The 288,358-nt window shown below is 44.7% G+C and overlaps 12 protein-coding genes, 1 long non-coding RNA gene and 1 other non-coding gene across 14 annotated transcripts; 1 reads left to right on the top strand and 13 right to left on the bottom strand.

Moving 5' to 3' along the window:
* Positions 1–20,725: 20,725 nt before the first annotated feature.
* On the bottom strand, positions 20,726–38,881 carry LOC114229807 (zinc finger protein 418-like). Its single transcript, XM_054710556.1, has 3 exons — positions 38,860–38,881; positions 38,400–38,526; positions 20,726–22,528 (listed from the first exon to the last, which is right to left on the bottom strand). The coding sequence occupies exons 2-3, from the start codon at positions 38,431–38,433 to the stop codon at positions 20,946–20,948; spliced, it is 1,617 nt and encodes a 538-aa protein (XP_054566531.1). The 5' UTR covers positions 38,434–38,526; positions 38,860–38,881; the 3' UTR covers positions 20,726–20,945.
* LOC114229530 (small nucleolar RNA U13) lies at positions 26,685–26,788 on the bottom strand. Its single transcript, XR_003615556.2, has one exon. It is a non-coding gene; the product is annotated as a small nucleolar RNA U13 (small nucleolar RNA).
* Positions 38,882–47,504: 8,623 nt separating the features above from the next.
* LOC103304410 (zinc finger protein 17-like) lies at positions 47,505–49,322 on the bottom strand. The gene has a single exon (XM_054710044.1). The coding sequence runs from the start codon at positions 49,320–49,322 to the stop codon at positions 47,709–47,711; it is 1,614 nt and encodes a 537-aa protein (XP_054566019.1). The 3' UTR covers positions 47,505–47,708.
* A 22,689-nt stretch (positions 49,323–72,011) lies between these two features.
* On the bottom strand, positions 72,012–72,874 carry LOC103304411 (zinc finger protein 383-like). Its single transcript, XM_054710568.1, has one exon. The coding sequence runs from the start codon at positions 72,817–72,819 to the stop codon at positions 72,187–72,189; it is 633 nt and encodes a 210-aa protein (XP_054566543.1). The 5' UTR covers positions 72,820–72,874; the 3' UTR covers positions 72,012–72,186.
* An 11,103-nt stretch (positions 72,875–83,977) lies between these two features.
* LOC103304413 (zinc finger protein 615-like) lies at positions 83,978–87,996 on the bottom strand. Its single transcript, XM_054710043.1, has 4 exons — positions 87,855–87,996; positions 87,480–87,575; positions 84,876–85,614; positions 83,978–84,701 (listed from the first exon to the last, which is right to left on the bottom strand). Exons 1-4 carry the CDS (start codon positions 87,994–87,996, stop codon positions 83,978–83,980), a joined length of 1,701 nt encoding a protein of 566 aa, XP_054566018.1.
* Positions 87,997–97,027: 9,031 nt separating this feature from the next.
* On the bottom strand, positions 97,028–112,835 carry LOC103304830 (zinc finger protein 615-like). Its single transcript, XM_054710551.1, has 5 exons — positions 112,658–112,835; positions 108,619–108,853; positions 108,054–108,216; positions 107,221–107,319; positions 97,028–98,978 (listed from the first exon to the last, which is right to left on the bottom strand). Exons 2-5 carry the CDS (start codon positions 108,631–108,633, stop codon positions 97,234–97,236), a joined length of 2,022 nt encoding a protein of 673 aa, XP_054566526.1. The 5' UTR covers positions 108,634–108,853; positions 112,658–112,835; the 3' UTR covers positions 97,028–97,233.
* Positions 112,836–119,818: 6,983 nt separating this feature from the next.
* Positions 119,819–121,585, bottom strand: LOC129147528 (zinc finger protein 883-like). The gene has a single exon (XM_054710042.1). It carries the CDS (start codon positions 121,583–121,585, stop codon positions 119,819–119,821), a length of 1,767 nt encoding a protein of 588 aa, XP_054566017.1.
* A 314-nt stretch (positions 121,586–121,899) lies between these two features.
* On the top strand, positions 121,900–122,659 carry LOC114229581 (40S ribosomal protein S27-like). Its single transcript, XM_054710041.1, has 3 exons — positions 121,900–121,937; positions 122,153–122,193; positions 122,450–122,659. Exons 1-3 carry the CDS (start codon positions 121,900–121,902, stop codon positions 122,653–122,655), a joined length of 285 nt encoding a protein of 94 aa, XP_054566016.1. The 3' UTR covers positions 122,656–122,659.
* Positions 122,660–142,347: 19,688 nt separating this feature from the next.
* On the bottom strand, positions 142,348–157,023 carry LOC103304414 (zinc finger protein 883-like). Its single transcript, XM_028138674.2, has 2 exons — positions 156,909–157,023; positions 142,348–144,574 (listed from the first exon to the last, which is right to left on the bottom strand). Exons 1-2 carry the CDS (start codon positions 156,940–156,942, stop codon positions 142,935–142,937), a joined length of 1,674 nt encoding a protein of 557 aa, XP_027994475.2. The 5' UTR covers positions 156,943–157,023; the 3' UTR covers positions 142,348–142,934.
* Positions 157,024–161,750: 4,727 nt separating this feature from the next.
* LOC129147648 (zinc finger protein 773-like) lies at positions 161,751–285,128 on the bottom strand. Its single transcript, XM_054710577.1, has 3 exons — positions 284,903–285,128; positions 283,923–284,049; positions 161,751–161,972 (listed from the first exon to the last, which is right to left on the bottom strand). Exons 1-3 carry the CDS (start codon positions 284,933–284,935, stop codon positions 161,899–161,901), a joined length of 234 nt encoding a protein of 77 aa, XP_054566552.1. The 5' UTR covers positions 284,936–285,128; the 3' UTR covers positions 161,751–161,898.
* LOC103304415 (zinc finger protein 420-like) lies at positions 193,389–202,316 on the bottom strand. The gene is made up of 3 exons (XM_054710552.1): positions 202,071–202,316; positions 200,986–201,112; positions 193,389–195,206 (listed from the first exon to the last, which is right to left on the bottom strand). The coding sequence occupies exons 1-3, from the start codon at positions 202,179–202,181 to the stop codon at positions 193,438–193,440; spliced, it is 2,007 nt and encodes a 668-aa protein (XP_054566527.1). The 5' UTR covers positions 202,182–202,316; the 3' UTR covers positions 193,389–193,437.
* On the bottom strand, positions 207,625–211,093 carry LOC129147747 (zinc finger protein 420-like). Its single transcript, XM_054711045.1, has 2 exons — positions 211,072–211,093; positions 207,625–210,310 (listed from the first exon to the last, which is right to left on the bottom strand). The coding sequence occupies exons 1-2, from the start codon at positions 211,091–211,093 to the stop codon at positions 208,956–208,958; spliced, it is 1,377 nt and encodes a 458-aa protein (XP_054567020.1). The 3' UTR covers positions 207,625–208,955.
* LOC114229687 (uncharacterized) lies at positions 214,453–217,971 on the bottom strand. The gene is made up of 4 exons (XR_008554934.1): positions 217,899–217,971; positions 216,938–217,064; positions 216,174–216,281; positions 214,453–214,549 (listed from the first exon to the last, which is right to left on the bottom strand). It is a non-coding gene; the product is annotated as an uncharacterized LOC114229687 (long non-coding RNA).
* Positions 230,004–240,318, bottom strand: LOC103304616 (zinc finger protein 420-like). Its single transcript, XM_054710555.1, has 3 exons — positions 240,022–240,318; positions 238,938–239,064; positions 230,004–232,471 (listed from the first exon to the last, which is right to left on the bottom strand). Exons 1-3 carry the CDS (start codon positions 240,052–240,054, stop codon positions 230,874–230,876), a joined length of 1,758 nt encoding a protein of 585 aa, XP_054566530.1. The 5' UTR covers positions 240,055–240,318; the 3' UTR covers positions 230,004–230,873.
* Positions 285,129–288,358: the final 3,230 nt, after the last annotated feature.

Genomic DNA, 288,358 nt, shown 5'->3' with positions numbered 1-288,358 from the left:
CTGGCTGCCTCCTGCATGCCCGCTACTGGGGATTGAGCCCACAATCTGGGCATGTGCCCTGATCAGGAAGGGAACATGGGACCTCTTGGTCCATGGGAGGACGCTCAATCCACTGAGCTGCCCCAGCCGAGACCTGACTGCCTTACAGAAGGCAGAGCCTGTGGTTTGGGGCCAGTAGCCAGGGAAGGCAGAAAGGTGTGAACTTCCTGAAATTGTCCCCTTTCCAGGCAAATGAATGGAAAATGGGAGTATATTTCAGAGGCTGGAGCTGCGTGAGGCAAATAAGGAGGGAGCTACATTGCGTTCGATGGGCTAGGCAATGAAGTCCTATGGTCGCAGCCTTTATTTTAAACTTCGTATCATATTGTTGTTTTTTTAAAAAATAGTCTTGAAATGGCCAGTAGCAGCAGAGAATGAAATCCTGCAAAGAGAAAACATATAAAGAACTCCCAAACCTCAACAATATTGAAACAACCACCCAAATAATTTAGGTATGAGGTCACAAATTTTCTAATACTGAGATTGTGGTGATGATGGTACAACTCTAAGCTTACTAAAAGTAAGTTGGTGCCCTACCTGCCGTAACTTGTTTGGCTCAGTGGATAAAGCATTGGCCTGAGGACTGACCAGGTTCGATCCCAGTAAAGGGCATATAAATATACCTTGGTTGTGGGCACATCCCCAGTAGGAGGTGTGCAGGAGGCAGCTGATCGATGTTTCTAGCTCTCTATCCCTCTCCCTTCCTCTCTGTAAAAAAATCAATAAAATATAAATTTAAAAAATAAAATAAAGTAAGTTGGACAATAGTACATAAATGGTACATACAAATTATGGCGGTAGAACTGTTAAAATGAATTGCTACTATATACTACAAAATGTATAGGGTATGAATTAAAAAACACACATCCCCACGTACAATTACAAAATTTAAAATTAAAAGCACATGGAGCTCTTCGCAGCTGGCACAGTTGGATGGAGCTTCCTTCCATACACCAAAGAGTTGGGGGTTCTATTCCCCATTCAGGGCACATGCTTAGGTTTTGGGTTCAATACGGTTTGGGAAGAGTATGGGAGGCAGGTGGTCGGTTTTTCTCTCAATGTATCTGTCTTTCCCTTTTTCTCTCTAACCATGTTCTCAGGTGAGGATTAAAAAAAATTAAATGGAGATGTCTGGGACACAAGAAAAAAGGTACCAACAAATCATAGATTAAGAATGTAAGAATTTGAATAATGAATCATAATATAAACTGAACATGAATGCATTTTGTTTTTCAAGTATACCTCATTTTAATGCATACCCTTTTTGTGTTACTCATTACCATCCTACTAACTCATCCACTTAATATTAATTACATATAAATATAAACATTTTATAATATGAAAACATGTTTATGAAAAATTAAAATAAAATTAGGTTATATCTGACTTTTTTTCTAGTTTTATTTGAGATTTAATTGACATAGATTAGACATATTTTTAATAAACTTTTTATTTTGGGAAAATTTTATTTCTACACAAATGTCACAAGGTAGTATTACGAAGAGTTCACTTGCTGTCATGGAAACATTTTACATATCCCTGGTACATTTGTCAAATTGGCTTAATATTCTACCAAATTACAAATTCTACTCAGATTTCACAAATTTTCGACTACAATTCTTTATCAGTCCCAGAATTCAAACCAAAATACAATATTGTAGTTAGACATCATGGTTCCTTGACTTTTTTTCTGTGTTTGTGACCATTTCTCAGTGTTTTCTCATTTGTGTCCTCAATCATTCTGAGAAGTACTAATTAGATTTTCTGTATATTAATCCACCTTTTGGGTTTGTCTAAATATCACTCATTAAAGAGGGGTTATGAATTTTGGAAAAGACACCCCCGAATTGAAATCTCTTTTTCATCACACCCTTTCTAGGGGTAGAAAATATCAAAATGACTTAACATTGATCTCCTGGTAAAGGTAATATTTGTCAGGTTTCTACAATGAAAATATAAAAAAATTCAGCCCTAGCCAGTTTTGCTCAGTGGATAGAGCAGGAGGCAACCAATGAATGTGTTTCTCTCACATCAATGTTTCTCTGTCTTTTCCTCTCCCACTCTCTATAAAAATCAATGAAAAAACATCCTTGGGTGAAGATTAAAACAAACAAACAAAAAAACATTGAGTTAAAAGATCCCATATAAATTAGGAGGTGGGTAAATAGAAAAAGCATTCTAAGAGATCTGTACAGATAGAGAAGAGTATAAAAAGTACTAATTGCCAAGACCGGTTTGGCTCAGTGGATAGAGCGTCGGCCTTCGGACTGAAGGGTCCCGGGTTCGATTCCGGTCAAGGGCATGTACCGTGGTTGCGGGCACATCCCCAGTAGGGGGTGTGCAAGAGGCAGCTGATCGATGTTTCTCTATCATCGATGTTTCTAACTCTCTATCCCTCTCTCTTCCTCTCTGTAATAAAATCAATAAAAATATATTAAAAAAAAAAGTACTAATTATCACAACACTTGACAAATAAAGGCTGCATGTTATTTGTAATCTCTAGTATCAGGAATAGAACTAATAATTCTTAGGGATGTAAATAATCCTATCTAATAAAAGACTAATATGCAAATTAACCATCACTCCACCACACACAAGCCACGCCCACCAGCCAATTAGGAGTATGTATACAAATTAACCCAACCAAGATGGCTGCGGCCACGGAGTGAGCAAAAGGCTTGAGTTGCCCCCAGCAATGGAGGAAGCCAAGCTTTCTGCACACCCTGGCCAGTCCAGGCCTCCACTCAAGGCTACAAAGTTTCTTTTCTTTTCTTTTTTTTTAAAAATATATATTTTACTGATTTTTTTACAGAGAGGAAGGGAGAGGAATTGAGAATCAGAAACATCGATGAGAGAGAAACATCAATCAACTGCCTCTTGCCCGCAACCAAGATACATGCCCCTGACCAGAATCGAACCCAGGACCCTTCAGTCTGCAGGCTGATGCTCTATCCACTGAGCAAAACTGGCCAGGGCAAGGCTACAAAGTTTCAATTATAGAAGATAAATAAATCCCAGATACCAGGGCCTCCACTTGGGTCACTGGGGGCGTGGCCAGCCTGCAAACCACGACAGGCCCCTCGCCCAGGCCACCCCATGCCCCAAGGGAACCCCCACCCTGATCTGGGACACCATTCAGGGCAAACCAGCTGGCCCCCACCCGTGCACCAGGCCTCTATGCTATCTAATAAAAGAGTAATATGCTAATTGACCATCACTCCAACACACAAGATGGCTGCCCCCATGTGGTCCAAATGGCTGCCCCTATGTGGACACAAGATGGCCACACAAGATGGCCAGCAGGGGAGGGCAGTTGGGAGGGATCAGGCCTGCAAGGGAGGACAGTTGTGGGCAATCAGGCCAGCAGTGGAGGGCAGTTGGGAGGGGCCAGGCTGGCAGAGGAGGGAAGTTGGGGGCGACCGGGCCTGCAGGGAAGGGCAGTTGGGAGGAACTGCAAATTTCACACCACGAGCAGTTAGGCATCAATCAGGCTGGCAGGGGAGCGGTTAGGGGGTGATCAGGCTGGCAGGCAGAAGGGGTTAGGGGCAATCAGGCAGAGGCAGGCAAGCGGTTGGGTGAAAGTTTAATTTCAGACCATCATTTGAGGTTACTTTAGGTCTCTGAGTTTGTAAGACCACTATGCAGGCCTTCCCTGAGCTTGTCAGGTTAGCATGTGGCCCCTTTTGTCCACAAACCCAATATAAATCTGGTACCTGATCATTATTCCCAGGTGCATGTCATACTCTTAAAATTTCAAAACATCACTCTGGCTGGTTTGGCTCAGTGGATAGAGCATTGACCTGTGGACTGGGAGGTCTTGGGTTCGATTCCGGTCAGGGGCACATGCCTGGGTTGTGGGCTCAATTCCCAGTTGGGGGCATGCAAGAGGCAGCCTATCAATGATTCTCTTTCATCAATGATGTTTCTTTCTCTCTCTCTCTCTCTCTCTTTCCTCTCTGAAATAAAAATATATTTTTAAAAAATTTTCAAATCATTGCATATCTAAGAAAATTCAGTAAAAAATGTGTGTGTGCCGAAACCGGTTTGGCTCAGTGGATAGAGCGTCAGCCTGCTGACTGAAGGGTCCCAGGTTCGATTCCGGTCAGGGGCATGTACCTTGGATGTGGGCACATCCCCAGTAGGAGGTGTGCAGGAGGCAGCTGATCGATGTTTCTCTCATCAATGTTTCTATCTCTCTATCCCTCTCCCTTCCTCTCTGTAAAAAAATCAATAAAATATATATTTTTTAAAAATGTGGAAGCATCTGTAGACGCAAGTGGCATTCCTTCGCCACACACCACGCGCATCTATTTAAAAACATGGTTTCCACCCTAACCAGTTTGGCTCAGTGGATAGAGCATGGGCCTGCAGACAGAAGGGTCCCAGGTTCAATTCCGGTCAAGGGCATGTACCTTGTTTTCGGGCACATCCCCAGTAGGGGGTGTACAGGAGGCAGCTGATCCATGTTTCTCTCTCATCGATGTTTCTAACTCTCTATCCCTCTCCTTTCCTCTCTGTAAATAAATCAATAAATATATATTTAAAAAAATAGTTTCCCTAAGGGGCAGCCCTGATCAACTTTAAAATTTCATGAGAATTTTCAGCTGAAAATATTCAATAACACCTGAATTTGAGGCAGGATTCCAAAGCTCATCCAGGGCCACCCTGCGGACCTGGACCTGTGCTAGGATTCAACAAAGGGCCCATTGGGCCTGCCAGCTCCCGGCCCAGTGGGTGAACTTGGGTGAGTTGTCTCTTGGTCCTGAAGGATTCAGGACCTTCCCTTGCTTGTGGCAGAGATTTTATCTGAGCTGTGTTTTTAAATCCTCGAGTTTAAGGGTTGACAGAACACAGGCTAAAGTGAGACAGAAAAAAAATGGGTGTTTGGTTTTTAACTTTGGTTTTTCTTATTTTTGTTTTTATTTTTCATCCTTACACCAGGATATTTTTTCCATTGATTTTTAGAGTGGAGAGGGAGGGAGGGGAAAGAGAAAGATAGATGATAAATAGATAGATAGATAGACAGACAGACAGACAAACAGACATTGATGTGAAGGAGACACAGCAATTGGTTGCCTCCAAATACCTTCAAAAGTCTGCTCAGAGCCCTGACCGGTTTGGCTCAGTGGGTGGAGCTTCAGACTGAAGGGTCCCAGGTTCAATTCTGGTCAAGTGCATGTACCTGGGTTGCGGGAACATCCCCAGTAGGAGGCAGCTGATCGATGTTTCTCTCATCGATGTTTCTAGTTCTCTATCCCTTTACCTTCCTCTCTGTAAAAAATCAATTAAAAAAAAAAAAGTTTGCTCAGACTCTGAAAATACATTGAAAAACAAACAAACTGTCCCAAGTAGATTCCGGGAAAGGATCTGGGGTGTTTATCTAAGGTGTCCCTCTTGATAAACTTTAACCACACAGGAGTTGGGACATTCAAGTAGTTGCTAGCAAAGAGGCTACCAAGGGCAGGCTTAGGACAAAAAGACCAGGCTTAGGACAAAAAGACCAGAAGCTTTACTTTAAATCTTAAGCCTACGCAAAATAATTTATTCAACTGCTGGAGGAATTACACCACATAAAACATACGCAGTTGCAAATCACACAGCATTTTATTTATTTATTTTGACAAAAGGCCTTAGTGGCTGTCTCAACAGGCGAGCATCGTTAGCTGACCGGGATTTGTTTTTAAAACCTACTCCGCACCCGCAGCAGTTCAGGTGGCTATCAGTGAATGACGTCAATGCACACATGTTCATCTCAAACAGGGTGAGCGGCTACATGTGGTAACGGGGAGTACATCACTCACACAGATGGCTATCTTCACAGTCACTCTGCGTCAGTTCAAATCCTTCTCTCTGGGGTACACACGCTTCAGGGCAGTGGGGAATGTGTCCTTAACATCACACTTTAGGTTTCCAAGAAAGTTAACTCAAACATTTTAAAACCTTCCTAACGTTTTTAGGCATTTCTTAAGCATTTTTTAAACATTTCTATATTTTACTACAACACAAACAAACCACAAAACAAACTAAAATTAACACGGGAAGTTGTACCTCCAAGGCTGGGAACTCCCAGACCCCAGCCCTCATTCATACTAATAGGAAGCCTTTACTTGTAAGTGATTTACAGGAATGGGAAGATTTTTTAAAAAAATATATTTTATTGATTTTTTACAGAGAGGAAGAGAGAGGGATAGAGAGTTAGAAACATCGATGAGAGAGAAACATCGATCAGCTGCCTCTTGCACACCCCCTACTGGGGATGTGCCCGCAACCAAGGTACATGCCCTTGACCGGAATCGAACCTGGGACCCTTGAGTCCGAAGGCCGATGCTCTATCCATTGAGCCAAACCGGTTTCGGCGAGAAATGGGAAGACGTAACTAGAAATGATAACAACTTTAAACGGCCAAAAGGCAGTTGTGTTTGGCTGCCTACATTAAAATTTTGCATGCAAAAATTCAGAAAATGGCAGCTCTAAAATTAAACTGAATGAATGGGAACTGTATCTTGATTTGGAAATTAGAAGCTTCTAAGGAGAGGGACAGATAAATTCTTAAAGAAATTAGTTACAAATTTTAGAGACTGTCTCTGAACTATTCTGAGGCTAGTAGATACGCACACCCCATTCTGCTCCCTTTTATATCTTTTGCTCTGAGCTTCCTTGTCCAGACTGGCTCTTCCCCTCCCTTCTTTCTTTCCTTTCCATCTCCTCCACTGCCATTCCATACTGACTGAAAGGAAAGGAGAATAGGAATTCTAACAGCTCCCTTTGGGGAAAAGCTGGTCGAAGCTCCAGAGGAACCAACAATTGTTCAAAATTTAATCAGGGACCCTGATGGGCTTGCAATGCAATTTAACTGTTAAAAGAATGTTTCCCCTTCTCACTGATCATTTGGGAGAAGTTCAAATTGTCATAAAAAAGGAAGCCGCCATTGAGTTCCCTGTAGATACTTTATTTGTTCTTAACCACACCCAACTAATTGCCTTCTCCTTTAGAGTAAAGCTTCTGTACAAATGACAGAAATGTTAAACCGATGTCTGTTTTTAAAGCAAAACCTGTTTCCTTCCAACTAGAAATCAGTGATGCCCACATATGCTTTTTCCAGAAGGATAATATGTATTTAGAATTAAATGAACCAGATACTGAACCAAAACGGAAAAATGATGACTTTAGCTGAAACCGGTTTGGCTCAGTGGATAGAGCGTCAGCCTGCGGACTCAAGGTTCCCAGGTTCGATTCCGGTCAAGGGCACTTACCTTGGTTGCGGGCACATCCCCAGTAGGGGGCGTGCACGAGGCAGCTGATCGATGTTTCTCTCTTATCGATGTTTCTAACTCTCTCTCTCCCTTCCTCTCTGTAAAAAAATCAATAAAATATATATTTTTTAAAAATGATGACTTTAAAAGACTATCCCAAGAGGAAACTAACCTTGACACTGTTTGCTAACCATCTTTTCTTCATTCTTAACTTCCATGAGAGCCCCAGAGACAGCTTAACAGGATACCCACCCTACTCATAATGACCCCAACAGTCCAGACCTCCAGAGATGCCTCTAACGCTTGTACTGCTACATGTGTTTCTCTGTAGATGGGGAAGCAATCCAGTGTCTTGAGAGTCCTTTTGGGGTATATAATCACGAACTAGGAGAATTTTGACCCTGAGTCCCCCAAGAAAAGGCCAATTTTTGTAACACAGCCGGACCCCAATATAAAGTGGGCAGTGGAGAAGTTTGGCCAGTTGACACCATTAATTTTAATATTTTCTTGCAGCTGGTGATGCAGAATTTTTGGACTGGAACCTGGATTCTTTGTCCGCCAGAGACGAAGAATGAATCCACGGACAGAAGGTGGTATAGCAAAGGTGGAGGTTTATTAAAGAACAAGTACAGACATCCACCTGGGTAGTGGGGGAGGGGGAAAGGATCCCACTGAGTTCCTTTTCCCTATGGCTTATAAAGGCTGTAGATCCTGGTGCCTTGATATTCCCTCTGATTGGTCACTACTCCCTTGGGCTGGTTACTATAGTAACGCTTGGGCTCAAAGGTTGAACCTCACATTGAATATGTGAGGTTCTCTCTCCCCTCCCTCCCCCCCATTGTTTTCCCATTCTCTTTGGGCTTTTTTTCTTCTCCTTCTGGATGAAGGGCTTCCTTCTCTTTATTTTGTAAATATAGACCTTTTGCTGTTTCCAGCTCCCTCATTCTATGGAAATGTACCTGTTGCAGCTTTTCAACTTCCCTAATCTATGGAAATATACCTTCTGCTGCTCTGTAGCCCTGTGTTCCTTTTAATTGCTAAAATTTTTTAAAACCTGTCTTTTTCACCCCAAAAAACTCCTGTTTCACCAGGATCTGTTTTACCATTCCCAAGAAAAATGGACAGAGCTTCTATATATCTAAAAGGGTTATGGTTCACATAGGTGAACCTACGCAATGTGCTGTATGCAAACTAGAAAAATGTGCCCAAATGGCAAGAAACATTCCAAAAATTGGGTAAATGGATTTGTCAGGCCCTTTGTTGAGAGGTGAAAGTACTGTCCTTGTTTTATATATGCAATCTTTACAGGACCAAAGATATGGTCCCAGATGATCTAAGTCATTTTACCTTCCCCAAACCTCCCCAGTTCACCTCAAGAGGCTTATAGATAATTGGCTTTATGACACCAAAGTCCCAGGACCTTTAAAATGCAAATACTTGGTCTTCATCAGGAACTCCTGTGTGGGCCATTTTAAAAAATACAAATTTCTGGAAGGTGATTCTTATCAACAGGGGGGGTGGGAGGAACTAAGGAAGTAACTTTAATTATTTCCACTATTCCTTTATAAATTAGTGAATATTTTTTCTTATTTTTTTAATTAGTGAATTCTAATTTAAGTCATTGAATATCTAGACATTTTGAAATAATGTTTAATACTGAAATACTGATTGCTAAACAAGCCTTAAGTTCCTCTGCTTTGGCTTTATATTGCCTAAAGTCTGTAAAGTGGATTTGGAGCTGTTGATATATGTAGGGTTATAATGTTGGCTAAAAGATTTCCCATATTAACTACAGTCATTAGGCCTTTCTCTAGTGTGAATTTTCTGATGACAACTAAGGCCATATTTGGTGGTAAAAGACTTCCCACACTCACTGCACACATAAGGCTTTTCCCCAGTGTGAACTCTCTGATGACGACGGAAGCTACTAGCACTGATAAAAGATTTCCCACATTCATTGCACTCATAAGGCCTTTCTCCAATGTGAATTCTCTGATGACGACGGAAGCCATTACTACTGGTAAAAGATTTCCCACATTCATTGCACTCATAAGGCCTTTCTCCTGTGTGCACTCCCATTTGATGGCAAAGGAGGCTACTTGCACGGGTAAAAGATTTTCCACATTCACTGCACACATGAGACTTTTCACCAGTGTGAATTCTCTCATGACGATTAAGGACATTTTTTTGAGTAAATGATTTCCCACATTCACTGCACTTATAAGCCCTTTCTCCAGAGTGAATTCTCTGATGACAATGGAAGGCATATTTCTGAGTAAATGATTTCCCACATTCACTGCACTCATAAGGCCTTTCTCCAGTGTGAACTCTCTGATGATAACGAAGATAATAGATACTTTTAAAAGATTTCTCATATGCATTGCACTTATGCCTTTCCCCAGTGTGAATTCTCTGATGATGATGGAAGCCACTAATACTAACAAAAGATTTGCGACATTCATTGCACTCATAAGGCCTTTCTCCAGAGTGATATCCCATCTGATGGTAACGGAGGCTACTTCCACAGGTAAAAGATTTTCCACATTCACTGCACACATGAGACTTTTCACCTGCGTGAATTCTCTCATGATTATGAAGGACATTTTTCCGAGTAAATGATTTCCCACATTCACTGCACTTATAAGGACTTTCTCCAGTGTGAATTCTCTGATGACAACGGAAGGCATATTTCTGAGTAAATGATTTCCCACATTCACTGCACTCATAAGGCCTTTCTCCAGTGTGAACTCTCTGATGATAACGAAGATAACAGATACTGTTAAAAGATTTCTCACATTGATTGCACTTATACCTTTCTCCAGTGTGCAATCTCTGATGACGACGGAAGCCACTACTATTGACAAAAGATTGCCCACATTCATTGCACTTATAAGGCCTTTCTCCAGTGTGAACTCTCTGATGGCGACAAAGGGTATAGTTCTGAATAAATGATTTCCCACATTCACTGCACTGATAAGGCCTTTTTCCAGTGTGAATTTTCTGATGGCGATGAAGGTTATATTTCTGAATAAATGATTTCCCACATTCACTGCACTTATAAGGCCCTTTTTCAATGTGAACTCTCTGATGACCACGAAGGTAGCAGATCCTGGTAAAAGATTTTCCACATTCAATACAATAAGGCCTTTCACCTGTGTGACATCTCTGAAGATAAAGGAGGCCAGCATCATTGATAAAATATTTCCCACATTCACTGTGCTCATAAAGCTTTTTTTCTGCATGAAATCTCTGATGATAACAAAAAGTAGAAAATTGGGAAAAATATTTTCCACATTCACGGCAACAGAAATACGCTTTTCCAGTAGGAACACCCTTGTCCCAAACACACGTGTAGTTATAGCCAATGGCTTTATTACATTCTTTTCTAGTAAAATCATTACTTTTCCCTTGATATGTCACCCCACACATTGAGATACCATTTGGCTTGTCACTGATGTGAGTAGCCTTTTGCTGGAGATGCCCTGCCGTGCTAAGGATGCCCTGCCCCACCTCTCCACAGCTAAAAAGCTTCTGAGGTACATTGAAATTGCAGCCCTTTTCAAGTGAGACTGTGTTCACACCTCTTATCAAAGGCTTCTCTCTGAGGTGCTGCTGCTGGTGAAATTGTGCACTGAAATAAAATTGCTTTGCACATGCCCCGCACCTCAACAGTATCTGACTGTGTTGTAATTCCTGCTGATGAGTCAAGTGGAAAATGTTTCTCAAAACTAGTCCACAACTCTCACAGGGGTGGCTCATCTGGGAAGACAAAGCTAACTTGGGATTCCTTGCCTGTGACACTCCTACGGAAATGTTCTCTTCAAAAGGTGCCTCCACATTCTCTGCTCCACAGCAGCAACCTAAATAAAAGGAAAGGGAGGTGAAGTACATGATGGCTTTAGAAGAAAAAAAATACCCTTGTCTCAAATGTCTGTCACAGCTAGGCATGACTGCATGGGATGCTTTTCAAGACCGGTAAGTTAGACTCTGAGGAAATGGCTGTTATACATTACTTGAATCCGAACGTCTGTCAATGGTGGAGACCTTACCAAGGGCGGGGCATGAACATAAGATGGGACACAAACAAGAGATGCAGGGCCCACTAGTTGCTCCTTTACAGCATCATACTCAATGGGCAAAAATTAAAAACATTTCCCCTACAATAAGAACAGAAACCAGACAGGGATGTCCGTTTTCACCACTCTTATTCAACATACTATCGAAGTCCTAACCACAGCGATCAGACAAGAAGAAGACATAAAAGGCATCCAAATTGGAAAGGAGAAAGTAAAACTCTCATTATTTGCAGATGGCATGATATTATACATAGAAAAACTGAAAGAATTCACCAATAAACTACTAGATTTAATAAATGAATTGGGCAAAAGTCAACAGGACACAAAACCAACACCCAAATGAATTCACCAAAAATGAATTTTCTAAAAGAGAAACTAAGTAAGCAATCCCATTTAGCATTGCAAAAAAATAAAATAAAGAAGATACTTAGGAATAAACTTAACCAAGGAGGCAAAAGACCTGCACTCGAAAAACTACAGGATGTTGAAAAAAGAGATAGAAGAAGATATAAGCAAGTGGAAGAATATACAGTGTTCATGGATTGATAGAATCAACATAATTAAAATGTCCACAATGCATTCAATATGTAGATTAAATGCAAGCCCTATTAAAATACCAAAGGCATATTTCACAGAGCCAGAACAAATTTATATGGAATCAAAAAACCCAGAATAGCTGCAGCAAGAAAAATAAGTTCGGAGAGATCACAATACCTGACAAGTTTTACTACAAAGCCACTGTACTCAAAACAGCCTGGTACTGGCAGAAGAACAGGCATACAGATCCACAGAACAGAACAGAGACCCCAAAAACTGACCATCAAAATCCTATAAGAAACAATAAGAAGCAAAATCTCGGACATCTCTCATACCAATATGTTTATGGTTATATCTCCTAGGGAAAAAGAAACTGAGGAGAAAGGAAACAAATGGGACTGCATCAAAATAAAAAGCTTCTGCAGAGAAAAAATGCTTGAAGTTACTAACCATCAGAGAGATGCACATTGAGATGACACCTGCCAGAATGGCTACCATAAAAAATCAACAAAGGAAAAGTGCTGGCGAGGATGTGGAGAAAAGGGAACCCCAGTACACTGCTGGTGCAAATGCAGACTGGTGAAGCCATTATGGAACAGCATGGAGTTTCCTCAAAAAATTAAATATGGAACTGCCATTTGACTCAGTGATCCCACTTCTAAGAATATATGCTAAGAAACCCAAAACACCAATCAGAAAGAATGTATGCACTCCTACCTCATAGCAGCACAATTTATATTAGCTAAGATCTGATACTAGCCCTAGTGCCAATCAGTCGTTGAGTAGATAAAAAAGCTGTGGTACATGTACACCATGGAATACTATGCAGCAGTAAAAAAAGGACCTCTTGCCCTTTGAGACAGCATGGAAGGACCTGGAGAATATTATCCTAAGTGAAATAAGCCAGTCAGAGGAAGACAAGTATCACATGATCTTACTCTTATGTGGAATCTAATAAACAAAATAAACTGATTAACAAAATAGATCTGGAGACATGGAAGCAAGGGACAGACTGTGGAATCTCAGAGGAAATGTGCTGGTGTGTAGGTGGGTGGGAGGAGAAAAACCAAAGAACTTGTATGCATATGGACACTGACAATAAGGTGGTATAGACCTAGGTCAGGGTATGTAGTAGGGCTAGTAGGGGTTAATGGGGGGTAAAGCAGAAATATGTAATACTTTCAACTATCCTATATAACAAAAAGCTAATATGCAAATGGTCCTCCTGCCATAATGGCTAAGACACTTAAAACTGGGGACAAAGGGGATCATCCAGGCACAAATGAGCTCGTGAGATGAATGGGGCCCAGCCAGGCTGTGGCCCGGGAGTCGGAAAAGCTGCCCACCTCATATCTCAGGCACCAGCGGCTGGGGCCGGGGCCCAGGCGAAGCCAGCCTGGGTCCTGGGTGCCTGCAGCCAGCCAGATACAGGGAAACCTGGGTCCCAGTGCCTGTGACCGGTTGGAGGAGGTAATCCTGGGTCCCGAGTGCTGGGTGAGGTAGAGGCGGTTAGGGGCTATCAGGCAGACAGAGGTGGTTACAGGCGAACAGGCAGGCAGGCAGAGGGGTTAGTTGTGATCAGGCAGGCAGGCAGGCAGGCAGGCAGGCGAGCGGTTAGGAGCCAGTGGTCCTAGATTGCGAGAGGCAGTTGGACATCCCCCAAGGGGTCCTCGATTGGAGAGGGTGCAGGCTGGGCTGAAGGACCACCCACCCTCTGCATGATTTCGTGCACTGGGCCTCTAGTCTATATAATAAAAGCCTAACAACTGTTACGATGGAACAACCAGAATGACCGATCGCTATGATGTGCACTGATCACCAGGGGGCAGACGCTCAACGCAGGAACTGCCCCCTGGTGGTCAGTATGCTCTCACAGGGGGAGCACCGCTCAGGTAGAAGCCAGGCTCACAGCTGGCAAGAGCGGCAGCGGTGGTGGGAGCCTCTCCCCGCCTCTGCAGTATTGCTAAGGAGAAGCAAGCCGAGCAGTAAGGAGCAGCTAGCAGTAAGGAGTGAGAGGTCCTGGACTGCGAGAGGTCGTATGCTGGGCTGAAGCCCCACCCCCTGCCTCCAGTGCACGATCCAGGGCCTCAAGTGTATATACTAGTATATACAAGGCTAAGAGACCAAACGACCATTTGACACCCACTGACCACCACAGGGCAGACACACCACAGGAGCTATCCCCTGGCGGTCAGTGTGAAACCACGGTGGGAACACCGCTCAGCTGACTGAGAGGCGCCAGATGCCGGGCTCACACCTGGTGAATGCCACTGCGGTGGCATGACCCTCTCCGGCCTCTGTGGCAGCGTACTACCGAGCAGCAACTACCCAGGAAACTGGAAAAATCAAGCAGAACCACAGTCTACATGGGAGGACAGAGCACACCCTGGGAGATGGGGCCTGGGAAATCCCAAAGCCAAGCCCAGGTCACTGGTGAGAGTGAGGGTCTTACCCAGCGAGGATACAAGTTCAAAGTTCTCCAGCATCACATTCAGGTACAGCTGCCTCTGACCCTCATCAAGGAGGCTCCATTCCTCCCTGGAGAAGTACAGGGCAATGTCCTCAAAGGTCACGCCAACCTGTCAGAATGGAGACCATTGAAACCAGAGCTGTCTCTCTGAGAACCCCCACTCCTACTCCTTACACACCTTCCCCCCCTCAACCTCCTCCAGGGCACCCGGTTAGTGTGGACACCAGGCCCTAATGCCTGTGCTGGCTGCTCTCTCATCACAGTCCCATTAGTCATTGTGATTGCCTTCAGCACAACAGCTGGGTTGGGAATGGGGACAATAGAGAAACACCATCAAAGCTCTGAGCGATGCCTCCAGGGCCCCTGCCTTCCTGCCAAACAATATCACTGCAGTCTCCCAGACCATGCCTCCAAGACAAAGGCAAACATGAGCTTATGCTTCACCCTTATGTCCCCACACCGGGTCCCGGGGACCATCAGCTCACACTTCCTCCCGATGTGCACACCACTGGGTAATGTTGATCTCCTTCCCATATTCAGACCCCGGGTTCACTCCCTCAGCTCTGCCCGTGTCCTACTCCATGCCACTGGATCTTGATGGACTCAGCCATGAACTTGGCATATGTTATCCAAGAGAGCTTGTATTCTAGCTGTGTCCAGGTCAACCCAGGCCTCTGATGGACCCCACAGCACGGAAAGGCCGGACTGAGGCTGTGACGTCCTCCCTGCCTGACTCTGATCTTTGCATACATACAGCCCACATCTGCATGGGAATCTCAGATACTAGTCACCCCGTGCACTCCGCCCTGCACTGGCTGTGCCCTCCGCCGTCCTCCACGCGGACTGAGCTGCAGGACGTGACAGGCGCCCGCACCCGGGCGGTCCTGTTCGGTGTGAGGAGGCGGGGGGGGCCCGGGGGACTCGCACTCACCTCAGCCCCGCGACTCAGCGCGGGCGCCGCCATTGCTCTCCGTGGAGGAAGCGGGGCGGGAGCGGCGGGAGCAGAGGCCTCCGCGGGAAGGGCGGTCCGGGTCCGGGTCCGGGTCCGGGTCCGGGCCCTGGAGCGGGTCACCCACGTTACCATGTCCATCTTCACACCCGCGCGTGTGCTGTGTGCACAACGCCCACGGCTTTTCCCTCGGGGCATCTCCACCGGGACCTAGAGATGTGGAATCTCGGACAAGGGGGCTGGCGGCAACCTTAGTGAAGACGAAATGTCTACCTTGAGGACACCGGAAGTCCCGCCTCTAGGAGCTCCGCCGGAAACGCCTTTTCTGACCCTTCATTGGCTCCCGCGGGGGATTTCACATTTGGTCGTTGGGTCATGTGGTCAGTCCCAGACCAGGGCCCAGGCTTTTCCCGCCTCACTCCAGGAGGAAAGACCCAGATCCGCCTCTGCAGGGGCTAAGAGATGTCCCATCCGCATGAAAGAGACATCTTGGAAATGGCTAAGGAAGTTGTCATCTTTTCCTGGTGAGGGGACTTGAGTGCATGCTAATGAGAACACATTATCTTTGAGCCCAATGCAGCGACTCATCATAAAGAGGTATGAATGCATTAGAGTCTAGAACATTTTATCCCATAAATGACCTACTTACACCGTCATATGTGAATGTGAAAAATATAAACACAGGAATGCAGGACACACTTTTGAAATAAAAAAAGAACGAAGATGCATAGTACAAACTTTATTTTTTATTTTATGTTATTTGTAGAAAGATAGGGAGAGATACAGACATCATGAGACACATCCACTGTAGCTGATAAATGATGGCGTTCCCCTGAATACTGGGAGGCCGAGGGTAAGTGCTCTGACATCTTAGAAAAATCGTATTTGCAGCAATGGAAAGAGCACCTTCAACTGAGCCTTCCTGGTCCTCACCATGTACCTTGAGGGGCCAGACTATCCCAGTCCAGCCTCCTCCACCAGACACAAGTCTGTTGAGTCAACTTGCAGAATCTATATCATTTCTCTAATCCTTGATGTTCCCAGCAATTTGAAATTAGTTTCCACTTACCAGGTGGTTGTGAGAATTGATAAAGAAAATGCTCAGAGAGCTAATCCTGGAATCCTCTCACCAGCAAGGACTCAGTGGGTTTTTATTGATCTTCAGAGGTTAAGGTGTCAACATCACCTTCACGTCACGTTCAGCCCAATGAGATTCAGGGAGCTCTACGAGTCACCTGGAGATTTGCAGGTGAAGAACCTACACTGAGCCCTCAGGGCCCACAGCACCTGCCTCCCTGCAGGTGGGTCAGAGGCTTCTCAGGAGCCTCATTTCTTTCTCAAACACACCCCAATGTAAAGGTGCTTGTCAGCATTGGGGGAGTGATGGATGTCCGGCCTGAAATGTCTCTATACTCAGAGGCTAGAGTTGCCCGAGCCCAGGCAGGCCACCGGCATAGATGTCACACTGCAAATAGGCATCTTAGCATTTGACCTCCTCCAACAGCTCAGAGATAGAGATGTACCTCCTACCAGGATACAGAGAAGACTAAGCCCAGGCTAGAGGGATTGTTTTCCCTGTGAGTCCCAGCGATATTCGGCAATCTGGGATTCAAATCCAAAATGCCTAACCCAGGGCATGGGGAGTCTGATGTCTGATCCCCCCCCCCCCCCCGTTTCCCTCTGCACTGGCTTTGGGACTCTAAAACACCCTGCCCACCCTGATGCCATCTGGTCCTCCTGAGGGACCTGTTCCAACCCAAGAATCCCCATGACAGGAGACAAGGAAAATGCAGACTACAAAGCAAGGACTTAGTGCAGGGTCAGATGGCTGGTGTTCTGAAGTGACAGAGCATGTTAATAGTTCGGGTTAAAAACGAAAAGTGTCCATTGCATTGTGTATAGCAGGAAAAAAGTAAAAAAAAAACATTAGGACATACCATTCAAACCCAAAAAACCTTTATTCCATAAGGCCAGAAAGGCACCACATGAAATTCCAATATCCATCTGGGTCGTTTCACTCTCCTTTTGTTAAAACAGTCAAAACTCACAGCAGATTAGGCAGAAGCCATGACCAAACATTTTAACAGAGATACAAAGGTAGCAAGAACACACCCCAGGAAGGGCTAACCGTAAATCAGTGGTTCTCATCCTTCCTAATGCCGCGACCCTTTAATACAGTTCCTCATGTTGGGGTGACCCCCAACCATAAAATTACTTTCGTTGCTACTTCAAAACTGTAATTTTGCTACTGTTAGGAATCGTAATGTAAATATCTGTGTTTTCCGATGGTCTTAGGCGACCCCCAAAGGGGTCGTGACCCACAAGTTGAGAACCGCTGCCATAAATCCTTAGGAGAAAGCAATAAAACAACAGTGAGTTAGCATGACAAAGTTTTAAAAAGTGTCTAAATAAAAACCGATTGACCAAACCAAGTATTCTCTAACATGAGGAGGAATTGAATCCCTCGTACGCTGCTGGAAAATGCACACAGGCCAATCAGTGTCAATCACTACTTGCAGATATCTATAAGTTAAACATTCACCTACCCGAAGACTCAAAACTATGTACTGAGTTATTGACAAGGGTAGATGAAACACATCCTCATTAAGAGTTCTACAAAAATGTCTGTAGCAATTTAAATAAAGTAAAAAATTAGAAATGAGCATATCAAATGACTAAAGCATGCTACATTCATGATACAAACATTTCTCCACAAAAAAGGTGAGCTACTAATATATCATTAATAAATCTCTATAAACATTTATGCAACGTAAAGAGCAGAAAAAAACCTCAGATTCCCATCATATAAAGTTCAGAAATTGCAGTTATCTATTTAGATGGAATGTAAATTAGTGGTTCCGTGGAATGCTATCAAGGGCAGAGAGATTCAAAAAGAACACGCAGTAAATTCAGTGATTGAAAGTATTGTGACAACAGTGAAAGTTCTAGTAAATGACTTGTCATTTATCCTCGTTAATGCATATGTGGACTCCTCAAATATTATACCTGACATGTCAGTTATTAATGAAACCATTTTAAAATTGGTTCAAGATAAAAGAAATTTGCATGTCCCAGTTTTTGGAAAACAGATTTGACAACTTGATATTCAATCCCTGTTCTCATGCTCCGTGAAAGAGAGGCTTGCCTTAGTGACAGCAAACAGAGCAAACAACAAAGGGCTTTCACCCAAACCTACAGGAATGCTCCCTGGTTCACAAGTCATATCCTGGCCCAGAGATACCCCTTTTTTACAAATAGATTTTTATTGATTCCAGAGAGGAAGGGAGAGGGAGAGAATAGAAACATCGATGATGAGGATCACTGATAAACTGCCTCCTGCAAGGCCCCAACTGGGGATCGAGCCCTCAACCCAGGCATGTGCCCCAACCAGGAATTGAACATAGGACCCTTCAGTCTGAAGGCTGATGTTCTATCCGGAGCCAAACCAGCAAGAGCACCCCTTTTCTTTCTTTCTTTTTTTAAAAATATATTTTATTGACTTTTTTATAGAGAGGAAGGGAGAGGGATAGAGAGTTAGAAACATCGATGAGAGAGAAACATCGATCAGCTGCCTCCTGCACGCCCCCTACTGGGGATGTGCCCGCAACCAAGGTACATGCCCTTGACCGGAATCGAACCTGGGACCCTTGAGTCTGCAGGCCGACGCTCTATCCACTGAGCCAAACCGGTTTCGGCAGCACCCCTTTTCTTTATCATCATTCTTTTTGTGCCAAGGCACCAATGGCTATGGCATGATCATCTGCGAGGCCACAGAAGATACTAGTAAACACGCGTGGAGATCCTCAGATCTGTGTACATGCCACCCTGCAGTCTTTTCCTCAGAACATTTCTGGATGCACATTTGTAAGAGGCTCATTCCATCTAGCTGGCAGCAATCTCTCCCAACACCATGTAGGCCAGTGGTTCTGTAGCAGTCATGGCTCCCCTAATCCCTATGGCCCTCCAACCAGTGACCATCACCCGTGGAATTATAGGCCTTAGGGCGAATAATCCTTTGTAACATCTGGGCAAGAGATCTTCCCCATAAAAATGGAAAATAATTCACGATGTTTCCAAATGGAACTGAGGTTGTCACAGCTAGCCACTCTTTGGAGTGATCTGAAACTCTGTTACAACTCATAGCATCGGGCTTTTATGAGGGCTGGGAAAATAGCGCAGCAATGCAAATCTGGCCTAAACCGCTGTGCCAATTTCTGCACCATGTCATTCTCCCCAAGGCAGAGAAAGTTTGAGATGCCCAGAAAATTGTTCCTCTTCTGATGTGGGTAGAACCCAGATCTGCTTATTAACTACCACAGACAGTAAATAGAACAACTAAGTTAAAAAGCCTGTCCCTGGGAAAGGTAGTTATTCTATAAGCTGCTCAATGAACTCAGGTGATGTTCTCTGGGGACCACGAGTCAGGTCCATATGGCAACTAGTCAGAGTGAAAGGAAATAAGACCTCTTACAAGCTCAGGCTGCTCCCAAATTTCTCAAACAAATCAGAGAACAGAGGTGGCTTTCCTGAGCACATGAGGATGGTGACCGATGCAATCTGTGAAAGCCATATAGGTGGACCAGGTGAAATAGCTTCATCAACCAGAATATGTAGTGAGATACACGGTGTGGCTCAATGGGTGAGACTGGACCTATAAAACAGGGCATGGCTCAATTTTGGGTCAGGACACATGCCTGGGGGTATAGGCTCAATCCCCAGTTGTCTCCTGGGGATGTGCAGGAGACAGCCAATCAATGACTCTCTCTCACCATTGATGTTTCTATTTCTCTTTCCCTCTCCTTTTTTTGAAATAAATCAAAATAAATTAAAAAAAAGAAAAATACAAAAATATATTTAAAGAAAAAAAAAATCGACAGCCCTATTTTGTTTGGCTCAGTGGATAGAGCGTCGGACTGTGTATCGAAGGGTCCCAGGTTCGATTCCAGTCAAGGGCACATGACCAGGTTTCGGGCTGGATCACCAGCAGGGGGCATGCAGGAGGCATCCAATCAATGATTCTTAACATTGATCTTTGTAATGTTTCCATCTCTCTCCCTTCCTCTCTGAAATCAATAAAAATATATTATAAAAAAAAGATTGACAGAGGTTGTCAGCCTGGGGATAAGATATAGGTATAGAAGAAAAAAAAACCAGGATGTAGTGACATAGATCTGGCAAGACACTTGTGTAAATAACAAATTGTAACATACATGTGTGGCTCAGTAGGTTCTCCTTCAAGGTACATGCTCAGGTTGTATGCTCAACCCCCAGTAGAGGATACGCAGGAGGGAGCTGATCAATAATTATGTGTCATCATTGATATTTCTATTTCTCTCTCCCTCACCTTTCCCCTGTGAAATGAATAAAAACTTTAAAAAAATAAGTGCAAAACACACACACATGATTTTCACAGCACTCACATTTATTGGGAATCTCCCTACCATTGATGTTGCAGTGTATGAGGTTCAGTTCAGACAAATAGGGCTTCATGGAGTTTCCTCTAGTATTGTTAGGGTTGAACAAAAAAAAAATCTACATTTCCTGCATATCCAAGACCTTACTCCAATGTGAACTCTTCTGTGGGGAGTAGGGTTAGAATTTTGGCTAAAAGATTTCCCATATTAACTACAGTCATTAGGCCTTTCTCTAGAGTGAATTTTCTGATGAGAACCAAGGCAATATTTGGTGGTAAAAGACTTCCCACACTCACCACACACATAAGGCTTTTCTCCAGTGTGAACTCTCTGATGACGACGAAAGCTACTACCACTGATAAAAGATTTCCCACATTCTTTGCACTCATAAGGCCTTTCTCCAGTGTGAATTCTCTGATGACGACGGAAGCCATTACTACTGGTAAAAGATTTCCCACATTCATTGCACTCATAAGGCCTTTCTCCAGTGTGCACTCCCATTTGATGGTAACGGAGGCTACTTCCACAGGTAAAAGATTTTCCACATTCACTGCACACATGAGACTTTTCACCAGTGTGAATTCTCTCATGACGATTAAGGACATTTTTCCGAGTAAATGATTTCCCACATTCACTGCACTTAAAAGGCCTTTCTCCAGTGTGAATTCTCTGATGACAATGGAAGGCATATTTCTGAGTAAATGATTTCCCACATTCACTGCACTCATAAGGCCTTTCTCCAGTGTGAACTCTCTGATGATAACGAAGATAATAGATACTGTTAAAAGATTTCTCACATTCATTGCATTTATGCCTTTCTCCAGAGTGCAATTTTTGATGATAATGGAAGCCACTACTATTGACAAAAGATTGCCCACATTCATTGCACTCATAAGGCCTTTCTCCAGTGTGAACTCTCATCTGATGATAACGGAGGCCACTACTACAGGTAAAAGATTTTCCGCATTCACTGCACTCATAAGGCATTTTTCCAGTGTGAACTATCTGATGATCACGAAGGTTACTGATCCTGGTAAAAGATCTTCCACATTCAATACATTGATAAGGCCTTTCACCTGTGTGACATCTCTGATAATAAAAGAGGCCAATACTACTGGTAAAAGATGTCCCACATTCACTGTTCTCATAAAGCTTTTTTTCTGCATGAAATCTCTGATGATAACAAAAAGTAGAAAATCGGGAAAAATATTTTCCACATTCACGGCAAGAGAAATACGCTTTTCCAGTAGGGACACCCTTGTCCCAAACACATGTGTAGTTAGAGCCAATGGCTTTATTACAGTCTTTATTAGTAAAATAATTATTTTCCTCTTGATATGTCACCCCACACATCGAGATACCATTCAGATTGTCACTGATTTGCGTAGCCATTTGCTGGAGATGCCCTGCCGTGCTAAAGATGTCCTGCCCCACCTCTCCACAGCTAAAAAGCTTCTCAAACACATTGAAATCGCAGCCCTTTTCAAGTGAGAGCATGTTCACACCTCCTATGAAAGGCTTCTCTCTCAAGTGCTGCTGCTGCTGCTCCTGAAATTGTACAATGAAATAAAATTGCTCTGCGCATGCCCCGCACCTCAATAGGATCTGCCTGTGTTGTAATTCCTGCTGATGAGTCAAGTGGAAAATGTTTCTCAAAACTAGTCCACAACTCTCACAGGGGTGGCTCTTCTGGGAAGACAAAGCTAACTTGGGATTCTTTGCCTGTGACACTCCTACAGAAATGTCCTCTTCAAGAGGTTCCTCCACATTCTCTGCTCCACAGCAGCAACCTAAATAAAAGGAAAGGGAGGTGAAGTACATGATGACTTTAGAAGGAAGAAATACCCTCATCTCAAATGTCTATCTGTCACAGCTAGGCATGAGTGTATGGGATGCTTTTCAAGACTCGTGTGTTATACCCTGAGGAAATGGCTGTTATACATTACTTGACCCCTAAGGTCAGTCAATGGTGGAGACCTTACCAAGGCAGGGCCATGAACATAAGATGGGACACAAACAAGAGATGCAGGGCCCACTAGTTGTTTCTTCACAAACAGCTTCCTGTAGGACCATTCGAACTGATGACACAGTCTGTGTAGAACAACGTGAATGTGCTCAAACGTATTAAAACCCACTGCATTACAGCACATGATGTGTATGGTTAATACAGTACGTGACACAACAAGGCTCTAAAGGCAGGGACCAAAGAGGAGCTTGTATGGGTAGCAGTTGAGGTACAAAGTTTAGAGAGGTAAAGATTATCCATAAGCAGAAAACCTAAGTTGAAACAATAACGGCTAGAATGGAGTTTAGCCATAAGTAGTGTGTCAGTTGGTTGAGCATCATCCTTCCCATTGAAAGGTCGCTAGATGGAATCCCTGTCAGAGCACATGCCCAGGTTCCAGGTTCAACAGTCATTTGGGCTGCACACAGGAGGCAACCAATCCATGTTTTTCTCTCACCTCTCTGTCTCTCCCTCTCTTCCTCTGTGTCTAAAATAAAGAAAAAAACATTAAAAAAAAAAAGACCTGAGTAGTTTGCAAAGTGCCAATAATAAGCAAGCACAAGTAGAATGCGGTACAGAACTCGCAATGGAAACAATACAATGTTGAACAAAATAAGTTCTTACTTATAATCTTAATAAAGCTCTCGTGTCAAACTCTATCCAACAGCCCTTCACCAAGGCAAGACGGCCTCTGGGTCCACCCTGCTATGACTGTAGCCATCTTTCTCCGATAATGCACAAATGATTATTCCCCTTAAATCCCAGCTGAGCAATTCCACTGGATATAAATGGCAGAAATCCTCCAAGAAAAACTGAAAAGATGGATGGCCAGCATGGTGGTAGAACAAGAGAGCATGGAAGAAAAAACTATAGCAAAATAGGAGATAGAAGAATTTATCTCCCTGCCAGAATAAGTAGACAGGTATCCAAAACAAACAATAAACACCCCCAGAGATAGAAATAAGAGCTCAATAAAGACAAAGAGCAATGCAAAAGTGCAAAAAGGGAGAGAACTGCATAGAAAGGATGACTGGAAGATGGGTAATCAAATACATTTGAAGATAGCTAGGGTGAAAAACCAGAGTCAGAGTAACCACACTAGCACGAGTGGACTGTTCTGTGAAATACACTGGAATCTTGTGTTTTGAAAAACTGCAAAAGCTATATAACATCTGTGAACTCCCCACAATTTACACATCAAAGTATCATTTAATGTTTGTTCGCATGAATTATCAAAGACATACTTTTGGCCATAACCTACCATAGAATAGAAACAGAAATCAGTCTGTTCCCAGCACTATTTTTCACACTCAGTTGTTACTGAAAAAAGTTGCTACCAAAGTCATTGGGGACTCCATACATTATTTGTTATTATGTCCTCAGCTCATACAGCATCAAGGAGGCAAGACTTTTGAATCTTTTCTCAATATCAAAACAACACCCCTCCTAGCCAACACCCTTTATCCCAGATACAGATGAATCTATTTCTTAGGCCATAACTGGTCCAATAAGGATTAAAGGAGTAATTGCTTCCTGAAATGTGAAGACACTTAATCTATACATATAAAGAGGTAATATGCTAATTGGTCCCAACAGTGTCCCAGTCCTGACCAGAGCTGGTGGGCGGGGACGGGGCTGGGACTTCAGCCCGGAGCGCAGGCGTGCCCAGGCCTTCCTAGTGCTCCTGTCAGGCTGCCTTGGAGATGGGGCTGCTCCCTAGGGAGGCACAAGCAGGCAGGTGCTAGTGGGCGGGAATGGTGGTGGGGACTTCCACCTGCATGTGTCCCCGCCCAGCACTGAGGTGAAGCTGCCTTTCAGACTATAACCTAAGCCATTGAAAATCAAACTGTACACCCCAAATGCTTTTTCTTGGATGGTCCAGGTGGTAGTGGAAAAACATATCTTTATAAAGTTGTTTTTTTTTTTGTATTTTTATTGATTTTTTACAGAGAGGAAGGAAGAGGGATAGAGAGCTAGAAACATCGATGAGAAAGAAACATCGACCAGCTGCCTCCTGCACACACCCCTACTGGGGATGTGCCCGCAACCAAGGTACATGCCCTTGACCGGAATGGAACCTGGGACCCTTCAGTCCACAGACCTACACTCTATCCACTGAGCCAAACCGGTTTCGGCATAAAGTTTTAATACATTATATTAGAGGTCGTGGTGGTACTGTTTTACCTACAACATCTACAAGAATTGCTACAAATTTACTTACCCGTGGAAGAACTTTTCATTCCCAATATAAATTACCAATTCCATTAAATGAAACTTCAATTTCTAGACTCAATATAAAGAGTTAAGTTGCAAGCCCGGGTGAGGCCACGTGCCCCTGGGTCTGGGAGAGGCCAAGCGTCCCTGGGTACGGGTGAAGCCAGATCCTGGGTCCGGGTGAGGCCGTGCGCCCCTGGATCCATCCAGGTGAGGCTGGGTCCCAGGCCCGGGTGAGACCACGCGCCCCTTGGGTATGGGTGAGGCCACGTGCCCCTTAGTCCGGGTGACGCCGTGCCCCTGGGTTCAGCCGAGACCAAACCAGAGGGAGTCGGACCTCCATTACCACCATTTGTCCACCATCCAGAGCTGAGGGGTCAGTGCTGACATGTACACATAAGGAACTACTGGACATCGAAATTGGGTCTCAAAAGAACTGTTGGTCCAGGGGGAAGCTCGCTACAGATTGATTCATTTGCCTGTCAGCATAAATATTATTGCTCGTCTCACATTCAGTTCTTATTAGTATATATCTAGTGACATATGATCTCGTTCATCTAGAGGAAATGATGAACAACATAGACTGAAGAACAAGAACAGAACCAGAAGCAAGGAGGCATCGATCGGACTATCGGGCCTCAGAGGGAGGATAGGGGAGGGTAGGGGGAGGGTGGGGGGAGGGGGAGAGTTCAACCAAAGGACCTGTATGCATGCATATAAGCCTATCCAACGGTTAAGTTCAACAGGGGATTGGGGCATGCGTGGGGAGAGGGGTGGGATGGGAATGGGGGGATGAGGACAAATATGTGACACCTTAATCAATAAAGAAATTAAAAAAAAAAAAAAAAGAGTTAAGTTGCTAAAACCATTAAAAAGGCCAAACTTCTCATTATTGATGAATGCACCATGGCATCCAGTCATACTATAAATGCCATAGACAGATTACTAAGAGAAATTATGAATTTGAATGTTGCATTTGGTGGGAAAGTTCTCCTTTTCGGAGGGTATTTTCGACAATGTCTCAGTATTGTACTGCATGCTATGCGATCGGCCATAGTACAAACGAGTTTAAAGTACTGTGATGTTTGGGGATGTTTCAGAAAGTTGTCTCTTAAAACAAATATGAGATCAGAGGATTCTACTTACAGTGAATGGTTAGTAAAACTTGGAGATGGCAAACTTGATAGCAGTTTTAATTTGGAATGGATATTATTGAAATCCCCTGTGAAATAATTTGTACTGGATCTACTAGTGAAGCTACCTTTGGAAATAGTATATCTATAGATAATATTAAAAATATATCTAAACGTGCGATTCTTTGTACAAAAAATGAGCACGTTCAAAAATTACATGAAGAAATTTTGGATATACTCAATGGAGATTTTCCACATGTTTGACTGATGATTCCATTGATTCAACAGATGATGCTGAAAAGGAAAATTTGCCCATCGTATTTCTTTTAAAAAAAATATATATTTTATTAATTTTTACAGAGAGGAAGGGAGAGGGAGAGAGTTAGAAACATCAGTGAGAGAGAAACATCAATCAGCTGCCTCCTGCACACCTCCTACTGGGGATGCGCCCACAACCAAGGTACACGCCCTTGACCAGAATCGAACCTGGGAACCTTGAGTCTGCAGGCCGACGCTCTATCCACTGAGCCATACCAATTAGGACTCCATCGAATTTCTTTTTTTTCTTCTCTCTCTTTTTTTCTTTTAATTTCACGTCAGACGGGTCATGTGCCAAAGGCATAACAAGGTTCACGGGCGGCACATCTCACACAACAGCGTGAACACTCAACCATCACGCTTATGAACTACAAAAGGATCCCGAATTTCTTAATAGTATTACTCCTGCCCTGACTGGTTTGGCTCAGTGGACAGAGCGTCAGCCTGCGGACTGAAAGGTCCCAAGTTCGATTCCGGTCAAGGACATGTACCCTGGTTGCGGGCACATCCCCATTAGGGGGTGTGCAGGAGGCAGCTGATCGATGTTTCTCTCTCGTGGATGTTTCTAACTCTCTATCCCTCTCCCTTCCTCTCTGTAAAAAAATTAATAAAATATATATTTTTAGAAAAATAGTATTACTCCTTCGGGAATGTCATGTCATAAATTAAAATTGAAAGTGGGTGCAATCATCATGCTACTGAGAAATCTTAATAGAAAACAAAGTCTTTGTAATGGTATTAGATTTATCATCAAAAGATTATGACCTAACATAATCGGAGCTGAAGTATTAACAGGATCTGCAGAGGGAAGGGTTGTTCTGATTCCAACAATTGATTTGTCCCCATCTGACACTGGCCTCCCATTTAAATTAATTCAACGACAGTTTCCCGTGATGCCAGCATTTGTGATGACTATTAATAAATCAGAAGAACAAACTCTAGACAGAGTAGGAATATTCCTATCTGAACCTGTTTTGCACATGGTCAGTTATATGTTGCTTTCTCTCGAGTTCGAAGAGCATGTGATGTTATAGTTAAAGTTGTAAATACTTCATCACAAGGGAAATTAGTCAAGCACTCAAAGTGTTTTCACTTTAATGTGGTGTACAGGGAGATATTAGAATAAGTTTAATCACTTTATCAGTCATTGTTTGCATCACTGTTGTTTTTGTATCGTGTTTTTGTTGTTGTTACATCATTTTGTTATTTCCTTTCATCTCTGACACTTCCATTATAGAGAAAGGGCAAACAGCAATATTAAAATATTTCCTCTAATTACTTCCCTTTTAATGTGCATGGATTTTGTGCACCGGAACACTAGTACAGTAATTAAAGAAATACTAAAGGGGAGAAAAAATGGCAATGGAGTAAGTGGAAGGCACACTGACAAGCTCCCAAGACCAAGCTGGTAAGACAACTAAGATGCCATCCTGAAAAATGTACTGAGGACTAGCTGGAGAGAACCCTGATAACAAAGAATGGGAAGTGGGGATTGCATACAGACTGGTAGGCAGTGTGGAAGCACAAAAGGGTTGGCTGGGTTCCCACAGATAACAACAGTTCACTTTCCGGAGGGATATTTTGGCTGTGGGGTGTCCCCACTATGAACCCTGGTGTCTGAACCCCAGCTGAGATGCCCAGCCCAGAGCACCAGAACTGAGAGGAGTGCCCGCAAAACATCTGGCTGTGAAAAACGGCAGGGTTGCAGTCTGCCAGCAAGATGGCTGGAAAGGCAGGCACCCTCTTAAATGGCCAATGGCCAAAATTTTGTGAGCAGCCACTCACCATGGGTTCAGGCAGATGGAGGGCATAGTGGACTGGAGCTGGGTGAGGAGAGTCTAGGATTGGGGGCTCTGAGGTTGAAGCTCTGAGGGGTATCCTGTGCTAAGTCATTTCCTCCTGATGTGGAGGACATCTTTCTGCTGTGGAAGTTTGCCATCCAGGCAGTTTTTTGCCTGGGAGGAAAGTCAATTGTCCCACCCTATTGGGACTCCTCTCAACCCCACCCATTGGTCAATAGCCTGAAGGTAATCAAGGATGACAACAATAAGACTGCAGGCTGAGGTGGGTCTCTGGAGGCTTTGAGTCTTTTCCTGATCTCCTTCGGGGCTCAGGGATCGGAAAAGCAGACCCTGTTGCAATTTATGGTGCTTTGCAAAGGAACCAGCCACAGCAGAGGGATCCAAAAGCTACGGATTGCTGATAGCACAAAACAGGGTATGCAGTGCCAACCACAGCAGTGTCTGACATTGTCCTACACTAGAGACCAGAAGTGTAAGCAGATCTACTCAAATGCAAACAGGCAACCAAAATGGGGAAACAAACAAACAAAAACCCCAAAGAAAGAACAAGAGAATTCTCCTGAAGAGCTATCATTTAAAATAGATGGTGAAATAAAGATATTTCCAGACAAAAAGAGGCTAAAGGAGTTTAGCATCACCAACACAGCACAACAAAAAAAACTAAAGGGATTGCTATAATGAGAAGAGCAAACAGAGAGAAGGAAAGAGGGACGAAGGGGGACAAAAACATGCCCATACAGAATTAAAATGGAAATCAATTAAGTACCTATAAATAAAAAACTTAAAGGTAAATGGATTAGGTGATTGAATCAAAAGACCTAGGGTAACTGAATGGACCAAAAAACATGACCCTATTAAATGGTATACAAGGGCCGAAACCGGTTTGGCTGAGTGGATAGAGCATCGGCCTTCGGACTGAAGGGTCCCAGGTTCGATTCCAGTCAAGGGCATGTACCTTGGTTGCGGGCACATCCCCGGTGGGGGGTGTGCAGGAGGCAGCTGGTCGATGTTTCTCTCATCGATGTTTCTAGCTCTCTATCCCTCTCCCTTCCTCTCTGTAAAAAATCAATAAAATATATTAAAAAAAAAAAAAGGTATACAAGGGACCCACCTCAGAACAAAAAACTCACACAGCATGAGTGAAGGGATGGAAAAAAGTTTGCCAGGGAAATCAAAATGAAAAAGAAAAAAACAAAAACAAAACCTAATAAGTTGTGGTAGCAATACTCATATAGGGCAATATAAACTTCAAAATAAAGGACATTATAAGAGACAACAAAAGTCACTACATAGTACTAATAATTCTAAAGGGATCAATCCAACAAGAAAATATAACCCTGGGAAACATATATGCAGCCAATATAGAATCATTTAAATATATAAGAAAACTTCTAGATGACCCAGACAGTTTGGCTCAGTGGATAGAGTGTCGGCCTATGGACTGGAGGGTCCCAGGTTCAATTCTGGCTTGGGGCACATGCCCAGGTTGCGGGCTTCATTCCTCCAGTGGGGGGGGTGCAGGAGGCAGCCGATCGATGATTCTCTGTCATCATTGATGTTTCTATCTACCTCTCTTGCTTCCACTCTGAAATCAATTAAAAAACAACAACAACAACAACAATACTTCTAGAGGACTTTCAGAAAGAGATCGACAGTAAAACAGTCATAGTATAGGGACTTTATCACCCCTTGACTTCAATGGATAGACCTTCCATACAAAACATTAACAAGGACACAGGAATTCTAAATGACACACTGGATTAGATGCATTTAATTGACATTTATAGAACATTTCATCCCAAAGCTGCAGAATATACATTCTTCTTAAGTGTACATGGATCATTCATGAAGATACACCATATGTTAAGACACAAAACGAGTCTCTATAAGTTCAAAAAGACTGAAATCATATCAAGGATCTTCTCAGATCACAGTGGAATGAAATTAAAATCAATTACAATAAAACACCCCAAAACATTCAGGCTAAATAGCATGTTATTAAACAAATAGAGGTCTGATGCACAAAATTCGTGCATGGGGTGGGGGAGTGTGTGTCCCTCAGCCCAGCCTGCACCCTCCCCAATCTGGCATCCCTCTCACAATCCAGGACTGCTGGCTCCCAACCACTTGCCTGCCTGCCTGCCCCTGCCTGCCTGCCTGCTTGATTGCCCCTAACTGCTTCTGCCTGCCAACCTGATCAACCCCTAACCCAGTGATGGGCAACCTTTTGAGCTTGGTGTGTCAAACTTCGCAAAAAACTGAGCATAACTCGGGTAGTGTGTCACTTTGAGGAAAAAAACTAACTCCAAGACTCTAGTCGCAAATGTTTCATCCTCAGGAGCAGCAAATGTTTCATCCTCGGCATGCGGCCGCGTGTCATCAGAAATGGCTACGCGTGACACGCATGTCATAGGTTCGCCATCACTGCCCTAACCACTCCCCTGCCAGCCTGATTGATGCCTAACTGCACTCCCCTGCAGGACTTGTCACCTGTAACTGCCCTCCCCTGCCGGCCTGGGTCCCCCCTCTGTCCTCCCCTGCAGGCCTGGTCCCCGCCTAACTACCATCCGCTGCAGGCCTGGTCACCCCCAACTGCCCTCCCCTGCAGGCCTGGTCATCCCAACTGCCCTCCCCTGCAGGTCTGGTCACCCCCAACTGCCCTCCCCTGCAGGCCTGGTCACCCCAACTGCCCTCCCCTGCTAGCCTGATAGCCCACAACTGTCTTCCCCTGCTGGCCATCTTCTGGTCATCTTGAGTGTTGGAGTGACAGTCAATTTGGATATTGCCTCTTTATTATATAGAATAAATGGGCTACAAACGAGATCAAGAAATAAATAAAAACCCTGACCAGTTTGGCTCAGTGTATAGAGCATCGGCCTGCGGACTCAGGGGTCCCGGGTTCAATTCTGGTCAAGGGCATGTACATTGGTTGCGGGCACATCCCTGGTGGGGGGTATGCAGGAGGCAGCTGATTGATGTTTCTCTCTGATCGATGTTTCTAACTCTCTCTCACTCTCTCCCTTCCTTTCTGTAAAAAAAAATCAATAAAATGTTAAAAAAAAGAAAGAAAAAACTTCTTGGAAACAAATGAAAATGGCGCTAGGCAGTTTTGTTCAGTAGATAGAGCGCTGGCCTACGGACTGAAGAGTCCAGTGTTCGATTCCGGTCAAGGGTACATGTGCAAGTTGCGGGCTGGATCCCCAGAAATGGGTGTGAAAGTGGCTCCTGTTCAATGATACGCTCTCATCATTGATGATTCTCTCTCTCGCCCCCTTTCCTTTCCTCTCTGAAATCATTAAAAATATATATTTTAAAAAATATTTAACCCTACAACTTGAAGAACAAGAAAAGTCCAAAATAGAAGGACAGAAATTAATAAAGATTAGATTAGAAATAAATAACATATAGGCTAAAAAAAATACCAAAAAATAAAATCAATGCAACCAAAATCTGGTTCTTTGAAAGGATAAACATGATGAACCATTAATCAATCTCTTCAAGAAACAAAGAGAGAGAAAAAAAAAAGAAACAAAGAGAGAGGACCAATGAATGAATGAATGAGTGAATAAATAAATAAATAAACAAAATGCAGCTTTAGTAACAACAGATACCACAGAAATACAAAGGGTTTTAAGAAAATACTATGAACAATTACTCGTATACACTGAGTGGCCAGATTATTACGATCTCTGAATGCATAATAATCTGGCCACGCAGTGTGTGTGTGTGTGTGTGTGTGTGTGTGTACGTGTGTGTGTGTATTAGAGGCTCGGTGCATGAATTCGAGCATGGGTGGGGTCCGGCCAGCCTGGCCAGGGGGAGGGGACACGGGCAGTTGGCCAGCCTGCCTGCTGGTCCAACTCCTGGTCAAGAAAAAAATTTGCATATTAGCCTTTTATTATATAGGATTATTATATAGGATATACAATGATTGGCCAGATTATTATGCGTTCAGAGATCATAATAATCTGGCAACTCAGTGTATACCAACAAGCTGGGCAATGAGGATGAAATGGACAAATTCCTAGAAAAATACAATCTCTCAAAACTGAGTCAGGAAGAAGCAGAAAACCTGAATGAAATATAAGCAATAAGAAAAAAAAAAAACTCCCCAAAAACAAATCACAGGGGAGTTTACCAAACATTCAAAGAACTAATATCTCTACTCCTCAAACTATTCCAAAAAATCCAAGAAGGAACACTTCCAAGCTCTTTTTATGAGTAAAGCATTACCCTAATTCTAAAACCAGATAGACACTACAAAGAAAGAGAATTACAGGCCAATATCCCTGATGAACACAGATGTTAAAATTCTCAACAAAATATTAGCAAATCGGATCTAGAAATATATTAGTACCATAGACAAGTGGGACTCATTCCAGGGATGTCAGGCTGGTACAATAGTCACAAATCAATAAATGTGATACATCCCATAAACAAATTGAAAGACAAAAATCACATGATTATATCAAGGGACAAAGAAAAATCATGCTATGAAATCCAACACCCATTTGTGATAACAACTCACAGCAAACTGTGAATACAGGGAGCATATCACAATATGATAAAGGCCATATATGACAAACATACAGCCAACATCATACTAAATGGGCAAAAATTAAAACCATTTCCCCTATGATAAGAACAGGATGTCAGCTAGAAATGTCCGCTTTCACCACTCTTATTCAACATACTACTGGAAGTCCTAACCACAGCGATCAGACAAGAAGAAATAAAAGACATCCAAATTGAAAAGGAGGAAGTAAAACTCTCATTATTTGCAGATGGCACGATATTATACATAGAAAATCTGAAAGACTTCACCAATAAACTACTAATTTAATGAATGAATTGGGCCCTGAACAGTTTGGCTCAGTGGATAGAGCGTCGGACAACGGACTGAAGGGCCCCAGGTCGGTCAAGGGCATGTACCTTGGTTGTGGCACATCCCCAGTAAAGGGTGTGCAGGAGGCAGCTGATTGATGTTTGTCTCTCATCAATTTTTCTAACTCACTATCCTTCTGAAAAAAAATCAATAATATAAACTTAAAAAAAATAAAAAATAGGGGACTCTTTCCCCCTCCCACATGGGAGTCTGTGCTGTGAGATTCTTTCCCCTTCACCACGTGGGAATCTGTACTTGTTCTTCAATAAATCTCCACCTTTGCTATACTTAAATAAATAAATAAATAATAAATAAAAAATATAAATGAATGAATTGGGCAAAATCAACAGGACACAAAATCAACACCCAGAAGTCGATGGCTTTTTCATACACCAAAATTGAATTCTCAGAAAGAGAAACTAAACAAACAATCCCATTTACCATTGCAAAATAATTTTTTTAAGATACTTAGGAATAAACACCTAACCAAGGAAGCAAAAGACTTGGAAAACTACAGGATGTTGAAAAAAGAGAAGGAGATAAAAACAAGTGAAAGAATAAACTGTGTTCATGGACTGGTAGAATCAACATCATTAAAATTTCCATACTGCTCAAGGCAATCTACAGAGTCAATGCAATTCCTACTAAAATACCAAAGGCATATTTCACAGAGCCAGAACAAATTTATATGGAATCAAAAAGACCCTGAATAGCTGCAGCAAGAAAAACAAAGTTGCAGAGATCACAATATGTGACAAGTTTTACTACAAAGCCACTGTACTCAAAACAGCTCAGTACTGGCAGAAGAACAGGCATCTAGATCAATGGAATAGAACAGAGACCCCCAAAACTGACCCAAGCCATTACCCTCAATTAATAATTGACAAAGAAGGCAAGAACATCCAGTGGAGTCCAGACAGTCTCTTCAATAAGTGATGCTGGGATAACTGGACAGATACACGCAGGAAAAAAAAAAAAAAAAAGAAACTAGACCACTAACTTACACCACACACAAGAATCACCTCAAAATGCATAAAATAATTAAATGTAAGTCATGAAACCATAAAAATCCCAGAAGAAATCATAGGCAGCAAAACCTTGGACATCTCTCGTATCAATATGTTTATGGTTCTATCTGCTAGAGGAAAGGAAACTGAGGAGAAAAGAAACAAATGGGACTGCATCAAAATAAAAAGCTTCAGCACAGCAAAAGAAACCATTGTGGTACATTGAAAAGGGAGCCCACTGTAAGGGAGAACATATGTGGCAATGATACATCTGACAAAGGGTTAATATCCAACATATATAAAGAACTCCTGCACTTAACAAAAGGAAGGCAAATGGTCCAATTAAAATATGGTCAAAGAACTTAAATACACACTTCTCCCAAGTGGACATACGGATGGCTAAGAGACATGAATAAATGCTTTAAGTTACTAATCACAGAGATGCACATTAAGACGACACCTGCCAGAATGGCTACCATGAAAAAGTCAACAAATGAAAAGTGCTGGCGAGGATGTGGAGAAAAGGGAACCCCAGTACACTGCTGGTGCAAATGCAGACTGGTGAAGCCATTATGGAACAGCATGGAGTTTCCTCAAAAAATTAAATATGGAACTGCCATTCGACCCAGTGATCCCACTTCTAAGAACATATGCTAAGAACTCTAGCCAGTTTGGACCAGTGGATAGAGCATTGGCCGGCGGACTGAAGGGTCCCAGGTTCAATTCTAGCCAAGGGCACATGCCTGGGTTGCGAGCTCGATCCCCAGTAGGGGGCGTGCAGGAGGCAGCGAATCAATGATTCTCTCTCATCATTGATGCTTCTATCTCTCTCTCCCTCTTCCTTCCTCTCTGAAATCAATAAAGAAATATATTAAAAAAAAAAAAGAACATATGCTAAGAAAACCAAAACACCAATCAGAAAAAATGTATGCACTCCTACCTCATATCAGTAGAATTTATATTAGCTAACATCTGGTACTAGTCCAAGTGCCAATCAGTCGTTGAGCGGATAAAAATGCCATGGTATGTGTACACCATGGAACACTATGCAGCAGTAAAAAAAGCAGGACCTCTGGCCCTTTGAGACAGCATGGAGGGACCTGGAGAATATTATCCTAAGCGAAATGAGCCAGTCAGAGAAAGACAAGTATCACACGATCTTACTCTTATGTGGAATCTTATAAACAAAATAAACTGATTAACAAAATAGATCCAGAGACATGGAAGCATGGGACAGACTGTGGAATCTCAGAGGGAAGTTGCTGGTGTGTAGGTGGGTGGGAGAGAAAAACCAAAGAACTTGTATGCATATATGCATATCCCATGGACACACAATAGGGTGGTGTAAGCCTAGGGCAGGGTATGTAGTAGGGCTAGTAGAGGTTAATGGGGGTGGGGGTTAAACAGGACATACATAATACTTTTAACAACCTATATAATAAAAGCCTAATAAAACCCTTCAGTCCATATATGACCATTATGTTGGAACAATCAGAACAACCAATAGCTATGATGTGCACTGACCACCAGGGGGCAGACGCTCAACACAGGAGCTGCCCCCTGGTGGTCAGTGCACTCCCACAGGGGGAGCACCGCTCAGACAGAAGCGGGGCTCTCAGCTAGCGAGCTCAGCCGCGGTGGTGGTAGCCGCTCTCCCTGCTGCAATGAACAGTGAGAGGAGTGGTAAGGAGCGAGGGGTCCTGGAGTGCGAGAGGCGCAGGCTGGGCTGAAGCCCGCCCCCCACCCCGCGCCTCCAGGCATGATTTTCGTGCAGCGGGCTCTAGTCTATATACTAGTATATAAAAGCCTAAGCAGATGCCGCAGAGCAGCAGCAGCCGCAGCAACAACTGGGAGGCAGCGCTGGCATGGCCGCAGGCCTGGCAGGACATTCCCAGCTTAGCAGCCTCAGGGGCGCTGACGCTACCCGCAGCCACGCAGCAGCAGCAGCCGAGCCAGGAGCAGATTGGGTCCCAGCCAGCCAAACCCTGTTAGGCATACTCTGTCCCTTTCCCCTGCCCTCAGTTTCTCCCCTGTGCTCAGTACTTTCTATTCTCCCCGCTTGAGGCTCCTGCCCTCTCTGCCGTTTTCCTGTTAATTCTCATTTCAGGTGTCACAAGTGACAGCTAAGCAGCTGAGAAAAGCCACGCTAGACCCAGCTTCCTGCCACCGCCTGCACCTAATATCCGACCCACACAGACACATAAATATCCCGCCCTCCCTACTCTTGCTTGCTGAAATGGATATGCTGGTGTGTATTACTAATAAAATCTCTAAAACTCAAAAAAGTAAAAATAAAATAAAATAAAAGCGACCAAACGACCATTTGACCAGTCGCTATGACACCCAATGACCACCAGGGGCAGACGCTTAACACAGGAGCTAACCCCTGGTGGTCAATGTGCTCCCACAGCAGGAGCCCTTCTCAGTTGACTGAGGGGCGCCAGACGCTGCGGTGACAGGAGCCTCTCCGAGCCTCTGAGGCAGCTTGCTACCGAGCAGCGGCGACATGCAGAGTGGGCTGGGAGGAGTGGGAGCTGCACAACAAGCAGTGGAAGCCCGGGCTCCGCCAGGGATGTCTGCACCTTCCTTCACTGCTACATCCCTCGGGGTATGTCCACCCCTGCGGGACACAGGGCTGAGGTCCGACATCCCCCGAGGGCGCAGGCCAGGCTGAGGGACCCCACTGCTGTACCCATCTATTCACCGGACTTTAATAAAAGTACAATTAAAAAAAAAAACACTGAAAACAAAAACACCACCAAGAAAACATAATTTTCCACTTATCGATAGGAAACAAATGGATATCAATATACAAGCATGATAAGAAATCCAAACTACTTTTACTTTTAAAAACATCCCTGAGCTACAAGAAAACACAAATGGAGCCAACATAATGACAAAATCAAGCGAGTAACAAAAGGAAAATATCATCCCTAACCGGTTTGGTTCAATGGACAAAGCGTCAGCTTGCTGACGAAAGGGTCCCGGGTTCGAGTCGGATCAAGGGCATGTGCCTGGGTTGCAGGCTTGATCCCTAACAGGAAGCGTGAAGGAGGCAGCCAATCAATGATTCTCTCTCATCACTGATGTTTCTAGCTCCCTCTCCCTCTCCCTTCTTCCCTGAAGTCAATAAAAACATATTAAATTAAAAAAACACACGTAGAAAAAACTATATATAGGTAGACAGAAATCATAAAAAAGAATGAAACAAATGCTAGAGTTGATAAATTAAAAGGAATGAATTGAAAGCATACAATGAAGAGTATCAAAATCAGACACGAAAGAATACATGATGTCAAAGATACATCATTTGAAATTATGCAGGTGGAAAGAAAGAGGAAAAATAAATTCAAAGAATACAGCAGCCCCAGCCAGTTTGGCTCAATGGCCAGAGGGAATGCCTGCAGACTGAAGTGTCCCAAGTTCCATTCCAGACATGGGCACATGCCCTGGTTGTGGGCTCCATCACCAGTAGGGGTGTGCATGAGGTAGCCGATCAATGATTCTCTCTCATCATTGATATTTCCATTTCTCACTCCCTCTCCCTTCCTCTCTGAAATCAATAAAGAAAAAAAAAAAAAAAAAGAATACAGCAATGTGAACTAAGTAACACCATCAAGAGAGCCATTATCTGCAATATGGGAATCCTAAGAAACACAAATGGCAAAGCTCAAGAAAGAGACAGAGGAAAAAAAAAAGAAAAAGAAAAAGGCCTAAAAAGTTTATTTTAAAAAATAAAATAAGCTGTCCTAGCTGGTTTTGCTCAGTGGACAGTGTTGGCCTGTGGACTGAAGGGTCCCGGGTTCAATTCCAATCTGGAGCAAATGCCTAGGTTGCAGGCTCCATCCCCAGTAGGGGATGTGCTGGAGGCATGGGATGAATGATTCACTCCCATCACTGACATTTCTCTCTCTCTCTCTCTCCCTTCCTCTCTGAAATCAACAAAAATATAAAATAATAACAACAACAAACACAAGCTAAGGATGTAGAAAAAGGTTTCCCAAAATTATGCACAAATGACCAACAGGAATATAAAAAATGCTTTTCCTCCCTAATCAAGGTGGAATCCATTAGGGTCCCTGCCACCCTACCAACCACATACTCGGCCCTGTGAGTTCACTGCAGCAGGTACTGGGGCTGCACAGAGAGCAGCTGGCAGTGCAAGCAAAGGACAGTAACTGCCCAGAAAACTGGAAAACATGCAGTTTTCCACATGTGAGGGCAGAGCGCACCTGGGAAAAGAGTCCTGGGAAATGGCAAAGCCAAGTCCAGGTCACTGGTGAGAGGAGGGTCTTACCCAGCGAGGATACAAGTTCAAAGTTCTCCAGCATCACATTCAGGTACAGCTGTCTCTGACCCTCATCAAGGAGGCTCCATTCCTCCCTGGAGAAGTACAGGGCAATGTCCTCAAAGGTCACGCCAACCTGTCAGAATGGAGACAACTTAATACAGATCTGCCTTTCTGAGAACCTGCCATCCTACTCCTTACACACCTTCCCCCCCTCAACCTCCTCCAGGGCTCCTGGTTAGTGTGGACACCAGGCCCTAATGCCACTGCAGGCTGCTCTCTCATCACAGTCCCATTACTCACTGGGATTGCATTCAGCGCAACAGATGGGCTGGGAAGAGGGACAGCAGAGAAACACCATCTAAGCGCTGGGCCATGCCTGCAGGGCCCCAGCCTTCCTGCCCAGCAATTCCACTGCAGTCTCCCAGATCATGCCCCCAAGACAAAGACAAACAGGCTTATGCTTCACCCTTATGTCCCCACACCAGGTCCCCACACTTCCTCCAGATGTGCACACCACTGTGTACTGTTGATCCCCTTCCCATCTTCAGGACCAGGCTCACTCCCTCAGCTCTGCCCCCTTCCTGCTCCAATGCCACAAAATTGCTGGACTCAGACATGAACTTGGCATGTTATCCGAGAGAGCTTGGATTCCAGCCGGATCCACGCCAACCCAGTCCTCTGATGGACCCCACAGCGCGGAAGGCCCGGACTGAGCCTGCGATATCCTCCCTGCAGCCTCAGATCTTTGCATCAATCCTCACAGCCCACATCCGCACGGGAATTTCAGACACTGGTCACCCCCGTGCACTCCGCCCAGCACCGGCTGTGTCCTAAGAAGCCCCAACGCTCCTCTCTCCCCTCCGCCGTCCTCCACGCGGACTGAGCTGCAGGACGTCACAGGCGCCCGCACCCGGGCGGTCCTGTTCGGTGTGAGGAGGCGGGGGGGGCCCGGGGGACTCGCACTCACCTCAGCCCCGCGACTCAGCGCGGGCGCCGCCATTGCTCTCCGTGGAGGAAGCGGGGCGGGAGCGGCGGGAGCAGAGGCCGCCGCGGGAAGGGCGGTCCCGGTCCGGGCCAGGGAGCCGGTCACCCACGTTACCATGTCCATCTTCACACCCGCGCGTGTGCACAACGCCCACGGCTTTTCCCTCGGGGATCTCCACCGGGACCTGGCGATCGGGAACCTCGGAGCAGAGAGCTGGCCGCATCCACATTTCAGACAAAAGGCCTGCCTTGAGGACACCGGAAGTCCCGCCTCTAGTAGCTCCGCCGGAAACGCCTTTTCTGACCCTTCATTGGCTCCCGCGGGGGATTTCACATTGGTCGTTGGGTCATGTGGTCAGTCCCAGACCAGGGCCCAGGCTTTTCCCGCCTCACTCCAGGAGAAAAGACCCAGATCCGCCTCTGCAGGGGCTAAGAGATGTCCCATCCGCGTGAAAGAGACATCTTGGAAATGAATAAAGGAAGTTGTCATCTTTTCCTGGTGAGGGGACTTGAGTGCATGCTAATGAGAACACATTATCTTTGAGCCCAATGCAGCGACTCATCATAAAGAGGTATGAATGCATTAGAGTCTAGAACATTTTATCCCATAAATGACCTACTTACACCGTCATATGTAAATGTGAAAAATATAAACACAGGAATGTAGGATACACATTTGAAATAAGAACTAAGATGCATAGTATAAACATTACTTTTTTATTTTATTTGTTTAGATAGATAAGGAGAGACTGACACCATAAGAGACACATCCTTTGGCTGCCCCTGCATGCCCCCTACTGGTGATTGAGCCCACAATCTGGGGATGTGCCCTGACCAGGAATGGAACTCCAGGATCTGTTGGTTCATGGGAGGACTCTCAATCCACTGAGAAACACCTGCCAGGATATAATATAAACTTTAACTGGAACTCTATTGTATAGTTTTAATTTAAATATCAAATGAGATAAATAAATTTTTAAAAAGTGGAAAAATTGAATTTTGTTATTGGTGGTTTTCTTCATAAGAAAATGATATTGTAATTATCATAGTGAAAGAAAATTTGTCCTTTACAGATATATCTAACATGTCAGGTGTGATGATGTTTTAGACATTTCAATGTGGTGAGGTATGAACATATTAATAAATAATATTTAGATTAAATGAAGTCCATATTCATAATGAAAATCAGACATGTTTTGGAAAAAAAAAAAGAAAATCAGACATGTATAGCTCAGAAACTTAAAAAAATCACAGAAAATATAAAAAGTAGTTATGGATTTGTATTTGTACAACAAATATTAAAATCAGTAATAATTCTTGCATGGCCCTGGCTGGTTTGTCTGAATGGATAGAGCGTTGGCCTGAGTCCCAGGTTCAATTCCAGCCCAGGGCACATGCCTGGGTGGTGGGCTCAATCCCCAGAAGGGGGTGTGCAGGAGGCTGCTGATCAATGATTCTCTCTCATCATTGATGTTTCTATCTCTCTCTCCCTCTACCTTCCTCCCTAAAAAAATCAATAAAATATATATTTTTTAAATAATTCTTGCCTGGCTGGCTTGTTTCAGTGATTGAGCAATCAACCTATGAACCAGGTCAGAGTTCGATTCTGGTCATGTCACTGCAGGCTAGATCGCCAGGGTGGATCATGCAGGAGTCAGTTGATCAATGATTCTGTGGCATCACTGAGGTTTCTATATGTCTCTCCCTCTCCATTCCTCTCTGCAATCAATGAAAATATATTGAGAAACAAAACAAAAAACCCTACAGAAGAGTTTTAAAAAAATTTAAAACCTACCATAAATTACAGAAGTCAGTTCTAAATAAAAATAATCTCCAGCCCCTGAAACTGAAACAGTGGTCGGAGTCTGACACTCCTGGGAACCGCTGGCATGGGAACACTGGACAGCATGTTCCTGTACATGAAACATCTTTCCAATATACTCAAATCCCCTTTCTCCCCTCCTTTATGTCTTTTTATTTCAAATATATGTATTTTAATTTATTTCAGACAAGAAGGAAAAGGGCGAGATAGAAACATCAATGATGAGAGAGACTCACTGATTGGCTGCCTCCTGAACACTCCTCACCAGGGATTGAGCCCATAAACAGGGCATGTGCCCCTGACCAGAATCGAACCCAGGACCCCTCAATCCACAGGCTGAAGCTCTACCTGCTGAACCAAACCAGTCTGGGCTCCCCTCCTTTAAACGTGTGCTCTTAAAATCCTCAGGAGGAGGGTGGGGATAAGGGAGAGAGATCAATCAAAGGACTTGTGTGCATGCATATGAGCCTAACCAGTGGTAACGGACAAGGGAGGGTGGGGGCATGAGTGGGGAGGGGTTTGGGATGGGAATGGGGGATGAGGACAATTATGTGATACCTTAATCAATAAAGAAATTTTTAAAAAACAAATACTTAAATGAAAAAATAATCCTCAGGAGCCACATGCTTGTCATTCCTCAGTGCTGCTCAACTTATATAGGGTTGGAAAAAGTAGGGTTATAGTTGTGAGTATGCAAAACAGAGTTTATTATTGTATGATTATTCTTGTATGGTTGGCTCAGTGGATAGAGTGTCACCAGGCGGACTGAAAGGTCCCAGGTTTGATACCAGTCAATAGCACATACCTGGGTTGCAGGCTCCTCTTAGGCCCAAGCCCTGGTGGAGGCAACCAATGAATGTGTTTCTCACATTTATATTTTTCTCTTAAAAGCAATAAGAACACTTTTTTTAAAAAAAATGCCTATTTTTTTCCAAAGCCAGTTTGGCTCAGTGGATAGAGCGTCAGCCTGCGGACTAAAAGGTCCCAGGTTCGATACCGGGCAAGGGCATGTACCTTGGTTGTGGGCACATCCCCAGTGGCGGGTGTGCAGGAGGCAGCTGATGGATGTTTCTCTCTCATCGATGTTTCTGACTCTCTATTCCTCTCTCTTCCTCTCTGTGAAAAATCAGTAAAATATATTTTAAAAAAAAATTATGGCTCCAACAATGTGATATGGCAGATGTTTGACCAGAAGGGCACATACCTAGGTTTTGTCAAAGCACTGAAAAACATGGTAGTTATATTCTCCTTGGGAGGCACTGGAAGGATCGGTAGTGGACAGATTCCTCCCATAACGATTAACATGTTTAATGGCTTAGGCTTTTGGGGGAGGAACAGTTTCCCCTACCCTCAAGGACCTCCTCGCTGACTTAATAACCAAATACTCTGTATAAAAACTTCTTAACCTGCCCTAGCCAGTTTGGCTCAGTGAATAGAGCGTCAGCATGTGGACTGAAGGGTCCTAGGTTCAATTCTCGTGTAGGGCACATGCTTGGGTTGTGGGATCCATCCCTATTAAGGAGAGTGAAGGAGGCAGCTGATAATTCTCTCTCATCATTTATGTTTCTAGCTCTCTCTGCCTTCCTCTCTGAAAATAAAAATATATTTTTAAAAATCTTAACCAGATCTGATCAGGTTCTGGGACAATGAACACATTATGTTCCGAAAGCGTAGTTACCCAGGTTCCAAGGAGACAAAAGCTTCTAAATTCAATAATCCTTCAGCCCTTCTATTATATATATACTAGCATTTCCATTGCAGGAAAAATCCTGCAATAGGATTTCCTGCTGCACTCTAAGAAACCGGTAACTATAAGCCAGTATTTCTCTGAGTTCTGTGAGATGTTCTACCAAATTATAGGCCGTCCTTGGGTTACGTGAAACTCAACGTACATCATTTCGTGGTTGCCATCTGCCATTTACACTATTTATAAAAACAAAAAAGTTCCATCATTTCGACATATATGCTTTATTTTTTATTACTTATTTACCATTAGATTAGAGATTGTTATCTTTCCTTTAAATTTATTTTACTGCTTTACTTCATTATTGCTGTGTATGTGCTCCATGTGAATGATGTAGGTGTTTATGTAGGTGTGTTCCGAATTACAGCAAAAACCGCGATATATTGTGCCGATTTCCAAGGTAACCTGAGGACCTACTATAATTGACCAGAGGAGAGGCTCATGAGAACTTCCAATGTATAGCCAGTTGGTCAGAAGCACAAGTGACAATCAGGACTTGCGTTTGTCATCTAAAGGGTCAATGAAATCTTAACTTGTAGGTTCTGATACTATTTCAAAGTAGATAGTGTCAGATTTGAGTTAAATTTGTAGGAAATCCAGGTTTAATAATTCTAGGTACAAACACTTATATCAAAGTAATAAAAGCACCCACAGCACAAGCCGGCTTGGCTCAGTGGATAGAGCACTGGCCTGTGGACTGATGGGTTGTGGGTTTGATTCTGGTCAGGGGCACATACCTTGGTTGTTGGCTAGATTCCCAGTAGGGGGCGTGTAGGAGGCAGCTGATCCAGATTTTTTCTCATTGATGTTTCTATCTCTCCCTCTCCATTCCTCTCTGAAATCAATAAAAACATTAAAAAAAATAAATGCTATAAAAGAAAGCAACCACAGACTGTGAAACATGGTTAAAGGAGCAATGGAAATTTAAAAGGTGGAGGGAATCAGGATATACAAGGTGGAGAAATATAGGTTCAGTTGTTCATATGGAAAATGATTCAATAATTTATAAATAATACAATAATTAGTAAATTATCAAGACCCCAACTAATGTTCTGGCTGGAACATACTGTGCTATGTTGCTACATAAAAGAGGATGGATACTTTGCAGAAAAGTGTTAACTCAGCGGGCCTGGGTCACATTATCACTCCACATTCCAAAGAAAGGACTGGCCCTGGCTGATTAGAAGATAAACCTCTGATTCCCTGGTGAATCCCTGCCTGGTAGAAGTGTTTTTATAACTCAGGTCTTAGGCCATACCAGATAGATTATGTGAACAATGAAATTAAAGGCCCAGGACTGTTTTTAGTGCGTGAGGATTTGAAAAACACTGTAATCTTTTGACTTTAGGAGCTAGAGACACCACCTGAATCAGTTTCCCTGGTAGGCAATCCTTTGCATGTGTCCAAACATCATTGCTGGGAAAACTCAGAAACCTTTTAAGAAAATAAACATTTATTATCTGTCTCCATCAGTCAGAAGTCCAACCATAGACTGACTCATTGGGTTCTTTTCTCAAGGTCTCAAGACTACATGAATATGTCAGTCAGGTTTGGGATCTTATCTGGCACTGGGCCCCCTTCCAGGTTCACTGGTGGAGAGTAGGATTTAGTTCCTGTGGTTGTGGGCCTGCAGCTGTCAGCTCCCAGAGTCGGCACACTGTGTCCTAAAAGGTGACCCTCTTCAAACCACGGCAGTTTGCTTTAAGGTTAATAGGAGAGCACCTCTGCTATTTCTGCTTCATGTCTCTTACCTTTAGACACATGATTAGTTCAATCAATGTAGCATGTTTCATGTGTTCATGAATTTTTTCCTATACCCCTTTTATCTTTAATAACTTCAATCTGCATTGTTTTCCTGTCACAAATTTCAATCATATGTATAACAGTACAGTTCCCTCCTTCTACATCATAGGAAAAGTGATCCAGTTCCTCAAACACATTCCAGATCCAGTTCTTGGAACTTCCCATTGTTTCACATTTGAAAAGGTCCAGGAAGCTGGCTCAGATCCCTCATCAGTGTGCTCAAAGGCAGCTTATCAAAGAGCCAATCCCACTCCTAAAAGCACAGTTCCAGGATAAACACACAAAGTGTTCCACTGGCTATATTAATTTTCCATACAGTAATTTTTACTCTAGGATATGTTTATTATTGATTATATAGTACTTCTATGAATAACAAAAATAAGAGGTCTGTTTATTTAAATCTTTTTTTGTGCTATTAATTTTGAAAATATTACCTATCAAAATACAAGTTTTTTCAAAAATACACCAATTACCTGAGTTGTAGGAGGCAATGACAGGTATGGAATACATTAAAGAGTGTTTAGAAAGAAGACAGAAACTCTCTAAGCAAGTTGATAGCATATCACAGAGACCACTGAAAGAGAAACTGTAATTGCATATGACAGGAAACTTGATTACCTGGGCCCACGATGCTGGGGGAAAAAAAATCAATTTTATTTTTACATCCTAGTAATATATAGCTAAAAAATGCAAACAAGAAAACAATTACTTTTATTGTATCATAAAAAGGAATATCTCACTTAGAAATTTAAGGAAAGTGTGAAATGTTTTTTTGAAGCTTATTAATGTTGAGGGAGAAAATTAAAGACTAGATCAGGATGTTTATCATGGATAAGATGGAGTCCCTATCCAATTGAGATACAGATTCATTGTAATCCCTATCAAAAACCAAGGTAGGTTTTTTCTCCCCAGAAATTCATAAACTGATTCTAAAATTCAAGGGGGAAATTAAAGGATCCAAAAGTCAAAACTATCTTGAAAGAGAACAGAACTGGAAGAGTCACCCTTTCCAATTTAGAAACGAAATACAAAGCCATAGCAATCAAGGACACAATGAAAATATGTGCATATAAATTTTTCCAAAATTCCGTGATGATTACATTACTATATGAATATACTAAAAAAAATTTTACTATATTATTTAAGTGCTATGTGAATTAAGTCTAAGAAAAGGCATTAAAAAGCCCTGGCAAGTTTGACTAAGTGGATGGAGTGTCGGCCTGCGGACTCAGGGGTCTTAGGTTTGATTCCCGTCAAGGGCATGTGCCTTGGTTGCGGGCACATCCCCAGTGGGGGTGTTCAGGGGGCAGTTGATCAATGTTTCTCTCTCGATGTTTCTGGCTCTCTGTCCCTCTACATTCTCTGTGAAAAGTCAATAGAATACATATATTTAAAAAAGCATTATAAATATGATGTGTAGCCGAAACTGGTTTGGCTCAGTGGATAGAGCGTCAGCCTGCGAACTGAAGGGTCCCAGGTTTGATCCGGTCAAGGGCAGGTACCTTGGTTGCAGGCAAATCCCCAGTAGGGGGTGTGCAGGAGGCAGCTGATCGATGTTTCTCTCTCATCGATGTTTCTGTCTGTCTCCCTTCCTCTCTGTAAAAAGTCAATAAAATATATCTTAAAATAATATGATGTGTAAAGAAGAGCCATTTGGAAAATAAATGCACTGATAACATCTAAGAATGTAGAAAAATCTGAATTAGGAAAATTAGGAAGAAAATCATTTGAAGCAGATATAAGTTATAGCCAAGTTTTCAGCTAGAAATGAAGCATGTTAAAAAAATATTTTCTCATCCATTTAGTAAAACAGTAGAGACCATTAAGAAGAGAGCTAAGTATGTAGGAATGCCAGGCTGAATAGCATTTAAAACATCTAGTGGAAGAGATAAAAAGAGGATTCCTGCTCTCACACAGAAAATGAGAAGTCAGAGGCCAGCTGCCATGACCATGAATAAAATACATCGGAAGAAAGTGTCCATTAGAACAGCAGTCGACAAACTTTCGTACCTCTGGTTGTCGACTGCAGCTCCAAAGGTTTTCTTAAACCTGCAGTCGCCAACCTTTCAGACCTCACGGACCACCAGTGGTCCACAGAGCACAGGCGGGCAAACAATGCATTAGACAATATTGAGTGAGAAGTCAATTTGGGAATCAATCTCCCAGAACAGAAACAGGTCACCTCATGGGAATATGGAAAATGTTAGAGTGATGAGAACAAAGTATGAAGAACCTTGGAGGGAGAGGAGCAAAGAATGACATAAATGCACTGTGAAAAGCAGGCTATCATGGGGGGCACAGCATCCAAGGTGGGTTGGATGCTAAGGAGGGAAATCACTATTTTCTAACAGGGTACGAAGGCCCAGTAGCAAGAAAGAAGCAATGAATTCACAGTTCTGTCTTTCCAGAAAGCTCTGGAAAGTGGAATTTTGTACCAAGGGAAGTGATAACACAGGCAGAGACACTATAATGGTGGACAAAGAAGATTTGAAGAAAAAACAGCAAACAAAACCAAGAAGTAGTCCTATCTGGTTTTGCTCAGTGCACAGAGTGCCAGCCTGTGGACTGAACGGTCCTGGTCAGGTCAAGGGCACATGCCCTGGTTGTGGGCTCAATTCCTAGTAGGAGGCGTGCAGGAGGCAGCTGATCAATGATTCGTTATCATCATTGATGTTTCTATCTCTTCCTCTTCCACTTCCCTTGAAATAAAAACTTTAATAAGGGCACACATGATATACACACACATGATTTTCACAGCACTACAATTTATTGTGAATCTCCCTACTCTTGACGTTGCAGTGTATGAGATTCAGTTCAGACAAATAGGGCTTCATAGAATTTCTTATAGTACTGTTACGGTTGGAAAAAAAAAATCTGTTATTTCCTGCATATCAAGACCTTCCTCCAATGTGAACTCTTCTGTGGGAGTAGAGTTAGAAGTTTGGATAAAAGATTTCCCATATTAACTACAGTCATTAGGCCTTTCTCTAGTGTGAATTTTCTGATGAGAACCAAGGCAATATTTGGTGGTAAAAGACTTCCCACACTCACCACACTCATAAGGCTTTTCCCCAGTGTGAACTCTCTGATGACGACGGAAGCTACTAGCACTGATAAAAGATTTCCCACATTCATTGCACTCATAAGGCCTTTCTCCAGTGTGAATTCTCTGATGACGACGGAAACCATTACTACTGGTAAAAGACTTCCCACATTCATTGCACTCATAAGGCCTTTCTCCTGTGTGACTCTTCTGATGGTAACGGAGGCTACTTCCATAGGTAAAAGATTTTCCACATTCACTGCACTCATAAGGCTTTTCACCAGTGTGTACTCTCTCATGACTATGAAGGACATTTCTCCGAGTAAATGATTTCCCACATTCATTGCACTTATAAGGACGTTCTCCAGTGTGAATTCTCTGATGACAACGGAAGGCATATTTCTGAGTAAATGATGTCCCACATTCCCTGCACTCATAAGGGTTTTCTCCAGTGTGAACTCTCTGATGATAACGAAGTTGATAGGTAGTGTCAAAAGATTTCTGACATTCATTGCACTTATAAGGCCTTTCTCCAGTGTGCAATCTCTGATGATAGTGAAGATAAGAAATACTGATAAAAGATTTCTCACATTCATTGCACTTATAAGGCTTTTCTCCAGTGTGCAATCTCTGATGATAACGTAAGCGACTACTACTGACAAAAGATTGCCCACATTCTTTGCACTTATGAGGCCTTTCTCCAGTGTGAACTGTCATTTGATGGTAACGGAAGCCACCTCTACAGGTAAAATATTTTCCACATTCATTGCACTCATAAACCTTTTCTCCAGTGTGAACTCTCATCTCATGGTAACGGAGGCCACTTCTACAGATAAAAGATTTTCCACATTCATTGCACACAAAAGGCTCTTCACCACTGTGAATTCTCTCATGACGAAGAAGGACATATTTCCCATTGAATAATTTTCCACATTCACTGCACTTATAAGGCCTTTCTCCAGTGTGAATTCTCTGATGACAATCAAAATTATATTTCTGATTAAATGATTTCCCACATTCACTGCACTTATAAGGCCTTTCTCCAGTGTGAATTCTCTGATGACAATGAAAGGCATATTTCTGACTAAATGATTTCCCACATTCACTGCACTTATAAGGCTTTTCTCCAGTGTGAATTCTCTGATGACAACGAAAGGCATATTTCTGATTAAATGATTTCCCACATTCACTGCACTCATAAGGCCTTTCTCCAGTGTTCACACCTCTTATCAAAGGCTTCTCTCTGAAGTGCTGCTGCTGGTGAAATTGTGCACTGAAATAAAATTGCTTTGCGCATGCCCCGCACCTCAACAGTATCTGCCTGTGTTGTAATTCCTTCTGATGAGTCAAGTGGAAAATATTTCTCAAAACTAGTCCACAACTCTCACAGGGGTGGTTCTTTTGGGAAGTCAAAGCTAACTTGGGATTCTTTGCCTGTGACACTCTTACGGAAATGTCGTCTTCAAAAGGTGCCTCCACATTCTCTGCTCCACAGCAGCAACCTAAATAAAAGGAAATGCAGGTGAAGTACATGATGACTTTAGAAGGAAGAAATACTCTTATCTTAAATGTGTGTCTGTCACAGCTAGGCATGAGTGTATGGGATGCTTTTCAAGACTCGTGTGTTATACCCTGAGAAAAAGGCTGTTATACATTACTTGACCCCTAAGGTCAGTCAATGGTGGAGACCTTACCAAAGGAGGGGCATGAACGTAAGATGGGACACAAACAAGAGATGCAGGGCCCACTAGTTGTTCCTTTACAAACAGCTTCCTGTAGGACCATTCGAACTGATAACGCAGTGTATGTAGAACAACGTGAATGTGCTCCAACATATTAAAACCCACTGCATTACAGCACATGATGCGTATGGTTAATACAGTATGTGACACAACAAGGCCCTAAAGGCAAGGACCAAGATTGGAGTGCAGTAAACAGGAATCTGGATGGGAAGCTGTTGAAGTACAAAGATAAGAGAGGTAAAGAATATCCATAAGCTGGAAACCAAAGTAGAAATAATAACCGTTAGAATAGAGTAGTTTAGCTATATATAGTGTGGCTCAAATGGTTGAGCATCATACTTCCCATGTAGGGATTGCTAGATAGAATTCCTGTCAGGAAAAATACCCAGGTTCCAGGTTCAACCATCATTATGCCTACATACAGTAGGCAATCAATGAATGTTTCTCTCTCTCCCCCCTCTCTCTGACACTCTCTTTCCCCCGCTCAGTGACTAAAATAAAGAAAAACATTTAGCCAAGACCGGTTTGGCTCAGTGGATAGAGCGTCGGCCTTCGGACTCAAGGGTCCCAGGTTCGATTCCGGTCAAGGGCATGTACCTTGGTTGCGGGCACATCCCCAGTAGGGGGTGTGCAAGAGGCAGCTGATGGATGTTTCTCTCTCATCGATGTTTCTAACTCTCTATCCCTCTCTCTTCCTCTCTGTAAAAAATCAATAAAATATATTAAAAAAGAAAAGAAAAAGAAAAACATTTAGCCCTAACTGGTCTGGTTCAGTGGATAGAGCATTGGCCTGTGGACTCAAGGGTCCCAGGTTCGATTCCGGTCAAGGGCACATGCATTGGTTGCGGGCACATCCCCAGTGGGGTGTGTGCAGGAGGCAGGTGATCGATGTTTCTCTCTCATCAATGTTTCTGGCTCTCTATCTCGCTCCCTTCCTCTCTATAAAAAAATCAATAAAAAAATATTTTAAAAAACTGAGTAGTTTGCAAAGTGTCAATAATAAGTAAGCACAAGTAGAATGTAGTACAGAACTGGCAATGGTAACAAAACAATGTTGAGCAAAATAAGTTCTTACTAATAATCTTAATAACTCTGGAATCAAACTTTATCCAACAGCCCTTCACCAAGGCAAGATGGCCTCTGGGTCCACCCTGCCATGAGTGTAGCCATCTTTCTCCTATAATGCACAAATGATTTTTCCCCTTAAATCTCGGTGAAGCAATTTCATTGGATACAGATGACAGAAATCCTCAAAGAAAAACTGAAAATATGGATGGCCAGTATTGTGGTAGGACAAGAGACTTGGAAGAAACCATAGAGAAAAAAACAAACCAAAAGATAATAATAAAAAAATATAAACTATGTGAGACCAGCAATATAGCAAAATAGGAGATAGAATTTATCTCCCTGCCAGAATAAGTAGACAGATATCCACAAACAAACAAATAAACATCCACCAGAGATGCGAATAAGAGCTCAGTAAAGAGAAAGACCAATGCAAAAGAGCAAAAAAGGAGAGAACTGCATAGAAAGGATGACTGGGAAGATGGGTAACCAAATATATTTGAAGATACACAGGGTTAAAAATCAGAGTTAGAGTAACCACACTAGCATGAGTGGACTGCTGTGTGAAATACACTAAAAACATTTGTTTTGAAAAACCGAAAAAGCCCATATAACATCTGTGAACTCCCCACAATTTACACATCAAAGGACCATTTAATGTTTGTTGGCATGAATTATCTGAGAAATACTTTGGGCCACAACCTACCATAGAATAGACACGGAAATCAGAATGTTCCCAGCACTATTTTTCACCCTCAATTGTCACTGAAGAAAATTGCTACCAAAGTCATTGTGGACTCATATATTATTTACTAGCGTTCCCGTTGCAGGAAAAATCCTGCAATAGGATTTCCTGCTGCACTCTACCCCGCCTCCCCTCCGCCCTTGTCGCCCGCCCCGCCTTCTCCTCCAGCCCGCCTGCTTTCCCCTTTGCCCCGGCCCTGACTTCACTCCTCCCTTCTCCTCCCCCCCTCTCCCGGCTTGCTTGCTTCTTCGAAGCTTTACTCCCTTCTCCAGCTCTTGGCTTCTTAAGATGCTGTCTTGATATGCAAATTAGCCGCCATCTTTGTTGGGGTGATTTGCATACTCGTCCTGTTTGGCCGGTGGGCGTGGCTTGTGTGTAGCGAAGGTGCGGTCAATTTGCATATTTGTCTATTATTAGATTATATTATGTCCACAGCTCAGAGCATCAAGGAGGAGACTTTTGTATCTTTACTCAAGATCAAAACAACAGCTCTCCTAGCCAACACCTTTTATCCCACATGCAGATAAATCTATTTCTAGGCCATAATTGATCCATAAGGGTGAAAGGATTAAAGCAGTAACTGCTTCATGAAATGTGATGACACTTAATACAGTAAAAAAGGAGAGAAAAGGGGAGAAAAAATGGCAATGGAGTAAGTGGAAGGCACACTGACAAGCTCCCAAGACCTAGCTGGTAAGACAACTAAGATGCCATCCTGAAAAATGTACTGAGGACTAGCTGGAGAGAACCCTGATAACAAAGAAATGGGAAGTGGGGATTGCATACAGACTGGTAGGCAGTGTGGAAGCACAAAAGGGTTGGCTGGGTTCCCACAGATAACAACAGTTCACTTTCTGGAGGGATATTTTGGCTGTGGGGTGTCCCCGCTATGAACACTGGTGTCTGAACCCCAGCTGAGATGCCCAGCCCAGAGCACCAGAACTGAGAGGGGTGCCCGCAAAACATCTGGCTGTGAAAAGCGGCAGGGTTGCAGTCTGTCAGCGAGATGGCTGGAAACACAGGCACTCTTTGAAATTGCCAATGGCCAAAATTTTGTGTGCAGCCACTCACCATGGGCTCTGGCAGGTGGAGGGCATAGTGGACTGGAGCTGTGTGAGGAGAGTCCAGGACTGGGGGCTCTGAGGTTGCAGCTTTGAGGGCAGCCACCCTGGTATCCTGTGCTAAGTCATTTCCTCCTGATGTAGAGGACATCTTTCCGCTCTGGAAGTTTGCCATCCAGGCAGTTTTTTGCCTGGGGGAAAGCCAATGGCCCCACCCTGCAGTCAATTGCCTGAGGGTAATCAATGCTGACAACAATCAGACTGCAGGCTGAGGTGGGTCTCTGGAGGCTCTGAGTCTTTGCCTGATCTCCTCTGGGCCCAGGGATAGAAAAAGCAGACCCTGGTACACATCTTGGTCTTTTCTAAAGACAACCAGCCACAGTGGAGGGATCCAAAAGCTTCGGGTTGCTGATAGCTCGAAACAGGGTATGCAGTGCCAATCACAAGTAGTATTTGACATTGTTCTACACTAGAGATGAGAAGTGTAGCAGATCTATCCTAACACAAACAGGCAGCTGAAATGGAGAAGAAGAAAAAAACAAACGAAGAAGGAACAAGAGAATCCTCCTGAATAGCTATCATTCAAAATAGATGGTGAAATAGAGAACTTTCCAGACAAAAAAGAGGCTAAAGGAGTTTATAAATGAAACCAAGATCGGGTTCTTTGAAAGGATAAAGAAAATTGAAATATTAGCCAATTTCTTCAAGACCCAAATAAATAAAATCAGAAACAAAAGCAGTGATGTAACAACTGATACCACAGAAATACAAAGGATTTTGCCCTAGCCGGTTTGGCTTAGTGGATAGAGTGTGGGCCTGCAAACTGAAAGGTCCCAGGTCCGATTCCAGTCAAGAGCACATGCCCGGGTTGTGGGCTCGATCCCCAGTGGGGGACTTGTAGGAAACACCTGATCCATGATTCTCTCTCATCATTGATGTTTCTATCTCTTTCTCCCTCTTCCTTCCTCTGTGAAATCAATAAAGTAAAAAAAAAAAAAAAAAAAATTTTTTTTAAAGAAATACAAAGGATTTTAAGAAAATACTATGTCCAACTACTGATATATATACCAACAAGCTGGACAATGAGGATGAATGGGACAAATTCCTAGAAAAATACAATCTCTCAAAACTGAATCAGGAAGAAGCAGAAAACCTGAATGAAATAGAAGCAGTAAGAAAAAAAAACTCCCCAAAAACAAAAGCCTGGGTCTAGACAGCTTCACAGTGAAGTTTTACCAAACATTCAAAGAACATCTATACTCCTCAAACTATTCCAAAAAATCCAAGAAGGAACACTTCCAAGCTTTTTTTATGAGTAAAGCATTATCCTAATTCTAAAACTAGATAGAGACACTACAATACAAACAAAGAGAATTACAGGCCAATATCCCTGATGAACACAGATGTTAAAATTCTCAACAAAATATTAAGAGATGTAGAAATATATATATATATATTTTTAAAGTATTATGTCCTAAAGCAGTGAGAAGTCCCTCATGTCACATACCCATGTCCATATTCTTTTTTAAAAAAATATATTTTATTGATTTTTTACAGAGATGAAGAGAAAGGGATAGAGAGAAACATCGATAAGAGAGAAACATCGATCAGCTGCCTCTTGCACACCCCCTACTGGGGATGTGCCCGCAACCAAGGTACATGCCCTTGACCGGAATCGAACCTGGGACCCTTGAGTGTGCAGGCCGACGCTCTATCCACTGAGCCAAACCGGTTTCAGCTAGAAATATATTAAAAATATCATACACCATAATCAAGTGGAACTCATTCCAGGGATGCCGGCTTATACAATATTCACAAATCAATAAATGTGATACATCACATAAACAAATTGAAAAATAAAAATCACATGATGATATGAATAGACGAAGAAAAATCGTGCTATGAAATCCAACACCCATTTGTGATAACAACTCCCAGCAAACGGGGAATACAGGGAGCATATCACAATATGATAAAAGCTATATATACAAATCTACAGTCAACATCATACTGAATGGGCAAAAATTAAAACCATTTCCCCTATGAGAAGAACTGGAACCAGATAGGGATGTCCGCTTTCACCACTCTTATTCAACATTCTACTGGAAGTCCTAACCACAGCGATCAGACAAGAAGAAATAAAAGGCATCCATACTGGAAAGGAGGAAGTAAAACTCTCATTATTTGCACATGGCATGATATTATACATAGAAAAACAGAAAGACTTCACCAATAATCTACTAAATTTAATAAATGAATTGGGCCCTGACAGGTTTGGCTCAGGACTAGGAGTTCAAGGGTCCCAGGTTCGATTCCAGTCAAGGGCATATACTTTGGTTGCTGGCACATCCTCAGTAAGGGGTGTGCAGGAGGCAGCTGATCGATGTTTCTCTCTCATCAATATTTCTAACTCTCTAACCTCTCTGAAAAAATTCAATAAAATATATATTTTTTAAAATAAAAAATAAAAATGAATGAATTGGGCAAAATCAACAGGACACAAAATCAACACCCAGAAGTCGATGGTTTTTTTATACACCAAAAATGAATTCTCCAAAAGAGAAACTAAACAAATAATCCCATTTACCACTGCAAATATATATATATATATATATAAAACGTAACCAAGGAGGCAAAAGACTTGGAAAACTATAGGACGTTGAGAAAAGAGAGAGAAGGAGATAAAAACAAGTGGAAGAATAAACTGTTCATGGACTAGTAGAATCAACATCATTAAAATGTCCATAATGTTCAAGGCAATCTACAGAGTCAATGCAATTCCTACTAAAATACCAAAGGCATATTTCACAGAGCCAGAACAAATTTATATGGAATCAAAAAGACCCTGAATAGCTGCAGGAATAAAAACAAGGTCAGCCATGAGATGTTTGGCTCAGTGGATAGAGCGTCTGCCTGCGGACTGAGGGGTCCCGGATTCCATTCCGGTCAGGGGCGTGTACTTTGGTTGTGGGCACATCCCCCGTTGGAGGTTCAGGAGGCAGCTGATCGATATTTCTCTCCCATCGATGTTTCTAAGTCCTTATCCCTCGCCCTTCCTCTGTAAAAAAATCAAGAAAATATATTTAAAAAAAAAAGAAAAAGAAAAACTAGGTTGAAGAGATCATAATACATGGTAAGTTTTACTGCAAAGCCACTGTACTCAAAACAGCCTGATTTGGGCAGAAGAACAGGAATATAGATCAACGGAACAGAACAGAGACCCCAAAATCTGACCCAAGCCATTACCCTCAATTAATAACTGACAAAGAAGGCAAGAACATCCAGTGGAGTCAAGACAGTCTCTTCAATAAGTGATGCTGGGATAATTGCAGAAAAAAAAAAAAAAAAGAAACTAGACCACTAATTTACACCACATACAAGAATAACCTCAAAATGCATAAAAGACTTAAATATAAGTCATGAAACCATAAAAATCCCAGAAGAAACCATAGGCAGCAAAATCTTGGACATCTCTCGTACCAATATGCTTATGGTTGTATCTGCTAGAGGAAAGGAAACTGAGGAAAAAAGAAACAAATGGGACTGCATCAAAATAAAAAGCTTCAGCACAGCAAAAGAAACCATTGTGGTACATTGAAAAGGTAGCCCACTGTAAGGGAGAACATATGTGGCAATGATACATCTGACAAAGGGTTAATTTCCAACACATATAAAGAACTCCTGCACTTAACAAAAGGAAGGCAAATGGTCCAATTAAAATATGGTCTAAGAACTTAAATACACACTTCTCCCAAGTGGACAAACGGATGGCTAAGAGACATGAATAAATGCTTGAGGTTACTAATTATCAGAGAGATGCACATTAAGACGACACCTGTCAGAATGGCTACCATGAAAAATTCAACAAAGGAAAAGGGCTGGCGAGGATGTGGAGAAAAGGGAACCCCAGTACACTGCTGGTGCAAATGCAGACTGGTGAAGCCATTATGGAACAGCATGGAGTTTCCTCAAAAAATTAAGTATGAACTGCCATTTGACCCAGTGATCCCACTTCTGGGAATATATGGTTAGAAACCCAAAACACCAATCAGAAAGAATGTATGCACTCCTACCTTATAGCAGCACAATTTATTTATTTATTTATTTATTTATTTATTTATTTATTTAATATATTTTATTGATATTTTTTACAGAGAGGAAGGGAGAAGTATAGAGTTAGAAACATCAATGAGAGAGAAACATCCATCAGCCGCCTCCTGCACCCCCCCCACTGGGGACGTGCCTGCAACCAAGGCACATGCCCCTGACCGGAATCGAACCCGGGACCCTTCAGTCCACAGGCCGACGCTCTATCCACTGAGCCAAACCGATTCCGGCTAGCAGCACAATTTATATTAGCTAACATCTGGTACTAGCCCAACTGCCAATCAGTCGTTGAGTGGATAAAAATGCAGTGGTACGTGTACACCATGGAACACTATGCAGTAGTAAAAAAAGCAGGACCTCTGGCCCTTTGAGACAGCATGGAGGGACCTGGAGAATATTATCCTAAGCGAAATGAGCCAGTCAGAGGTAGACAAGTATCACACGATCTTACTCTTATGTGGAATCTAATAAACAAAATAAACTGATTAACAAAAGAGATCAGGAGACATGGAAGCATGGGGCTGTGGAATCTCAGAGGGAAGTTGCTGGTGTGTAGGTGGGTGGGAGGAGAAAAACCAAGAACTTGTATTCATATATGCATATCCCATGGACACAGACAATAGGGTGGTGCAGGCCTAGGGCAGGGTATGTGGTAGGGCTAGTAGAGGTCAATAGGGGAGTAAAGCTGACATATGTAATACTTCCAACAATCTATAGAATAAAAACCTAACAACCATTACAGCAGAACCAGAAGGACCAATCGCTATGATGGCAACTGACCACCAGGGGGCAGACGCTCAATGCAGGAGCTTCCCCCGGGTGGGCAGTGCACTGCCACAGGGGGTGCCCCACTCAGCAAGCCGGCCTCACAGCTGACAAGCTCAGCAGGTGGTGGTTGCCTCTCTCCCGCCTCTGCAGCATTGCCAAGGAGCAGCAAGTGGAGCACTGAGGAGCAGGGAGCCGAGCAGTAAGGAGCAGGGAGTAGACGGGCGGTAAGGAGCAAGGAGTCCTAGAGTGCGGGATGTCTCAGGCCGGGTTGAGGCCCCCCCCACCCGAGTGCAAGAATTTTGTGGACTAGCCCTCTAGTCTATATAAATAGAAACCTAAGTGACCAAGCGATGAGTAACTATTTGACCAGTCGCTATGACAAGCACTGACCACCAGGGGGGATATGCTCAACATAGGAGCTCAACCCTGGTGGTCAGTGTGCTCCCAAGGTGGGAGCACCGCTCAGCTGACTGACAGGCGCCAGACACCAGGCTCATGCCTGGCGAGGTCCACTGCGGTGGCGTGACCCTCTCAGTCCTCTGTGGTAGTGTGCCACCGAGCAGTGGAGGCAGGCGCAGTGGGGCTGGGATGAGTGGGAGTGACACAACACCCAGCTAAGGCTCAGGCTCCTCCTCGGCCGCCTATAGCATCCTGCACTACCACATACCTCGAGGGATGTTGGATCATGTGGGGAATATGGCCCAAATTGGCATTCGGACATCCCCGGATCGGTCCCGGATTGAGAGAGGGTGCAAGCCAGGCTGAGGGACCCATTGCTAACGCATCTATTTACCGGGCCTCTAGTAAAGGTATAATTAAAAAAAAAAAAGCTGAAAACAAAAACATCACCAAGAAAACATAATTTTCCAGGAATCAATAGGAAATAAATGGATATCTACGTACAGCCTGATAAGGATTCCAAATTACTTTTACTTTTAAAAACATCACTGAGCTATAAGAAAACACAAATGGAATCAACATAATGACAAAATCAACCTAGTAACAAAAGGAAAATATCAGCCCTAGCCAGTTTGGCTCAGTGGATAGAGCAGTCGGCCTGGGGACTGAAGTGTCCCAGGTTGATTCTGATTAAGGGAACATGCCCAGTTTTCAGGCTTGATCCCTAATAAGGAGCGTGCACGTTGGGGCAATCCATGATTCTCTCTCATCATTGATGTTTCTATCTATCTCACTCTCACTCTCCCTTCTTCCCTGAAGTCAATAAAAATATGTTAAATTAAAAACACACACAAAATATACAAAAGGAAAATATAGGTAGACAGAAATCATAAAAAGAAATGAAACAAATGCTGGAGTTGATAAATTACAAATAATGAATTGAAAACATAAAATGAAGAGTATCAAAATAAGACATGAAAGAATACTTGATGTCAAAGACACATCATTAGAAATCATGCTGGTGGAAAGAAAGAGGAAATAAAATTTAAAAGAATACACCAATGTGAACTAAGTAACATCATCAAGAGAGCCAATAATGGAATGCTGTGAAACACACAGGGGTGGGAAGAGACAGAGGGAAAAAAGGAAGGGAAAAAGAAAAAGGCGTAAAAAGTTTATTTTAAAAATAAAATCAGCTGCCCTAGCTGGTTTTACTAAGTGGACTGAAGGGTCCCAGGTTCAATTCCAGTCTGGAGCACATGCCTGGGTTGCCGACATGATCCCCTGTAGGGGACGTGCTGGAGGCATGTGGAATGATTCTCTCCCATCACTGATATTTGTCTCTCCTTTCTCTTCCTCTCTAAAATCAATCCTATCTAATAAAAGAATAATATGCAAATTAACCATCAATCCAACACATAAGATGGCTGTCCACATGTGGTCAAAGATGGCGGGCCCCACGTGGACACAAAATGGCTGCCAAAGGTGGCCAGCAGGGGAGGGCAGTTGATATGGATCATGCCTGCAAGGGAGGGCAGTTGCAGGCGATCAAGACTGCAGGGGAGGGCAGTTAGGGGTGACCAGGCCAGCAGAGGAGGGAAGTTGGGGGCGACCGGGCCTGCAGGGAAGGGCAATTGGGGGGGACCAGATCTGCAAGGGAGAGCAGTTGGCGGGGGACATGGCCTGCAGGGGAGGGCTGTTGGGGGGTACCAGGCCTGCAAGGGAGGGAAGTTGGGGGCAACTGGGCCTGCAGGGAAGGGCAGGAGGGGGGGACCCAGGCCGGCAGAGGAAAGAAGTTGGGGGTGACCAGGCCTGCAAGGGAGGGCAGTTGAGGGCGATCAAGCCTGCAGGGGAGAGTATATAGAGGTGTCCAGGACTGGAGAGGAGGGCAGAGGGGGGCAACCAGGCCTGCAGGGGAGGGCAATGGGGGGCAAATAGGCATTCAGGGGAGGGCAGTTGGGGGGGACAAGGCCTGCAGAGAAGGACAGTTTGGGGGGGACAAGGCCTGCAGAGAAGGACAGTTTGGGGGGATCCAGGCCTGTAGGGAAGGGCAGTTGGCATGGACCAGGCCGGCAGGAGAGGGCAGTTAGGAGTGAACAGGCTGGCAGGGGAGGGCAGTTATGAACAACAGGGCTAGCAGGGGAGCAGTTAGGCATTAATCAGGCTGGCAGGGGAGCAGTTAGGGGGTGATTAGGCTGGCAGGCAGAAGCTGTTAGGGGCAATCAGGAAGGCAGGCAAGTGAGCGGTTGGGAGCCAGCAGTTCTGGATTGTAAGAGGGATGTCCCAGATTGGAGAGGGTACAGGCTGGACCGAGGGACACCCACCTCCCCACCATGCAGGATTTTCATGCACCGGGCCTCTAGTAAAAATAGAGAAAAAAACAACAAACAGTGGCTAAGGATGTAGAAAAAAAATTCCCAAAAATATGTACAAATGACCAACAGGAATATAAAAAATACTTTTCCTCGCTAATCAAGATGGAATCCATTAGGCTCCCTGCCACCCTACCAACCACATATTCTTCCCTGTGAGTTCAGTGCAGCAGGTACTGGGGCTGCACAGAGAGCAGCTGGCATTGCAAGCAAAGGACAGCAACTACCCAGAAAACTGGAAAACATGCAGTGCCCACCGTCCACCTGTGAGGACAGAGCGCACCTGGGAAAAGGGGCTGGGGAAATCCCAAAGCCAAGTCCAGGTCCCTGGTGAGAGGAGGGTCTTACCCAGCGAGGATACAAGTTCAAAGTTCTCCAGCATCACATTCAGGTACAGCTGTCTCTGACCCTCATCAAGGAGGCTCCATTCCTCCCTGGAGAAGTACAGGGCAATGTCCTCAAAGGTGACGCCAACCTGTCAGAATGGAGACAACTTAATACAGATCTGCCTTTCTGAGAACCTGCCATCCTACTCCTTATGCACCTTCCCCCCTTCAACCTCCTGCAGGGCACCTGGTTAGTGTGGACACCTGGCCCTAATGCTGGGGCATGGTGCTATCTCATCACAATCCCATTAATCGTTGTAATAGCCCCCAGCAAGGGCAGATGGGCTGGGAAGGGGACAGCAGAGAAACACCAGCTAAGCTCAGGGCCATGCTTGCAGGGCCCCGGCCCTCCAGCCCACAATACCACTGCAGTCTCCCAATCATGCCTTCAAGACAAAGACAATCATAGGCTTATGCTTCACCCTAAGTCCCCACACCAGGTCCCCGGGACCATCACCTCCCAATTCCTCCAGGTGTGCACACCACTGTGTACTGTAGATCCTCTTCCCATCTTCAGACCCCAGGGCTCACTCCCTCAGCTCGGCCCCTTCCTACTCCATGCCAGGGGACCTTGCTGGACTCAGACATGAACTTGGCATGCTATTGGGAGAGCTTGGATTCCAGGCGGATCCAGGTCAACCCAGTTCTCTGATGGATCCCATAGCCCGGAAAGCCCGGATTAAGGCTGCGACATCCTCCCTGCCTGACTCCCATCTTTCCCTCAATCCTCACAGCCCACATCCGCATGGGAATTCAGATGCCAGTCACCCCCGTGCACTCTGCCCTGCACTGTCTGTGTCCTCAGAAGCCACAACGCTCCTCTCTCCCCTCCGCCGTCCTCCACGCGGACTGAGCTGCAGGACGTCACAGGCGCCCGCACCCGGGCGGTCCTGTTCGGTGTGAGGAGGCGGTGGGGGCCCTGGGGACGCGCACTCACCTCAGCCCAGCGACTCAGCGCGGACGCCGCCATTGCTCTCCGTGGAGGAAGCGGGGCGGGAGCGGCGGGAGCAGAGGCCGCCGCGGGAAGGGCGGTCCCGGTCCGGGCCAGGGAGCCGGTCACCCACGTTACCATGTCCATCTTCACACCCGCGCGAGTGCACAACGCCCACGGCTTTTCCCTCGGGGATCTCCACCGGGACCTGGCGATCGGGAACCTCGCAGCAGAGAGCTGGCCGTATCCCGACTACAGACAAAACGCCCGCCTCGAGGACACCGGAAGTCCCGCCTCTAGGAGCTTCGCCGGAAACGCCTTTTCTGACCCTTCATTGGCTCCCGCGGGGGATTTCACATTGGTCGTTGGGTCATGTGGTCAGTCCCAGACCAGGGCCCAGGCTTTTCCCGCCTCACTCCAGGAGAAAAGACCCAGATCCGCCTCTGCAGGGGCTAAGAGAAGTCCCAGCCGCATGAAAGAAACATCTTGGAAATGGCTAAGGAAGTTGTCATCTTTTCCTGGTGAGGGGACTTGAGTGCACGCTAATGAAAACACATTATCTTTGAGCCCAATGCAGCGACTCATCATAAATAGGTATGAATGCATTGGAGTCTAGAACATTTTATCTCATAAATGACCTACTTACACCGTCATATGTGAATATGAAAAATATAACACAGGAATGTAGGATACACATTTGAAATAAAAAAGAACTAAGATGCATAGTATAAACATTATTTTTATTTTATTTTATTTGTTTAGATAGATAAGGAGAGATACAGACACCTTGAGAGACACATCCTTTGGCTGCCCCTGCATGCCCCCTATTGGGGATTGAGCCCACAGTCTGGGGATCTATTGATTCATGGGAGGACTCTCAATCCACTGAGAAACACCTACCAGGATATAATATAAACGTTAAATGGAACTTTATTGTTTAGTTTTAATTTAAATATCAAATAAGATAAATAAATTTTTAAAAAGTGGAAAAATTGAATTTTGTTATTGCTGGTTTTCTTTTTTCTTTTTTCTAAAATATATTTTATTGATTGTTTACAGAGAGGAAGGAAGAGGGATAGAGAGTTAGAAACATCGATGAGAGAGAAGCATTGATCAGCTGCCTGCAACCAAGGTACATGCCCTTGACCGGAATCGAACCTGTCCCCAGGCCAATGCTCTATCCAGTGAGCCAAACCCGCTAGGGCATTGCTGGTTTTCATCATAAGAAAATGCTATTGTAATTATAGTGAAAGAAAATTTGTCCTTTTTTAGACATATATAACATGTCAGGTGTGATGTTTTAGACATTTCAATGTGATGAGATTATGAACATATTTATAAAAAATATTTAGAGTAAATGAAGTCCATATTCATCATGAAAATCAGACAGGTATAGCTGAGAAACTTTAAAAAATCACACGAAATATAAAAAGTAGTTATGGGTTTGCATTTGTGCAACAAATATTCGAATCAGTAATAATTCTTGTCTGGCCCTGGCTGGTTTGGCTCAAGGGATAGACATTGGGCTGCAGAATGAAGGGTCCCAGGTTCAATTCCCGCCAAGGGCACATGCCAGGGTTTGGGGCTCAATCCCCAGTGAGGGGCATGCAGGAGGCAGCTGATCAATGATTCTCTCTCATCATTGATGTTTCTATCTCTCTCTCCCTCTCCTTTCCTCCCTATATAATATAATATATTTTAAATAAAATACATTTTAAAAAAATAGTTCTTGCCTGGCTGGCATGTTTCAGTGCTTGAGCATCAACCTATGAACCAGGTCAGTTTGATTCTGGTCATGTCATATGTGCGGGTTTTGGGCTAGATCGCAGTGTGGAGTGTGCATGAGGCAGTTGATCAATGATTCTGTCTCATCATTGATGTTTTTATATGTCTCTCCTCCATTCCACTGTGAAATCAATGAAAATATATTAAGAGAAACAAAACAAATTACCCTACAGAAGAGTTAAAAAAATTTTAAACCTACCATAAATTATAGATGTCAGTTCTCAATAAAAATAATCTTCAAAAAAAAAATAATCTTCAGCCCCTGAAACTGAAACAGTGGTCGGAGTCTGACACTCCTGGGAACCGCTGGCCTGGGAACACTGGACAGCATTGGACAGCATGTTCCTGTTCATGAAACATCTTTCCAATATACTCAAATCCCCTTTCTCCCCTCCTTTATGTTTTTTTATTTATTTCAATATCTATCTTTATCTATGTCTATCTCTATATCTCTATCTATCTATCTCTATCTATCTATCTATCTATCTATCTTGGTTTTCATTTATTTCAGACAAGAAGGAAAAGGGCAAGATAGAAACATCAATGATGAGAGAGACTCACTGATTGGCTGCCTCCTGAACACTCCTCACCAGGGATTGAGCCCATAACCAGGGCATGTTCAACTGACCAGAATCGAACACAGGACCCCTCAATCCACAGGCTGAAGCTCTACCTGCTGAACCAAACCAGTCAGGGCTCCCCTCCTTTAAATGTGTGCTCTTAATATCCTCAGGAGCCACAGGCTTGTCATTACTGAGTGCTACTCAATTTATACAGGGGTGGAAAATAGTTTTATAGTTGTGAGTATGCAAAACACAGAGTTTATTATTGTATGATTATTCTTGTATTATTGTATTACAACCGTAAACCTACATTTGCCCACCTCTGTGTTTTCCCATCACCTGTCACCTAAGAATTTATAACATAGGATATTTTCTGTTGAATTATTGGCTATCCTTTTAATGAAGCCTGTGAAGAAGCCTGGTATGGAATCCATTGCTCTATTCACTGCTGTGTAACACAGCCTCTGAAGCAGTGAGGTTACTAATAAATCCCAACAAAAATGGCGGCAGGCACAGAGCTGGAGAGAGCAGGAGGCTTGAGTTACCCCTGATGATGGAGGAAGTCAAGCTTCCACAGACCTGGTCTGCCTTGGCCTCCCCTCAAGGCTATAAAGTTTCAATTATAGTAGATAAATAAATCCCAGATACCAGGGCCTCCATTGGGTCACAGGGGGTGTGGCCGGCCTGCAAACCACCACAGGCCCCTCACCCAGGCCACTCCACACCCCATGGGAAGCCCCACCCTGATCCGGGACTGCCTTCAGGGCAAACCAGCTGGCCCCCACCCGTGCACCAGGCCTCTATCCTATCTAATAAAAGAATAATATGCAAATTGACCATCACTCAGAGGTCCCGGGTTCAATTCCAGTCAAGGGCGCGTCCCCGGTGGGGTGTGTGCAGGAGGCAGCTGATCGGTGTTTCTCTCTCATCAATGTTTCTAACTCTCTATTCCTCTCTGTTCCTCTCTGTAAAAAAATCAATAAAATATATTAAAAAAAAAAAAAAGATGACCGCCACAAGATGGCCAGAAGGGGAGGGCAGTTGGGAGGGACCAGGCCTGCAAGGGAGGGCAGTTGTGGGTGATCAGGCCAGCAGAGGAGGACAATTGGGAGGGACCAGGCCTGCAAGGGAGGGCAGTTAGGGGTAACCAGGCCGGCAGAGGAGGGAAGTTGGGGCCAACTGGGCCTGCAGGGAAGGGCAGTTGGGGGGAGGACCAGGCCTGCAGGCGAGAGCAGTTGGGGGAGACCAGGCCTGCAGGGGAGGGCAGTTAGTGGCGACCAGGACTGCAGAGGAGGGCAGTTAGGAGAAAACAGGCTGGCAGGAGAGTGGTTAGGGGGTGATCTGGCTGGCAGGCAGAAGCGGTTAGGGGCAATCAGGAAGGCAGGTAGGCAAGCAGTTGGGAGCCAGCAGTCCTGGATTGTAAGAGGAGCCAACAGTCCTGGATTGTGAGAGGAGCCAGCAGTCCTGGATTGTGAGAGGGATGTCCCACTGCCCGTTTAGACCTAATCCGGGTAGTCGGACATCCCTCGAGGGGTCCCATATTGGAGAGGGTGCATGCTGGGCTAAGGAGTACTCCCCTCCCCCGTGCACGAATTTCATGCACCGGGCCTCTACTCTATTATAAGAAACTGATAAATATAAGTAAGTATTTCTTTGAGTTCTGTGAGATATTCTACCAAATTATAGGCAGTCCTCGGGTTACATCAAAGTTGACCTACAACATTTCATAGTCACCATCTGCCATTTACACTATTTATAAAAACAAAAAAGTTCCATCATTTCGACATATGTGTTTATTTTAAAATGTATATATTTTATTGACTTTTTTACAGAGAGAAAGGGGAAGAGATAGTTAGAATCATCGTTGAGAGAGAATTATCGATCAGCTGCCTCCTGCACACCTCCCACTGGGGATTTGCCCACAACCAAGGTACATGCCTCCGATAAGAATCGAACCTGGGACCCTTCAGTCTGCAGGCTGACGCTCTATCCACTGAGCCAAACTGGTTTTGGCTGTGCTTTATTCTTTATTATTTATTTACCACTAGGTCAAAAATTCTTATCTTTCCTATAAATTTATTTTACTGCTTCACTTCAGTAGTGCTGTGTATGTCCTCCATGTGAGTGACATAAGTGTTTATGTAGGTGGGTTCCAAATTACAGCAAAAACTGCATTATATCGTGCCATAGGATTCGATCTCCAAGGTAACCTCAGGACTTACTATAATTGACCAGAGGAGAGGCTCATGAGAACTTCCAATGTATAGCCAGTTGGTCAGAAGCACAAGTGACAATCAGGACTTGTGTTTGTCATCTAAAGGGTCAATGAAATCTTAACTTGTAGGTTCTGATACTATTTCAAAGTAGATAGTGTCAGATTTGAGTTAAATTTGTAGGAAATCCAGGTTTAATAATTCTAGGTACAAACACTTATATCAAAGTAATAAAAGCACCCACAGCACAAGCCGGCTTGGCTCAGTGGATAGAGCACTGGCCTGTGGACTGATGGGTTGTGGGTTTGATTCTGGTCAGGGGCACATACCTTGGTTGTTGGCTAGATTCCCAGTAGGGGGCGTGTAGGAGGCAGCTGATCCAGATTCTCTCTCACTGATGTTTCTATCTCTCTCTTCCTCTCCATTCCTCTCTGAAATCAATAAAAACATATTAAAAAAAAATAAATGCGATAAAAGAAAGCAACCACAGACTGTGAAACATGGTTAAAGGAGCAATGGAAATTTAAAAGGTGGAGGGAATCAGGATATACAAGGTGGAGAAATATAGGTTCATTTGTTCATATGGAAAATGATTCAAAGCACTCCACAAAGCGCTCAAGAACTTTGCCTCGGCTCAGCCATCTTACATTATTGTACATCAGCAGTCCACTGTAGGTGGAATCAACCTTCAGTAAAAGTGCCGAAAATTCTCGCTTGTGAAGGGGGCGAGCAGCTATTAAATAAACTATTTTTGTAACAACTGACATTAAGTCGTTTAAGTCGGTGAATCCTGCCTTGGCACATAAAGCCTCCTGATGGATAATACAATGAAAAAGCACAATTGGATGTCCAATAGCTTCTGTAAACAATTTGACACATCCGACTTTTCCCCCACCATATTTGGTGCCCCATCTGTCATCACTGACACAACTTGAGAGATATCAATGCTTAGGTCACGAAATGTTTGTATAACAACCTTACATATTTCACTTCCTGATTTACTTGTTGACACTGATACTAACTTTATCAACTCTTCTCTCATTGTGAGACCATCAGAATATCGACCAATAATGGCCAACTAAGCATGTGATGTGACATCAGTAGTTTCATCAAGAGAGATCGAAAAATATATACACTTCCTTATGTCTCTCTTTAATTGATGTTGTACGTTTGTCTTCAGTCTCATTATTCGGTCTTTTATGATATTTCTACTGAGTGGTAACTCAGATATTCTCTTAATAATTGCATCTTTAGCCCTAACCGGTTTGGCTCAGTGGATAGAGCGTCGACCGGCAGACTGAAGGGTCCCAGGTTCGATTCCGGTCAAGGGCATGTACCTTGGTTGCAGGCACATCCCCAGTAGGAGGTGTGTAGGAGGCAGCTGATCGATGTTTCTAACTCTCTATCCCTCTCCCTTCCTCTCTGTAAAAATCAATAAAAGTGTATTTAAAAAAAATAATAATTGCATCTTTATTCTGCATATCATGAAATAGAACTGGTGCACATCTTAGGAGAGTTTCTTTAATAAATTCTCCCTCACTTAGCGCTTTTCCATGCAGAGCTATAGAGTGAGCAATGCTCATATTTGCAGATGTTAAATTTGTAGAGCCTTTCATAAATTTAAGGATGGAATTAGATTGGCTCTTATAAAGGTGTAGCTGCCTGGAAATGTATTCCTTCCTCTCATCCTCACTTTTTTCCAAGAGCTGGGAATGATTAGTTTCAAAATGTTCTGCTTACTACCATTTCAGTACATAGAACGCAAAATGATCTGCCATTTTTTTCTATAAAGCCATACATCTCGGTCCATGTCTCTTGACAGGGTCGGCCACTGCTACTACCACTTCCTTTACTTAACCTTAGTTTTTTCTTTTTTGGGTTCTCCAGGGGGGCAGTGACAGAAGATAGAATTATAGATAGCTTGTTAGGCCTGCAGGCAATTAGAGGTTAACTAGCCTAACTAACCACAAAATGGTGCATATAATTGTCTTTTAGGAAAGGGCAGGATTAATAAGCAGAAATAGGGGTTAATAAGGATGCACAACAGTAATAGTGGTGAAATGGAGTCTGCATTATGGAGCAAGATGGTGTTCCTTATGTGAATTAAAATGGCTGCCACTATTTCTAATGGCGGGAAACAGCACCCATAGCACGCCACAAACCTTCGCCTCTCCCAGCCTCCCCCTCACTTATCTCAGTAATAATGGATTAGAAATCCATGAAACCCCAGAACAGTAGATAATGGTTGCTGTGGTTAACTGTTATTTGGTTACTGGTAATGGCAGAGCCCCCAGAGATGCTTCCCCCAATGCATTCCGCTGCTCCCTGCTCTGCTGGCGGAAGTGAGGGAAAGATCCCGGCTTAACCGGAAGTCCCAGAACTAGACACTCTATGTCGGACTTCTGTTGTTTTGGCCTACAGACCTCAGGCTCAGAGTGTCCAAGACTCTAGTCGCAAATGTTTCATCCTCGGCATGCGGCCGCCTCAGCGCCCGCGTGTCATCATAAATGGCTACGCGTGTCAGTGCTGACACGTGTCATAGGTTCGCCATCACTGTCTTAGGCCATACCAGATAGTTTATGTGAACAATGAAATTAAAGGCCCAGGACTGTTTTTGTGAGCATGAGGATTTGGAAAATACTGTAATCTTTTGACTTTAGGAGCTAGAGACACCATCTGAATCAGCTTCCCTGGTAGGCAATCCTTCGCATGTGTCCCAAACATCATTGCCAAGAGAATTCAGAAATCTTTTAAGAAAATAAACATTTATTATCTGTCTCCATCAGTCAGAAGTCCAACCATAGACTGACTCATTGAGTCCTTTTCTCAAGGTCTCAAGACTACATGAATATGTCAGTCAGGTTTGGGATCTTATCTGGCACTGGGCCCCCTTCCAGGTTCACTGGTGGAGAGTAGGATTTAGTTCCTGTGGTTGTGGGCCTGCAGCTGTCAGCTCCCAGAGTCGGCACACTGTGTCCTAAAAGGTGACCCTCTTCAAACCACGGCAGTTTGCTTTAAGGTTAATAGGAGAGCACCTCTGCTATTTCAGCTATATGTCTCTTACCTTTAGACACATGATTAGTTCCATCAATGTAGCATGTTTCATGTATTCATGAATTTTTTCCTATACCCCTTTTATTTTTAATAACTTCAATCTGCATTGTTTTCCTGTCACAAATTTCAACCATATGTATAACAGTACACTTCCCTCCTTCTACATCATAGGAAAAGTGATCCAGTTCCTCAAACACATTCCAGATCCAGTTCTTGGCACTTCTAATTGTTTCACATTTGAAAAGGTCAAGGAAGCTGGCTCAGATCCCTCATCAGTGTGCTCAAAGGCAGCTTATCAAAAGAGCCATTCCCACTCCTAAAAGTTCCAAGATAACCACCCAAAGTGTTTCACTGGCTATATTAATTTTCCATACAGTAATTTTTACTCTAGGATATGTTTATTATTGATTACACAGTACTTCTATGGAGAACAAAAATAATGAGGTCTATTTATTTAAATCTTTTTTTGTGCTACTATTAATTTTGAAAATATTAGCTATCAAAATACAAGTTTGTTTTAAAAAACATCAATTACGTGAGTTGTAGGAGGCAATGACAGGTATGGAACACATTAAAGAGTGTTTAGAAAGAGGACAGAAACTCTCTAAGCAAGTTGATGGCGTATCACAGAGACCACTGAAAGCAACTGTAATTGCCTATGACAGGAAACTTGATTACCTGGGCCCCAGATGATGGGAAAAAAATTAATTTTATTTTTAAAATTTAATATATTTTATTGATTTTTCACAGAGAGGAAGGAAGAGAGATAGTTAGAAACATCGATGAGAGAGAAACATCGACCAGCTGTCTCCTGCACACCTCCCACTGGGGATGTGCCCACAACCAAGGTATGTGCCCTTGACCGGAATCGAACCTGGGACCCTTCAGTCCGCAGGCTGACACTCCATCCAATGAGCCAAACCGGTTTCGGCTCAATTTTATTTTTACATCCTAGTAATATATAGCTGGAAAATGCAAACAGGAAATTACTGTTATTATATCATAAAAAGGAATATCTCACTTAGAAAGAAATTTAAGCAAAGTGTGAAAAATTTTTTGAAGCTTATAAAATGTTGTGTGGAAAATTAAAGACTAGATCAGGATGTTTATCATGGATAAGATGAATTCCCAATTCAACTGAGATACAGATTCATTGTAATACCTATCAAAAACCAAGCTAGGGCCGAAACCGGTTTCGCTTAGTGGATAGAGCGTCGGCCTGCGGACTCAAGGGTCCCGGGTTCGATTCCGGTCAAGGGCATGTACCTTGGTTGCGGGCACATCCCCAGTAGGGGGTGTGCAAGAGGCAGCTGATCGATGTTTCTCTATCACCGATGTTTCTAACTCTCTATCCCTCTCCCTTCCTCTCTGTAAAAAATCAATAAAATTCAAGGGGGAAATTATAGGATCCAAAAGTCAAAACTATCTTGAAAGAGAACAGAACTGGAAGATGCACCCTTTCCAATTTAGAAACGAAATACAAAGCCATAGCAATCAAGGCCACAATGAAAATATGTACATATAAATTTTTCCAAAATTCATTGTGATGATACATTACTATATGAATATATTTAAAAAAAAACTAACTATATCATTTAAGTGGTATGTAAATTAAGTCCAAGAAAAGGCATTAAAAAGACCTGGTCAGTTTGGCTCAGTGGACAGAGTGTCGGCCTGAGGACTCAGGGGTCTTAGGTTTGATTCCGGTCAAGGGCATGTGCCTTGGTTGCAGGTACATACCCAGTGGGGGGTGTTCAGGGGGCAGCTGATCAATGTTTGTCTCTCGATATTTCTGGCTCTGTCCCTGTCCCTTCCACTCTGTGAAAAATCAACAACAAAAATATATATATATTTAAAATATTAAAAATATGATGTGTAAACAAAAGCCATTAGAAAATAAATGCACTGATAACATCTAAGAATGTAGAAAAACCTGAATTAGGAAAACTAGAACGAAAATCATTTGAAGCAGGAATGTTATAACCAAGCTTTCAGCTAGAAATGAAGCATGTTAAAAAAAAATATTTTCTCATCCATTTAGTAAATCGGTAAGAAACCTTTAAAAAGAGAGCTTAGTATGTAGGAATGCCAGGCTGAATAGCATTTAAAACATCTAGTGGAGAAAGAGAAACTATAACTTAAAAAGATGATTCCTGCTCTCACACACAAAATGAGAAGTCAGAGGCCAGCTGCCATGACCATGAATAAAATACATCGGAAGAAAGTGTCCAGTAGAACAGCAGTCCACAAACTTTCGTACCTCTGGTTGGCGACAGCTGCTCCAAAGGTTTTCTTAAACCAACAGTCACCAACCTTCAGACCTCACAGACCACCAGTGGTCCACAGAGCACTGGGTGACAAACACTCCATTAGACAATATTGAGTGAGAAGTCAATTTGGGAATCAATCTCCCAGAACAGAAACAGGTCACCTCATGGGAATACGGAAAATGTTAGAGTGATGAGAACAAAGTATGAAGAACCTTGGAGGGAGAGGAGCAAAGAATGACATAAATGCACTGTGAAAAGCAGGCTATCATGGGGGCACAGCATCCAAGGTGGGTTGGATGCTAAGGAGGGAAATCACTATTTTCTAACAGGGTACGAAGGCCCAGTAGCAAGAAAGAAGCAATGAATTCACAGTTCTGTCTTTCCAGAAAGCTCTGGAAAGTGGAATTTTGTACCAAGGGAAGTGATAACACAGGCAGAGACACTGTAATGGTGGACAAAGAAGATTTGAAGAAAAAACAGCAAACAAAACCAAGAAGTAGCCCTATCTGGTTTTTCTCAGCAGACAGAGTGCCGGCCTGTGGACAGAAGGGTCTTGGGTTCAATTCCAGTCAAGGGCACATGCCCTGGTTGTGGGCTCAATTCCCAGGAGGATGCGTGCAGGAGGCAGCTGATCAATGATTCGTTATCATCATTGATGATTTTCTCTCTCCCCAACTTGCCCTGAAATAAAAACTTTAATAAGGGCAATATACACACACATGATTTTCACAGTCCTAAAATTTATTGTGAATCTCCCTACTCTTGACGTTGCAGTGTATGAGATTCAGTTCAGACAAATAGGGCTTCAGGAATTTCTTATATTACTGTTACGGTTGAACAAAAAAAATCTATATTTCTTGCATATCAAGACCTTCCTCCAATGTGAACTCTTCTGTAGGGAGTAGCGTTTAAAGTTTGGATAAAAGATTTCCCATATTAACTACAGTCATTAGGCCTTTCTCTAGAGTGAATTTTCTGATGAGAACCAAGGCAATATTTGGTGGTAAAAGACTTCCCACACTCACCACACTCATAAGGCTTTTCTCCAGTGTGAACTCTCTGATGACGACGCAAGTTACTACCAAGGATAAAAGATTTCCCACATTCATTGCACTCATAAGGCCTTTCTCCAGTGTGAATTCTCTGATGACAATGGAAGGCATATTTCTCAGTAAATGATGTCCCACATTCCCTGCACTCATAAGGGTTTTCTCCAGTGTGAACTCTCTGATGATAACGAAGTTGATAGGTAGTGTCAAAAGATTTCTGACATTCATTGCACTTATAAGGACGTTCTCCAGTGTGAATTCTCTGATGACAGTGAAGATAAGAAATACTGTTAAAAGATTTCTCACATTCATTGCACTTATAAGGCTTTTCTCCAGTGTGCAATCTCTGATGATTACGTAAGCGACTACTACTGACAAAAGATTGCCCACATTCATTGCACTTATGAGGCCTTTCTCCAGTGTGAACTCTCATCTGATGATAACGGAGGCTACTACTACAGGTAAAATAATTTCCACATTCATTGCACTCATAAACCTTTTCTCCAGTGTGAACTCTCATCTCATGGTAACGGAGGCCACTTCTACAGATAAAAGATTTTCCACATTCATTGCACACAAAAGGCCCTTTACCACTGTGAATTCTCTCATGACGAAGAAGGACATATTTCCCATTGAATGATTTCCCACATTCACTGCACTTATAAGGCCTTTCTCCACTGTGAACTCTTTGATGAGCACGGAGTCCACTGCTCTGGGTATAAGATTTCCCACATACACTGCACTCATAAGGCTTTTCTCCAGTGTGAACTCTCTGATGGCAACGAAAGTTATAGTTCTTAGTAAATGATTTCCCACATTCACTGCACTTATAAAGCTTTTTTCCATTGTGAATTCTCTGATGACAACGAAGGTAATGGATGCTGGTAAAAGATTCCCCACATTCACGGCAACAGAAATACGTTTTCCCAGTAGGAACTCCTTTGTCCGAAACACATGTGTAGTTATAGCCAGTGGCTTTCTCATATTCTTTTCTAGTAAAATAATTATTTTTCTCTTGATATGTCACCCCATACATCGAGATACCATTTGGCTTGTCACTGATGTGAGTAAGGTTTTGCTGGATATGCCTTGCTGTGCTAAGGATGCCCTGCCCCACCTCTCCACAGCTAAAAAGCTTCTGAGGTACATTGAAATTGAAGCCATTTTCAAGTGAGACTGTGTTCACACCTCTTATCAAAGGCTTCTCTCTCAAGTGCTGCTGCTGGTGAAATTGTGCACTGAAATAAAATTGCTTTGCACATGCCCCGCACCTCAACAGTATCTGCCTGTGTTGTAATTCCTGCTGATGAGTCAAGTGGAAAATGTTTCTCAAAACTAGTCCACAACTCTCACAGGGGTGGTGGCTCTTTTGGGAAGACGAAGCTAACTTGGGATTCTTTGCCTGTGACACTCTTACAGAAATGTCCTCTTCAAAAGGTGCCTCCACATTCTCTGCTCCATAGCAGCAACCTAAATAAAAGGAAATGCAGGTGAAGTACATGATGACTTTATTTTTTTATTTTTTAAAATATATTTTATTGACTTTTTACAGAGAAGAAGGGAAAGGGATAGAGAGCTAGAAACATCGATGAGAGTGAAACATCGACCAGCTGCCTCCTGCACACCCCCTACCGGGAATATGCCCGCAACCAAGGTACATGCTCTTGACCAGAATCGAACCTGGGACCCTTCAGTCCGCAGGCCAACTCTATCCACTGAGCCAAACCGTTTTTGGCCATGATGACTTTAGAAGAAATACTTTCATCTTAAATGTGTATCTGTCACAGCTAGGCATGAGTGTATGGGATATTTTTCAAGACTAGTGAGTTATACCCTGAGGAAATGGCTGTTATACATTACTTGACATCTAAGGTCATCAGTGGTAGAGACCTTACCAAGGGAGGGGCATGAACATAAGATGGGACACAAACAAGAGATGCAGGGCCCACTAGTTGTTCTTTACAAATAGCTTCCTGTAGGACCATTCGAACTGATAACGCAGTGTATGTAGAACAATGTGCATGTGCTCCAACATATTAAAACCCATTGCATTACAGCACATGATGTGTATGGTTAATACAGTATGTGACACAACAAGGCTCTAAAGGCAAGGACCAAGACTGGAGTGCAGTAAACAGGAACCTGGATGCAGGGAGCGGAGCAGTAAGGAGCAGGGAGTATACGGGTGGTAAGGAGCGAGGATTCCTGGAGTGCAAGAGGTCTCAGCCCGGCTGAGGATCCCCACCTGAGAGCATGAGTTTTCTAGACTGGGCCTCTAGTCTTTATACCGTATATAGAAACCTAAGCAACCAAATGATGAGTAACTATTTGACCAGTCGCTATGACAAGCACTGACCACCAGGGGGGATATGCTCAACATAGGAGCTAAACCCTGGTGGTCAGTGTGCTCCCAAGGTGGGAGCACCGCTCAGCTGACTGACAGGCGCCAGACACCAGGCTCATGCCTGGAGAGTGCCACTGTGGTGGCATGATCCTCTCAGTCCTCTGTGGTAGTGTGCCACCGAGCAGTGGAGGCAGGCGCAGTGGGGCTGGGATGAGTGGAAGTGGCACAACACCCAGCTAAGTCTTGGGCTCCTCTCGGCCGCCTGTAGCTTCCTGCACTACCACATACCTCGGGGAATGTCAGATACTGTGGGGAATATGGCCGAAATTGGCATTCAGACATCCCAGGAGGGGTCCCGGATTATGAGAGGGTGCAAGCCAGGCTGAGGGACCCCACTGCTAATGCATCTGTTCATTAGGCCTCTAGTAAAGGTATAATTAAAAAAAAATACTGAAAAGAAAAACACCACCAAGAAAACATGATAATTTTCCAGTAATCAATAGGAAATAAATGGATATCTACATACAGCCTGATAAAGATTCCAAACTACTTATACTTTTAAAAACATCACTGCGCTATAAGAAAACACAAATGGAACCAACCTAATAACAAAATCAACCCAGTAACAAAAGGAAAACATCAGCCCTAGCCGGTTTTGCTCAGTGGATAGAGCGTCAGCTTGCAGACGGAAGGGTCCCTGGTTTGATTCTGCTCAAGGGCACATGCCCAGTTTTGAGGCTTGATCCCTAATAAGGAGCGTGCAGGTGGGGGCAATCCATGATTCTCTCTCATCATTGATGTTTCTATCTCACTCTCCCTCTCCCTCTTCCTTGAAGTCAATAAAAATATGTTAAATTAAAAACACACAAAAAAAAATACAAAAGGAAAATATAGGTAGACAGAAATCATAAAAAGCAATGAAACAAATGCAGTAGTTGATAAATTACAAGGAATGAATTAAAAACATAAAATGAAGAGTATAAAAATCAGACATGAAAGAATTTGTGATGTTAAAGAGACATCATTTGAAATCATGCAGGTGGAAAGAAAGAGGAAAAATAAATTTAAAGAATACACCAATGTGAAGTAAGGAACAGCATCAAGAGAGCCATTAATGGAATGCTATGAAAAACGGGATTGGGAAGAGACAGAGGGAAAAAAGGAAGGGAAAAAGAAAAAGGCGTAGCCGAAACCGGTTTGGCTCAGTGGATAGAGCGTCGGTCTGCGGACTGAAAGGTCCCGGGTTCGATTCCGGTCAGGGGCATGTACCTTGGTTGCGGGCACATCCCCACTGGGAAGTGTGCAGGAGGCAGCTGATCGATGTTTCTCTCTCATTGATGTTTCTAACTCTCTATCTGTAAAAAATCAATAAAATATATTTTAAAAAAAAAGGCGTAAAAAGTTTATTGTAAAAATAAAATCAGCTGCCCTAGCTGGTTTTACTCAGGGCACAGTGTTGGCTTGTGGACTGAAGGGTCCCAGGTTCAATTCCAGTCTGGAGCACATGCCTGGGTTGCCGACTTGATCCCCAGTAGGGGACGTGCTGGAGGCATGGGGAATGATTCTCTCCCAATCACTGATATTTCTGTCTCTCTAAAATCAAACCTATCTAATAAAAGAGTAATATGCAAACTGACCATCAATCCATCACACAAGATGGTTGTCCCCAAGTGGTCAAAGATGGCTGCCCCATGTGGACACAAAATGGCTGCCACAAGATGGCCAGTAGGGGAGGTCAGTTGGGATGGACCAGGCCTGCAAGGGAGGGCAGTTAGGGGTGACCAGGCTGGTAGAGGAGAGAAGTTGGGGGGGGCCAGGCTTGCAGGGAAGGGCAATTGGGGGAGACCCCGGCTGGCAGAGGAGAGAAGTTTGGGGGGAACAGGCCTGCAAGGGAGGGCAATTGAGGGCGATCAAGCCTGCAGGGGAGATTAGTTAAGGGTGTTCAGCATGGCAGAGGAGGGAAGTTGAGGTGACCAAGCCTGCATGGAAGGGCAATTGGGGGAGACCCAGGCCTGTAGGGGATAGCAGTCGGGGGGGACCAGGCCTGCAGGATAGGGCAGTAAATGGGGACCAGGCCTGCAAGAGAAGGAAGTTGGGAATGACCAGGCCTGCAGAGGAGGGAAGTTGGGGGCAACTGGGCCTGCAGGGAAGGGCTGTTGGGGGGGACCCCAGCCTGCAGAAGAGAGAAGTTGGTGGGGAACAGGCTTATAAGGGAGGACAGTTGGGGGCGATCAAGCCTGCAGGGGAAAGTAGTAAGGGGTATCCAGGCCGGCAGAGGAGGGCAGTGGGGGGCGACCAGGCCTGCAAGGAACTGGGGGAGACCCAGGCCTGCAAGAGAGAGCAGCTGGGAGGTGACCTGGCCTGCAGGGGAGGGCAGTTGCAGGGGATCAGGCCTATAGGGGAGGGTAGTTAGGTGTGACCAGGCCTTCAGGAGAGGGCAGTTGGGGGGGGGGACTAGGCCTTCAGAGAAGGGCATTTTGGGGGAACCCAGGCCTGCAGGGAAGGCAGTTGGGGGGGACCCAGGCCTGCAGGGGAGAGCAGTTAGCACGGACCAGGCCGGCAGGAGAGGGTAGTTAGGAGTGAACAGGCTGGCAGGGGAGGGCAGTTATAAACAATCGGGCTGGCAGGGGAGCAGTTAGGCATTAATCAGGCTGGCAGGGGAGCAGTTAGGGGGTGATTAGGCTGGCAGGCAGAAGCCATTAGGGGCAATCAGGATGGCAGGCAGGTGAGTGGTTAGAAGCCAGCAGTTGTGGATTGTAAGAGGGATGTCCCAGATTGGAGAGGGTACAGGCTGGACTGAGGGACACCCGCCTCCCCACCATGCAGGATTTTCATGCACCGGGCCTTTAGTAAAAATATAGAACAACAACAAACAGTGGCTAAGGATGTAGAAAAAAATTCCCAAAAATATGTACAAATGACCAACAGGAATATAAAAAATACTTTTCCTCGCTAATCAAGATGGAATCCATTAGGCTCCCTGCCACCCTACCAACCACATATTCTTCCCTGTGAGTTCAGTGCAGCAGGTATTGGGGCTGCACAGAGAGCAGCTGGCATTGCAAGCAAAGGACAGCAACTACCCAGAAAACTGGAAAACATGCAGTGCCCACTGTCCACATGTGAGGACAGAGCGCACCTGGGAAAAGGGGCTGGGGAAATGGCAAACCCAAGCCCAGGTCACTGGTGAGAGTGAGGGTCTTACCCAGAGAGGATACAAGTTCAAAGTTGTCCAGCATCACATTCAGGTACAGCTGTCTCTGACCCTCATCAAGGAGGCTCCATTCCTCCCTGGAGAAGTACAGGGCAATGTCCTCAAAGGTCACACCAACCTGTCAGAATTGAGACAATTGCCACCAGAGCTGACTTTCTGAACCGAGTATCCAACTCCTTATACATCTTCCCCACCCTCAATATCCTTCAGGATGCCCCATTTTTGTGTGGACACCAGGCCCTAATGCTGGTGCAGGCTGCTCTCTCATCTCAGTCCCATTACTCACTGGGATTGCCCTCAGGAAAGGCAAAGGGGACAGCAGAGAAACACCATGTAAGTTCTGGGCCATGCTTGCAGGGTCCCAGCCTTCCTGCCCAGCAATACCACTGCAGTCTCCCAGATCATGCCTCCAAGACAAAGACAAACACGAGTTTAGGCTTCATCCTTATGTCCCCATACCAGTACCCAGGACCATCAGCTCACACTTCCTCCAGATGTGCACACCACTGGGTAACCTTTAACCTCTTCCCACCTTCAGTCCCAGGTTCACTCCCTCAGCTCTGCCCCCTTCCTGCTCCAATGCCACTGGATCTCGCTGGACTCACCCATGAACTTGGCATGTTATTAGAGAGAGCTTGGATTCCAGTCCGATCCAGGTCAACCCAGTCCTCAGATGGATCCCACAGCGCGGAAGGCCCGGATTGAGCCTGCGATATCATCCCTGCAGCCTCAGATCTTTGCATCAATCCTCACAGCCCACATCCGCACGGGAATTCAGATGCCAGTCACCCCCGTGCACTCTGCCCTGCCCTTTCTGTGTCCTCAGAAGCCACAACGCTCCTCTCTCCCCACCGCCGTCCTCCACGCGGACTGAGCTGCAGGACGTCACAGGCGCCCGCACCCGGGGGACGCGCACTCACCTCAGCCCAGCGACTCAGCGCGGACGCCGCCATTGCTCTCCGTGGAGGAAGCGGGGCGGGAGCGGCGGGAGCAGAGGCCGCCGCGGGAAGGGCGGTCCCGGTCCGGGCCAGAAAGCGGGTCACCCACGTTACCATGTCCATCTTCACACCCGCGCGAGTGCACAACGCCCACGGCTTTTCCCTCGGGGATCTCCACCAGGACCTGGCGATCGGGAACCTCGGAGCAGAGAGCTGGCAGTATCCCGAGTACAGACAAAATGCCCGCCTCGAGGACACCGGAAGTCCCGCCTCTAGGAGCTTCGCCGGAAACGCCTTTTCTGACCCTTCATTGGCTCCCGCGGGGGATTTCACATTTGGTCGTTGGGTCATGTGGTCAGTCCCAGACCAGGGCCCAGGCTTTTCCCGCCTCACTCCAGGAGAAAAGACCCAGATCCGCCTCTGCAGGGGCTAAGAGATGTCCCAGCCGCATGAAAGAAACATCTTGGAGGCGAAGCCGGTTTGGCTCAGTGGGTAGAGTGTCGGCCTGCGGACTGAAAGGTCCCGGGTTCGATTCCAGTTAGGGTCGTATGTGGGTTTGCGGGCACATCCCCACAGGCGTGTGGGAGGCGGCTGATTGATGTCTCTCATAGATGTTTCTAACTCTCTATCTCTCTTCCTTTCTGTAAAAAATCAATGAAAATATATATTTTTTAAAAAGAAAACATCTTGGGAATGGCTAAAGGATGTTGTCATCTTTTCCTGGTGAAGGGACTTGAGTGCACGCTAATGAGAACACATTATCTTTGAGCCCAATGCAGCGACTCATCATAAAAAGGTATGAATGCATTAGAGTCTAGAACATTTTATCACATAAATGAGCTACTTATACCATCATATGTAAATGTGAAAAATATAACACAGGAATGTAGGACACACTTTTTAAAAATATATATTTTATTGATTTTTTTACAGAGAGGAAGGGAGAGGGACAGAGAGCCAGAAACATCCTTGAGAGAGAAACATCGATCAGCTGCCTCCAGCACAACCCCTACTGGGGATGTGTCCGCAACCAAGGTACATGCCCTTTACCAGAATCGAACCTGGGACCTTTCAGTCCGCAGGCCGAAGCTCTATCCACTGAGCCAAACCGGTCTCGGCAGGACACACTTTTGAAATAAAAAAGAACTAAGATGCATAGTATAAGCTTTATTTTTTCCTTTATTATTTTTAGATAGATAAGGAGAGACCGACACCATAAGAGACACATCCTTCGGCTGCCCCTGTATGCCTCCTACTGGGGATTTAGCCCACAATCTCGGGATGTGCCCTGACCAGAAATGGAACTCCAGGATCTGTTGGTTCATGGGAGGACTCTCAAACCACTGAGAAACACCTGCCAGGATATAATATAAATTTTAAATGGAACTCTATTGTATAGTTTTAATTTGAATATCAAATAAGGTAAATAAATTTTCAAAAAGTGGAAAAATTGAATTTTGTTATTGGTGTGTTTCTTCATAAGAAAATGCTATTGTAATTACCATAGTGAAAGAAAATTTGTCCTTTACAGACATATCTAACATGTCAGATGTGGTGATGTTTTAGACATTTCAATGTGATGAGATTATGAACAAATTTATAAATAATATTTAGGGTAAATGAAGTCATTTAGAGTAAATGAATATGAATTCATATTCATAATGAAAGTTCAGCCATGTATAGCTGAAAAACTTTAAAAAAATCACACGAAATATAAAAAAGTAGTTATGGGTTTGAATTTGTGCAACAAATATTAAAATCTATAATAATTCTTGCCTGACTGGCGTGTTTCAGTGCTTGAGCATCAACCTATGAACCAGGTCAGAGTTCGATTCTGGTCATGTCACATGTGCGGGTTTTGGGCTTGATTGCCAGTGTGGAGCGTGCAGGAGGCAGTTGATCAATGATTCTGTCTCATCATTCATTTTTCTGTATGTCTCTCCCTCTCTGTTCCTCTCTGAAATCAATGAAAATATATTAACAAAAACAAAAAACCCTAAATAATCTAACAGAAGAGTTAAAAAAAATTTAAACTTACTATAAACTATAAAAGTCAGTTCTAAATAAAAATAATCTCCAGCCCCTGAAACTGAAACAGTGGTCGGAGTCTGACACTCCTGGGAACCGCTGGCCTGGGAACACGGGACAGCATGTTCCTGTACATGAAACATCTTTCCAATATACTCAAATCCCCTTTCTCCCCTCCTTTATGTTATTTATTTTTAAAAATATATATTTTTTTTCATTGGTTTCAGAGAAGAAGGAAGAGGTAGAGATAGAAACATCAATGATAAGAGAGAATCACTGATCAGCTGCCCCCTGCACACTGCCCACCAGGGATCGAGCCCAAAAACAGGGCATGTGCCTCCAACTGGAATCGAACCCAGGTCCCCTCAATCCACAAGCTGACTTTCTATGTGGTGAGTCAAACCAGTCAGGGCTCCCCTCCTTTAAATGTGTGCTCTTAAAATCCTCAGGAGCCACATGCTTGTCATTACTGAGTGCTGCTCAATTTATACAGGGGTGAAAAATAGGTTTATAGTTGTGAGGATGCAAAGCACAGAGTTTATTATTGTATGATTACTCTTGTATTATTGTATTACCACTGTAAACCTACATTTGCCCACCTCTGTGTATTCCCATCCCCTGTCACTAAGAATTTATTATAATGTAGGATATTTTCTGTTGAATGATTGGCTACCCTTTTAATGAAGCCTGGTATGGAACCCATTGCTCTGTTCACTGCTGTGTAATACAGCCTCTGAAGCAGTGAGGTTACTAATAAAGGACTGTTGAAACTATGAAACTTGCTGCCATGGCTATTTTTCTACAATTCTAAATTATTCTGCTCACACCGTACTCTATCTTTCTCCCCTCACCAGTATTTCCCCAAGTTCTCACAAATTGAAAAAAAACAGGCACACATTTTGTTGTAAAACTGGTGTAGCCGTTTTCACCAGAGCCAAAGCTTAGGTTAATTTTATCATCTCCTAACTATCAGGCCCTTGCCTGTTTGGCCTGTTTGGGTTGCAGGCTCCTCTCAGGCCCTGGCCCTGGTAGAGGCATGTACAGGAGGCAACAATCAGTGTGTTACTCTCACATGGATATTTCTCTTTCTCTCTCCTAAAATCAATAAAAACACATTTTTAAAAAATGCCTAGTTTTTTAAAAAGGGTCTTTTTCCCTCTCACCCTGTCCAGAGTGGATCAGATTTTACAGCACTGGCCCACCCACTGAAGGGTCTTGTGTTTGATTCTGGTCAAGTGCACATACCTGAACTGCAGGTTCAATCCTTGTCCTGGTTCGGGAAGTGCAGGAGGCAACCAATTGATGTGTCTCTTTCACAAGGATGTTTTTCTCTCTTCCTTCCACCATAAAAATTAATGGAAAAAACATTCTTGAGTGAGGATTAACAACAAAAAAAGGTGTGTTTTTCTCTCCCTTCCTCTCTAAAACTCAATTTAAAAAGTATATTAAAAAAAAAAAGATTTCATTTTATAAGTGACTCGATGCTACTTATAAAGTTGATGAAACATATCCAAATGTGCTGTTGTCTTTATGAAATTAACATATTGCTTCATTTTTTTTAAATGTGTTTTTTTATTGAAATTTAGAGAGAGAGAGGGATAGAGATAGAAACACCTATGATCGATCAGCTGCCTCCTGCACGGCCCCTACTGAGGATTGAGCCCAAAATGTGGGCATATGCCCTGACTGGGATTCAACCCACTGACCTCTTGGTTTATTGACACTCAACAACTGACCACACCAGACAGGCTCACTTTCATTTTCAAGTACTTCAAATATTCTGAAATAACACAAAGTATGAAATAAAGAAATTTCAAAGTTAATTACAGAATGAAATAAGCATAGACCACTCCTGTGTTGTACATATTAAAATTTAATCCATGATGAGAGCAACTACCACAGTTTAAAACTTATAAAATCATTGGCAAGCAACTAGAAATATGGCTGAAGGTATCCTCTCCCCAATTGTTTGTGAAGTATATTAACTGTTTAGACTTGTGACAATGCTGTTTCATTCAAGGCTTCTTTCATTGATTAAGTTACCTGAGGTTTTGCTAAAGACCACCAAATTGAATGTGTTTGTCAGTTATTTCTGCATAGATTTCCTGACAAATGATGAGGCAACATAAATTACTGCAAATCAAGCTATATTCACTGCCCGAGTAGTGTCTAGCTGTAGTGTCAAGTGATGGCCAATGTCTTACTTTCCAGAAGACATTTTCCCACAATTAAAAATATGCCCTCAGTCATGATCTCTAATGATCACATATGAGATGTTCTACTTCCAACTAAAGTGTTTCTTCAGTCTGTCACATTCATTGGATTGACCTCAGAAAACACTCTTTACACATAAAATGTCCTACAATATTTTCATCATTGTTGATTTTATCTGAATTTTATAATTTTTTTCATCAATATAAAATAAGAAGTAATTGGTCAGTAAATACAGCACTGCATTCTTTGCATTAAGCTATTCTTTACATACAATTATCTTTAAGGCCTACAGTTTTCTCCAAAGCAACTGCCTGTAAATTCTCTTATGCTTAAAAAGGACTGACAAGTAGGCAAAAGCGTTACCATAATTGCTGCATCCCCAGGGCTCTCTCCTGTGTTTTCTCTGATGAACATTGAGACCTGACTTCATAGTGAAGGTTTTCCCATCTTTGTTGCATTCATAGTGTTTCTCTGCCATGTCCATTCTGATGGCTAATGAGATTCTTTTTGCACAGTGAGAATTGCCCACTTTCAGAACATGAAAAGCAAGTCTTTCCTTAGTGAGATCTCAGATGCTGCACAAGGCATATCTTTTTCCTAACGCCTTCACCACACCCACTGCATTTGTATGGCTTCTCTGCGGTATGAATTTGTTGATGTATACTTAGAGTATTCTTCATGGTGAAGTCCATTCACGGCATATAGTTTATCTGCTTATGAATTTGCAGCGGTGCAATGAGTATGCTTTTTCCAGGTTAGCCTTTGACACCTTCATTGAATATATAAGGTTGCTCTTACATATAAGTGCACCCATGTACACTGAGATCACTGTTCATAGAGAAGCCATTTCCACATACACTACATACATAAGGCTTCTCTCCTGTATGTTTGCTGGTCTCAGATGACAGGGTTCTTCAAGATAAAGCCTTTCCTACATTCACTACAATATATAAGGTTTCCCTCCTGTATGAATCCGCTGATGTACAATCAGCTTGTTCTTCACTGCGAAGCCTTTTCCACATTCACCGCATACATAGGGTTTCTCTCCCGTGTGAATGAGCCGATGTACATTGAGTTTATACTTCTGAGTAAAGCCTTTCCCACATTCGTTGCACATATATGGTTTCTCAGAAGTATGAGTTTGCTCATGGACAGTGAGACCCCCCTTCATGCTGAAGCCTTTTCCACATACATTGCACACATAGGGTTTCTCTCCTGTATGTGTTCGCTGGTGTCTGATGAGAGGGCACATCCAGGGGAAGCATTTCCCACACTCATTACATACATAAGGTTTATCTCCAGTATGAATTCGCTGATGTACCATGAGGCAGTGCTTCATTGAGAAGCTTTTCCCACATTCACTACACACATACGGTTTCTCTGAAGTATGAGTTCTTCGATGTACAGTGAGATCAGTCTTCATGGTGAAGCCTTTTTCACATAACACACATACATAGGGCTTCTCTCCTGTATGTGCTCGCTGATGTCTGATGAGAGTGTTCTTCCAGGTGAAGTCTTTCCCACACTCATTACATATGTAAGGTTTCTCTCCAGTATGAGTTCGTTGATGTAGGATGAGGCCACGCTTCACTGAAAAGCCTCTTCCACATTCTGTGCATGTATAAGGTTTCTCTCCTGTATGAGTTTTCTGATGGGTAGTGAGACTAAACTTCGTAGAGAACGTCTTCCCACAGAGACTGCATCCATGAGGTTTCTCTCCTGTATGAGTGTTTTGATGGTTAGTGAGACAAAACTTTGTAGAGAAGGTCTTCCCACATATATTGCATCCATGGGGTTTCTCTCCTGTATGAATTTTTTGATGGGTAGTGAGACTAAACTTTGTAGAGAAGTTCTTTCCACATAAACTGCACCCATGGGGTTTCTCTCCTGTATGACATCGCTGATGATAAATGAGCCGAGACTTTTTGATGAATGCTTTACCACATTCATTACACGCATAAGAGTTCTGTCTCATGTGAGTTTTCTGATGTATACTGAACTGTGATGTTGTGAGGAAGGTTTTGTTACATTTAGTGCATTCATATTGCTTCAGATCTTCATGAATCCTTTGATGGTCACTAAGCCTGGACTTCCTAGAGAAGGCTTTACTACATGGACTGCATCCATTAGGTTTCTCTCTAGAATGAACTCTCTGATGATCAGTGAGCTGAGACATTTTCTTGAAGGCTTTCCCACATTCAGCGCCTATGTGGACTTTCTCAATGTGGTGAGTGCTCTGTTCCTGAATGGCCTGCAACTTATTATTGATGGGTTTGGTGCTGACAGGCAATATAATTTCAGTGTAAAATTGTTCATGGTTAGCATGCAGAATGGGTGTCTCTTCTCCTTTCAACTCAACAAAGTTCTTTATGTTACAGTTTCTGTTTTGGTTTTCAAAACTTAACTTTGATATTGGAAGTTTTTCATGTATCTCAAACATAGTGTGATTTTGCTTTAATAGGAAATTACCTTTGCTCTGATTAACAATATCTCCAAACATACTATTTTCACAGCATCTTTCCAGACTCGGAATGCTTCGACTTTGCAAGGGATACTGCAGAGAATCACCAACTGTACCTACTAGTAGGACAGAAAAGAAAAGTGAATCATTGTGTAATCTCTCATAAACTTAGTTTGAAATAAAGCTTTTTACAAAATGCCTTCATATGAAGTAACTATTTACTGACAAGCCTATGTGTTGTAGAATAAGAAATAAACTTAGTCTATGTCCACAGTACTTGACAATAAGCTTGTAAAACTCTATAATTTCCTAAGTGATAGGAGTATGTTTTGCTATACACACAAAAAAAAACCCAAAATGTTTTATAACAGTGGAGTTTTTGCTAATAAGATGATTTAACATTCCTACAAAGCCTCAGGATGGATCTAGTCACCAGAAAGACCAACTGATTAGTAAATTGGACTTTCAGCTCTACACACTGACCTCTGAGAAAGGACGGAGGATCTAAAGATTAAAGCTCTATTAAAACCATTATTTTTCCCCAGCCGGAGTGGCCCGGTTGGTTGAACATCGTCCTGTGCATGGCTCAATTTCTGGTCAGGGCACATACCTGGGTTGCAGATTTGATTCCTGGTCAAGGAGCAAACAGAAGGCAACCAAGTTCTCTCTCCTTCTGTCTCTCTCTCCTATCCCCCTTCCTCTCTTCTTTCTATGCATGTTCTTGGGGTTTCCTAGACCCCAAGTTAGTGTTTTTCTTTGTTTTTTCTTTTTACTTATTTTCCCCCCTGTCCACAGTATTTCTTCATGGCTTATTTACAAAAGGAACTATTCCTTAGATCAAATATCCATGTTTCATAGTTCAAGAACATGCGTGAGTGACAAACTTCCATGGAATTCAACCCAAAGAAATTATTTGCATTCCAAGATCACTTTGCACTCTGAACGGTATTGGTCTTCCTCATCCACTCAAAATCTTTCATAGAATCATAATTTCTGTAGAAATCTGTGTATGCCACCTTTCTTGGTTTTTGCCTCAGAAAATTGACAGAAAGCTGTAACCCCCAGTGATACAATGATGGCTCCAACAATATGATATGGCAGACGTTTGGCTAGAAGGCCATGTACCTAGGTTTTGTCAAAGCACTGGAAGATATGGTAGTTATATTCTCCTAGGGAGGCAAAAGAAGGATCGGTAGTGGACTGACTCCTCCAGTAAAGCCTAAGATGTTTAATGGCTTAGGCTTTTAGGGGAGGAACAAAGTTTCCCCTATCCTCAAGGATCTCCTGGCTGATCTAATAACCAAATACCCTGTATAAAAAATTCTTGCCGAAACCGGTTTGGCTCAGTGGATAGAGCGTCAGCCTGCTGACTGAAGGATCCCAGGTTCGATTCTGGTCAGGGGCATGTACCTTGGTTGCGGGCACATCCCCAGTGCGGGGGGTGCAGGAGGCAGCTGATCAATGTTTCTCTCTCATCGATGTTTCTAACTCTCTATCCCTCTCCCTCTCTGTACAAAATCAATAAATTATATTTTTTTAAAAAATTCTTAACCAGCCCTAGCTAGTTTGGCTCAGTGGATAGAGCATCAGCCTGTGGAAGGAAGGGTCCTAGGTTCAATTCCGGTGGACAACACATGCTTGGGTTGTGGGCTTGATCCCCAGTAGGCGGTGTGCAGGAGGCAGCTGATCAATGATTCTCTCTCATCATTGCTATTTCTACCTCTCTCTCTCCCTCTCCCTTCCCCTCAGAAATAAATAAAAATATGTTTAAAAAACACACACAAACAAACATGATGTAATTAAAATAAACATGGGTCAGATCTCAGGAGAGACAAAGGGGGTATGCTTTCCCCTAAACTTCTACAAAGAAAAAGGGTTCTCATATGTGGAGAGGTGGTTGAGTTCCCTCATTCACTGTCACAGCTCTGATGCCGCCTCTGACTAGAATTTGCCTTCGCCTTGTTGGTTCTCCCCACCTCACCTGGAGAGACTAGACAGTGGAGTCCACGCTGTACTGTCCACGATTCTTCCCCTCGTTCCAACTTGGAGAGCACATCTGGTTTACTGACTCGATACCCTGCTCATGAAAATCAAAAGAAGACTTAGACATACTACATTGAGTTAGGAGTCTGTCAAGGGAGAATGTTACATTTCAGGAAATGACCAGGTTTCACATCTGTGACACAAAGACTTTTCTCTCAGGAGAGGAGAGATTATACCCTCTTGTCTGACACAAGAAATGCATCAAGATTCTATCATTTCAGAGAACTGTAGTCATTCTAAAGAGTTAAGCAGCTGAGGGGGAAAACCCCACTATCAGGGCACCTTTTGAGTGACACATGGGAGCTGTCCTCACCCACTGACACCAGGTGGCGGTAGTTCTCCATCATCACGTCCCTGTATAGGTCCTTCTGCTCGGGGCCCAGGAGCTGCCACTCCTCCCAGGTGAAGTCCACGGCCACATCGTGAAATGTCAGGGGTTCCTGTAACAACTCCATGTTGTGTAATGGCGTGACGTCCTTTAGATGATTTGCGTCAATGTAACACACATTCAAACCTGTAGAGAATGTTTGTGGGTTTATTAGAGCCAAACTGATGACTACTGCCGGAAAGCAAACTCTAAACGGATTGGGAAAATGCTCTAGAAAATGGCAGTTCTGTACTTTATTTTATACATTATAATCAAAAGGAAAGATATACGTGGGTTACATGACATCCACTGATGATAGATTAGGGAGGTGGCAAAAAGCAGGAGGGGTGTACCTCTAGGATTAGATAAAAAGTGAAATGACAAACCCATACTTATTTACATACGTGGGTACAGAATAATTAACAGTCAACAATGAAGTCAATCAACAATGAGGGGATGTGTGGTCTCTGCTCTGGTGCGATACCGGTGCTTTGAGGGTCATAGGAAAATGGTATTACTTTGTATGCTATTGTAGATACAAAATGATAAAAATAGGCTCAGTTAAGGGAAAGACTGACTTTTGTCAGGGGAGATTCTAGCATAGGACATGACTACCGCCATGAACTGCTTTTAGTTAAAGAGTCTTAATTTCAGACCATCTTGTGTTTACTTTAGGTCTCTGATTTCATAAGACCTCCAAGCAGGCCTCCCCTGAACTTTACAGGTTTAGTATGTGGCCCTTTTTCACCCACATATGGAAGAAATATTAGTCTTTCTGCTCATTTTCACTTTATAGGCTGCATCTATAGAGCTAATGGGGTTTTATTTCCATATACACTTGAATAATTACATGCCAAGTAAAAACAAACTGGGGCAAAATTAGGTTTTCTGTTGTTCATATGGAAAATAATACAATAATTAATAGATAATACAAGAATAAACTGTGTTTCGAGTACTCAGAACTGTTAACCTACTTTTGCCCCACTGTTTTATAACTGTGTATTCAGTCACCTGTGCATTCATCCAATTAGAAATACCTATAATGTTAAGAAGTTCAATGTTCTTATTCACCTCACATACACATAAACCATCCAGATGAATGAAGGTGTTTGTTTTTTTTAACCCTCACCCAAGGATATTTTCCCCTTGATTTTTAGAGAGAGGGAAAGACAGAGGGAAATATCAATGTGAGAGAAACATAATTGGTTGCTTCCTGCATGAGCCCCAAATAGGGCCCCTGTCTGGGAGGAGCGTGCAACCAACGTACATGCCCTTGACCTGGAATGGAATCTGGGGCCCTTTGGTCCACAGGCTGATGATCTATCCACTGTGCCAAAATGGTTAGGGTGAGGAGGTGGGTTTTTGTTGTTGTTTTTTCTGTATACTATTCTTTATTGAAGGGTCCCACACCCTCATGGGACCCCAGCCAAGCCAGAAACCAGACAGGTCCTCCGTTTACAGCAGGAGGCCTGGAAGGGGAGGGGAATGACTTACGATCCCACCACGCCTCCCTGGAAACAGAAACCACCACAGACAGACAGACAAGGGCTGGGGAAGAGAACGTGCCTCACTCTAGGTTCTCTCCCCATCACCCCCACTTGAAAAGAAAGTCAAACACTGGTTACACAGCACCCCAGGCCCCCCCCCCCCATAGCAGTGTTTGTGGGGCTCCCCTCTGCAAGTGACAGCCCCCAGGCAGCTTCCCATGCTCTTCCTCCACTTTGGTTTGCTCCTGGCATCTCCGTGCCCTCTTCCTTCCTGCAGCCTCCGGCCCGTCACCTGGTCATCTAGCACCTACTCGAACCTTCTCTCTCATCTCTAGGGCTTCCCTGCCCCAAGGCTTCTGGGGAAGCAGCGTCTCAGGCATCCTCTCTCTTCCCACAAGGGCCCACCAGGCCCCTCTGCCCAGGACATGGCCTCACACAGCTGCCCCACTCTCCTTGAGGTCAGGGGCTGAGCACTGCTGTCTCATTCGCAGAGGAATAGTGTATGGGGGGTAGCGGGGCCCTGGGGGCCGTTGGGCCGGGTATGGTTGGGGCTGCTGGGGATAATAGTTGTGCTTTTTAGGCTGGAAGTGCTGAGGTTCAGGCTGTGCAGCACCCCCTCCCCGGGATCGGCCCCCTCCATCCAGGGAATTCCTGCGGGGACGGTGGGACCTTCGGGGACATGGGGGCCTGTGGGGAGGGGTGGCCGCTGGGGGAGTAACCTCCTCAGGGGGTTGGGGTGGCGCTGGGGCCTCCCCGCTCCCCATCCCTGGCCAGGACTCGCGGTGTTCGGGGTTGCTCTTGAAGGGGAAGCGCAGCTTACAGTCGTGAGGGGGCAAAAAGCGGGTTGGGGGCCTGCGCAGCCCCCCACCCCGGCCCCCAGAGCCCTGCAGTCCTTGCAGCTGCAACTGCTCCTGCTTGAGCCAGCGAAGGCGGCCACGACGAAAGGCCGGGTCCTCCTCCATCAGCCGTGACACCCGCTCCCAGCTGGACAGGGGTGGCGAAGTAGGCTGGCCCCCACCCGTGCACCAGGCCTCTATCCTATCTAATAAAAGAATAAGATGCAAATTGACCATCACTCCAACACACAAGATGGCTGCCCCCATGTGGACACAAGATGGCCACCACAAGATGGCCTGCAGGGGAGAGCAGTTGGGAGGGACCAAGCCTGCAAGGGAGGGCAGTTGTGGGTGATCAGGCTGGCAGGGAGAGGCAGTTAGGGGTGACCAGGCTGGCAGAGAAGGGAAGTTGGGGGCGACCGGGCCTGCAGGGAAGGGCAGTTGGGGAGGACCCAGGCCTGCAGGGGAGGGAAGTTTTGGGGGGACCAGGCCTGCATGGGAGGGCAGTTAGGGGTGACTAAGCCTGCAGGGGAGGGCAGTTAGGGGTGACCAGGCCTTTAGCGGGGGGGTCAGTTAAGGGGCAATCAGGCTGGCAGGGGAGCAGTTAGGCATCAATTAGGCTGGCAGGGGAGTGGTTAGTGGGTGATCAGGCTGGCAGGCAGAAGTGGTTATGGGCAATCAGGAAGGCAGGCAGGTGAGCAGATGGGAGCCAGCAGACCTGGATTGTGAGAGGGATGTCCGACTGCCTGTTTAGGCCCGATCCTACTGGGATCTGCCCGTTTAGACCTGATCCCTCAAGGGGTCCCATATTGGAGAGAGTGCCAGCTGGGCTGAGGGACACACACACACACACACACACACACACCCCGTGCACAAATTTTGTGCACTGGGCCTCTAGTATTGATATAAGAAAGGTCCAAATGTGTAGATAATTTTAATGATTTCAATAGAGCCAAAGTGAGGACAATTGCTGGGAAGCAAAAGAATAACGGATTGAGAAAATGCTCTGGAGACTGGAAGTTTTGCACTTTATTTTATACATTCGAATCAAAGGAGAAGACATAAGGGAGTTACATGAAATCCACTGATGACAGATTAGGGAGGTGGGAGAAAGCAAACTGGGGAAAGCAAATCAGGGAAATCTCTTTTTGGATAAAAAGTAAAATGAATAGACACATAGTTGTTTTAAATAGGTGTGTATAGGATAGTACACAAACAACACAATAAGAATAACAATGAGGGTTCTGTGATCTGCTCTGGTGGGAGATTGTGCCCTGAGGGACCTGGAAAAAAAGGAAATTACCCTGACATTCCAAAGGGGTTATTCTAGATGCAAAAAGACAATGGACAGGCTCAGTTAAGGTAAAGATTGACCTGTGTCAAGGAAGATACAGGTGTAGGATATGACTACGAGCCATGGCTGGCTTTTGGTTAGAAAGTTTTAATTTCATACCATCCTATGTGGTTACTTTTAGCCTCTTGGTTTGTAAGGCCCTCCACGCAGGCCTCCCCCGAGCTTTTCAAGTTTAGTAGGTGGCCCCTTTTGCACCACACTGTGATGAGGAGAATATTCAATGTCTGGTACATTTTCTCTGAGACCTCATGCTACTGTGTTCCTGACCACAATGCCCACAGTATTGCTGGTGTCCCTTTCTTTGGTCTCCCACAAGTATTTATTTTTTAGGAACATAAAGCTTTAGGTTCTAGATGTGGTAGACTTATTCCTTTATTCCAGGGAGCTTAAGTGGAATGATTGCAAAAAAATAAATAAATGATGAAATGACACTGTAAGGGAAAATAATTTTTCCTTCTCTTCTAGGTTCGTTGGCTGGTCTAATAATTAAATTGATATGACAGATTAACAGTGGGAAATAATAATAAAAAGTTTAATAACAGATCAACCAAAGGACTTGTATGCATGCATATAAGCCTAACCAATGGACACAGACAACAGGGGGGTGAGGGCATGAGTGGGGGGCGGTTTAGGGGGTGTAATGGGAGAATAAGGACACATATGTAACACCTTGATCAATAAAGAAATTTTAAAAAGTTTAATAACATGTAAACCTTTTGTATACGCGGAAGTGACCCACAAACATTTCCTGAGAGATTAACATTTTCCAATTTGCAGACCAAAATGTCACAACGACCCAGTTCTGCCTTTGCAGGGCAAAAGGTGCCACAGAGGATATGTGGCCAACGGGCGTTGCTGGTTTGGTAACTTGGGTCTGCAGTTAGTGAACTACTGAATTACTTGTTAAAGAACAGCCGAAACCGGTTTGGCTCAGTGGATAGAGCGTTGGCCTGGGGACTGACCGGTCCCAGGTTCGATTCCGGTCAAGGGCATGTACCTTGGTTGCGGGCACATCCCCAATGGGGGGTGTGCAGGAGGCAGCTGATCGATGTTTCCAACTCTCTATACCTCTCCCTTCCTCTTCTTTAAAAAATTAATTTAAAAAAAAAATAAATAAAATATATTAAAAAACAAAACAGGATTGGGCCCCAACCGGTTTGGCTCAGTGGATAGAGCGTCAGCCTGCGGACTGAAGGGTCCCAGGTTCGATTCCGGTCAAGGGCATGTACCTTGGTTGCAGGGCACATCCCCAGTAGGGGGTGTGCAGGAGGCAGCTGCTCGATGTTTCTAACTCTCTATCCCTCTCCCTTCCTCTTCTGTAAGAAATCAATAAAATATATATTTTTAAAAACACACACACACACAAAAAAACAGGATTGGACGGATCCCAACAGCAGCCCGGGTGGTAACCTTAAAGAAACACTAGGGGTGCTGCGCGTCCAAACCTTCTGCCTCAGAAGCCTCTCGGGATCACAGACACGGATCACAAAGCCCTGTTCACAGGAAACCGGACCAGACACTCCCACGTAGGGACCAGCCCAACCTGAACCTGACACCATGATCATCCTACTGATTCCTCACACGTGGGGTCCCAGGAGGACACGGGAGTTATCTCCACAGACTATTAACGGTGCACCGACCCCCAGGGCACCCCAACCACAGGCACACGCCTCTCGGGCCAAACCCCGGGGCCATCTGGTTCCCCTTAGCTACCTCCCCCTCCGACCCCGGGGATAACTCCACTCTCCGCACTCCACGTCCACACGTCACCCTGAGAGAAACAAAACTTCTGCTGTGACGAAAACACTTCTAGGTGCAAACCCACACACTCACCTGAAGTTCCCCCACAAACCACCGGGGCAGCGCAAACGTTTCATTTCCGCAAACCGCTTCAACCTCTGCACAGGCCCCCCACTCCGTCTCCGCGGCCTCCGCGTTTGAAGAAACGCAGACAACGATTTCCGGTTTTTTGGTGGCAATATGTCCGCGCTCGTGTCGCGGCTGCGCCATGGGGGCCGCCATGTTGGGATTCCTGACTGCCGTACAGAAGGCAGAGCCACGCTTCGGGACCCGGAGCAAGGGATGGCGGGAAAATGGGAAGGTGCTGAAATTATCTCGTTTTCTGGCACTTCCACGCTTGTGAAAAATGGGTAAGTTTTCCCTGACCGGTTTGGCTCAGTGGGTAGAGCATCAGCCTTCGGACTCAGGGGTGCCGGGTTCGATTCCTGTCAAAGGCATGTACCTTGGTTGCGGGCACATACCCAGTGGGGAGTGTGCAGGAGGCGGCTGGTGGATGTTTCTCTCTCATCCATGTTTCTGACTCTATTCCTCTCTGTAAAAAAATCAATAAAATATATATTTTTAAAAGGGTAAATTTTCAGAGCTTCGCGATGCAAACAGTGTGACCTGAGTTGCTTCCAGAGGGCCGCGCCGAAAAGTGCTTTAGCCGCCCGTTTCCAAATGAATTAATTCACATGTCACTTTCGCAGCGGAAGAGGCACTGCTGAAAGGAACAATGGAAGATAATACACCTGGTAAACAGATACCCACGGATAGCTCTGGCCAGAATATAATTGGTCAGTGTGTGTGTGTGTGTGTGTGTTTTGTTTGTTTTCAAGAACAAAAACGTTTTCAGAAACTGGTACACTGTGAGGCTGGCCATTACCAACTAGGAGAAAAGAACTGCTGGGATGAGTCTAACTTGTCACTGGGGGTAGGGACTCAGAAAAAAAAAAAAAAAAAAGCCACTAGCGTGAGGCCAGTAAAAGTCTGGAATCAACGGCAAGGGCATAACCGGAATGCATCCCATTACAAGGTGATGGAGTTGTAATCCAGGACTTAGGGTTTCCAAGAATGTCAAGGTGAGGTGTGCAGTCCAGAGGGTGTGGCTCAGTTGGTTGAGCGACCTCCCAGTCAGGGCACAAGTCCCCGGTAGGGCTTGCAGGAGGCAGCCAATCAATGTTTCTCTCTCATAGATGTTTCTCTCTCTCCCTTTCCTTTCCTGTCTCTCTAAAATCAATTATATATATATATATATATTTTAAATGAGGTGTGCATCAGGCTGTTAAAAAGGCATAATCCTGGACCCCGGTTCAGTACTGGGGCTTCTGGTTTCAGGGTGTGGGATGTGATTAGGGAATTTGCATTCATTTACTTTTCTCAAGCAGGAAGCCTGTTGTAGAAAATCATTAGAAACAGCCCTGTATTGGACTTACCTGGTGATCATTTTTTGTTTTCCTGGTGATCATTTTGTACGTTATATACATGTCTAATTACTAATTTGTATGTTTAAAACTAATATAATGCTGTATGTCAACTGTAAACGAAAAACAATTTAATATATATTTACTTATTTCAGAGAGGGAGAGGGAGATAGAAACATCAATGATGACAGAGAACCATTGATTGGCTGCTTCCTGCATGCCCCCCACTGGGGACCAAGCCCCCAACCCTGGCATATGCCCTGACTGGGAATCAAACCGTGACCTCCTGGTTCATAGTTTGATGCTCAACCACCAGCCCAGGTTCCTGGGCAACCAAAGCTTCAGCTTCACAAGACTCTTAGGACCACAGACACTGATCACACAGCCGATTATTCCCAAACCTGGACCAGATGCCCTCATGTGATGACCACCCATGGCCCATCAGCATTGAGCCCCATACTGAATCCTGACCCAGAACCTGACACTGCATTCATCCTAAATGGCACCCCCATCCATTAAAAACAGAGTGGCCTGCAAAGACCGTGATGGCGGGGACACGGTCATTGATCTCTACAGACCCCGAATCATCTGATGACCCCAAATGTACCCCAACCACAGGCAGGTGTATCCCCTCCTTCCTTGCAAGTACCTTGGCGCTCCTTTCACCTGACCCCCCCATAATAATTCCATGGACCAGCTATACCACTTCCACCCTGTGATGTCATGTTCCCTGTGAGAGACAAACCTCATATGAAACAAAATTTTTCTAGAATTTTCAAAAAATGAGAACACACTGTTTAAGGTGGTAAAATACACATGAATTTTTACCATTAAAAATATTTTTTTATTGATTTCAGAGAGGAAGGGAGAGGGAAAAGAGATAGAAACATCAATGATGAGAGAGAATCATTGACTGGCCACCTCCTGCATGCCCCCAACCAGAGATTGAGCCCACAATTTGGGCATGTGCCCTGACTGGGGATTGAACTGTGACCTCCTGGCTCATATGTTGACACTCAACCACTGAGCCTCACCAAACAGGCAATAAAATATATTTTTTTAAAAAGAGTGTCATAATATAAGCCAAACATAATTGAATTTTGTTTCGTGAATACCCCATTTTAAAAGAAGTTTAGCCTGCCATGAAATATATATAATTACATATATAAACATTTTATAATATGGAAATGTTAGAAAATTAAAATAAAATTAGATCATATCCTACATTTTCTCTGTTCTGTGACCATTTCTTGGTATTTTTCTTTTTTATGTCCTCAATTTTTTTTTGAGGAGTACTAATCAGGTATTTTGTATATTAACCAATCTTTTAAGTTGGAATGAAAGAATTGCAAAAGTTAATTACATAATGAAACAGGCATAGAACACTTTTATGTTGCGCATATTAAAATTTGATCCATGCCACTATTTCAAGCTTCACTCAAAGGCTAGGCAACTAGAAATATGGTGAAGGTATCCTGTCCCCAATTGCCTGTGAGGTGTACTATCTGCTTAGACTTGTGACAGAATGCTTTTTCATTCAAGCCTTCTTGCCTTCACTCCATTACCTAAGCTTTCGCTAAAGACCACCAAATTGAATGTGTTCATGTGATATTTCAGCAAGGATTTGCTGGCAAATGATGAGGCAACATAAATTACTGTAAATTATACCATTTGCATTGCAAGACGAAATTATTTTCTAGTGTGAACTGACATCTATTGAAGTTTTACTTTTGGACAGATGCTTTCCCATAATTAAAATATTTATTAATTCATAATCTCTGATGATCACATTCGATAGGGTTTACTTACCACAAAAGGATTTCCCAATTTGTTACATTCATGGGATGTGCCTCAATGAACACTCTTTAGATATATAACGTCCTAAAATATTTTCACCAAGGCTGATTGTATCTGAGTTATTTTGTAATTTTTTATCGAGAGATAATATGACATACTTGATCAGTAAACACAGTTTCAGACTCTTTGTATTAAGTCATTTTCATTGCATACTATCTTCTTCTTTTTTTAAAAAATATATTTTACTGATTTTTTTATAGAGAGGAAGGGAGAGATATAGAGAGTTAGAAACAATGATGAGAGAGAAACATCGATCAGCTGCCTCCTGCACACCCCCAACTGGGGATGTGCCCGCAACCAAGGTACATGCCCTTGACCGGAATCGAACCCGGGACACTTCAGTCCGCAGGCCAATGCTCTATCCACTGAGCCAAACCAGCGAGGGCGCATACTATCTTCTTGAGGGCCGAGAACACAAAAAGGGATTTCCCCAAAGCAACTATCTGTAAATTCTCATGTTTTAACAAGGACTGACAAGTGGGCAAAAGCTTTCCCATCATTGCTGCACCCATTCTACTTCTCTCCTCATTGAGTCCTGAATTTGTCATGAAGGCTTCCCTACATTCATTACACTCAGAGGGTTTCTCTTCATGGTGACGCCTTTTCCACATACACTACAAAGGGTTTCTCTCCTGTATGTTTTCGCTGATGTCTGATTAGATTAAACTTCTCTGTGAAACCCTTCCCACATTCACTACATAGATAAGGTTTCTCTCCTGTATGAATCCGTTGATGTGCAATCAGCTTGCTTTTTGCTGGGAAGCCTTTTCCACATACACTGCACGAATAGGGTTTCTCTCCCGTGTGAATTCCCTGATGTACAATAAGACGACTTTTCACGGCAAAGCCTTTCCCACACTCACTGCACATATACGGTTTCTCTGAAGTGTGACTTAGCTGATGTACAGTGAGATTAGTCTTCATGGTAAAGCCTTTTCCACATTCACTACAAACAAAGGGTTTCTCTCTTGTATGTGTTCGCAGATGTCTGATGAGATGACTGTGCGCTTTGAAACCTTTTCCACATTCACTGCACACGTAGGGTCTCTCTCCCGTATGAGTTCGTTGATGTAAAATGAGCTGCATCTTTCCCGGGAAGCCTTTCCCACATTCACTGCACACGTAGGGTTTCTCTCCTGTGTGAGATCGCTGATGTACCATCAGATAACTCTTCCCAGTGAAGCCTTTCCCACATTGATTGCAAATAAACGGTTTCTCTAAGGTATGAGTTCGCTGATGTACAGTGAGATTACTCTTTATGGTGAAGCCTTTTCCACATACACTACACACATACTGCTTCTCCCCTGTATGTGTTCGCTGATGTTTGATGAGAAGACTCTTCCTGGTGAAGCCCTTTCCGCACTCATTACATAGGTAGGGTTTCTCTCCTGTATGAGTTCGCTGATGTGTGGTAAGACTGTTCATCAAGGTAAAGCCTTTCCCACATTCATTGCATATAAATGGTTTCTCTCCAGTATGAGTTCGATGATGGGCAATAAGACGACACTTCACAATGAAGCCTTTTCCACATTCACTGCATATATAAGGTTTCTCTCCTGTATGAGTTTTCTCATGTTTAGTGAGATAAGACTTTGTGGAAAAGGACTTCCCACATAGACGGCATCCATGGGGTTTCTCCCCTGAATGAGTTTGCAGATGATAAATGAGCTGCCACTTTTTTATGAACACTTTCCCACATTCGTGACAGGCATATGGTGTCTCCCCCAGGTGAGTTTTCTGGTGTATATTGAACTGTGATTTCTTGAGGAAGGTTTTGTCACATTCAGTGCATTCGTATTGTTTCAGTCTTGTATGAATTTTCTGATGTTTAGTGAGCTTGGATTTTCTGGCGAAGGCTTTCCCACACAGACTGCATCCATAAGGTTTCTCCCTAGTATGAACTCTCTGGTGATCAGTGAGCTGAGACATCTTCATGAAGGCGTTCCCACATTCAGTGCACACATGGGCTTTCTCTATGTTGTGACTTCTCTGTTGCTTATTAACCGGTGAATCATTACTGATGTTTTTCGTACTGACAGGAAATTTCATTTCAGTTTGTTCATTGTTAGCATGTAGAATGCATGTCCCATCTCCATTCAACTCAACAGAGTTAGTTAACTGACAGCTTCTGTTTTGGTTTTCAAAATGTAAATTAGATTTTAAAGGTTTTTCACGAATGTCAAACATACCATGATTTTGCTTTAATAGGAAATGACCTTCACTCTGATGGACAATATTTGCAAACATATTATATTCACAGCATAGTCCCAGATTCTTCTGAAGGCTTTGACTTTGCAAGTGACAATTCAAAGGATCAGCAACTTTCTTGAATTCTAGGAAAGAAGAGAACAGTAAATCATTCTGTAATCTCTCATAATCTGTGTTTGAAATAAAACTGTTCTTGCCTAGCCGGTGTGAATCAGTGGTTGAGGGTTGACCTATGAACCAGGAGGTCATGGTTTGTTTCTGGTCAGGGCACATGCCCTGGTTGCAGGCTCAATCCCCAGGGCGGGTACCCAACAGGCAGCTGATCAATGATTCTCTCTCATCATTGATGTTTTTATCTATATCTCCCTCTCCCTTCCTTTCGGAAATCAATAAAAAAATATATTTTTAAAGAAGAAATAAAACTGTTCTTTCAAAATGCCTTCATGTGCAGTAACTATTTATTTTTAAAACATATTTATTGATTTTTAAAAACATTTTGTTTTAAATTCTCCCCTGAGGATATATATTTTTATTGATTTTAGAGAGAGAGGAAGAAGAGAAAGAGAGAAAGAAACACTGATATGAGAAACATCTGTAAGTTGCCTCTCATACATGCCCTGACCAGGGATAGAACCTGCAACCAAGGCATGTGCCGTGACCAGGAATCGAACACACAACACTTTGGCGTAAGGACGACAGTCCAACCAAGTGAGCCACCTGGCCAGGACTATTGATTTTTTTTCTTTTAGAGAGGAAGGGAGAGTGAGGGCAAGGGCAAGTGAAGGAGGGGGTGGGCATCAATCGGTTGCCTCCTGTACACACGCTGACCAGGGACTAAACCTGCAAACTAGGTATGTTTGAGAATAGAACCAGTGACCCTTGGGTGTAGGTGATGACACTCCAACCAACTGAGCCACAGCGCCCATTGCTGAATTAACCATTTAGTGTCAATTCTATGTTTTGTACAATAAGAGATATATTTTGGCCGAAACCGGTTTGGCTCAGTGGATAGAGCGTCGGCCTGCAGACTGAAGGGTCCCAGGTTCGATTGCGGTCAAGGGCATGTACCTTGGTTGTGGGCACATCCCCAGTAGGGGGTGTGCAAGAGGCAGCTGATCGATGTTTCTCTCTCATCGATGTTTCTAACTCTCTGTCCCTCTCTCTTCCTCTCTGTAAAAAATCAAAAAAAAAAAAAAGAGAAAGAGAGAAAGAGATTTTATCTTCGTCCACAGTTCTTGACACTGAGCTTGTCAAACCCTTGTAATTTTTTTTTTAATTTATCCTAACTTCATACCAAACATTAAGTCTCATTTAATTCTACAAAACACTTAACTGGAATCTGGAACTCAAACCAAACCCTGGACCAAAATATAATCATTGTACAAACACTACTATTCAAAGAAACTAAAATATTTCTCCAAATCATAACCACGCCTGAAAGCAAAATATAACATCAATTCAATGTTCCCACAAATAATAACCCTAAACAAATTCTAACACATCAGATGATTCTATGTCTGGGGCTAGGCTTAAAACTAACTCTAACACTATCTCTAGCTTTAACATCAAATTATAAAATATTTCAACTCTAGAACTAAGTCGAATTTAACTTCAACCAAACCTATTTTCTACAATTAAGCTGACCCTAAATCTAAACCTTAAACTCAAATATAACAGTAAATTTTTCATATTTTAAGAAGATAGAGCAAGTAACTTTGAACATAATAGATCTTATTATGCCCTGGCTGGTTTGGCTCAGTGGATAGAGCACTGGCCTGCAGACCTCAAGGGTCCTAGGTTCAATTCTGGCCAAGGGCACATGCCTGGGTTGCGGGCTCCATCCCCAGTAGGGGGTGTGCAGAAGGCAGCCAATCAATGATTCTCTCTCATCATTGATGTTTCTATCTCTTTCTCCCTCTCCCTTCCTCTCTCTGAAATTATATAATATAATGATAATAGCTGAGTTTATGCTAATTAAATGGCTTAGGACTGATTCCTACATACATTCAGGATGGAGTTAGTGATCAGACACACCAATTAATTAGAAGACTGGGGTTTCAGCACCGGGACCCAGTGATCTCTGGAAAAGGGAGGAACTAAAAACTAAAGCTCTATAAAAACTCTTAATATATATATATATATTTATTTTTAGAGATGGAGAGAGAGAGAGAGAGAGAGAAACATTGTATTAAGAAAGAAACATCGATCGCTTACCTACCAGGGACCAGCCTTCAACTTAGGTAGTGCCCTGAGAGGAATCAAAACAGTAACCTTTTGGTATACAGGACGATGCTCCAACTGAGCCGCATTGGCCAAGGCTCCATGAAAACTCAACTAGATCTGATCAGCTTCTGGGTTAGTGAGCACATCGATACACCCAGGGTGTTCACTTCAGTTCCATTGGGACAGAGCTGCTTATTCAGGAATTCTTTAGACCTTGTCCTCTGTACCTACTCATCTGTATCCTTTATAACAAAAAGGTAAACCCAAGTATTTCTCTGAGTACGGAGAGTTGCTCCCACAAATTAATTGACCCCAAAAAGCTCAGGAGAACCTCCAATTTATAGCCAGTTGGTCAGAAGTGTAGGTGACAATTTGGACTTGCCATGGACATCGGAATTGGGTGCAGTTTTATGGGATGACCTCTTAACTTTTGTTTTTGCTTATTTTATTTTTCTAAACAATTCTTTATTGTTAAAAGTATTACATATGTCCCTCTTTCTCCCCATTGACACCCTCGAACTCCCCTCCACTCCCCCCCATCCCAGGCCTTCAGCACCCCTGAACTCTTAACTCGAAGGGTCTAACGCTACTTCTAGATAGTGTCAGAATTGAGTAAAGATGTAGGGCCTCTAGGTTTAATAATTCTAGATATAGAAACCTCAAATAAAGTAATAAAGGTAATCACAGCCTGTGCAACATGGTGAAAGGAGGAATGAAGATGTAAGAGGTGGATTAAATCGGATACACAGGATGAGGCAAAAGCAGGTTCACAGGTGTTTACATGGGAAATCTGGCATTCATTGATTAATAATAATACAAGTATAAACCCGTGTTTCATGTACTCCCAATGGCAAACATACTTTTGCTCAACCTGTGTTTAAAGAAAAGACAAGGTTCACTAATGGGCTAAATGGGAGAAGCAAAAAGAGGTTAATGAAAGTGAGGTCCTAAACATTACTCCAGGAATTATGTGGAGTGAGCCACTAAGTAAGTGAAATGCCTTTCAATGAAATAAGGGATATTACTGAAGTTCAGAATGAGGAGAAAATCTAGACTGCATGGTGAAACAAAGTTTAATATTATTATCACATATCCAAGTACAAATATGAAGAAATTATTTGACTGCATAAATGTTATAAAAGGTCTATTCTGAAAATATGTGTCAGCCCATGAACATTTACTAACTCTGCAAAGAAAGAGACTAAACTAGACTGTGTTTTGAAACATGTAAAATAAAACACAAAGGCACATCTAAAGTTTTGGAACTCAATAACCCCACCAAAAAGAAGTAAACACTGAGTATTGTGATCAGGTGCATACCTGCTGACAGGTGTACAGAACAAATACACAGAGAGTAAGGATGTAGATCCTCAGCATCTGATTTCCAGGTAATTATAACAGACTACTGAGGGTTATCATGTGCCTAAAACTTGCTATTCTTCTTCTTCTTCTTTTTTTTTTTTATTGGTTTCAGAGAGGGAGAGAGAGATAGAAACATTAATGAGACAGACTTACTGGTCGACTGCCTGCTGCACGCCCACCACTGGGGATCGAACCTGCAACCCAGGCATGTGTTCTGACCGGGAATTGAACTATGACCTCCTGGTTCATATGTCAACACTCAACCACCGAGCAACACCAGCAGGGCTTAGGTCAGGCAATCTAGCACTTTTCAAGTCACTCCTGGATTCTTCCCTATGCACCTTTTATCTTTCATAATTTTCATCTGTATTTTTCTACTGCCACAAATTGTGATGGTGAGTGTAACATGGTTCTATTTCCCTCCCTTAAACAGACTGTCTTCTACATTATAGGCAAAGTGGTCCGTTTTCAAACTTAGTTACAGAATGTCACTTTTCTACTGGTTTCTCAACTTTAATGGAATGAAAGCAAGGTCTTCATTGGCCTCAAGAGGCGATGTGTGACCTATAGCTCACTGCCACCACACTATCCTCATCTGCAGTCCTTTTCCCGCCTGCCCATTTCACTCTGTCCAGAAAGGCTTCCTAGAAGCTCCTCAAACACATTCCAAATTCAGCTCTGGAACTTCCCACGGGCTTACATTTGGAGAGCTCCAGGGAGCTGACTCATGTCCCTCATCTAGGTGCTCAGAAGAACCCTATCAAAGAGCCAGTCCCACTCCTAAAAGCACAGTTCTGGGGTGAACGCCCACTGTTCCATTGGCTGCTTCAATTTTCTTACAGCTTTTTTGCCTTAAGATATAAATTTATTATTGATTATCTAGAGTACTTCTACTGAGAATGAAAGGAGTGTGCAAAGTAGAGTACTGTTGCTAACCTAAAAAATACTAGACTATTGCCCTAGCTGGTGTGGCTCAGTGGATAGAGCATTGGCCTCCGGACTGAAGGGTCCCAGGTTCGGTTTCGGTCAAGGGCACATGCCTGGGTTACGGGTTCTATCCCCAGTTGGGGGGAGGAGGGGTGTAGGAGGCAGGCGATCAATCTCATCATTGATGTTTCTATCTCTCTCTCCCTCTCCCTTCCTCTCTGAAATCAATGAAAAATATTTTAAAATAATAGCCGAAACCGGTTTGGCTCAGTGGATAGAGCGTCGGCCTGCGGACTGAAGGGTCCCGGGTTCGATTCCGGTCAAGGGCATGTACCTTGGTTGCGGGCACATCCCCAGTAGGGAGGTGTGCAAGAGGCAGCTGATCGATGTTTCTCTCTCATTGATGTTTCTAACTCTCTCTCTCTCTCCCTTCCTCTCTGTGAAATCAATGAAAATATGTCTTTTAAAAATATTAGGCTATCAAAATGCAAGTTCTAAAGAAATAAAGCAGTCACTTAGATTGCAGGAGGCAATCACAAGTATGGAATACATGAGAGAGTTTTCAGGAGAAGGACAGAGACTTTCTAAACAAGATAATAGCATATCACAGAGATCACTAAAAGAGAAACTGCAATTTCATATGACAGAAAGCTTGGTTACCTGGGACTAAGTGTCATCAGCATATGATGAGAAAGTAATCAGTTTTATTTTTATATCCTAGCAATGACTAATCTGAAAATGCAATCATGAAAATAATTCCATTTAAATAATTATTTTAAATAATAAAAGAGAATCTCATAGTTAAGGAACTATAGAACTTTTATCCTGAAACTTATAATATGTTGTTGGAAGAAATTAAAGACCAAATTAAATAGAAAGACAGACAATGATCCTGGATCAGGATGTTTAATATGGTTAAGATGGAATTACTACCCAATTAAGATACAGATTCAATGTAATCCCTACCAAAATCCTAGCTGTTTCTTCTTTTGCAGAAATTCACAAGACGATTCTAAAATTCAAATGAAAATTCAACCATCCAAAAATCAAAATTATTTTGAAAGACAACGAAGTTGGGTAATTCACTCTTCCCAATTTCAAAACATAAAGAGCTACAGGAATCAAGGCCTCAATAGGACGTGTAAATAGCTCTGGATGATGTGGCTTAGTTAGTTGGAGTTTGTCCCATGCACCGAAGGGTCACTAGTTTGATTCCAGGTAGGGGAACTTGCCTAGGTTGAGGGTTTAGTAACCAGTGGGGGCCAGTTTAGGAGATAACTGATAGATGTGTCTCTCTCTCTCTCTCTCTCTCTTTCTCTTTCTCTCTCTCTCTCTCAAGTTATGGCCAGTATGGTGCAGTGGTTGGAGTATTGGCCTGTTCACCAAAAAACTGCAGGTTCAATTCCAGGTCAAGGGCATGTACCTGGATTGCAGGTTTGATCTCCTGTACCAGCAAGTACAGGAGGCAACTAAACAATGTGTTTCTCTCACATCGATGTTTCTTTCTCTCTCTCTTCCTCTCCCTCCTTCCCTTCTATGCTCAATGGAAAAAGTATCCTCTGGTGAGGATTAACAAAAAACAAAACCAAAAGCACTTATTACAAATATATTAAAATGAATATATTAAATGTATTTAAAAACATTTTTGTAAATATAAAATGTTCTAAAATTGATTGTGATGATGGTTCCACCACAACTATATCAAATATACCACAAACCAGTGAATTATATAATTTAGGTGAACTGTACGGCATGTGAATTACCAGGTATACCAGTTAATAATGCGGATTTTTTCAATGGAGTTACATATATGTTCATATACTAAATCTAAGTAAAACCATTAAAACTATGATGTGGTATTTTTTTAAAAATATATTTTATTGACTTTTTACAGAGAGGAAGGGAGAGAGATAGAGTCAGAAACATCGATGAGAGAGAAACATCAATCAGCCGCCCCCTGCACAACCCCCACTGGGGATGTGCCTGCAACCAAGGGACATGCCCCTGACCGGAATCGAACCTGAGACCCTTCAGTCCGCAGGCTGACGCTCTATCCACTGAGCCAAACCCTTTTCAGCGATGTGGTATTTTTTTAAGAAAATAATTGTAGCCCTGACCAAACTGCTCAGTTAGTTGTAGCATCATCCCAATATATGAAGGTTGCACATCCCTGGTCAGGGCAACATATAAGGATCAACCAATAAATGCATGAATAAGTGGAATGACTATCTATCTATCTATCTATCTATCTATCTACCTACCTACCTATCTACCTACCTACCTATCTCTCCTGCCTCACTCTCTCTAAGATAAATAATAATAAAACAATTAAAATGAGTAAATAAGTAAATATATGCAGTGATAACATCTTAGAATGAACAAAAATCTGAATTGGGAAAACTAGCAAGTAAGTCATTTGAAACAGACATAAGTTATGATGTTGTTTGGTCTCAAACCCATGTAGTATGTTAAGATCTTTTCTTTTTTAAAATTTCTTTATTGATTAAGGTATTACATATGTGTCCTTATCCCCTCATTATCCCCCCAACCCTCCCACTCATGCCCTCACCCCCTGCTGTCTGTGTCCATTGGTTAGGCTTATATCCATGCATACAAGTCCTTTGGTTGATCTCTCCGCCTTACCCCCACCCTCCCCTACCTTCCCTCTGAGGTCTGACAGTCTCTTTCCTTGTTCATCAAATGAAACAGTAGAGACCTTTAAGAAGGGAGCTCAGCATGCAGGGAACATTCCAGACGATGCCAGGATGGACAGAATTCAAAATGTCTAATTCGGAAAGAGGAACTAACAGTAAACAAAAGCAATAGAGGGAAGTTGATTCCTGCTCTCACACACAAAATGAGAAGTCAGAGGCCAGCTGTTACTAAGCTGAGTAAAATACATCGGAAGAAAGTGTAATGAGACGATACTGAGGGAGAAGTCGATTTGGGAGTCCATGTCACAGAACAGAAAGAGGTCACCTCATGGGAATAGAGGCGGCGTTTAAGAGGAGAACTGAGTATGAAGAACATTGGGGGGATGGGGGGAACTGTATGGCATGTGAATTACCAGGTGTACCAGTAAACTGTATGGCATGTGAATTACCAGGTGTACCAGGTGGCTGTAGGTCTCCAACATCACGTCCCTGTACAGGTCCTTCTGCTCGGGGCCCAACACGAATGCACCGTGAAAAGCAGGTTATCACGGGGACACAGCATCCAAAGTGGGTTGGAGGTTATGGAGGGAAATCACTATTTCCAACCAGGACAGGAAGGCCCAGTGGTAAGAAAAAAGTGATGAATTCCAAGTTCTGTCTTTCCAAAGAGACCTGGGAAGTAGAATTTCCTAGCTACAGAAGTGGTAACACAGACACACTGTGACCATGGACAATGGACAAAGGGAACAAAAAATCTGAGAATCCTAGGACAGTGGTCGGCAAACTGCGGCTCGCGAGCCACACGCGGCTCTTTGGCCCCTTGAGTGTGGCTCTTTCCACAAAATACCACGGCCTGGGCGAGTCTATTTTGAAGAAGTGGCGTTAGAAGTTTAAGTTTAAAAAATTTGGCTCTCAAAAGAAATTTCAATCGTTATACTGCTGATATTTGGCTCTGTTGACTAATGAGTTTGCCGACCACTGTCCTAGGACAAAGGAAACTATGCAAACAAAATCAAGATGGAGATAAAATAAGCAAGTCAGAGCTCAGAAAAGAAAACTAGAAGCCTCTAAACTTCTACAAAAGGTTCTCATATGTGGAGGGGTGGTTTTTTTGAGTTTCCTCATTCATGTCACAGCTCTGACTTCGCTGACTAGAATGTGACTTCCCGGCCGCCCACCTTGCTGGCTCTCACCCCCTCACCTGGAGAGACTAGACAGTGGCGTCCACGCTGTACTGCCCACGGTTCTTCCCCTCGTTCCAGCTTGGAGAGTGCGTCGGGTTTGCTGGCTTGATACCCTGCTTGGGAACAATGACAGAGACTTAGACATATTATATTGCCGTGGCGTCTGTCAAGAAGGGAGAATGAGCCCTGGCTGGTTTGGCTCAGTGGATGGAGCATTAGACTTCGGATTGAAAGGTCCTGGGTTCGATTCCAGTCAAGGGCATATGCCTGGGTTTTGGGCTCGATCTCCAGTGGGGGGCTTGCAGGAGGCAGCCAATCGATGATTCTCTCTTATCATTGATGTTTCTGTCTCCCTCGCCCTTCCTCTCTGAAATCATTGGAAAATATATACATATATATTATTTATAATATATTTTATTTATTTTTTACAGAGAGGAAGGGAGAGGGATAGAGAGCTAGAAACATTGATGAGAGAGAAACGTCAATCAGCTGCCTCCTGCACAACCCCCACTGAGGATGTGCCCACAACCAAGGTACATGCCCTTGACCGGAATCGAACCTGGGGCCCTTCAGTCCGCAGGCCGACGCTCGATCCACTGAGCCAAACTGGTTAGGGCCAGTGAAAATATATATTAAAAAAAAGAAGAAGAATGGAGAATGAACAGGTTCACATCTAACACAATGACTTTTATATCAGGAGAGGGGACATTATACTCTCTTGTCTGGGGCAAGAGAAAGATGTGAGGTTGTACCATGTCACATATCTGTATTTATTCTGAACAGTTAAGCAGCTTATCAATAAAAAGCCACTGACAGCACCATCGGAGTGACACGGGGGAGCTGTCCTCACCCACTGACACCAGGTGGCTGTAGGTCTCCATCATCACGTCCCTGTACAGGTCCTTCTGCTCGGGGCCCAGGAGCTGCCACTCCTCCCAGGTGAAGTCCACGGCCACATCGTGAAATGTCAGGGGTTCCTGTAACAACACCGTGCTGTGTAATGGCGTGACGTCCTGTACAGGATCCGGGAGAAATGTTAGTTTTTCTGCTCATGTTCACTTTGCAGACTGCACCTATATAGTGAGTGGGGTTTTATTTTAATATACAGTTGAAGAATCACATGCCCAGTAAAATACTATTCGTAATTGTACATCCATGCATTCTTCCAATTAGATGTTTCTATAACGTGAAAAAGTTAAATGTGCTTGTTAACCTAGAAACACGTTTCATACTGTATATTCAAATTAATATATTTGAAAGAGAAAATACACACACACACACACACACACACACATGTGTGTGTGTGTGTGTGTGTGTGTGTGTGTGTGTGTGTTTTTCAGATTAACGGAGGTGGTTTTAGAGGCCTCTTCAAATTCATTACAGAAGAAAGTAAAGGAAAAAACAAATCCAGTCACCTGAGCCTGGAGCATTTCCTTCTGTTCTCTGAATAGAGCTGGCAACAGGGAAGCTCTATCTTGGTGCGTTGGGGTCTGCTCTGTATTCCGTACAGAAATCCGCCTGCGGTCGGGGGCGTCACGGAAATGCTGATACCAATCCCGCAGCGTCCTCCTGCTTCACATGGTTCAATTGTTCCTGGTGCCTTGTAACGAATCTTTATGAGTTTATTTGAGCCAAAGCGAAGACAAGTGCCTGGAAGCAAAATAACAATGAATTAAGAAAATGCTTTAGAGGATGGCCGTTTTACACCTAATTTATACATTGGAATCAAAGAAACACAAGAAGGTTACATGAAATCCATTGGTGACACATTAGGGGTGAGGGAAAAAGCAAAGCAGAGAGATCTCTGGGATTGGATTAGGTGGAAATAGGATAATTAACACTTAGCAATTAACATGACAGCAATAACATTGAGGGACTCTGTGGTCTCTTGCTCTGGTGGGAGATTGTGCCCTGAGGAATCTGGGGGGGGAAAAAAAAAAAAGAAATTACCCTAACATTTCAAAGTCATGTCATTCCAGATGTAAGACGACAATTGACAGGCTTGGTTAAGTTAAAGAATGACCTTTTTTTTTAAAAAAAATACATTTTTAAAAATTAATTTTAGAGAGGAAGGGAGAAGGAGAGAGGGACAGAGACATCAATGATGAGAGGAAATATTGATCGGCTGCCTTCTGCACGCCTCCTACTGGGGATTGAGCCCACAACCCGGGCATGTGCTCCTGGCCGGAATTCCCTGGAATTTTGTGGAGTGATTGTGAAAAAAAAAGATGAGGGAAATGACACTGTAGGGGTAGGATAATTTTTCTCCTTCTTTTCTAGGTTCTTTGCTTGGTCTAATAATTAAATCGATATAACCCAGATTAGCAGAGGCAAAACAATCAAAAAGGTTAATAACAGCCCTTGCTGGTTTGGCTCGGTGGATAGAGCATCGGCCGGAGCCCTCAGTTGGAAGGCTGACGCTCTCTCCACTGAGCCAAACCGGCTAGGGCTAAAGAATGACCTTTAATGAAGACACCAGCGTAGGACATGACTACGGCCTAGACTCGCTTTTAGTTAGAAGGAATCCATTTCAGACCATCCAATGTGTTGTTTCGGCCTCTGAGTTTGTAAGGCTCACCATGCAGGCCCCTCTGAGTTTGCTAGGTTTCGGATGTGGCCCCCTTTAGGTCCACACTGGGGAGTGACAACCTGTGGTAAGGTGAGGAGAAAAGTCAGTGGGTGGTCCATTTGCTCCGGGACCTTTTGCTAAGGTGCTCCTGCTGACAGTGCCCACAGAATCGCTGGTGTCCCTTTTCTGCTTTCCTGGAAGTATTGACTCCTCAGGCCAATAAATTCTTAGGTCCTAAATGTGGTGAAGGTGTTCCTTCATTCTCTGGAGTTCTGTGGAGTGATCGTGGAAAAAAGAAGGTGCGTGGGAAATGACGCTGTAGGGGCAGGATAATTTTTCTCCTTCTTTTCTAGGTTCTTTGCTTGGTCTAATTATTAAATCGACATAACCCAGATTAGCAGAGGAAAAACAATCAAAAAGGTTAACAACAGCCCTAGCCGGTTTGGCTCGATGGATAGAGCATCGGCCTGTGGACTGAAGGTCCCAGGTTCGATTCCAGTCAAGGGCACATGCCCGGGTTGCAGGCTCGATCCCCAGTAGGGGCGTTCAGGAGGCCGCCGATCAAACATCATCATTGATGTTTCTGTCTCTCTCCCTCTCCCTTCCTCTCTGAAATCAATAAAAAAATATATATATATTTTTTAAAAAGTTAACAACATGTACACCTCCTGTATACATAGAAGGGACCTAGGAAAATGAAGTCACTGTCCAAAGTGGCAGATGCCATCATCTGAAATGCCACCTTCACCTAACGATATTGATTGGGGTTGTGGAGTCGGTTAGCAGAGGTGACCAGGAAAAGCACAGCTAACAAGGGTAAGGTTGTTCTAAGTCCTCTCTCTCCACTGATAGTTCAGACAGGGGAGGGAGACACCTTAGGGATGAGATGGCCTTTACAAATGGAAATGTCCTTCAAAGGAGTAACACACTAGCCCCCTTCCCCACCCCACCCCCACCCCCGCCCCAGCTGCAGTTTCCTCAAATTAACCAGCCTAAAATGACCAATATCCCAAAGAGGCATATTTTAGGGTGGCAAGCTGTCCCCTTCTGACTCAAGAAATTATGTATTTAAAAGACAAAGTTAGCCCTAGCTGGTTTGGCTCAGTGGATAGTGTTGGCCTGGGGCCCGAAGGGTCCCGGGTTCAATTCCTGTCAAGGGCACACAACCGGGTTGTGGGCTGGATCCCCAGTAGGGGGCGTGCAGGAGGCAGCAGATCAATGATTCTCTTTGATCCTTGCTGTTTATAGCTCTCCCTCTCCCTTCCTCTCTGAAATCAGTAAACATATCTTTTTAAAAAATCCATGAGCAAGGCCAAAAAAAAAATTTTTTTTAAAGGATAAAATTGCCCTAGCCGGTTTGGCTCAGTGGATAGAGCATCGGCCTGTGGACTGAAGGGTCCAGGGTTTGATTCAGGTCAGGGGCATGTACCTTGGTTGCGGGCACATCCCCAGTGTGAGGCGTGCAGGAGGCGGCTACTCTGTTTCTCTCTCATCGATGTTTCTAACTCTCTATACCTCCCTTCCTCTCTGTAAAAAATTAATAAAAAATATATATTTTTAAAAAGGGTAAAATTATCTCAGAAACAACCAACAGATTTTCGCCCAGGTGGCTAGAATTGCACAATGTACTTCCTCGTAAGCTCATTTCAGAGTAATCCCGTCACTAGCGGTGGGCACTGGAACCACCACCACTGACTAAGACGGACCCAAACTTACTAATACACTGGCCTATGCTCACCTTGTCAGAGGGACGGACATGAAATAAAACGCAGATTCTGTTTGCAAAGAAAAACGCATGAATGTACGACAGGCCAATAAGCAACAGCGTCCACTGCTATCGCTATACTAGGAGGTGAGAGCAGAAGTTGACAAACTTTCTTTTCTTTTTAAAATACTCTCTCTTTATTGATTTCAGAGGGAGAAAGGGAGAGGGAAAGAGAGATAGAAACACCAACGATGAGAGAGAATCATTGATCAGCTGCCTCCTGCATGCCCCCCTACCGGGGATCAAGCCCGCAACCCAGGAATCGAACCCGGGACCCTTCAGTCCGCAGGCCGACGCTCTACCCACTGAGCCACACCAGTCAGGGCGACAAACTTTTCCTTAAAGAGACCAAGGGACAGGGTCCCCTTCGCAGACCTGGATGTCTGTGTCACAACTCAATTCTGCCTTCGCGGCGCGAAAGGGGCCACAGAGGAGGCACGGCACCCGGGCGTTGCTGGTTTGGCCCCTGGGTCTCTAGTTCGTCAACCGAGGGGCTGAAGGTTAAGACCCCGAAGGACTGGCAAGAGCACTCGGGGCCCTCGTGCCTCGGGTCCCAACAGCGGCCAAGGTCGTCGTCACCTGAAACACCAGGGATCCTGCTCGTCCAGAACGTCACCCCCGCAAGCCTCTCGGGACCGCGGACTCCGATCACACTTCCCTGTTCACCGGCAACGCGGGCCAGACACCCCCGTGCGTGGACACCCGCGCCGGCCCAGCATCCCTGACCCGCGATTTAACCCCCCAACCGGAACCTGACCCCACGATCACCTTAAATGCCCCTGCGCTTCTTACAGGCGGGGGGACCTGCAGCACCCCAAACCCTGACAGCCCGGACAAGGGCGTTCCCTCCACAGACTCTTCACCTGGGCCCCGACCCCCAGGGCACCCCGACCGCACAGATGCCTCTGCTGCCCCTCAAACACCTCAAATCCCGTTCCTACGCGGCTGCCCTCGGCTCCCTCCTCCCGGCCGCTCTCCCTCCTCCCCCCAACCCTGACCCCGTGGTAATTCCATGCCCCGCACAAAGCCACGCCCACACACGTCACCCGTGAGAAACCAAACTTTTGCTGTGACCAAAAAAAACAACAAAAAACTTTTGGGGACAAAACCACACACTGACCTGGATTTTTGCCCAGACCGACGAGGAGGGAGCAAACGTGCTATTTCCGCGAACGGCTTCAACTTTTGCCCTGGCCCCGCCCCTTCTACGGTGGCCCAGGAGGACCGCAGGCTCTGGAAGCGGCATTTGGCAGTAATATGTCTGCGCCCACTTCGCGGCGCAGCCACGGGGGCCGCCATTTTTGGACGCCTGGTTGCCGTACAGAAGGCAGAGGAGCTGCTAAAAGCATCTCGTTTTCTAGCACGACTCATACGAAAAAAATAAAAAGGTTAAGTTTTCAGAGCTTCGCGGTGCAAACACCGTGCAACCTCAGTTGCTTTCAGAGGGCTGGGCAGGAAAGTACGACAGCCGCGGAGTATATTCTCCACTTTACATGTAAGTATAGACACAGGACAAACCACGTTCCCCAAGGAGCAATTAGGAGGGCAGGTGTCAGTATGCAGCGGAGGCGGCGCTGCTAGAAAAAGACAATTTTTAAAAATATATACGTTTTATTGATTTTTTACAGAGAGGAAGGGAGAGGGATAGAGAGTTAGAAACACCAATCAGCTGCCTCTTGCACACCTCCTACCTGGGATGTGCCCGCAACCAAGGTATATGCCCTTGACCGGAATCGAACCTGGGACCCTTGAGTCCGCAGGCCGAGGCTCTGTCCACTGAGCCAAACCGGTCAGGGCAAGAGGCTGAATTTTAACCCCATGTTCTGGCCCCAGAGCCAGGGACAATCTTTGCCAGTGCTCTGAAGCCCTTACTGGGGCTGGTACACTGAGGAGACTGAGCTGACACTGCTGTTTTCATTGTTGCAATTATGATTCTCACCCTTTTTTTTTTGAAATATCAAAGCCCTTACCTGTTAGGATGGGGAAAAGCCTTTCTTTTTCTTTGCTGTGGCTTTCCACAATATGGGAGAAGCACCTGACAATTAAACTCCAAGACAGAAACATTGATGATGAGAAAGAGTCATCGATTGGCTGCCTCTGGCACGATCAGGGATTGAGCCCACAAACCAGGCATGTGCCCTTCCGGTATTGAACCGTGACCTGGTTCATAGGTCGACGTTCAACCACTGAGACACCAGTCCTGATTGGGAAAGGCTCACGCTGCTGCAGTGGCACTCACCAGCCATGAGCCCTGCATCTGGTGCCCATCCCGAGGGGGTTGGGGGAGGCAGGCGGTGGGATACCCTTACCAGCTCAGGATCCGTATCCATCCCGCTGACATTTGCGCTGGTTGTGGGGAGCCACCTGGCGGCCGCTTTTATATCGTTTCTTCCTTGCAGAGCGTCCAGAAAGGGGAAGCGGCCACGGTGTCCGAGGCCCACTTCCAGGAGGCTTGCGGCACTGTCAGGATTGTGCCAGCGGCACCAGTTTGTCGGTGCCTGGCCCGTTCTCCAGAGATTGGACCTATAGGACTATTGAGGGAGGGAGTGGCTGCCACCAGGCTGGTGGACCACTGGGACAGGTAGTCAGCTGAGCAGCACTTCCCATTGTGGGAGCTCACTGACCACCAGGGGGCAGCTCCTGCATTGAGTGTCTGCCTCCTGCACATCATGGCGACTGGTCAACTGGTCATTCAGTTGTTTGGTCGTTCAGTCACTTAGGCTTTTATATATATAGAAAAGACTTAAAGGGCCATAAAGAAAGACCCCCTCCCTACCACCACCAATTACAACCTATACGTTACTCAAAAGTTGTAGCTTTTTTTTTTTTTTTTTTAATCCCACCCAAGGACATGCCATTCTCAGAGAGAGACAGAAATACTGATGAGCTGCCTCCTGCGGCAGCCATTCGGCGCTGTACCCTCCCTGGTGTGGGAGCGAACCTGCAACCCAGGACAAATATCAGGGATTCCTGTAACAACTCCATGCTGTTTAATGGTGTGATGTCCTTTACATGATAGGACAGAAATGTTAGTTCAGCTACTCATTTTCACATCATAATCAGCATCTCTATAGCAAGTGAGGTTTTATGTTGCTATATATTTAAACAATCACAAGCCTAGTAAAATACTGTTTTATAACTGAGCGTTGAGTCATCCATGTGTTCATTCACTTAAAAGTTTCTAGAGCCCTAACCAGTTTGGCTCAGTGGATAGAGCATCAGCCTGCGGACTGAAGGGTCCCAGGTTCGATTCTGGTCAGGGGCATGTACCTTGGTTGCGGGCACACCCCCAGTAGGGGTTGTGCAGGAGGCAGCTGATCGATGTTTCTAACTCTCTGTCCCTCTCCCTTCCTCTCTGTAAAAAATCAATTGAAAAAATGTATTTAAGAAATGTTGAAGAGAACAAATCATTTCTGGGCTTGGAACACAAATACTGAGAGTCCGATGGGATATATTCTGAGGAACAAAAAGGCACGGTGTGGCCTGGCCGTGGTGGCTCAGTGGTTGAGTGTCGACCTATGAACTAGGTCACGGTTCAATACCGGAAGGGCACATGCCCGGTTTGTGGGCTCAATCCCTGATCGTGCCAGAGGCAGCCAATCGATGACTCTCATCATCCATGTTTCTGTCTTGGGGTTTAATTGTCAGGTGCTTCTCCCATATTGTGGAAGGCCACAGAAAAGAAAAAGAAAGGCTTTCCCCCCATCCTAACAGGTAAGGGCTTTGATATTTCAAAAAAAAAAAAAAAAAAAAAAGGGTGAGAATCATAATTGCAACAATGAAAACAGCAGCTTCAGTTAAGTCTCCTCAGTGTACCAGCCCCAGTAAGGGCTTCAGAGCACTGGCAAAGATTGTCCCTGGCTCTGGGGCCAGAACATGGGGTTAAAATTCAGCCTCTTGCCCTGACCGGTTTGGCTCAGTAGATAGAGCGTCAGCCTGCGGACTGAAAGGTCCCAGGTTCGATTCCGGTCAAGGGCATGTACCTTGGTTGCGGGCACATCCCCAGTGGGGGGTGTGCAGGAGGCAACTGATCGATGTTTCTGACTCTCTATCCCTCTCCCTTCCTCTCTGTAAAAAATCAATAAAATATCTGTTAAAAAAAATGCAGCCTCTTTTTTAAAATATATATTTATTGATTTCAGAGAGGAAGAGAGAGGGATACAACAGAACATCAATAATGACAGAGAATCATCCAGTGGCGTGCTTCTTGGCTGCCTACTGCACGCCTCCCACTGGGGATGGCGCCCACAACCCGGTCATTATATGGAGTTCTACAAAGGGTTATTGCCTTATCAAATGACGGGACTTCTGTAAGTGAAGGCGAATGTTAATAGTGTGGATTAAAACAAACTGTCCATTGGATTGTGCATAGCATCCGATATTGGAAGAAAACTAGAGAACATGTTTTTCAATACAAAAAAAACCTTTATTACAGAAATAATTTTAAAAAGGCACAAAATGAGTGAAATTCCCACATGCACCTTCGTTCTTTCACTGTCTTTTTGTTAAATTGCCAAAACTCACAGCAGATTAAGCAGAACCTATGATCAGGTGTCTTAACTAAGATACAGAGAGGGCAAGTACACATCTGAGAAAAGGCTCACCATAAATCCTTAGAAAAATACAATCAACAACAGGGATTGCATGACAAAGTTATAAAAAAAAGTTTAAATACAGAACGATTGACCAACCCAAATATTCTCTAGAATGAGGAGGAACTGAATCCTCATAAACTGCTGGGAAAATGCAAAAATATACAATAAGTTTAAATCACAACTTAATCTGTGTAAGTTAAACATTCACTGATGACTCAGACTATGCACAAAGCTATTTACAAATGAAACTTATCTATCTCTCTATATAAAAGGCTAATATGCAAAGTGTCCCCTCAGAAGTTGGATCCCTCACTATGACACACGCTGACCACCAGGGGGTGGTGCGGAATGAAGGAAGGCCCCAATTGGCCCTGATCGCCACCAGGCCTAGGGACCCTACCTCTTTTTTTGGCACAAAATTCGACATTTTTAAGCGTAAAAATACCGGTGATATTAACACCTTCAGAAAATTTGACATATGAAGTTTTGAAGCTTGTTGTCAATATAACAAAATAGTATACATATCAAATCGCATATATATCAACATATGTGTAACTCCATCTATTGAAAAAAAAATCCGCATTATTAACCAGTACACCTTAGTATATTCAATTCACATTCTCATGACCTCTGGGGGGGGGGGGTCTTGTCTCAGTGACATCCAATATAGCCAACAATGAAGGACTTTCACCCAAATCAACAGGAATGCCTGCTGGGTAATAAAATTCCACATCCCTGCACTCCACTCTTTATTTTTCTGCCAGGACAACAAAGGCTCTGACTTGAACATCTGAGAGGCTACAGTAATCCACAAAACCTTTTTAAAAAATATTTTTTTTTTATTGATTTTTTTACAGAGAGGAAGGGAGAGGGATAGAGAGTTAGAAACATCGATAAGAGAGAAACATCGATCAGCTACCTCCTGCACACCCCCTACTGGGGATGTGCCCACAACCAAGGTACATGCCCATGACCGGAATCGAACCTGGGACCCTTCAGTCCGCAGGCTGACGCTCTATCCACTGAGCCAAGCCAGTTAGGGCCACAAAACCTTTTTAAAAATGTCTTATTGAGAGAGAAGAGAGAAAGAGAAATTGATTTGTTGTTCCACTTAGTTGTACATTCACTAGTTGCTTCTTGTATGTGCCCTGAAACGAAACTGAACCTGCAACCTTGGGGTATCAGCGTGATGCCCTAACCCAGTGGTTGGCAAACTCATTAGTCAACAGAGCCAAATATCAACAGTACAACGATTGACATTTCTTTTGAGAGCCAAATTTTTTAAACTTAAACTATATAGGTAGGTACATTGTTATTAACTTAATTAGGGTACTCCTAAGCTGGCCTTTGCTAAAAACTCAAGGGGCCAAAGAGCTGCATGTGGCTTGCGAGCCGCGGTTTGCCGACCACTGCTCTAACCAACTGAGCTACCCAGCCAGGGCCATAAAACCTGCTGATTATATTCAATGGCAATGACTACATCCACAGAAGATGAACATGACAGGAGACCCCCTGACTAGTGTACACACCGATCCTGCAGTCTTTTTCTCAAAAATTTCCGGATGCACGTTAAAAGGCACATTTCACCTAGTGGGCTGGCCTCCTCCAGCACCTACTAGGTCGTCAGTGTTTCTGTTGCAATCATGGTTTCCCCTAACCCCTAAGACCAGTGACCATCACCTGTGGAACTGTAGACATTAGGGCACTTGGCCCTTTGCAAGACCTGGGTAAGAGATTCCCTTCCCTTCATGTTTTGCATACAAACTAACTCACGCTGCTCCCAAACATACGTGAGGTTGTCACAGCTACCCGCCTCTTTGGAGTGATCTCTGTGTCTCATGGCATCCAGACTTCACAGGAGGACTACAGGCCCCATAGTCTTTCCTACGGAAGTATGAGCAACAGTGCAAATTTGGGAAACACCGCTGAGCTCATTTCTGTACCATATCCTCTTCTAGGAGGCAGAGAAACTTTCAGGCCTGTACGAGTTATTCACCTCTCTGTGCTGGTAGACCCAGACCTACTTACGAACCAACCCACACAGTAGATAGAACACCCAAGATTAAAGAAGACTTAGGGCAGTGTTCGGCAAACCGCGGCTCGCGAGCCACATGTGGCTCTTCCACAAAATACCACGGCCTGGGCGAGTCTATTTTGAAGAAGTGGTATTAGAAGAAGTTTAAGTTTAAAAAAATTTGGCTCTCAAAAGAAACTTCAATCGTTGTACTGTTGATATTTGGCTCTGTTGACTAATGAGTTTGCCGACCACTGCCTTAGGGGAAAAGGCCTTCATTATTTTACAAGACAACGGGACATCACCCTCACAGTTCTTGCATGTGTGACACTCAAAAAATTAATCACTGGTATCCGGCTGGTATGGCTCAGTGGTTGAGTGTGTTGACCTATGAACCAGGAGGTCATGGTTCAATTCCTGGTCAGGGCACGTGCCCAGGTTGCTGGTTCGATCTGTGTGGGGCGTGCAGGAGGCAGCTGAGCAATGATTCTCTCTCATCAATGGTGTTTCTATCTCTCTCTCCCCTCCCTTTCTCTCTGAAATCAATAAAAAATAATATATATTTTTAAAAAGTGAATCAATGGCCCTAACTGGTTTGGTTCAGTGGATGGAGCATTGGCCTGCGGACTGAAGGGTCCCAGGTTCGATTCCGGTCAAGGGCATGTACCTTGGTTGCAGGCACATCCCCAGTAGGGAGTGTGCAAGAGGCAGCTGATCGATGTTTCTCTCTATCCTTCTCCCTTCCTCTCTGTAAAAAATCAATAAAAATATATATTAAAAAAAAAAGTGAATCAATGACATCTAGGGAAAGCATGTCCCTGAACAAGGCAGTTATTCTGCAAGCTGCTGGCTAAACTCAGGTGATGTTCTTGGGGTCAAAACTGAGTCAGATCCATGCACCGATTACTGAGAATAGAAGGAATAAAGACTTCCTAAAAATGCAGGCTACTCCTTATTTTCTCTAAAAAATCAGAGAACAGTTACCTTCCCTGAGCACATTAGGATGGTGACTGATGCCATCTGTGGATACCGTCCAGGTGGTACATGTGAAATAGTTTATGCAACAAAAATATGCAGTGACATAGATCTGGCAAGACACCTGGGAAAATTTAGAAAGTGCAATCGGCACATGTGCGTCCCACGTAAACTTATGGGGAACCCCCTATTGTTGACGTGTGGATGGATGAGATTCAATTCAGATAAATGAGGCCTCAGTGTTTCCCACAGTGTTGTTAAAACGGAACTAAAAAGTTATTCGTGCCCTAGCCGGTTTGGCTCAGTGGATAGAGCGTCGGCCTGCGGACTGAAGGGTCCAAGGTTCGATTCCGGTCAAGGGCATGTACCTTGGTTGCAGGCACATCCCCAGTAGGAAGGCATGCAGGAGGCAGCTGATGGATGTTTCGCTCTCATCGATGTTTCTAATGCTCTATCCCTCTCCCTTCCTCTCTGTAAAAAAATTAATAAAATATATATTCTTTTTTAAAAAAGTTATTTGTTTCCTACACATCTCAGACCTTCCTCCCATGTAAACTCTTATGTGACAGGGAGGTTACACGTTTGGCTAAAAGATGTCCCACATTCACTCCACTCCTAAGTCCTTTCTCTAGTGTGAACTCTCTTATGATAACGAAGGCTGCGGATCCCGGTAAAAGACTTCCCACATTCACTGCACTCATGGCCTTTCTCCAGTGTGACGTCTCAGATGACCTACAAGGCCATTGCTACTAGTAAAAGAGTTCCCACATTTAGGGCACACATAAGGCCTTTCTCCAGTGTGAACTCTCTGGTGATGTACAAGGCCACTTCTACTGGTAAAAAACTTCCCACATTCACTGCACTCATAAGGCTTTTCTCCAGTGTGCAATCTCTGATGATAATGGAGGCCAGTGCTACTTGTAAAAGATTTCCCACATTCACGGCACACATAAGGCCTTATTCCGCTGTGACCTCTCTGATGATAACGAAGGTATTCCTTTCTTGAAAAAGATTTCCCACATTCATTGCACTCGTAAGGCTTTTCTCCAGTGTGAACTATCTGATGCCGATGAAGGCCTTGGATTTTGATAAAAAATTTCCCACATTCATTGCACTCGTAAGGCTTTTCTCCAGTGTGAAACCTCTGATGATATTGGAAGCCATTGCTATTCTTAAAAGACTTTCCACATGCAAGGCACTCATAAGGCCTTTCTTCAGTGTGAACTCTCTGATGACTGCGGAGGCCACTGCTACAGCTAAAAGATTTCCCACACTCACTGCACTCATAAGGCCTTTCTCCAGTGTGAACTCTCTGATGACTGCGGAGGGCAGTGCTACAGCTGAAAGATTTCCCACACTCACTGCACTCATAAGGCCTTTCTCCTGTGTGAAATCTCTGATGGTAATGAAGGCCAGAGCGACTGAAAAAAGATTTCCCACACTCACTGCACTCATAAGGCCTTTCTCCAGTGTGAACTCTCTGATGACTACGGAGGCCGCTACTACCAGTAAAAGATTTCCCACACTCACTGCACTCATAAGGCCTTTCTCCAGTGTGGAGTCTCTGATGACTGCACAGGGCACTGCTACAGCTGAAAGACTTCCCACACTCACTGCACTCATACGGCCTTTCTCCTCTGTGAAACCTCTGATGGTAATGAAGGCCAGAGCGACTGAAAAAAGACTTCCCACACTCACTGCACCCGTAAGGCCTTTCTCCAGTGTGAACTCTCTGGTGAGAAGGAAGGTAATAGATCCTTGAAAAAGACTTCCCACACTCTCCACACTCACCACACTCGTAACGTCTTTTTCCGGAGTGAGCTCTCTGATGACAGTGAAAAGCGGAAATTTCGCTGAAACCTTGTCCACATTCCTGGCTCACTAAACGCTGTCTTCCAGGACAAACGCTCTTGTCCTGAACAAAGGCGTGGATGCTGCCAATGGCTTTATTAGATTCTTTCCTCATGCGATCACCATTTCTGCTTTGAAAACTCGGCCCGGATGTCAAGATTTCATTGGATCGATCCCTGGTGTGAGTGGCCTGTTGCTGTAGGTGTCCTGACCCGGTAAACAGGTCTTGTTCCCCACAGGTAAAAGGTTTATGTGACACGCGAACATCACAGCCCCTCGCAGGTGAGATCCTGTCCACATCTCTGAGGAAAGGCTTCTCTCTCGGATGCTGCTCCTGGTGCTGGTCACATTTTGCACTGAAATAAAATCCTTTTGCACACGCCCCGCACCTCAACAGTATCCGGCTGTGCTGGGTTTCCTTCCGTTCAACCGGCTGGAAGATCTTCCTCAAGACTGGCCCACAACTGCCACAGGGGTGGCTCTTCCGGGAAGACAAGGCTCTCCTGGGATTCCTGGCCTGTGACACTCTTACGGAAACCTGCTCCGTCGGGGCCTCCACATTCTCTGCTCCACAGCAGCAACCTGAAGAAAAGGAAACGCTGGTGAGGTACATGTTGATGTTATAGGAAAGGGGTAATCTCACCACACGTATCCGTCTGCCACAGCTAGGCATGATTTTATGGGATGATTTTCTTTAAAATATTTTTTATTGATTTCAGAGAGGAAGGGAAAGGGAGAGGGAGATAGACACATCAATGATGAGAGAGATTCATTGATTGGCTGCCTCTTGCCTGCAACCCAGGCATGTGCCCTTGACCGGAATCAAACTTGGAACCCTTCAGTCCATAGGCCGATGCTCTATTCACTGAGCCAAAGCGGCTAGGGCTATGGGATGATTTTCAAGACAAGTGAGTTAGACTCTAAGAAATGGCTGACTGCTACACATTACGTGGCCCCAAAGGTCAGTAAGGGTACAAACCAAATCAAGAGAAGGACACAGCATAGAAGGAGACGCAGAAAAGAGAGGCAGGGTCCGTTAGTTGTTCCTCCATGAATGGCTTTCTCTAAGACCAATTTTGCTGGTGATGGGAGTCTGTGCAGAATAACCTGAATGTGCTCCAACCCATAAAATCCAGTTGTATTCGCCTTTCCGGCGGTGACGACCTCCCCATGACATTAGGCCTCTCGCTAAGGACCTCCTCCGTCCCTCTCCAGAAAAGGAGAAGAGGAGAAGAGGAAACACGAGAAGAAGCGCCTTGCCCTAACGGGTTTGGCTCAGTGGATAGAGCATCGGCCTGCGGACTTAAAGGTCCCAGGTTCAATTCCAGTCAAGGTCATGTACTTGGTTGCAGGCACATCTCCAGTAGGGAGTGTGCAAGAGGCAACTGATTGATGTTTCTCTTTCATCAATATTTTTAACTCTCTATTCCTCTCCCTTTCTCTCTGTAAAAAATCAATAAAATGTATTAAAGAAAAAAAAAGAAGAAGAAGAAGAAGAAGCGCCTGGTGCAGAGCCCCAATTCCTACTTCATGGATGTGAAATGCCCAGGATGCTACAAAATTACCACCGTCATTAGCCACGCACAAACAGTAGTTTTGTGTGTTGAATGCTCCCCTGTTCTCTGTCAGCCAACAGGAGGAAAAGCAAGGCTTACAGAAGGATCCTCCTTCAGAAGGAAGTAGCACTAAAAGCATCTCAAATCAAGATGAGTGGGAAACCATCCCAATAAACACATTTTGGATAAAACAAAACAAAACAAAACAAAAAAACACACCAAAAAAACCCACAAACAGTTGTATTAGAGCACATGATGTTCAAGGTCAACATTGTGACACATGCACACTCCAAGGCTCTGCAGGCATGGATCAACGTTGCAGTCCAGTGAAGAAATACCTGTAAGGGAAATGTTTGAGGTGCAGAGTTTAGAAAGGTGAAGACTCCCCAGGGGCTGGGAATCTGAATAGAAATGATAACTATTAGAATTGAGTAGTTGGCAAAGGGTCAGTAAGGAAGAACAAGTAGAATGGCGTGGAACTGGCAATGGTAACAAAAACTGAACAACAAAATGAGTTCCTAGTTACTACCTTAACCAAGCCCTGGCATCCATCTCTCTCCAACAGCACTGGATCCCGGCAAGACCGCCTCGGGGTCCACCCTGGCCTGGATGGAGTCATGTATCTCCTGTGACGCACAAATGATTCTTTCCCTGAAATCCCAGTTGAGCCATTACCTGGGATAGAGGTGATAGAAATCCTAAAAGAAAAACCGAAGAGCCCTAGCTGGTTTGGCTCAGTGGATACAGCGTCGACCTGCAGACTCAAGGGTCCCGGGTTCAATTCAGTCAAGGGCACATGCCCGGGTTGCGTGCTGGATCCCCAGTGAGGGGGCGTGCAGGAGGCAGCCAATCAATGATTTTCTTTCTTTCTTTTTATATTTTTTATTGATTTTTTCAGAGAGGAAGGGAGAGGGATAGAGAGTTAGAAACATGGATGAGAGAGAAACATCGACCAGCTGCCTCCTGCACACCCCTTACCAGGGATGTGCCCGCAGCCAATGTACATGCCCTTGACCGGAATCGAACCTGGGACCCTTCAGTCCATTGAGCCAAACCGGTTAGGGCCAATGATTCTGTTTCATCATTGATGTTCCTATCTCTATCCCTCTCCCTTCCTCTCTGAGCCAAACCGGTTTTGGCAAGATGGCAGAACAGGGGATACAAGTATTCTTCCAGACCCAGTAGACAGCTAGCTATCCATGAACAACCACCACAATAACACAAGAGAGGGGAGTAAGAGTCCAATTAAGACAAATGGCAATGCAGAAGAGCAAAACAAAACAAAACAAAAAAAAAAAAACACACACACACACAAAGACCTGCATAGAAGAACGAGAAACATGGGGTATCAAACATATTGAAAGATGGCCAGGATAAAAGCAAGGGTTAGAGTTCTTGCTGTCAGCCACTGTGCTTGCGCTAACATTGACCCTAGTGGCCTGCTCTGTAATAAATACTGGAAATGTTTGCCTTCAGAAACCACAGAAGCCCCTGTAACTACATCTGTGAATGCCCCACAGTGTACACCTTAAAGGACCCTATAGCGTTTGTCAGCATGAATTCCAAAAAAAGTCCCCTTGGCCACGAAGTACCTCTAGAAAGAAAATAAAAAAATTAGTATGTCCTTGGCTCCAGAACCCTCAATTGTCATTGAAAAAAATTGCTGCCAGAGCCACTGTGGACCCATGCATTTTTTTACCTCAGTTCATGGAGCACCCAGGAGACTAAGCTGCAGGGATTTGTCTCAAGCCCAATACACAGCACCATATCCAGCCAACACCCTTGATTCCTTATGGAGATGAATGTATTTCTTTATCCAAATTGGTCTATAACGTTGAAACTAAGGAAGTGCTTCATCAAATGTGTAGACATCAACCTAGGACTAAAAGAAATACTACAGCCCTGATTGGTTTGGCTCAGTGGATGGAGCGTCAGCCTGCGGACTGGGGGCGGGGGGGGGGGGGGTGTCCCAGGTTCGATTCCGGTCAGGGGCATGTACCTTGGTTGCGGGCACATCCCCAGTAGGGGGTGTGCAGGAGGCAGCTGATTGATGTTTCTGACTCTCTATCCCTTCCTCTCTATAAAGAATTAATAAAAATATATTTTTAAAAAAAGAAATACTACAAAGAAAGACAACATAATAATTGATACCAACAAATGATCTACAGACCCGGTGATCCCACTTCTAGGACTATATCCCAAGAAACTAACACCAGTCAGAGAGGATATATGCACCCCTATGTTCATAGCAGCACAATTCACCATAGCTAAGATTTGGAAACAGCCTAAGTGCCCATCAGCAAATGAGTGGATTAGGAAACTGTGGTACATCTACACAATGGAATACTATGCAGCTATAAAAAAGAAGGAACTCTTACTATTTGCAACAGCATGGATGGAACTGGACAGCATTATGCTAAGTGAAATAAGCCAGTTGGAGAAAGATAAATATCACGTGATCTCACTCATTTATGGAATATAATGAACAACATAAACTGATGAACAAAAACAGATCCAGAGACAGAGAAACATCAATCAGACCATCAAACCTCAGAGGGAAGGTAGGGGAGGGTGGGAGCAAGGGGGAGAGATCAACCAAAGGACTTGTTTGCATGCATATAAGACTAACCAGTGGACACAGACAACAGGGGGGTGAGGGCATGAGTGGGGGTGGGGGTGGGGGGGTAATGGGGAGATAAGGACACCTATGTAATACCTTTATCAATAAAGAAATTAAAAAACAAATGATCTTCAGCAAGCATGTCAAAATTGCAGCCCACAGCGAATATTTTTGTGGCCCAGCCAATATAACAGTATGTAAGAAATGTCTTAATAAAAATTTCATAACTTAACTTAAATTTTATAATATCCTGTTATACATAGTTATTAATAACGAACTACAACGTTCACTAATGACGAATTACAATAATTGTGTTGCATTCATTTCCCTTCTGTGCCTTCCGCGCAGGCGCACCATTTCTCTCCACTAATACTAGCAGCGAATATTTTAGCAGCCAATGGCCACGTCATTAGTCTTGTATTGACTTGTTTGGTATGCGCAACAGGAAATATTTTGCTTTCAGAGAACAAGAAAAATAGGTTTATTTGCGTGATGCTTATTAATTTGTGCAGTTATTCAGTGTCTGGTAAGTTAATGTTCAAGAAAAAATACTAGTTTTTATTAAAATGTTCTATTATTTTATGTTAATGATGACTCATTTATTTCAGCCCTTTCAATTCAGCATGTCTCTATCAAAATAAACCTACATTTCTATGAAAATTAAAGCTTTTGTTTTTCTTGTGGTCTACATACACTTAAACCTTGTTTATTTGGCCCGTTCTAGCCTTTGAGTTTTAACATGCTTGAACTACAGACAGCCTGACAAAGAATCCAAAATATTTACTTTTAAAAACATCCATGAGCTACAATAGAACACAAAGGTGAAACGGTGAAACCAATACAGGAACAAAAGGACAGTATCAAATAGACAGAAATCATTAAAAAAAAAAAAAAAGAAACAGAAATGTTGCAGCTGGCCAATTACAACTAATGAAATGAAAAAATGCAATGAAGAGTATTAAAAACAGACATGAAAGAATGTGTGATGTCAAAGACATGAAATTTAATATCATCCCTATATCTCTGGCCGGTTTGGCTCAGTGAATAGAGCATCAGCTGGTGGACCAAAGGGTCCCGGGTTCGATTCTGGACAAGGGCACGTACCTTGATTGCAAACTCCTCCCCGAGCCCTGATCAGGGCTCATGCAGGAAGCAACCAATGATGTGTTTCTCTCACGTCCATGTTTCTCTCTGTCTTTCCCTCTCTCTACCACTCTCTAAAAAATAATGGAGCCCTAACCAGTTTGGCTCAGTGGATAGAGCGTCATCCTGCGGACTGAAAGGTCCCAGGTTCAATTCCTATCAAAGGCATGTACCTTGGTTTCGGGCACATCCCCAGTAGGAGGTGTGCAGGAGGCAGCTGATCGATGTTTCTCTCTCATCATTGTTTCTAACTCTCTATCCCTCTCCCTTCCTCTCTATAAAAAATCAATAAAATATATTTTAAAAATAATGGAAAAATATCTTTGGGTGAGGATTAACAACAACAACAAAATAAAATAAAAATCATGTTTTAAAAAAGTAAAATCAAATCATCCCTGTAGAGAAAAAGGAGAAAAATATAAATTTTAAAAGTACAGCAAAGTATATTTAAAACACATTGGGGACAGATCAAGAGAATTCTCTTCATATTACACAGTGCTTTACAAAGTATCATACTTTAAATAGATATTAGCTTGTAAGAACATGTAACAAATAACTTCAAAATGCAATAGGTATTTAATTTTAAAGCGTACCTTTAACATTTATGTAAAACGTTTTTTGTACGCGTTCAATAGAAACTTATCTGGCCACTGGGTAAAGCTAGCAATAAAACTACTGGTCTGTGATGTGTTAAGTAACACCATCAAGATAACCTATATTTGCATTATGAGAATCCCAGGAAACAGGAGTAGTGGGGTAGGGGGTGTGGTAGTGCGAAACAGAGAGAAAAGGGAGAGAAGAAGAATGAGGGGTAGAAAATAAATTAAAAAAAAAAGATGTGAATAATTAAGTGCATATACTCTCATAGGTCACTGTGTAGAATCAATGCAAACTGGACTTCACCAAGACATCCTATATAATAAAGATGTAATATGCAAATTGACCATCACTCCCAACACACAAGATGGCCACCACCATGTGGACACAAGATGGCCACCACAAGATGGCCGGCAGGGGAGGGCAGTTGTGGGCGATCAGGCCAGCAGGGGAGGGCAGTTGGGAGGGACCAGGCCTGAAAGGGAGGGCAGTTGGGGGCAATCAGGCCTGCAGGCGAGGGCAGTTGGGAGGGACCAGGCCTGCAGGGGAGGGCTGTTGGGAGGGACCAGGCCTGAAAGGGAGGGCAGTTGTGGGCGATCAGGCCAGCAGGGGAGGGCAGTTGGGAGGGACCAGGCCTGAAAGGGAGGGCAGTTGTGGGCGATCAGGCCTGCAGGCGAGGGCAGTTGGGGGGAACCAGGCCTGCAGGGGAGGGAAGTTGGGAGTGACCAGGCCTGCAGGGGAGAACAGTTAGGGGTGACCAGGCCAGCAGGGGAGGGCAGTTAGGGGCAATTGGGCCGGCAGGGGAGCAGTTGGGCATCAATCAGGCTGGCAAGGGAGTGGTTAGGGGGCAATCAGGCAGGCAGGCAGGTGAGCGGTTGGGAGCCAGCAGTCCTGAATTATGAGAGGGATGTCCCAGACTGGAGAAGGTGCAGGCTGGAAAAAATACATACATACATACATAAATAAATAATAAAAGGACTAGATTAGAAAAAAAAAAAAAAAAGAAGGTGCAGGCTGGGCTGAGGGATACACACTTCCTACCCCATGCACGAATTTTGTGCACCAGGCCTCTAGTAGTATATTGAAAGTATCAGAAAAACAAAGGCAAAGAGAATTGTAAAAGCACAAAGAAAATAGTAACTCCTTCCACACAGAGGAACACCCAAATAAGGGTATAAGTAGATTTCTCTGAAGAAACCTTGCAGTCTCGGATACAATACAATGATGTGTTAAAAACACAAAATGATAATCATCAATACTTTACCCAGAAACCCTGTTCTTTTTAAAAAATATTTTTTTATTGATTTTAGAGAGAGAAAGGGAGAGGGAGAAAAAGAAACATCAATGATGAGAGAGAATCAATGATCGGTTGCCTCCTGCACAACCCACAATGGGGATCAAGCCCAAAACCCGGGCATGTGCCCCGACCGGGAATTGAACTGTGACATCCTGGTTCAGGGGTCAATGCTCAACCACTGAGCCTTGCTGGCTGGGCCAGAAACCCTGTTCTTCACAAAGAGGAAGGAATAATTTCCCACAAAAAAGCTAAGGAAGCTCACTGCCACACCACCTGACTTGTTAGAAATGCAAAAAAAAGTTCTGAAAGATGAAAAACTAATACTAAATAGACACACCAATACATAGAAAGTATAAATCTCACTGGTAAAGATGAGAATGGAATAAAATTCACATTGCTGTAACACTGCATTGGTAAAAAGTGCATTATATAACTCTATTATAATGTTAAAAATTTAACACATACTACAAATGATGAAGATAATGTCAAAGGGTAGCATTTTTGTATTCAACTGAAGGTGTGACCAGGATAAAATAGACGGTAAAGGGTATGCATTCTTTTGTGTTAAGTCTCTTGGAAACATAAGCAAAAACCTGTGTGATAGATACACAAAAGAGCTAGGAGTCAACCCACTATACAAAATGATCAAATCACACAAAAAAGACCACAAGGCCTACAGACTGAAGGGTCCCAGGTTCGATTCCAGTCAAGGGCATGTACCTTGGTTGTGGGCACATCCCCAGTAGGGGGTGTGCAGGAGGCAGCTGATCGATGTTTCTCTCTCATCGATGTTTCTAACTCTCTATCCCTCTCCCTTCCTCTCTGTAACAAATCAATAAAATATATTTTAAAAAAGAGAAAAGATTTATCATTTTATTTTTTTATCCAATTCCAGAGGTTTCCCTGCTTTGGTTTCTCCCTCCTCCCTAATCTATCAGCAATGAATTTCCTGTAACCCTCTTAAGTGGCCTCTTTTCATTGTAATGTATCAATTAAGATGCAAAACTACCATTCTCTGGTGCATTACCTCAATGCCTTAAGATTTTGCTTCCTACCAATTGGGGACAGTTTGGCTCATATAAACTCACAAAAATTCTTTGCAGGTCTGAATATTTCTTAAGTTGACAGTGGTAAACAATATCTAAGCCTGCTGGGAAAATGGCCACACTAACTCAAGTCAACTTGTCTTCAAAAATATTTTTAATTGATTTTTATAGAGAGGAAGTGACGAGGAGAGATAGATAGAAGCATCAATGAGAGGGGAAACATCTACAGGCTCCCTCCTGCATGTCCCCTAATGTTGCCAAAAACATTGAATTTGCTTAAAAAACAAAAAACACACAAACCCCCGAAATATCTACAAAGCATAATGAAGCACCTGCAAAACGACGTGATATGTAATAAAGAATTAACATGTAAAATATAGAAGGTATTCAAAAGACACATTAGCCAAAAAAATCCGGATAAAAAATAAAACGAGCTAAGGATGTAGTGACAATATTCCAAAAATTATGCACAAATGACTAACAGGAATATAAACAATGCTTTTCCTCGCTAATCAAGGTGGAATTCGTTAGGCTCCCTGCCACCCTACCAACCACATATTCTTCCCTGTGAGTTCAGTGCAGCAGGTACTGGGGCAGCGCAAGCAAAGGACAGCAACTGCCCAGAAAACTGGAAAACATGCAGTGCCCACCGTCCACCTGTGAGGACAGAGCGCACCTGGGAAAAGGGGCTGGGGAAATCCCAAAGCCAAGTCCAGGTCACTGGTGAGAGTGAGGGTCTTACCCAGCGAGGATACAAGTTCAAAGTTCTCCAGCATCACATTCAGGTACAGCTGTCTCTGACCCTCATCAAGGAGGCTCCATTCCTCCCTGGAGAAGTACAGGGCAATGTCCTCAAAGGTCACGCCAACCTGTCAGAATGGAGAGCATTGACGCTGTGGTAGGCGTTTAGACAGACACTCCAACTGCCCTGACGCTGGCAATGGATGAACCTATGGAGAATGTGCCTTTACATCCTGCCCAGTGGGAGTTAGGACACCTATTACTGATATAAAGAGTTATCTTATTCACTTTGGGAAGTCACAGACGGGGACCCACTGTCTGGGAAAAGGATGCAGGGATGTGTTCTCTGAAGGTCGCTGCAGTGGCTTCCCGGGGTGCAGGTCTGACGTTTACTGGGTGTTCTAGTTACTGTCTTTCAGTATCTCTAACTACAAAATGAATTATTACTTTTATTTTTTAAAATATACTTTATTGACTTTTTACAGAGAGGAAGGGAGAGGAATAGAGAGTTAGAAACATCGATGAGAGAGAAACATCAATCAGCTGCCTCCTGCACACCCCCCACTGGGGATGTGCCCGCAACCAAGGTACGTGCCCTTGACCTGAATCGAACCCGGGACCTTTCAGTCCACAGGCCGATGCTCTATCCACTGAGCCAAACCGGTTAGGGCACAACATGAATTATTTGTCTAACGTCGCCCTCCCGTATAGTGATGGGCACACGAGGCTGCTGGCTAGCTGCTTTCCCTTCCATGGGATAACTGTTCACTCACGCAGCCCTGCCAACAGCACCAGGGGGCCACTCACTGTCTCGAGGCCTCAGAAACACCGCAGGGTCTGAGACCGAATCAGGGCCGTGGCACCAGACTGTTGATGACCATCTCCCCTGGGCGCCCTGCTGCATGTTTTGCTTTAACCGTATCTGTTATGCTGGTAAGGGTAGGCTCCCCTAATGTAGACGTGACCCGGCTGGCTTATAGCACCTCCAGGGCTATACTGGGGATAAATCAAGAACTGAGTTCTAGCCCTGGCTGGTTTGGCTCAGTGGATAGAGCATCGGCCAGAGGACTCAAGGGTCCCAGGTTCGATTCCAGTCAAGGGCATGTACCTTGGTTACGGGCACATACCCAGTGGGGAGTGTGCAGGATGCAGCTGATCGATGTTTCTCTCTCATCGATGTTTCTGGCTCTCTATCCCTCTCCCTTCCTCTCTGTAAAAAATCAATAAAATATATTTAAAAAAAAAAGAACTGAGTTCTAGAGAATTGGGCCAGCAATAGATTGTTTGCTGTCACGGCATAACCACGGTTGCAAGGAATTTAAAGGAATGTGTTTTAACCTTTCTGACAATCCACAATGGAAAGAAAACAACATTCACCAAATTAGGGAAACCATCTCCAAAATAAAACATGGAGAAGGGTGTTTTGGCTTTAACTTCCTGGCTACCCAGTCTGCCTGGGTCACAGGAATTCTTTTGCATTTTTCTCCTGTTTTATTTTTTTTGTAGTCTGATTGCTTGCCGCTGTATTCGGTGTCTTCCTCTTTTTAAACCCTGCATTCCCTGTATTCCATCCCCACGAATTGCTTTTAAGGCAGAAGCAAAGGCAACCCAGCAGGGTGAGATTTTTTCATCTAAAACTATTCTCATAGATAGGAGGTGACAGAACTAGCAGCGGGGAAATGAAGGGGGCAGAAATAGAATACTGAGGACTAGCGATCAGTCATAAGAAATATTAGTAAGAGATATGAAGCATGCTCTGTTAACCGTGTCTGTTTTGTTCTCATTGAACAAAGCAGTCTGCCCTGGCTGGGAGCTGTACCAGGGTCCCGGGAGCTCCCCAGGAAATGCAGCCCACCCTCCTCACCCAGGGGCTGCCTATGATCCAGGAAAGATAAACCACTTTGTGGTAGAAATGAAACAATGCCGTTCTAATGGCCCCTTCTTTTGCAATCACCTGGTCCACGCTGCCTGAAATCTGCAACCACTACACCCATTCTGATTCCTTTGGCCTACTTCCCCGGAGTCCTTGTCCTCGTACCCACGTGAGCAGCTGGCTTATGGGGAGAGGCAGAGCAGACCTGGGGGATCACCTGCTGCCCTCCCATACTGTCCGCAGGATTGGAACAAACGCTCATATGATTCAACCCCGTCTCTGCTGAATTGGCTCAAGTAGTGACAGGCAGCCGGGACCCATTGGTCCAGTTTCAAAACCGGAACGGTCATTCTGAGAACCCACAATCCTGCTCCTTACACATCTTCCCTGCTCAGCCTCCCCCAGGGCTGCCCATTAGAGTGTGGACACCAGGCCCTAATGCCAGTGCAGGCTGCTCTCTCACCACAGTCCCATTACTCACTGTGACTGCCCTCAGCAACAGCAACTGAGTGGGGCGGGAAGGGAAGGGAAGGAGGGGCGGGGAGACAGCAAACAATGCCATTTAAGCTCCGGGCCATGCCTTCCTGCCCAGCAATACCACCCCGTCCCCTAGATCATGCCTCCAAGACACAGCTAAGCCTGGGTTTATGCTTCGCCTTTCAGTCCCCACACCAGGTCCCGGGGACCATCAGCTCACACTTCCTCCAGATGTGCACACCACTGGGTAACCTTTAACCTCTTCCCATCTTCAGACCCAGGTTCACTCCCTCAGCTCTGCCCCCTTCCTGCTCCAATGCCACTGGATCTCGCTGGACTCACCCATGAACTTGGCACATGGCATGGAGAGAAGCTTGTCGTCCAGCCGGGTCCAGGACCACCCCCGGCCTCTGAGGGACCCCACAGCCGGGAAAGCCCCGATGAGGCTGTGCCGTCCTCCCTGCAGCCTCTGATCTGTCCGCCCATCCTCACAGCCCACACCCTCAGGGACCCTCAGATGCCAGTCAGCCCTGTCCTCTCCGCCCTGCACTGGCTGTGCCTCAGAAGCCACAACGCTCCTCTCCCCTCCGCCTTCCTCACGGTCCTCCACGCGGACTGAGCTGCAGGACGTGACAGGCGCCCGCACCCGGGCGGTCCTGTTCGGTGTGAGGAGGCGGTGGGGGTCCGGGGGACACAAACTCACCTCAGCCCCGCGCCTCTGGGCGGGCGCCGCCATCGGACTGTGTGTGCGGAGCCCGGGGGCAGCGGCGGGAGAAGCGGCCGCCGCGGGAATGGCGGTCCCTTTTCCGGTCATGGAGCGGGTCACCCGGGTGGGGACCCCGAGCTTCACACCCGCGCGTGTGCTGTGTGCACCCCGACTCTCGCGCCTTCTCTGTGGGGGCATCTCCACCGGGACCGGCGCCCTGGAGCCTGGGCCTGGCGCTGAGCGGAGGCCGGGCGGACACAACACGCCGCCCGGAGGAGCGCGCTGGGAGGCCCGCCCCTGCCGTGGAGCTCCGCTGGAGCCGCCTTTTCCCACCCCATTGGCTGCGCTGGCCGCGCGCCACACGCCCGCCTCCGGCTCTGGCTGGTTTGGCCCAGTGGATAGAGCGTCTGCCTGCAGGCTGAAGGGTCCCGGGTTCGATTCTGGTCAGGGGCACATGCAAAGGTTGTGGGCTCGATTTGGAGTAGGGGGCGTGCAGGAGGCAGCCAATCAATGGTTCTCTCATCACTGATGTTTTTTTTTTTTTTAAATATGTTTTGCCCAAACCGGTTTGGCTCAGTGGAAAGAGCATCGGCCTGCGGACTGAAGGGTCCCAGGTTCGATTCTGGTCGGGGGCATGTACCTTGGTTGCGGGCACATCCCCGGTGGGCGGTGTGCAGGAGGCAGCTGATCGATGTTTCTAACTCTCTATCCCTCTCCCTTCCTCTCTGTAAAACAAATCAATGAGGAAACATCTACAGGCTCCCTCATGCATGTCCCCTAATGAGGATCGTGCCAGCAACAAGGATGTGCCCTGACCTGGAATCTAACCAGCAACTTCTTCTTCTTCTTCTTCTTCTTCTTCTTCTTCTTCTTCTTCTTCTTCTTCTTTTTTAATATATATTTTATTGATTTTTTACAGAGAGAAGGGAGAGGGAGAGTTAGAAACATCGATGAGAGAGAAACATCAATCAGCTGCCTCCTGCACACTCCCCACTGGGGATGTACCCACAACCAAGGTACATGCCCTTGACCGGAATCGAATCTGGGACCTTTCAGTCTGCAGGCCTATGCTCTATCCACTGAGCCAAACCAGCTAGGACGAGTGCTGCTCATTTTATATCTCCACAGCACCTGTCATGTAATAATTTACTATAACAGAATGTGGTTGTTTTTTTTTAATTTTGGCTCCTCCTTCAATAAAGCCTTTAAACAAAACTTGTTGGGAACACATTTCTTTATTAACTGCTGAACAACACAGACCAGTGAAACAGATGAGATAATCAGTACATAAATTTTGAAGCAATGAAAATTATCAATTGGCTGCCTCCTGCATGCCCCACATTGGGGATTGAGTCCATAACTCAGGCATGTGCCTTGACCGGGAATCAAACCATCACCTCCTGGTTCAAAGGTCGACACTCAATCACTGAGCCATGCCAGCTGGGCAACAAGGAGTATATTTAAAGCAAAAACCCCCCCAAAGAATTCTCATCTCAGGAAATCCACATGTGGAGGAGCGGTTTACCTAGCCTTGGATACCCTCAAAGCTGTGACCCTTCTCTCTCTTTTAAATTAAAAAAATATATGTATTTTTTTATTGCCCAGCCATGTGACATAGTAGTTTGAGAGTCAACTCATAAACCAAGAGGTCAAGGTTCGATTCCCAGTCAGGGCACATGCCTCAGTTGTGGGCTCGATTCCCAGTAGGAGGGCATGCAGGAGGCAGCCGATTGATGATTCTCTCTCATCATTGATATTTCTCTCTCTCTCTCCCTCTCCTTTCCTCTATCTGAAATTAAAAAAATATATATATATATATAAATATTAAAAAATATATTTTACATTGATTTTTAAGAGAGATGAAAGCAGAGGGACACACGCACAGAGACAGAGAAAGAGAGAGAGAGAGACATTGATGTGAGAGTGAAACATCGATTGGGTGCCTCCTGTACACCCCCAACTTAGAATCAAGCCCACAATTCAGGCAGGTGCCCTGACCCAGAATTGAACTGGCAACCTTTTGGTGCAAGGGACAATGCCCAACAAAGTAGCCAGGGCAGATCCCATCTCTCTTTTTAAAAAAAAATATATTTTATTGATTTTTTACAGAGAGGAAGGGAGAGGGATAGGGAGTTAGAAACATCCATGAGAGAGAAACATCAATCAGCTGCCTCCTGCACACGCCCCTACTGGGGATGTGCCCGCAACCAAGGTACATGCCCTGACCGGAATCGAACCTGGGACCCTTCCGTCTGCAGGCTGACGCTGTATCCACTGAGCCAAACCGGTTAGGGCCAGACCCCATCTCTTAATGACTAGAATATGATTTCTATGGCCACTCTCCTGCTGGTTCTCACTCACTCACCTGATGTGCTTCTAGTACAGAGTTCATTCTTTATTATCCACGGTTCTTCTCCATGTTGCAACGTGGACAGCGCATCTAGCTTGGTAGTGTGATACCCCGTTCATAGAAGACCTAGATAGGGTGACTTGTCGTATGTGAAGATGGGAAACATGACACTTTAGAGACAAAAGAATTTCTTGTATGCAAAGTAAGTTCTCTTTCAGGATAGAGGAGATTATACCCTTTCGCTAGGGGCCAGAAGGGGCCGAAAGTCTGACCTCCAGATGACCTCAGTGACTACAAAACTTTCAGCAAATGTTAGAGCAAAGGCAGTGACCCGGCACCTCTAAGGACACCGGGAGCTCTCCTTACCCCGTGAAGAAAGATCGTGAGAGGTCTCCGACCTCACGTCCCGATCCGGTCTTTGTGAGCAGGGTCCAGGAGCTGCCACTCCCCCCAGCGGAACTCCACAGCCACGTCCTCCAATGGCAGCAATTCCAGGAATAACACAGTCCTGTTTAACATGATATCAACTTCTTTTATTAATATAAAAGGTACATGAGGGATGTTGTTCTTATTTTTACCACATAGCCTGCATCTGTATACTCTTCCCAAATATATTTTGGAAGCAAAATCCCATTTTTCTACATATATATATATAGTTTAGCCCCTCTTTCCAATTACCCTATATACACAAATAACATCAGGACAAATACAATATTCCTACATAAACACGAAACACAACATCTAGAATTTACAAGCCATTTCTCCCCCCCCCGCCCCCCACCCCCTGCCCAGTGGCAGAGTACCGTATTTTCCAGCGTATAAGACGACTTTTTAACCCAGGAAAATCTTCTCAAAAGTTGGGGGTCTTAATACGCCAGAAAATACGGTAGGCTTTTGTTCCTTTTAATTTCTAGAAGTGCTCTAAAATACCTGTTCCCCAAATTGCCACAAGGCAAGGAATGTGGGTTTGTAGGTAATATTAGTGGAGTGAGCAAATTCCAAACCTTTTCTCACACAAAATAATAAACTTTTTAAAGTGTGCTTTTAACGACATTCATTGGATTTACCGTCAAACATTAAACACACAGCACAACAAAATAAGCGTGTCTTTGTTGTTTCAGATTCTAGAATGCTATCAAACGGGTCTGCGGAAAACCGCAGTTTCTATTTCTTTGTGTAATCACTTTAATAAATAGGGGCTATATATATAATCCTAAGTAATTTCAGGGTGGGAGGGATTAATAAGTAATCTTAAATGGGTGGGATTAAACAGCATGATTACATGTTAGCTATGTATCAATGGACATGTGTACTTGTGACCCTTTATCCTGTGATAGCTACCTTTAATAATTTCAAATAAACTCGGAGGGAACTGCAGGGAGATTAACCTATTCAGGGTGACTTGAACATGGGAAGAACAGTAGTGCAGCGGTTCTCAACCTGTGGGTTGCGACCCCTTTGGGGGTCGAAGGACCCTTTCACAGGGGTCGCCTAAGACCATCAGAAAACACATATATTTACATTATGACTCATAACAGTAGCAAAATTACAGTTATGAAGTAGCAATGAAAGTAATTTTATGGCTGGGGGTCACCACAACATGAGGAACTGTATTAAAGGGTCGCGGCATTAGGGGGGCTGAGAACCACTGCCCTAGTGGGATCAAGTTCAAAGATGATCAAATAGGTCATTTAATAGAGGCTCTTTGCCTTGGGTATTAACTCCAGGGATTAAGATTGTGAGCAAATTTTTTAGTGAGTTACAGGGTGGATAAATACCCTTTGAGAAACTGTTGGTGAAATGACATTGGTATGATGTATGGTGAATAGTCATGGAAGTCATGCAAAAACGATGACTGAGAAATGGAAGTGATGAGTAAGAAATGTTGCTCCCATCAGTCGCCCTTCTCTTTACCTTTTCTTCCTACCCCTGTCCCACATCCCTACCCTTCCCCATTATTATTGCTGTATTTTCTTTACTCTATTTCTCTCAAATTACTAATATTGATGTTATAATAAATTCAATTAATAAAGATTTAGTGGTTAAGTGGAAAAAAAAGTATGTTTTTAAAGACATTCATTGGATTTACCATCAAACATTAAACACATAGCACAACAAAATAAGTGTACATTTTTCTTTAACCTAAAGAAAATCGACATTATTTTTTTTCCCTTGAAATCAAATGCCCATTGTATTCTCACCACAGAATTGTATTCTATCATTTATATATACATGTGTACATATATAATTGTATTCTAACCATATGTATGTATATGTGTGTGTATATTTGTTAACACTATTACAGATATCCCCTCTTCATCCCCACCCTTTGCCCATCTCTACCCAGTTCCTACCACCCGCTCCTCAGGCTTCACCACACAGTTGTCGGTGTCCATAGCTACACATATATGTTCTTTGGCTAATCTCCTCACCATCTTTCATCCATTCTCCCCCATCCCCCTCCCCTCTGGCATTATTCAGTTTGTTCCACATGTCCATGCTACTGGTTCTATTTTGTTGGTCAGTTTATTTTGTTCATTAGATTCCACACATAAGGGAGATCATAAAAGACAAGTTTTTTTAAAAAGTGTATTTTATTTTATTGATTTTTTTTGACAGAGAGGAAGGGAGAGGGATAGAGAGTCAGAAACATCGATCAGCTGCCTCCTGCACACCCCCCACTGGGGATGTGCCCGCAACCAAGACACATGCGCCCGACCGGAACCAAACCTGGAACCCTTGAGTCCGCAGGCCGACGCTCTATCCACTGAGCCAAACTGGCCAGGGTGACAAGTTTTTTTAACAAGAGTAAAAACAGAAATTATACAAGATATGTCTAAAGCAAAAAAGGTTATATTTGATTAGGAAGATTTGGGGGTAACTTTATAATAAATAAATATATACAAATATACATATTAATAAACATCTGAACAGTATATTCCATATAATGTAGTGAAATGGATTATAAAACTGAAAAAAATTACAGAAATGTAGCAGAGAGAGAAGAGGAAGAAAATGTAAGAAAGAGGTTAATAAATATAACATCAAAATATCTAATAATGTTATGTCTACTCATAGTTTCTGAAAGAGAAAACAATAATGGAGAAGCAATATTCAAACATCTAAAAGCTGAAAAATTTCAGTACTGATTAAACATTCAACACACAGTGGTTGAGTGTCAGCCCACATACCAGGAGGTCACAGTTCAATTCTGGGCCAGGGCATATGACAGGGTTTCAGGCTCCATCCCCAGGAGGGGGCATGCAGGAGATAGGCCATCGATGTTTCTCTCTCATCAATGTTTCTATCTCTAGCTCTCTCCCTTCCTTTCTGTAAAATCAATAAAAACATATTAAAAAAAAAATTCAACACCTCAGATTCAGAAATCCCAACTAATTCTGAGCTAAAAGTCTATACCTAGACCAGTGGTTGGCAAACTGTGGCTCACGAGCCACATGCGGCTCTTTGGCCTCTTGAGTGTGGCTCTTCCACAAAATACCACGGCCTGGGCGAGTCTATTTTGAAGAAGTGATGTTAGAAGTTTAAGTTTAAAAAATTTGGTTCTCAAAAGAAATTTTAATCGTTATACTGTTGATATTTGGCTCTACTGACTAATGAGTTTGCCGACCACTGACCTAGACCCATCAGACTGAAACCATAATACACAAACATGCAAAGGAAAAGTCTAAAAGTATCCAGAGACAACAGATTACCCTCAACAGAAACAATTGAAATCAGAAAAAAAAAAAAATCATATCTTTAAAGTTCTTATTTTTGTATTCAAAAAGGCCAGACACGAAGGCCATTTGGTATCTACACTAATAAAAGAGAAACATGCAAATTGTCCATCACTCCGCTATGCCCACCAGCCAATCAGGAGTGAGTATGCAAATTAACCCAACAAAGATGGCAGCAGCCATGGAGCTAGAGTGAGCAGGAGGCTTGGGTTGCCCCGGCGATGGAGGAAGCCAAGCTTCCAGTCCACCCTGGCCACAGCTGAAGGAGGGGCTGGGAGCCTGGGTCGCCAGGGGGCATGGCCAGCCTGAAAACGGCCCTCAGCCTCTCACCCAGGCTGGCCATACCCCTATGGGGTGAGGGTCCCTGCTGGGGGCTTGGCCAGCCTGCAAACAGCCATCAGCCCCTCACCCAGGCTGGCCATGCCCCCCCCCTCAGTTGGGACCCTCATCCCATGGGGGTGTGGCTGGCCTGCAAACCACTACAGGCCCCTCACCCAGGCTGCCCCATGCCCCAAGGGAACCCCCACCCTGATCCGGGACACCCTTCAAACCAGCCGGCCCCACTGGTGCACCAGGCCTCTATCTATACTAATAAAAGGGTAATGTGTTAATTAGCCTGGGAGACCTTCCGCCACATTCTTCTGGACAAAGCCATGGTGGCGGGGCTGAAGCCAAGAGGGGAGGGCAGTTGTGGGTGATTAGGCCAGGATGGGATGGCAGTTGGGGGCGGCGAGCAGGCCAGTGGGGAGGGCAGGTGGGGGCAAGCAGGCCAGCAGGGGGCGGGCAGCTGGGGGTGAGCACACTGGCATGGGGAGCAGATGGGGGTGATCAGGCTGGTGGGGGGGGATTTTGGGGGTAAGCAGGCCAACAGCGGGGGGCAGTTGGGGGTGAGTAGGTCGTCAGGCAGAGTGGTTAGGGGCAATCAGGCAGGTGAGCAATTAGGAGTTAGCAGTCCCAGATTGCGAGTGGAATGTCCGACTGCCGGTTTAGGCCTGATCGTAGTAGGACATCCTTAGAGGGGTCCCAGATTGGAGAGGGTGCAGGCCGGGCTGAGGGACACCGCCCCCCCAACCCCCCGTGCACGAATTTCGTGCACCGGGCCACTAGTTGAACATGTGACTCTTTCATGGATCATTAGCTCCTCCCAGCCACCATGTGGTGGTGCTCAGGTGCTCAAGAGTATTGCCAATCAGGAAGCTCACCTATACTTTGGCATCCAGAGTTGTTATTGAGGCTTCATGATAAATGCACCATTTATGGAATTACTGACCTTGTGGCTGGACTCAATCTCCAGGTCCTTAATCTTTCTAAAAGTTACACTGATGTCAAACGGCTCAAAGCTACAACCCTCAAATCACCGGGTTGGTTTCTGGCTTTGACAACCTTTATCCCTGAGTCAGCTCAATAGCATAAACTATAAAGTGTGGTCCCAGTGCCCCAGAATGAATTCACGTCCAGTTGTCCTCTCTTCTCAAGAGTGAACGTCAATGCCACAGACAAACAGCACTTGCAAAGTCTGAGGCATGGAATTCATCCCAGGGGATGGGATCACAGCCTGACACCCCAAATGTGGGTGAAGGTACAGAGACCCAGCCCAAATGACTGAGGTCTCCTGAGGGTCAAAACTCCAATCTGGGATCAAAGGAAAGGCAGTTAAACTGTTGCCAAGTCTCAGAGAAGTTTCCATCGGAGAAACTGCTGAAGGTGACAAATAACAGCGTTGCCCTGAACACAGGGAGGGAGGCCCAGGGTAAGTGCTCTGAGATGTAAAGGGAATGGGAGGAAACACATAACTGCAACCATGGAAACAGGAGCTGGTCCTCACCCTGCACCTGCTCCAGTGAGGGCTGCTCATCAGTGGTAGAGACTGTGTCTGACGCTGGAGAAAACAATGGGTTAAAAACCAGCCCCTTGAATCTGACACTTGTCTGTGGTGTAAACTTGGGGAACCTACTTCATTTCTCTATTTTTTTTTTAAATATTTTTTTTAATTGATTTTTTACAAAGAGGAAGGGAAAGGGACAGAGAGTTAGAAACATCGAGGAGAGAGAAACATCAACCAGCTGCCTCCTGCACACCCCTCACCAGGGATGTGCCCGCAACCAAGGCACATGCCCCTGACCAGAATCGAACCCGGGACCTTTCAGTCCACAGGCCGATGCTCCATCCACTGAGCTAAATTGGCCAGGGCTCATTTCTCTAATACTGAATTCTTTTCAGCAAAATTAGTTTCCACTTCTTTTTTATTTTATTTTATTGATTTTAGAGAGGAAGGGAGAGAAACATTAATGATGAGAGAAAATCATTGATTGGCTGCCTGCAACCCAGGCATGTGCCCTTGGCTGGAATCGAACCTGGGACCTTTCAGTCCGCAGGCTGACGCTCTATCCATTGAGCCAAACCAGCTAGGGCAGTTTCCACTTCTTAGGTTGTTGTGAGAATGAAAAAAGAAAATGCTCAAAAAGCTCACCTGGCAAAAAACAAGCACTCCGTGTTACGTTTATTGATCTTCAAAGGCCAAAGCAAGCTCCATCATCAGCGTCATGTCACGTTCAGCCAACCGAGACTCAGGGAGCTCTAGGAGTCACCTGGAGATTCCCAGGTTGGGACCCCGTACTGAGACCTCAGCGTCCGCAGCACCTGCTTCCTTCCAGATGGGACATCAGGTTCTTAAAAGCCACTTTTCTTCCTATAACATACAAACGCGCTTGTGGGCATTGTCGGAGTGAGGGTGCCTGGCCTGGAATGTCGGTGCAGGCAGAGGTAGGAGTTGCTCAAGTCAACACAGGCTGCGGCTGCTTTACTGAAACAAGAAATCTTATCTCTTCACCTCCAAGGAAACACACCTTACGCTTGTTTTACGCAGGAGAAACCAGAAACCCAGACCAGAGAGAGGCGTCGTTTCTCTGCGAGTCCAGGGATATTTGAGAATCCGAAGCTCAAATCCAGGATGCCTGACCTAGGGCATGGGGAGTCTGATCACTGCCCTCCTATTTCCCTCTGCACTGGCTTTGGGACTCCAAAGCATCTGGCCTCCTTTGACACATGTTCCAAGCCAAGAACGGCCACGAGCAGAAACCAGGAAAATGGGAGAACACGACAAAGCAAGGGCCTGTGGCGTTATCGGATGACTGGTCTTCTGAAAGCGATGGAGGAGGTCAGCAGTGTGGGTTAAAAGTAGTGTTCATTGCGTGGTGTATGGCATTAAAAAATTAAAAGATATTAATCCAATACAAAAAAACATTTATTTTATAAAGCAAAAAAGGCACAAAATGAGTGAAATCCCAACATCCATGTTTGTTGTCCACTTCCCTTTTGTTAAGGAAAATTGCCAAAACTCATACCAGATTCAGCAGAACAATTAACCAGACATTTTACTACGGATACAGGGGTAGCAAATTCACCTCTAAAAAAAGGCAGCTCCTAGTTCCGAACAAATCAGAGAACAGAGTTTGCTTCCCTGCTCCAATGAGGATGGTGACTGATGCCACCTGTGGACACGTTATGGGTGGTATAGGTGACATTGCTTCAGCAACAGACACATTCAAGGACATAGATCTGGCAGGACATCGGGGTAAATTAGAAAGTGCAGCATACACACACATGCTTTTCACATAAGTTTATAGGGAATCTCCCTACTTTTGACATTTGAATGTATGAGATTCAAGTCAGACAAATAGAGTTTCCTATAGTATTATTAAGACTGACCTTAAAAACCGTACATTTCCTATACATATACAACCTTCCTCCCATGTGAAGCCTTATGTGCAGAATAAGGTTAGAATTTGGGGTACAAAATTTGCCACGTTAACTACACTCCTAAGTCCTTTCCCTAGTGTGAACTCGCTGGTGAGAACGAAGGCTTAGGATACTGGTAAAAGTTTTTCCACATTCAATGCACGCATAAGGGCCTTGTCTAGTGTGAATTCTCTGATGATAGTGAAGGGTTTGGTTCTTGGTAAAAGATTTCCCACATTCACTGCACTCATAAGGCCTTTCTCCAGTGTGAAATCTCTGATGATAACGGAGGCCACTGCTACTGATAAAAGATTTCCCACATTCACGGCACACGTAAGGCCTTTCTCTAGAGTGAACTCTCTGGTGACTCCGAAGGGAATAGAGCATGGAAAAAGACTCCCCACATTCACCGCACTCATAAGGCTTTTCCCCTGTATGAAATCTCCGATGGTTACGCAGGCTATAAATTGTGGTAAAGGACTTGCCACATTCACTGCACTCGTAAGGTCTTTCTCCAGTGTGCACACTGTGATGGCGACGAAGATAATGGATCATGGTAAAAGTTTTCCCACATTCGCTGCACTCATAAGGCCTTTCTCCTGTGTGAACTATCTGATGACGACGAAGGCATCTGATCATGGTAAAAGTTTTCCCACACTCACTGCACTGATAAGGCCTTTCTCCTGTGTGAAATCTCTGATGGTAACGGAGGCTACTACTACAGGCAAAAGATTTCCCACATTCACTGCACTCATAAGGCTTTTCTCCTCTGTGAAGTCTCTGATGGTAACTAAGGCCAGCGCTACCGGTGAAAGATTTCCCACATTCACTGCACTTATAGGGCTTTTCTCCCGTGTGAAATCTCTGATGATGACGAAAGCCAGTGCTAGTGGCAAAACATTTCCCACATTCAGGGCACTTATAAGGCTTTTCACCAGTGTGAACTCTCAGATGAATCCGAAGGGAGTCGATCCTGCTAAAAGATTTCCCACATTCACTGCACTTATAGGGCCTTTCTCCAGTGTGAACTCTCTGATGATAAAGGAGACCAGTGCTACCGGTATAAGATTTCCCACATTCACTGCACTCAAAGGGCTTTTCTCCAGTGTGAAGTCTCTGGTGATAAAGAAAACTGGAAATTCTGGTAAAACACTTTCCACATTCATGGCACACTAAACGCTGTCTTCTCTTGTCTTGAACAAATGTGTGTTGGCGGCCAATCGCTCTCTTATATTCTTTCCTGGTGTGATCATTTTTTCTACTTTGAAAAGTCATGGCAGACATCGGTATTTCATCTGACTTATCCCCGGTCTGAGTAGCCTTTTGGTGGAGATGTCCTGACCCCATAAGGATGCCCGGCCCAACCTCCCTGCAGGTAACATGCTTCTGAGACACATTGAAATTGCAGCCCTCTGCAAGTGAGATCCTGTCCACACCGCTAAGGGAATGCTTCTCTCTCATATGTTGCTCCTGGTCCTGGTGAAATTTTGTACTGACATAAAATCGTTTTGCGCATGCCCCACACGTCAACAGTATCTGGCTGCGTTGTGTTCCCTGTAGGTCAGTAATGTGGAAGATTTTTCTCAAGACTGGCCCACAACCTTCACAGGGGTGGCTCTTCCGGGAAGACAAGGCTACCTTGGGATTTCTTGCCTGTGACACTCTTACAGGAATTTTCTGCTCAGTCCGTGCTTGCACATTCTCTGCTCCACAGCAGCAACCTGAACAAAAGGAAACGCTGGTGAAGTACATGTTGATCTTAGGGGGAAGGAATATCCTCAAATAACACAAACGTTTAGCTGTCACAGCTAGGCATGATTTTCAAGACAAGTGAGTTAGTGAGTTAAGGCTCTGAGGGAAAGGCTGTTATACATTACTTGACCCCAAAGGTCAACCAATGGTGGAGACCTCACCAAGGGAGGGACGTGAGCATATGACAGGACACTAAGAGAAGAGGCAAGGTGCACTAGAAGAGAGGCAGAGTCCACTAGTTGTTTCTTCTTTTTTTTTTTATAATTTATTTTTATTGTTTTCAGATAGGGAGGGAGGGAAGGGGAGGGGGAGAGGAAGGAGGAGGGAGAGAGAGAGAGAGAGAAGAGAGAGCGAGAGAGAGAGAAACATCAATAATGGGAGAAAATCATCAATCAGCTGCATTCTCCCCCCCCACCCCCCGCTACCCTGCTACTGGGGATTGATCCTGCAACCCCGGCATGTGCCCTGACCAGGAATGAAATTGTGACCTCCTGGTTCCTAGGTCGATGCTCAACAATTAAGCTACACTGGCCGGGCCACTAGCTGTTTCTTCATAATGCCTTCCTGTGGGAGATTTCATGCTGGCGATGAGAGTTTGTGTAGAATAACTTGAATGTGCTCAATCCCATAAAAAACCCCACAGTATTAAAGCACATGATGTTCAAGGTCAATATAATGACACATGCACACTCCAAGGCTCTGCAGGCATGGACCAAGGTTAGAAGGCATTCAAGAGAGACCTGTGGGGTAAATGGTTGAGGTGCATCATTTAGAGGTGAAGATTATCCACGTGCTGGGAATCTCAGTAGAAACGATAAATATTGAAACTGAGTAGTTAGTTGGCAAAGTGTCAACAATCAGGAAGAACAAGTAGAATGGAGTGGGGAACTGGCAATGGTAATAAAATACTGGTGAACAAATTTGGTTCCTAGTTATGACTTAACAAAGCCCTGGCATCAATTCCTCTCCAATAGCCCTTCTACCTGGCAAGACTGCCACTGGGTCCACCTGCCATGGATGGAGTCATGTTTCTCCTGTGACGCACAAATGATTCTTCCCCTGAAACCCCAGTTGAGCCATTACATGGGATTATAAAAATCCTAAAAGAAAACCTAAAGAGCTGGATGGCCAGCACTGTGTATAACAAAGCATAAAAGTACCACCGTAAAAACAAACAAACAAACAAAAACTTATGTGAGTGACACCAGGAATAGGGCAGAAGAATTCATCTCCTCCCAATACAACAGTACAAGTAGAGAGCTATCCATGAACTAAGATAACATAGGAGATGGGAATTAGCACCCAATAAAGACAAAGAGCAATGCAGAAGAGCAAAAATGGGAAAACGGCATAGAAAGGATTGGGAAGACTGGTTGAGCAAATATATTTGAAGATGGCTATGGTAAAAAACAAGGGTTGGAATGACCTCTATCAGCCACTAACGCTGGTGGCCTGTTCTATAGAAAACACTGGAAATTTTTGTTTTAAAAAAAACACAAAAGCTCATGTTTCTTTTTTATTTTATTTTATGATTTCTATCTGATATTCTCCTTTTGCTTCTGTGTTGTTGTTTTTTTTATTATGTTGATTCTATTTGTGTATAACAAAGCATAAAAGTACCACCGTAAAAACAAACACATCAAAGGACTCTATAGTTTGTTGGCATGAACTATAAAATAAATCCCTTTGGCCACAACCTACTCTAGAAAAGACAAAAATCAGTATACCTAAGCAGTATTTTCCACCACAGACTCCAAGACCCTCAATTGTCATGGAAAAAAATTGCTGCCAAATCCACTGTGGACTCATACATTGTTGTTATGAGCTCAGTTCATAGGACATCAAGAAGGCAAGGCTGTTGAATCTGTTCTCAAGATCAAAACAACACCTCTCCCCAGCCAACACCCTTGATTCCACAGGCAGATAAATCTGTTTCTCACGGCCAGAATTGGCCCCTAAGTCTGAAAGGAATAAAAAGGTAACTGCTTCATCAAATGAAGAGACAGCAACACAGGTCTGAAACAAATACTAAAAACAAAGACACCACCAAGACAACATAATAATTTTCCACTAATCAATACAAAACTAATGCAGATCTATGTACAGCCTGAAGAAGAATCCAAAATATTTACTTTTAAAAACAACTGTGAGGGGGAAAGTTAGGGAGAGGGGGGGGAGATAAGAAACCAAACGAAGACTTGTATGCATGCATATAAGCATAAACAATGGACGCAAAACTCTGGGGGGTGAGGGCTTGTATGGGTGGGGGGTGGGGGGGTAATGGTAAGATATGTACACATATAATACAATAAAAAAAATTTAAAAACAACTGTGAGCTATAAGAAAACACAAATAGAATCAACATAATAAAAAAACCAACACAGAAGCAAAAGGAGAATATCAGATAGAAATCATAAAAAAAAAAAAGAAACAGCTGAAACTGGTTTGGCTCAGTGGATAGAGCGTCAGCCTGTGGACTGAAAGGTCCCAGGTTCGATTCCGGTCAAGGGCACGTACATTGGTTGCGGGCACATCCCCAGTGGGAGGTGTGCAGGAGGCAGCTGATCGATGTTTCTCTCTCATCCATGTTTCTAGCTCTCTATCCCTCTCCCTCTCTGTAAAAAATCAATAAAAAAAAAAAAAAGAAACAAATGCTGGAGTTGACAAATTACAATGACAAAGACAAGGGTAGTCATAGAATGATAAAGAAGTCAATTCATTAAGAGAATAACAATATTAAGTATTATGCACTGAACAACATAGCAACTAAGTATATTAAGAAAATAATATCAGCTCTGGCTGCTTTGGCTCAGTGGATAGAGCGTCGGCCTGCGGACTGAAGGGTCCTGCGTTTGATTCCAGTCAAGGGCACATGCCTGGGTTACAGGCTCAATCACAAGTGGGGAGCGTGCAGGAGGCAACCAATCAATGATTCTCTCTCATCATTGATGTTTCTATCTCTATCCCTCTCCCTTTCTCTCTGAAATCAATAAAAATATTTTTAAAAAAGAAAGAAGATAATATTAGATCCGAAGGCAGAAAAAGAAACCCAATTATCAGTAGGTACATTGCCACTTCAACAATAGGTACATCATGCCATCCATAAGGAATAACTGAAGTTCGACTACACTTTAGAGCAAAGGGAAGTAATGAATATATACGGAACATACCATCCAAATTCTTGTCAAGCCCACATGAAGCATTCTCTACATTAGGTGAAAAAATAAGTCTCAAACTTTGAGAAGAAATCATGTTGAGTATCACAATGTATGAAAGCAAAAATCAATTGTAGTTTCAAGAAAGCTGGAAAATTCACATATACATGAAACTAACACACTCCTAAATAATCAGTGGGTCAAAGACAAAACAAACACACACAAAGAGAACTCAAAATTAGATAAAGGCAAAGGAAACAGAAGCACAATTTACCAAAACTTGTGTATAAAATGCATGAAATGCAATTCTAAGAGGAAATTTTATAGAGATAAATGCCTATATTAAGACAAAAGATCTCATATGAACAATCTAATATTGCACCTCAGAAAACTAGAAACACAAGAATGAAAACCCAAAGCTAGCAAAGAAAAAAACAACACACAATATATATTAGGACAAACATAAACAAAATAGAGATAAGATGAAAGAAAAGAATATCATAACTAAGCTATTTTATTAAAATATAAACAAGCCGAAACCGGTTTGGCTCAATGGATAGAGCGTCGGTCTGCGGACTGAAGGGTCCCGGGTTCAATTCCAGTCAGGGGCATGTACATTGGCTGCGGGCACATCCCTGGTAGGGGGTGTGCAGGAGGCAGCTGGTCGATGATTCTTTCTCATCGATGTTTCTAGCTCTCTATCCCTCTCCCTTCCTCTCTGTAAAAAAAAATCAATAAAATATATTTAAAAAATATATATATATATATAAACAAAATTGGCAAATCTTTAGCTAGACTAAAACAAAAGAAACCAGACTGAATACAGCCACATCAAAATTACAACTATAATACAGAACAACCATCATTCAAATCCACCTGAAGCTGGCTGAATGGAAGTCCTACGACTAGAGAAGTGAAGAAAAAAGCACACTGAGACTTGTCGGAGGGGCAGAGGCCTGGAAGGGGCTGGTCCGACACCCATGTTTTTTAATCAGGATATCTCGGTTGCAGAGGCCCCCTATGAGGAGCAAGGGGTACGAGACCCCCAGTCCAGGGTTGCAGAGCTGGGAAGGGAAGTCCTTGGAACTTCAGGCTGTAAAAACAAGGGGGGATTGTGGCTGAGTGATATGGAGGTTGATGGAGACCCAGGTGTTTACCTTAAAGGGCCGGTGCACAAACTTGGACACGATCCCTCTGAGCTCCAGTGTAGCGTGGATTTGGGGGATCCTGGGACATACAGGGAGGAAGTGGATTATCCAGCATTGGTGCAGGAACTCGGGGGCGGTTTTCCCCCAGACAGGGGTGCTCACATGGGTCACTGTTCCTGTGATTCCCACTTCCCAGGGCTAACTGGCAGCCATATCTGAGTCTTCATCAATTTGGCTCACACTATTAACTCTGCCCTGGTGATGCCCCGAGACCCCACCCCATCCAATGTGCAGCCCCACCCAAGCTGTTTGCAGCTGCTTTTCCATATGAAAAGCCTAATCTGGCTAAGGCTTCAGACTGTCCTAAAAACTCTTAAACAAGCAGCAACTGGAGTCAGCATACCCCAAAACCATCAATAAAACACCCAAGACCCAGCAATAGCACCAGGGTAGCACCTGCCTTGCTTCACAGCTTGGCCTCACCTGGGCACTTCTTAGCCCAATACAAATAGCAGCCACCTGCAGATCTCTTTGTAGTTCCTTCCAGGTGGCCTCAGGCAGAGGCTGATTTTGCACCTCCCTGGAGGCTCCAGAGCCAGTGCCCCCGGTGGACAGCTTCAGACCATACCAGATTATAACTCTACACATTCAGGAGTGACATACTCAAGAGGCAGACTGAGTGAGCACCAAAGCCCCACCGAAACAAGTCCTGCTCCCTAGGGGTATTTCCTGCACAGCACCTCCATTGTAGACATAGCTGATCTTCACAGCCAATTGATCTTCACAGCTAGAGGCCAATTCCTCCCAGTGATGCCAACAGCAATCAAGGCTCAACTACAACAAGAGTGTGCACACAGCCCACACAGGGGTGCACCTAGAGTGCCCAGTTCAGGTGAATGGGGAGGCTGAACCACTGGGTCCCATAGGACACCTATTACACAAGGCCACTCTTCCAATTCCAGGAGACATAGCAGGTTTACCCAATACATAGAAATAAACACAGGGAAACAGCCAAAATGTGGAGACAAAGAAATGTGTCACAAATGAAAGAAATAGAGGCAAGCAAGCTAATGGACATAGAGTTCAAAACAAAGGCTATAAGGTTATTCAAGGATCTTAATGAGGGCTTCAAGGGACTTAAGTGAGACTTTCAAGGATCTTAGTGAGAACATCTAATATATAAAAGGCCAGGGTTGTAACGAATGGTCACGACCAAAGGCTGACCAACCCGGAAGTTCTTCAGTCAGTGCTGGGTTGCCAGGGCGACCCAGCACTGACTGCCCAGGGGGCTGAGACCCAGAGAGAGGGGCAGGGTCTGATCTGCAGCCTCAGTCGCAGCTGTTGATCAGTACTTGCCTCTCTCTTTCGCTCCCTCTTTCTTTCCCTGCTTCGCCAGCAACTGGGCTTTTCTTTCTCTCCTGGCCTCCACTGGGGGCTGCTGTTAAGCCCCACCTCTTTGATCAGGCCCAGAAATAGGTCTGGAGATGCTGACTAGCATAGGAACTGACCAATCAGAACCAAATGTGGGTGCTATGAAAAACCAATGGCTGTCTAGGAGGTGGAGCTTTTGATGCTGACTGGCATAGAAACCAACCAATCAGAACCAAATGTAGGTGCTATGAAGAACCAATGGCTGTCTAGGAGGCGGAGCTTTTGATGGTGACTAGCATAGGAACCGACCAATTAGAACCAAATGTGGGTGCTGTGAAAAACCAATGGCTGTTTAGGAGGTGGAGCTTGATGCTGACTGGCATAGGAACCAACCAATCAGAATCAAATGTAGGTGCTGTGAAGAATCAATGGCTGTCTAGGAGGCAGAGCGTTTGACACTGACTGGCATAGGAACCAACCAATCAGAACCAAATTGGACAGCAGAGGAGGGCAGTTAGGGGCGAGATCAGGCTGGCAGAGGAGGGCAGTTGGGGGCAACTAGGCCGGCAGGAGAGGGCAGTTAGGGGTGACCAGGCTGGCAAGGAGAGGCAATTAGGGGCGATCAGACAGGCAGGCAGGTGAGCAGTTAGGAGCCAGCAGTCTCAGACTGTGAGAGGGATGTCCCACAGGGATCGGGCCTAAACTGGCAGTCAGACATCCTCCAAGGGGTCCCCAATTGGAGAGGGTGTAGGCTAAACTGAGGGGAACCCCCCCCCATGCACAAATTCCATGCACCCGGCCTCTAGTCAAAGACATAAAAAAAAAAAAAGATAGTAAGAAATTAAGCATACACTAATAGAAATGAAGAATAATTTACAGGGATTCAACAGTAGAGGATTCTGAGAATCAAATCAACAATTTGAAATATGAGGAAGCAAAAAACACCCAACCAGAAGAGCAAAAATAAATAAGTAAAAAATAATAAAAAAATATGAAGATAGTGTAAAAAGCCCCTGGGACAACTTCAAGCATACCATCATGGGGGTGCCAGAAAAAGAGAGAGAGAGCAGGATATTGAAAATCTATTTGAAGAAATAATGCCAGAAAACTTTCCCCACCTGGTGAAAGAAATAGACTTACAAGTCCAGGATGCACAAAGAGTCCCAAACAAGAAAAACCTAAAGAGGCCCACACCAAGACACATCATAATTAAAATGCCAAGGGAAAAAGACAAAGAGAGAATCTTAAAAGCAGCAAGAAAAGCAGCTAGTTACCTACAAGGGAGCGCCCATGTGACTATCAGCTGATTTCTTAACAGAAACTTTGCAAGCCTGAAGGGAGTGGCAAGAAATAGTCAAAGCAGGCGTCCTCAAACTAGGCCCGCAGGCCACATGCAGGTGTTTATGCCGTTTTGTTTTTTTACTTCCAAATAAGGTATGTGCAGTGTGCATAGGAATTTGTTCATAGTTTTTTTTAAACTATAGTCCAGCCCTCCAACGGTCTGAGGGACAGTGAACTGGCCCCCTGTTTAGAAGGTTTGAGGACCCCTGAGTCAAAGTGATGAATAGCAAGAACCTACAACCAAGATTACTCTACCCAGCTAAGCTCTCATTTAGAATTGAGGGTCAGATAAAGAGCTTCACAGATAAGAAAAAACTAAAGGAGTTCATCACCACCAAACCACTTCTACATAAAATGTTGAAGGTTATTCTTTAAGAAGAGGAAAAGGAAGAAGAATAATGAAGAAAGGATGAAGAAAAAGTCTGAGCCGAAACCGGTTTGGCTCAGTGGATAGAGCGTTGGCCTGCGGACTGAAAGGTCCCAGGTTCGATTCCGGTCAAGGGCATGTACCTTGGTTGCGGGCATATCCCCAGTAGGGGGTGTGCAGGAGGCAGCTGATTGATGTTTCTCTATCATCGATGTTTCTAACTCTCTATCCCTCTCTCTTCCTCTCTGTAAAAAAATCAATAAAATATATTTTAAAAGAAAAGAAAAGAAAAGAAAAAGTCTGAACAATAAAATGGCAATAAACACATATCTATCAACAATTGAATCTTAAAATAAAAATTAACAAGAAATCTAATGAACAAAATAAACTGGTGAATAAAATAGAATCAGAGGCATGGAAACATAGAACAGACTGATGAATCTCAGAGGGAAGGGGTGGGGGATGGGAAGAGATCAATCAAGGATGTTATATGCATCACCTATGGAAACAGACAAAACAACAGAAACACAGACCAATAGAACAGAACAGATAAGACCAAAGTAAATCCAGGCACATACATTGAAGTATCCTTTGACAAAAACCAGAATACACACAAGAAAGAAAAGATGGTTTTTTTTACTGAATGGTGCTGGTAAAAATGCATATTCACAGGTAACAACAAAACTGGACACCACTGATAAAAATGAACTCAAACTGCATAAAATAATTAAATGACAATCCCACAACTTAAAACTACTTCAAGACAACCCAGAGAAAAAGCTTTGGACATGACTTTCTGGATGTGACACCAACCACCAGGCAAAATGGCAAAACTAAACAGTCTGGACAATAAAAAATGAAAAAGCGTCTTCACATCACAACAGCAATTAACAAAATGAAATTAAAAGGCAATCTACAGCCGAAACTGGTTTGGCTCAGTGGATAGAGCATCGGCCTGCGGACTCAAAGGTCCCGGGTTCGATTCGGGTCAAGGGCATGTGCCTTGGTTGCGGGCACATCCCCAGTAAGGGGTGTGCAGGAGGCAGCTGATTGATGTTTCTCTCTCATCGATGTTTCTGACTCTCTATCCCTCTCTCTTCCTCTCTGTAAAAAATCAATAAAATATATTTTTAAAAAAGGCAATCTACAGGATGGGAGAAAATACTTGCAAGTCATATGAACGTACTGTTTGGAGATATTGTGGATTCAGTTCAGATATCCACAGTAAAGCGAATAAAGAGATACGGACAGTAACAAAAATATTTGGAGTTCCTATCTATACTAATAAAAGAATAATATGCTAATTAGACCAGGTCAACTGGACATCTTCCGGACGTCTGACTTCCTTCTCAACAAAGCCACGATGGCCAGGCCGAGGCAGAGGTGGTTAGGGGGCGATTAGGCCAGGAGGGGAGCAGTTAGGGGGCGATTGGGCTGGCAAGTAGAGGCAATTAGGGGCAATAAGGCAGGCAGGTAGAGTGGTTAGGGGCAATCAGGTAGGCTGGCAGGATAACAGTTAGGGGGCAATCAGGGGGCAATCGGCAAGCAGAGGCAGTTAGGGTTGATCAGTCAGGCAGGTAGATTGGTTAGGAACGATCAGGCAGGCTGGCAGGGGAGCAGTTAGGAGGTGGCCAGGCCAGAAGAGGCAGGGGGGCAGTTAGGGAGGGACCAGGCCGACAGGGGAGAAGGTAAGGGATGAGCAGGTTGGCAGGGGATCAGTTAGGGGGCAATCAGGACAGCAAGCAGATGCACTTCGGGGCAATCAGGCAGGCAGGTAGAGTGGTTAAGGACGATCAGGCCGGCTGGTGGGGGCGGGGGGGGGGCAGTTAGGGAGCAGCCAGGCTGGTAGGGGGCAGTAAGGAGGTTGCCAGGTCAGCAGGGGTGGGGCAATTAGGAGGGCAACCAGGCCTGCAGGGGGGGCAGTAAGGAGATGACCAGGCTGGCAGGGGACCAGTTAGGGGGCGATCCAGCCAGCAAGCAGAGGCAGTTAGGGGTGATCAGACAGGCAAGTAGAGTGGTTAAGGGCAATGAGGCAGGCTGGCAGGGGAGCAGTTAGGGCATGATCAGGCCAGCACGGGGGCAGTTAGAGGGTGACTAGGTCGGCATTGGGCCATTAGGGGGCAGCCAGGCCAGAAGGGTGCCAGTTAGGGTAAGACCAGGCCAGTTAGGGGATGAGCAGGCTGGCAGGGACCAGTTAGGGGGCGATCCGGCCAGCAAGCAGATGCAGTTAAGGGCAATCAGGCAGGCAGGTAGAGAGGTTAGGGGCGATCAGGCAGGATTGCAGAGGCAGTTAGGAGCGATCAGGCCTGCAAGCAGAGGCATTTAGGAGTGATAAGCAAGCAGGCAAGTGAGTGGTTAGGAGCCAGAGATCCTGGATTGCGAGAGGGATGTCCGACTGCCAATTTAGGACCCATCCCTGTGAGTCCCCCGATGGGTCCCAGATTGGAGAGGTTGCATGCTGGGCTGAGGGACCATTCCCCCACCGTGCATGAATTTCATGCACCAGGCCTCTAGTCACTATATATAAAAGCCTAAATGACTATTATGACTGAATGACCTGAATGAACCATTGGATCAACCGGCCGACCAGTCGCTATGACGTGTACTGACCACCAGGGGGAAGACGCTCAATACAGCAGCTGCCCCCTGTTGGTCAGTGCACTCCCACAGCCAACCTCCTCCAGCTAGCAAACCCCTGCAGTCCCTCCCCTGGCTGGCCATGGGCTGATTGGGGGGACCCCACCCGAGGAAGAATTCATATACCCGGCTTCTAATTAAATAATTAAGACATGTTTACACTATACTACAGGCTAATAAAAACACAAATACTGCCCTAGCCATTTTGGCTCAGTGGATAGAGCATCGGCCTGTGGACCAAAGGGTCCTGGATTCGATTCTGATCAAGGGCACATGCCCAGGCTGTGGGCTTGATCCCTAGTAGGGGGCATGCAGGAGGCAGCCAATAAAGGATTCTCTCTCATCATTGATGGTTCTATCTCTCTCTCCCTCTCCTTCCCTCTCTGAAATCAATTAAAAAAATATTTAGAGGCCCTGACCGGTTTGGCTCAGTGGATAGAGCGTTGACCTGTGGACTGAAGGGTCCCAGGTTTGATTCCAGTCAAGGGCATGTACCTTGCTTGTGAGCACATCACCAGTGGGGGGTGTGCAGGAGGCAGCTGATTGATGTTTCTCTCTCATAGATGTTCCTAACTCTCTCTCCCTCTCCCTTCCTCTCTGTAAAAAATCAATAAAATATATATATATATTATTAAAAATTAAAAATAAAACACAACCATACAAATACTCTGAGTGAAAAATACTTTATTAGTAAAGAATGACAAGCTCAGGGAAATTCAAAGACCTAAAGTAAACTTTCTAACTAAAAGCAGTTCATAACAGGTAGATATGTCCTAAGCCAGAATATTCACCGACAAAGTCAATCTTTACCTTAATCAAGCCTGTCTATTGTCTTTTGCATCTATGATAACTTACCTTTTTTGGGGGTATCTCAGTGCACAACAAATGCATCATAGCAGAGACTATACTTTCATTGCTATTTTCATCTTATTATTAGCTATCCTTACCCAACTATATAAAAGATTTATCATTTTACTTTTTATCCGATTCCAAAAGTAATCCCGCTTTGCTCTCTTCTGCCTCAATATATCACCAATGAATTTCATGTAACCCACCTATGTCTGCTCTCTTGATTGTAATCTATATATATAAAAGCCTAAGCAACCATTAGGACCAAGCGACTAGAACGACCAGAATGACTGGTCAACCAGTCGCTATGATGCACACTGACCACCTGGGGGCAGATGCTCAATGCAGGAGCTGTCCCCTGGTGGTCAGTGCTCTCCCAGTGACAGTCTGACCCAGCAGTCTGACATCCCCCAGAGGGTCCTGGATTGCGAGAGGGCACAGGCCAGTCTGAGGGACCCCACTCATGCACGAATCCGTGCATTGGGCCTCTAGTGTATTAAATAAAGTGTAAAACTGCCATTCTCTGGAGCATTATATCAATGCCTTCAGATTTTGCTTCCTAGCAACTGTTGAAAGTTTGGACCAAATGAACTCAAAATAATTATTTCCAGGTTTGAATAATTCTTATGTTCACACTGGTAAACAGCACCTGAGTCAGCCAGAAAGATGGCCACACAAAACCTCCTGAATTCAGGATTGCCAAAAACGTGGAATTTGTAAAAACAAAAATCCTACACAGCCTGGCTATGGTGGTTCAAAGAATTGAGTGTCGTCCCATGGACCAAGAGGTCCCAGGTTCGATTCCCAGTCAGGTCCTGTGCCTAGGTTGCTGGCTCCATCCACAGTAGGGGGCATGCAGGAGGCAGCCAATCAATGATTTTTTTCTCAATATTGATGCTCCCATCTATCTCTCCCTCCCCCATCTTCTCTGAAATCAATAAAAATATATTCGAAAGAGAACAAAACAAAAACCCCTCAAAATATCTGCAAAGCACAACTAAGCACATGCAAAATGGTGAGTCAGTAGCTGTTTGTAATAAATAATTAATATATAAAATATAGAAGGTATTCAATGGAGACATTAGCCAAAAAATATGGTTAAGAAGCAAGCTAAGGATATAGAGGCAATTTTCCCCAAAATATGTACAAATGACCAACAGGAATATAAAAAAATGCTTTTCCTCACTAATCAAGGAGGAATCCATTAGGTTCCCTGCCACAGTAACAACCACAAATCCCTCCCTAGGAGTTCAGTACAGGAGGTACTGAGATTGCAGAAAAAGAAAAGGGCAGAGCAAACAAACCAAGCTACCAAGAACAGCAAGGGCCCAAAAAACCTGAAAGTCAAGCACTGAGGACAGAGCACATCCTGGGTAAAGGGGCATGAGGATATGGAATGTCAAGTCCAGGTCACTGGTGACAGTGAGGGTCTTACCCAGCGAGGATGCAAGTTCAAAGTTCTCCAGCATCACATTCAGGTACAGCTGTCTCTGACCCTCATCAAGGAGGCTCCATTCCTCCCTGGAGAAGTACAGGGCAATGTCCTCAAAGGTCACACCAACCTGTCAGAATGGAGACAATTGATTATTCAGGATTCTTTTTTTTTTTTTTGTATTTTAGTTGTAATTCCAATTTGGTCCTGGGAGTGTGTCTGGGTAGCATCCATTCACTCCGCAGCCATTTTTAAACTCCCAGAATTGAGACTACTGAGACCAAAGCTGTCTTTCTGAGAACCCACAATCCTACTCCTTACACAGCTTCCCTGCCCTCAACCTCCTCCAGGGCACCCGGTTAGTGTGGACACCAGGCCCTAATGCCAGTGCAGGTTGCTCTCTCATCACAGTCCCATTACTCACTGTTACTGCCCTCAGGTACAGCAGAGGGTTTGGGGCCTGGGAGGGCATGCATCTAAGCTCTGGGCCATGCCTGCAGGGCCCCAGCCTTCCTGCCAAGCTAGTCTCCCAGATCATGCCTCCAAGACAAAGACAACCAGGGCTTATGCTTCACCCTTAAGTCTCCAGGCCAGGTCCCCAGCACCATCAGCTCACACGTCCTCTTTCTCTAGATGTGCTCACCACTGTGCAATGTCTTCCTTCTTCAGACCCCAAGTTCACTCCCTCAGCTCTGCCCCCTTCCTACTCCATCCCATTAGATCAACCATGAACTTGGCATGTGGTATCCCAGAGTGCTTGTACTGCAGCCTGATGCTGAACCACCCGTCCTCTGAGGGACCCCACAGCCGGGAAAGCCCCGATGAGGCTGTGACGTCCTCCCTGCAGCCTCTGATCTGTCCGCCAGTCCTCACGGCCCACACCCTCAGGGAACCTCAGATGCCAGTCAGCCCTGTCCTCTCCGCCCTGCACTGGCTGTGCCTCAGAAGCCACAACGCTCCTCTCTGCCCTCCGCCTTCCTCACGGTCCTCCACGCGGACTGAGCTGCAGGACGTGACAGGCGCCCGCACCCGGGCGGTCCTGTTCGGTGTGAGGAGGCGGTTGGGCCCGGGAGACGCGCACTCACCTCAGCCCCGGGCCTCTGGGCGGGCGCCGCCATCGGACAGTTTGTGCGGAGCCCGGGGGGAGCGGCGGGAGAAGCGGCCGCCGCGGGAATGGCGGTGCCTGTCCGGACCATGGAGCGGGTCACCCGGGTGGGGACCCCGAGCTTCACACCCGCGCGTGTGCTGTGTGCACCCCGACTCTCGCGCCTTCTCTGTGGGGGCATCTCCACCGGGACCCAGCGATCTGGAACCTCCAAACTGGGTGCTGACAGCGTTTGGGTAGAGCCAAAATGCCCGCAGAGAGGATGCCGGAAGTCCCGCCCCTTCGACTTAAGCTTCGCTGGAAACACCTTTTCTGACTCTTCATTGGCTAAGCTGTTGGTATACCACGCAGGGTCTTCTGGGTAATGTAGTCATTGAGTCCGAGAAAGGGATCAGGGTTCCCCCCCCCCCCCCGCCCCCGCCCCCGCATCACTCCTGTAGAAAACACAGAGATCATCACTGCAGGGGTATGAAATGTCACGTCCTCAGGAGAAACACATCTTAAAAATTTCTAAAGAAAGTTGTCATCTTTTCCTGGTGAAGGGACTTGAGTCCATGTTGATGAAAAGATTATCATATGGCCTGTGGTATCCGAGAGTACTTGTACCATAGTCCTGCTGGATGCACGCCAACCCGTCCTCTGAGGGTCTCCACAGCCAGAAAAACCCGGATTGAGGCTGTGATGGCCAATGTCCTAGGTCAGTGGTCAGCAAACTGCGGCTCGCGAGCTACATGCAGCTCTTTGGCCCCTTGAGTTTTTAGCAAAGGCCAGCTTAGGAGTACCCTAATTAAGTTAATAACAATGTACCTACCTATATAGTTTAGGTTTAAAAAATTTGGCTCTCAAAAGAAATTTTAATCATACTGTTGATATTTGGCTTTGTTGACTAAGGAGTTTGCTGACCACTGACCTAGGTGGTCGAGGTTCAATTACCTGTCTGGTGTTTGCCCATTTCCAGCTTGATCCCCAGTTAGGGGGCTGCAGGAGGCAGGGGATGAATGATTCTCTCTCATCATCCATGTTTCTCTGTCTCTCCCTCTCCTCTTTCCTTTCTTTCTCTGAAATCAATTTTATAAAAACCATATTTAAAAGCACACACACTTTATCTGTGATAAAATATAGCAGTTTAATTAAAGAGACATGCCTGCATTAAAGTCTAAAAAATTTTATTACATAGGTAACCTACTTATACCATCGTATATGTATTTGACAAATATAACACAAGAATGGAGGCCCAGCCTTTGAAATAGAAAAGATGAAGGAACTCTTTTGTTTCATTGTAATTTTAACGTCAATGAAAATAAATTTTGGGAAAAGTGGGAGAATTTGTGAACAAAAAAGGGCTCCATGGAGGCCTGAGTGGCAGCCTTACCAACTCAGAAACCTAGGGTAACCACACAGGATAGTCTGAAATTAAAATTTTCTAAATAAAAGCAATTCATAGTGATAGTCACATCCTTGAGTAGTATTTTTCCCTAACAAATGTCAATCTTCACCTTAACTGAGCCTATCTCTAATCTATTTACATCTTGGATAACACACCTGATCACATGCTTTTGGAATTAACAAATAATTTCCTCTTCTCACCACCCACCCCCTTCAAACCACAAACACTGCAACAGTTTCCCCCTCCTCGTTACTGTTATGTTAATTGCTGACTGTTAGCTATCCTGTACCTCCTAGGGGCAAAAACACAATATTGGGGACTAGCTATGGTTATAGGAAATATTAATCATCCCATGTTAACTGTGATTGCCTCTTTCTGGTTACAGGAAGGACTTTCTAACCTGCTAGGAGTTTTATACCCCCTGGACCTGGGGGTCAATCTTGGACCTGGGAGTGAACCTTAGAAAGTGGTCCATTCTCACTGAAGAACTGCCTATTATCACGGAAAGACTAACGATCTTGTTGCCCAAACAATGGGGTCCCACCAGAGCCCCCATTGCCTCCTTCACCATGCTTATAATCTCTCCTTCCTTATGTAACCTTTTTAAAAATTATGTATATTTTTATTGATTTCAGAGAGAAAGGCATTGATTTTAGAGGGAGAGACGGAAACATCAATGATGACAATCATCCATTGCTGCCCCCTGCACACCCCACGCTGGAGACCCAGTGATTCCCTCACATGTGCCCTGCCAGGGAATTGAATCCTGAGCCACGCCTGACAGGCATCCTTATGTGATCTTTGTCCTACCCCACATAAGCAGCTGGCGTATGTGGGTGGCGGAGCAGATTTTTGTGGATGACCTGCTGCCCACCCGTATTGCCGGCAGTATTGGAATAAATGTTCATCTATGATTCAACCCTGTCTCTGCTTAATGGGCTCAAGTAGTGACAAGCTGACGAGACCCATTGGTTGTGCAGTTGCATACCCACCTATGGAAAAGAAGCATGTGTCTCTCATTTTTTGTCCAATCCTAGAGGTCACTCCTCCCTCTTCTTTCTCCTGCCGCCCTAATGTATCACCCATGTATTTCACGTAACCCTGTTATGCCTCCCCTTTTGCTTGTAATGTGTAAAATAAGTGCAAAATTGCCATTTTTCAGAGCATTGTACCATACCATTAGGAGTTTTCTTTCCGGCAACTGTCATCAGTTGGATCAAATAATTTCAAAAACAATTCTTACATGTTTGGAAGTTTGGTACATTGACAAATTGCATTCTGACAAAGTCATTGGTGTTTTTGTTGTGTGTGTGTGTGTGTGGTTTTTTTTTTTTTTGGTGTTTTTGTTTATGTGAAAATGCTATTATAATTAGCATACTGACAGGGAATTTTTCCTTTACAGACATATTTAAGATGAAAGGTTAGATGGCATTTTAGACAATCTCAACGTGATGACATATTGAGTGTAGTTAATGAGCCTTAGCTGGTAGTAAATAGAATTAATCCACCACATTCTTGATCAGAGTGGGCCACCAGCACAGGACAGATTCACACCCTGCGGCAATCTGATTTCCAGCCTTAAACTCCTTTGGCACCCCTCCTGGAACCCCAAGGGGATCTGTGTGTATATGGGGACCACAGGAGCCCCCTGGACTCGCTCCTCTTCTTAGTCTGTCTGTTGAAAAAGGTTTACGATATGCCATCGTGAAAGGGATAGTCAATTTATCGGAGCGCAAGTTCCACTCCATTTGCTGGGCAAGGCAACAAGTCAGGGTCCCCCATAACACCACCAGACATCAGCACGGGGCATCAAAAGTGCAGCATGGCTGGCTTCTGAGGATACTCAGACATTTACGCTTCTGCATAAATTTCTCATGAACTCCGAAGACTTTTGTTTCCCCACTTGAGAGGCAGGAGGTATAGTTTACTTTGGAGGATGGCCGGATTGTATTTGGGGGGAGGGGGTCTTAGCTCTTTACCTTCTGTTGAATGGGAACAACAGGGCAAGACTTACAGTTTCCTCCTGATGCCAGGCAAGCACATATTCCATCCCGTTACTGTCTGAGGTCCATCCGAATGGGAATGGGACCACTTGGGCCTCTAGCCTTCCTGCCCCGCAAGCATTAACAGTTGCTTTTACTTACGGTGCCTACAGAATATTTAATCCATTCAACTCAGGTATTTATTGCCTTGTATCCTACTTGGATTTGCATGGTGGTGGCAGTGGTCTAGAGGATCTTGTCCTGTGACATCTACTCCTAAATCTAGTCCAAGCCAATCTTTTGACCTAAAGGCTGAAATATCCAAGTCATTCAAGTTATTTTTAACCAATAAATTTACTGGGTCAGCATGATCTGGATTGTACACCTTTCCCCAGCCCACATTGCAAGCCCCTACAATTTGCCAGATCCCTAAAGCAAATAGAACTCAGTACATGATGATGATTAAGACAGCTCAGTCTTTGGGGTCAATTTCAAGTGGATATGTCCTGGTATGGCTGTTCAAGTCGAGGTATGTCTGCCCTTAATCCGTGTACAATGGGTCCAACCTGGCTTTGCAGTCTGAACAGCAGTCTCTGTGATAAGCAAGACAAGGTAGGGTCTTTCTCAAGAGGGTTCCAACTTGCTTCCCTTCCAAGTCTGCATTAGAAGAAATGTAGTCTCCAGGTCCATGAGGATGAACCGGAAACTCAAGAAGAGGGGGCCATGGGTCAGGAGGCCTTTTAACCAGAGAGAGATTAAAGTAGAAGGGATACCCAGTACCTAGTTCTTAAGAAATTGGTTCCTAGTCTCCACTGTAGGAAGATCTTGTGGCATTCCAGGGCCTATTGGAATCACCTACAACCAGCTCTAGGTAAAAATAAACACAACTTTTCTTAATATTTAAAGCCTAGGAAGGCAGTCAAAGCCATTCTACCAAAAGATTACATAGCACTCAATTTAGAGTTGAAGATGGCTGCCAATGGGAAGGCAGACTGCAAGATAGTGTGTGAATGAGAGAACGAAAGAAGAGTGTGTGGTCGCTCGGGGAGCGTTTATTTGTGAGTTGAGGGACAGCTATATTCCAAGGAACTGTTGGGGATTGCCAGACGAGGTTCCCTGACAGGGCAGCCTCCACTGCTGCTGAAATCCCTTCCGGAGCAACGGGCTCTGACGCGGAGACCACGCCATGTTGAAGGGGAGAGTGGATGTTATTGGAAGCCTAAAAATCCCAGGAATCTACAACAACACCACCCAGTGAACAGCTGCGAACCCAGGACCACCAGTCCCCAATCAGCAGCGCGAACACGTGGATTCGGAGGAGCTCTGCACCTTCTCATGGAAAGGTCAGATTTTGACTAAGAGAAGGAGAGAGAGAACTACATAACCAGACACCCGGAGAAAAGAGATCATGGGGAGACAAAGAAACAGCCCACATGTGAAAGAAAAGGAGGCATCACCAGAAAAGGAAGTAAACGAAATGGAGGCAAACAACCCGTCAGAGAAAGAATTCAGAGAAATGGTCATAAGGTGGCTGAAAAGAATGGAAGACAAATTCGACAATATGTGTAAAAACCAAGAGGAAATGAAGAAGAACCAAGAGGAAATGAAAAATGACATCACTGCTATAAAGAACTCAATAGAAAGCACCAACAGTAGACAACTAAAAGACAAAACAGACATCATCCAGAACCATAGGAAGGCTGGCTGAGTGGAAATTCTACAATTAGAAGGAAAGAGAAAAGCACACTGAGACTCAGATGAATAGCGAAGGTGCAGAAGTAAAGTGCAGAGGTACGAAGGCTCGAGCAAGGAAAGGGGCTGGCAACTGAGTATGCGGTTGTCTTTTTCAATCAGGAGGGAGACACAAGCTCCCAACTGCTCTGAACTCCAGTTCCGGGCGAGATTCTGGGGACCCAGACTCATATGGGGAGAAACTGGACCTTTTGGCATTGGGCTGGAACACGAGGGCGACTTTCTCTCAGAGGTGCTTGCAGTGATTACTGTGGGACACTAAGACCTGGGGGCCTCTTAGGGCAGGGCTGACAGTCAGCCATTGCTGTTTGCTCCGCCCTGTTGATTCCCTGAGACCCCACCCCACCCAAGCTGTGGGTAGAGGCTTTTGCATATGAATGGCCTGGCCCATAACAATCTATAATAACCTAACAAACTGCAGCAGGGTCAGACAGCCCCAGAACTTCCAAAACAAGGGCCAAGGCTCCACAGCACCTTGCATTGCTTCACAGCTGGGCCTCATCTGGGCACCTCCAAAACCCAAACAAAGAAGAGGAATCTGCAGATGTCTGCATAGCTCCTGCTGGGTGGCCTTGGGCAGAGGCTAACTTTGCAACTCCTTGGAGATCCAAGAGCCAGTGTACCCAGTGGTCAGAGTGGGACCATCCAGATTACAACTCCTCAGATCCATAAGGGACATACTCAGGGGGCAGACTCAGTGATCACTAAAGCCCCACTGAAACAAATCTTGCCCCATAAGGTTGTCTTCACCACAGAAGTTCTCCCATTGTAGACACAACTGATCCTCACAGTCAATTGGCCTGGAGGTCAATTCCTTCCAGTGATACCAACAATAATCAAGGCTTAACTACAACAAGACTGTGCACACAGTCTACAAAGAGGTGCACCAAGAGTGTCCACCTCAGGTGACTGGGGAGGTTGAGCCAATGGGCCCAATAGGAAACCTACCACACGAAACCACGCTATCAACACATGGAAGCAGCCAAAATATGGAGACAAAGAAACAGGTCACAAATGACAGAAATGGAGGAAAGCAAACTACTGGATATAGAGCTCAAAACCACAGTTATAAGGTTACTCAAGAATCTTCTAGAAACCACCAATAAATTTAGTGAGACCCTCGAGGATATGAAAAAGGACCAACTAGAAATTAAGCATACACTGACTGAAATAAAGAATAATATACAGAGATCCAACAGCAGACTAGAGGATCCCAAGAATCAAGTCAAAGATTTGAAATATGAAAAAGCAAAAAACACCCAACCAGAAAAGCAAGAAGAAAAAAGAATCCAAAAATATGAAGATAGTGTAAGGAACCTCTGGGACTACTTCAAGCATACCAACATCTGAATTATGGGGGTGCCAGAAGAGAGAGAGAGCAAGATATTGAAAACCTTTTTGAACAAATAATGACAGAAAACTTTCCCCACCTGGTGAAAGAAATAGACTTACAAGTCCAGGAAGCACAGAGAACCCCAAACAAAAGGAATCCAAAGAGGACCATACCAAGACACATCATAATTAAAATGCCAAGGGCAAAAGACAAAGAGAGAATCTTACAAGCAGCAAGAGAAAAACAGTTAGTTACCTACAAAGGAGCACCCATACGATTGTCAGCTGATTTCTCAACAGAAACTATGCAGGCCAGAAGGCAGTGGCACAAAATATTCAAAGTGATAAATAGTAGGAACCTACAACCAAGACTACTCTACCCAGAAAAGCTATCATTCAGAATTGAAGGTCAGATAAAGAGCATCACAGATAAGAAAAAGCTAAAGGAGTCCATCACCGCCAAACCAGTATTATGTGAAATGCTGAAGGGTATTCTTTAAGAAGAGGAAAAAGAAGAAAAAGGTAAAGATATAAATTATGAATTACAAATACATATCTATCAACAAGTGAATCTAAAAATCAAGTGAATAAAAAATCTGATGTACAGAATAAACTGGTGAATATAATAGAATCAGGGGCATAGAAAGGGAGTGGACTGACAATTCTCGGGGGGAAAGGGGTGTGGGGAGTGTGGGAAGAGACTGGACAAAAATCGTACACTTATGGATGAGGACAGTGTGTATGTGGGGGGGTAAGGGCAGAGGGTGGGGTGGGTACCGGGTGGAGGGGAGCTATGGAGGGAAAAAAGAAGAACAACTGTAATAATCTGAACAATAAAGATTTATTAAAACAAACAAACAAACAGTAGACTAGAAGAAGCAGAGGACTACATCAGTGAGCTAGAAGACAAGGTAGGAAAAAATACCCAAGCAGAGCAGCTTCTAGAAACAAAAATTAAAAAGCAGGAGAGCCTAAAGGAACTTTGGGACAAAGCGAAATGAAACAACATCTACATAATAGGGGTGCCAGAGAAAGAAGAACAAAGTAGGTGGGATCTCAATACCAGACATCAAGCTGTATTACAAAGTGACTGTTCTCAAAACAGCCTGGTACTGGCGTAAGAACAGACATATAGACCAATGGAATACAATAGAGAACCCCAAAATCGACCCAAACCACTATGCTCAATTAATATTTGACAAAGGAGGCATGAACATACAATGGAGTCAAAACAGTCTTTTCAATAAATGGTGTTGGGAAAATTGGACACATACATGCAAAAAAAAAAAAAGAAAGAAAAGAAACTAGACCACCAACTTACACCATACACAAAAATAAACTCAAAATGGATAAAGGACTTAAACATAAGACAGAAAACCATAAAATACTAGAGGAATCTACAGGCAGCAAAATCTCACACATATGCTGAAGCAATATCTTCACCGATACTGCTCCTAGGGCAATGGAAACTAAAGAGAAAATAAGCAAATGGGACTACATTAAAAAAGAAAAAAAAAAAAAAGCTTTGGCACAGCAAAAGAAACCATTAACAAAACAAGAAAGTCCACTGTATGGGAGAACATATTTGCCAATGTTATCACCAATAAAGGTTTAATCTCCAACATTTACAGGGAACTCATACAACTTAATAAAAGGAAGATAAATGATCCAATTGAAAAAATGGGCAATGGGCCCTAACTGGTTTGGCTCAGTGGATAGAGGGTCAGCCTGCAGACTGAAGGGTTCTGGGTTCGATTCCAGTCAAGGGCACATGCCTGGGTTGCAGGCTTGATCCCCAGTAGGGGAGCATGCAGGAGGTAGCCAATCAATGATTCTCTCTCATTGATGTTTCTAACTCTCTCTCCCTCTCCCTTCCTCTCTGAAGTCAATACAAATATATGTTTAAAAAAAAAAAAGGGTAACAGACCTAAATAGATACTTTTCGAAAGAAGACACAAGGAAGGCCAAGAGACATATGAAAAAATGCTCAAAGTCATTAATTTTCCAAGAGATGCAAATCAAAACAAAAATGCGGTACCATCTCACACCTGTCAGAATGGCTATCATCAACAAATCAACAAACGATAAGTGCTGGCGAGGATGCGGAGAAAAAGGAACCCTCGTGCACTCTGGTGGGAATGCAGACTGGTACAGCCAATGTGGAGAACAGTATGGAGTTTCCTCAAAAAACTAAAAATGGAACTCCCATTTGACCCAGTAATCCCACTTCTCGGAATATACCCCAAGAAACTAGAAACACCAATCAGATAGGATATATGCACCCCTATGTTCATAGCAGCACAATTTACAATAGCTAAGATTTGGAAACAGCCTAAATGCCCATCAGCAGATGAATGGATTAGAAAACTGTGGTACATCTACACAATGGAATACTATGCTGCTATAAAAAAGAAGGAATTCTTAACATTTGCAGCAGCATGTATGGAACTGGAGAGCATTGTGCTAAGTGAAATAAGCCAGGCAATGAAAGAAAAATACCACATGATCTCACTCATTTATGGAAAATAAAGAACATTATAACCTGATGAACAAAAAGGTAGATACAGAGGCAGTAAACCATCGAACAGACTATCAAATTACAGAGGGAAGGCTGGGGAGTGTTGGGGAGAAGGGTAAAGAGATCAACTGAAGGACTTGTATGCATGCATAAAGCTCAACCAATGGACACAAGACATGGGGGAGAGGGGGATGCAGGCATGCGACAGGGGCTAGGAGAGGCTGGGGGAAGGTCAATGAGGAAAAAAAGAGATATATGTACTACTATTTACAATTCTTTAAAGAATAAAATAAAATAGTTGCCCTGCCATATAGACAGGTTAAAAAAAAAAAAAGATTATATAGCACTCAAAGTGACAAGAGGCTATTAAACACAAACATAAGCTAGTAAAACTTCAGTTCCCATAACTAAGTTTTTTGGATATCTGATTAATATAACATATAATAATTTATACAACTTTTGCTTTAGAAAAGGAATAAGCAAAATAAGGTTTATTTTCTAACTTCATTTGTCCTTGAGTGGGGTCAGCAAATGACACTAATTGAATTTCTGCTATTAGTTTCCCTAAGTACATTGATATAAGCTATTTACTCTCTGTTTAGGGAGAAAAAATGAAAATCATTTATTCTTAAGTGTCCTTGGTTGAGGGAAGATAGGATTTACTAACTGGCTACAAATTGCTGTTCAACTATTTTAATTTCCCTATTCTACTTATTCTGGCTTACTGGCCTGTGTCATTTATTCAATTTTTTAAACTTTTTTTATATAAACATTCTATAACTTTTACAAATGTTTTTTTTAGAAATCTTATAACTTTCAGAAATAACCAGCTTTAGAAACCATTTTCTTTCTCCTTCAAAATGCATTTTCGTGCTTCATGCTTTTCTATTATACCAAAATCATAATTAATTTTCACAATTTTTGAATTTTTAACCCTTAGAAACTTTAATTTTTAGGTGGCATGTAATTAATATTCCTCTGATTAGAAGTACATTCACATTTTAAGATGATCTACACTACTAAAAGAGAAACATGCAAATTGACCTCACTCTGCTATGCCCACCAGCCAATCAGGAGTGAGTATGCAAATCAATCCAACAAATATGGCGGTGGCCATGGAACTGGAGTGAGCAGGAGGCTTGGGTTGCCCCTGGTTACGGAGAAAGCCAAGCTTCCAGCCTGCCCGGGACGCATCTGAAGGAGTGGCTTGGTGCCTGGGTTACTGGGGGAGACCCAGGCTTCCAGCCCGCCCTGGCCTCCGCTCAAGGAGGGGCTGGAACCTGGATCACTGGGGGGGCGTGGCAAGCCTGAAAACGGCCCTCAGCCCCACACCCAGGCTGACCAGGCACCCCAATGAGGACCCCCACACTGAAGCGGGTGTGGCCAGCCTGAAAACAGCCCTCAGTCCCTCACCCAGGCTGTCCAGGCACCCCAGCGGGACCCCGCCCCCCAACTCTGAAGGGGGTGTGGCAAGCCTGCAAACAGCCAGCAGCCCTTCACCCAGGCTGGCCAGGAACCCCAGCGGGAACCCCCACCATGAAGTGGGTGTGGTCAGCTTGAAATCAGACCTCAGCCCCTCACCCAGGTTGGCCACGCCCCCCCAGTGGGTACCCTTACCCCATGGGGGCATGTCCGGCCTGCAAACCACCACACGCCCTCACCCAGGCTGCCCCACACCCCAAGGGAACCCCCACCCTGATCTGGGACACCCTTTTGGGCAAATCAGTTGGCCCCAATCCGTGCACCAGGCCTCTATCTATACTAATAAATGGGTAATATGTTAATTAGACTGGAAGACCTTCCAGGAGACCTTTCGGACGTTCTTCTGGACAAAGCCATGGTGGCGGGGCCGAGGAAGAGGTGGTTAGAGGCCAAGAGGGGAGGGCAGTTGTGGGTGATCAGGCCAGGATGGGACAGCAGTTGTGGGTGATCAGGCCTGTGGGGGGGCCATTGGGAGTGATCAGGATGGTGGTGGGGGGGTGAAGTTGGGGTCGAGGAGGCCAGTGGGGACGAGCAGGCAAGCAGGGGGGTCAGTTGGGGGCAAGCAGGCCGGTGGGGGGGGCATTTGGGGGCGAGTAAGCTGGCACAGGGGACAGTTGGGGGTGATCAGGTTGGCAGGGGGGTGCAATTGGGGGCGAGCAGGCTGGCAGGCAGAGTGGTTAGGGGCAACCAGGCAGGCAGGTAGGTGGCAGTGAATGTGGGAAAACTTTATCCACCAGCAATCAGCAGTCCTGGATTGCGAGAGGGATGTCCAACTGCCGGTTTAGGCCTGATCCCTGTAAAAAGGCAGGACATCGTTCGAGGGGGTACCAGATTGGAGAGGAGGCAGGCCAGGCTGAGGGACAGCCCTCCCCCCACCCCACCCCCCCGTGCAAGAATTTCGTGCACTGGACACTAGTCCTATATAATAAAGAGGTAATATGCAAATTGACCATCACTACAACACAAGATGGTCGCCCCCATGTGGCCAAAGATGGCCGTCACAAGATGGCCAGCAGGAAGGGCAGATGTGGGCAATCAGGCCAGCAAAGTTGGGAGGGACCAGGTCTGCAAGGGAGGGCAGTTGGGGGCAATCAGTCCAGCAGGGGAGGGCAGTTAGGGGTGACCGGGCTGGCAGGAAAGGGCAGTTGGGAGGGACTAGGCCTGCAAGGGAAGGCAGTTGGGGGCAATCAGGGCTGCAGAGGAGGTCACTAGGGGGATTTACATAATGTAGGTATTTAAATGTATGAGATTCAATTCAGACAAATGAGACTTCACAAATTTTTGTATACTATTGTTAAGACATAACTAAAAAAACACATTTCCTACACATCTAAGAAAAGTCTCACATGTGAACTCATATGTGCAAAGCAAATTTACAAATTTGGCTGAGAGCTATCTCATGTTAATTGCACTCATAATGTCTTTCTCCAGTGTGAATTCGGTGATGATACTGGAGACTATAGTTCCTTGCAAACGATTTCCCACATTCACAGCATTTATAAGGCTTTTCTCCTGTATGAAGTCTCTGATGACGATGAAGAGCAGTGCTCCAGGTAAAAGATTTTCCACATTCACTGCATTTATAACACTTTTTTCTAGTGTGAATTCTCTGATGACAGTGAAGGGCAATGTGAGTGGTAAAAGATTTCCCACATTCACTGCACACATGAGGTCTTTCTCCAGTGTGCAATCTTTGATGACCTTGAAGGGAAATGCTGGTGGATAAAGTTTTCCCACATTCACTGCATTTATAAGAGTTTGCTCCAGTGTGAACACGCTGATGACGAGAAAGGAGAGTGCTATAAATAAAAGATTTCCCACATTCCCTGCATTTATAAGGCTTTTCTCCAGTGTGAATTCTGTGATGAAGACGAAGGTCAGCGCTCCTGGGAAAAGATTTCCCACATTCACTGCACTCATAAGGCCTTTCTCCAGTGTGCAATCTCTGATGATCTCGAAGGGCAGTGCTCCTGGTAAAAGATTTCCCACATTCACTGCATTTATAAGGCTTTTTTCCAGTGTGAACCCTCTGATGACAATGAAGGTCATCACTAGTGGGGAAAGATTTTTCACATTCCTTGCATTTATAAGGCTTTTCTCCAGTGTGAATTCTCTGATGATGTTGATGAAGGTGACCTGTCGTGGTAAAAGATTTCCCACATTCACTGCATTTATAAGGCTTTTCTCCAGTGTGAATTCTTTGATGACAACGAAGGGTACTGCTCCAGGCAAAAGATTTCCCACATTCCTGGCACTCATAAGGCCTTTCTCCAGTGTGCATTCTCTGATGAACTCGAAGGGCAGTGCTCCTGGTAAAAGATTTCCCACATTCACTGCATTTATAAGGCTTTTCTCCAGTGTGAACTCTCTGATGAAGATGAAGGTCAATGCTCCTGGGATAAGATTTCCCACATTCACTGCATGCATAAGGCCTTTCTCTAGTGTGAACTCCTTGATGATCACAAAGGTCAGTGCTCCTGGTAAAAGACTTCCCACATTCACTCCCTTTATAAGGCTTTTCTCCCGTGTGGCTGAGTTGCTTGGGTGATATCCCATGCACCAAAAACATGCCGATTACATTCTTGGACAGGGCAAATGCTGGGTTTGCAGGTTCTATCCCTGGGAGGGGACATACAGGAGGCAGGCAATCAATGTTTTGCTCTCATTAAATTTTCTCACTATCTCTCTTCCTATTTTTATAAAAATCAGTTTCAAAATCTTAAAAACCAAGGAAGAGCATAGTTCAAATTAGCTAGGAGCTTTTGTTAAAAAAAAAAAAAAAGTATTACCCCTGACTGTATGAACCACAGGTATCTATCATATGATATGTTGGCAGATGACATGACTCTACATAGAGAAAAATGTCAAGATCCCACTATGAGCTTCTGAAATTAAAAAAAATTCAGAGCCCTGGCCAGGTGGCTCGCTCCTTGAAAGTGTGGTTCCAGCAGAAACCAGTTTGGCTCAGTGGATAGAGCGTTGGTCTGCGAACTGAAGGGTCCCAGGTTCGATTCCGGTCAAGGGCATGTACCTTGGTTGCGGGCACATCCCCGTTGGGGGGTGTGCAGGAGGCAGCTGGTCGATGTTTCTCTCCCATCGATGTTTCCAGCTCTCTGTCCCTCTCCCTTCCTCTCTGTAAAAAATCAATAAAATATATTAAAAAAAAAAAAAGGAAGTGTGGTTCCAGTACCCTGAGGTTGTGGGTTTGATCTCCCTTCAGGACATACACAGGGGACAGCCAATGAATGCATAGATGGGTGGAATAGAAAATCAATGTTTACCTCTCTATTTCTGTCTATCGCTATATCATTTCTTTCCCCTAACATTAATAAATGAAAATTTTATAAAGGTTACAGGATGTAAAAGTCAACACACACACACACACACACACACACACACACACACACACACACATCAGTTTCATTTCTACACATTAAAAATAAATTCTTTGATAGAGAAATGAAGAAAGTTGTCGAGTTTGCAATAGAATCAATAACAAACTACTCAGGAATAAGTTCCAGTAAAAGGCTATACAGTGAATTCAAGACAGTGATGAAAAAATGGAAGAAAACAAAAACAAATGGAAAGACATCTGTGCTTTAGGATTTGAAATTTAATACCCTTATAATGTCTATACTACCTAAAGCAATCTACAGATTAAAAGATATCCCAATAATAATTCCAATGGTATTTAACAAAGAAATAAAAACAGAATCTTGAAATGTGTGGAACCCAAAGACCTGGAATAGCAAAAGCAAACTTGAGCAAAAACAAACCTGGTGGCATCAAACTTCCTGACTTCAATCTATTACAAAGCCAAAGCAACCAAACAGTGTGATACTGGAATAAACACAGAAACACAGACCACCCGTCACAAAGGAACGCGCCAACCACTCAACCATCACCTGACAAGACCAACAGAACAGAACAGAGAAACCCGAAATAAACCCAGGCACATACATTCAAGTATCCTTGAACAAAAACCACAAGACACACAAGAAAGAAAAGATAGTTTTTTCAATGAATGGTGCTGGTAAAAAATGAATATTCACAGGTAAAACAACAAAACTGAACACCACTGAACAAAATAAACTCAAACAGAATGAAATAATTAAATGACAATCCCAAAACTTAAAACTACTTCAAGCCCTACAGGGTTTTGCTCAGTGGATAGAGAGTTGGCCTGTAGACTGAAGGGTCCCAGGTTCGATTCCAGTCAAGGGCACATGCCTGGTCCCCAATGCGGGGCATGCAGGAGGCAGCTGATCAATGATTCTCTCTCATCATTGATGTTTCTATCTCTCCCTTCCTCTCTGAAATCAATAAAAAATATTTAAAAAAAGACAAAACTACTTCAAGACAACCTAGAGCAGCGGTTCTAAACCTGTGGGTTGCGACCCCTTTTTTAGGTCGAACGACCCTTTCACAGGGGTCGCCTAAAACTATTGGAAAACACAGATACTTATATTACGATTCATAACAGTACCAAAATTACAGTTATGAAGTAGCAACGAAAATAATTTTATGGTTGGGGGTCAGCACAACATGAGGAACTGTATTAAAGGATCGTGGCATTAGGAAGGTTGAGAACCACTGACCCAGCTTTGGACATTAGCTTTAGACATGATTTTCTGGATATGACACCAACCACCAGGCAAAGAGGCAAAACTAAACAGTCTGAACTACAACAAATGCAAAAGCGTCTTCACATCACAAAAGCAATTAACAAAATGAAATTAAAAGGCAATCTACAGGATGGGAGAAAATACTTGCAAGTCATATGAACGTATTGTTTGGAGATATTGTGGATTCATTTCAGATCTCCTCAATAAAGCAAATATCCTGATATAGAAGGAAATTCACACAAGTATTTGGAGTACCAATTAAATAATAAAGACATGGTAACATTATATTGGAGGCTAATAAAAACACAACTACTCTGTGTGAAAAATATTTTATCAGTAAAGAGTGACAAGCTCAGGGAAATTCAGAGACCTAAAGTGACCCCAAAGGATGGTCTCACATTAAAACTTTCTAAGTAAAAGCAGTTAATGACAGGTAGACATGTCCTCAGCTAGAATATTCATCAACAAAAGTCAATCTTGACCTTAACTGAGCCTGTCTATCATCTTCTGCATCTATGATAACATCCCTTTGGAATGTCAGAGTAACTTCCCTTTTTCGGGATTCCTCAGGGCACAACAAATGCACCATCGCAGAGAGTACAAATACTCCCATTGCTATGTTCATCATATTAATATTGATTATTAGCTATCCTGTACCCAACTATGTCAAAGATTTATCATTTTACTTTTTGTCCAATTCCAGAAGTAGCCCTGCTTTGCTCTCTTCTGCCTCCTTAATCTGTCACCAATGAATTTCATGTAACACACTTATACCTGCTCTTTCGATTGTAATGTATCAAATAAGGTGCAAAACTGCCATTCTCAGGAGCATTATACCAATGCATTGAGATTTTGCTTCCTAGCAACTGTTGAAAGTTTGGACCAAATAAACTCACAAAAATTATTTCCAGGTTTGAATATTTCTTATGTTCACACTGGTAAACAGCATCTGAGCCTGCTGGAAAATGGCCACACCAAACTTCCTGAAGGCAGGATAGCCAAAAACATTGAATTTGTAAAAAAAAAAAAAACAAAACCCCACGCCCAGCTGTGGTGGCTCAGTGAAGTGAGTGTTGTCCCATGGACCAAGAGGTCCGAAGTTCATGGACCAAGATGTCCCAGGTTCAATTCCCAGTCAGGGCACATGTCTGGGTTTCTGGATCCATCCTCAGTAGGGGGCGTGCAGGAGGAAGCCAATCAATGCTTTTCCCTAATTATTGATGTTTCTATCTCTCTCTCTCCCTTCTTCTCTGAAGTCAATAAAATATATTAAAACAAACAAACAAACAAAAAACAAAACCCTCAAAATATCTGCAAAGCACAACTAAGCACATGCAAAAGGACGAGTCAGTAGCTGTATGTAATAAATAATTAATATATAAAATATAGAAGGTATGCAAGAGACACATTAACCAAAAGAATATATAGTTAAAAAATAAGCGATAAATATTAAAGAGAGAATCTTAAAGGCAGCAAGAGAAAAGAAAACTGTTACCTATAAAGGAGTTCTCATAAGGCTGACACCTGATTTCCCATCAGAAACTCTACAGGCCAGAAGGGAATGGCATGAGGTACTCAAAGTAATGGAAAACAAGGATCTGAGATGAAGATTACTATATCCAGCAAGGATATCATTCAAAATAGACAATCAAATAAAGAGCTTCCCAGACAAAAAAGGCTCAACGACTTTATCACCACCAAGCCAGCATTACAAGAAATGCTAAAGGGATTGCTCAGAAGAAGAAACAGAGAAAAAAAATCTAGCCATACAGAATTAAAAATGACTATAAATAAGTATCTCTCAATAATAACTCTAATTAGTTTAATGCTCTAATCAAAAGTTGTAGGGTAACTGAATAGCTACAAAAACATGACCCAACTATATGTTATCTACAAGAGACCCAACTCAAAACAAAAGACACACACAGGATGAAAGTGAAGGGATGGAAAAAAAATTTCCATGCAAATGGAAAACAAAAAAAACCTGGAGTAGCAATACATGTATCTGACAAAATAGACTTTAAAAGCATCATGCTAAGCAAAATAAGCTAGTCAGAGAAAGATAAGTATCATATGATCTCATTCATTTGTGGAATATAATGAACAATATAAACTGATGAACAAAAATAGAGCCAGAGGGAAAAAAAATATTACAGAATAGAAGTAATCCTGTTCTTTGTAGATTTTTAGTATTTCCTACAACTTTGTGATATAGATTTGGTAATATTATTATACTTAAAATCCTTTTATTCTGAAATATTAATATCTACACTAATAAAAGAGTAAGATGCAAATTGACTGTACCTTCATGATGCCCACCAGCCAATCAGGAGTGAGTATGCAAATTAATCCAACAAAGATGGAGGGTTAATTTGCACATTCAGGCGTAGAGTGGCTGGGGGCGGGACGGGATGCCCTAGCTGCTCTGGGCCTCTGAGCAGCTTGGGAAGGTGGAAAGGTGGCTCCGGGACAGAGCAAAGGCAGAAAGCCAGCGCTGGGCCGGAGCGAAGGTGGTGCTGGCAGCCAGGGGAAGGAAGACCCATTCTTGCACGAATCATCATGCATCGGGCCTCTAGTTATTATGTAAAAGTTCATTTTTCTTGAGATAATAATGTTTATTTCATGCAACATTATTATATTTAAGATTGCTTTTCTTGAAATATTAAGGTACGTTGCATTATTATAAACATTATTATATTTAAAATCATTTTTCTTGAAATAAAATTAAAAAAGTGAAAGAAAAAAAAATTGGCTAGCCCGGGCAGATGTGTCTCAGTGAGTGAGTGTTAACCTATGAACCAGGTGGTCAGGATTCCATTTCCGGTTAGGAAACATGCCAGGACATGCAGGAGGCAGCCTATCAATGATTTTCTTTCATCATTGATGTTTCTCTCTCTCCCTCCCTCTCCCGTGCTCTCTGAAATCAATAAAAAAATATTTTTTAAAAATAGGCCAGCCGAAACCGGTTTGGCTCAGTGGATAGAGCGTCGGCCTGCGGACTGAAGGGTCCCAGGTTCGATTCCGGTCAAGGGCATGTACATTGGTTGCGGGCACATCCCCGGTAGGGAGTGTGCAGGAGGCAGCTGGTCGATGTTTCTCTCTCATTGATGTTTCTAGCTCTCTATCCCTCTCCCTTCCTTTCTGTAAAAAAAAAAAAAATCAATAAAATATATTTTTAAAAAAAATAGGCCAAAGATGTAGAGGCAATTTTTCCAAAAATATGTACAAATGACCAACAGGAATATAAAAAATGCTTTTCCTCACTAATCATGGAGGAATCCATTAGGAATATAAAAAATGCATTTCCTCACTAATCATGGAGGAATCCCTGCCACACTACCAACCCCAAATCCCTCCCTAGGAGTTCAGTACAGGAGGTATTCTGATTGCAGAAAAAGAAAAAGACAGAGCAAACAAACCAGACCTCCCAAGAACAGCAAGGCCCCCAAAAACTGAAAGTCAAGCAGTGAGGACAGAGCACATCCTGGGTAAAAGGGCATGAGGATATGGAATGTCAAGTCCAGGCCATTGGTGCAAGTGAGGGTCTTACCCAGGGAGGATGCAAGTTCAAAGTTCTCCAGCATCACATTCAGGTACAGCTGTCTCTGACCCTCATCAAGGAGGCTCCATTCCTCCCTGGAGAAGAACAGGGCAATGTCCTCAAAGGTCACACCAACCTGTCAGAATGGAGACAATTGATTATTCAGGATTCTTTTTTTTTTTCTTTTTTTTTGTATTTTAGTTGCAATTCCACTTTGGTCCTGGGAGTGTGTCTGGGTAGCACCCACTTACTCCGCAGCCATTTTTAAACTCCCAGAATTTAAACTATTGAAACCAAAGCTGTCTTTCTGAGAACACACAATCCTATTCCTTACACAGCTTTCCTGCCCTCAACCTTCTCCAGGGCTCCCCAGTTTAGTGTGCACACCAGGCCCTAATGCTAGTGCAGACTGACCTCTCATCACAGTCCCATTAGTCACTGTTACTGCCCTCAGGTACAGCAGAGGGTTTGGGACCTGGGAGGGCATGCATCTAAGCTCTGGGCCATGCCTGCAGGGCCCCAGCCTTCCTGCCAAGCAATACCACTACCATCTCCCAGATCATGCCGTAAAGACAAAGACAACCAGGGTTTATGCTTCACCCTTAAGTCTCCAGGCCAGGTCCCCAGCACCATCAGCTCACACTTCCTCTTTCTCTAGATGTGCTCACCACTGTGTAATGTCTTCCTTCTTCAGACCCCAAGTTCATTACCTCAGCTCTGCCCCCTTCCTAGTCCATCCCAGGAGATCAACCATGAACTTGGACTACATAGTATCCGAGAGTGCTTGTACCATAGTCCAGCCGGATGCAGACCAAATCCAGTCCTCTGAGGGACCCCACAGTCCGAAAAGCCCGGATTGAGGCTGTGCCGTCCTCCCTGCAGCCTCTGATCTGTCCGCCAATCCTCACAGCCCACACCCTCAGGGACCCTCAGATGCCAGTCAGCCCTGTCCTCTCCGCCCTGCACTGGCTGTGCCTCAGTAGCCACAACGCTCCTCTCTCCCCTCCGCCTTCCTCACGGTCCTCCACGCGGACTGAGCTGCAGGACGGGCGGTCCTGTTCGGTGTGAGGAGGCGGTGAGGCCCGGGGGACGCGCACTCACCTCAGCCCCGCGCCTCTGGGCGGGTGCAGCCAGCGGACTTTGGGTGCGGAGCCCGGGGGCAGCGGCAGGAGAAGCGGCCGCCGCGGGAACAGCGGTCCCTTTTCCGGTCATGGAGCGGGTCACCCGGGTGGGGACACCGAGCTTGACGCCCGCGCCAGTGCTGTGTGCACCCCAACTCTCGTGCCTTCTCTGTCGGGGCATCTCCACCGGGACCCAGCGAGCTGGAGCCTCCACACAGGTAGCAAACGGAGTGTGCGTAGAGCCAAAATGCGCAGTGTGAGTGTGCCGGAAGTCCCGCCCCTTTGCATTAAGCTTCGCTCTAAACACCTTTTCTGGCCCTTGATTGGCTAAACTGTTGGTATTCCACACAGGGTGTTCTGGGTAATGTAGTCATTGAGTCCAAGAAAGGGATCTGCGTTTTTCCCCCCCACATCACTCCTGTAGGAAACACGGAGATCATCACTGCAGGGGTACGAAATGTCACGTCCTCAGGAGAAACATCTTAAAAATGGCTAAAGAAAGTTGTCATCTTTTCCTGGCGAAGGGACTTGAGTCCATGTTGATGAAAGGAGATAACCTGGCCTGGCCAATGTCACTGAATGGTTTAGTGTTGACCAGTGAACTGGGAGGTTATGGTTCAATTACTTGTCAGGGTGCATGTCCATTTTGATCTTGATCCCGAGTAGGGGGCTTGCAGGAGGCAGCAGATCAATGATTCTCTCTCATCATTGATGTTTCTCTGTCTCTCCCTCTCCCTTCTCCTTCCTCTCTCTGAAATCAATTTTTAAAAACCCATATTTAAAAGCACACACACATTATCTGTGATCCAAATATAGTAGTCATAATTACAGAGGAATGCCTGCATTAAAGAGTCTGAAAAATTTTATCACGTAGATGACCTACTTACACTATGGTATATGTATTTGACAAATATAACCCAAGAATGTAGGCCCTGCCTTTGAAATAGAAAAGTTGGAACTCTCTGGTTTCATTATAATTTTTACTTCTATTGACATAAATAAATTTTGGCCCTGGCCAGTTTTGCTCAGTGGGTAGAGCATCAACCTGCAAACTGAAGGTTTGATTCCAGCCAAGGGCACATGCCTGGGCTGCGGCCTCCATCCCCGGTGGGGGGCATGCAGGAGGCAGCTGATCAATGATTCTCTCTCATCATTAATGTTTCTATCTCTCTCTCCCTCTTCCTTCCACTCTGAAATCAATAAATATATTAAAATAAATAAATTTTGGAAAAAGTGGAAGAGTTTGTGAACAAAAAAGGGCCACATATTAAACCTGACTTGATCCCTGGAGGCCTGAGTGGCAGCCTTACCAACTCAGAGACCTAGGGTAACCACAAGGGATAGTCTGAAATTAAAATGTTCTAACAAAAAGCAATTCGTAGTGAGTCATTACATCCTTGAATAGTATTTTTGCCTAACAAACATCAATCTTCACCTTAACTGAGCCTATCTCTAACCTATTTACATCTTGGATAACATATCTGATAACATGCTTTTGGAATGACAAATAATTTTCTCTTCTCTCCCCCTTCCCCCCTTAAAACCACAAACACTGAAAAAGTTTCCCCCATCTTGTTATTGTTACCATATTAATTGCTGACTGTTAACTATCCTGTACCTGCTAGGGGCAAAAATATAATATTGGGGACTAGCTATGGTTATAGGAAATATTAATCATCCCATGTTAACTGTGATTGCCTCTTTCTGGTTACAGAAAGGACTTTCTAACCTGCCTGGGAGTTTTATACCCCCTGGACCTGGGAGTCAATCTTAGACCTGGGAGAATGTGGTCCATTCTCATTTAAGAACTGCCTATTATCATGGAAAGATTAACAACCTTGTTGCCCAAACAATGGAGTCCCACCAGAGCTCTCATTGCCTACTTCACCATGCTTGTAATGTCTACTTCCTTATGTTTTCTTTTTTAAAAACATTTTTAAATTGATTTCAGAAAGGAAGGTGATAGAGCCAAATTAATTTGACCCCATGAAGTCCTTTCTCTGTTGCTTTTGTTCTGTACCCGCCGTGCTGCCCCTCCCTGTAAACTGCGAGAATGTAACAGTTGCACATACCTGCCAATAGGAATGTAGAGAGATGGACTCAGTCCACTTTAGGCAAACTGCCCAGTGTGCCCCTGTGTAACTGGACCCCTCATCCTGCCCCTGACCAATCACGGGGGCCATAAACGCTCTCCCTGCCCACTGCTTTGGACCCCCTTTAAAGCCTTTGTTCTGGCAAGAAAAGCCCTCTTTTTCCCGGGTGATCGCTGGAGATGAGAGCTCGTGCTAGCACGAATAAAGGTTCTCTTGCAGTGACAGCGGGCCTTGGCTCCTTCCTGGTGGGTTTCTGGGGATTCTGAACACTGGGCATAACATTTGGGGGCCCGTCCGGGATCCCCAAGCCCCCCGAGGGACCTCAAACCCGGAGAACCTGACTGGCCATGGTAGGTGTCTGTTTTGTCTTTTGTCTCTTTTGTGAGCTCAAATCCGAATTTCTGGCAGTGCCCGAAGCGGTCTAGGCGGACGCGCTGGAGGACCACAGGCGGGAGGAATCGGGAGACATCTCGATCCTCCTTCAGGAGGGAGGTATATTCCCCTCAGGAGGGACGTGTATTCCCCTCGAGCTTCTGGGACGAGGTGGGTCGCTCCCTCTGGTCGGTGTGAGGCCGTCATCTGCACTTTTGCTTTTGCTCCAACGGACTCGCGCTGGAAGGCTTGTCTTAAGGATCCTCTGTTTGTGTGTGTTGATTTGTTTTTGTTTTGTTTTGTGGACTCTCTTGACGGATGCTATGGGACAGACTCAAACCACTCCTTTAAGCATTATGATTGATCATTTCAAAGAGGTTAAGGGAAGAGCTAGCAACCTCAGTGTGGAGGTCCGGAAGGACCGGTGGCAAACTTTTTGTTCTAGATAGTGGCCGATTTTTAGTGTCGGGTGGCCGCCGGAGGGGACCTTCAACCTCCCCACCATCCACTGGGTAAAGGCGTCTCTCAGCCCAAGAAGGGACATCCTAATCAACTTCCTTACATTATTACTTGGCAGGACCTCGTGGAAGATCCGCCCTCCTGGCTTAAGCCCTTTCTGCCCCCACGCCCCCCAGAGCCAAAACCCATACTTGCCTTACAGGAAACGGAGAAGGTAAAGGAGAAGAAGGACCTCACCCTGCCTTCAGCACCCCTCTACCCTGTCTTGCAGGGGGGAACTGAAGAGGAATTAATCTTTCCTCCACCGTACCAGCCCCCTAGGAACTCACAAAGGGGCAGTCCTCCACCGCCGGGAGAGGCAGGAGGGGCTCCGGCAGCAGAGAGGGGAGGAGGGGCTCCGGCAGCAGAGAGGGGAGGAGGGGCTCCGGCAGCAGAGAGGGGAGGAGGAGTTCCAGCAGCAGAAAGGGGAGGGGTTCCGGTTCCTTCGGGGAGCCCGCCCCTCACCAGACAAAGGGCTCAGAGGGAATTGTTTATCCCGGCCTCCGACTCCACGGTAAAGGCTCTGCCTTTATGAGCGGCAGGGCCCCCAGATGCGGAGGGCAATCAGCCCTTTCACTATTGGCCCTTCGCCACTAGTGACCTGTACAACTGGAAGGCTCAGAATCCTAAGTTCTCCGAGAAGCCGGCAGGGCTTATTGACTTGTTAGACTCTGTCCTTTTCACCCATCAGCCGATATGGGACGACTGTCAGCAGCTCTTGCAGGTCCTATTCACCACAGAGGAGAGGGAGAGGATCCTCAACGAAGCCCGGAAATTAGTTCCGGGCGTGGATGGAAATCCCACCACCAACGCAGCCCTAAAAGATGCTTCCTTTCTCCTGACTAGGCCTGAAGGGGATTTCAACACTGCAGAAGGTAAGGAGAGGCTCCGGGTCTACTGCCGACTCTAATGGGGGGTCTCCGCATGGCTGCTAGGAAGCCGACTAATCTGGCCAAGGTAGGGAATGTTCAACAGGAAAGGGATGAGTCCCCAGCTGCCTTTCTGGAGCGGATCATGGAGGCATTCCGTACCTACACCCCCATGGATCCAGAAGCTCCCAATAACAGGGCGGCTGTGGTCATGGCCTTTGTAAACCAATCGGCCACAGATATTAGAAGGAAACTGCAGAAGGTAGATAGAATAGGGGAGAAGAGTTTAAAGGACCTGCTGGAGGGAGCCGAGAAGGTGTACAATAACAGAGAGCCCCCGGAAGAAAGGCAGGCTCGCGTTTCGGCGGCTGCTAGCAGCAAACAAACCCGAGACCTAGCTAAGATCCTGCTCGCCACCACCGCGGACTCTCCCGAGGTACAGAACCACCGTCTCCACCGATTCGCCGGCAGCCAGGAAGACAGTAAGGGGACCGCCCTGGGCGGGAGGCGGAAGCTGCAGAAAGATCAGTGTGCTTACTGTAGGGAGATGGGGCACTGGAAACAGGAGTGTCCGAAGAGGACCAGCAAAAAGGGTGGCGGAGCGGATCGAGTAAAGGTTCTGGAGCTGGATGAACTGAGTGATTAGGGGAGTCGGGGTTCGGACCCCCTCCCCGAGCCCAGGGTAACTCTTAGAGTGGAGGGGACCCCCATTGACTTCCTTGTCGACACCGGAGCGCAACACTCGGTCCTCCGTACGCCTCAAGGAAAATTAGCAAATAAGAAGTCTTGGGTGCAAGGGGCAACTGGTATGAGCCAGTATTCATGGACTACCCGAAGAACGGTGGATTTAGGGACGGGACGGGTATCCCACTCTTTTATGGTAATTCTGGAATGCCCCTACCCCCTGTTAGGACGAGACTTGCTCACTAAGATCGGAGCTCAGATAACTTTCAGACAAGGGGGGCCTCAGGTTACTGATGGCGAGGGCCACCCCATCCAGGTCCTGACCATGAGGCTGGAGGATGAGTACTGGCTTCACCAAAAAGCCTCTCCAGTAGAGGACAGCATGGACGAATGGCTGCAGGAGTTCCCCACGGCTTGGGCGGAAACAGGGGGACTGGGGCTCGCCGCCCACAGGGCCCCATTCCTGGGAGAGTTAAAACCAGGGGAAGGCCCGGTGAGAGTCAAATAGTACCCCATGCCTCAGGAGGCCCAGAAGGGAATTCAGCCAAACGTTCGGAGACTGAGGGGCCTAGGGGTGCTGGTCCCCTGCCAGTCTGCCTGGAACACCCCCCTCCTGCCAGTCAAGAAGCCCCACATGAATGACTACCGGCCGGTACAGGACCTCCGGGAAGTAAATAAAAGAGTTATGGACATACACCCAACAGTCCCCAACCCATACACTCTCCTAAGCTCTCTGGCGCCCTCCCGTGTCTGGTATACTGTGTTAGATTTGAAGGATGCCTTTTTCAGTTTGCCGCTGGCACCCCGCAGTCAACCCCTGTTCGCCTTTGAGTGGCATGACCCGGAAGAGGGCTACAGCGGACAACTGACGTGGACCCGGCTGCCTCAGGGGTTCAAGAACTCGCCCACCATCTTCGACGAGGCCCTGCACGAGGACCTGGGTGAGTACCGGAGAACACACCCCAACCTCACTCTCCTTCAGTATGTGGACGATATCCTGATTGCAGCAGACACGGCTGAAGACTGCAAGCAGGGGACAAGGGACCTGCTGGCCTCCCTGGGGGCCCTTGGGTACCGGGCTTCTGTGAAGAAGGCCCAGATATGCAGAGAAAGGGTGAGTTACCTGGGATACATCCTGGAGGGTGGACAGCGGCGGCTGTCAGATGCCAGAAAAGAGACTGTTTTGAAAATCCCTATCCCCACCTCCTGAAGGGAAGTAAGGGAATTCCTAGGATCGGCTGGCTACTGCCGCCTCTGGATACCGGGTTTTGCGGAGATTGCCAGGCCCCTGTACCAGGCAACCAAGGAGGGAAAGGCATTTGAATGGACTGAGAGAGAGGAGACAGCCTTTGAGCAGTTAAAGAAAGCCCTCCTAAGCGCTCCGGCCCTGGGCCTGCCAGACATCGAAGCCCTTCCATCTCTTCGTAGATGAACACAAAGGAATAGCGAAAGGGGTCCTGACTCAAACCCTAGGCCCCTGGAGCCGCCCGGTGGCTTATTTGTCCAAGAAGTTAGACCCTGTAGCTGCCGGCTGGCCGCCATGCCTAAGAATTATTGCGGCAACGGCGCTTTTAGTCAAAGACGCCGATAAACTGACCCTGGGGCAGGAAGTCTGGATCACCACCCCACATGCCATTGAGGGAGTCCTGAGGCAGCCTCCTGACAGATGGATGAGCAACGCACGTATAACACACCACCAGAGCCTCCTGCTCAACCCTCCCAGAGTGCGGTTTCTTCCCAGTGAGGCCCTCAATCCTGCCACCTTGCTGCCTGACCCCGACCTAGATGCCCCCCTACATGACTGTGCAGGAATCCTGGAACAAGTGCATGGGCTCCGGAAGGACCTGACCGACCAGCCCCTTCCAGATGCAGACGTCACCTGGTTCACGGACGGAAGCAGCTTCGTACGGGACGGAAGCAGGTATGCGGGTGCAGCTGTAGTCACTGAAACGGACACTGTATGGGCAGAGGCCCTGCCCTCCGGGACGTCAGCCCAGAGAGCAGAGCTTGTGGCCCTCACCAAGGCCCTGACACTGGGAGTTGGCAGGCGGCTCAACATCTACACAGACAGCCGTTATGCGTTCGCCACCGCTCATGTTCATGGGGCAATCTACCAAGAGAGAGGGTTACTGACAGCAGAGGGGCGGACTATAAAGAATAAACAGGAGATACTCGACTTGCTCTCGGCCTTATGGCTCCCCGCCAAATTGGCCATCATACACTGCCAAGGGCACCAGAAGGCTGACGACCCAGTGGCAAGAGGAAACCGCAGGGCCGACCAGGCGGCCAAGGCGGTAGCCCTTTCTCCGATCCCCACCATGGCCCTACAGCTCCCAGACCCAGGGGACCCAGTTCTGCCAGTTCAGCCAGGATATTCCCTGGAGGAGTTACAGCGCATTAGGAAGCTTCCCCAAGCACAGGAGGAGAAGGGGTGGTGGTATACACCGCAAGGGGAGCTCATACTGCCGGACCAGCTTGGAGTCTCCATGATAAAGCACATGCACCGGTCCACTCACCTGGGGGCACGCAAATTAAAGGACTTAATCCGACACGCCAGAATTAAGATCCACCAACAGGACATCAAAATAGAACAGGTCGTATCTGCCTGCAAGACCTGTCAACTCACAAATGCGAGAACCGGGCCGAGTGAAAAAGGAACCAGGCTCAGAGGAACCAAGCCTGGAGCACAATGGGAGGTCGACTTCACTGAGGTTAAACCAGGAAAGTATGGCTATAAATATTTATTAGTATTTGTAGACACCTTCTCCGGATGGGTAGAAGCATACCCAACTAAGCATGAAACAGCTCAGACGGTGGCTAAGAAGCTGCTGGAAGACATCTTGCCCAGGAACGGTTTTCCCGCTGAGATAGGGTTGGACAATGGACCAGCCTTTGTCTCTCAGGTAACGCAGGCAGTGGCCAAGGCCAATGGGGCAAATTGGAAATTGCATTGCGCTTATAGGCCCCAAAGCTCAGGGCAGGTAGAGAGGATGAATAGAACTCTAACAGAGACCCTTACCAAACTGACCATAGAGACTGGCGGGGACTGGGTGGCTCTCCTTCCATATGCCCTTTACCGGGTTAGGAACTCCCCCTACACCCTGGGTTTTACCCCTTATGAGATCATGTTCGGCCGGCCACCCCTATCATCCCCAACCTTAAAGCCGAATCTCTTGCAGAATTTGAAAGTCAAGAACTGTTTCTTTCCTTGGGAGGGCTCCAGAGGGCGCACGAGGACATTTGGCCGCGCCTCCGCGCTATCTAGGAGATCGGCCCAGACCCGACTCCTCATCAGCATAAGCCGGGGGACTGGGTCTACGTCAAGAGACACCGCCGGGAGACCCTTGAGCCACGTTGGAAGGGTCCCTACCTCGTGGTGCTGACGACCCCCACCGCTCTCAAAGTAGACGGCGTCGTGACCTGGGTCCATCACACCCACGTTCGGCCAGCAGACCCTTCGGCGATCCGGGAAGACTTCATCGCCCAGTGGAGCGTTAGTCGAGACCAGTGCAACCAGCTCAAGCTCAAGCTGTGATGTTCTCAACCTGCCTGATGCTGGTAACCCTGCTCGCGGCCACTCCCACCACCGGGAGTCCCCACACCCCCTTCAACATCACCTGGCAGATCATAGACACCAGCTCGGGGACAGAATTTAACCAGACTTCCCAAATCCACCCCAGGGACACTTGGTTCCCGGACCTCTATATAGACCTTCTTATCTTCTTTCCTGATATAACAACTGGAGAAATCTCCGGGGATTTCGATGGGCCAAACCTCTCGGGGTCCAGGGACCTCAGAAAGTTCCATTTCTATGTTTGCCCCGGGCACTCACGAGGACACACCCAGGACTCATGCGGGGGAATGGGGAGCTACTTCTGCGCCTCTTGGTCGTGTGTCTCGACTGGGCACATCTGGTGGGCTCCCCCGAAAACGGACGACCTGATAACCGTGACACGGCCGGAGACGCCACCTTGCCCTGTGGGATTTGGGAGGTATCTCTGCAACCCCGTGCGAATGTCCTTCACGGAACAAGGGAAAAAGGCAACAGGATGGGACGCTGGAAAAACTTGGGGAATCAGACTTTATAATGGGGTGGGAGACCCGGGGATGCTGTTTACCCTCCGAGTACAGGCGGCGCCCCTTTCCCAGCAAACCCGTGCAGGGGTGGGACCCAACCGAGTAGTGGCTCTCCGGCCCGCCACCCCCCCACCGAGTATCCATGCCCGGGAGCACCCGGACTCCAGCTTCACAGCCCTCTACATCCCCAGTCCCTATCAGGACATCGCCTGCATCTCCTACCCCGGCTCTCGGGCTTCCGCCAGATGCAGACCCCTTGTGGAGCACGGTTGTCGGGGCAACCATGTTCTGAATGCTTCAAGGCCTGACCTGACTGAGTCCTGTTGGCTCTGTCTAGATATCCAGCCACCATACTATGAAGGCATTGCTCTTAGCGGCAAATACACCACAGCCATTAATTCCAGCTCCTGTAGGTGGCAGCAGTCTGCTGCAAGGCTAACCCTCCAGACAGTAACAGGGCAGGGCACTGGCATAGGCCACGTGCCCCTCCCGCCACCCCCAACAGTCGCATCTCTGTAATGAGGTCCTTACTGTTCCCAATAAGACAGTGTATCTACTTCCCCCTGAGAATACCTGGTGGGCCTGTTCCAGTGGCCTCGCTCCCTGCATCCACACAAGAGTCCTCAACTCCCCGAGGGAAGGCTTTTGCACACTCGTCCAGTTGATCCCCAGGCTCGTATATCATGCGGGGGACGAGATACTTAACAGGTTTGGCTCTGCCAATCCCAGAAGCAAGAGAGAGCCTATTACCGCCCTGACTATGGCTGTGCTCTTGGGGCTCGGGTTGGCAGGAGCAGGAACTGGGATATCCTCACTCGTCATCCAGGACAAGAATTATGGAATCCTGAGGGCAGCCATAGACTTAGATATAGAAAGAATCGAGAAATCAATCTCTCATCTACAGGAGTCGCTCACTTCCCTATCGGAGGTGGTACTACAAAATAGAAGGGGATTAGACTTATTGTTCATGCAGCAAGGGGGCCTTTGTGCGGCTTTGGGAGAGGAATGTTGCTTCTATGTCGACCACTCCGGGGTCGTAAGAGAGTCTATGGCCCTCTTGAGAGAAGGATTGCAGAAGCGCAGGTTAGAAAGAGAGAGATCACAGTCCTGGTATGAATCTCTATTCAACTGGTCCCCCTGGTTAACCACTCTCCTCTCTGCCCTTCTTGGGCCCCTTATAATCCTACTCCTGCTGCTGACCTTCGGCCCCTACATCATCAATAGATTAGTTCAGTTCATCAAGGAACGAGTAGGGGTCGTGCAGATGATGGTGCTACACACTCGGCATAAGCCTCTACCAACGGAAGAAGAGATGGGGTGCCAACTGACCCATGATTGGGCCTGTAAGTCTCATGACAAAGGGGGGAATGATAGAGCCAAATTAATTTGATCCCATGAAGTCCTTTCTCTGTTGCTTTTGTTCTGTACCCGCCATGCTGCCCCTCCCTGTAAACTGCGAGAATGTAACAGTTGCACATACCTGCCAATAGGAATGTAGAGAGGTGGACTCAGTCCACTTTAGGCAAACTGCCCAGTGTGCCCCTGTGTAACTGGACCCCTCACCCTACCCCTGACCAATCATGGGGGCCATAAACACTCTCCCTGCCCACTGCTTTGGACCCCCTTTAAAGCCTTTGTTCTGGCAAGAAAAGCCCTCATTTTCCCCGGTGATCGCTGGAGATGAGAGCTCGTGCTAGCACGAATAAAGGTTCTCTTGCAGTTACAGCGGGTCTGGGCTCCTTCCTGGTGGGTTTTTGGGGATTCTGAACACTGGGCATAACATACTGATAAGGCACCTCCCTATACATCTGCCAGACTATCTCCTGGAAAGCAAACAAACTAAATTTTAAAGACAGCCCTCCTATCAACTTCAGCAGAGCCCAAGGCCCCTGTAATGCTTGTCCTTAGCACCAGGCACCGCTGGAAAGCAGAAGCCACCCTCTCTTCCCTGCCCTGTAATGACTAGCAGTACTTGGCCCTTTCCCATCTTGGACAGTAAAATAAACGTCCTCTCTGCATGTCTTCTCTTTGCTGTGAATTCTTCCAAAAACCCCATCACTTGCCTAACCCTAACAGTATTCATCTATTCTAAGGAGTTCAGTGGGTGAAAGTGAGAAAAATAACATTGTAGAGCCAAAATAATATTCCCTTCTTCTTTTCTAGGTTCTTTGGTTGCCCCTAATTAAATTGATAGAATACAGATTAACAGGGGAAATACAACCCAAAAGGTATTAACATGTATACCTCCATATACATGGAAACGACTCAGAAAGAGTAACTAGCCAAAAGAGCAAACACCTTTACCCGAAAAACCACCCTCACCTACAGTCAAGAAATGTTGTTTGGAGAGTCAGGTACTGTAGAAAGTTAGGAAAAGCACAGTAAGGAACTCCGTTGTGGCCGATTGTGCTGTGCACTGTGATGGGGCCTATATTCAAAAGGACTCTGTTCCAATCCAAAGATCCAAGGTGCAGACACAGGAGGCTGGGAAGGAGGACAGAACATGATCCAGGCTGCAGGGAAAACATGGTGAGAGCCATTGTCTCATTCAGCCAGTAGGGATACACAGCACAGAATCACATGGCAGAGGGTCCTATGAATGAATAGGAGGTGAGCACCCGTCCAATGAGACCAGGATCATGTAGGACTCCAGCATCACTTCCGAATATTAGGTCCCAGAATTCATGTCCAATTGTATCCACTCCTACAGGGTGAATGTCAGTGCCACATAGGTATACCTTTTGAAGGGTCAAGCTGAGGCGTTAAATTCATCACAGTGGATGTGGTCACAGCATGACACCCAACATGGGGTCGCAGGTGGAGAGGCCCAGGCCAAATTACCAAGGTCTACTGTGTGTCAGATTCTGCTGGGATCAAAGGGGAGGTAGACAAATTACAGCTCACCCTGAAAGAAGTTTCCCCTGGAGAAACCACTGCAGCTGAGAAATGATGGGATTGCCCTGAAAGCAGGGAGGCCAAAGGTACATGCTCTGAGATGTAAAGGGAATGGGAGGAAACACATAACTGCAACCATGGAAACAGGAGCTGCAGCTGAGCCAACCTGGTCCTCATCCTGCACCTGCTCCAGTGAGGGCTGCACATCAGTAGTAGAGACTGTACCTGACGCTGGAGAAAATAATGGTTAAAATCCAGCCCCTTGAATCTGACACTTGTCTGTGGTGTAAACTTGGGGAGCTGACTTCATTTTCCTGATAGCGAATTTTTTCACGGTGGAATCCTGGCAGCAAATACTCAGCTTGTTACTTTTATTGACCTTGGAAGGTCAAAGTAAGCGCAATCAATAATCTGCTTGTCACATTCAGCCAACTGAGATCCAGGGAGTTCATCGATTCTGCTGGAGATTCCCAGTTGGGCACAACACAATGAGACCTTAGTGCCCACAGCACCTGCTTCCCTGCAGCAGAGTCAGTGGCTTCTTATAGGTCCCATTTCTTACTAAATATACCCAAAGACAAAGGTGATTGGTGGGCATTGGGAGAGTGAGAAGTGCTTGGCCTGGGAAATGCAGGGAGAGCCTGGAGTTTTCTGGTTTGGGAGAAACATCAATGATGAGTGAGAATCATTGATTAGTTGCCTCCTGCATGGCCCACACTGGATCTAGCTCAGGGCCCAGGCATGTGCCCTGACTGGGAATCCAACCATGACCTCCTGGTTCATAAGTTGAAACTCAATAACTGAGCCATGCCAGATAGCAAATTTTATTTTTTTTTTGGAAAGAGAAAAAGGGAGAGGGAGAGAAACAAGATGCAAGAGTGCCACATTGACCCGTGGCTTTCTGCACACCCGATTCCCGGGAGCTAGCCCACAACCCAGGCAGAAGTACAAAAATCCAACTGGTAACCCTTCCATGCATGGGATCACACCCAAGCAATTGAGCCACAACATCCATGATGGTAAATTCATTTTAGATAACAAAATGCTAATCTTTGCAAATTTAAACATTCAAATACACAAGGACCTAGATTTTGTATGGAATTTTTGACGAATTTAAATGAAAGTTATCCTAGCCATAACCGGTTTGGCTCTGTGGATAGAGTCCACCTGTGGACTCAAGGGTCCCAGGTTTGATTCAGGTCAAGGGCATGTTCCTTGGTTGTGGGCACATCCCCAGTAGGGGGTGTGCAGGAGGCAGCTGACTGATGTTTCTCTCTCATCAATGTTTCTAACTCTATCTCCCTCTCCCTTCCTCTCTGTAAAAAAATCAATAAAAGCCGAAACTGGTTTGACTCAGTGGATAGAGCGTCGGCCTGCGGACTCAAGGGTCCGGGGTTCGATTCTGGTCAAGGGCATGTACCTTTGTTGCGGGCACATCCCCAGTGGGGGATGTGCAGGAGGCGGCTGATCGATGTTTCTCTCTCATTGATGTTTCTGGCTTTCTATCCCTCTCCCTTCCTCTCTGTAAAAAATCAATAATGTATATATATATTAAAAATCAATAAAACATATTTTTTAAAAAAAGAAACTTATGCTATCTCATAGAGGGAATATGGTAATAGACCCTCACGCCATCGCCCTTAGCAGCACCCACAGCCAATAAGGGAGTATGCTAATTGACTGTCCCACCCTCAAATATAGTGGTGCCCACAGTCAATGAGGAGGGAATATGCTGACTGCCCTGCCTTCAAAGATGGCAGTGCACACAGCCAATAAGAAAATATGGACGAGCCGAAACCGGTTTGGCTCAGTGGCTAGAGCGTTGGCCTGCGGACTGAAAGGTCCCAGGTTCGATTCCGGTCAAAGGCATGTACCTTGGTTGCGGGCACATCCCCAGTGGGGGGTGTGCAAGAGGCAGCTGATCGATGTTTCTCTATCATCGATGTTTCTAACTCTCTATCCCTCTCTCTTAAAAAAAAAAAAAAGAAAAAAAAAAAGAAAATATGGACGAAACCGATTTGGCTCAGTGGATAGAGCGTCGGCCTGCAGACTGAAAGGTCCCAGGTTCGATTCCGGCCAAGGGCATGTACCTTGGTTGCGGGCACATCCCCAGTGGGGGGTGTGCAGGAGGCAGCTGATCAATGTTTCTCTCTCATCGATGTTTCTAGCTCTCTATTCCTCTCTCTTCCTCTCTGTGGAAAAATAAATGAAATATATTAACCTTTTGCACTTGGATGTCGAGTGTGACTCGACACGGTTAGCATCGGTAGCAGCTTGAGAAAAAAGCAAGCGAGTGCAAAGGGTTAAAAAAAAGAAAGAAAATATGGTAATTTACTGCCACACCCTCAAAGTTGGCTGCAACCACCACAAGATGGTGGTGCCCAGTACCCTTAGTCCCTTAGCCGCCCAAGGCTGGGCCAAGGATCAGGTAATCAGGGCCAGCCGAGGCTTGCGCTGCCGGCAATGGCAGCAACAGAGATGTGATGGAGCGTCGCCTTGCCCTCATTGCTGGGTCACCTCTCACCCCTTAGGGCTCCAACTGTGAGAGAGGGCAGGTTGGGCTGAGGCACAACCCTCCAGTCCATGAATATTCATGCACCAGGCCTCTAGTATCCATATAAAGAATTATGCAAAAACTAGAGTTCCAAAGTATGAAATTTGTGCAAGGGGCTTGGCCCTTACAGCCCCTAGCAACCTTGGCTTTTTACAGAGGGTTGGGTAGACAGTCATTCTGCTGCTCAGTCTAATAAGCATATAAACTCTATTATATAGGATGTTCATACCAGCTTTCTTAAAAATAACCAAATATTCATAAAAATGGATAAACTATTGGTGATATACTCAAAGGTAAGAAAATTTATAAAAAAAAAAAAAAAAAAAGTCAAAACCGGTATGGCTCAGTGGATAGAGCGTCGGCCTGCGGACTCAAGGGTCCCAGGTTCGATTCCGGTCAAGGGCATGTACCTTGGTTGCGGGCACATCCCCAGTAGGGGGTGTGCAAGAGGCAGCTGATCGATGTTTCTCTCTCATCGATGTTTCTAACTCTCTATCCTCTCTCTTCCTCTATGTGAAAAATCAATAAAATATATTAAAAAAAAAAAGATGGGTTACAAATATGTCTTTACTAAATCTCCAAATATTTATGAAATATAAGTTAGAGTAGAAAAATACTTAGAAAATGCAAAGTCATCTGTTAAAATGGGATGTAAAGCAATGGTTACTTAGAAAGCTGTGAACAGGGATAGACTTAAAAATGTCATGAAGCAAATGCACAGTGATAGACAAGGTAAGTATTATGAGTATAATGATGGTTTTAATTTCAAGCAAACATCAAGATTTATGAAATTGTATACTAAACACATCTATTTTACTCATTATAGGTTTCAAAAATGGTTCCAGATTAAAAAGTGTGTATGTTCCACTATATTGGAAAAATAGGTTTGGCAAATCTATATTGAATACACCTTCTTATGCCTGTGGGCAACTGTCTTGCCTGAATGACAGAAAATGTAACAAACAATGAAGAACTTTCACCAAACCAACAAGAATGCTGGCTGAATCACAAAAGCCACATCCATGGACTACAAACACCCTTTGCCTTCATCTTTTTCTGCCACCGCACCAATGGCTCTGAGGTGAACATCTGAGAAGCTTCAGAAATCAACAAAACCTCTTGGTGATAATCAATTACAATGATTGTGTCCACAGAAGTTAAACATGACTCAGATCTTCAAGTCTGTGTAAACAATGCTCCTGTACACTTTTGCTCAGAAACATTTCTGGATGCACATTTATATGAGGAACATTCCATCTAATGGGCTACAGTCCCCTCCAAAACCCATTAGGCCAGTGTTTTTATAGTGAGAATGTTTCCCCTAACTGCAATGGTCCTCCAACCATGACCATCGCCCATGGAATTGAAGGCAATAGGGCACATGGCCCTCTGCAAGACATGGAAAGAGATATTGGCATCACGTGAAAACAAGAAAAATATCGTATAGGTGGTACAAATGAAATATCTTAAGTAACAGATATGCAGTGACATAGATCTGGAAACACATCTAAGTATTTTGGAAAGTGAAACAGCTACATATGGTTCCAATATAAAAAAAAAACACACAAAAAAAAACACCCAATAAAAACACTTAAGGGGATTTTATGGAGATTTTATATCATGTAGGTATTTAAATGTATGAGATTCATTTAAATGTATGAGATTCATTAGCGGTAAAAGACTTCCCACATTCACGGCATTTATAATGGTTTGTGCCAATGTGTACTTGCTGATGACCAGAAAGGAGAGTGCTATGGATAAAAGAGTTCCCACATTCACTGCATTTATAAGGCTTTTCTCCAGTGTGAATTCTGTGATGAAGATGAAGGTCACGGCTCCTGCGAAAAGATTTCCCACATTCACTGCACTCATAAGGCCTTTCTCCAGTGTGCAATCTCTGATGATATCGAAGGGAAGTGTTCCTGGTAAAAGATTTCCCACAATCACTGCACTTATAAGGCTTTTCACCAGTGTGAACTCTCTGATGACAATGAAGTTCACTTCTAGTGGTAAAAGATTTTTCACATTCCCTGCATTTATAAGGCTTTTCTCCAGTGTGAATTCTCTGATGATGTTCATGAAGGTGAGATGTCGTGTTAAAAGATTTCCCACATTCACTGCATTGATAAGGCCTTTCTCCAGTGTGCAATCTCTGATGACAACGAAGAGCAGTGCTCCTGGTAAAAGACTCCCCACATTCACTACACTTATAAGGCTTTTCTCCAGTGTGAACTCTCTGATGAATCTGAAGCGCCGTGTTGGTGGATAAAGATTTCCCACATTCACTGCATTTATAAGGTTTTTCTCCAGTGTGAACTCGCTGATGACGATAAAGAACAGTGCTACTGATAAAAGATTTCCCACATTCATTGCACATGTAAGGCCTTTCTCCAGTGTGCACTCTCTGATGAATCTGAAGGGCAGTGTTGGTAGATAAATATTTCCCACATTCATTGCATTTATAAGGCTTTTCTCCAGTATGAACCCTCTGGTGAACACGAAGGTTGGTGCACCTGTGAAAACATTTCCCACATTCACTGCATTTATAAGGCTTTTCTCCAGTGTGAACTCGCTGATGACGATAAAGAACATTCCTACTGAAAAAAGATTTCCCACACTGACTGCACACGTAAGGCCTTTCTCCAGTGTGCAATCTCTGATGAATCTGAAGGGCACTGTTGGTGGATAAAGATTTCCCACATTCATTGCATTTATAAGGGTTTGCTCCAGTGTGAACTCGCTGATGACGGGAAAGGGCAGAGCTACTGATAAAAGATTTCGCACATTCACTGCACACGTAAGGCCTTTCTCCAGTGTGCAATCTCTGATGACCTCGAAGAGCAGTGCTGGTGGTTAAAGATTTCCCACATTCACTGCATTTATAAGGCTTTTCTCCAGTGTGAATTCTGTGATGAAGACGAAGGTCAGCACTCCTGGGAAAAGATTTTCCACATTCACTGCAGTTATAAGGCTTTTCTCTGGTATGAACTCTCTGGTGACAATGAAGTTCACTGATACTGGTAAAACACTTTTCACATTCCCTGCATTTATAAGGCTTTTCTCCAGTGTGAATTCTCTGATGATGTTCATGAAGGTTAGATGTCCTGGTAAAATATTTCCCACATTCACTGCATTGATAAGGCTTTTCTCCAGTGTGAACTCTCTGATGACGATGAAGGTCACTACTCCAGGAAAAAGATTTCCCACATTCGTGGCACTCATAAGGCCTTTCTCCAGTGTGCAATCTCTGATGACCTCGAAGGGCAGTGCTCCTGAGAAAAGATTTACCACACTCACTGCATTTAAAAGGCTTTTCTCCACTGTGGCTGTGTTCGTTGGGCGTTATCCCATGCACCAAAAGGTTGTCGATTACATTCTTGGTAAGGGCAAATGCTGGGTTTGCAGGTTCCATCCCTGGTAGGGGGCATACAGGAGGCAGGCAATCAATATTTTGCTCTCACCTCCATGTTTCTCACTATCCCTCTCCCTCTTTTTCTAAAAAATCAAATTCCAAAAATATTAAAAACCAAAAAAGAGCATAGTTCAAATTAGCTAGAAGCTTTCATTAGAGAAAAGAAAAAAAGATATTATCCCTGACACTGAACCACAAGGTAACAGATGTTGGCAGATATGTGACTCTATATAAAGAAAAATGTGAAGATCTCAGTGTGAGCTTCTAAAATTAAAAACAAATTCAGAGCTCTGGCCCAGTGGCTCACTCTATGAAAGTGTGGTCCCAATACCCTGAGGTTGTGGATTTGATCTCCCATCAGGACATACACAGGGGACAGCCAATGAATGCATAGATTGGTGGAATAGCAAATCAATGTTTTCCTCTCTATTTCTGTCTATCTGTCTCACTTCCTTTCTCTAAAATTAATAAAGAAATTTTTTTTTTTTAAAAAATTTTAAAGAAAAAATAATTTTGGAAAGGTTACAAGCAATAAATGTCAACACACAAACATCAGTTTCACTTCTACACATTAACAATAAATTCCTTGATAGAGAAATGAAGAAAGTAGTCAAGTTTGCAATAGAATCAACAATGAACTACTCAGGAATAAATTCTACCAAAATGGTGAAAGGTCTATACACTGAACTCAAGACAGTGATGAAAAAATGGAAGAAAACACAAACAAATGGAAAGACATCTGTGCTTTAGAATCTGAAATATAATACCCTTATAATGTATATACTACCCAAAGCCATCTACAGATTAAATGCAATCCTGATGACAATGACAATGGTATTTTACAAAGAAATAAAAATAGAATCTTGAAATATATGGAACCAAAAGACCTGGAATAGCAAAAGTAAACTTGAGCAAGAACTAACCTGGTGGCATCAAACTTTCTGACTTCAATCAATTACAAAGCCAAAGCAACCAAACAGTGTGATACTGGAATAAACACAGAAACAAAGACCAATAGAATAGAACAGAGAAGACAGAAAAAAACCCAGGCACATACATTCAAGTATCCTTTGACAAAAACCAGAATACACACAAGAAAGAAAAGATAGGTTTTTTCACTGAATGGTGCTGGTAAAAGTGCATATTCACAGGTAAAACAACAAAACTGGACACCACTGATAAAAATGAACTCAAACTGCATAAAATAATTAAATGACAATACCAAAACTTAACAATACTTCAAGACAACCTAGAGAAAAAGCTTTGGACATTACCTTTGGAAATGATTTTCTGGAAGCGTCACCAACCACCAGGCAAAGAGACAAAACTAAGCAGTCTGAACTACAACAAATGAAAAGGCGTCTTCACATCAAAACCCCAATTAACAAAATGAAATTAAAAGGCAATCTACAGGATGGGAGAAAATACTTGCAAGTCATATGAACGTACTATTTGGAGATATTGTGGATTCAGTTCAGGTCTCCTCAATAAAGCAAATATCCAGATATAGTAGGAAATTCACACAAATACTTGACGTTCCAATTAAATAATGAAGACATGATAATGCTATACAGCAAGCTAATAAAACACAACTACTCTGTGTGAAAAATACTTTATCAGTAAAGAGTGACAACCTCAGGGAAATTCAGAGACCTAAAGTGACCACAAAGGATGGTCTGAAATGAAAACTTTCTAAAAGCAGCTAATGACAGGTAGACATGTCCTCAACTAGAATATTCACCAACAAAAGTCAATCTTGACCTTAAATAAGCCTGTCTATCATCTTCTGCATCTATGATAACATCCCTTTGGAATGTCAGAGTAACTTCCCTTTTTTGGCATTATTCAGGGCACAACAAATGCACCATAGAAAAGACTACCATTATTCTCATTGCTATTCTCATCATATTAATATTGATTATTAGCTATCCTGTACCCAACTATCATTCTACTTTTTATCCGATTCCAAAAGTAGCCCAGCTTTACTCTCATCTGTCTCCTTAATCTATCAACAATGAATTTCATGTAACCCACCTATGTCTGCTCTTTTGATTGTATTGTATCAAATAAGGTGCAAAACTGACATTCTCTGGAGGATTATATATCAATGCTTTTAGATTTTGCTTCCTAGCAACTGTTGAAAGTTTGGACCAAATAAACGCACAAAAATTATTTCCAGGTTTGAATATTTCTTAAGTACACACTGGTAAACATCACCTGAGCCTGCTGGAATGATGGCCACACTAAACTTCCTGAATGCAGGATAGCCAAAAACATTGAATTTGTAAAAACAAAATACTACACTGCCCAGCTATGGTGGGTTAATGAATTGAGTGTCATCCCATGGACCAAGAGGTCTCAGGTTCATGGACCAAGATTTCCCAGTTTCGATTCCCAGTCAGAGCACATACCTGGGTAGCTGGCTCCATCCCCAGTAGGGGGCACGCAGGAGGCAGCATTCAATGATTTTCTCTCATTGTTGTTGTTTCTGTCTTTCTCTCACCCTTCTTCTCCCAGTCAATAAAAATATATATTAAAAGCAAAACAAAAAATCCCCAAAATATCTGCAAAGCACAATTAAGCACATGCAAAAAGCCGAGTACCCATATGTAACAAAAAATTAATATATAGCCCTAACTGGTTTGGTTCAGTGGATAGAGCGTCAGCCTTCGGACTGAAGGGTCCCAGGTTCGATTCTGGTCAGGGATATGTACCTTGGTTGCTGGCACCTCCCCAGTAGGAGGTGTGCAGGAGGCAGTTGATAGATGTTTCTCTCTCATAGATGTTTCTCTCTCTCCCTCTCCCGTCCTCTCTGTAAAAAATAAATAAAATATATATTTTTAAAAATAGGCTAGAAATGTTAAAGACAGAGTCTTGAAGGCAGCAAGAGAAAAGAAAACTGTTACCTATGAAGGAGTTCCTATAAGGCTGACACACCTGATTTCCCATCAGAAACTCTACAGGCCAGAAAGGAATGGCATGAAATACTCAAGGTAATGGAAAGAAGGATCTGAAACCAAGATTACTATATTCAGCAAGGTTATCATTGAAAATAGATGGTCAAATAAAGAGTTTCCCAGACAAAAAAAAAGGCTCAAGGACTTCATCACCACCAAGCCAGCATTACAAGAAATGCTAAAGGGATTGCTGAGAAGAATCAGAGAAAGAAACCTAGCCATACAAAATTAAAGTGGCTATAAATATCTCTTAGTAATAACCTTAACCTTAACCCTGACTGGTTTGGCTCAGTAGATAGAGCGTCAGCCTGCGGACTGAAGGGGCCCAGGTTTGATTCCAGGCAAGGACATGTACCTTGGTTCTGGGCACTTCCCCAGTAGAGGGTGTGCAGGAGGCAGCTGATGGATGTTTCTCCCTCATCGACGTTTCTAGCTCTCTATCCCTCTCCCATCCTCTCTATGAAAAACCAATAAAATAGCCCTGACCAGTCTGGCTCAGTGGATAGAGCATCGGCCTGTGGACTCAAGTGTCCCGGGTTCGATTACGGTCGGGGGCATGTACCTTGGTTGTGGGCACATCCCCAGTGGGGGGTGTGCAGGAAGCAGCTGACATGTTTCTCTCTCATCGATGTTTCTAACTCTCTCTCCCTTCCTCTCTGTAAAAAAATCAATAAAAATATATATATTTTAAAAATCAATAAAATATATTTTTAAAAATAATAATAACCCTAAATAGTTTAATGCTCCAAACAAAAGGTGTAGGGTAACTGAATGCATACAAAAACATGATCCAACTATATGCTGTTTATGAGAGACCCACCTCAAAACAAAAGACACACACAGGATGACAGTGAAGGGATTGAAAAAAAGTTACCATGCAAATGGAAAACAAAAAAAAGCTGGAGTAGCAATACTCATATCCGACAAAATAGATTTTAAAAGAATCATTCTAAGCGAAATAAGCTAGTCGGAGAAAGAAATATCATATGATCTCACTCAGTTGTGGAATATAATGAACAATATAAACTGATGAACAGCCCTAACCAGTTTGGCTCAGTGAATAGAGCTTCGGCCTGCGGACTGAAGAGTCTCAGGTTTGATTCAGTTCGAGGGCATGTATCTTGGTTGCAGGCACACCCTAAAAGGGAGTGTGCAAGAGGCAGCTGATCAATGATTCTCTCTCATTGATGTTTCTAACTCTCTATCCCTCTCCTTTCCTCTCTGTAAAAAATCAGTAAAATATATATATATATATTTTTAAATATATTTTATTGATTTTTTTTTTTTTTACAGAGAGGAAGGGAGAGGGATAGAGAGCTAGAAACATCGATGAGAGAGAAACATCGACCAGCTGCCTCCTGCACACCCCCTACCGGGATATGCCCGCAACCAATGTACATGCCCTTGACTGGAATCGAACCTGGGACCTTTCAGTCCGCAGACTGACGCTCTATCCACTGAGACAAACCGGTCTCGGCGAAAAATCAGTAAAATATATTTTTAAAAAAACCCAAAAAACTGATGAACAAAAAATAGAGCCAGAGGGGAAAAAATATTACAGAATATAATAGAAGTAATCCTGGTGTTTGTAGATTTTTAGTATTTCCTACAACTTTTTTTAAAAATATATTTTATTGATTTTTTACAGAGAGGAAGAAAGAGGGATAGAGAGTTAGAAACATCGATGAGAGAGAAACATCGATCAGCTGCCTCTTGCACACCCACTACTGGGGATGTGCCCGCAACCAAGGTACATGCCCTTGACCAGAATCGAACCTGGGACCCTTGAGTCCGCAGGCCAACGCTCTATCCACTGAGCCAAACCGGTTTCGGCTTCCTACAATTTTTGTGATACAGTTTTGGTAATATTATTATACTTAAAATGCTTTTTTTCTTGAAATATTATTTAAAAGTTCATTATTCTTGAGATATTAATATTTATTACAGGTGACATTATTATTTTTAAGATAATTTTCCTTGAAATATTAAGGTTTGTTTCATGTAACATTATTATATTTAAAATCATTTTTATTAAAAAAATAAATAAAACTGACTAGACCAGCCAGATGTGTCTCAGTGATTGAGCATCAACCTATGAACCAGGAAGGAGGTCAGGATTCAATTCCAGGGTAGGACACAGGACTGGGTTGTGGGCTCAATCTCCAGTAGGGGGCGTGCAGGAGACAGCCTGTAATGATTCTCTCTGATCAATGATGTTTCTATCTCTTCCTTCTCCCTTCCTCTCTAAAATCAATAAAAATATATTTCTAAAAAATAGGCTAGCCGAAACCGGTTTGGCTCAGTGGATAGAGCGTCGGCCTGCGGACTGAAAGGTCCCAGGTTCGATTCCGGTCAAGGGCATGTACCTTGGTTGTGAGCACATCCCCAGTAGGGGTTGTGCAAGAGGCAGCTGATCGATGTTTCTCTCTCATCGATGTTTCTAACTCTCTATCCCTCTCTCTTCCTCTCTGTAAAAAAAATCAATAAAATATATTTTTTTTAAAAATAGGCTAAAGATGTAGAGGCAAATTTTCCAAAATTTGTACAAATGACCAACAGGAATATAAAAAATGCTTTTCCTCACTAATAAAGGAGGAATCCCTTAGGCTCCCTGCCACAGTAACAACCACAAATATCTCCCTAGCAGTTCAGTACAAGAGGTATTATGATTGCAAAAAAATGGGCAAACAAACCAGTCCTACTAAGAACAGCAAGGCCAGAAAAAAGTGAAGGACAAGCAGCGAGGACAGAGCACATCCTGGGTAAAGGGGCATGAGGATATGTAATGTCAAGTCCAGGTCACTGGTGCAAGTGAGGGTCTTACCCAGTGAGGATAGAATTTCAAAGTTCTCCAGCATCACATTCAGGTACAGCTGTCTCTGACCCTCATCAAGGAGGCTCCATTCCTCCCTGGAGAAGTACAGGGCAATGTCCTCAAAGGTCACGCCAACCTGTCAGAATGGAGACAATTGATTATTCAGGATTTTTTTTCTTCTTCTGTATTTTAGTTGTAATTCCAATTTGGTCCTGGATAGCATCCACTTACTCAGCAGCCATTTCAAACTCCCAGAATGGAAACTACTGAAACCAAAGCTGTCTCTCTGAGAACCCCCAATCCTACTCCTTACACACCTTCCCCCCCTCAACCTCCTCCAGGGCACCTGGTTAGTGTGGACACCAGGCCCTAATGCCAGTGCTGGCTGCTCTCTCATCACAGTCCCATTAGTCACAGTTACTGCCCTCAGCAACAGAGGAGAGTTTGGGGCCTGGGAGTGCATGCATCTAAGCTCTGGGCCATGCCTGCAGAAACTGTGTGTTTTAAAATATGGTTGTAAAAAATTTCCTACCAAGAAAAACCACTACAGTCTCCCAGATCATGCCTCCAAGACAAAACCAAACCAGGGTTTAGGCTTCCCCCTTAAGTCTCCAGGCCAGGTCCCCAGCACCATCAGCTCACACGTCCTCTTTCTCTAGATGTGCTCACCACTGTGCAATGTCTTCTTTCTTCAGACCCCAAGTTCACTCCCTCAGCTCTGTCCCCTTCCTACTCCATCCCATTAAATCAACCATGAACTTGGCATGTGGTATCCGAGAGATGCTGAACCACCCGTCCTCTGAGGGACCCCACAGCCCGAAAAGCCCGGATTGAGGCTGTGACGTCCTCCCTGCAGCCTCTGATCTGTCCGCCAATCCTCACAGCCCACACCCTCAGGGAACCTCAGATGCCAGTCACCCTGTCCTCTCCGCCCTGCACTGGCTGTGCCTCAGAAGCCACAACGCTCCTCCCTCCCCTCCGCCTTCCTCACGGTCCTCCACGCGGACTGAGCTGCCGGACGTGACAGGCGCCCGCACCCGGGGTGTCCTGTTCGGAGTGAGGAGGCGGTGGGGGCTCGGGAGACGCGCACTCACCTCAGCCCCGCGCCTCTGGGCGGGCGCCGCCATCGGACTGTGTGTGCGGAGCCCGGGGGGAGCGGCGGCAGAAGCGGCCGCCGCGGGAATGGCGGTGCCTGTCCGGGCCATGGAGCCGGTCACCCGGGTGGGGACCCCGAGCTTCACACCCGCGCGTGTGCTGTGTGCACCCCGACTCTCGCGCCTTCTCTGTCGGGGAAGCTCCACAGAAACCCAGCGAACTGGCACCGCCGCAACAGTAGCTGGGTGGAGTCAAAATGCCCGTTCTGAGGACGCCGGAAGTCCCGCCTCTCCGTATTGAGCTTCGCTGGAAACACCTTTTCTGACCCTTCATTGGCTAAGCTGTTGGTATTCCACGCAGGGTCTTCTGGGTAATGTAGTCATTGAGTCCAAGAAAGGGATCAGCGTTTTTTTCCCACTTCACTCCTGTAGGAAACACGGAGATCGCCGCTGCAGTAGTATGAAATGTCACGTCCTCATGAGAGACACATCTTAAAAATGGCTAAAGAAAAAGTTGTCATCTTTTCCTGGTGAAGGGACTTGAGTCCATGTTGATGAAAGGAGATAACCTGGCCTGGCCAATGTCACTGAATGGTTTAGCGTTGACCAATGAACTAGGTGGTCATGGTTCAATTACCTGTCAGGTACTTGCCTATTTCAGGCTAGATCCCCAGTAGTGGGGGTGCAGGAGGCAGCGGATCAATAACTCTCTCTCATCATTGATAGTTCTCTGGCCCTCTCCCTTCTCCCTTCCTCTGAAATAAATTTTTTACAACCATATTTTAAAACACACAGTTTCTGTGATTCAAATATAGCACTCATAATTAAAGAGACATGCCTGCGTTAAAGGGTCTGAAAGTTTTTATCACATAGTTGACCTACTTACACCATAGTATAAGTATTTGACAAATATAACCCAAGAATGTAGGCCCAGCCTTTGTAGTGGAAAAGATGGAACTCTCTTGTTTCATTATAATTTTAACGTCAATGAAAATAAATAAATTCTGACTTCCGGCCGGGCTCTCGGCGCCGCTCCCGTGGCTGTGTGGGCTCTCAGCTGCGGGCTCTGCGGCGGGCAGCGGCGATGGAGCGCCGGGGACCCAGGGAAGGCTCCGAGGCATCGGGACCGGTCCCGCAGCTGGTGGTCACCATGGACTTCACGGGGTTCGGGGAAAAGGCTCGTACATTGCCGAAACCACTTTGGCTCAGTGGATAGAGCGTCGGCCTGCAGACTGAGAGGTCCCGGGTTCGATTCCGGTCAAGGGCATGTGCCTTGGTTGCGGGGCGCATCCCCGGTGGAGGGTGTGCAGGAGGTAGCTGATGGATGGAGGGCGGGGCTGGAGCAAGGGGGCAGCCCTGGTTCCCTCACCTCCTCCCACAGGGACAGCCCTTCCTGGTGGAGTTCCCACGTCATTGTTGGGGTTTGGCTGGTGACGCGGCTGTGACAGGATTCACCAGGGAGAGAAGAGACAGGAGCAGAGAGAGACGGCGGTTATTTTACTTCTTTAAAGGGAGGAAAGGGCCAGGTGTCCTTTGATGGCACAAGGCACCCCAGATAGAGGGGGGCTGTTCTTTTATTAGGGTGCTAGCTAGTAAATGACAGCTGTAGCAAAGCATAAAGAGGGGAGGAATCTGGAATTCACACAGAAGTTTCCAGATCCCAGAGGCGGTGCTGAGAGCTACTGGCTGGCCTGCCCTTCAGCTGCACATGTCCCAGGAGGTGTCTTTCCAGGATCTTCACAGCCGGTAACACATTCTCACAGGGAAGTTACAGAGAATTCAAAAGGCGGGCAGATTGGATTTGAAACCAGAAACTTTCTGCCTCCGATTTGCCTTAAACCCTCAGTGAGGAGGGGGAGGGGAAGGGCAGCCTGCTCTCTCAGCCCCTCCCTGTCCCCCCATCTGAATGGAGAGGCAGCCTGAGTTAGGGAAGCAGGTGGATGGGGGTGTCAGAGACAGACCCAGATGTCCATTCATGGTTAGGCACCTGATGAGATAAGGTCCCAAACAACAGTGGGAAACAGATGATAACTTATGTATTTTATTTATTAGAGTCAAAATAATATTCCCTTCTTCTTTTCTAGGTTCTTTGGTTGCCCATAATTAAATTGATAGAATATAGATTAACAGGGGAAATACAACCTAAAAGGTATTAACATGTATACCTCCATATACATGGAAACGACTCAGAAAGAGTAACTAGCCAAAAGAGCAAACACCTTCACCTGAAAAACCACCTTCACCTACAGTCAAGAAATGTTGTTTGGAGTCAGGTGCTGTAGAAAGTTAGGAAAAGCACAGTAAGGAACTCCGTTGTGGCCGATTGTGCTGTGCACTGTGATGGAGCCTATATTCAAAAGGACTCTGTTCCAATCCAAAGATCCAAGGTGCAGACACAGGAGGCTGGGAAGGAGGATGTAGGTCCAGAACATGATCCAGGCTGCAGGGAAAACATGGTGGGAGCCATTGTCTCATTCAGCCAGTAGGGATACACAGCACAGAATCACATGGGCAGGGGGTCCTATGCATGAATAGGAGGTGAGCACCCGTCCAATGAGACCAGGATCATGTAGGACTCTAGCATCACTTCCAAATATTAGGTCCCCAAATTCATGTCCAATTGTATCCACTACTGCAGGGTGAATGTCAGTGCCACATAGGAACATCATTTGAAGGGTCAAGCTGAGGAATTCAATTCATCACAGTGGATGTGGTCACAGCATGACACCCAATATGTGGGCGCAGGTGCAGAGGCCAAGGCCAAATTAGCGAAGTCTCCCCTGGGTCAAACTCTGTGCTGGGATCAAAAGTGAGGCAGACAAATTGCATCTCACTCTGAGAGAAGGTTCCCCTGGAGAAACCACTGCAGCTGAGAAATGATGGCGTTCCACTGAACACGGGGAGGCCCAGGGTAAGGGCTCTGAGATGTAAAGGGAATGGGAGGAAACACATAACTGCAACCATGGAAACAGGAGCTGCAGCTGTCCTCATCCTGCACCTGCTCCAGGGAGGGCTGATCATCAGTGGTAGAGACTGTGTCTGACGCTGGAGAAAATAATGATTAAAATCCAGCCCCTTGAATCTGACACTAGTCTGTGGTGTAAACTTGGGGAGCTGACTTCATTTCCTTGACACTGAATTTTGTCAGCAATTTGATATATGCTTCCTCTTGCCCAGGTTGTTGTGACAATTAAGGAAGAAAATGCTCAAAAATGTAACCATGGAATCCTGATAACAAGTACTCAGCTTGTTACTTTTATTGATCTTGGGAGGCCAAAGCATGTGCCATCAATCATCTGCATGTCACATTCAGCCAACTGAGATTCAGGGAGTTCTAGTGATTCTGCTGGAGATTCCCAGGTGGGCACACCACAATAACACCTGAGTGCCCACAGCACCTGCCTCCCTGCAGCAGAGGCAGTGGCTTCTTACAGGTCCCATTTCTTACTAAATACACCCAAAGACAAAGGTGATTGTGGGCAATGGGAGAATAAGTGCCTGGCCTGTGAGGTGCAGGGAGAGCTGGAGTTGTCGGGAGAGGGAGAGAGGGAAACATCAATGATGAGTGAGAATCATTTATCAGTTACCTATTACATGCCCCACACTGGATCTAGCTCAGGGCCCAGGCATGTGCCCTGACTGGGAATCAAACTATGATCTCCTGGTTCATAGGTTGAAACTCAATGACTGAGCCATGCCAGATGGGAAATTTTATGAATTTTTGGAAAGAGAAAAAGGGAGAGGGAGACAAACACAATGCGAGAGTGCCACATTGACCCGTTGCCTCCTGAACACCCAATTCCTGGGAGCTAGGCAAGAACCCAGGCACAAGTCCAAAAGTCCAACCGGTAACCTTTCAATGCATGGGATCACACCAAAGCAACTGAGTCACAACTTCCATGATGGTATATTCATTTTAGATAACAAAATGCTAATCCTTTGAAAATTTAAATATTCAAATACACAAGGACCTAGATTATGTATTGAATTTCAACTAAAGGTAAATGAACCTTATATCCATATAAAGACCTATACAAAAACTAGAGGTCCGATGCACGAAATTTGTGCAAGGAGCTCAGCCCTCACAGCCCCTCGCAGCCTCGGCTTTGTCCAGAAGGTTGTGCAGGTGATAATTCTCCTGTTCCGTTGAATTAGCATATTAGCTCTTTATTATAATAGGACGTTTGTACGAGCTTTATTAGAAATAACCAAATATTCACCAAAATGAATAAACTATGGGCAATATATTCAAAGGTAAAAATATTTATCACAAAAAAAATTAGATGGTGCCCTCACTGGTTTGGCTCAGTGGATAGAGCGTTGGCTTGTGGACTGAAAGGTTCCAGGTTTGATACCGGTTAAGGGCATGTACCTTGGTTGCAGGCACATCCCCAGTAGGGGGTGTGCAGGAGACAGGTGATCAATGTTTCTCTCTCATCAATGTTTCTAACTCTCTATCCCTCTCCCTTCCTCTGTAAAAAAATCAATAAAATATATTACAAAAAAAAAAAAAAAAAGATGGGTGCCATAGCCAGACTGGCTCAGTGGATAGAGCGTCAGCCTGTGGACTGAAGGGTCACAGGTTCCTTTCCGGTCAAGGGCACATGCCTGGTTTGTGGGCTCAATTTCCAGTAGGGGGTGTGTAGGAGGCAGCTGATCAATGAATCTCTCTCATCATTGTGTCTATCTCATTCTCCCTTCTTCTCTGAACTCAATAAAGAAATATAAAAAGAAAAAGAAAAAAAGATGGGTTACTAATATATCTTTACTAAATCAACAAGTATTTATGAAATATAAATTAAAGCAGAAAAATACTTAGAGAATGCAAAGTTATCTGTTAAAATGGGATGTAAAGCAATGGTTACTTGGAAAGTTGTGATGAACAGGGATAGACTTAAAAACGTCATCAAACAAATACACAGTGATAGACATGGTCAGTATTATGAGTATAACGATGCTTTTAGTTTCAAGCACACATCAAGATTTATGAAATACTATACTAAACACATGTATTTTACTCATTATAGGTTTCAAAAAATGGTTCCAAATTAAAAACCGTGTATGTTCCACTGTATCGGAAAAATAGGTTTGGCAAATCTATATTTAATCCACCTTGTTAAATCCCCCTCTGGGCAACTGTCTTCCCTCAGTGACAGAAAATGTAACAAACAATGAAGAACTTTAACCAAAAAAAAAAAAAAAAAGAACTTTCACCAAACCAACAAGAATGCTGGCTGAATCGCAAAAGCCACATCCATGGACTACAGACTTTGCCTCTGTCCTTGTTTTTTTGCCAGCGCACCCATGGCTCTGAGGCGAACATCTGAGAGGCTTCAGAAATCCACCAAACCTCTTAGTGATAATCAAAGAGAATGAGTGTGTCCACAAAAGATAAACATACCTCAAATCCTCAGGTCTGTGTAAACAACACTCCTGTACACTTTTTTTAAGTCTTGTATTATTTATTCTTTTTTTAAATTTTTATTAAGGTATTACATATTTGTCCTTATTCCCCCATTATCCCCTACCTCCTAGTTATGCCCCCACCCCCTGTTGTTTGTGTCCATTGATTAGGCTTATATGCATGCATATAAGTCCTTTAGTTGAGCTACTTTGGCCCAGAAACATTCCTGGATGCAAGTTTAGATGAGGGACATTCCATCTAATGGGCTACAGCCCCCTCCAAAACACATTAGGCCAGTGTTTTTATAGTGAGAATGTTTCCCTTAACTGCGATGGTCCTCCAACCAGTGACCGTCGCCCATGGAATTAAAGGCAATAGGGCACATGGCCCTCTGCAAGACATGGAAAGAGATTGTCTTTAAATATATTGGCATCCCTTGAAAACAATAAAAATATTAACACAGCTCAAAGATAAACTTGAGGTTGTCACAGCTACCCCATCTTTGGAGTGATGGCTTTGCCTCAAAGCTTCCATCTTCACATGAGGAAAAGAGAGTCCACAATCCACAGTGTTTATTAGGAAAAGATGGGCAGCCATGAAAATTAGGCAAAAAGTGCTAAGTTAATTTGTATACCACACTGTTCAGTCAAGGTCAAAGAATGTTTGAGGCCCCATGAAAGGTTTTCACCTCATCATGTTTGGAGAGCTTAGACCTCCTTATAAGCTAACCCACACAGTAAATAGAACATCCAAGATGAAAGAAGACTTATGAAAAAGCCTTCATTATTTCACAAACCAAAGAGACATGAGAATGGCAGTTCTTCCATTGATGTTTTCAGCACTCAATAAATCCATCACTGTCATCTAGGGAATGTGTATCTCTAAAAATGGCAGTTCCCCTGCAATGTTATGTTTTGTGGGGCTAACACTAATCAGTCCAATAAATTCGACAACAGAGTTAGCTTCATTGGGCACAAGAGGATGGTGATTGATGCCATTGATAGGATCTTAGAGGTGGTACAAATGAAATACCTTAAGTAACAGAAATATGCAGTGACGTAGATCTGGAAACAAATCTAAGTATTTCAGAAAGTGAAACATAGCTACATATGGTTCCAACATAAAATAACAAAAACAAAAAAAAAAAACACTCCATAAAAACTTATGGGGATTTTATATCATGTAGGTATTTAAATGTATGAGACTCATTAGTGGTAAAAAATTTCCCACATTTATGGCATTTATAATGGTTTGCGCCAGTGTGTACTCGCTGATGACCAGAAAGGAGAGTGCTATGGATATAAGAGCTCCCATATTTACTACATTTATAAGGCTTTTCTGTAGTGTGAATTCTGTGATGAAGATGAAGGTCACGGCTCTGGGGAAAAGATTTCCCATAGTCACTCCACTCATAAGGCCTTTGTCCAGTGTGCAATCTCTGATGATATTGAAGGCCAGGCCTACTGACAAAAGATTTCCCATCATTGACTGCACTCATAAAGCCTTTCTCCAGTGTGCAATTTCTGATGACCTCGAAGAGCAGAACTGGTAGTAAAAGATTTCCCACATTCACTGCATTTATAAGGCTTTTCTCCAGTGTGAATTCTGTGATGAACACGAAGGTCACTGCTACTGTAAAAAGATTTCCCACATGTACTGCACTCATAGGGCCTTTCTCCAGTGTGAACTTTCTGATGACAGTGAAGGTCACTGCTAGTGGTAAAAGATTTTTCACATTCCCTGCATTTATAAGGCTTTTCTCCAGTGTGAATTCTTTGATGAACACGAAGGTCACTGCTACTGTAAAAAGATTTCCCACATTCACTGCACTCATAGGGCCTTTCTCCAGTGTGCAATCTCTGATGATATCGAAGGGAAGTGCTCCTGGTAAAAGATTTCCCACAAACAGTGCATTTATAAGGCCTTTCTCCAGTGTGAACTTTCTGATGACAGTGAAGGTCAGTGCTAGTGCTAAAAGATTTCCCACATTCACTGCATTTATAAGGCTTTTCTCCAGTGTGAATTCTGTGATGAACACGAAGGTCATTGCTCCTGGCAAAGGATTTCCCACATTCACTGCACTCATAGGGCCTTTCTCCAGTGTGCAATCTCTGATGATCTCGAAGGGAAGTGCTCCTGGTAAAAGATTTCCCACAATCAGTGCATTTATAACTCTTATCTCCAGTGTGAACTTTCTGATGACAGTGAAGGTCAGTGCTAGTGCTAAAAGATTTTTCACAATCGCTGCATTTATACGGCTTTTCTCCAGTGTGAATTCTCTGATGATGTTCATGAAGGTGACTTGTCCTATTAAAAGATTTCCCGCATTCACTGCATTTATAAGGCTTTTCTCCAGTGTGAACACTCTGATGAACCTGAAGGGCAGTGTTGGTAGATAAATATTTCCCACATTCACTGCATTTATAAAGCTTTTCTCCAGTGTGAACTCTCTGATGAAGATGAAGTTGAGTGCTACTGAGAAAAGATTTCCCACATTCACTGCATTGATAAGGCTTTGGTCCAGTGTGAATTCGCTGATGACGGGAAAGGCCAATGGTACTGATAAAAGATTTCCCACAATCACTGCACTCATAAGGCCTTTCTCCAGTGTGAAATTTTTGATGACCTCGAAGAGCAGTGCTGGTAGTAAAAGATTTCCCACATTTGCTACATTTATAAGGCTTTTCTCCAGTGTGAATTCTGTGATGAAGATGAAGATTAGTGCTCCTGGTAAAAGATTTCCCACAATCACTGCATTTATGAGGTTTTTCTCCCGTATGAACTCTCTGATGGCAATGAAGTTCATTGTTAGTGGTAAAAGATTTCCCACATTCACTGCATTTATAACGCTTTTCTCCACTGTGGCTGAGTTGGTTGGTCGTTATCCCATGCACCAAAAAGTTGCCAATTACATTCTTGGTCAGGGAAAATGCTGTGTTTGCAGGTTCGATTCCTAGTAGGGAACACACAGGAGGAAGGCAATCAATGTTTTGCTCTACCATCCATGTTTCTCACTATCCCTCTCCCTCTTTTTCTAAAAATAAAATTGCAAAAATTTTCAAAACCAAAAAGAGCATAAACCAAATTTGCTAGAAGCTTTATTAAAGAAAAGGAAAAAGCCCTGACTGGTTTGGCTTGGTGGATAGAGCGTTGGCCTGTGGACTCAAGGGTCCCGGGTTCAATTCCAGTCAAGGGCATGTACCTTGGTTGCGGGCACATGCCCAGTGGGAGATGTGCAGGAGGCAGCAGATTGATGTTTCTCTCTCGTCGATGTTTTTCACTCTCTATCCCTCTCACTTTCTGTCTGTAAAAAAAATCAGTAATATATATATAAATAAAATAACATCTAAAAATTATAAAAAAAGAAAAAGAGAAAGAAAAAGAAAAAATGATATTACCCCCTACACTATGAACTACAAGGTATCATATGAGATGTTGGCAGATGACATGACTCTACATAGGGAAAAGTGTCAAGATCCCAATATGAGCTTCTGAAATTAAAAACAAATTCAGAGCCTTGGCCAGATGGCTCTTTCTGTGAAAGTGTGGCCCCAATACCCTGAGGTTGTGGGTTTAATTTCCCTTCAGGACACTCACAGGGGACAGCCAATGAATGCATAGACTGGTGGAATAGCAAATCAATGTTTTCCTCTCTATTTCTGTCTATCTCTGTCTCACTTCCTTTCTCTAAAATCCTATCTAATAAAATAGTAATATACAAATTAACCATCACTCTGCTACACCCACAAGCCACACCCATAAGCCAATCAGGAGCGAATATTTGAATATACCCAACCAAGATGTCTACTGCCAGAGAGAACAGGAGGGAGGCTTGGGTTCACCTGGCGCTGGAGAAAGCCAAGCTTTCCACACACCCTGGCCAGCCTAGGCCTCCGCTTAAGGCTACAAAGTTTCAATTATAGAAGATACATAAATCCCAACAGAAATGGCTGCCGCCACAGTACAAGCAGAAGGCTTGGCTCCACTCCACGCTACAAAGTTTCAATTGTATATAAATAAACTCCAGATACCAGGACCTCCGCTTGGGTCACCAGGAGCGTGGCCGGCCTGCAAACCACCATAGGCCCCTCGCCCAGGCTGCCCCTCGCCCCAAGGGAACTCCAAACCTGATCCGGGACATCCTTCAGGGCAAACCAGCTGGCCCCCACCAGAGTACCAGGCCTCTATCCTATCTAATAAAAGAGTAATATGCAGATTGACCATCATTCCAATACACAAGATGGTTGCCCCCATGTGGTTAAAGATCCTGCCCCCACGTGGACACAAGACGGCCACCACAAGATGGCCAACAGCGGAAGGCAGTTGGAAGGGACCAGGCCTGCAAGGGAGGGCAACTGGGGGCAATTAAGCCTGCAGGGGAGGGCAGTTAGAGGTGACAAAGACAGCAGAGGAGGAAAGTTGGGGGCGACCAGGACTACAGGGAAGGGTAGTTAGGGGTGACCAGGCCTGCAGGGGAGGGCAGTTGGGGATGACCAGGCATGCAGGGGAGAGCAGTTAGGGGCAAACAGGCTGGCAGGGGAGCAGTTAGGCATCCATCAGGCTGGTAGGCAGAAGCGGTTAGGGGAATCAGGAAGGCAGGCAGGCGAGGAGTTGGGAGCCAGCAGTCCTGGATTGTGAGAGGGCAGTCAGACATCCCTCGAGGGGTCCCAGATTGGAGAGGGTGCAGGCTGGGCTTAGGGACACACAGCTCTCTCCCCCCCCCCCCGCACAAATTTCGTGCACCAGGCCTCTAGTTCAAAAATAAAAATCTTGGAAAGTTTACAGGATATGAACGTCAACACACAAACATCAGTGTCATTTCTACACATTAACAATAAATTTTTGATAGAGAAATTAAGAAAGTAGTCAAGTTTGTAACAGAATCAACAAAAAATACTCGGGAATAAATTCCACCAAAATTGTGAAAGGTCTGTACATTGAACTCAAGACAGTGATGAAAAACTGGAAGAAAACACAAACATATGGAAAGACATCTGTGCTTTCAGATTTGAAATTTAATACCCTTTTATTTTATTTCATTTTTAAAATATTTTTATTTTTATTGATTTCAGAGAGGAAGGGAGAGGGAGAGAGAGGGATAGAAACAACGATGAGAGAGAATCATTGATCGGCCGCCTCCTCATGCCCCCCACTGGGGACCGAGCCTGCAACCCAGGCATGTGCCCTTGCCTGGAATCGAACCTGGGACCCTTCAGTCCGCAGGCCAATGCTCTATCCACTAAGCCAAATCAGCCAGGGCTGAAATTTAATACCCTTTTAATGTCTATATTACCCAAAGCAATCTACAGGTTAAATGCAATCCAGATGATAATGCCAATGGTATTTAACAAAGAAATAAAAACAGAATCTTGAAATGTATGGAACCAAAAGACCTGGAATAGCAAAAGCAAACTTGAACAAGAACAAACCTGATGGCATCAAACTTCCTAACTTCAATCTATTACAAAGCCAAAGCAACCAAATAGTGTGTTACTGGAATAAACACAGAAACAAAGACCAATAGAACAGAACACACAAGACCGAAATAATCCCAGGCACATACATTCAAGTATCTTTTGACAAAAACCAGAATACACACAAGAAAGAAAAGATGTTTTTTTCACTGAATGGTGCTGGTGAAAGTGCATATTCACAGGAAAACAACAAAACTGGACACAACTTAACAAAATGAACTCAAACTGCATGAAACAATTAAATGACAATCCCAAAACTTAAAACTACTTCAAGACAACCTAGAGAAAACGCTTAGGACCTTAGCTTTAAATATGATTTTCTGGATATGACACCAACCACCACGCAAAATGGCAAAACTACACAGTCTAAACTACAACAAATGAAAAAGCGTCTTAACATCACAACAGCAATTAACAAAATGAAATTAAAAGGCAATCTACAGGATGGGAGAAAATACTTGCAAGTAATATGAACATACTGTTTGGAGATATTGTGGATTCAGTTCAGATCTCCTCAATAAAGCGAATATCCTGATATAGAAGGAAATTCACACAAGTATTTGCAGTTCCAATTAAATAATAAAGACATGGTAACACTATACTGCAGGCTAATAAAAACACAACTACTCTGTGTGAAAAATACTTTATCAGTAAACAGTGACAACCTAGGGAAATTCAGAGTCCTAAAATATCCACAAAGGAGCCGAAACCGGTTTGGCTCGGTGGATGGAGCGTCGGCCTGTGGACTGAAGGGTCCCGGGTTCGATTCCGGTCGGGGGCATGTACCTTGGTTGCGAGCACATCCCCAGTAAGAGGTGTGCAGGAGGTAGCTGATCGATGTTTCTTTCTCATTGATGTTTCTAACTCTCTATCCCTCTCTCTTCCTCTCTGTAAAAAATCAATAGAATATATTAAAAAATAATAAAATAAAATAAAATAAAATATCCACAAAGGATGGTCTGAAATTAAAACTTTCTAAGTAAAAGCAGCTAATGACAGTTAGACATATCCTCAGCTAGAATATTCACCGACAAAAGTCAATCTTTACCTTAACTGAGCCTGTCTATCATCTTCTGCATCTATGATAACATCCCTTTGGAATGTCAGAGTAACTTCCCTTTTTCGGGATTCCTCAGGGCACAACAAATGCACCATAGCAGAGAGTACTAATACTCCCATTGCTATTTTCATCATATTAATATTGATTATCAGCTATCCTGCATGCAACTATCATTTTACTTTCTATCAAATTCCAGATGTAGCCCCGCTTTGCTCTCTTCTGCCTCCTTAATCTATCACCAATGAATTTCTTTTTTTTTTTTTTTAAATTTCTTTATTGATTAAGGTATTACATATTTGTTCTCATTCCCCCATTCCCATCCCCATGCATGCCCCCACCCCCCTGTTGTCTGTGACCACTGGTTAGGCTTATATGCATGCATACAAGTCATTTGGTTGATCTCTCCCCCTTACTCCCACCCTCCCCTACCTTCCCTCTGAGGTTTGACAGTCTGATCGATGCTTCCCTGTCTCCAGGTCTGTTTTTGTTCATCGGTTTATGTTGTTCATTATTTCCCATAGATAAGTGAGATCATGTGATACTAGGAATACACATATAAGAACAGAAAATGAGACAAGCAATAATGGTTATGCTGAGAGGCAAATGAATCAGTCTGTAGTGAGTTTCTTTCTGAGCCAACAGTTCTTTTGAGTCCCAATTTCAATGTCAAACAGTTCCTTATGTGTACATGTCAGCAGTGATATTTCAGTTCTGGATCTATCACCAATGAATTTCATGTAACCCACCTATGTCTGCTCTTTCGATTGTAATATATCAAATAAGGTGCAAAACTGCCATTCTCAGGAGCATTATATCAATGCCTTGAGATTTTGCTTCCTAGCAACTGTTGAAACTTTGAACCAAATAAACTCACAAAAATTATTTCCAGGTTTGAGTATTTTTTATGTTCACAAAGGTAAACACCATTTGATACTGCTGGAGAGATGGCCACACTAAACTTTCTGAGGGCAGGATTGCCAAAAATATTTAATTTGTAAAAAAACAAAACAAAAAAGGGTGTCCTGGATCAGGGTGGAGGTTCCCTTGGGGCATGGGGCAGCCTAGGCGAGGGGCCTGTGGTGGTTTGCAGGCCAGCCATGCCCCCCAGCGACCCAAGCGGAGGCCCTGGTATCTGGGATTTATTTATCTTCTACACTTGAAACTTTGTAGCCTGGAGTGGAGCCAAGCCTCCTGCTTGCTCCATGGCCGCAGCCATTTCTGTAGGGATTTATTCACCTATAACTGAAACTTTGTAGCCTTAAGTAGAGGCCTGGGCCAGCAAGGGCAGGCGGAAAGCTTGGCTTCCTCCATTGTTGGGGAAACCCAAGCCTCCCTCCTGCTCTCCTTGACCTCAGCCATCTTTGTTGGGTATATTTCATATTCGCTCCTGATTGGCTGAAGGTTGTGGCTTGTGGTTGTAGCAGGGGTATGGTCAATTTGCATATTACTCTTTGATTAGATAGGATGAACAAAAATAGAGCGGGGGGGGATTATAGAATATAATACAAGTAATCCTATTGTTTTTAGATTTTTAGTATTTCCTACAACTTTTGTGATACAGTTTTGGTAAGCCTATCTAATAAAAGTTATGTGCAAATTGACCATCATTCCAACACAAAAGATGGCTGTCCCCATGTGGACCCAAGACGGCCGCCACAAGATGGCCAGCAGGGGAGGGCAGTTACGGGTGACCAGGCCAGCAGAGGGGGGAAGTTAGGGGCAACTGGGACTTGAAAGGGCAGTTGGGGGGGACCCAGTCCTACAGGGGAAAACAGTTGCAGGGGGACCAGGCCTGCAGGGGAGAGCAGTTGGGGGCAATCAGGCTGGCAGGAGAGCACTTAGGCATCAATCAGGCTGGCAGGCAGAAGCAGTTAGGGGCAATAAGGTAGGCAGGCTGGCAAGCATTTGGGAGCCAGCAGTACTGGATTGTGAGAGGGATGTCTGACTGCCCATTTAGGCCCTATTCTGGTAGGATCGAATTTCATTCAACGGGTCTCTGGTATTATTATATTTAAAATACTTTTATTCTTGCAATATTAATATTATTATATAAAAGTTCATTTTTCTTTAAATATTAAAGTATGTTGCGTGTAACATTATTATATTTAAAATCATTTTCTTAAAATAAAATTAAAAAACTGAAAGTAAAAGTAAAATTGGCTAACCTGGCCAGATGAGGTTCGGTGATTGGGTGATTGAGTGTCAACCAATGAAGTAGGTGGTCAGGATTGGATTCCCAGTGAGGGCACATGATGGAGCATGCAGGAGGCAGCCTATCAAAGATTCTTTCCATTATTAATGTTTATTTTTAAAAAATATATATTTTATTGATTTTTACAGAGGAAAGAGAAGGATAGAGAGTTAGAAACATCAATGACAAAGAAACATCAATCAGCTGCCTCTTGCACACCCACTACTGGGGTTGTGCCCACAACCAAGGTACATGCTCTCGACCGGTATCAAAACTGGGACCCTTCAGTCCACAGGGTGATGCTCTATCCACTGAGCCAAACCAGTTAGGGAGTCACTGATGTTTTTATCTCTCTCTCTCTCTCTCTCTCTCCCTTCCGCTCTAAAATCAATAAAAATATATTTTAAAAAATAGGCAAAAGATGTAGAGGCAATTTTTCCAAAATTTGTACAAATGACCAACAGGAATATAAAAAATGCTTTTCCTCATTAATCATGGAGGAATCCATTAGGCTCCCTGCCACACTACCAACCCCAAATCCCTCCCTAGGAGTTCAGTACAGGAGGTACTGAGATTGCAGAAAAAGAAAAGGGCAGAGCAAACAAACCAGGCTACCAAGAACAGCAAGGCCCCAAAAAACCTGAAAGTCAAGCAGTGAGGACAGAGCACATCCTGGGTAAAGGGGCACGAGGATATGGAATGTCAAGTCTGGGTCTCTGTTGAGAGTGAAAGTCTTACCCAGGGAGGATAGAAGTTCAAAGTTCTCCAGCATCACATTCAGGTACAGCTGTCTCTGATCCTCATCAAGGAGGCTCCATTCCTCCCTGGAGAAGTACAGGGCAATGTCCTCAAAGGTCACGCCAACCTGTCAGAATTGAGACAATTGACACTAGAGCTGTCTCTCTGAGAAACCCCCACTCCTACTCCTGACACACCTTCCCCCCCTCAACCTCCTCCAGGGCACCCGGTTAGTGTGGACACCAGGCCCTAATGCCAGTGCAGGCTGCTCTCTCATCACAGTCCCATTACTCACTGTTACTGCCCTCAGGTACAGCAGAGGGTTTGGGGCCTGGGAGGGCATGCATCTAAGCTCTGGGCCATGCCTGCAGGGCCCCAGCCTTCCTGCCAAGCTAGTCTCCCAGATCATGCCTCCAGGACAAAGCCAAACCAGGGATGATGCTTCACCCTTAAGTCTCCAGGCCAGGTCCCCAGCACCATCAGCTCACACTTCCTCTTTCTCTAGATGTGCTCACCACTGTGTAATGTCTTCTTTCTTCAGACCCCAAGTTCACTCCCTCAGCTCTGTCCTCTTCCTACTCCTTCCCAGGAGATCAACCATGAACTTGGCATGTGGTATCCGAGAGTGCTTGTACTGCAGCCTGATGCTTCATGAACCACCCGTCCTCTGAGGGACCCCAAAGCCCGAAAAGCCCGGATTGAGGCTGTGCCGTCCTCCCTGCAGCCTCTGATCTGTCCGCCAATCCTCACAGCCCACACCCTCAGGGAACCTCAGATGCCAGTCAGCCCTGTCCTCTCCGCCCTGCACTGGCTGTGCCTCAGAAGCCACAACGCTCCTCTCTCCTCCGCCTTCCTCACGGTCCTCCACGCGGACTGAGCTGCAGGACGTGACAGGCGCCCGCACCCGGGCGGTCCTGTTCGGTGTGAGGAGGCGGTGAGGGTCCGGGGGACAGGAACTCACCTCAGCCCCGCGCCTCTGGGCGGGCGCCGCCATCGGACTGTGTGTGCGGAGCCCGGGGAGAGCGGCGGGAGAAGCGGCCGCCGCAGGAATGGCGGTGCCTGTTGAGGCCATGGAACCGGTCACCCGGGTGCTGTGTGCACTCCGACTCTCGCGCCTTCTCTGTGGGGGCATTTCCACCCGGACCCAGCGATCTGGAACCTCCAAACAGGGTGCTGACAGCGTTTGGGTAGAGCCAAAATGCCCGCCAAGAGGATGCCGGAAGTCCCGCCCCTTCGACTTAAGCTTCCCTGGAAGCTTCGGACTCTTCATTGGCTAAGCTGTTGGTATTCCACGCAGGGTGTTCTAGGTAATGTAGTCATTGAGTCCAAGAAAGGGATCAGGGTTTCTCCCCCCCCCCCTCCCGCCCCAAATCACTCCTGTAGGAAACTCGTAGATCATCACTGCAGGGGTATGAAATGTCAAGTCCTCAGGAGAAACACATCTTAAAAATTTCTAAAGAAAGTTGTCATCTTTTCCTGGTGAAGGGACTTGAGTCTAATAAATCAGGGTGAAATGTTCAACAATACAGGAATTAACTAATAAATAAACTTTGGTGTAATCAGATAAAATAATACTTAAACAGCCATTTAAAATGAGGTTGTTTTATTTAAAATGTGTGAAGTTGTTCATAATAAATTAAATAAAAAATTTAAAAACATGTCACACAAAAATAAAATAAAATATGTCTTTTAATTAATTTCCTTTCAATGTGCACAAATTTGTGCACTGGTCCAGTAGCATTCAGACAACTGAGATGCAGGGAGCTCTAGCGAGCCACCTGGAGATTCCCAGGTAGAAACCCACACTGAGCCTCAGTGCCCACAGCACCTGCCTCCCTGCAGGTGGGTCAGCAGGTTCTTTCTCAGAAGCACCTAAAATACAGGTCCTTGTGCAAAAGGCAGTTAAAGAGGGGTGATTGGGCTGGTCGGGCTGGAAATGTCTCTGCAGGAAGAGGCAGAAGTTGCATGAGCCAGACAGACTGCAGGCACAGCTGCTGCACTGAAATTGGGCACCTTAGCTCTTTTTTAAAATATTACATATATTAGTACATATATCTCTTTTTTCCCCCATTGACCTTCCCCCAGCCTCCCCTACCCCCGTCGCATGCCCTCATCCCAACCCCCCAGTGTCTTGTGTCCATTGGTTGTGCTTATATGCATGCATACAAGTCCTTTGGTTGATCTATTTCCCCCCCTCCCCAACACTCCCCAGCCTTCCCACTGTAATTTGACAGTCAGTTTGGTGCTTTATTGCCTCTGTATCTATATTTTTATTCATCAGGTTATAATGTTCTTTATTTTCCATAAATGAATAAGAACATGTGGTTATTTTTCTTTCATTGCCTGGTTTATTTCACTTAACATTATGCTCTCCAGGTCCATCCATGCTGCTGCAAATGGTAAGAATTCCTTCTTTTTTACAGCAGCGTAGTATTCCATTGTGTAGATGTACCATAGTTTTCTTATCCACTCATCTGCTGATGGGCATTTATGCTGTTTCCAAATCTAAGCTATGATGAATTTTGCCCTCCCCTGCTGGCCTGGTCACTCCTTACTGCCCTCCCATGCAGGCCTGGCCCCCACCAACTGCCCTCCCCTATAGGCCTGATCCCCCCCAAATGCCCTCCCCTGCTGGCCTGGTCTCCCCCAACTGCCCTCCTCTGCTGGTCCAGTCACCCCTAACTGCCCTCTCTGCTGGCCTGATCACCCACAATTGCCCTACCCTGTAGTCTTGGTCCCCCCAAAATGTCCTCCCGTGCAGGCCTGGTCCCCCACCAACCGCCCTCCTCTGCTGGCCTGGTCACCCCTAACTGCCCACAACTGTCCTCCCCTACAGGCCATCTTGTGGTGGCCATCTTGTGTCCACATGGGGCAGCCATTTTTGACCACATGGGAGCAGCCATATCGTGTCTTGGAGTGGTGGTCAATTTGCATATCACTCTTTTATTAGATAGGATGGGCACACGCTAATGCACCACAAGCATGGGTCACAGTTGGAGAGCAGTACAGAGAAATCAGTAAAGAGAAATGGCTGAGATGCAGAGGTAAATATTATCAGGGAGCTGAAAGTTTAAGTAGAAATTAAAATTCCTAGAACAAAGTAGTTGGCAAAGTTTCAACAATGAGGAAAAACAAGGAGATTGAAGTGTGGGTACTAGCAAGAGTAAAAAAACACTGTTCTTACAGCCTGTGATCCCCCTTACAACCTTAATAAAGCGCTAATGTCACACCTTTACCAATTGTCACTGATCAAGGCAAGACTCCCTCTGAGCCCAGCCTACCGTCGATAGAGACATGATGCTCAAATGACTCTATCTTAACTCCCTAGTGAGTCATTACATTGGCTACAGATAATGCACTTCCTAAAAGAGAAACAGAATAGATGGATGGCTGTTGGGAGCGGTCATAGGGTTAAGCCTCGGACTGACCTGCTGGCAAAGTCACAAACAAGTCCCAGCTTGAACTTGTGACTGCTCCCTAGATCTTTCCTGGGTAGCTAGTGGGCTGTGGGAGGGGCAGCAAGTGCTGCCAAAACAAGTGAAACTTACAAGAACATTGTCAACTGCCTTGTTTGTCCCTGACAATAAATAAAGCCTCAGCTTTGCAGTCTGGATCTGTCTGTGGCCTCAGCAGGGCACAGAAGATCCACCTAGACCCAGCTTTTTCTCTTTCTCTATCATTTCTCCATCCTTCACCACCTCCCTCAGGCTTGCCGAACCCTCCTTGGCTGTGCTGGCGCGGCCCAGATGGCCAGCACCAAACAGACTACAGGAAAAAGACTGATGTGAGTGATGTCAGTAAATGGCAGACAAGGAGATATCAGAATTCATACCAGTTTCAAGGGCAAGCTGACAACTGCCCACCAACAGATACATCCGTGAAGTAGGGGAATAAGGGTCCAATTAAGACAGATAGCAATGCAGGGGAGCAAAACAGGAGAGCTGCACAGAAAGGATGACTGCGGATACTGCATGTGCAAAGATGAGTGGAGGGCCAAAAGACAGCTGTACAGGCCAGGTCTGCCAGCACAGTCTGCTTGCACTAGGGTGGACACTAATGACTTGTTCTGTGGAAAAGCCTGGAAAACTTTTTGATAGAATTCTCAGGCTCTGCAACACCTGAAAACTCTCGAGAGTGTGCACATCAGAAGACACTATAAAGTTCATAGGCATGGATTCCAAGAAATATCTCCTTGGCTGCAACCTCCCCAGTAGTAGAAAAAGTCATCAGTATTTTCCCAGAGGTCTTTGTACCTAGAACTCCAGAGGCCAATGCTGCCATTGAGGAAAAATGCTGCCAAAGTCACTGAGGCCCCCTACATTCTTTGCTACTTTGACCTCATCTCATGGAGCAACAAAATGATTAGGCTGATACCCTGGCTGATTTGGCTCAGTGGATAGAGCGCCAGCCTGGGGACTGAAGGGTCTCAGGTTTGATTCTGATCGAGAGCACATGCTTGGGTTTCGGGCTCAATACCCAATAGGGGAAGTGCAGGAGGCAGACAATCAATGATTTACTCTCGTCATTGATGTCTCTCTTTCTTTCTCCCTCTCACTTCCTCTCTGAAATAAATAAAATTATATTTAAAAAAGATTAGATTAGGCTGCTGAGAGTTATCTCAAAACTGGAACACAAAACCCCACCCAGTCAGAACCCTTGTAGCTATATGCAGGTAGAGCTTTTTCTCTAACCAGTTAGTTTCTACAGTTGCAAGGAGTAATTGACTCATCAATGGGTGGTCATCAAAAATTAGACTAAAAGAAACCCTGGCCAGTGTTTCCCAGTGGTTACAGCACTGGTCCCCACACCGATGGTCGTGGGTTCCATTCCCAGTAAAGGGCTAATACCTGGGTTGCAGGTCCAATCCCCAGCCCTGATTGGGGCATGTGTGGGAAGCAACCAATTGATGTCTCTGTCTGTATGTCTCTCTCTCTCTTACCCCCTCCCATTCCCCTCCCCAAAAAAATCACCAGGCTATTGTGGCTCAGAAGTTTAGCATCAACTTATGAACCAGGAGGTCAAGGTTTGATTCCCAGTCAGGGCCCATGCCCAGGTTATGGGCTCAATCACCGGTGTGGGGCAGCCAATCAATGATTCTCTCATCATTGATGTTTCTATCTCATTCTCCCTTCTTCTCTGAAATTAATAAAAAAATATTCTTTTTTAAAATCAATGAAAAGAATAGCCTTGGGTATTAACAAAAAATTAAAAGAAATATAATGTAAAAAGAAACACTACCAAAATAGCATCATAAATTTTTATACATATATTTATTTATTTCAGAGAGGAAGGAAGATGGAGAGAGAGATAGAAACATCAATGATAAGAGAGAATCATTGATTGGTTGCCTCCTGTATACCCGGCAGTGGGGATCGAGTGTGCAACCTAGGCATGTGCCCTTGACTGGAATCACACCTGGGACCCTTCAGTGTGCAGGCCAACACTCTATCCACTGAGCCAAACTAGCTAGGGCACATCATAATTTTTCAATAATGAATAAAACAAAATGGAGATCTACTAACATCAAGAAAAAAATTCAAAATATTTAATTTTAACAATATCACTGAGCTACAAGAGAACACAAATGTAACTCAATATAATAATAAAAAAAACAATACAGGAACAAAGGAAGTTCAGAGAAGCAGGAAGCATAAAAAGGAATCAAACAAATTCTCTAGTTGGAGAATACAATGAATAAAGTGAAAACATGCAATAAAAGTTTCAAAATGACATATGATCAAGTAGCAGAAAGAATAGGTGATCCCTAAGACAGGTAATTGGAAATCATGTATGTAGAACAGAAAAACACAAAATAGTGAAGACAGCCTAGTTGAATTATTAAACATGGAAGCCCCAGAGGAAGGGGAGAAAACAAGAGAGAGAGAAGGGAAGTAGGGACAAAAATAGCAAGGAAGATAAAATGATAAAAAATGTTTTTAAATAAATAAACTGAAAATAGACTTCCAAAATCTGATAAGAGATGTGATTATCCAAGTTCATGATTCTCACAAGACCCAGTACAGATTCAATGCCAAGAGGAGTTCTCTAAGACACATTATAAACAAAGTGTTAAAAAATCAAATTCAGCCTTAGCCGATTTGGCTCAGTGGATAGAGCATGGGCCTGTGGACAGAAAGGTCCCGAGTGTGATTCTAGTCAAGGGCACATGCCCGAGTTGTGGGCTCGAACCCCAATAGGGGATGTGTAGGAGGCAGCCAATCAATGATTCTCTCTCATCATTGATGTTTCTATCTCTCTCCATTTCCCTTCCTCTCTGAAATCAATAAAAATATATTTTAAAAAATCAAATTCAAAGAGAATTGTGAAAGGAAAAAAAAAAAAAAATAGAAACTCCTTGCACACAGGGGAATGCTCCAATGAGGGTTTTGCTATTTTTCTCTGAATAAAACTTGCAGGCTAGGAGAAAATAAAATGGTATATTCAAAATACTCAGTGAAAATCACCAATACTTTATCCAGAAACCCTGTTCTTCACAAAGAAGAAGAAATATTTTCCCTGAAAAAAAAAAAAGCTAAAGAAGTTCATTGTCACTCAACCTGACTTACAGGAAATGCCAAAGAAAGTTCTTCAAGATGAAAAACAATACTAAGTAGAAACATGAATACGTAGCAGAGCGTACATCTCACGGGTAAAGGTGAGAATAGAATAGAATCCACAGTACTGCAACACAGCCTTGGTGGAATGCACAATACATAACTCATTAGAAAGGTCAAAAATGAAAACCAGTCAAAATATCAAGGATAACATACACAATATGAAAAGATGTGAAATGTGCCCTCAAAGACCTAAAAAGGGGTGTGTGGGTAGAACTTTTGTATATAATTGAAGGTGTTATGGGGAAATTTTACAAGGTAAAGAGTATGACTTATTTTATGTAAGTCTTTTGGAAATCACAAGCAAAAACTGATGTAACAGATATACATACAAAAGAGAAAGGAGTCAAACCACTATAGAAAAGCATCAAATCAGAAAGCAAGACCAGAAGACAAAAGACAAAGGAACTACAAAAAGAGCCAGAAACTAATGAAGTGGCTGTAGTAGCTCCTTAAACAAACCCTTCAATCAAAATATATACACTAGCCCTGGCAGGTGTAGCGCCATGGTAGAGCATCAACTGGCCCACAGGAGGGTCTTGAGTTTGATTCTGGTCAAGGGCACATACCTGTGTTGCAGGTCCAATCCCCGTGCACACCCACCACCCACTCAGGGCACACGTGGGAGGCAACCAATCCATGTGTCTCCCTCACATAGAAGTTTCTCATTCCTCTATTTCTCTCTCTCTCCCCTTCGGCCTCCCTCCTTCCCATTTTCTCTAAAAAAAAAAAAAAAAGCCTTAACAGGTTTGGCTCAGTGGGTAGAGCATCAGCCTGCGGACTGGGTTCCATTCCGGTCAAGGGCATGTACCTGGGTTGCGGGCACATCCCCAGTAGGAGGTGTGCAGGAGGCAGCTGATTGATGTTTCTCTCTCATAGATGTTTCTAACTCACGATCCCTCTCCCTCCCTCTCTGTAAAAAATCAATGAAATATATTTTAAAAAAATAAAAAATAAATTAAATAAAGAGAAAACAAATGTCCTCATGCGCCCGCTGGTTTGGCTCAGTGAATAGTTTTGGCCTGCAGACTGAAGGGCCCTGGGTTCGATTCAGGCCAAGATGACATACCTGGGTTACAGGCTCTATGCCCAGTAGGTATGCAGGAGGCAGCCAATCAATGATTCTCATAATTGATGTTTTTATCTCTCTCTCCTGCTCCCTTCCTATCTGAAATCAATAAAAACATACTTTAACCCTTTGCACTCGCTTGCTTTTTTCATACGAGCTGCTACCGATGCTAACTGTGTCGAGTCACACTCGACATCCGAGTGCAAAGGTTAAAAAAGATATAGAAATAAAGCCTTAGGTTCTAAAAATGTTGAGGTAGCCGAAACCGGTTTGGCTCAGTAGAAAGAGCGTTGGCCTGCGGACTAAAAGGTCCCAGGTTTGATTCCGGTCAAGGGCATGTACCTTGGTTGCGGGCACATCCCTAGTAGGAGGTGTGCAGGAGGCAGCTGATCGGTGTTTCTCTATTATCGATGTTTCTAACTCTCTATCTCTCTCCCTTCCCCTCTGTAAAAAATCAATAAAAATATTTTTAAAATAAAATAAAATAAAAGTGTCGAGGTATTTGTAAGGACAAGGAGAAAGGTCTTTCTTTTTCCTTGCTGTGAATTTCCACAATTTATGAGATGCACCTGGTAATTGAACCCCAAGATTGTTGGCTCTTCTAATTAAAACAGCTCCTCTGTTCAAACTGCACAAGATAACTACTTTCAAGGCTACCTTCTTGCCACCCCTCCTCCCTGATGTTGTCACATCTCAGGGATAATTTGTACCAAGGAATCTCTAGTTAGTAGAAAGTTTCCTTCCTGCACCCATTAAAAGCACCCTCTTTTGAACTCTTCAAAACTTTTGCTCCAGTCATATTTTATAGGCTTGGGAACAATACTGTTAAGGCACCTCCCTATACATCTGCCAGACTATCTCCTGGAAAGCAAACAAACTAAATTTTAAAAACAGCCCTCTTATCAACTTCAGCACAGATTAAGACCCTTGCATTGCTTGTCCCTTAGCAACAGGCACCGCTGGAAAGCAGAAGCCACCCTTTGCCTTGTACTGACTAGCAATACTTGGCCCTTTCTAATCCTCTCTTCATGGCATCTTTTTGCTGTGAATTCTTCCACAGACCACCTCACCTGTTAAACCGTAACAGTATTCATTTATTCTTAGAAGTAGGTGAAAATGAGAAAAATGACATTGTAGAGTCAAAATAATATTCCTTCTTTTCTAGGTTCTTTGATTGCCCATAATTAAATTGATATAATATAGGTTAACAGGGGAAATACAACCTAAAATTATTAACATGTATACCTCCATATACATGAAAACAACTTAGAAAGAGTAACTAGCCAAAAGAGCAAACACCTTCACCCGAAAAACCACCTTCACCTACAGTCAAGAAATGTTGTTTGGAGTCAGGTGCTGTAGAAAGTTAGGAAAAGCACAGTAAGGAACTCCGTTGTGGCCGATTGTGCTGTGCACTGTGATGGGGCCTATATCCAAAAGGACTCTGTTCCAACCCAAAGATCCAAGTTGCAGACACAGGAGGCTGGGAAGGAGGATGTGGGTCCAGAACATGATCCAGGCTGCAGGGAAAACATGGTGAGAGCCATTGTCTCATTCAGCCAGTAGGGATATACAGCACAGAATCACATGGGCAGGGGGTCCTATGCATGAATAGGAGGTGAGCACCCGTCAATGAGACCAGGATCATGTAGGACTCCAGCATCACTTCTGAATATTAGGTCCAAAAATTCATATCCAATTGTATTCACTCCTACAGGATGAATGTCAGTGCCACAGAGGAAGATCATTTGAAGGGTCAAGCTGAGGAATTCAATTCATCACAGTGGATGTGGTCACAGCATGACACCCAATATGTGGGCCCAGGTGCAGAGGCCAAGGCCAAATTACCAAGGTCTCCCATGGATCAAACTCTGTGCTGGGATCAAAAGTGATGCAGACAAATTGCATTTCACTCTGAAAGAAGGTTCCCCTGGAAAAACAGCTGCAGCTGAGAAATCCTGGTGTTCCCCTGAACACGGGGAAGCCAATGGTACATGCTCTGAGATGTGAAGAGAATGGGAGGATAAATATAACAGCAATAATGGAAACAGTATTTTCAGCTGAGCCACCCTGGTCCTCATACTGTATCTGCTCCAGCGAGGGCTTCACATCAGTGGTAGAGACCGTGTCTGCTGCTGGAGAAAACAATGGTTTAAAATCCAGCCCCTTGAATCTGACTCTTGTCTGTGGTGTAAACTTGGGGAGCTGACTTCATTTCCCTGACACTGAATTTTGTCAGCCATTTGATATAAGCTTCCTCTTGCTCAGGTTGTTGTGACAATTAAGGAAGAAAATGCTCAAAAATGTAACCTTGGAATCCTGATAACAAGTACTCAGCTTGTTACTGTTATTGATCTTAAAAGGCCAAAGTAAGCGGCATGAATCATCTGCATGTCACATTCAGCCAACTGAGATTCAGGAGTTCCAGTGATTCTGCTGGAGATTCCCAGGTGGGCGCACCACCATGAGACCTGAGTGCCCACAGGACCTGCCTCCCTGCAGCAGAGTCAGTGGCTTCTCATAGGTCCCATTTCTTACTAAAATGCATCCAAAGACAAAGGTGATTTCGGGCATTGGGAGAGTGAGAAGTGCCTGGCCTGTGAAGTGCAGGGAGAGCTGGAGTTGTCAGGAGAGGGAGAGAAAAACAATGTGAGGTGAGGCCACGCGCCCCTGGGTCTGGGAGAGGCCACGCGCCCCCAGGTCCGGGTGAGGCCTCGCGCACCTAGGTCCAGGTGAGGCCACGCACCCCTGGGTCTGGGAGAGGCCACATGCCCCTGGGTCCGGGTGAGGCCATGTGTCCCTGGATCCGGGTGAGGCCTCGCGCACCTAGGTCCGGGTGAGGCCACGCGCCCCTGGGTCTGGGAGAGGCCACGCGCCCCCGGGTCCAGGTGAGGCCATGTGTCCCTGGATCCGGGTGAGGCTGGGTCCCGGGTCCGGGTGAGGCCACGCGTCCCCGGGTCCGGTTGAAGCCATGTGTCCCTGGATCCGGGTGAGGTCTCGTGCACCTAGGTCCGGGAGAGGCCACGCGCCCCTGGGTCTGGGAGAGGCCACGCGCCCCTGGGTCTGGGTGAGGCCACGTGCCCGAGTCCGGGTGAAGCCGTGCCCCTGGGTCCGGCCGAGACCAAACCAGAGGGAGTCGGACCTCCGTTACCACCATACAGAGCTGAGGGGTCAGTGCTGACATGTACACATAAGGAACTGGTGGACATTGAAATTGGGTCTCTAAAGAACTGTTGGTCCAGAAAGAAACTCACTACAGACTGATTCATTTGCCTGTCAGCATAACTATTATTGCTCGTCTCACATTCAGTTCTTATAAGTATATCTCTAGTGACACATGATCTCGCTCATCTAGGGGAAATGATGAACAACATAGACTGATGAACAAGAACAGAACCAGAAACAAGGAGGCATCGATCGGACTATCGGGCCTCAGAGGGAGGATAGGGGAGGTTGGGGGAAGGGGGAGAGATCAACCAAAGGACTTGTGTGCATGCATATGAGCCTATCCAACGGTTAAGTTCAACAGGGGGTTGGGGCATCCGTGGGGAGGGGTGTGGGATGGGAATGGGGGGATGAGGACAAATATGTGATACCTTAATCAATAAAGAAATTAAAAAATAAAAATAAATTAAAAAAAAAAGAAAAAAAGAAAAACAATGTGAGTGCCACATTGACCCGTTGTCTCCTGCACACCCAATTCCTGGGAGCTAGCCCAGGCACAAGTCCAAAAGTCCAACTGGTAACCTTTCAATGCATGGGATCACACCAAACCAACTGAGCCACAACTTCCATGATGGTATATTCATTTTAGATAACAAAATGCTAATCTTTTGCAAATTTAAATATTCAAATACACAAGGACCTAGATTATGTATGGAATTTCAACTAAAGGTAAATGAAACTTATATCCATATAAAGACCTATATAAAAACTAGAGGTCTGATGTACAAAATTTGTGCAAGGGCTCAGACCTCACAGCCCATTGCAGCTTCAGCCTCTAGAAGGTTGTGCAGATGGTCATTCTGCTCTTTGGTTGAATTAGCATATTAGCTCTTTATTATATAGGAAGTTTTACCAGCTTCATTAGAAATACCAACTATTCATTAAAATGGATAAACTATAGGCAATATATTCAAAGGTAGGAATATTTCTCCCAAAAAAAAAAAATTAGATGGTGCCCTGACAGGTTTTGCTCAGTGGTTATAGTACGTCGGCTTGTGGACTGAAGGATCCCAGGTTTGATACCAGTCAAGAGCATGTACCTCGGTTGTGGGCACATCCCCAGTAGGGGGTAGGCAGGAGACAGGTGATCGATGTTTCTAACTCTGTATCCCTCCCTGTAAAAAATTCAATAAAATATATTTTTTTTAAAAAAAAAAAGATTGCTGCCATAGCCAGATTGGATCAGTGGATGGAGCGTCAGCCTTTGGACTGAAGGGTCCCAGGTTCGTTTCCAGCCAAGGTCACATGCCTGGGTTGTGGGCTCAATTTCCAATAGGGGGTGTGCAGGAGACAGCCAATCAATGATTTTCTCTCATCATTGATGTTTCTCTCTCTCTCAATCTCCCTTTTTCTCTGAATTCAATAAAGAAATATAAAAAAGAAAAATATGGGTTACTAATATACCTTTACTAAATCAACAAGTATTTATGAAATATAAATTAAAGCAGAAAAATAGTTAGAGAATGCAGTTATCTGTTAAAATGGGATGTAAAGCAATGGTTACTTGGAAAGTTGTGATGAACAGGGATAGACTTAAAAACGTCATGAAGCAAATACACAGTGATAGACATGGTCATTATTATGAGTATAATGATGCTTTCTGTTTCAAGCACACAAGATTTATGAAATACTATACTAAACACATGTATTTTACTCATTATAGGTGTCAAAAAATGGTTCCAAATTAAAAACCGTGTATGTTCCACTGTATTGGACATATAGGTTTGGCAAATCTATATTTAATCCACCTTGTTATGCCCTCTGGGCAACTGTCTTCCCTCAGTGATAGAAACTGTAACAATGAAGAACTTGCACCAAACCAACAAGAATGCTGGCTGAATCTCAAAAGCCACATCCATGAACTACAGACACCCTTTGCCGCCGTCCTTGTTTTTTTCCCAGCGCAGTCATGCTTTGAGGTGAACATCTGAGAGGCTTCAAAAATCCACCAAACCTCTTGGTGATAATCAAGAATGAGTGTGTCCACAGAAGATAAACATGCCTCAGATCCTCAGGTCTGTGTAAACAACGCTCCTGTACACTTTCTTTTTATTATTGTATTATTTATTATTTTTTAAAAATTTCTTTATTAAGGTATTACATGTGTTCATATACCCCCATTATCTCCCACCTCCTAGTCATGCCCCCACCCCCCCTGTTGTCTGTGTCCATGGATTAGGCTTATACGCATGCATATAAGTCCTTTGGTTGAGCTCCTATACACTTTTGCTCAGCAATATTCCTGGATGCACACTTAGATGAGGGACATTCCATCTAATGGGCTACAATCCCCTCCAAAACACATTAGGCCAGTGTTTTTATAGTGAGAATGTTTCCCTTAACTGCGATGGTCCTCCAACCAGTGACCGTCACCCATGGAATTGAAGGCATTAGGCCACATGGCCCTCTGCAAGACATGGAAAGAGATAGTCTTCGAATATATTGGCATCCCTTGAAAACAAGAAAAATATTCGCGCAGTTCGAAGATATACTTGAGGTTGTCACAGCTACCCCATCATGTTTGGAGAGCTCAGACCTCCATATAAGCTACCCCACACAGTAAATGGAACACCCAAGACGAAAGAAGACTTAGGAAAAAGCCTTCATTATTTCACAAACCAAAGAGACATGAGATTGGCATTTCTACCATTGATGTCTTCGGCACTCAATAAATCCATCACTGGCATCTAGGGAATGTGTGTCTCTCAAAATGGCAGTTCCCCTGCAATGTTTTTTTTTTTTTTTTTTTTGTGGGGCTAACACTAATCAGTCCAATAAATTAGACAACAGAGTTAGCTTACTTGTGCACAAGAGGATGATGATTTATGCAGTCGGTAGGAATGTATAGGTGGTACAAATGAAATACCTTAAGTAACAGATATATGTAGTGACAAAGATCTGAAAACCCATGTAAGTATTTCAGAAAGTGAAACATATCTACATATGGTTCCAACGTAAAAACACAAAAACACCCCATAAAAACACTTATGGAGATTTTATATCATTTAGGTATTTAAATGTATGAGATTCATTTAAATGTATGAGATTCAGGAGTGGTAAAAGACTTCCCACATTCACGGCATTTATAATGGTTTGCGCCAGTGTGTACTTGTTGATGACCAGAAAGGAGAGTGCTATGCATAAAAGAGTTTCCACATTCACTGCATATATAAAGCTGTTCTGCAGTGTGAATTCTGTGATGAAGATGAAGGTCACGGCTCCTGCGAAAAGATTTCCCGCATTCACTGCACTCATAAGGCCTTTCTCCAGTGTGCAATCTCCGATGATATCGAAGGCCAGGCCTACTGATAAAAGATTTCCCACATTGACTGCACTCATAAGGCCTTTCTCCAGTGTGCAATTTCTGATGATCTCGAAGAGCAGTGCTGGTAGTAAAAGATTTCTCACATTCACTGCATTTATAAGGCTTTTCTCCAGTGTGAACTCTGTGATGAACACGAAGGTCACAGCTCCTGGCAAAAGATTTCCCACATTCACTGCACTCATAGGGCCTTTCTCCAGTGTGCAATCTCTGATGATCTCGAAGGGTAGTGCTCCTGATAAAACATTTCCCACAATCAGTGCACTTATAAGTCTTTTCTCCAGTGTGAACTTTCTGATGACAGTGAAGGTCAGTGGTAGTGCTAAAAGATTTTTCACAATCGCTGCATTTATAAGGCTTTTCTGCAGTGTGAATTCTCTGATGATGTACTTGAAGGTGCCATGTCCTGTTAAAAGATTTCCCGCATTCACTGCATTTATAAGGCTTTTCTCCAGTGTGCAGTCTCTGATGATATCGAAGGGCAGCTCGTCTGATAAAAGATTTCCCACAATCACTGCATTTATAAGGCTTTTCTCCAGTGTGACCTCTCTGATGAAGACGAAGGGCAGTGTTGGTGGAGAAAGATTTCCCACATTCACTGCATTTATAAAGCTTTTCTCCAGTGTGAACTCTCTGATGATAACGAAGTTCAGTGCTACTGAGAAAAGATTTCCCACATTCACTGCATTGATAAGGCTTTAGTCCAGTGTGAATTCGCTGATGACGGGAAAGGGCAGTGCTACTGACAAAAGATTTCCCACATTCACTGCACTCATAAGGCCTTTCTCCAGTGTGCAATTTCTGATGATCTCGAAGAGTAGTGCTGGTAGTAAAAAATTTCCCACATTCACTGCATTTATAAGGCTTTTTTCCAGTGTGAATTCTGTGATGAACACGAAGGTCACTGCTCCTGGTAAAAGATTTCCCACATTCACTGCATTTATGAGGCTCTTCTCCGGTATGAACTCTCTGATGGTAATGAAGTTTATTGTTAGTGGTAAAAGATTTTCCACATTCTCTGCATTTATAAGGCTTTTCTAGATTGTGAATTTTGTGATAACTATGAAAGTCCCTGCTCCAGGTAAAAGATTTCCTGCATCCATGGCACTCATAAGGCTTTTCTCCAGTGTGCAATCTTTGATGAACTTGAAGGTCAGTGTTCCTGGTAAAAGATTTCCCACACTCACTGTATTTATAAGGCTTTTCTCCACTGTCGCTGAGTTGCTTGGTCGTTATTCCATGCACCAAAAAGTTGCCGATTACATTTTTAGTCAGGGCAAATGCTGTGTTTGCAGGTTCGATTCCTGGTAAGGAACACACAGGAGGCAGGCAATCAATGTTTTGCTCTACCATCCATGTTTCTCACTACCCCTTCTCCCTCTTTTTCTAAAAATAAATTTTCAAAATTTTAAAAACCAAAAAGAGCATAATTCAAATTTGCTAGAATATTTTAATAAAGAAAAGAAAAAAGCCCTGACAGGTCTGGCTCGGTGGATAGAGCGTTGGCCTGTGGACTCAAGGGTCCCGGGTTCAACTCCAGTCAAGTGCATGTACCTTGGTTGCGGGCACATCCCCAGTGGGAGGTTAGCAGGAGGCTGCTGATCAATGTTTCTCTCTTGTCAATGTTTCTAACTCTCTATCCCTCTCACTTCATCTCTGTAAAAAAATCAATAAAATATATATAAATAAAATCTAAAAATTATGGGGGAAAAAAGAGAGAAAGAAAAAGAAAAAAAGATATTACCCGCTACACTATGAACTACAAAGTATCATATGATGATGTTGGCAGATGACATGACTCTATATAGGGAAGTGTCAAGATCCCACTATGAGCGAAAACCGGTGAAGGGCATGTACATTGGTTGCGGGCACATCCCAGGTGGGGGGTGTGCAGGAGGCAGCTGGTCAATATTTCTCTCTCATGGATGTTTCTAGCTCTCTATGTTGGCCCAGAAAGAAACTCACTACAGACTGATTCATTTGCCTTTCCGCATAACCATTATTGCTTGTCTCATTTTCGGTTCTTATAAATATATTTCTAGGAGCACATGATCTCACTCATCTAGGGGAAATGATGAACAACATAGACTGATGAACAAGAACAGACCCAGAAACAAGGAGGCATGGATCAGACTGTAGGGCCTCAGAGGGAGGGTAGAGGAGGGTGGGGATATAGGGGAGAGATGAACCAAAGGACTTGTGTGCATGCATATGAGCCTAACCAGTGGTTAAGGACAACAGGGAGGTGGGGGCATGCGTGGGGAGGGGTGTGGGATGGGAATGGGGAGATGAGGACAAATATGTGATACCTTAATCAATAAAGAAATTAAAAAAAAAAAAAACACAAAAAAGCCGAAACCGGTTTGGCTCAGTGGATAAAGCGTCGGTCTGCGGACTGAAAGGTCCCAGTTTCGATTCCGGTCAGGGGCATGTACATTGGTTGTGGGCACGTCCCCGGTGGGGGGTGTGCAGGAGGCAGCTGGTCGATGTTTCTCTCTCATCGATGTTTCTAACTCTCTATCCCTCTCCCTTCCTCTCTGTGAAAAATCAATAAAATATATTTTAAAAAAACAAAAACAAAACAGCCCAGCTGTGGTGGCTCAGTGAACTGAGTTTTGTTCCATGGACTAAGAGGACCCAGGTTCATGGATCAATATTTCCCAGGTTTGATTCCCAGTCAGGGCACATGCCTGGGTATCTGGCGCCATCCCTAGTAGGGGTCATGCAGGAGGCAGCCAATCATTGATTTTCTCTCATTATTGATGTTTCTATCGGTCTTTCCCTCTTCCTTCTTCTCTGAAGTCAATAAAAATATATTAAAACAAAAACAAAAAAAGTAAGCACACGCAAAAAGACAAGTGAGTACCGGTATGTAATGAAAAATTATATATAAAATATAAAAGGTATTCAACAGACAAACTAGCCCAAAAATATGGGTAAAAAATAGACTAGAAAAATTAAAGGGAAAGAGAGAATCTTAACCTTTTGCACTCGGATGTCTAGTGTGACTCGACACGGTTAGCATCAGAATAAAGGAATCGAGAAAAAAGCAAGCGAGTGCAAAGGGTTAAAGGCAGCAATAGAAAAGAAAACTGTTTCCTACCTACAAAGGAGTTCCCATAAGGCTGACACCTGATTTCCCATCAGAAACTCTACAGGCCAGAAGGGAATGGCATGAAGTTCTCAAGGTAATGGAAAGCAATGATCTGAGACCAATATTGCTATATACAGTAAGGCTATCATTCAAAATAGACGGTCAAATAAAGAGCTTCCCAGACAAATAAAGGCTCAAGGAGTTCATCACCACGAACCCAGCATTACAAGAAATGCGAAAGTGATTGCTGAGAAGAAGAGAGAAAGAAACCTAGCCATACAGAATTAAAATGGCTATAAATAAGTATCTACACCATTAAAAGAGCAAGATGCAAATGGACCCTACCTTTGTGATGTCCACCAGCCAATCAGGAGTGCATATGCAAATTAACCCAACAAACATGATGGGTTGATTTGCATACACAGGCCCAAAATGGCATTCTGCACCACCCCAGCTGCTCCAGGCCTCTGGGCAGCATGGAAAGGTGTAAAGGCAGATCCGGCCAGAGCAAAGGTGGTGCCGGCAGCCAGGGGAAGGAAGGCTCATTCTTGCACGAATCTTTGTGCATCAGGCCTCTCATCTCTCAATAATAACTCTAAAGGTAAATAGTTTAATGTTCCAATCAAAAGGTGTAGGGTAACTGAATGGATACAAAAACATGATCCAACTATATGCTGTCTATAACAGACCCACCTCAACCCTAGCTGGTTTGGCTTAGTGGATAGAGTGTCGGCCTGAGGATTGAAAGGTCCTGGGTTCAATTTCGGTCCAGGGCACATGCCTGGGTTGTGGGCTCGATCCCCAGTGGGGCAGCCTATCAATGGTTCTCCCTCATTATTGATGTTTCTATCTCTCTCCCTCTCCATTCCTCCCTGAAAAAATAAAAATATATTAAAAAAAAAAATAAGAGACCCACCTCAAAACAAAAGACACACACAGGATGAAAGTGAAGGGATGGAAAAAATTTTTTCCATGCAAATGGAAAACAAAAAAAAGCTGGAGTAGCAATACTCATATCCAACAAAAGAGACTTTAAAAGCACCGTGCGAAGTGAAATAAAGCTAGTCAGAGAAAGATAAATATCATATGATCTCACTTATTTGTAGAATATAATGAACAATATAAACTGACTAGAGGCTCGGGGCATGAAATTAGTGCACGGGGGAGAGGGGGGGCGGGGATCGTGGGCCCTTAGTCCAGCATGCACCCTCTCCAATTTGAGACCCCTTGAGGGATGTTCGACTGCCTGTTTAGGCCCGATCCCAATGTCCGACTGCCCGTTTAGGCCCAATACTAGTGGGATCGGGCCTAAACGGGCAGTCGGACATCCCTCTCACAATCCAGGACTGTTGGCTCTCAACTGCTCACCTGCCTGCCTTCCTGATTGCCCCTGCTTCTGCCTCCAGCATGATCACCTCCTAACCACTCCCCTGCCAGCCTAATTGATGCCTAACTGCTCCTTTGCGAGCCTATTTGCCCCTAACTGCCCTCCCCTGCAGGCCTGGTCATCCCTAATTGCCCTCCCCTGGCAGGACTGGGTCCCCCCAACTGCCCTTCCCTGCAGGCCTGGTCGCCCCCAACTTCCCTCCCTTGCAGGCCTGATCCATCCCAACTGCCCACCTCTGCTGGCCATCTTGTGTCCACATGGGGGCAGCCATCTTGTGTGTTGGAGTGATAGTCAATCTGCATATTACTCTTTTATTAGATATGATGGAGGCCTGGTGCATGGTGGGGGCCAGCTGGTTTGCCCTGAAGGGTGTCCCAGACCAGGGTGGGGGTTTCCTTGGGGCGTGGGGCGGCCTGGGCAAGGGGCCTGTGGTGGTTTGCAGGCCAGCCACGCCCCCCAGTGACCCAAGCGGAGGCCCTGGTATCTGGGATTTTTTTATCTTGTACAATTGAAACTTTGTACCCTGGAGTGGAGCCAAGCCTCCTGCTTGCTCTATGGCCGCAACCATTTCTGTTGGGATTTATTCACCTTCTATAATTGAAACTTTGTAGCCTTAAGCGGAGGCCTGGGCAGGTGGAAAGCTTGGCTTCCTCCATCACAGTGGAAAACCAAGCTTCCCTCCTCTCTGTGGCCTTAGCCATCTTTGTTGGGTTTATTTGCATATTCACTCCTGATTGGCTGGTGGGGCGTGGCTTGTGGGTGTAGTGGAGCTATGGTCAATTTGCATAGTACCCTTTGATTAGATAGGATGAACAAAAATAGAGCCAGAGGGGGAAAATATTACAGAATATAATACAAGTAATCCTGTTTTTCGTAAATTTTTAGTATTTCCTACAACTTTTAAAAATAATATATTTTATTGATTTTTTACAGAGATGGAGAGGGACAGAGTTAGAAACGTCGATGAGAGAGAAACATTGATCAGCTGCATCCTGCACACCCCCTACTGGGGATGTGCCCGCAACCAGGGTACATGCCCTTGACTGGAATCAAACCTGGGACCTTTTAGTTTGCAGGCCAATGCTCTATCCACTGAGCCAAACAGGTTCCGGCATATTTCCTACAACTTTTGTGACACAGTTTTGGTAACCCTATCTAATAAAAGAATTATGCAAATTGACCATCACTCCAACACGCAAGATGGCTGTCTCCATGTGGAACCAAGATGGCCGCCACAAGATGGCCAGCAGGGGAGGGCAATTGGGAGGAACCAGGCCTGCAAGGGAGGGCAGTTCTGAGTGATTAGGCCAACAGGGGAGGGCAGTTGGGAGGGACCAGGGCTGCAAGGGAGGGCAGTTGGGGGCGATCAAGTCTGTAGGGGAGGGCAATTAGGGGTGACCAGGCCGGCAGAGGAGAGAAGTTGGGAGCAACTGGGCCTTGGAAAGGCAGTTGGGGGGGACCCAGTCCTGCAGGGGAGAGCAGTTGCGGGGGGACCAGGCCTGCAGGGGAGAGCAGTTGGGGGCTACCAGCCCTGCAGGGGAGGGCAGTTGGGGGCAATCAGGCTGGCAGAAGAGCAGTTAGGCATCAATCAGGCTGGCAGGCAGAAGCAGTTAGGGACAATAAGGTAGGCAGGCAAGCAAGCATTTGGGTGCCAGCAATCCTGGATTGTGAGAGGGATGTTCGACTGCCCGTTTAGGACCGATTCCGGTAGGATCGAATTTCATGCACCGGGCCTCTAGTAGTATTATATTTAAAATACTTATATTCTTGGTGAGGCCACGCGCCCCTGGGTCCGGATGAGGCTGGATCCAGGGACCGGGTGAGGCCGCACACACCTGGGTCCGGGTGAGGCCATGCGCCCCGGGGCCTGGGTGATGCTGGGTCCCAGGTCCGGGTGAAGCCGCGTCCCTGCGTCTGGGTGAGACCAAACCAGAGGGAGTCGGACCTGCATTACCACCATCTGTCCACCATCCAAAGCTGAAAAGTCAAAGTCAGTGCCGACATGTACACATAAGGAACTGGTGGACATTGAAATTGGGTCTCAAAAGAACTGTTGATCCAGAAAGAAACTTACTACGCAAACTGATTCATTTGCCTGTCAGCATAACTATTATTGCTCGTCTCACATTCGGTTCTTATAAGTGTATTTCTAGTGACACATGATCTCGCTCATGTCGGGCCTCAGAGGGAGGGTAGGAGAGGGTGGGGGTCGGGGGGAGAGATCAACCAAGGGACTTGTGTGCATGCATACGAGCCTAACCAATGGTTAAGGACAACAGGGGTGTGGGGGCATCTGTGGGGAGGGGTGGGGGATGGGAATGGGGGGATGAGGACAAATATGTGACACCTTAATCAATAAAGAAATTGAAAAAAAATAATAACATAAAATACTTATTCTTGAAATATTAATATTATTATATAAAAGTTCATTTTTCTTGAAATATTAAGGTATGTTGCATGTAACATTATCATATTTAAAATCAATTTCTTAAAATAAAATTAAAAACCTGGAAAAAAAAATATTGGCTAACCTGGCCAGATGTAGCTCAGTGATTGGGTGATTGAGTGTCAACCTATGAACTAGGTGGTCAGAATTGGATTCCCAGTTAGGGTACATGCCAGGGCATGCAGAGGCAGCCTATCAATGATTCTCTCTCATCATTGATGTTTCTTTTTAAAATATATATATTTTATTGATTTTTTACAGAGAGGAAAGAGAGGGATAGAGAGTTAGAAACATCAGTGAGACAGAAACATCTATCAGCTGCCTCCTGCACACCCACTACTGTGGTTGTGCCCACAACCAAGGTACGTGCCCTTGACCAGTATCGAACCTGGGACCCTTCAGTCCACAGGCTGACGCTCTATACACTGAGCCAAACCAGTTAGGGAATCATTAATGTTTCTAACTCTCTCTGTCTCCCTTCCTCTCTGAAATCAATAAAAATACATTTTTAAAAAATAGGCTAAAGATGTAGAGGCAATTTTTCCAAAATCTGTACAAATGACCAACAGGAATATAAAAAATGCTTTTCCTCACTAATCATGGAGGAATCCATTAGGCTCCCTGCCACAATAAAAACAACAAATCCCTCCCTAGGAGTTCAGTACAGGAGGTACTGTGATTGCAGAAAAAGAATAGGGCAGAGCAAACAAACCAGGCTACCAAGAACAGCAAGGCCCCAAAAAACCTGAAAGTCAAGCAGTGAGGACAGAGCACATCCTGGGTAAAGGGGCATAAGGATATGGAATGTCAAGTCTGGGTCTCTGTTGAGAGTGAAAGTCTTACCCAGGGAGGATAGAAGTTCAAAGTTCTCCAGCATCACATTCAGGTACAGCTGTCTCTGACCCTCATCAAGGAGGCTCCATTCCTCCCTGGAGAAGTACAGGGCAATGTCCTCAAAGGTCACGCCAACCTGTCAGAATGGAGACAATTGATTATTCAGGATTTTTAAATTTTATTTTAGTTGTAATTCCAATTTGGTCCTGGGACTGTGTCTGGGTAGCATCCAATTACACCACAGCCAATTTTAAACTCCCAGAATAGAAACTATTGAAACCAAAGCTGTCTTTCTGAAAACACACAATCCTACTCCTTACACAGCTTCCCTGCCCTCAACCTCCTCCTGGGCTCCCCAGTTTAGTGTGGACACCAGGCCCTAATGCCAGTGCAGGCTGCTCTCTCATCACAGTCCCATTACTCACAGTTACTGCCCTCAGGTACAGCAGAGGGTTTGGGGCCTGGGAGGGCATGCATCTAAGCTCTGGGCCATGCCTGCAGGGCCCCAGCCTTCCTGCCAAGCTAGTCTCCCAGATCATGCCTCCAGGACAAAGCCAAACCAGAGCTTATGCTTCCCCCTTAAGTCTCCAGGCCAGGTCCCCAGCACCATCAGCTCACACGTCCTCTTTCTCTAGATGTGCTCACCACTGTGTAATGTCTTCTTTCTTCAGACCCCAAGTTCACTCCCTCAGCTCTGCCCCCTTCCTACTCCATCCCAGGAGATCAACCATGAACTTGGCATGTGGTATCCCAGAGTGCTTGTAACTGCAGCCTGATGCTTCATGAACCACCCGTCCTCTGTGGGACCCCAAAGCCCGAAAAGCCCCAATGAGGCTGTGACGTCCTCCCTGCAGCCTCTGATCTGTCCGCCAATCCTCACAGCCCACACCCTCAGGGAACCTCAGATGCCAGTCAGCCCTGTCCTCTCCGCCCTGCACTGGCTGTGCCTCAGAAGCCACAACGCTCCTCTCTGCCCTCCGCCTTCCTCACGGTCCTCCACGCGGACTGAGCTGCAGGACGTGACAGGCGCCCGCACCCGGGGTGTCCTGTTCGGTGTGAGGAGGCGGTGGGGGCCCGGGAGACGCGCACTCACCTCAGCCCCGCGCCTCTGGGCGGGCGCCGCCATCGGACTGTGTGTGCGGAGCCCGGGGGCAGCGGCGGGAGAAGCGGCCGCCGCGGGAATGGCGGTGCCTGTCCGGGCCCTGGAGCCGGTCACCTGGGTTGGGGCACCGAGCCTCACACCCGAGCGTGTGCTGTGTGCACCCCGACTCTCGCGCCTTCTCTGTGGGGGTATCTCCACCGGGACCCAGCGAGCTGGAACCTCCAAACGGAGTCGACTACGTTGGGGTAGTCAAAATGTCCGTTGTGAGGATGCCGGAAGTCCCGCCCCTTCGAGTTAAGCTTCGCCCGGAAACACCTTTTCTGACCCTTCATTGGCTAAGCTGTTGGTATTCCACGCAGGGTGTTCTGGGTAATGTAGTCATTGAGTCCAAGAATGTGATCTGGGTTTTTTTTCCCCCCACATCACTCCTGTAGGAAACACAGGAAACACGGAGGTCAGCACTGCAGGGGTATGAAATGTCACGTCCTCAGGTGAAACATCTTAAAAATGGCTAAAGAAAGTTGTCATCTTTTCCTGGCGAAGGGACTTGAGTCCATGTTGATGAAAGGAGATAACCTGGCCTGGCCAATGTCACTGAATGGTTTAGCGTTGACCAGTGAACTGGGAGGTTATGGTTCAATTACCTGTCAGGGTGAATGCCCATTTCAAGCTTATCCCGAGTAGGGGGCGTGCAGGAGGCAGCGGATCAATGATTCTCAATCATCATTGATGTTTCTGTGTCTCCCTCTCCCTTCTCCTTCCTCTCTCTGAAATCAATTTTTAAAAACCCATTATTTCAAAGCACACACACATTATCTGTGATCCAAATACAGTAGTCATAATTACAGAGGAATGCCTGCATTAAAGAGTCTCAAAATTTTTATCACATAGATGACCTACTTACACCATTGTATATGTATTTGACAAATATAACCCAAAAATGTAGGCCCAGCCTTTGAAATAGTAAACATGGAATTCTCTTGTTTTATTATAATTTTAACTTCAATTAAAATAAATAAATTTTGTAAAAAGTGGGAGAGTTTGTGAACAAAAAAGGACCCCATATTAAACCTGGCTTGTTCCCTGGAGGCCTGGCAGCCTTAGCAACTCAGAGACCTATGGTAACCACATAGGATAGTCTGAAATGAAATCTAACTAAAAGCAATTCATAGTGATAGTTACATCCTGGAGTAGTATTTTTGCCTAAGGAACATCAATCTTCACCTTAACTGAGCCTATCTCGAATCTATTTACATGTTGGATAACATACCTGATAACATGCTTTTGGAATAATAAATAATTTCCTCCCCTCCCTCCCCTCCCCCCCCCCTCCTTGTTACTGTTATCATGTTAATTGCTGACTGTTAGCTATCCTGCACCTGCTAGGGGCAAAAATATTGGGGACTAGCTATGGTTATAGGAAATATTAATCATTCCATGTTAACTGTGATTGCCTCTTTCCGGTTACAGAAAGGACTTTCTAACCTGCCTGGGAGTTTTATACCCCCTGGACCTCGGGGTCAATCTTGGACTTGGGAGTGAACCTTAGAAAGTGATCCATTCTCATTTAAGAATTGCCTATTATCATGGAAAGATTAACAACCTTGTTGCCCTGACTGGTTTGACTCAGTGGATGGAGCGTCAGCCTGTGGACTCCAGGGTCCCAGGTTCTATTCCAGTCAAGGGCATGTACCTCGGTTGCAGGCACATCCCCAGTAGGGAGTGTGCAAGAGGCAGCTGATCTATGTTTCTAACTCTCTATCCCTCTCCCTTCCTCTCTGTAAAAAATAATCAATAAAATATATATATATTTTAAAAAGATTAACAACCTTGTTGCCCAAACAATGGGGTCCCACCAGAGCCCACATTGCCTACTTTACCATGCTTGTAATCTCTATTTCGCTAAAATATATTTTATTGATTTTTTACAGAGAGGAAGGGATAGGGAAAGAGAGCTAGAAACACTGATGAGAGAGAAACATCGATCAGCTGCCTCCTGCACACACCCTTCTGGGGATGTGCCCACAACCAAGGTACATGCGCTTGACTGGAATGGAACCGGGGACCCTTCAGTCTGCAGGCTGAAGCCCTATCCACTGAGCCAAACTGGTCAGGGCTATAATCTCTATTTTCTTATGTTATTGCTGCAGAAGAGCAAAGAAAAACCAAGGGAAGCTTTAAAGAAAAGGAATGATACTTTTTATTTATGCCCGAGGACTCAGGGAATAACTTCCCAAATCTGAGTAAACATTCCGGCGGCTTCCCTTTTATATGTTTCTGGGGTCTTTGTCCCAGAAATATGGATTATGCTTCGGACTTTTCTGGGGGTTTGCAAGAAGGCCCTCACGTTTTGGGGGTCTCCAGGCCATATCTGATGGTCTGGCCTGGAGCCAGAGCTAATAACACTCCCACTGGGGCAGTGCACTGTTCACAGTTTTATGGCCTCTGTAACAGGTTCTGCAAGACCAGTTTCTGGGAAGGAGGCAGTGACTTAATTATAGGTTATCAAGAATGTACACTGGGCCCTAGCTGGTTTGGCTCAGGGGATAGAGCATCGGCCTGCGGATTGGAAGATCTCAGGTTCAATTCCAGTGAAGGGCACATGCCCATGCTGGGTTGTGGGCTCTATCCCCAGTAGGGGGCATGCAGGAGGCAGCCAATTAATGATTCTCTTTCATCATTGATGTTTCTATCTCTCCCTCTCCCTTCCACTCTAAAATCAATAAAAATATTTTTTTAAAAAAGAATGGACACTGGGTTTGCTGTCATGGATTCAGATTGCTAGCCCCCTAAACTTCAGGGCTACATTGGAATTAGCCCTTTTTAACCTTCTCATTACCTTTTTTTCTAAAATTGATTTCAGAGAGGAAAGTAGAGGGCACAGGCTTTATTAGAGGAAAGACCTGCCGGGCTGTCTCGCAAAGGGAGAGCAGCAGCCCGTGCAGGGTTAGAACTCTTTGTAAGGAGAATGAGGAAGGCATGAGGGCTTGGGGTGCTTGGCAAGAGCTGGTTGGTTAGTCAAGGAATGTATATGTCCATACAAGGTGTTCCTTCTGGGTTGGGGCTGTATCACATTTACAGTAAGTCATCGCCATTCCAGGGACGGATGGGTTTAATAACCACATTCCAGGGAAAGGTGAGTCTATCAATGATGAGAGAGAACCATCCATTGCTGCCCCCTGCACACCCCACACTGGGGATCGAGTGAATCCCTCACATGTGCCCTGCCAGGGAATTGAATCCTGAGCCACGCCTGAAGGCATCCTTATGTGATCTTTGTCCTACCCCACATAAGCAGCTGGCGTATGTGGGTGGCGGAGCAGATTTTTGTGGATGACCTGTTGCCCTCCCGTATTGCCGGCAGTATTGGAATAAATGTTCATCTATGATCCAACCCAGTGTCTGCTTAATCGGCTCAAGTAGTGACAGGCTGACCGGACCCATCGGTTGTGCAGTTGCATACCCACCCATGGAAAAGAAGCATGTGTCTCTCATTTTAATTTTCGTCCAATCCTAGAGCTCACTCCTCCCTTTGGTTCCTCCTGCCTCCCTAACCTATCACCCATGTATTTCATGTAACCCAGTTATGCCTCCCCTTTTGGTTGTAATGTGTAAAATAAGTGCAAAATTGCCATTTCCCAGAGCATTGTACCATACCATTTTTTAGGGTAGCTGAAGGAAGAATGCACAAGGCCAAAAGGGGAGAAGAATTATGAATTTATTGTGTCATCTGGAAACCCAGATGGGCTGAGCCCCAAAACGACGCCAGCTGCAAAGACTGGGAGTCAGAGGCTTTTGAAGGACTCTAGGCGGGCTTTTTCTGGGTGCAGAATTCTCTGTGCAGGTCCAGATTCTGGGTAAGTCTGGAGGGGAGAGATAATTGGTCTAAGCAAGTGGCATGTCCATTGTGAAGTGGCCTAAAGGTCAGTTCCCAGGGGAGGGGTTATTGATTCAATTATTTGACCAGACCTAATATTCCAGCCTTTGTGTTTTATGGAACAGGGATGAAGGTCATATCTTCTGTAATTCCTTCCTGCTGAGGTGGGATGGGCTTTGATAGTAGTTGGCTGGACGAGGGTCTCAGCGGCATGATTTCACCAAGAGACTGGGTGGCGAAGGCTCAAAAATGGTCCTGTTGAGTGACTTGGGAGGTAAAAGCTGGTCCCGTGGCTGCCACAGCATCACTTGTCTGGTTTTGCTGCTTTTCTGGGCCTGGAGCTGAAACACAACTGAGGCCTAGATGTGATCTTTAGGGAGGAAAAGGTCAGGGGTCTAAACTGCCTGACTAGTGATAGCAAAGGGGAGGGGAGGTTACTCTATCGGTGAGGTTATTGTTTTTTCCAGGTTTGCTCCTTGCTAGGCATCCAGAGCTTTCTTGTAGGTCCCAAGACAGGATTTCAAAATAGGAAGAGCAGTGGTTAGGCTCCCTATGGCAGTTCCAAACCCTGCTGTGATGCCCAGGGTTATGAGAAGAGGGGTGATCTGGACTCCTCTCTTGTGTCAGATATGATGGGTTACGGGGACAGGTAAAGACTGATTATTGGGGGCTACATCTACAATAGATGAGAGATAGACGCGAGTACAGGTTCCTGTCCAGTTGATCGGGAGGCAGATGTACGTGTTTTCTCTCACAGAGAAAGAAAAATCCCTGACCATGGAGGCAAGCTGATAGGTGTAACGAGAAGAGGTGCACTAAAGGGTATGAGGTTCCTTTCCCCAGTTCCACACTCCAAGCTGAGAGGGTAGTCCTCATGGCGCTACGGATAAGGGGTGACAGATGAGTGCTTGAGATTCTATTGCAGCCCTGACTGGTTTGGCTCAGTGGATAGAGCGTCGGCCTACAGACTGAAGGGTCCCAGGTTTGATTCCGGTCAAGGGCATGTACCTTGGTTGTGGGCACATCCCCAGTAGGGGGTGTGCAGGAGGCAGCTGATTGATGTTTCTCTCTCATTGATGTTTCTAACTCTCTATCCCTCTCCCTTCCTCTCTGTAAAAAAATCAATAAAATATATTTAAAAAATAAGAGATTCTATTGCAGTGAAAGTGGGCAGGAACGCTAGGCTGGGCTGTTATCCAAGGATAAAGAGAAAGGGAAGGAAAGGAGCAGGTGAAGCCTCGGGCATGGATGGTTAGATAAGAAGAAAAATGCACTGGCTGCAGGAAGTAACCATTGGCTCCCATTGGGACCAATGACTGTTTCGTAGTTCTAGGTTAACTGTGGTTTACAAGCTGATGATGGGAGATGGCCGGCCCATTGATATATTGCCCTGTGACCTTGTAAAGCGTAAAGGAGTTTAGCAGATTAGTGGGGTGTCTAGAGTGATAGAACCTGTGACTGGGAGAGAGGGAGGAGCTACCTTAGTAGGAAATCTATATATATAAAAGGCTAATCTGCTAAGTGTCCTACCATCTGGGTAATGATGTCACGTAGCAATGCCTGGCTTCCTCTCCCTAGTGACTAGCCTCCTTGCAGTTTCTTCAGTCCAGGAACACGACTTGCTTCATAGCCAGGTAGAAACATTTCACACTGTAACCAAATGTCTGTGAAGTGTTTTCCTGTGCCTCATCTCATTTGATCCTCACAGAAGTCCTGGAGCAGGTAGATAGGAGACTTGGTGGGATCCTATTTTCTTTTCATTAGCCAGAAAACAGAGATTTAGAAAGCTTAGAAACTTGACCCAACAGAAGAAATTGTGGGCCTTGAAAATGACATCAGGTTTTCTCACTGCACAGAATATAGTCAAACACTGCCGCAGTGAAATATTTTACCCTTTGTTCTCCCTGCATGATCTATAATAATAATAAACAGCAGTTGATATTTACTGCTGTGTTGCTGACAATTACCTGAAAGAGAAGTTGGAGTGCTTCACTGGGCTGGAAAAAGTTTAGCTACATCAGAAAACAGGTCTAATTAAGCAAGTTCATTCTATATCTGCAATAGGCTAAGTTGACTCCCATATGTACGATACATATAAAGCTCTCGCTGTCGCCAATTGCACGTGTGTTTCCATCTGTCATTGTAGATTGTGAATTTGGTTGACACTTCTATTATAGAGAAAGGGTGAATAGCAATATTAAAATATGTCTTTTAATTAATTTCCTTTCAATGTGCACGAATTCGTGCACCGGGCCACTAGCATTCAGACAACTGAGATGCAGGGAGCTCTAGCGACTCATCTGGAGATTCCCGAGTAGAAACCCATACTGAGCCTCAGTGCCCACAGCACCTAAAATACAGGTCCTTGTGGGAATTGAAAAGAGGGGTGGTTGGGCTGGAAATGTCTCTGCAGGCAGAGGCAGAAGTTGCATGAGCCACATAAGCTGAAGGCACAGCTGCTGCACTGAAAATGGGCACCTTAGCTCTTGAACTCTTAGAACTTCTGTGATGGAGACAGCCTTATCGGAAGACACACTTTAAACAGGCCAATAAATCACTGTATTACACAAATAGAGCCTGGAAGGTGTGGCTCAGTGGTTGAGCACGGCCCCATGCAGTAATGTATTGATGGCTCAATTCCTCATCAGGGCACATGTCGGGTTGTGATCAATCTTTCTCATCAATGTTTATCTCTCTCTCTCCTTTGATCTCTCTGTTTCTCTCTCAAAAAATAAAATCAGCCGAAACCGGTTTGGCTTAGTGGATAGAGCGTCGGCCTGCGGACTCAAGGGTCCCAGGTTCGATTCTGGTCAAGGGCATGTACCTTGGTTGCGGGCACATCCCCAGTAAGGGGGTGTGCAAGAGGCAGCTGATCGATGTTTCTCTCTCATCGATGTTTCTAACTCTCTATCCCTCTCTCTTCCTCTCTGTAAAAAATCAATAAAATATATTTTTAAAAAATTTAAAAAATAAAATAAAATCAGCCATTTGTGTGTCCTGAGCATGTGTGTCAGGGTTTGTGTTAAAAAAAATTTTTATGTTCCAACAGAAAGACTACATGTGCAGACAGAAGAAGACTGCAAAGAAAACATGTGTTCAGAACATGGTCTGTGCTGTAGGGAAGACATGGTGAGCACAGTGGTCCCATATAGCCACCCTGGACAGAGGGGGCAGAATAGTGTCAGTAGTGGTGGGGCCTGGGGATAAGGGAGAGGTGAGCGCTCATCCAGTGAGACCAGGATCCTGCAGGTCTCCTGTATCACTTCTGCACATTAGGTTCCAAAATTCACATCCTCACCTCCCCTGTCCTGCGGGGTGAATGTCACAGCCATGGATCAACACTGTAAGAGACAGACTAAGGTATCAAATTTACCTCAATGGATGGGGACACAGCCTGTCAGCCAAAAGGTGGGTGAAGGTGCAGAGACCCAGCCCAAATCACTGAGGTCTCTGGAGGGTCATTCTCTGAGGTGACTTCAAAGTGAGAGAGACAAATGCAGCTCAGACTCAATTAGTTTTCACCTAGAAGCCCCTCCAGCTGACAGATGATGGTATTGTACTGGGGACTGACGGGCACGGGATAAGTGCTCTGATACTTTAAGAAAATAGGGGAAGATTCATAATTTCAACAATGGAAACAGCAGCTTCAGCTGAGCCTCGCTGGCCCCACAGTGTACAAGCCCAGAGGGCTTGACCAGCACTGGCAGACATTGTCCATGGCTCTGGAGCCAGAATCTTGGGGTACAACCCAGCCTCTTATATCTGACATTTGTTTGATGAGTAAACTTGGAGAACCTACTTCACTTCTGTAATCATGATCTTCCCAGCAATTTGATATTAGTTTTGAGTTACCAGGTTGGTGACAAAGATAAAATGCATACCCTGGCTGGTGTGGATCAATGGCTGAGCATCTACCTATGAACCTAAAAGTCATGATTAGGTTCCTGGTGAGGGCACATGCCCAGGTTTCGGGCTTGATCCCCAGTAGTGTGTGTGTGGAAGGCAGCCAATCAATGATTGTCAGCATTGATATTTCTATCTCTCTTCATCTCTCCATTCCTCTCTGAAATCACCAAAAATAAATAAAAAGAAAAAATGTAAAATATATAAACATATATATTTTTTAAATATATACTTTATTGATTTTTTACAGAGAGAAAGGGAGAGATAGAGAGTTAGAAACATCGATCAGCTGCCTCCTGCACACCCCCTACTGGGGATGTGCCCCCAACCTAGGTACATGCCCTTGACCAGAATCAAACCTGGGACTCTTCAGTCCACAGGCTGACGCTCTCTCCACTGAGCCAAACCGGTTTTGGCTCCTTGATGCACATTTAGATGAGGACCATTCCATCTAATGGGCTGCAGTCTCATCCAACAACAATTAGGTCAGTGTTTCTGCAGTGAAAAGGGTTCTCCTCACTGCAATGGTCCTCCAACCAGTGACCATCACCCATGGAATTGAAGGCATTAGGGCACATTGCCCTCTGCAACACCTGGGCAAGAGATTCCCTTCAATTCCCTTAAAATGTATTGGCATCCCTTGACATCTAGAAAAAAATTCATGCTTCTAGAAGACATACTTGAGGTTGTCACAGCTACCCCTCTTTGGAGTGATCTCTAAGTCTCAAAGCATCCAGACATCACATGAGAATTAGAGTCCACAGTGTTTCCTAGGAAAATATGGGCAATAATGTAAATTTGGCAAAAACTGTTAAGTTAATTTCTGCACCATGTTTCCCCAAGGACAAAAATATTTCATCCACCATCCAGAACTGTAATGTCAGTGCTGACATGTACACATAAGGAACTGTTGGACATTGAAATTGGGTCTCAAAAGAACTGTTGGCCCAGAAAGAAACTCACTACAGACCGATTCATTTGCCTGTCAGCATAACCATTATTGCTTGTCTCATTTTTGGTTCTTATAAGTGTATTTCTAATAGCACATGATCTCACTCATCTAGGGGAAATAATGAACAACATAGACTGATGAACAAGAACAGACCCAGAAACAAGGAGGCATGGATCAGACTGTTGGGCCTCCGAGGGAGGGTAGGGAAGGGTAGGGGTAAAGCGGAGAGATCAACCAAAGGACTTGTGTGCAAGCATATGAGCCTAACCAGCGGTTAAGGACAACAGGGGGATGAGGACAAATATGTGATACCTTAATCAATAAAAAAATTAAAAAAAAATTTCAGACTCCATAAATATTTTTCACCTGATCATGCTTGGAGAGGCCAGATCTCATTATAAATTAGCCACAGAGTAAAGAGCATACCCAAGATTAAAAAAGACTTAGGAAAAAGCCTTCATTATTTTACAAACCAGAGACCTGAGACTGGCAGTTCTCCCGTTGATGACTTAGGCACTCAATAAATTCATTATTAGCACCTAGAAAACGTGTGTCCCTGAAAATGGCAACCCCTCAGCAACATTATGTTTGCTGGCGCCAACAGCAATCAGTCCTATGTGGCAACTCATGACAGGGAAACAAGTAAGAATCAAGGGCTCAGGTATTCCTAATTTTCTTCAACAAGTTAGACAACAGAGTTAGCTTCCCTGGGCACATGAGGATGGTGATTGATGCCATCTGTAGAGACCTTATAGGTGGACCCGGGGAAATACCTTCAGCAACAGAAATATGCAGTGACATAGACCTGGCAACATGTCTCTGTGTGTTAGAAAGTGCAACACAGATACATATGATACAACATAAAAACACACAAACACAACAACAAAGTCACTTGAGGGGACTTTACATAATGTAGGTGGTTGAATGTATGAGATACAATTCAGACTAAAGAGATTTCATAAATTTTCTTACACTATTGCGAAGACCGAACTAAGAAACATTTCCTACACTTCTAAGAAATTTCTCACATTTGGACTCCTTTATGCAGAGCCAATTTAAAAATTTGGCTGAGCAATATCTCACATTACTTGAACTCATAATGGCTTTCTCCAGTGTGAACTCTCTGATATAGGAGATGACTGCTCCTGGTAAGAGATTTCTCACATTCACTGCATTTATAAGGCTTTTCTCCAGTGTGAACTCTCTGATGACAAAGAAGGTACCTGCTAGTGGTAAAAGATTTCTCACATTTACTGCACTCATAAGGCCTTTCTCCAGTGTGAACTCTCTGATGAAGATTAAAATCACTGCTCCTGGCAAAAGATTTCCCACATTCACTGCATGTATAAGGCTTTTCTTCAATGTGAAAACTTTGATAACGGGGACCACTGCTCTTGATAAAAAATTTCCCACATTCACTGCACTCATACGGACTTTCTCTGGTGTGAAATCTCTGATGACAATGAAGGCTATCAATTCTTGTGAAAGATTTCCCACATTCACTGCAATTATAAGGCTTTTCTCCTGTGTGAACTCTCTGATGACGACGAAGCTCACTGCTGGTGGCAAAAGATTTCCCACACTCACTGCATTTATGAGGTTTTTCCCCTGTGTGGCCTTTCTGATGACGACAAAGGGCATTGCTCCGGGTAAAAGATTTCCCACATTCACTGCACTCATAAGGACTTTCTCCAGTGTGAAATCTCTGGTGATAATGAAGGCTATCAATTCTCTTAAAAGATTTCCAACATTCACTGCATTTGTAAGGCGTTCCTCCAGTGTGAAGTCTCTGATGACGACGAAGGGCAGTACTACTGGTAAAAGAATTCCCACATTCACTGCACTCATAAGGCCTTTCTCCAGTGTGAAATCTCTGATGACAATGAAGGCTATGCATCGTCGTAAAAGATTTCCAACATTCACTGCATTTATAAGGCTTTTCTCCATGTTCATAATGAAAGCTAGAAAACTGGGTAAAGTCATTTCCACATTCACAGCAAAAACACTGACTTCCAGCTTTGACACACTTGTCCTGAATAAACGTGTGATTGCAGCCAATGACTTTGTTATATTCTTCTGTCCTTTGAAGCTTCACCCCACATTTCAAAATATCTTCTGGCCTATCGCTGGTCTGAGCAGGCAATAGGTGGAGATGTCCTGACTCGGTAAGGACACCTTGCCCAACCTCCCCACAGTTGACATGACTCTGGGACAAATTGCAGCTGTTTGCAAGTGAGATCCTGTCCTCATCTCTAATGAAAGTCTGCTCTCTCAGATGCTGCTGGTGAAATTTTCCACTGAAATAAAATCCTTGTGCACAGGCCCCACACCTCAACAGTATCTGTCCGAGTTCTGTTCCCTGCAGCTCAGTCAAGTGAAAAATATTTCCCAAGACGAGCCCACAATTCTCACAGGGGTGGCTCTCCTGGGAAGACAAGGCTAATCTGGGATTCCTGGCCTGTGACACTCTTACAGAAACCTTCTGCTCAGTCGGTGCCTCCACATTCTCTGCTCCACAGCAGCAACCTGAACAAAAGGAAAAGCTGGTGAAATACATTTGACCTTATGAAAACAGAATATCTTCACCACAAATGTTTGGTTACAGCCCGTTGCCAGAAGCCAATTCCAGCATGTCATAATTGCAAGAGTTCCATCGAAAGGTTGATGGAACTTGGGGACTCAACAAAGGCTGAGTCACATATGTTATCACCTGTTGGGAATGGCTAAAGGCATTTTCCCAAACCAGAAAAGGATGCTTGTTTCCTGCCAGACAGCTCAGGGCATCTTAATCTACATGTTATTGCCTCCTACTGGCCAAACACCTGAAGAGCCGTAGGCTATTCCCCAATCTGACAATGCTTCTGTACAAAACCCTACCTACCCTTTGAAGTGTATATCTCCACCTTGCCTTAGGACAATTTGTGTTAATAAAAAGCAAGGGGTCCTAAGACAAGAAGAACTTGGTTTCTTCCGCTAGTCTCCTCTGACCCCCAATGCCTTTCAAAATTATCTTTCATCTCTGGACTCCTATTTAATCTATGCACGGCCCTTCTCCAGATTCCAGAACCCTTCTAGATGCCGCATCAAGATCCACCGGCATTAAATGACGCCCCAATGTCCAGCAGTTCATTATTCAGGCAAAACCTGTGTCTTTTATAAAGTCATGTTTCTATTGTGATGCAGATATGATTCTTCTGCTTAATTCCCAATTGATCCATTGCACGGGATAAATGCTAGAAATAATAAAAGAAACATTGAAAAAATGGATGGTTGCCGAAGCCGGTTTGGCTCAGTGGATAGAGCGTCGGCCTGCGGACTCAAGGGTCCCAGGTTCGATTCCGGTCAAGGGCATGTACCTTGGTTGCGGGCACATCCCCAGTAGGGGGTGTGGAAGAGGCAGCTGATCGATGTTTCTCTCTCATCGATGTTTCTAACTCTCTATCCCTCTCTCTTCCTCTCTGTAAAAAATCAATAAAATATATTTTAAAAAAATGGATGGTCAACACTGGGGTACAATAGCACAGCACAGATGAGATCACAGCAAAAGACCTATGTGAGTAACATCAGCAAGATGACAGAATCAGAGATATGAGAATCTTTCCCCATCCCAGAGTAAGTAGACAGCTATGCATGAATACAAAACCCACAGGAGCCCTAGCCAGTTTGGCTCACTGGATAGAGCGTCGGCCTACGGACAGAAGGGTCCTATGCTCGATTCTGGCCGAGGACACATGCCCGGGTTGCAAGTTCAATCCCCAATAGGAGCGTGTAGGAGGCAGCTGATCAATGATTCTCTCTCATCATTGATGTTTCTATCTCTCTCTCCCTCTTCCTTCCTCTCTGAAATCAATAAAGAGATATATTTTTTAAAACCCCCACAGGAAATGGGAATAAGAGTACAATGAAGACAAACAGTAATACAGAAAATCAAATAAGGACAACTGCATAGAAAGAATGACTGGAAAGACTGGGTGAACAAACATATTTTCAGATAGCTACAGTCAAAAACAAGAGTCAGAGTTTCCTTCGTCAAACATTGTGCTTCTGCTATCATTGACCATAGTGGCCTGTTATTTGAAAAATACTGGAAATTTTTATTTTAAAAACCACAGAATGGTCCCAGCCGATTTGGCTCAGTGTCTAGAGCATAGGCCTGTAGAATGAAGGGTCCCAGGTTCAATTACAACCCTAGGGTCCCAGGTTGGATTCTGGTCAGGGCACATGTCCAGGTTGTGGGCTCGACTAGGGGCGTGTAGGAGGCAGCTAATAAATGATTCTTCTCATCATTAATGTTTCTATCTCTCTCTTCCCTTCCCTTCCTCTCGGAAATCAATAAAAAATAACCGCAGAATACCCTATCCAGAGTGGCTCAGTTAGTTTGAGCATGGTCCTGTGACCCTAGGGGTCTTGGATTCGATGCCCAGTCAGGGCACATATCAGTATGTAGGTTCCATTTTCAGTTAGGACATGTGTGTAGACAACTGATTGATGTTTCTCCCTCATACTGGTGCTTCTCTCTCTCTCTCTTTTTCTCCATCTCCATCTCTCTTCCTATCTTGAACTGAATATTAAAAAAAAAAAAAAAAAAAAAAAAGAATTCCAGAGTAGCCAAATAAAAAAGAGAACTCAAAAAGGTCTAGAGACAAAGTAAATGAAAAGACAGCCTACCAAAGTTCATGTATAAAATTAAGAAAATGCAATTCTAAGAGGCAATTTTATAGGGATAAGTGCCTACATTATGAAAAAAGATCTCGACTTCACTCTGATTTGAAAATTATTCCCGGAGTCCACTAGTGTTAATACACGGGGTCCCTCCCTTTCTCTAGGAAGCTTGCTTGGTATTTCTTTGGTCTTCTGCAACATTTGGTTTCCTGAACCGGGAAGATAACTGCGTTTGGCTCTTGCCTCCGGTGAGTTGATGGGGTTTGGGTCCGGGGGCGCGGGACAGGCCTCCAGAAGGCGAGCGCTGGTGATTTTAGCAGAATTGAACCAGGGGGTACTCCAGGCACTCCCCGACCTCAACCCAGGACCCAGCCGGCAGCTCGAGAAAATAGACGGACACCTCTGGACCTGTTGATAGAATTGGTAAGGTAGGGACCCCAGTCAGTCGAGCCCACTCCAAGTGAGTGGAAGGGGAAGTTTGATCACCTCCCCGGAAGTCATAGGACTTCGTCGGGTAAATCAGGAATCAGGACTCCAGAGCAGTATGCAGGGCCAACATCCAACAGGTCACCTCCCAGATGAACTATGCAACTCTACCCGCAAGGCTGAAAACACCACCTACCCCTGGTGCCCCCTGCAAGAACATTCTACACGTGTGGGACCACTGCTTACCTCTGCCTGCCTGCAAACTGGACAGGAATGCCTTTAACCTTCAGATGGCCCTACAAACCAGAAGAACTCCCTACAAACCCCTCTGAGAGGAAGAAGCAGGATGCTAACCCCTTGGTCATTGTCCCTTTCCAGCAGGAAGTAGCTAAGAGCGGTCGTCACCCCTGTTCACCATAACATCCCGTGGTCATTGCTCCACAAGGCTAAAATAAGCTTGTGGAACAAGGGTGTGGGGGTGGGGGGGGGGGGGAGAAATGAGGAAGAAACTGTGTGTGTCAGGCCATAAAAACTGTGAACAATGGACTGCCCTGGGGGGGGGTCGTTATCACTGGCCTCAGGACAGCTCATCGGATATGGCCTGGGGACCCCCAACACCTGGGGCTTCCTGTAAGCCCAGGAAAGGGGGCGGAACCATATCTGCGAGACAAAGACCCCAGAAGGTTATAAAAGTGAAGCCCTCTGCGTGTTTCTTCACTCTGATTTGGAAATTATTCCCGGAGTCCACGAGTGTTAATAAATGGGTCCCTCCCTTAAAAAAAAAAAAAAAATGAAAAAAGATCTCCAAAAACACCTGCACCTCAGAAAACTAGAAACAAAACAAGAAAGTAAACCCAAAGGTTGGAAAAAACAACAATAAATATTAGAACAAACATAAATAATAAGGAGGCAAGACAAAATACAAGAATACATAACAGGTATTTTTTTGAAAGATACAAAATTGAAAAAACTTTAACTACACTAATGAAAACAAAACAAAACAAACCAAGCCTCAAATAAATTGTAAAGAAATGAAAGACATACATAAGAGATGTGACATGACCCTCCATAGAAAAATTTGTCAAGATACCACTATGAGCTTCTGAAATTAATAAACAAATTCAGAGCCCTGTCCAGATGGCTCAGTTGTTGAGCGTGTGGTCCCGATGCACCAAGGTTGTGGGTTTGATCCCCCATCAGGGCACATGCAGGAGAGAGCCAATGAATGCAGAGATGGGTAGAATAGCAGATCAATGTATCCCTCTCTCTCTTTCTCTGTCTCCCTTCCTGTCTCTAAAATCAATAAATAAAGGATGGCTAGTATGGCTCAGGGATTGAGCATCAACCCATGAACTAGGAGGTCACAATTCAATTCCCTTCCAGCCACATACACAGGTTGTGGGCTCAATCACCAGTGTGGGTTGTGCAGGAGGCATCCAATCAATGACTCTCTCTCATCACTGGTGTTTCAATCTCTCTCTCTCTTCCTCTGCCTCTCTAAAATCAATAAAAATATATATGTTTAATAAAATTTATAGAATACATAAATAGTCCTGGCCTGTGTTGCTCAGTGGTGAGAGTGCCAGCCTGTGCACTGAAGGGTCATGGGTTAGATTCCCAGTCAAGGACAGGTACCTTGGTTGCAGGTCTGATACCGGGCACATGTGGAAGGCAACCAATTGATGTTTTTCTCTCTCTGACTCTCTCTTATTTTTCTCTGTCTAAAAGAAAATAAGCCTTAGCCAGTTTGGCTCAGTGGAGAGAGTGTCAGCCTGCGGACTGAAGGGTCCCGGTTCAATTCTGGTCAAGGGCACGTGCCTGGGTTGCAGGCTCAGTCCCCAGTGTGGGGCATGCGGGAGGCAGCCGATCAAGATCAATAATTCTCTCTCATCATTGATGTTTTGTCTTTCTCTCCTTCTCCCTTCCTTTCTGAAATAAATAAAAATATATTAAAAAAATAATAATAAATAAAAAATAAAAGAAAATCAATGTAAAAATAGTTATGGGTGAAGATAAAAAAGGATAAAGAATTAAATTCAGAAAAATTTCAGGATGCAAAATGAAGTACAAACATTAGTTCCAATTCCACACACTAATAATAAATTCTTTGATAGAAAAATGAAGAAGGTAGCCAAATTTACAATAGCATAAATTGTAAAGGAATTTTAAAAAAAAAAGGAATAAATTCAACCAAAAGGTGAAACATCTGTACATTGAACACTATGATACAGTGATAAAAGGAATGGAAGAAAACACAAATAAGTTGAAAGACATCCTGTGTTCATGAATTTGAAAAAGAAATATCGTGATGATATCTATAATACACAAAGCTATCTACAGATTAAATCTAATCCCAATTATCACTCCAATGGTATTTTACAAAGAAATGAAAAGGGAATCTTGAAATGTATGGAACCAAAAGACCTCCACTAACAAAAGCAATCTTGAGCAAGAACAAAGCTGGTGGCACCAATTTATTACAAAGAGAAAACAAGGAAACGGTGTACTATGGGAGAAACACAGACACAGAGATCAATAGAACAGAACAGCCCTAGCTGGTTTGGCTCAGTGGATAGAGCGTTGGCCTGTGGACTGAAAGGTCCCAGGTTTGATTCCGGTCAGGGGCATGTACCTTGGTTGCAGGCAAATCCCTGGTGGGGGGTGTGCAGGAGGCAGCTGATCGATGTTTCTTTCATCGATGTTTCTAACTCTCTATCCCTCTCCCTTCCTCTCTGTAAAAAAAATCAATAAAATATATATTTTTTAAAATACTTCATTGCGCCGAAACCAGTTTGGCTCAGTGGATAGAGCGTCGGCCTGCGGATTGAAAGGTCCCAGGTTCGATTCCGGTCAAGGGCATGTACCTTGGTTGCGGGCACATCCCCAGTAGGGGGGTGTGCAGGAGGCAGCTGATTGATGTTTCTCTCTCATCAATGTTTCTAACTCTCTATCCCTCTCCCTTCCTCTCTGTAAAAAATCAATAAAATATATTTAAAAAAATACTTCATTGCTTTGACAGGAGGCTCGTAGATACTTGAAGAATTGTGGTCAAGACTTTGTCAGATTACAAATACTAATCCACGTTAGTTCCTTGTATACAGGGCCTTCAATGCTACTGCAAAGGCAGCAATGAGATTCATAAATGAAAAGCATCCAGACATAATTTTAGACTTGAAGATTTCCATGCTAATGACCACTTTGCAAGCCCAGGCTGACAGTATCGTTCAATGCTTCACTGAAGAACTACTCTGAAGAGTTAGGCTTCCAGGACATATAACAACGCTCCCAGGAGCCTGGGCTCACAAGATGGGCTTGTATTTTGACAGGTCTTTAACTGGGGCGGTTCAGAAACTGTACTCAGTCAGTTCTCCTAGGTCAGTGGTCGGCAAACTGCAGCTCGCAAGCCACATGCAGCTCTTTGGCCCGTTGAGTGTTTAGCAAAGGCCAGCTTAGGAGTACCCTAATTAAGTTAATAACAATGTACCTACCTATATAGTTTAAGTTAAAAAATTTGGCTCTCAAAAGAAATTTCAATCGTTGTACTGTTGATATTTGGCTCTGGTGACTAATGAGTTTGCCGACCACTGTCCTAAATGGTAGGTCATGAGACTATAATCAGGCACTGTAGCTGGAACTATATGATGTCGCTCTTTGTTGGCTTAGGTACTGTGCATAACCGTAAGAGCTGAGATGTTGAAGAATATGAAATCAGAAAACATAAAGAATGTAATACAGCCCTAGCTGGTTTGGCTCAGTGGATAGAGGTTTGGCCTGTGACTAAGGGGTCCCAGGTTCGATTCTGGCCAGGGGTACATGCCGGGATGCAGGCTAGAGCCCCAATAGGGAGCGTGCAGGAGGCAGCCCATCAATGATTCTCTGTCATCATTGATGTTTCTCTCTCTCCCTCTCCTTTCCTCTCAGAGATCAATAAAAAAAAAAAAAAAAGAAATACAGACAGTCCTCGGGTCACGTCAGACTCAACGTATGTTGTTTTGTGGCTGGTTACGTCGCCATCTCCCATTTACTGTATTTATATAAAAAAAAAGTCCAATCATTTTGATGTATGTATATATGTGCTTTATGTTTTTTATTATTTATTTACCACAAGTAAACATTAGGAATTGTTATCTTTCTTTTAAGTTTTTTTTACTGTTTCACTTCATTACTGCTGTGTATGTGCTCCATGTGAGTGACGGAGGTGTAGGTGGGTTCCCACTTACAGCGAAAATCAGTTACAGCAACGTAGAAACGGATCTCCAACGTAACCTGAGGATGTACTGTATGTCTATATGAACCCTGTTTTAACACTGCACTGGAAATAAGGCTTTATTATTCCCTTCCATGTGTGACTTTTCTTACTTTTTAAAAAATTTAAATATTTTTCTTTATTGATTTCAGAGAGGAGGGGAGAGAGAGATAGAAACATCAATGATGAGAATTATTGATCGATTGCCAACTGCACACCGCCTACTAGAGATCAAGCCCACAATGCAGGCATGTTCTCTTGGCTGGAATTGAACCTGGGACCCTTCAGTCCATAGGCCGACATCCTATCCACTGAGCTAAACTGGCTAGGGTCATGTACTTTTCATAAGAAAATATGCAAGGTGGGGCAAAAGTAGGTTTACAGTTGTTCATTTGGAAAATAATACAATCTACACTAATAAAAGAGAAACATGCAAATTAACCATCATTCTGCTACACACACCAGCCAATCAGGAGCGAGTATGCAAATTAACCCAACAAAGATGGCAGCAGCCACAGAGCTGGAGGGAGCAGGAGGCTTGGGTTGCTGCCGGCGATGGAGGAAGCCAAGCTTCCCACCCGCCCTGGCCAGCCCTGGCCTCCACTCAAGGCTACAAAGTTTCAATCATAGAAGATAAATAAATCCCTGATACCTGCTTCCAGCCGGTCCTGGCCTCCACTCAAGGAGGCGCTGAAAAAAAGAAAAGGAAAAAAAGGAGGGGCTGGGAGCTTGGGTCATTGGGGGGCTTGGCCAGCCTGAAAACAGCCCTCAGCCCCTCACCCAGGCTGGCCAGGCGGGACCCCCACCCTGATCCAGGACACCCTTCAGGGCAAACCAGCTGGCCCCCACCTGTGCACCAGGCCTCTATCTATACTAATAAAAAGGGTAATATGCTAATTAGACTGGGAGACCTTCCAGGAGACCTTCCAGACATTCTTCTGGACAAAGCCATGGTGGCGGGACCGAGGTAGAGGCGGTTAGAGGCCAAGAGGAGAGGGCAGTTGTGGGTGATCAGGCCAGGATGGGACGGCAGTTGTGCGTGATCAGGCTGGTGGGGGGGGGCATTTGGGGGTTAGCATGCCAGCAGTGGGGGGCAGTTGGGGACGAGCAGGCTGGCAGTCAGAGTGGTTAGGGGCAATCACGCAGGCAGGTGAGCAGTTAGGAGCCAGCAGTCCCGGATTGCGAGAGGAATGTCTGACTGCCGGTTTAGGCCTGATCCCTGTAAACTGGCAGTAGGACATCCTTCGAGGGGTCCAAGATTGGAGAGGGTGCAGGCCGGGCTGAGGGACACATACACCCCCCATGCACGAATTTCGTGCAATGGGCCTCTAGTAATTAATAATAAATAATAATAGGTGTTCTAATTCCTCCCGCTTTGACCATTTAATAAAAGGTATTAAATTTTAAAAAATTAATAAGTAGCACTGACTGGTTTGGCTCAATGGATAGAGTGTTGGCCTGCAGGCTGAGGGGTCCCAGGTTCGATTCCAGTCAAGGGCATGTACTTTGGTTAGGGGCACATCCCCAGTAGGGGGATGTGCAAAAGGCAGCTGATCGATGTTTCTAACTCTCTATCCCTCTCCCTTCCTCTCTGTAAAAAAAATCAATAAAATATATATTTAAAAATGCCTTTGTAATAATTAAACAAAAAATTAATAAATAACTAAGAATACAAGAAGAAACTCATGTTTTTCTTACAACTGTAAGCCTACTTTTGCCCCGCCCTATGTACATAGTACATTTTAAATGGCTGTGTAAGTGGTTTCTAGCTCCTCCTCCTTAAGGCACAGCTGGTAGATTTTGTAATTTGCACAGGCTACAAGCTCTGTATTTGCAAATGTGTATATCCACCTCTTGATGATAGTCACTGACCAAATCCCATGCACAGGAAGACATTTCAGGGACATTCAGTTTGTTGTTTTTTTTAAATACAGTAGGTCCTCGGTTTACCTTGGAGATGCATTCCTACGGCGCCGTAAGTCGGAACCCACCTACATAAGCACCTCCGTCACTCACATGGAGCACAGATACAGCAGTAATGAATTGAAACAGCAAAAAAAAAAAAAACACACACAAAAAAACATAAAGCACATATTTACATACGTCAAAATGATGGAAGTTTTTTTTTTTTTAATAAATAAATTTGGAGATGGCAACATAACCACGAAATGACATACATTGAATCCGACGTACCCCGAGGACTACATGTACATCTTTTAAAAAATATATATATTTTGCCAAAACCAGTTTGGCTCAGTGGATAGAGCGTCGGCCTGCGGACTGAAAGGTCCCGGGTTCAATTCCGGTCAAGGGCATGTACCTTGGTTGCTGGCACGTCCCCAGTGGGGGTTGTGCAGGAGGCAGCTGATCGATGTTTCTAACTCTCTCTCTCTCTTCCTCTCTGTAAAAAATCAATAAAATATATTTAAAATATATATATATATATATATATATATATATATATATATATATTATTTATTTTTTACAGAGAGGAAGGGAGAGGGATAGAGAGTTACAAACATCGATGGGAGAGAAACATTGATCAGCTGCCTCCCACACAACCCCTACTGGAGATGTGCCCGCAACCAAGGTACATGCCCTTGACTGGAATCGAACCTAGGACCCTTCAGTCCATAAGCTGACGTTCTATCCACTGAGCCAAACCAGTCAGGGCTACCTGTACATCTTATGTTGGGGATTACCTTCATTTGGTGCATTCCATTGTTCTTGTGGAAGCTGATACACTGTGAGTAGTCATGTATATGTTTATGCAAAAATGTTTATTGAAGTGATTCCATTAGTACTGTGTTCTAATACTATCTAATAAAAGATTAATATGCAAATTAACCATAACTCCGTTACACCCACAAGCCATGCCCACAAGCCAATCAGAGTGAGTATGCAAATTAACCCCAATGAAGATGGCTGCAGCCACAGAGAGTAGGAGGGAGGTTTGGGTTTCCCTGGCAATGGAGGAAGCCAAGCTTTCCACACACCCTGGCAGGCTCAGGCCTCCACTCAAGGGCACAAAGTTTCAATTATAGAAGGTAAATAAATTCCAACAGAAATGGCAGCAGCTACAGAGCTGGAAGAGCAGGAGGCTAGGGTTGCCCCGGGCGATGGAGGAAGCCAAGCTTCTGCAGCCCTGGCCTGCCCAGGCCTTCACTCCAGGCTACAAAGTTTCAATTATAGAAGATACATAAATTCCAATAGAAATGGCTGCCACCACGGAGTGAGCAGGAAGCGTGGCTATGCTCCAGACTACAAAGTTTCAAGTGTAGAAGATAAATAAATCCCAGATACCAGGGCCTCCGCTTGGGTCGCCAGGTGGCATGGCTGGCCTGCAAACCACCACAGGCCCATCGCCTAGGCCACCCCATGCCCCAAGGGAACCCCCACCCTGATCCAGGATACCCTTCAGGGCAAACCAGCTGGCCCTCACCCATGCACCAGGCCTCTATCCTACCTAATAAAAGAGCAATATGCAGATTGACCATCACTCCAACACACAAGATGGCTGCCCCCATGTGGTCAAAGATCCTGCCCCCATGTGGATACAAGATGGCCACCACAAGATGGCCAGCAGGTGTGGGCAGTTGGGAGGCACCAGGCCTGCAAGGGAGGGCAATTGGGGGCAATCAACCCTGCAGGGAGGGCAGTTAGGGGTGACCAGGCCAGCAGAGAAGGGAAGTTGGGGGCAAAGAGGCTGGCAGGGGAGCAGTTAGACATCAATCAGGTTGGCAGGGGAGTGGTTAGGGGGTGATCAGGCTGGCAGACAGAAGCGGTTAGGGGCAATCAGGAAGGCAGGCAGGCAAGCAGTTGGGAACCAGCAGTCCTGGATTGTGAGGGATGTCCGACTGCCCGTTTAGACCCGATCCCGTGGGATCGGGTCTAAACGGGCAGTCGGACATCCCTTGAGGGGTCCCAGATTGGTGAGGGTGCAGGCTGGGCTGAGGGACATTCCCCCGCCACCGGGCACGAATTTCGTGCACCAGGCCTCTAGTATTTGGATAATGACCTTCATTATTATATAGGAAATGTCTCCCCCCTGCCCCGTCTTTTTTTTTTTTTTTTTTTACAAAAACTAATTTTTTATTGCAAAATATCTATAATGATAAAAGCATAATATGCATATTGACTGAACAGCCAAACAGCAGAACGATTGTGCGGAGGAACACACTATGACATGCATGGGTGCCAGGCCAGCCAAGCCGGGTACGATGCGATTGGTCCAGGGGCTCTGCTATTGCCCCACAATGGCCCCACAGAGAGAGGCCCAGGCCACCGGCTGGCAGGGCAATCAATTGGGGGCTCTGTGATTGCTCCAAAGATGAAGCCTAGCACACTCGCCAGTGGGTTGTGGTGGGTGGGCGAGGCCGCCCTCTGTGGAGGGATGCCCGGGTCCTGGCAGCAGGAGAGAAGCCCAGGTCCTGGCAGCCAGAGGGAAACCCCAGTCCCAGGTACCAGAGGGCGGAGGGGAGGGAAGCTCAGGTGCCAGTAGCCGGTGCAGGCAGCCGGGGGTAAGGAAGGCCTACCCTTGCATGATTTTCATGCATTAGGCCTCTAGTTTGTAATAAAATGTAAAGGTGAATCCTATACATGTTCAATAAAAATCATATCTTAAAGCTAAAAAAATACTGTATTGCTAAGCACTAAGTAACAAGCATTAGAGCTTCCCAGAAAAATGGTGGCACTAGACCTGCTGAATGCACCGTTGCCAAAACATGGAATTTATAAAAAAAAAAAAAAAAAAGGAGTGTGGGAAGCAATATCTGCAAAGCACAATTAAGCACATGCAAAAATATGTGTTCCTGTATGTAATACGCAATTAATATATAAAATATACAAGGTATTCAAAAGACTCTTTAACCCAAAAAAATACAGTTAATAAACAGGATAAGGATGTAGAGACAATTCTTTAAAAAATAGGTACAGTGCTAACCAGTTTGGCTCAGTGGATAGAGCGTGGGCCTATGGACTGAAGGGTCCCAGGTTTGATTCCAGTCAAGGGCATGTACCTTGATTGCAGGTAAATCCCCAGTAGGGAGAGTGAAGGAGGCAGCTGATTAATGTTTCTAACTCTCTATCCCTCTCCCTTACTCTCTTAAAAAAAAAAATCAATGAAATATATATTTTTAAAAATAGGTACAAATGTCCAACATGAATATAGAAGGTAGGCTTCCTGCAACACTACCAACCACAAGTCCTTCCCTGTGAACGTAGTACAGCGGGGAGAACTGGGACTTCAGGAATAGAAGGGAGCAGCGGAAACAGACCCACCCTCCCCAGGACAGCAACTACCCAGGAAACTGGAAAATCAAGCAGAACCACAGTCTACATGGGAGGACAGAGCACACCCTGGGGGATGGGGCCTGGGAAATCCCAAAGCCAAGTCCAGGTCACTGGTCTTACCCAGCGAGGATATAAGTTCAAAGTTCTCCAGCATCACATTCAGGTACAGCTGTCTCTGACCCTCATCAAGGAGGCTCCATTCCTCCCTGGAGAAGTACAGGGCAATGTCCTCAAAGGTCACGCCAACCTGTCAGAATGGAGACAATTGAAACCAGAGCTGTCTCTCTGAGAACCCCCACTCCTACTCCTTACACACCTTCCCCCCCTCAACCTCCTCCAGGGCACCCGGTTAGTGTGGACACCAGGCCCTAATGCCAGTGCAGGCTGCTCTCTCTCATCGCAGTCCCATTACTCACTGGGGTTGCCCTCAGCAGAGCAGCTGGGTTGGGTGGGAAGGATTGGGGGAGGGGAGGGCAGAGAGCAATGCCATTGAAGGTCTGGGCGATGCCTGCAGGGCCCCAGCCTTCCCGCCAAGCAATCCCACCGCAGTCCCCTAGATCATGCCTCCAAGACACAGCCAAGCCTGGGTTTATGCTTCGCCTTTAAGTCCCCACACCAGGTCCCGGGGACCATCAGCTCACACTTCCTCCAGATGTGCACACCACTGGGTAACCTTTAACCTCTTCCCATCTTCAGTCCCAGGTTCACTCCCTCAGCTCTGCCCCCTTCCTGCTCCAATGCCACTGGATCTCGCTGGACTCACCCATGAACTTGGCACATGGCATGGAGAGAAGCTTGTCTCCCAGCCGGGTCCAGGACCACCCCCGGCCCCTGAGGGACCCCACAGCCGGGAAAGCCCCAAAGAGGCTGTGACGTCCTCCCTGCAGCCTCTGATCTGTCCGCCAATCCTCACAGCCCACACCCTCAGGGAACCTCAGATGCCGGTCAGCCCTGTCCTCTCCGCCCTGCACTGGCTGTGCCTCAGAAGCCACAACGCTCCTCTCCCCTCCGCCTTCCTCACGGTCCTCCACGCGGACTGAGCTGCAGGACGTGACAGGCGCCCGCACCCGGGCTGTGGTGTTCGGTGTGAGGAGGCGGTGAGGGCCCGGGGGACACAAACTCACCTCAGCCCCGCGACTCAGCACCGGCGCCGCCATTGCACTCTGTGGGCTGAGCGGGCCGGGAGCAGAAGCCGCTGCAGGAATGGCGGTCCCTGCCCCGGCCTGGTGGTGACTCCGAGCTTCAATCCCCCGTGTGAGCTGTGAGCGCCCTGCAGGCTCCCACCAGGGGCTGTGAGGCGGGGAACACCACTGTCCAGGCTTCTCCACTGGACTCTGTGACCAGGAAATTCCGACCGGTTCAGACAAAAATGGAGAAAAAACTACCAGTCCCGCCCACCAGAACTTGACAAACGGAAACGCCTTTTCTGAGCTTCCATTGGCTCAGCCTGGTGGCAATCCACGCCCGGCCTTCTGGGTAATGTAGTTCCTACGCTCCAAGGCCAGGATCCTGTATTTGCTCAGCTGACTCTAGGACTGGTTTTGAGGGCAAATTGCCCAAGAACACACCAAGTATACTCAAGGCCCTCCAGCGCCTTCAGCGGAGGTGATTTCTAAGGCAAATGTGTTTCTGGGGGACGTGTGTGGCTTCCTTTAGCTGCTGGTTTTGCTTATCTTTCTTCAGAACCTGCTCTTTTCTGAATGAACAGGCATTGTGTCTTCATCCGGGCCATTAGGCACCTGTCTCCTTCAGGCCAACTGTAGCTTGCAGAGGTTGCTCAAGTGTCTAACTAATCTAACCTGCCTCCATTGTACAAAGTTAATGTCTCAAAAGAGACATCAATATTTAAGAGCATCTTCTTCTGGGGCCATTTGAAGTGTCAGCTCTGGCTGGGCTGCAGTGTGGACAAGATGGCCAAGAGACATGTGAAAAAATGCTGAAAGTCAATGATCATCAGAGAGATGCAAATTAAATAAACAATTAGGTATCACCCCACCACTGTCAGAATGGCTGCCATCAACAAATCAACAAAGGACAAGTGCTGGGGAGGATGTGGAAAAAAAGGAACCCTAGTACACTGGTGGTGGGAATGCAGACTGGTACAGACATTATGGAAAACATAGGGAGTTTCCTCAAAAAATTTAATATGGAACTGACATTTGACCCTGTGATCACACTTCTAGGAATATATCCTAAGAAACCCAAAATGACAATCAGAAAGAATGTATGCACCACTATGTTCATAGCAGCACAATTTACAATAGTTAAGATTTAAAAACAGCCCAAGTGCCCATCAGTAGATGAGTGGGTAAAAAAGCTGTGGTACATTTATACCATGGAATACTATGCAGCAGTAAAAAAAGAAGAATCTCTCACACAGCATGGAGGGACCTGGAGAGTATCATGCTAAGTGAAATAAGTGAGTCAGAGAAAGACAAGTATCACTTAATCTCACTCACATATGGAACCTAATTAACAAAAATAACAGAAGAATGGTGTGGATCCAGAGACATGGAAGCATGGAACAGAGTGTGGAATCTCAGATGGAGGGCGAGGGAGGGTTAAATAAAAAAGAGAGAATAAACATCTGTGGGTGAGGATTAAAGAAACACACACACACAGATTCACCAAACAAAGCCACCTGAGCCTTGAGCATTTTCTTCTGTTCTCTGGAAGCAACGAGAAAGCTCTAGCTTGCAGTGTTCTGGTTTGCTCTAATTTGTGTTTATAAATCTGTCTTCAGTCAGTTGAGTCCCTGGAAATGCTGATTCCCCTCCATGTAACGTTCACCTGCTTCACATGAGACAATAGCTTTTGGTGATGTTGTAAGAAATGTCCAAATCTGTGGAGAATTTTTCTAAGTTTACTTGACCCAAGTCGGCAACAATTGCCAGGAAGCAAAATAACAGCAGGTTGAGTAATGCTCGGGAGAACGGCAAATTTGCACCTTTTTAATACATTAAACTCAAAGGAGAAGACATAAGGGGATACATGAAATTCACTGGTAAAAAAATTAGAGTGGAGGGACTGAGGAGGGAAATCTCTGAGATTGGATAAAAAGTAAAAAAAAATAGACACAAACTTCTTAAATGTTATCAATAGTTAACAATTAATATTTAACACAATAACAATAATAATTGGGATTCTGTGGTCTTCTATGTTAAGAAATTGTGCCTTTCAAAGTATGTAAAAAAGGAATTTTCCTTGAAAATCCAAATGTATGTTATCCTAGATGCAAAAATACAATAGATAGGCTCAATAAGGTAAAGATAGACCTTTGCAAAAAAGAAACAAACAACACAAAAATAAAAACAAGGCTAGGACATACTGCTTTAACTTACAAAGTTTTCATTTCAAATCATCCCATATGGTTACTTTTGGCCTCTGAGTTTGTAAGACTGGCCACGCCATGCCGGGCTCCCTCAGCTTGATAGGTATAGTCTGTGCCATCGTTTTTGTCCAGACGGGGAGTTAGAACCTGTGGGGGAGGAGGAAATGCAATGAGTAGTTTCTTTCCTCTGGAACCTATTGCTGACGTCCTTCTGAACACAATGCCCCACAGTATTGCTGATGTCTTTGTATTTGGTGTCCTATCAGTAGTCACTCTTCAGGTCAATAAAGCCTTGGGTTCTAAATGTGATCAGGTATTTGTAAGGACAAGAAAAAGGTCTTTCTGTTTCTTTGCTGTGACCTTCCAAAATTTATGAGAAGCACCTGCTAATTAAACCCCAAGATTGTTGGCTCCTCTAATTCAAACATCTGCTCTGTTCAAAATGCAGAACAAGATAAGCTACTCTCAAGGCTACATTCTTGTATACCCCTCCTTCCTGCTCCTGTCACACCTCAGGGATAATTTGCACCGAGGGGTCTCTAGTTAGTAGAAAGTTTCTTTCCTGCCACCCCTTCAAACAAGCCTCTTTGGAACCCTTCATAACATTTGCTCGAAGCGTATTTTACAGTCTTGGGAAAAATAATAAGACATCTCCCTAGGACATTTGCCAGACTCTCTCCTGGAAAGCAAAGAAACAGTACCTTAAAAAGTCACTTCTCATATCTACCCAGCTTCAGCTCAGCCCAAGGCCCCTCCATTCTTTGTCCCTTAGCAACAGGCACTGCTGGAAAGCAGAAGCCACCCTTTCTTCCCTGCCCTGTAGTGACTAGCAACACTTGGCCCTTTCCTCTCTTGGGAAGTAAAATAAACTTCCTCTCTGCATCTCTTCTTTTAGGTCTGAATTCTTCCACAGCCCGCATCATGGCACAAACCCTAACAGAATTCCTTTATTCTTAGGAGTTAAATGGGTGAAAATGAGGGAAATGACATTGTAGAAGCAAAATAATATTTCCTTCTTCTTTTCTAGGTTCTTTGACTGGCGTAATAATTAAGTAGATAAAATACAGATTAACGAGGGAAAACAACCCAAAAGTTATTAACATGTATACCTCCATATACATGGAAACTATGTATATGAAAACTATGTATCAGAAAAATGGAGTAACTGACCCAAATGGCAAACACCTTCACCTCAAAAACCACCTTCACCTACATAAGGAAATGTGTGTGGACAGTCAGTTAGGGTAGATTGTCAGGTAATGCACACTAAGCACCTCAGTTGTGGCCCAGTGTGCTGTGCACTGCAGTGAGGGCCTGTATTCATAAGGCCTTTGTTCCAACCCAAACTCCATGGTGCAGACACAGGAGACTCGGAAGGAGGATGTGAATCCAGAACATGATCCGGGCTGCAGGGAAAACATGGTGAGAGTCACTGTCTCATTCAGCCAGTAGGGATACAGAGGACAGAGTCACATGGCAGTGGGTCTTATGCAAGAATAAGTGAGCACCCGTCCAATGAGACCAGGATCATGTAGGACTCCAGCATCACTTCCAAAAATTAGGTCCCAGAATTCATGTCCATTGTCAGCTCTCCTGCGGGGTGAATGTCAGTGCCACATAGGAGCATCATATGAAGGTTCAAACTGAGGCACAAAATTCATCACAGTGAATGGGGTCACAGACACCCAATATGTGGGCGCAGGTGCAGAGACCCAGCTCAAATTACCGAGGTCTCTTGGGGGTCAAACTCTGTGCTGTGACCAAAGGGGAGGCAGACAAACAGCAGCTCACTCTGAAAGAAGGTTGCCCTGGAGTAGTGGTCGGCAAACTCATTAGTCAACAGAGCCAAATATCAACAGTACAACGACTGAAATTTCTTTTGAGAGCCAAATTTTTTAAACTTAAACTATATAGGTAGGTACATTGTTATTAACTTAATTAGGGTACTCCTAAGCTGGCCTTTGCTAAAAACTCAAGGGGCCAAAGACCCGCACTTTGCGAGTCGCACTTTGCCGACCACTGCCCTGGAGAAACCACTGCAGCTGAGAAATGATGGCGTTCCCCTGAACACAGGGAGGCCAAAGGTTAAGTGCTCTGACATGTAAAGGGAAGGGGAGGAAACGCATAACTGCAACCATGGAAACAGGAGCTGCAGCTGAGCCACCCTGGTCCTCACCCTGTACCTGCTCCAGTGAGGGCTGCACATCAGTGGTAGAGACTGTGTCTGATGCTGGAGAAAACTGGGTTAAAAACCAGCCCTTGAATCTGACTCTTGTCTGTGGTGTAAACCTGGGGAGCTGACTTCATTTCTCTGATATGGATTGTTTTAGCAATTGGTATGAGCTTCCACTTGGAGAGGCTGTTGTGAGAATTACAAGAGAATATACTCAAAAATGTATCCCTGGAATCCTGGTAACAAGTACTCACTTTGTTACTTTCATTGATCTTGGAAGGCCAAAGTAAGCGCCATCAATCAGCCATCAATCATCGGCACAACGCAGTCAGCCCGCTGAGAGTCAGGGAGTTCTGGCGAGTCTGCTGGAGATTCCCAGGTGGGGCACCCACAATGAGACCTGAGCGCCTATCAGTGGCTTCTTATAGGTCCCATTTCTTCCTAAAATGCACCCAAAGACAAAGGTGCTTGTGGGCATCGGGGGAGTGAAAAGTGCCGGCCTGCGAATGTCTCTGCAGGAGAGGCTGGAGTTGCCAGGAGAGAAAGAGAGAGAAACATCCCTGGTGAGAGAGAATCATTGATTAGCTGCCCCCTGTATGCCCCACACTGGACCTCTAGCCCGGGGTGCAGGCATGTTGCCTAACTGTGACTGGAACCATGACCTCCTGGTGCACAGGTCCACGTGGAACCACTAAGCCACGCCGCTAGGCTCTCAACTTTCATGTTTCTATCTCTCAATCCCTCTTTCTGGCTCTATGATATCAATAAAAATGTTTTAAAAATCAATTAAAATACAAAAAAGTAAAAAAATATTAAAACATATTATTCCAATACATAAAAATGTTTGCTTCATAAAGTGAAAAAGGCACAAAATGACTGAAATTCCTACATCCATCTTTGTTGTTCCATTGTGTTTTTGTTGAAGAAAATGGCCAAACACATAGCACTTGAGGCAGAATATATGGTAAGAATCTTTTTTAAATACATTTTTTATTGATTTTTTTTTATAGAGAGGAAGGGAGAGGGAGAGTTATAAATATTGATGAGAGAGAAACATCAATCAGCTGCCTCCCGCACACACCCTACTGGAGATGTGCCTGCAACCGAGGTATATGCCCTTGACCAGAATTGAACCTGGGATCCCCCAGTCTGCAGGCCTGGGACCCCCCCCCAGTCCACTGAGCCAAACCAGCCAGGGATATGGTAAGATGTTTTAACAAAGATAGACTCAACAAATACACTTCTGAGAAAAGGCTCACCATAAATTCTTAGAAAAAATACACTCAAACAACTGTGAGGTAAATGACAAAATTACAGAGTTTCTATATATATATATAAAAGGCTAATATGCAAAGTGTCCCCTCGAGTATTCGACCAGGAGATGGGGAGTTCAATCACTCACTATGAGGTGTACTGACCACTAGGGGGCGGCGCAGAATGAAGGCCCCGGCTAGCAGTTGGCAGCTGGGGAAGGGAGGCCACAGCCAGCAGCCGCAGCCCGCAGCCAGCAAGAAGGCCCCAATCGACCCTGGTTGCCAGCCAGGCCTAGGGACCCTACCCATGCATGAATTTTGTGCACCAGGCCTCTAGTCTTATATAATAAAACCCTAAAATGCAAATTGACCAAATGGCAGAATGACTGGTTGCTATGATGTGCACTGACCACCAGGGGCCAAACGCTCAGTGCAGGAGCTGGCCCCCTGGTGGTCAGTATGCTCCCACAGAGGGAGCACTGTTCAGCTAGAAGCCAGGCTCATGGCTGTGAGCGCAGCGGCGATGGTGGGAGCCTCTCCCACCTCCGTGGCAGCACTAAGGACCCCCGAGGGGTCCCAACTGCAAGAGAGCGCAGGCTGGGCTGAGGGGCCCTCCCCCTCCCTCAGTGCACAAATGTCATGCACAGGGCCTCTAGTATTTATATAAAGAATGACTGGCCCTAACCGGTTTGGCTCAGTGGATAGAGCTGTCAGCCTGCGGACTGAAGGGTCCCAGGTTCGATTCCAGTCAAAGGCATGTACCTTGGTTGCTGGCACATACCCAGTGGGGAGTGTGCAGGAGGCAGCTGATCAATGTTTCTCTCTCATCGATGTTTCTAACTCTCTATCCCTCTCCCTTCCTCTCTGTAAAAAAAAATAAAAAAAAATCAATAAAATATATATTTTTAAAAAGGAATGATTGATCAAGCAAAATAGTCTCTAGAATGTATAGAATGTGAACACCTCACACACTTGTGGAAAAATACAAAAAGGTACAACAGTTTATTTTTAAAGAACAGTTTATTAATTTTTAAAATATGTATTTATTGACTTATTAGAGAGAGATAGAAAGAAGCACCAGTGATGAGACAGAATCATTAATTGGCTGCCTCCTGCACACCCAACACTGGGACTTGAGCCAGCAACTCAGGAATGTGTCCTGACTTTGAATCGAACCATGACTATCTGTTTCATAGATCGAAGCTCAAGGAATGAGCCACACCAGATGGCAATTTTATTAATATTTGGAGAGGGGAAAAGAGAGAGGAAGAGAAACACGATTTGAGAGTGCAACATTGACCAGCTGCCTCCTGCACACTCAATTCTGGGGAGCTAGCATACAACCCTGGCACAAGCCCAGTAACCCAACTAGTAATCCTACTATGCATGAAATCACACCCCAGCAAATGAGCAACAGCATCCATGATGGTATATTCAGTTTAGATCACAAAATGTTAACCTTTGTAAATTAACCTTTTGCACTCGGATGTCGAGTGTGACTCGACACGGTTAGCATTAAATCCAGAGTAGAATAAAGGAATCGAGAAAAAAAAGCGAGTGCAAAGGGCTAAACATTCAAATACAAACTGATTCAGATTAGGCACTAAATTTTAGGTAAAGGTAATTGAAAATTCTAGCCATATAAATAATTATACAGTAAGTAGAGGCCCAGTGCACAAATTTGTGCACGGTTGGGGTCCCTCTGCCTGGCTGGTGATCGGAACCCACTGGATGGTGTTGCCCAGTCCCTGCTGGAGGTTGGAGGCTGGTGAGGAACTGCGGGAGGGCTCCAGGGTGTGTCCGGCCCTGTCTTGCCAATGTCCCGATCAGCCAGACCCCAGCAGCAAGCTACGCTACTCGTCGGAGCGTCTACCCCTGGTGGTCTGTTTGCATCACAGCGACTAGTCAATCGTTCGGCCACTTGGTTGGACAGTTAGCATATTAGGCTTTTATATACATACTAGAGGCCCAGTGCACAAGATTTGTGCACTTGGGAGGATCCTTCAGCCCGGTCTGCACCCTCTTGCAGTCTGGGAGCCCCTGGGGGATGTCTGACTGATGGACATCCTTAGCGCTGCCAGAGGCAGGAGAGGCTCCCGCCACTGACTCTGTGCTTGCCAGCTGTGAGCTGGCTTCTGGCTGAGTGGCGCTCCCCCAGTGAGAATGCACTGACCACCAGGTGGCAGCTCCTGCATTGAGTGTCTGCCCACTGGTGGTCCCTGAGCATCATGGCGACCTCTCTTTCCACCGTTTGGTTTATTTGCATATTAGCCTTTTATTATATAGGATATTGTGTACCAGCTTTATTAGAAATGACCAAATACTCATTAAAAAATGGATAAACTATTGGTGATATATTCAAAGTAAAAATATTTATCAGAAAAAAAGGATGAGTTACTAATGTATCTTTAATAAATCTCCAAGAACTTATGAAACATAAAGCAGAAAAATACTTAGAAAATGTAAAGTGATGTATTGAAATGGAACGTATATCACTGGTTACTTATTAAGCTGTGAAGCACATGGACACATTAGGAAAAGTCATGAACCAAGTTCACAGTGACAGATATGGTCAATATCTTACCTAATAGACAAACATGTAAATTGACCACACCTCTGCTACACCCACAGCCAATCAGGAGTGAGTCTTCAAATTAACCAAAAAAGCTGGCAGGTTAATTTGCATATGCAGATGCAGAGTGGCCGGGAAGCCTGCTATGAGGAAGAGGGGGGCGGCGGACAGAGCTACAGAAGCGGTGCTCCAGCCGGGAGCAAGGACTTGCAGGTTCCCGGGCAGCTGGGAGCGAAGCCAGGAGAAGGAAGGCCTATTCTTGCATGAATATCATGCAATGGGCCTCTAGCCTATGTATATAAAAGCCCAAGCTGCCGGAACCGGTTTGGCTCAGTGGATAGAGCGTCGGCCTGCAGACTTTAGGGTCCCAGGTTCGATTCCGGTCAAGGGCATGTGCCTTGGTTGTGGGCACATCCCCAGTGGCGGGAGTGCAGGAGGCGGCTGATCGATGTTTCTCTCTCATCGATGTTTCTGGCTCGCTATCCCTCTCCCTTCCTCTCTGTAAAAAATCAATAAAAAAAAAAAAAAGCCTAAGCTACTGGTCACTATGATGTGCACCGACCACCAGGGGCAGACGCTCAATGCAGGAGCTGCTCCCTGGTGGTCAGTGCCTTCCCAAAGCAGGAGCGCAGCTCAGCTTACCTATGGGGCTAGATGCCAGGCTCCCAGCTGGCAAGCGCAGCTGCGAAGGTGCAATCCTCTCCCGGGGTCACGCCCCCTGCACGCCCCTACCCCATCCTGACTGGGATTGAGAGTGCTGCTTCTCGGTCATTGGCGTGCCAGGATCACCCTAGAATGGCTGCGCAGAGACCACAGTGGTGCAGCACCAAACCTACCGAGTGCCGGTGGCAGGAGCAGCGGGACCGGGATGAGTGGGCGCATCACGGCCCCTGGCCCTGGCTCCTCCCTGGCCGCCTGCTGCATGGTACTTGGGAGATGTTGGATGCCAGTTTCAGATAAATCCCCACAGGCCACACCGAGGGACCTCACCAGTGCACAAATCCGTGCACCGGGCCTCTAGTTATGAGTATAATGATGGCTTCAGTTTCATGAACATATCATGATTTATGAAACAGTATACCTAACCTGTACTTTACTCATTGTACCTTTTTAAAAATGATTCAAAATTTGAAAATGTGTATGTTCAACTATATTGGCAAATCGATATTCAATCCACCTTCTTATGCACTCTGGGCGAGAGCCTTGCGTCAGAGACAGAAATGTAGCAAACAATGAAGAACTTTCACCCAAACCAACAAGAATGCTATCTGGGTCACAAAAGCCACATAGCTGGACTACAGACACCCTTTGCCTTCATCTTTGTTTTTCTGCCGGCACACAAAAGGCTCTGATGGGAACATCTGAGAAGATACAGGAAGCCACAAAACCTCTTGATTATAATCAATGACAAGGACTGGGTCCACAGAAGATAAACATGCCTGGAGATCCTCAGATATGTGTACTGGTACACACCGCTCTTGTTGACTTTTCCTCAGAAACATTCCTGGATGCATGTTTAAATGAGGACCATTCCATCTAATGGGCTGCAATCCCCATAAAAACTCATTAGGTCAGTGTTTCTGTAGTGAAATGATTTCCCCTCACTACTATTGTCCTCCAACGAGTGACAATCACCCATGGAATTGTAGGCATTAGGGCACATGGCCCTCTGCAAGACCTGGGCAAGAGATTCCCTTCAAGTGCATGGGCCTCTCTTGAAAAACAAGAAAAAAATTCACGCTGCTAAAAAATATACTTGAGGTTGTCACAGCTACCTGCTCTTTGGAGTGATCTCTGTGTCTCAAAGCATCCAGACATCACATGAGGACTAGAGAGTCCACAGTGCTTCCTAGGAAAATATGGGCAGCAATGAAAAATTGGCAAAAACTGCTGGGGAAATTTCTGCACCATACTGTTCCCTCTAAGGCAAAAATGTTTGAGACCCCATACATTTTTCACCTAATCATACTAGGAGAGCCCAGATCTCCTTATAAGCTAGCTCACAAGTAAACAGCAAACCCAAGATTTAAAAAGTCTTAGGAAAAAGCCTTCATTATTTTACAAACCAAAGAGACATGAGACTGTCAGTTCTTGTATTGATCACTTAGGCACGCAATAAATTCATCACTGGCATCTAAGGAAAGTGTGCTCTTGAGAATGGCAGTAGCTCTGCAATACTATATTTTCTGGGCCAATACGAGTAAGTCCTATGTGCCAACTGGTTAGAGGGAAAATTAAGAACTCAAGGCTCAGGTATTCTGAAGTTGCTTCAACAAACTACTCAACAGAGTTATCTTCCCTGGGCACAAGAGGATGGTGACAGATACCATCTGTAGGGGCTTTATAGGTGGTTCAGGTGAAATACCTTCAGCCACAGAAATATGCAGTGACATATACTGAGTGGCCAGATTATTATGATCTCTGAATGCATAATAATCTGGCTACTCAGTGTATATATATATATTAGAGGCCCGGTAAATGAATTCGTGTATGAGTGGGGTCCGGCCAGCCTGGCCAGGAGGAGGGGACATGGGCAGTTGGCCGGCCTGCCTGCTGGTCGAACTCCTGGTCGAGGGGACAATTTGCATATTAGCTGTTTATTATATAGGATATACACTGAGTGGCCAATTATGCGTTCAGAGATCATAATAGTCTGGCCACTCAGTGTAGATCTGGCAACATGTCTCTGTATGTTAGAAAGTGAAACATAGATACATGGTTCCAACATAAAAACAAACAACAAAAATGCTTATGGGGACTTTACATAATGTACATGATTACATGTATGAGATACATTTCAGACAAATTAGACTTTACAAATTTTCTTATTCTATTGTTAAGACCTAACTAAGAAAATACATTTTCTACACATCTAAGTAATTACTCACATTTGGACTCATATGTGCAGTGCAAACTTAGAAATTTGGCTGAGACATATCTCATGTTATTTGCACCCATAAAGGCTTTCTCCAGTGTGAACTCTCCGATGATACTGGAGACCATTGCTACTTTTAAAAGATTTCCCACATTCACTGCATTCATAAGGCTTTTCTCCAGTGTGAGAACATTGATGATAATGGAGGCTACTCCAACTGGTAAATGATTTCCCACATTCACTGCATTTATAAGGCTTTTCTCCCGTGTGAAATCTCTGATGACGAAGAAGCTCACTGCTAGTGATAAATGATTTTCTACATTCACTGCATTTATAAGGCTTTTCTCCAGTGTGAATTCTCTGATGACGAAGCAGGGCAGTGCTCCAGGTAAAAGATTTCCCACATTCGCTGCATTTATAAAGCTTTTCTCCCCTGTGAACTCTCTGATGACGATGAAGGTGTGAGGTCGTGATAAAAGATTTCCCACATTCACTGCATTTATAAGGCTTTTCTCCAGTGTGAACACACTGATCGTAACGGAGGCTACGTGCACTGGTAAAAGATTTCCCACATTCACTGCATTTATAAGGCTTTTCTCCAGTGTGAATTTTCTGATGACAATGAAGGGCAGTGCTACTGCTAAAAGATTTTCTACATTCACTGCATTTATAAGGCTTTTCTCCAGTGTGAATTCTCTGATGACAATGAAGTTCACTGCTAGTGGTAAAAGATTTCCCACACTCCTTGCATTTATGAGGCCTTTCTCCAGTGTGAACTCTCTGATGACGACGAAGGTCAGTGCTTCTGGGAAAAGATTTCCCACATTCACTGCACTCATAAGGTCTTTCTCCACTGTGAACTCTCAGATGATAATGGAGGCCATTTCTACTGGAAAAAGCTTTCCCACATTCACTGCACTCATAAGGCTTTTCTCCAGTGTGGCCTCTCTGTTGAAAGCTAGAAAATTTGCTAAAATATTTTCCATATTCACAGCATTCAAAACACTGACTTCCAGTATGGATATCCTTTCTGTGAATAAATGTGTGGTTGCAACTGATATCTTTCTTACATTCGTTTCTGGTGTAATAATTTGTTCTCTTTCGAAATGTCATCCCATGGATTGAAATAGCATTTGGACTGTCCCTGGTCTGAGTAGCCTTTAGGTGGAGATGTCCTGACCCGGTAAGGACACCCTGCCCAACCTCCCCGCATGTGAAACGATTCTGGGACACATTGAAATCGGAGCTGTCTGCAAGTGAGATCCTTTCCACACCTGTATTGAAAGCCTTCTCTCTCACATGCTGCTGGTGAAATTTCGCACTGAAATAAAACCGTTTTGCACATGCCCCACACCTCAACAGTATCTGTCCGTGTTGTGTTCCCTGCAGCTCCATCACGTGGAAAATGTTTCCCAAGACTAGTCCACACCTCTCACAGGGGTGGCTCTCCTGGGAAGACAAGGCTAATCTGGGATTCCTGGCCTGTGACACTCTTACAGAATCCTTCTGTTCTGTTGGTGCCTCCACATTCTCTGCTCCGCAGCAGCAACCTGAAGAAAAGGAAATGCTGGTGAAGTCCATGTTGACCTTTTGATATCAGAATAACTTCACCACAAATGCTTATCTGTCCTGACTAGGCATAATTCCATAGAATGATTTTTAAGAGAAGTTAGACTCTGATGAAATGGCTGTTATACATGTCTTGGCCCCATAGGTCAGTCAATGGTGAAAATCTCACCAAGCGAGGGACAGAAGCATAGCATCAGATACAAAGAGAGGAAGGGTCTGCTAGTTGTTCCTCCACAAATGGCTTCCTTTAGGACCTTTCAGCTGGTGAAGTGAGTCTGTGTAGAACAATTCGAATGTGCTCAAACCCATAGAAATCAATTGTATTAGAGCACATGACGTTCTTCCTCAATATAGTAATAGGAGTGCACTCTAAGGCTCTGCAGGCATGGACCAATGGTGGAGGGCAATAAAGAGAGACCTGTGGCCCTAACCAGTTTGGCTCAGTGGATAGAGCATCAGCCTGCGGACTAAGGGGTCCCAGGTTCGATTCCGGTCAAGGGCATGTACCTTGGTTGCGGGCACATCCCCTGTAGGGGGCGTGCAGGAGGCAGCTGATCTATGTTTCTCCCTCATCGATGTTTCTATGTTTCTAACTCTCTATCCCTCTTCCTTCCTCTGTGTAAAAAAATCAATAAAATATATTTTAAAAATAGAGAGAGAGAGAGAGACCTGTGAAAGAGGTAGAGGTGCAAAGTTTAGAGAGGTTAGGTTATCCATGTTCTGGGAATCCGAGGAGAATGATCACTATTAGAATTGAGTCGTTGGCAAAGTGTCAATAATAACCAAGAACAAGTAGAACTGGGAATGGACAATGGTAACAAAATACTGTTGAACCAAATAGGTTTGTAGGTATGAATGTAATAATGTCCAGTAGAAAAACATCCCCAACAGCTTTTTACTCAAGCAAGACCGCCTGCGTGTCCACTGTGTCATTCATAAGGCCATGTTTCTACTGTGATGCAGAAATGATTCCTCCGCTTAATTCCTAGTTTAGCCACTGCTTGGGATAAATGATAGAAATCGTAAAAGAAACATTGAAAGCATGGATGGTCAACACTGTGGTAAACAGCACAGCACAGATGAGATCTCAGGCAAAGGACCTGTGTGAGTGACATCAGCAAGATGGCAGAATCAGAGATATGAGCATCTTCCCCCATCCCAGAGGAAGTAGACAGCTATCCATGAACAAAAACCCCATAGGAAATGGGAATAAGAGTACAATGAAGACAAACAGTAATACAGAACACCAAATAAGGAGAACCGCATAAGAAGAATAAGTAGAAAGACTGGGTGAACAAACATATTTCAAGATAGCTACAGTCTTAAAGAAGGGTCAGAGTCCTAGCTGGTTTGACTCAGCTAGGATAAAGCGTCAACCTGTGGACTGAAGAGTCCCGGGTTCCATTCCAGTCAAGGGCAGATGTCTGGGTGGTGGGATGGATCCCCAGTAGATGGCGTGCAGGAGGCAGCCAATCAATGATTCTTTCTCATCATTGATGTTTCTCTCTTTCCTCTCCCTTCCTCTCTGTAGTCAATAAAAACAAAAACAAAAAACAAGGATCAGAGTTACTTCCATTCAACCATTGTGCTTCTGCTATCATTTACCGTAGTGGCCTGTTATTCAAAAAATATTGGAAATTTTGTTTTTATAAACCACCGAATGGCCTTAGCTGGTTTGGCTCACTGGAAAGAGCATAGTCCTACAGAATGAAGGCACCTGGGTTCAATTCTAGTCAAGGACTCATGCCCGGGTTGTGGGCTTCATCCCCAGTAAAAGGTGTGCAGAAGGTGGGCAATCAATGATTCTCTCTCATCACTGACGTTTCTCTCTCATCGTCATGTGCCCCTAGGGGTCTCCAGTTGGATTCCCAGTCAAAGCACATTTCAGTATGTAGGTTACATTTCTAGTTAGGATACGTGTGTAGACAACCAATTGATGTTGCTCCCCCACACGGATGTCTCTCTCTCTCTCTCTCTCTCTCTCTCTCTGTCTTCATCTCTCTTCCTCTCTATCTGAAACTGGATATAAAAATAAATAAGAATTCCAGGGTGGCCAAATAAAAAAGTGAACTATAAAAGGTCTAGAAACGAAGTAAATGAAAAGACTGCCTACCAAAACTCATGTATAAAATTCAGAAAATGCAATTCTAAGAGACAATTTTATAGGGATAAATGCCTACACTATGAAAAAAGATCTCCAAAACTACTGGCACCCCAGAAAACTAGAAACACAACAGGAAAGTAAACCCAAAGGTTGTAAAAGAAACAAACAATAAATATTAGAACAAACATAAATAAAAAGGAGACAAGAAAAAGTACAAGAATATTTAACAGGTATTTTTTTGAAAGATACAAAATTGGAAAAACTTTAACTATACTAATGGAAACAAACAAACAAAAAAAACCCAAGGCTCAAATAAATTGTAAAAATATAAAAGATAAGATATTACACCTAACACTATGAACCACAATGCATCATAAGAGACTTCGATGTTAGCAGGTGCATGACCCTCCATAGAGAAATTTGTCAAGATGCCACTATGAGCTTCTGAAATTAATAAACAAATTCAGAGGCCCAGCCAGGTGGCTCAGTTGGTGAGTGTGTGGTCCTGATGCACCAAGGTTGTGGGTTTGATCCCCCAACAGGGCACATGCAAGGGAGAGCCAGTGAATACATAAATGGGTAGAACAGCAAATTAATGTTTCCCTCTTTCTTTTTCTCTGTCTCCCTTCCTGTCTCTAAAATCAATAAATAAAGGATTACTAGTATGGTTCAGGGATTGAGCATTGACCCATGAACTAGGAGGTCACAATTCAATTCCTTTTCTGGGCACATGCAAAGGTTGCAGGCTCAATCACCAGTGTGGATCATGCAGGAGGCAGCCCATCAATGACTCTCTCTCATCACTTACATTGCAATCTCTCTATCATCCTCTTCCTCTCTAAAATCAATAAAAATATATTTTATAATACAATTTATACAATAAATAAATAGCCCTGGCCCATGTTGCTCAGTGGTGAGAGTGCCGGCCTGTGCACTGGAGGGTCATGGGTTAGATTCCCAGTCAAGGGCAGGTACATGGTTGCAGGTCTGATACCGCTAACAGTAGGGGCATATGTGCAAGGCAACTAATCAATGTTTTTCTCTCTCTCTCTCTCTCTCTCTCTCTCTCTCTCTCTCTCTCTCTATTATGGGTTAGATTCCCAGCCAAGAGCAGGTACATGGTTGCAGGTCTGATACCGCTAACAGTAGGGGCACATGTGGAAGGCAACCAATCAATGTTTCTCTCTCTCTCTCTCTCTCTCTCTCTCTCTCTCTCTCTCTCTCTCTCTCTAAAACAGTGATGGGCAACCTTTTGAGCTTGGTGTGTCAAACTTCGCCAAAAAACTGAGCATAACTCAGGTAGTGTGTCACTTTGAGGAAAAAACATTATTTCGCAAATGTTTCATCCTCAGGAGCAGCAAATGTTTCATCCTCGGCATGCGGCCGCCTCAGCGGCCGTGTCATCAGAAATGGCTACGCGTGTCAGTGCTGACACGTGTGTCATAGGTTCGCCATCACTGCTCTAAAAGAAAATCAATGGAAAAAATAATCACACTACATGGGTGAAGATAAAAGAATACAGAATAAATTCAGAAAAGTTACAGGATGCAACATCAACATACAAACATTAGTTCCATTTCCACACACTAACAATAAATTCTTTGATATAAAAATGAAGGTAGTCAAATTTACAATAGCATAAAAAATATGAATAAATTCGACGTAAAGGTGAAACATCTGTACATTGAACACTATGATACAGTGATGAAAGGAATGGAAAAACACAAATAAGTTGAAAGACATCCTGTGTTCATGAATTTGAAAAAGAATATCGTGACAATATCTATAGTACACAAAGCTATCTACAGATTGAATGCAATCCCGATGATCACTCCAATGGTATTTTACAAAGAAATGAAGAGAATCTTGAAATGTATGGAACCAAAAAACCTCCACTAACAAAAGCAATCTTGAGCAAGAACAAAGCTGGTGGCACCAATTTATTAAAAGAGAAAGCAAGCAAGCAGTGTGTTCCCGGAGAAACACAGACACATGGATCAGTAGAACAGAACAGAAAACACAGAAATAAACCCAGGCACATGCTTTCAAGTAATCTCTGACAAAGCTGCAAGACACAGAAGAAGGGAAAGATAGTTTCTTCAATGAATGGTGCTGCCGAAAATCAACATTCACATGTAAACACAACAAAACTGGACCTCATAGATAAAATGTAACTCAACCTGCAGGACAGAATTGAATGTCAGCGCTACAACTTAAAACGCCTTCAAGACAACCTAGAGAAAATGTTTTGGGGGTTTGTTTTGGACAGGATTTTCTGGATGTGAGACCAACCACCAGACAAAATAGAGAAAACAAACAGTCCAGATTGAAACAAATAAAGAAAAAAGCTTATTCACAGCACAACAGCAATAAACAAAACGAAATGAAAGGCAATCTAGAGGATTGGAGAAAATACTTGCAAATCATATTTAGGAATTGCTTGGAGATATTCGGTTCTGATCAGCACAATAAAGCAAATATTGCAATATAGACAGAAATTCGCACAAATAGGTGGAGTTCCCGGTGAACAATAAAGATATGTTAATACTATACTGCAGGCTAATAACAATGCAATGACTCTGTCTCAAAAGCAAACTCTATTTAACTTCATTGAAAATACTTTATTGCTGTCCTAACCGGTTTGGCTCAGTGGATAAGAGCGTCAGCCTGCGGACTGAAAGGTCCCAGGTTCTATTCCCGCCAAGGGCATGTAGCTTGGTTGCGGGCACATCCCCAGTAGGAGGTGTGCAGGAGGCAGCTGATCGATGTTTCTCTCTCATCGATGTTTCTACTCTCTATCCCTCTCCCTTCCTCTCTGTAAAAAAAGTCAATAAAATAGATATATAAAAAAAATACTTTATTGCTTTGACCGGAGGCTCACAGATACTTGAAGAATCTTGGTCAAGACTTCATCAGATTACAAATACTAATCCACATTAGTTGCTTGTCTACCGAGCCTTCAACACCAACACAAAAATAGCAATGAGAGTCAATAAATGAAAAACGTCCAGTCGTAATTTTAGACTTTAAGATTTCCACGCTAACAAGCCCAGGCTGACAGTATCGTTCAATGCTTCACTGAAGAACTACTCTGAAGAGTTAGGCTTCAGGACATACAATAACACTCCCAAGAGCCAGGGCTCACAAGATGGGGTTGTATTTTAACAGGTCTTTAACTGGGGTGGTTCAGAAACTGTATTCGATCAGTTCTCCTAGATGGTAGGTCATCCTATATAATAAAAGCCTAATATGCAAACAGACTGAATAGCGGAACAACTGGTGGAATGACCGGTCACTATGATGCAAACTGACCAACAGGCGGTAGACACTCAATGCAGGAGCTGCCCCCAGCCTGCAGGCCCCAGGCCAGCCAAGTCAGGTGCCAGCGGGGGCCCCCCTGACTGCCCTGCCAGTAGGGCAGGGCTGGACAGCAAGTGGGCAGCGCTGCCCCCCGATCGCCCCATCAGTCGCCTCCAAGTTGCCAGCAGAGGGAGGTGACCTGCGGCAGCAGTGAGGGGCAGGGCTGGCGAGCAGGCGGTGCCAGGCCAGCCAAGGCGGGTGCCAACGGGGCCCCTGGATCGCCCTGCCAGTCACCTCACAGATTGACCCTGATCACCAGCCAGGCCTAGGGACCCTACCTGTGTACGAATTTCGTGCACTGGGCCTCTAGTGTGACTATAATCAGGTACTGCAGCTGGAATTGCATGTTGTCGCTCTTTGTACATTGGCTTAGGTACCGTGCATAAGTGTAAGAGCTGAGTTTGATTTTCTTTTTTTCAAATACATTTTACGTTGGGGATTACCTCTGTTTTCTGCATTCATGTGTTCTTGTGGAAGCTGATACAGTGTGAGTAGTCATGTACATGTTTATGCAAAAATATTTATTGAAGTGATTCCAATAGTATTGTGTTCTAATACTTGGAGAATGACCTTCATTATTATACAGGAAATGTCCTCAAAACAACCTGCCTTTTTCTTTTTTACAAAAGGTAATTTTTTATTGCAAAATATTGGTAATAAATGCAAAGGTGAATCCTATACATATTCAATAAAATCATATCTTAAAGTTAAAAAAATACTTTATTACTAAGCACTAGTAGCAAGCATCTGAGCTTCCTAGAAACATGGTGGCACTAGACCTGCTGAACGCAGTGTTGCCAAAAACAAGGAATTTATAAAAAAGGGTGTGTGGGGGAGCAATACCGGAGAAGCACAATTAAGCACATACAAAAAGTATGTAACAAGATATTGATATATAAAATATACAAGGTAGTCAAAAGACTCTCTAACCAAAAAATACAGTTAATAAACAGGATAAGGATGTAGAGACAATTCTTCAAAAACTATGAACAAATGACCAACAGGAATATAGAAAATGCTTTCCTCACTGATCAAGGTGGAATCCCTCAGGCTTCCTGCAACACTACCAACCACAAGTCCTTCCCTGTGAACTTAGTACAGCGGGGAGAACTGGGACTTCAGGAATAGAAGGGAGCAGCGGAAACAGACCCACCCTCCCCAGGACAGCAACTACCCAGGAAACTGGAAAATCAAGCAGAACCACAGTCTACATGGGAGGACACAGCCCACCCTGGGGGATGGGGCCTGGGAAATCGCAAAGCCAAGTCCAGGTCACTGGTGAGAGTGAGGGTCTTACCCAGCGAGGATACAAGTTCAAAGTTCTCCAGCATCACATTCAGGTACAGCTGTCTCTGACCCTCATCAAGGAGGCTCCATTCCTCCCTGGAGAAGTACAGGGCAATGTCCTCAAAGGTCACGCCAACCTGTCAGAATGGAGACAATTGACACCAGCGCTGTCTCTCTGAGAACCTGCCATCCTACTCCTTACACACCTTCCCCCCCTCAACCTCCTCCAGGGCACCCGGTTAGTGTGGACACCAGGCCCTAATGCCAGTGCAGGCTGCTCTCTCATCACAGTCCCATTACTCACTGGGATTGCCCTCAGCAGAGCAGCTGGGTTGGGTGGGAAGGATTGGGGGAGGGGAGGGTACACAGCAAAGTAATTTAAGGTCTGGGCCATGCCTCTCAGGCCCCAGCCTTCCTGCCAAGCAATACCTCTGCGGTCTCCTAGATCATGCCTCCAAGACACAGCCAAACATTAGGCTTATTCTTCACCTTTAAATCAGCTCACACTTCCTCCAGATGTGCACACCGCTGTGTAATGTCTAACACCTTCCCATCTTCAGTCCCAGGTTCACTCCCTCAGCTCTGCCCCCTTCCTGCTCCAATGCCACTGGATCTCGCTGGACTCACCCATGAACTTGGCACATGGCATGTAGAGAAGCTGGTCTCCCAGCCGGGTCCAGGACCACCCCCGGCCTCTGAGGGACCCCACGGCCGGGAAAACCCCAATGAGGCTGTGCCGTCGTCCCTGCAGCCTCTGATCTGTCCGCCCATCCTCACAGCCCACACCCTCAGGGAACCTCAGATGCCAGTCAGCCCTGTCCTCTCCGCCCTGCACTGGCTGTGCCTCAGAAGCCACAACGCTCCTCTCTGCCCTCCGCCTTCCTCACGGTCCTCCACGCGGACTGAGCTGCAGGACGTGACAGGCGCCCGCACCCGGGCTGTGGTGTTCGGTGTGAGGAGGCGGTGAGGGCCCGGGGGACACAAACTCACCTCAGCCCCGCGACTCAGCACCGGCGCCGCCATTGCACTCCGTAGTCCGAGCGGCCGGGAGCAGAAGCCGCTGCAGGAATGGCGGTCCCTGCCCCGGCCTGGTGGCGACTCCGAGCTTCAATCCGCCGTGTGAGCTGTGAGCGCCCTGCAGGCTCCCACCAGGGGCTGTGAGGCGGGGAACACCACTGTCCAGGCTTCTCCACTGGACTCTGTGACCAGGAAACCCCGACCGCTTGAAACAAAAATGAAGAAAAAACTACTAGTCCCGCCCACCAGAACTTGACAAACGGAAACGCCTTTTCGGAGCTTCCATTGGCTCAGGCTGGTGGCATTCAACGCGCGGCCTTCTGGGTAATGTAGTTCCTACGCTCCAAGGCCAGGATCCTGTATTTGCTCAGCTGATTCTAGTACTGGTTTTGAGGATAAATAGCCCAAGAACACACCAAGTATACTCAAGGCCCTCCAGCGCCTTCAGCGGAGGTGATTTCTACAGCAAGTGTGTTCCTTTCCTTTTTTCTTTTTTAAAAAAATATATTTTATTGATTTTTTTACAGAGAGGAAGGGAGAAGGATAGTTAGAAACATCGATGAGAGAGACACCGATTCAGCTGTCTCCTGCACACCTCCTACTGGGGATGTGCCCGAAACCAAGGTACATGCCCTTGACCGGAATCGAACCTGAGACCTTTCCGACCGCAGGCCAACGCTCTATCCACTGAGGCAAACCGGTTAGGGCCAAGTGTGTTTCTGAGGCACATGCCTGGCTTCCTTTAGCTGCTGGTTTTGCATATCTTTCTTCAGGACCTGCTCTTTGTGAATGGCAGGCATTGTTTCTTCATTAGGGCTATTAGGCACCTGTCTCCTTCAGGCCAACTGTAGCTTGCAGAGGTTGCTCAAGCCGCTAACTTGATCTAACCTGCCTCCATTGAATCCATTATACAAAGTTAACGTCACAAAACAGACACTCATACTTAAGAGCATCTGCTTCTGATGCCATTCGAAGTGTTAGCTCTGCCTGGGCTGCAGTGTGGATAAGATGGCCCAGAGACATGTGAAAAAATGATGGAAGTGATCATCAAGAGATGCAAATTAAAGCAACAATTAAATACCGCCTCACCATTGTCAGAATGGCTGCCATCAACAAATGACAAGTGCTGGCTTCGAAGAGGAAAAAAGGGAACCCTAGTACCCTGCTGGTAGGAATGTAGACTGGTACAGACATTATGGAAAACATAGGGAGTTTCCTAAAAAAAAAATTAAATATGGGACTCTTTTTCTGGCGGTGGACAGGGGGCTGCGAGGCTGCAGTGGTCACCGCTGAGCAAGGTGGTGGCGGAGCAGCTGCGGTGCAACAAGGAAGGTGGCCAGTGTGAATGGCGCTGTTGGGGGCGGCAGAGCTGACAGCCTTGTGGAATCAGAAAGCTATTAGCATGTATACCTACTGTATACATCACGCATGTCAAACTTGCGGCCCCCGGCCTGCAGGGGGCCCACAACAAATATTCATTAATGATTACTCATTTATTTCAGCCCTTTGTATTCAGCATGTGTCTTTCAAAATACACCTACATTCCTATGAACATTGAAGCTTTTTTGGGGGGGCCCACAGAAACTTAAACCTTGTTTATATGGCCCGTGTTAGCCTTTGAGTTTGTAGGAAGCGGTTATAGGGTTAAGCCTCGGACTGACCTGCTGGCAAAGCCGCAAACAAGTCTCAGCTTGGAGGGCACAGTCCTCTAAGCATAATTAAGCGTGATCTTGTGACTGCTCCCTAGATCTTTCCTGGGTAGCTAGTGGGCTGTGGGAGGGGCAGCAAGTGCTGCCAAAACAAGTGAAACTTACAACAACATTGTAGATTACCTTGTTTGTCCCTGATTATAAATAAAGCACCAGCTTTGAAGTCTGGATCTGTTCTGTGGCCTCAGCCAGGCACAGAAAGATCCACCTAGACCCAGCTTTTTCTCTTTGTCTATCATTTCTCCATCCTTCACCACCTCCCTCAGGCTCGCCGAACCTTTGGCTGTGCTGGCGTGGCACAGAGTTTGACATGCTTGGTATACATGGAAAAGACTAAAAAAACAGAGTCAATGGCCAAAATGGCAAACACCATCATCTGAAAAGCCACCTTCACCTACAGTCAGAAAATGTGGTGTGTGGAGAGTCAGTTAGGGTAGATTGTCAGGAAAAGTACAGTAAGGCCTCAGTTGTGGCCCAGTGTTCTGTGCACTGCGGTGAGGGCTTGTACCTAAAAGGACTCTGTTCCAACCCAAAGACCCAGGGTGCAGACACAGGAGTGGGAAGGGGGATGTAAATCCAGAACATGATCCGGGCTGCAGGGAAAACATGGTGAGAGCCATTGTCTCATTCAGCCAGTAGGGATACACAGCACAGAATCACATGGCAATGGGTTCTATGCATGAATATGAGGTGAGCACCTGTCCAGAGAGACCAGGATCATGAAGGACTCCAGCAACACTTCCGAATATTAGGTTGCAAAATTCATGTCAAAGTGTATCCTCTCCTAACGGGTGAGTATCAGTGTCACATATGAAGGGCCAAACTGAAGCATGAAATTCACCGCACTAAATAGAATGGCAGCTTGACCCCCAACATGTGGCCACAGGTGCAGAGACCTAGCTCTAATTACCGAGGTCTCCTGAGGGTCATACTCTGTGCTGGGATCAAAAAGCAGCTCACTCTGAAACAAGGTCCCCCTGGAGAAACCACTGCAGCTGAGAAATGATGGCGTTCCCCTGAACACGGGGAGGCCCAGGGTAAGGGCTCTGAGATGTAAAGGGAATGGGAGGAAACACATAACTGCAACCATGGAAACAGGAGCTGCAGCTGAGCCACCCTGGTCCTCACCCTGCACCTGCTCCAGTGAGGGCTGCTCATCAGTGGTAGAGACTGTGTCTGACGCTGGAGAAAATAATGGTTAAAATCCAGCCCCGTGAATCTGACACTTGTCTGTGGTGTAAACTTGGGGAGCTGACTTCATTTCTCTGACACTGAACTTTTTCAGCAGTTTGATATGGGGCGCACCACAATGGGACCTGAGGGCACACAGCACCTGCCTCCCTGCAGCAGAGTCAGTGGCTTCTTACCGGTCCCATTTCTCACTAAAATGCACCCACAGACAAAGGTGCTTGCGGACACTGAGGGAGTGAGAAGTGCCTGCCTGGGAATGTCTCTGCAGGGAGAGGCTGGAGTTGCTGGAGCCAAGGCAGGCTGCAGGCACAGCTGCGTTACTGCAAGTGGACACCTTACCACTTGACCTCCTCCAATAGCTCTGGCCTGGGGACATTCCTCATACTTGTTTTTCACAGGAGGAAACGGACTTAGACCAGCAGAAGGGGTTATTTCAATGTAAGTCCCAGTGATAACAGAGAATCTGAAATTCAAATCTAGGATGCCTGATCTAGGGCATAGGGAGTCTGATCACTGCCCTTCTATTTCC

Source organism: Eptesicus fuscus, chromosome 21, assembly GCF_027574615.1.
Source record: "Eptesicus fuscus isolate TK198812 chromosome 21, DD_ASM_mEF_20220401, whole genome shotgun sequence".
NCBI lineage: Eukaryota > Metazoa > Chordata > Mammalia > Chiroptera > Vespertilionidae > Eptesicus > Eptesicus fuscus.
Note: the sequence above shows the minus strand (reverse complement) of the source record. Positions and strands in the feature narration are given on the sequence as shown.

Excerpts from the sequence above, each read along its gene's own strand:
- LOC103304414 (XM_028138674.2), bottom strand. The coding sequence starts at position 156,942 with ATGCTGGAGAACTTTGAACTTGCATCCTCGCTGG. Across the intron at positions 144,575-156,908 it reads TGAACTTGCATCCTCGCTGG|GTTGCTGCTGTGGAGCAGAG; the intron begins GTAAGACCCTCA and ends CCTTTTGTTCAG.
- LOC129147648 (XM_054710577.1), bottom strand. The coding sequence starts at position 284,935 with ATGGCGGCGCCGGTGCTGAGTCGCGGGGCTGAG. Across the intron at positions 284,050-284,902 it reads TGCTGAGTCGCGGGGCTGAG|GTTGGCGTGACCTTTGAGGA; the intron begins GTGAGTTTGTGT and ends CCATTCTGACAG. Across the intron at positions 161,973-283,922 it reads TGAACTTGTATCCTCGCTGG|AGACTGCTGTTCAGACTGCA; the intron begins GTAAGACCCTCA and ends TGCTTATCACAG.
- LOC129147747 (XM_054711045.1), bottom strand. The coding sequence starts at position 211,093 with ATGCATTCATTGGCTGTCCCCT. Across the intron at positions 210,311-211,071 it reads GCATTCATTGGCTGTCCCCT|GTGAATGTGGGAAATCTTTT; the intron begins GTGAGTGTCCTG and ends GTTATAAATGCA.
- LOC103304413 (XM_054710043.1), bottom strand. The coding sequence starts at position 87,996 with ATGGAGTTGTTACAGGAACCCCTGACATTTCACGATGTGGCCGTGGAC. Across the intron at positions 87,576-87,854 it reads CCGCCACCTGGTGTCAGTGG|GGTATCGAGTCAGTAAACCA; the intron begins GTGAGGACAGCT and ends TTTCATGAGCAG. Across the intron at positions 85,615-87,479 it reads CCACTGTCTAGTCTCTCCAG|GTACAGTTGGTGATTCTCTG; the intron begins GTGAGGTGGGGA and ends TCCTACTAGTAG.
- LOC114229807 (XM_054710556.1), bottom strand. The coding sequence starts at position 38,433 with ATGCTGGAGAACTTTGAACTTGTATCCTCGCTGG. Across the intron at positions 22,529-38,399 it reads TGAACTTGTATCCTCGCTGG|GTTGCTGCTGTGGAGCAGAG; the intron begins GTAAGACCCTCC and ends CCTTTTATTTAG.
- LOC103304616 (XM_054710555.1), bottom strand. The coding sequence starts at position 240,054 with ATGGCGGCGCCCGCCCAGAGGCGCGGGGCTGAG. Across the intron at positions 239,065-240,021 it reads CCCAGAGGCGCGGGGCTGAG|GTTGGCGTGACCTTTGAGGA; the intron begins GTGAGTGCGCGT and ends CCATTCTGACAG. Across the intron at positions 232,472-238,937 it reads TGAACTTCTATCCTCCCTGG|GAATCGAACCTGCAAACACA; the intron begins GTAAGACTTTCA and ends GTTCCTTACCAG.
- LOC114229581 (XM_054710041.1), top strand. The coding sequence starts at position 121,900 with ATGGCTGACTGCTACACATTACGTGGCCCCAAAGGTCA. Across the intron at positions 121,938-122,152 it reads TTACGTGGCCCCAAAGGTCA|GCCTCTCGCTAAGGACCTCC; the intron begins GTAAGGGTACAA and ends CCATGACATTAG. Across the intron at positions 122,194-122,449 it reads CCGTCCCTCTCCAGAAAAGG|AAAAGAAGAAGAAGAAGAAG; the intron begins AGAAGAGGAGAA and ends ATTAAAGAAAAA.
- LOC129147528 (XM_054710042.1), bottom strand. The coding sequence starts at position 121,585 with ATGTACCTCACCAGCGTTTCCTTTTCTTCAGGTTGCTGCTGTGGAGCA.
- LOC103304411 (XM_054710568.1), bottom strand. The coding sequence starts at position 72,819 with ATGAGAGTTCACACTGGAGAAAAGGTTTATGAGTGCAATGAATGTGGA.
- LOC103304410 (XM_054710044.1), bottom strand. The coding sequence starts at position 49,322 with ATGTACTTCACCTGCATTTCCTTTTATTTAGGTTGCTGCTGTGGAGCA.
- LOC103304415 (XM_054710552.1), bottom strand. The coding sequence starts at position 202,181 with ATGGCCCGGACAGGCACCGCCATTCCCGCGGCGGCCGCTTCTGCCGCC. Across the intron at positions 201,113-202,070 it reads CCCAGAGGCGCGGGGCTGAG|GTTGGCGTGACCTTTGAGGA; the intron begins GTGAGTGCGCGT and ends CCATTCTGACAG. Across the intron at positions 195,207-200,985 it reads TGAAATTCTATCCTCACTGG|GGATGGAACCTGCAAACCCA; the intron begins GTAAGACCCTCA and ends GCCCCCTACCAG.
- LOC103304830 (XM_054710551.1), bottom strand. Across the intron at positions 107,320-108,053 it reads CAGCCACCTGGTGTCAGTGG|CAGGGTATCAAGCCAGCAAA; the intron begins GTGAGGACAGCT and ends ATTGTTCCCAAG. Across the intron at positions 98,979-107,220 it reads CCACTGTCTAGTCTCTCCAG|AATTCAAGAAAGTTGCTGAT; the intron begins GTGAGGGGGTGA and ends CTTCTTTCCTAG.